At 42.6% G+C, this 275,440-nt stretch overlaps 7 protein-coding genes and 1 pseudogene across 8 annotated transcripts; 6 read left to right on the top strand and 2 right to left on the bottom strand.

Annotated features, from left to right (window-relative positions):
- The first annotated feature begins 56,339 nt into the window (after window positions 1–56,339).
- Window positions 56,340–70,735, top strand: FAM193B (family with sequence similarity 193 member B). Of its 2 annotated transcripts, XM_070937148.1 has the most exons (9): window positions 56,340–56,487; window positions 56,943–57,159; window positions 57,480–57,680; window positions 58,464–58,860; window positions 61,128–61,323; window positions 61,807–62,043; window positions 64,107–65,109; window positions 67,122–67,197; window positions 70,338–70,735. In XM_070937148.1, exons 1-9 carry the CDS (start codon window positions 56,407–56,409, stop codon window positions 70,432–70,434), a joined length of 2,505 nt encoding a protein of 834 aa, XP_070793249.1. In that variant the 5' UTR covers window positions 56,340–56,406; the 3' UTR covers window positions 70,435–70,735. The 2 variants fall into 2 exon arrangements, with proteins under 2 accessions (XP_070793249.1, XP_070793250.1); XM_070937149.1 differs by lacking the exon at window positions 57,480–57,680.
- An 11,246-nt stretch (window positions 70,736–81,981) lies between these two features.
- Window positions 81,982–105,420, top strand: DDX41 (DEAD-box helicase 41). The gene is made up of 17 exons (XM_070937146.1): window positions 81,982–82,056; window positions 82,143–82,319; window positions 85,368–85,527; window positions 85,608–85,682; window positions 86,349–86,409; window positions 90,591–90,727; window positions 95,491–95,563; window positions 97,616–97,769; window positions 97,898–98,034; window positions 98,834–98,996; window positions 100,064–100,195; window positions 100,521–100,592; window positions 100,804–100,900; window positions 101,619–101,768; window positions 104,401–104,472; window positions 104,800–104,910; window positions 105,279–105,420. The coding sequence occupies exons 1-17, from the start codon at window positions 82,033–82,035 to the stop codon at window positions 105,413–105,415; spliced, it is 1,932 nt and encodes a 643-aa protein (XP_070793247.1). The 5' UTR covers window positions 81,982–82,032; the 3' UTR covers window positions 105,416–105,420.
- Window positions 105,421–106,304: 884 nt separating this feature from the next.
- DOK3 (docking protein 3) lies at window positions 106,305–115,858 on the top strand. The gene is made up of 5 exons (XM_070937147.1): window positions 106,305–106,364; window positions 109,296–109,586; window positions 111,092–111,182; window positions 112,105–112,277; window positions 114,649–115,858. The coding sequence occupies exons 1-5, from the start codon at window positions 106,308–106,310 to the stop codon at window positions 115,426–115,428; spliced, it is 1,392 nt and encodes a 463-aa protein (XP_070793248.1). The 5' UTR covers window positions 106,305–106,307; the 3' UTR covers window positions 115,429–115,858.
- Window positions 115,859–126,838: 10,980 nt separating this feature from the next.
- On the top strand, window positions 126,839–184,951 carry LOC139312396 (PDZ and LIM domain protein 7-like). Its single transcript, XM_070937145.1, has 9 exons — window positions 126,839–126,967; window positions 134,839–134,945; window positions 165,226–165,377; window positions 169,067–169,097; window positions 179,447–179,463; window positions 180,197–180,280; window positions 182,101–182,255; window positions 182,757–182,793; window positions 183,285–184,951. Exons 2-9 carry the CDS (start codon window positions 134,841–134,843, stop codon window positions 183,379–183,381), a joined length of 678 nt encoding a protein of 225 aa, XP_070793246.1. The 5' UTR covers window positions 126,839–126,967; window positions 134,839–134,840; the 3' UTR covers window positions 183,382–184,951.
- LOC139313548 (U6 spliceosomal RNA) lies at window positions 137,967–138,059 on the bottom strand (annotated as a pseudogene).
- A 3,042-nt stretch (window positions 184,952–187,993) lies between the features above and the next one.
- Window positions 187,994–195,133, top strand: LOC139310217 (PDZ and LIM domain protein 7-like). Its single transcript, XM_070934378.1, has 7 exons — window positions 187,994–188,145; window positions 189,686–189,744; window positions 190,096–190,336; window positions 190,709–190,889; window positions 191,890–192,010; window positions 193,238–193,353; window positions 193,949–195,133. Exons 1-7 carry the CDS (start codon window positions 187,994–187,996, stop codon window positions 194,033–194,035), a joined length of 957 nt encoding a protein of 318 aa, XP_070790479.1. The 3' UTR covers window positions 194,036–195,133.
- A 2,682-nt stretch (window positions 195,134–197,815) lies between these two features.
- On the top strand, window positions 197,816–242,946 carry DBN1 (drebrin 1). Its single transcript, XM_070933791.1, has 15 exons — window positions 197,816–197,901; window positions 223,882–223,937; window positions 224,192–224,304; window positions 226,918–226,992; window positions 227,806–227,952; window positions 228,337–228,414; window positions 229,013–229,164; window positions 234,164–234,227; window positions 234,478–234,537; window positions 235,040–235,151; window positions 237,488–237,628; window positions 239,109–239,243; window positions 239,395–240,137; window positions 240,817–240,919; window positions 242,017–242,946. Exons 1-15 carry the CDS (start codon window positions 197,816–197,818, stop codon window positions 242,085–242,087), a joined length of 2,136 nt encoding a protein of 711 aa, XP_070789892.1. The 3' UTR covers window positions 242,088–242,946.
- A 624-nt stretch (window positions 242,947–243,570) lies between these two features.
- On the bottom strand, window positions 243,571–253,030 carry PRR7 (proline rich 7, synaptic). The gene is made up of 3 exons (XM_070933790.1): window positions 252,962–253,030; window positions 244,869–245,883; window positions 243,571–244,289 (listed from the first exon to the last, which is right to left on the bottom strand). Exons 2-3 carry the CDS (start codon window positions 245,200–245,202, stop codon window positions 243,901–243,903), a joined length of 723 nt encoding a protein of 240 aa, XP_070789891.1. The 5' UTR covers window positions 245,203–245,883; window positions 252,962–253,030; the 3' UTR covers window positions 243,571–243,900.
- Between the last annotated feature and the right edge of the window lie 22,410 nt (window positions 253,031–275,440).

Raw genomic sequence — 275,440 nt, 5'->3', positions numbered from 1 at the left:
TTCCAGAGTGTTTCAGACAGAGAACTTTTGTATATGTCAGGTTTCCCAATTCATGATAATCTCCTTGTCTAACATTCTGGTGTCTGTTTGGGAATGCAGAGCAGAGAGGTTCATTCTTTTGCCTGATATGAAACCCTGCTATCAAGCACAGAAGAGAGAGAATTTTCTTGTTACACATTTTGCAACTATTTCATTGAGCAGAAATTCTCCAAGGGCTGGTTGCTCAGCAATATCTCTACTTAATTCAAGTATCAGAAACCAATCTGAGTTTTCTAACTGAGCTTATCAACACAATAGAAAGATTAAATGTATACTACAGGAGAACTATGAATGCAATGCAAATTAATATATAACTAAAACAAACATAAAAGAAGCTAAATGGACTACAGAACCTTGCAGTATATACTTGCAAACGGACGTGCAGAATCTAAAAGGGCATGATGTAATGTATAACAAAGGTGGAGAACGTTTCTGAAAAAGGGTCCACTGATAGGCATTCAGCTGTTTAGGATGATCCAAGGCCCCACAGAACATCTGTGGAGCTGCTATGAGTATTAATCAGGCTACCTGGCAGATAAAATTGCTCAGATCCACTCTGATTTAACTGGGCAGATAAGACTGCAGTGCCTGGGGCATGGTCTAGTGGTATGACCTGGGATGAGTTTTACCCAGTGACTCCTGAAGAAGTGGCAGGGTTCTCTCTGTTGTCAGCTTGACCCCCATTCCTGGGTTGTAAAAGTGGCCAGAGAGATAAGCCATGATTGGGTCCATGCTATGGTATTGGCCTTCTTGTATGAGATGGTAGTACCTTTTGCTTTTGCTTTGAGAGAGCTGGTGAGGCAGCCTCTGCTCAAGAGGCTGGAGAAGGTTGTTGAGAAGATTGTCAGTTTGCAGTTGATAAGAACCCTCATCAACTGCAGGAAATGGATTATGTAGACCAGTTTCAGATGGGTTTCAGACTGGGATTTAGCACTGACATAGATCACTTGTGATAGAGAAGGAAGGGAGATGGTAATGGAGGTGGCCACCTTGTGCTTCTTGATCTCTCAGTAGCTTGAATATCATTGACCCCATATCTTTCTGAACCAACTCTGGGGGTTAGGTGTTGCGGTCATGGTTTTATGGGGGTTCACTTTCTTTCTCAACAATTAGTTTCAGTTGTGTAAGTTGGGTGGGATAAATCACTCCCTAGGCCATTCCCTCTCCCCCTAGGTCAGTGATGCTAACCTTTTTGCCATCGTGTGCCAGGAGAGAGGGTAGGTGGGGGAGGTTTGCACACGTGCATGCCCACACCCATAATTTTATGCGCCCTGCCCTGCACATGCAACACACCCCCCCCGCTCCTGGCACGCAATGGCCTGGTAGACCAGTTTTTATTATTTATTATTATTTAAATTTCTATACCACCCTTCTCCTTTCGGACTCAGGGCGGTGAACAGCTAAAAATAAAACATTTGTGCACAAAAGTTAAAATAGTTTTAAAATAATTAAATAAAGTTTGGCCCATAATTTAAAACATTTCAATTAAAATCAGTATCAATTTTAAAACCAATATAAAATCAGGCCAGCCCGTCTAACTGAAAAAAATAGGTTTTAAGGGCCCGACGAAAAGTCCGGAGGTCTGGGATCATTCGTATCTCTGGGGGTAGATTGTTCCAGAGGGTAGGCGCCATCACAGAGAAGACTTTCCCCCTGGGGGTCGCCAGCCGACTTTGTCTGGCTGACGGCACCCTGAGGATGCCCTCTCTGGCCGGTGGGAGGCAATTGGTGGCAGAAGACGGTCCCGTAAGTACCCCAGCCCTAAGCCATGGAGCGCTTTAAAGGTGATCACCAACACCTTGAAGCGCACCTGGAAGTCCACCGGAAGCCAATGCAGCTCGCTCAGGAGAGGAGTCACATGGGAGCGCCCCATCGCTCCCATAATCCCCCGCGCAGCCACATTCTGCACCAGTTGGAGCCTCCGGGTGCACCCCAAGGGGAGCCCCATGTAGAGAACGTTACAACAGTCCAGGCGGGAAGTGACGAGTGCTTGAGTGACCGTGCGTAAGGAGTCCCGATCTAGAAAGGGGTGCAACTGGCGTATCAGGTGAACCTGATAGAAGGCCCCCCCTGGCCACGGCCGTCATATGCTCTTCTAAAGACAGCCGTGCATCCAGGAGGACGCCCAAGTTACAAGCCCTTTCCGTGGGGGCCAGTTATTCGCCCCCAATAACCAGCGATGGCGCCAGCTGGCTATATCGGGACGCCGGCAGCCACAGCCACTCGGTCTTGGAAGGGTTGAGTCGAAGCCTGTTTCTTCCCATCCAGACCCGCACGGCCTCCAGGCACTGGGACATCACTTCCAAGGCATCATTGGGATGGTTTTTCTTTCTCACCTGGCTCCAGGTCCCCTCTATGCATCTGGGAAGGGGAAAACAACCCCTCCAGAGGCCTGAAACGGCCCATTTTCCAATGCCCGGTGGAACAGGAAGTGACTTTTTTGCTGTCCCCAGCCTCCAGAGCCTCTCTAGGAGCCAGGTGAGAAAGAAAAACGGGCCTTCCACACACCCTCCCAGGCCCTCCGGAGGCAGGAAATAGCCTGTTTCCCTACTTCTGGTGGGCCCAGAAGGCCCGAAAATTAGCTGGCCGGCACGCACATGCATGCCAGAACTGAGCTGGCGTGCCCACTGATATGGCTATGCGTGCACCTGTGGCATGCATGCCATAGGTTCGCCGTCACAGCCCTAGGTTATCTAGGATAAGATTATCCACTGGTTTGGGGTTTGGTATCATCAATACATTGATGACATACAATTATATCTTTTGATGGTGGGCTGGTCAAATGGGGCTGCTGATGTTCTGTCCTAGTGCCTAGACATTTTGTGGGTATAAATAGGGAAGAACTATCTCTGACTTAATCCTACCAAGATCAAGTGACTTGAGATAGAAATGTTCCACCTACACTATAATTCTGAACAGAGTAGCACTTCCCCATTCAAGAGTGGTGCACAGTCTGGAGGCCTTCCTAGACCCACAACTGCTACTCCTTGAGCAAATGGAGGTTGTGACAGAAAGGCCTTTGCATCAGCTGTATGAGTTGAAAGCTCTCCAAATTGGGAAGCCCTTGAGACAATCACTCATGCCTTGGTCAGCTCATGGGTTGATGAGCTCTACGTAGGGCTGTCTTTGAAGTTCATATACAAGCTTAACTGGTCCAGAATGCAGAGGTACAGATAATGATGGGCAAGCCTCAGTATGCCCATGTAACACCTTTACTTTGCAAGTTGCATTAGTTACTAGTTTGCTTCTGGGTATAATTCAAGATGTTGGTAGTTGCCTATACATGGCAAACAGCCTGATTACTTGAAGGAATGCCTTTCTTCCATAGTATCTGCCTGACCAATTAGATCTGGCAGAGTTGATGTGCTCTAGGTTCCTTTGATTAAAACAATGTTATCTATCAGAAGCAGATGTTCTCTGCTGTAGCACCTGCCTTCTGGAATAAAGATCCCCTCGAGATCCAGGAGGGTTCTGCACTGCTGGTATTTTGGAGAGCCTTGAAGCTCTGGCTCTTCACACAGAGCTTTGGCAAGGTAACTGAAGTCTTTTCTGAGTAATGTGAGATTACTTTGCTTGTTGTCTGGTTTGTGCCACCTTTGTTCTTTGCTTCTATCATTGCATTATTTTATTGTTCTGAGTGTTTTTAATCTGTACAGAGTTGCCATAAGTTAGGCAGTGTAAAAAATGCAATATAGTATTGTAAATAAGAATAGGAATAGGAGAAGAGGCAGAAGGAACAAGATATGAAAATTATTATTACGAGTTTAGTTCATAACAGCAGATTAACCTTGGGATCAAGCTTGAAGTTTGAAAATACTGCACTGAAATCAGACAGTAACAGCTAAGGGATAACATCTGTTATCCCTTTGAGCCCATTCCAAAGAAGAGATGCAGTTCAAATCTCAGACAGAAATGAATCCTAGCTTTTCACTCAGGTTCCACTAACTGGTAGGACTATTAACGTATTGTGTTCAAAGGCCTGAAGGTTTTCTATCACTGCAATAAACAAAATGACAATACAGCCCCATTAATCGGCTGCTTTGTTCTATTCAGATGGGGAGATTTGGGGTTGTTTGTAATGGTAAAACAGGGTAGAAATTTGGTAAACAAAAACAAAATAGGTTGTTTCCCAAGTTAAGTCATGTCATAATGAATCTTTAAAAACACAAAACACTTCCTTTTTCTTGCTACAGACCAATAGCTACAGTAGCTATTTCTCAAGGACTGCTAACATTTAATCAACTCAGTCATTCATACTAAGCACCGTGTTCTTGTTGTTTCTGACTCTTTGTCAGCTGACAGAGATAATTTTGTGAGGATAGTTTCTCAGTAACGGCTTCTTTGAGGTCTGGTATGCTCATGTTTATGTCACTAGTGTTGGTATCTTGTCATCTTTTCTCCCATCAACTTTTTGATTTTTCAAACATCAGGGTCTTTTTTGCCTCTGCATTATGTGTCCAACTTTTCAATATTAGCGTTTTCAGTCAGCCATTTGGTTTTACTCCTTCTAATACTAAATTATTTTGTTTTTTCTTGAAGAATTCTGAAAAACTGTCTGCAGCATTATAATTCAAAGGAATACATCTTTCTTTGTTCGTGTTCTCACAGGGCTTTCCTAAGTGTTACACAGCTGTGAAATCTAGACCATGTCCTTGACAGTATATAATCTTGTCAGTCTGATGTCTCTAAATATGAATAATTTGTCTCAATCTGATTTTGTTTTTGCCAAGTAGCAACATGTTTTTATTTCATGGCTACAATTACTGTGTTTTCGAACTTTTAATTTTTATGAAAAAAGATCTGTTATGACTTCAACTTCTTTTCCACTGTTTGCATTGAGTTGACACTGCTTGTTATTATAATCTTATCTTTTTTGTTATTGTCATTTTGTTACTATTGATCATCATGCCACATTTGACCTCCCTTTGTTATCTTCAACAAGAGACTTCATAAGTACTCCTAACATCCAGCCACCAGTCTGGGTTGTTGAGGTTTCTCCTAGCATTTTTAATTCCAGTTTCTATTTCTTGTAGTATGTTCTGCAGGCAAGCCAAACAAATAAACTAACATTAGTTCTTTTCACAATTTTAAGACAATTTGAAATTATTTAATTGTTCCATTATTCCAATCTAACTGGTCACCATACAAATTCAATAGGTCTGCTTTTCTTATGTTTTTAAAGACTACTGAAAATTTGTTGTGGTCGAACACCACCGGAAGTTTTTCTATATTATCATCTATTAAGAAAAATGAGCTTTGCTGTTCCCATTATTCTTTGGAAGTTAGCAATATGATCTCAGGTACTCCTGCATCTTCTGAATCCAACTTGTACTTTGTACCGTTTTTATCCCATGTACTGTTGAAGTCTAGATTGCAAAAGCTTGAGCATTATCTTACTAGTATATAAAACTACCATGTGAGATAAATACAATTGTTCAATACGTTGAACACAACACTGTACTTTTTTAGTATTGGAATATAAATTATTTTTTCATTTCTTTGGTCTGCTGCTGGGATGGTGACTACAAACTGCAGACACCAATTTAACAGCATGATCTGGTAAAATTTTAAACAGTTCTACTGGTTTATCATCAACTCTGCAGCATTATTTGCAAAATTTCCTAGAGGCCCTTTAACTTCACTTTCTGGTATATCTGTTTCTAGTTCAGTTAGATCAACAGTTTTAGAAACTTTTTGATGAAGTTCTTCAACACATTTGTACCATCTCTAATTTCTTTCTTCCTTTTGCAATACAATTTTGCTTTCATATTTTATCACATTCATTTTTGTATATGGGCTTACTTGATTTCTGTACTTTTCTTTAATAAATCTCTTGTCCTTCCCATTCAATTTTTTTGCACTGTTTATTTAAATACATCTTCTTATTCCTTCTTTATCTTCTGTAGAACTCGATGTTTAATTGAACAATTTTTGCTCTGTGGTTATTTGTCTTTTGCTTACCACATTTTTTCAGTTACTTTTGATAGTTCAGCAGACAACCATTTTGCTTCTTTTTTTTTTTACTTTTTGCATTTTGGGATATTTTTGTTCACTTCATTTTAATGAAGTTACAGATTTTAGTCAATAGTTCTTCACACAGTCTATCAAATTAAGTCCATTAAATCTATCCTTTACTTTCAACATTCATATAATGTTGAGCTCATAGCTTGATTGGCCTGTCGGTTTTGGAGGGTTTTGTTTTGTTTTGAATTGTAATTTTGCGATAGGTTATGATCTGAGCAGGTCTTGTTTTCACTGACTTATAGAATTTATCTGTCTTTGCTTACAGAACAAAAGAGAGAGTTTGATTTTGGTGTTGTCCATCTAGTGATGTCCCTAAGTAGAGGTGTCTTCTAGATAGTGGTGTCCTATTTAATATCTGCACCAAGCCCAAATTTTCTTATCATTCAAGATACTATTCTAGCTACAATTAGTATGAAGTCTGTTTTGAGAATGGGAGTAGCTCAAACTTTTGCAAGAGATCTTTTCAAGTTCTGTTTTATTTATTGATTTAAAAAAATTATTGCCTGAATTACACCTATACTTGGAGTACAGATGTAGATCAGATGTTAATTAATTTACCTAGAATTCCATTTGAGGTCATTTTATCATTTTTGGGATTGCATTTATGGTAAGTATTCAACTTTGATCCATTCCTTTTCAACAAAAATAGCAGCTGCATTTTTCCATGATTTTCTTGTCTTCAATACAATTTCTGATATGAAGTGAACCATTCTGGTCTACTTCATTGTCCTGTTTTCTGAATGTTCATTTTGTTTGTTTGGCAGAATACTGGAAGTGTTTCTTCTTTTTGTCTCCAGTGGATCTTCATCCCATCCTGTCTACAATATGACTTAATCTCTCTGAACACATTATTAGGCTGTGCAAGCCCCTTCACTATTGCAAATTAATAATCCATGAAGGGAATTGAGTATCCTAATGGCCATTAAATAAACTCTATTCCTCTTCATTGGAGCAAAGGACAGATATAATATAAATTATAATGGCATTCTTTAAGAAAGTAGAAACCATTATAATACTTCCAGTACAATGTTTTTTCTGCCCATGTAAACAAAGCCCATATACAGTGGTTACTAGATACGGTTTATAGAACCTTTTTTTAAGGATCTTCACCTCCCTGGGAAAAAATAATTCTGATTGTACCTTAACAAGGCCAAAGAGCTGTACAAATAATAACTAAGAAACCTCAGTGAATGGGGCTGTGTTTCCTATTTATCTTAAGCACATCACCATAACTAGTACAGTAAATGTAGTAGAGTACTAATTCTTAAATTTCCTTGTAAGCTATTTGCCTTCTTGTTTTTCATGCTGTACCTCTCCCTCTGCAAAACAAATAAGAGGGTGTAGGCCTAATCTTAAAAATGTTCTAGGGCCACCAAAACTATTTCTTACTCAGCACAGAAAAGTTAACCCTTTTCCAATATGCAGCATTCTCCAAATGACACTGGATCAGAACTAGCAAAGTCAGCACCACAGATTTTAAAAGATTGTCTTTTTTAAAGTGGCAGAATTGTCTAACTTAGACAGAGAGCTTTCTCCCACTACTAAATTAAAGTGCAACCCATCTGCTAAAGCAAAGAAAAACAGAAAACTAAACAGTGACTACCTCTACAAAACTGGAAATAACAAGAAGTAAACAAACTTTACAAGAGGAAGAAACAATAAAAGAAGTAAACAAACTGTACAAGAGGAAGAAACAATAAAAAATATAATAGATATAATAGATATCACCATTAAACATCAACATCTGCCTATCTCTAGGCCTTCGGAAGGACTCAATAGGTAGATAAAAATGTCAAATCTTGTCTGAACATCTGGCTGACTGTGCGACAAACCATATTTAATAAGAGCAGCTTCGTGCAGTGGCTAAGGATCCAGGCTAGAAACCAGGAGACTGAGTTCTAGTTCCACTTTAAGCACAAAGTCAGTTGGTGATTCTGGTCCAGTCACTCCTTCTCAGACCTAGGAAGGAGGCAAGAACAAATCATTTCTGAAAATCTTGCCCAGAAAACTGCCAGGACTAGTCCAGGCAATTACCAGGAATCAGCATTGAAACACAGACCTGAAGGTACATGCACACACATAATAAGTATGTCATAGAATTAGAATATTTCATAACCATGCTATTCTAAGTCTTGGCAAGTAATTTCCTTTATTTTTCATTGGTTGCTCTAAGAGACAATAACAAAATGAAGGAAGAAGGGGCTGACCAGAAAGTTGGAACATATCTACAACAGGCTGAAATAGCTAGTAAGCCCTTCTTTGCTATCGGTCTTCTGAATTTCTTCTTAAGTACTACAGAACGAAGTTTAACACAGCAGAGCTATTGTTGAATTGGGGTGTGGGAAAAGCACTATTTCAACAAAGATAATTTAAATGTGATATGAACTTACCTATAAATCTTCTAGGATATGGTGAACTGGGCTTTCTGCCTCCCTCAAGGGGTTCTCTAAAACTTTCCCACAATGTCTTGCTTACTTTGTTTGCAACAGCTTGGGAGATGTTGCTGTTCCTCCTTTGACAAACAAGGCTAAACAAAGCAAAAAAAAGTGGCACCCTGACTTTGTTAACGTTCTTGAAATTTCCTAGGTTTTAATGGTCTCTGCTCATTATCTAGATCAACAGATTGGATTTTATTGACAAATCAAAATCAAACAGTTTTCTTTAACTTTTACATATCTAAACTTCTTGGCCTGGGGTTTTTCCCATTAACTAATTTGTTCATAGGTTGGAAAGGAGGTGAAGGCAATTTTTGGAGACTTAGAGGGGGTGGGGGGAGAGAGTGAGAGAGAGACAGAGAAGTATCCAGAGCATTTTTGTATCATGATTAGACACAAATGCAGAAAGGCTCAAGGTCACACAGACAGAATAGCATCATTGTTTAGCAAGAATTTCCTTTCCTCCCTCTAGTATGATTAAGAATATCAAAAACAGATGACAAGGAACTAACTGGGTTGGATTGTAAATTTGCACAGTGTAGTAATCATTTTCAAATAGTTGACTTTGTAGTGGAATTTTAGAGTCAAGATAAATTATAATGCAATTTCAGGATGTGCCCATCCTTTTGGTATAAAGTCATACCACATGCTTAGGAAGGCAGGAAGCTTTAACCAAAAAAAAAAAAAGGATGTTCTCAGAAGTACAAACACTGCACTTGTAGCAATCACTAGCTAGCTAGTTCTATTCATTTAGCTGATGACATCCCTTGAGTTCACATAATTATTAAATAAAAACCCAGAGAAATGGTACAGGTTGAAAAGTCAAACATCTACTAAAGCTAAGCCTGACTGGATTTCCATTAGGATTTTTACATAGGCTTACTCCTTGCAATCTAAGATCTGTTACGAGTCACAGACTGCTTAATTTTTTTTCCAGAAACCGAGAATAGTAATTTGGTTTTGTTGGTTAAAAAGTCAGCTCCCAGAAAGACATTAGATTCCATAATAAAAAGCCAGGTAAGGGATGTAGCAGTTCTTAGCCAAAGACTCCAGTCAGAAAGGAGGTGATGCTAAAAGACCTTGTAAGACTCCAAGAGAGATTACATCTCCATACTTAGCCTCTTCCAATAAAACTTCTCTGGGTGGGAAATGTGGACTTCTTAAACAGGATTTTTGCTGAGATGTTAAAATTTTGGGACAGATTTACTTAGACCTTCACATCTGATTGTTAAACATTTTGAGGATAACCCTCACATATGGATTGTCCCATGAATGCAGCTTTAATTTCAGTGCCTCTGGAATGGGTGTTGTTGGATAGGTTGCAGTTCCTGAGGCCCACTTAACATCTGTCTACTCGTTTCTCCTCAATCATTACAACAAAATGAGAATGTGTAGATTGACTAGTTTCCTAAGGTTATAAATGTGTCTATGTAGGTGGGAATAATATTTTAGCACCCTGATTTAAACTACAATGCCATCATCCAAGTACAAATACATCTCTTTTGGACAAGATATATGTGTTGCAGCATTGCTAATCAAGATAACTTTGGAGGACTGGGATTCTCTGAATCTATTATAAATTGATTCCTCACTTTTTGTTGACACTGAAATATCTTCAGTTTAATATGTGGCCTGTTTGGCATGACAAGAGAAATTTGACCCTATTCATTAACCAATATATTTCAACATCTTTCAGTACCAAGGCAGTATTCTACAGGGTTATCTGACTCTGAGAGACGTTGTCTTGGAACAGCACTGATGGCTCACAACTCCATTTATCTTCCTTAAAATCATGCAAAGTTGCAGGAATACTCTATAGACTGAACACAAGCCAGTAAATTGAAGCTGAATTCAGACAAGGCAGAGGAACTTAAAGCAATAGTTTGGCCAGAAAGGTGGGAGTTAATGCATTCTAGATGAAGGCTTAGTTATATTTAACTCTGTTTTAATTATGGAGTGTTATTTCATCCATTCTTCACTATGGTCTTTAGCTGGCCATAGAGATACATTAGATATTCTGGTTGGTTGGTATTCTGCTTAACTACCAGAATATGTTTTACATGGGACCCTAACCTGTTGAGAAAGTCCAGATGCAGACCCCGCTGAAGATGTCACCTAGTCTGTTAATGAAACGTCCAGCAGTTAAAGAGAAAGCTCCAAGAACAGACCCCTGCCAAAAGTCCAGATGGCACACAAATGTAGTCAGATTACACTTAGGGAATAAATATTTGAAATATGAATACAAAAAAATAGAAGCAAATATGCGCTTCATTGATTATAGAAAGATCTTTCATTTGTTGATCATGCAAAGCTGAGCAATGTGCTTAGAAAAATGGGAAGCCCAGAATATCACACTCTCCTAATGCAAAACCTGTAGATAGGTTGGTAAGCCACAGTCTGAAATATGGAGAAACAGACTGGCTACAGGATGGCAGATAGCTGTATAGTACATTCTGTCTTTGTGTGTTGAATATATACAGTATTGAGGTAACCTGAATTGGAAGATGATAAGCACAGTTTAAAATGGAGGAAGGAACATGCACTAGCAGTATTCTGATTATTGAAGTGCAAACAATCTGCAACCCTACTGAAAGTCAAAGAGCACAGTTAGTAAGATTAAATATAAAGAAGATGATAAGAGATACAGAAGCCAGTCTTAGAATTGACAAATTAAGATATGAAAGAGCTGGATAGCTTCCATCTTTCAATAGTAAAGGAACCAATCATTAGGAAATACTCTGCAGACCAGGACTTGGTCAAATAGCAATGAAAACCTTGGAAAAGGTTTTCTAATATCTATTAGAAATTATTCTAATATCTAATATCTACAAAGATCAGAATACTGTAGTGCAGATAATGGCTCAAAATATTGAGATACTTTGACACTCTATGGAAGTGAGTTTAGGACCTTGAAGGTCGATAGAAAGAATATTGACACTTTTGAATTTTGGTGTTGGAATGGACAATGCAGTTTAGAATATCATGGATAGCCAAGGAAACAAACAAATGATGATCAAACAAATTAACCCAGAGTTCTCACTGAAGTCTCAAATGACTAGGCTCAAATTATCCTACTTTGGGCATATTATGTGAAAAACTCACCCTCTGGAGAAGTGTATATAATGCTGGAAAAAGAGAGAAGGAAAGAGAAGAAGAGGATGACCAGCAACAAGACACAATTACAGTAGCAATGGATGCATATCTGAAAACCTGAAGGACCCAGGTGAGGAACAGAATATCTTGGAGAAAGTCCATCTATATGATCACTAAGAGTCAACAATGATTTGATGGCACATGATCAACCAATTCCACTTCAAATATTCAATTCTAACTTTAAAGCAACTAAAGTAGCACTTATTTTGGTTCTAAGAAGTTTTGGTCTTGATATTCACTGTTTGCTCCTCCATGAGTTTTTTTCCATATTCTGATCTTTTAAATCTTTTTATCCCTCCTACACAGGTAAAAACCTAAAAAATGTGCTTATTCAGTAACAGCAACCTGTCTTTATATTTGTTATAACTTGTTTTCCAACAACCAGGGGATGCAAATAGGTATGTACAAATAAATAACAATTTTCTCCTGTCCTGATCCATTTCATGTCTTTTATACAGCACTCATTCCAAATCCACAGCCTTTTTGAAATAAAAGCTACACAGAATGCAGTAGACTGAACCTTTTATGCAGTTTATTACTTTTTTGTGTTCAGCTCCAATTTTCCATTTATTGGACCATTTATTGAGCTATTGTCATAACCACAAATGATGTCATCAAACCAGATTTTACACTGACCTGTATAACAAGACTGTCAGTTTGACCAATTCAGCCTCTATACTATTTCTTGAATAACTTGAATTACACACATTCATTCTTATGACTGACACAGGAAGCTGGACTTAAGGTGTGATGATCAGAATCTTTTGGCTATCCAGTATAATTAAATCAACATGCAGTGTCCCCATCTGTACGTCATCAGATAACAGCATCCAAATACTAAAAATCTGTGCATGACTAGGTTCAGTTTGGCTTAAACCTATTATGTGTACCTAGCCCCTTGTGGTTTGCAAAGTATTGTTTACAGTTCTGGTTTATTTGATTATTAAATAAGTCACAATTATATTTATACAAACTATTATTAATGAAACCATGTCTTAGCATATGTGAAATAAGTCTATATACTTTCGGAACAAGTTCCTTTTCTCCAAACAAGCACTTCCAACTATTCAGTGGTTTGCTGGATTAATATAGATCAGTCATGGATGATTGTAACAAATTATGGCCTGTTTATTGATAAATGTAAATATACATTTTTATACTTTTTTAGTTTTGCCTCTTTTTATAATTTAGTATATTTTTTTTTAAAAAAAAGTATTAATAAAAAAATTAAAAAGTTACTTTCCCTTGAGAAAAATCATGATGCAGGAAAATAATAGCAAGAGACTATGTATAAAATCTTACACAGTCTGCAAAATACAACAGCTAACAGAATTCAGCACTAAGATATATGCAAATGGCCTTTTAGCAATGTTGTGTTAACAAATACAAAGCATGTTACTGGAAAAACATGATGAAACACTATAATGTGGAAGATACATGCTCAGTTAATTATATATAAACTTTACTTCATCCAGACATCACAATGGTGACCTATTTTCTGTTCCTGGTGTTTTATACGCAACAAAATTATTAGACATACTATGTTGAAAATATTTGTATCCAGACATTCCTTTAGGTGGAATATCACAAATAATTATTAACATTAAATCTAGGAACATTAGAAAAGGGTCAGATGCCATTCAACATATACTTGGGCTAATGTTTGAGGAAGACTGGATAAAGAACAAGGGTTAGTATGTAATTATTTAACCCTAGAATAAACTCAATGAAAAAGCTGCTGAGGGATCCTTTTATTGCAAAGAGCTAAAAGGTTAAATCAATTATTTTCAAAAAGGGCTCCTTGTTAAGCAAACCTTATTTTAACCTTCAATGACATTATGAGTTTAAAACCAAGCAAAAAGTATTACACAACTTATAAAAAATATTGACTTAGCTCAGGATATTTATAGAGGAGGCCCATGATAATGAAATCCTGAAAAGATTGCCAGAAAATCTGAAGGTCTTTGTCAACTCTGAAGCGAACCTGGCTGAAGCCATCTTGTGCTGCCTCATAGTTGCCATGAAGCCAGAGAGGGTGGAGGAATGGAGGAAGTAGATAGCCAGGCTCTAGTCAAAACAAAATGCTTTCTTGTGGGAACCAAGGTCATTGAAACAGATGGCTGTTGAAAGAGAAGAGCCTGCCTTCCATTTTCATTGGACAATGTGACCGGTGACATCTGGGAGGGGAGGGAGGTTTGATTCTTTTAATTAGGTGGAAACTGTGGGAACTGTCAGAGTTGGTTTTTACCCACTATACTGATATGATGTATCCAATAAACATATCCTTTGAGGAATCTACCTGCCTCGGAGTTATGCTTTCAATGGGTGCCTTACTCAGAACACTGACATTCTTTGGCTAAAAGTGCTCAGCAATAAAATACAAGTGATCCTCAAATTACAAAGGTTCATTTAGTGTCTGTTTGAAGTTACAATGACACTGAAAAAAAGAGACTTATGACAATTTTTCACACTTACAACCGTTCCAGCATCCTCAGGGTCATGTGATCCAAATTCGGATGCTTGGCAACTGGCTCATATTTATGAGTCATGTGAGTCATGTGATCCTCTTTTGTGACCTTCTGACAAGCAAAGTCAATGGGGAAGCCGGATTCACTTAACAAACATGTTACTAACTTAGCAGCTTCAGTGATTCACTTAGCAACTGTGGCAAGAAAGGCTGTAAAATGGGGCAAAATTCACTTAACAACTGTCTTGCTTAGCAACTGAAATGTTGGGCTTGATTGTGGTCATAGGTAGAGGGCTACCTATATCCTCTCTCTGAGCTTTGCAACTCACTGAAAACTTTTGATCTTTTCAGCTAAAGATCATTATAAATGTAGGATGCAGATATTCACAAATGTTTTAAGTTAAGTTTCTCTCTTCTGCTGACCTCTTCTGAGTCTTCTGAGTGATTTGGAGAGGGTTGGTATTGCAAAGATCTTTCACAGGGCTTCTGTTTAGTCCAAACCATGGAACCAGAAAACTACTTCATAGTTCCCTTTGAACTGTTCGGCATGAGGATGAGACTTTGGGAAGGAGCTACTGTATGATGACCCCAAACTTGTTTTGGTTACTGGGCAAAGCAAGTTTTTGTGGGACGCTGCTCACAATACATACCAACAGTGGTGACCACAAGTCTTGAGGAAAGAAGCTGATTTCTTTGAGTAGAATATAATTCGTAGTGACTTCATGGATGAGCTCATGTGGTTTTCTTATTAATAATGCAGAAGTGGTTTGCCTTCTTCCAGGATGTTTTTCTTCAACTTCCTAGTTTAACCACCAGCCAATGACATAAATCTAATGAAGACCAGGGAAACAGTCACCCTGGCTCCTGCAGGTAAGAAGAATCATGGCTATCCCTGTCTGCTGCTCATTCCTTTCCCCAAACAGAAAGGTGTCAAATACGGGGGGGGGGAGAGGAGGGGGGGAGTCAATGTATAGAAGTCCACATATAAGGTCTATCAATAGAAGCATCATGTCCTCAAAGGCCTCTCCGTGGAAAGGTAAGAGCTTTGTGCCTGTTTCCCTGGCATGGGTGGGAGGTGTACAAAAAAAAAAAAAAAAGCAAAGGAATCTACCAATTGGAAACTGTGGAAAGCGTGGTATAGACAGAACTCAAGAAAATGGAAACTTTAATGTTTGAACTACTGGAGTACAGTCAAGTTGCGACAATTACATCGAATCTTTTTCTCCTATGTACCTAGATTGATAATATGGCAACTTAATGCAGGAAACTCCATGCCTGTCTTCCTAATGGCAGCAATAAGCTACGCTCATTTTAGAACCTAGACTTATAGATTTACAATAACTTTATTGTCACTTTGAATGTACACTAATTGGCATACATTAAAATGAAATTTCATTGCATACAGTTCTCAAAGGGTCACCACCTCCAATATACACTACATAAACATGACTGACTGACTGACTGACTAACTAACTAAATAAATAAATATGCATATACCCACATATATTATATGACACAGAGAAACAACACAGTCTAGTTTGGATGTCTACATGTACATGGAGAGAAAAACGGAATTCAATTTGATATCACACAACTGATTCAATTTGATACCATACAACCAATATCATTTTTACATTACATATAATCACTGATTTATTTTTTCAGAACAGGATTGTTTAACACACACCCAACCCGCAATGGCTTACACCCTCAATTTGTGACTCCCAAAGCATCCTGTTTACCCCACTAAAATTTAGTGACAACATAACTGGATTGATTTTCAACAGTTATAAAAGTAGGATGTAAATAAATTAAAGATTAAAAATAATTTAAACTTCTGTAAACTCCATGTTTTAATAAAACAATTAACTTGTCTAATATGCACAGTAATTTAGTGAAGGTCTGATACAGCACAGTCCTCCATGCCAATAAAATTAAAATCAACACATATAGAAAATAAAAACTGAAAGGAAGAGGTTAATATATTATGGAAAAACATGTCACTCCCATATACATTCAAAGTATAATGCTCAGGCATAGCGTTACTCAGTATTAAACAGGTTCTTCTTAAGACACAGCATGGCTAAAACAAATTATAGATTGTGTTGAAAAAACTTCCCCAACACCCTCCTTTGAGCATGCTGCCTAGGAGTTCAGAGACTTGATGTCCCAACAGGTCCAGAAGATACCAAACTGGGAAGAGATTGTGTTGGCACATACAAGAAGTTCAACTGATGCATTCCTTTGATGTCGGGTGAAACCCAGTTATCTTAAATCAAACAATACTTGAATAACTAGTTATATGAATTCCAGCATGAGTGTAAATCAGGAATACAAAGAGAGAAAAAGTTCTGGTATAAAATCATGCTGTCATGTTGCACTTTTCTGTACTCTTGGTGGATCTTTAAGATTCCAATGCCATGTGTTGCTATTGTTAGGTTCTATTAAATCCTACTTGACTCCTGGTAACTCTACGGATAACTATCTGAGCCATCCTGGCTCTTGCCGCTTACACATTTCTTGCAGATGTATTTATGTGAACTCCCATAAGGCTCCAGAATTGATAGGGATGGTGCAAAAAAAAAAAAAAAAGAAAAGAAAAGAACAAAAATGATGAAAAAAAAGGCCCTGGAAGTCATAGATCTCCTCCTGGAAGACTGGGATATTTCAATCAAGGCAAAATTTAAGGTAGTCAATTCAGCGGAATTCCATTATGATGTACAGATGTGAAGGATGGGCTCTGTGCAAGAAGAAGAGGGTTAACTCCCTTGAGCTAAGGAGAAGATTGCTTCAGATTCATCAGAAACACTGGCTGAAAAACCAACCATTTGTTACTAGAAGAAATCAAGGCAGAATGCTCACTGCAAGTAAGAAACAAAACAAACCTTTATACTTTTGATATGAAGACTGATGCATCTGAAGAAAAGATGATAATGCTGGGCAAGGTGGGTGGCACACGAGGTGGACAAATTACCATAAGCTACAGAAACGCAATGCAATTTACAGCTTACACACCATATGGCAAACTTTGCAGGTCTACCAAGTGTATAGTATACTTCTCAAATTATATCTTGCAAAATTCAAGCCCGAGTGGAAAGTGAGTCATAAAATAAATCTGCAGGAAGCCATTCTCTTGCCAACCAATAGTCAGTAATGCTCCCTGTAAAGCCTGTTGCACTCACACCTTCATCTAAAGAAGTGATGCGGCAAGACAACTCACACAAACTCAACTTCTCAGCTCCACCCAGAGTCAGCCTAGATCTTCCCTCTGTAGGCAACTATTCTGAGACTATTTTTTTTTTTGTACAAAAGGCAGAATGTAAGACTTCTTCCCAGGAAGAATTTTGACAGGTCTAGGCTAAAAATTGTTGATCGATACAATGTTTCTCAGCTTTACATATTTGTTTGCTGGTTGCAATGTATATACTTGGTTCCCCCCCCTTCCTTTTTTTTTTTTTTGCTCAAAAACTAGCATATCTTGTTACATACCAGAAAGTCAGATACAAGTATGAATCACAAGCCTTGCCTCAACGGCTTCCTGCAGGATTAGGAATACTGAACCCAACTCAAAACGAACTGACTATGTCTCCTCCAATGGTGACGAAACGTTTGGACCCAATTGCCAAGCTGGGAGCTCAAACCAACAGCCCCATGTACTATGATAGCCAAGGTCCAGAATTAAAACTGCCAAAACGGAGCTCAGGGAGGAAGAACCCTTTTGAAGCACTCTTGGTGGCAACACCAACCCTTGGTGGCGCAGCAGACTAATGTGCTGTTAAATAGCACCAGCTGCCTGCAATTACTGCAAGTTCAAATCTCACCAGGCTCAAGGTTGACTCAGCCTTCCGATGTAGATAAAATGAGGACCCGGATTGTGGGGGCAATAAGTTGACTTTGTATAAAAAAAAGAACACTGCTTGGGGGGGGGGCAAAAGCCCTACTAAGCAGGTATATACGGAAGTATGAAGGCTATTGCTTAACGCATTGTAAGCCCTCCTGAGTCTCCGGAGAAGGGTGGCATATAAATCCAATCCATCAATCAATCAGGTTGACAAGACAAGAGGGAAAGTTGGAGCTGCAATGGCCATCACAGGCGCTATCCTGGAGCCGAGACGTAGTTTAAGAGCGTAGCTTTCTGGAGTAGTATCAACTCATAAACGGAGCAAGAAAGAAGCCCAAAAAAAAAAAACAAAAAAACCAGACAAACAAAAACAAGAGAGATCCCTACTTAACCCGACACAATTACCGCCGGAAGGGAGCGCAGACACCCCGCGCGTCTCGGGCACCGCTGGAGCTCCCGGGTTTAATCACCGCCGCGGCTATAAAACCGCACGAGGCGGACCAAGACAAAGGGGGTGGGGGGGACGGAACACCCAGCTAACAATCCCGCACACTCGCGTAACAAGAGTCCGTTCTTCGAATACGAACAACCGCCGTTGTTTCCGAAGGACCCCAAAGAAGCGCACATTGATCAAAGCGGACGGCAGCCGCCCATCCCTCCCCTCCCCTCCCCTCCCCGGCAGAAGCCGAAAAAGCTGGGAAAAGAAAGCAGCGCTCGGGTTACTCAACCCCGGGAGGAGCGAAGGGAAAAGCTCCGTTTCACAGCCTTCGCACAAAAGGAGACCGAGCTCCCGCCAAGTCGGAGCCTGAACAGAGACGGTCTTTCGGTCCCACCCCCACCCCCCCAAAAAAAGAGAGAGAGAGAGACGGAATCGCGGCCAGGAGAAGCTGCGCGGGTTGCGCTCGGGGAAGAAAGACCGCCCGGCGGGAGGAGTGGAGTGGAGGGGGGGGAGGGACGGACGACTCCAGGCCTAGTTCAGCAACTAAGGAGTGGGGAGGTGGTGGGGTTGGGGTGGCAGAAAGAGGCACCCGGCTTCTGCTTCCCGGGGCTGCCGCCAAGAGCTCCTCCAGCCTCACCTTGGGTCTGTGCAGCCACCTTCGGACAGCGGCGGGCAGCATGGCTGGGGCCGGGAGAGCAGCGGCCGGAGAACTCGCCCTCGCTCTTAACGCGGCACACCTGCGGCTCGGCGCTCTCCGCCTGAAACTCGCACCGCCTACAGGCGGCTCGAAGGCTTCTATCAGCCCGGCCGGGGTATTATAGCGCCTGGCCACGCCCAGAGGAGGGCGGGCCTTTGGCCAACAGGAACGTGACCGCGTAGGGTTGCGATTGGTGCGCCCTCGGCCGGCGCTCGGCTGATTGACGGAGCGGCCGCCGCTCCCTCCTGGATGAAAGTTATTGAGGGTGGGAACGGCAGCAGCGGCAGCCAAGTCGGTAGTCGGCAGCGGAGAGGAGAGGAGAAGGCGGCAGGACGCCGCACTAGCGGTGGGGGCGGGTCTCGCCGGCCTTTCCAGTTGTCTGGTGGTTTGGGACGTGCGGTTGGACGCGCTACCTTGACCGGCTCATCCTGATACATCCTACCTCATTGTGTAGCAATGAGAGGCTGGGCGATTCCCTTGCCTTACAGCTGCCATTTCAGGTACATAAAACCACAAGGATGGTCGCTTTGGCTTCCTTGTGGGTTTCTTCCCTGACTGAAGTTCTCCAGGTGCACCGACAGAATGCCAACTGAGGCAAAGGCTCCGGTGTTGAAGTCCAACCAGTGGTGGGATTCAAATAATTTAACAACCGGTTCTCCCGAAGTGGTGCGAACTGGCTGAATCCCACCACTGGATTCAGCCAGTTCGCACCACTTCGGGAAAACCGGTTGTTAACTTTCTGAGTAGTTTTGCAAACTGGTTGTTGGAAGAAATCATTAGGGCAGAGAACCGGTTGTTAAATTACTTGAATCCCACCACTGGCTGAATCCCACCACTGAGTCCAACCCATCTGAAGGGCGCTAGTTGGGTGCACGCTGGTGCAGTTCTGAAAGCGATCTTCAGAGCAGGCACTACCAGTGATGATCCTCCTCGACCGACAAACTCCATGGGTGAGATGGTGGCCTCCCGTGCTTACTTTTAGAAAATGGCCCTGCAACTTACTTCAGCTCGGGTTTTGTGTATTTAAGGAAGAGGTTTTAACCCCGTTGTCTTTTTTTTCTGTATTGACTACTACATAAGAAACATTTAACCGCCCTATTATATTGATTTGGAAAAAAGGGATTTCCCCACTTTGAGATGCCTAGCTAGAAATACTTATAAGGAATGAAGAACAAGGAACATCTTTTATTTTAAAAGTTACTCAATATAAGTCTCCATAAGGAGGAAGAGGCCAAGACACTTCTAAATATGCACTCACTCACAAGCAGTCCTTCTGACAGCCCCTCTTTATTTGAATTCTCTGCTCCTGGCATGTTAATGTAACTATGTGGCTGCTGCCCCTCTTAGTGTTTGGTCACATAGTGAGGATTGCTAGGAGGCAAGTAGGAAGGAATGGATCCCAAACACCAGGGGTGAAATTCAAATTTTTTCTCTACCAGTTCTGTGGGCATAGCTTGGTGGGCGTGTCAGGAGAAGGAGATTGCAAAATCTCCATTCCCACCCCACTCCAGGGGAAGGATAGTGCAAAATCTCCATTCCCTCCGCTCTTGAGGGAAGGATATTGCAAAATCTTCATTCCCACCCCACTCTGGGGCCAGCCAGAGGTGGTATTCGCCAGTTCTCCGAACTACTAAAAATTTCCGCTACCGGTTCTCCAGAACCTGTTAGAACCTGATAGATTTCACCCCTGCCAAACACCAACTAGGATCAGAGAGAATAAAATCTGAATGGCTCCCTCACTGAAAGTCAGTAAGACTGTAGTCCTGGACATATGGTACAATAGAGATATTAGCTATAGAGTTTCATGCTGAAAAAGAGCACTTTAAGATTTTGCACAGGAAGTCTTCCACAGATCCTTCATGCACTGAGTTCCACATCCTTCCCCATCCCTCTGACCCAATAAAAAATATCTAGTCTCAGAAAGAGTGTTAAGATTGTGTAGTTTCAGAGTATCTGAACTGACATATTTTTATTCTCCTACATTTACACTTTATATTTTCAGACATAATTATTCCTGAAGTAGTTATACAATTTCTTCTTAGGGATTTCACAGGCAATTACAATTTACTGACCAGATGAATGTTTCACAGAGATGAACTGTTTCCACCATTATTTGGGATTATAAACACAACCGCTCTGCTACTACTGAACTGAACTACTCCTTAGTTAACTGGCTGTAAATCTGTAGCTTGTATAGATGTGCTAATAGCTAATTAAAGGGGAAGGGTGGATTTTCACAAATCTAAATGTGAAAATAGTTTTCTTTGCCAAATATTCTGGTTTTGCTCTTGAAGAAATGTACAAATGTTTTATTTGGAATTTTGGATAAACCTATATCTACAATTGCCTATAGTTTGGGAAATTGGCCTTAAGACGATATACCAAATTAAAACAATAACAACCCTCATGCTCTCCTTTTTCCTGAGGTCACTTTCCATGGCCTTTTTGTAAACAAAGGTTGCTGCTGTCGTAGACAAGAAGATTAAGAGATACTATCATTATAAATGAAGTGATGCTTACATAATCCCACAGGGAGGATTAGAGATGACATCACTGAGATACCCAGACACTGACATAAGTACCTGCATAACCTAATGTGACGTTTTTTGGTTTAAATGTGGGTATCAAGGTTAACATTTGTTCTTGCATTCCATAGTGTAAGGGAATTAGATATCTATAGAAAATGATACTTTTAACCTTGACTGACAAGAAGTACTCTTAAGTGACTGTATAGTAGTTATAGAAATGGAAATAATTAATTCAAGATTAATTCTATATAATTTCTAAAAGTTCTGGTTCCAAATAGAAATTATAAATCTATTGGTATTAAAATGAATTGGTATTCATTTTAAATTGGACCACAAATCTTGTCTATATTAAATTTATTAACCTCTCAGGTTAAAGTCATATTTATAACAATAAGCCAGTGAGTTTTGCTCCATTTTATGACCTTTCTTGCAACAGTTGTTAAATGAATCTGGCTTTCTCATTGACTTTGCTTGTCAGAGGATGGCAAGCGAAGTGATCACATGACCCTGGGACACTGCAATCATCATAAATACATGCCAGTTGTCAAGTGTCCAAATTTTTATCACATGACCATAAGGATGCTGCAAAGTTGTGTGAAAAATGGTGATAAGTCATTTTTTTCCAAAGTCATTAACTTTGGATAGTCACTAAATGAATGGTTGTAAGTCAAGGACCTGTTTGACTTTTTAACATTTTATTAAAGGTATTTTGAGCCACAAAACAAGAATAAATACAACAGATGAACAAAATAATGAATATAACATTAGCAATTAATAAAAAATGAAACAAAAACCAAAAGGACTATCAGAATTACATGCAGTACGCAAATGAAACAAACAAAATGTAAAAAAGTTATGATATTTATATAGTTACTTATCAAGCACATTTAAATTATATTAAACTAACCAAAATATCTTTATAATCCCCAAGGCATGTCACAACTTTTGAGCACCCCTAGTGTTTGGAAATTGAAAGTTGAAAAATTTGACACACCCTAAAATTACCCAGGGACAAACAAAGCTATCAGGTAATCAACTATTGGGCCTAACATTGCAGAAAACATTGAGATAAACTTATCCAAATGGAAAGTATTCAAATGCTACATGAAGCAAATGTTAGCTTTTCAGAACTTCATTTCATCTGGAAGATAAAATAAAGTTGCATCTTATATCAGCAATGCACAATTGTGTGTGTGTTTTTTTTTAAATATTAATGCAAATTACTGTTTTAGATCTAGACATGACAGAGATTCAGCACCTTTTCAGTAGTTAAGAATACTGAAATCTATTTTTAAAAAGTTATGTAAGCAGAGATTTATTATATTTGGGGGTATGCTCTAGTATAATCAGTTAAATATCAGAATAATTTAATAGTACATTTTCTAATGTCTGCAGATTCAAGTGATCACTAAATCATATCCAGTGAATACATTTCTGAATACAATAGAATTCTTACCCAAATTTTTCTTCCTAAATTATTCTTATCTCAGTCAGTAAACCTTGGCGAAATAAATTTATAAAAATAAGTATTAGCATTGTTTAATTGATTGACATAATGCCTAATTATATATTCAGTGTTGAATAATATGAATTCTATTTACCACTGGTAAGTGATACTGTGGTAAGTGACCAGCTTACCATTAAACTGTTATTTAAGAAAAAAGTATGTTTTCAATTTCTCACTTAAGATGCCTGAGTCACAAAAATGATTGTATCCCATTTATGGCGACCTGAAGCTGAAAGATGTAATCAAAGGTTTAAGAAAGATCTAATCACACGTGGATTGTGAGTAACTCAGATGTAGCAGACAAAGTCACATTAAAACTGAAGGTACCTTGGATAGCACCTGAAGTGCTGCAGAATAAAGTCCCCCTATCCTCAATTGATCTTGGAGTAATCTTTGACGAACATCAAATCAATAATCAAGAAAACAATACCCCAATCAAGGACCTGCCAAATAAACCAAAAGTGAACAGCCCAACCAAAGAACTTCTAAGACCACCCTTGCCAACACTGACAGGGCAAGCCACTAGAATATAAATTGAGAGCAAAGGCCACTCCTTATCAACCCTGAGGATGTTATCTAGTTTGGGCAATAAAGCATCTGCAAGAAAACAACCAAGCTCAGAGAACACCAAGGACCCCTCATTTCAACCCTGAGGTACAAATATTATCCTTTATTGACATTAATTAAAGATCAATTAAAGACATAGCTACCATCACACAGCATGCTACACTGGACTAATTTTAGCTTGGTTGTGTGTGTGTGTGTGTGTGTGCTTGCTATATTGTGTGAATCCAATCTATTAGGTTAGTTTATTATTCAATGTCTACGCAAATTCAGAAGTAAGTTGATTCAGTAACCAGATGAAGTATGTTGTACAAAGCCCTTTTATTATAGGATGCATTATAATGGATGGGTGTCCATTTCTCAGATACACGAGAAGCAAGCATTTGCTGCAAAAAGAGAAATATTGAGTGAAGTCATTGCTAGGACTTTTTTCAAACCGTCTAAAAATTGAAAATCTATACAGTAATCATTTGTTTACTGTTTTCAGAACAAAAAGGCTTAAGTTTCCTTGTAGGCCTGGTGGTATTGAGTAAAACTTAATGATTAAAAGACATGTTACTATGAATAAGCGAACAGAGCTAACTGGAAAGACTCTGGAAAGCAGACAATAGTCTGATAGATAAAACTGAAAATAGAAATCCCACAAGAAGGGCTTTTTTGAAGGAGTAAAAATTCATGCAAATTATCAGAGTTTGGGTAGTTGGCCATTTTTTTAAAATGGAAGAGGCAAAGCATTTCTGTTCTAAGTCCACATTTTAGCTTGCAATTATTAAATTAATGCAGGTTAAATGATATATGATAAAATAATCTGTATTGATGTTGTCTGGAATGAAGGAACAGTGCCCTCTGCTGTAACTATAAAGTAACATATCAAAGTAAAATGAATATTAGGCCCTGTCCTTGAAGACCTATATCTTCCTAGTCTAGATACAAGCAGCAAAATGCAGCATGCTTCACGTAGCAGCTCTAATCCCCCCTCCCAATTTTGTTAAAAGAATGTACATGCTAGCTTGCCTTTCTCAAATGTGAAGCATTGCCTTGGATAGATTCTCTTTATATATATCACGAAATAAAGCAAAAGCACAAATGGCTTTATGGCAGGGGTGAAATCCTCCACCCACTTGGATGTTGTTACTTTCTGGTTTTAACCAGGAAGTAATATGTTATTTACCTTCTGCGCATGCACAGAAGGTTTTGCGCATACACAGAAGGTCTGTGCGCGCATGTGCACTTCTGAACGGTAAGGAAGGTAAGTAGATTTCATCCCTACTTCATGGATACATATACATGTTCATGGATAAATATACAGCCAATATATAAATGTTGTATACATGCAACTCAATAAATAATAGGTTTATTTCTTTGCATACCTCAATTGCTAATCTACATCAATGGGTAATTTGTTCATAATTTGCTAATATCGCCACAGACTACTGGATAGTAAAAGGAAAAGTATAAAGCATATAAAGTAATATGTAGCATGGAAAATGTAGATAGAGGGAAGTTTTGATCTTTTTCCCATAGAGAGTCATCCATTAAACTTGAATACAGGTAGTCCTCGATTTACAACGGTTCGCTTAATGACTGTTCGAAGTTATAACGGCACTGAAAAAAGTGACTTATGTATGGTTGTTTTTCACACTTATGACCACTGCAGCATCCCCATGGCCACATGATCAAAATTTGGATGTTTGGCAACTGCCTTATATTTATGACGATTGCAGTGTCCCTGGATCATGTGATCACCTTTTGCAACCTTCTGTCAGGCAAAGTCAATGGGAAAGCCAGATTCACTTAACAACCAGGTTACTGATTTAACTGCAGTGATTCACTTAACTGTAGTAAGAAAGGTAAAATGGGGCAAAACTCACTTAACGAATGTCTCACTTAGCAATAGAAACTTTGGGCTTAATTATGATCCTAAATCAAGGACTACCTGTATAGGGAGATTTATTTACTTAATGGATATTTACGCTGTCATCAGATTGGGGATGGTTAATTTTGAGAGGTTAAAATGGACACTGGAAAAATTCATGATTAGACTATTAATATCTGCCAGACTGGATATCTATTTACAGTTTTGCTACAAGAATTACAAGCCACACATCTGTCTAAATTTGAAAGCTTGCAGAATGTATTTATTTGCCTTATATATCACAGAGAATGCTGGAGTAGATGGGCCATTAGCGGAACTCTTTTAGGTACTGTTTCCAGCATTGATTGAAGACAGACCATTTTGCTCAACTCTTTCCGTTTTCCTGACAAAATATGTGGTGTCATTTTTATGAACACTGTTTTATTGAAACAGTTTTACATTGGTTTACTTTATACATTGCATAAGGACTATTTTAACAATTGGTTTAGAAATGTTTCAAAATCTACAGTGGTCAAGCTTTCAAATACACATAAAAATTACATATTGCAAGTTTCTTCTAAACTGCACGGGCAATTTAACTGAGGCGATCAGAGAAGGCGCTAATGACTAATTGCAGGGACACGTAGTTGGAGAGCGAAAAGTCAACGGGACAGGGACGAGAGGGGACGGCCTATATAGATGAGGGCGACGACCCCTTTTATTGGATGGAAAGGTAAAATGCTCAGTTAACATGTCCAAACACTCTCCCTTCTGCATCAGTGCCCGGGGATAAACGTTACCTGAACTGCACCCGTTTGTGCTAAAAGAAGCCTTCCCGCTCTCGAAAACTGCCTCCAAAAGACAAATCAGCCAGCTGAGCCCGTCAGAAACGTTGCAGAGGGAAGGGAGGGAGGGAGAGGCCTGGGATCTCCCTGCCCAAAGCCACAGGCTTTCCTCCTGGGCCATTTAACCTCCGCCGTGCGCTCAGCCTGCTTCCAATGGCGTCTCCTCCAGCCGCTGGGGGGCGCGCTGCCCAGGCACTGCCCGCCTCGGCGATGGCGGCGAAGGCTTCCCCCGCGGGCAGGGGCCGGACGGGCCGCGCCGCCATATTGGCTGTTGTCCTGTCTGAAAGCAGCAGCGGCGGTGGCGGCGAGCGGCGTTAGCGGCGGCGAGCGGCAACGGCATTATCGGCGGAGAGCAGCGGCGGCGGGAGCTACTGCGCGGGGTGCAGGACAAGCATGACTCGCAGGCGGAATAAGGCGGTGGGCGCGGCTGGGGCGCGGCGGGAGCGGGCGGGGGGAGCAGCCCCCCCGGAGCCGCCCGCGCCCCCCGCCGGGCCCGGCCTTCCCGAGACCCCCGAGGTGGCGGCGGCGGTGGCGGCGGCAGCGGCGGCGGCGGCGAGTGGCGCGGAGCAGGGAAGAGCCTCACAGGTACTGGGCGCGCGCGCCCCCCATCTCGCCCGCCGTCAGACCCGATCCTGCATCCACACCCCTCAGCCCGCTTATCCCCGCATCCATCGGCGGCGCGATCCACCCTTCACCCACATTGCTCCTAGCGCAGTCGGATCACCCGCATTCAGCCATCCGGAGTAGCCTCTCGCCATCCCTCCTCCGCACGGTGGGATCGCCCTCCCGAAATTGCGGCTCCCGCAGCACGTTGCTTCAGCACCCTCTTTCCGTGCCACCGTGCATCCAGCAGCACCCTGGTGCTGGTCGCTTGGCGGTCACCTCAAGATCCACCTTGGATCCAGCCTGCCTAAATCCCGACAGGGCATTGTGTGTGCCTTTTACCAGCCCCTCCACCACCCCACCCGCAGCCACCTGCTCCCCCGACATCTAGCACCCATCAGGCCCGGAGCCCCTCCACTTATTCACCACCACCACCACCATCACCTGCCTTCAACCCTCCCGATTAGATAAACAGTTAGCCTGAAATAATGTCTGCTGTGCTTGTCGGTATTATTTCGCCTTTCAGTTGCCACCTTTTTCCTTGTATGCTATCCTAACTGATTGTGCATATAGTCCACTCCAGGATGCAGAAGGCAGGGCTGCTTGCACATTTGCTGCAATTTCCCTCTCATTTCAGTAGAGAAGCACCATATGCTGGTTGCACCTTGTAATCATCACCAAAAGCTATTCAGATTTCTTTTGCAAAAGCAGTTACATATTTCTTAAATCTTAAATCTTACTCTGTATTCTGCCTGTCAGGCATACAAAGACAGGCCTTTCCCAATATAATCAGTTAGTGTTACACATCTATATCCTAGCATTCTGTTTATATTTTGAGTACTGTATTTCATTTGCTTTTCAGTGGGCCCTGCCCTGGGACTATGCTGCATCTTGTCCTTTAGATTGTGCCTAGGCCTATTTCAGAATCCCTTTCAATGCGTGAATCCTTTCCTACTAGGTACTAGGAGATGGCAGTTAATTGGATCTTATGCAGTTGAAACATCCTTTATTAAACAATAAAGAGTTAATTGCAAGCAGGAGATGGTTACCAAAATACTTTTTACAAGAAGGCTGCCTTGCAAGAAGGACATATGTAGATCAAGGAATCCTGTAAGGCCAAAAGGAGACATTGACCATGTTCCACAAAAGTCATTGTGTAAGTGATGTTATGTCCCCCAAGAGGCTCACGGAGTGGACCTCTGCAGTAACTTTACTTTACTGATTTATTGTGGGAGAACTGAAATGGATCTTTGCTACAAACATAATGCAGTTTGCCCCAAAGAAAGAACTAGAACCTAATGTATGCCAGGACTAGTTCAGTATAGCTGTTGAGCCCTATTCTGGACAGGTGGCATCTGTTCTATTGGCACAGGGCAAAATGCTTCTACATCTGTATTGTTCACCACGTATAGTGAGGTGGCAAATGCTTAGGATATTTTTGTGCAAACTAAGGCCTGTGAATTAAACTGGGAAGCCAGACTGCCATTGGTAGACAGACATGCATAAGACTCAGTCAAAGCAATACAGAATATGTAGAAATAGGGCCTTGTCTATATACTGTGCCAGTTGGCAAGACATTTACAGTCTTAGGAAGCTGCAGGCTACTGCTCTTGTTTACATATTTTTCTGTATGGCTAACAAGAACTGTTTGATGGGCATTTTAAGTGAAACAAGGACAGAGAGTTTTCTAGAGTTAGAATCCAGCTCACCTAAAATGACATTAGTTTCTAGCCCAAGGTTAAAAAAATGTCTATGCTGCCATTACCTAGCTGCTTGTATGCAATCCTCTATTTACTTGTCCCTTGTTATTTTCAGGAATAATTGTATAGCTATCATTTATAAATGTTAATGAAATGGCATCAGACCCAGAAATGGCTTGAAATACGCTTGAATAAAATAAATGGTTTTCCCAATCAAATCTGTAAGTCCTAGGTGTGATTCCAATTTTAGCCAAACACATCAGCCCATTTACTCTTTTTAGTCTTTCGAAAGTGGTTATGATGGCCTTTGGTATAGAAATTAAAGAAACTAGGACTCTTCTGATCTACCACAGAATGTTCTATCTTCTGAATTCAGAGAATCAAAATTAAGACAATGAGTTTTTTCTGAGATACCTAGCATCAGGATTCCCCCTTAACTAAGAGTATTTTCCTTGCTTTTTAATGCATGATATCCTTTTTTCTACAGATGACTTTTATTTAGAAAAGTATTCCCGACTTGCCTTGTGGCCAGGAAAACACTCCTACAATTTATAAAACTTCAGCTGTCTTAACAACTAAAATCACCATAGGCATCAGCATTGGAGAAAAATAGTCTCACACATACATATACACAATTCCATTGAGTTCAGTGGATTTTACTTTAGATAACGGGGCCCTAGATTGTGGTTTAGGATTTCTTGCTTTGGTGCTTAACATATATATTTATTAGAGAAATCAAGATTTTGACAGATTGGCACAAACATGAACTAAGCCAGATAAGCAGCAGCATGGCAGCTCTGAAAGTTGAGAAAGAAATTAACATCATCCTGCTTTATCTGTCATAAAGATAGCTAGCACTCTGTTTATGCTTGCTTTTTATTTTTTGCTCTCCAACTATTTTATCATTGTTAAACACCATGGCATGACTTTTCAACCTTTATCAATTTGGTAAGGTTAAGTTGCAGTACTGCATTTTAAAATCCAAATATTGTATGATGTGTGAATAGACTAGGAAGCCACAGTTTGCTTCTGACCTTCTGATGGGAAGTGGAGACAGATTCCCCTGAAATAAGAGAAGATACCACTTTCAAGAAGCAGAGCACTTACAGGACACAGCTGACACAATTAATTGCTCCACTTTGGGAAATACTCCTTTGCATTTTGGGCAAAGGATGCCCTAATCAAATTGGAAGTAACTGTTTTTGACAGCTTCCCTGTCAAAAGAAGCAAAAGATTATCACTACCTGTCATTTTTATTTTTTTGTATTATTAAAAAAAAACTAAGGTGTGGATAATTGGCCCAGTGTTGACATAGTTGAAGGAGACTTCTCTGCTTGTTTCTTTCCATTTTAGCCCCCATATAATGGGTATACAAAAGTAAAACAAGCTGTAAGGTGTTACTAGAGCTGCCTTTTTTTTGCAGGGCCACTCTAGGATTTTGTCTCTTTGTCAGCAGTAGCAAGAGATTTTATGCAGCATAACTGAGGGAAGCTAATGTAACCCTGTTGCTTCTTAAGCTTGTCAGTGTGAACAGTATGTATCTTTGTCTCTCATCATTTTCAGGAAGAATGGTCCTTGCCAGGTTGCTGGCATAAGGGGTAATGAAATTAGAGATATGCACCTTCAGCAGTTTGGCCAGGATGAATCTATCACCTGTTATTCAATTGTAATCTAGATTGAAAAATTATTAAAATATATATATCTCCCTTTAGATATCCTAAACAACCTATTTGTGGCAATATCATCTTTGAATTGTGAAGATTAAAACTTAGCTTCAAGTCATCCTTTTATGTGAAAGAGGGATGGGTTTAAATATCTGATTGAAAGAACGTTTTGTACAAGATGCTGCCCAAAGCATCCCTGTAGCCTCAGTTTTTGAAGACCCAAATCCACATGTTTGAAGTTGTCAGCTGTCTCAGTTACTATAACTGATCACCCTGTTGGGGTGCTGACTGAATTATGAAGGGTATGGCCTAGGTATTAAATAGGTGATTGGCTAAGAACACAGATGTCTTGGTTTTCTATAGTACTTAAGACAATGAAGCACTTAAATAGATGACCAGGCTGACTTTTGGTAAAACAAATTAAGGCCTTCTTTGTAACTGATAAATCATTTCTCTCTAGCCCAATGTTCTCTCATATAATTATTTTGGGTTCTTCAATGACTATTACATTCCAAGTAATGAGAAGAGTATTTCCCCATTTCCACAAAACCTATTATGATAAACTTTATAACCTTCTTCTGATAAAATCACCCTTTTCACATTAAGGTATATTACGTAGCTTCTAATGTAACTGAGGCAACGATTTCTTTAGTTTTGATAAATGGGATTCACTTAAGGCCATGAGCCAGGTTGCCTAGAGAAATAAGGCTGATTGCTCATTACAAGGGACGTAAGTCTAACCATTTGAATTGTCTTGAAAATGAAAAGCAAAGATGATTAATTTCAACTCCTCTAATAATAATTTTGCAAAACAAAGTCTTTATATAATCCTCTAGATAACAGTCAGCAAATATCCCATTTTTAAAATATAGTCGATATTCCCAGACATGACACCACAACTCTAAGTATTCTCGGATGAAGACTATTCTTTCAACCTATTCCATTTTGGGTTCAAGCTTCAGTAAACCCTTGAGAAGGTCATGCTGGGATCTAAACAATAGGAATGCATTTCTGTTAGTTGTTTTGGACCTTCCAGCACTACCAGGAGCATTATAAATGCATCTTTCAGAAACTGGCTAATTCAGGATTGAGGGATAATATATTAGAGGGGTTCCTGAATGTATTGACCATATGTTTCCAGAAAGTGCTACTAGAAGACAATTTCAGTGCCTTTTGGTCCTTGGCTTATTAAGTAGATCCTTCAGGCATATATGTATTACCAAAACTCTTGTGTCTATATGATTGTTTGTAATCTTCAATTGGGTGAAACAGTACATCATAGGGCAGTAATTTTTTAATCAATGTACCTCAAATGGGTTAACTTAAAAAAATGTGTCCAAACTCTGGGACTCCTGATTTCTGTAGGATTGAAATTTGGCAAGGTGGTGACCCCTTCAGTGCTGCTACACTGCTGTGGTCAACCACCATCAGATGACCATCATTTCCAATGCTCTCTGTCAGCTTCCTGCAAGAAAACCAGTGGGGAAGCCAGCAGGAAGGTGGAACTTGCTCTTTGTCCCACTACTTTTTGCCTGCCCTTAGTCATTTTGTTTGTTTAGGTAAGGAAATATTGCTGAAGCAATGACCCAATGGGGTCATTGTATAGTATATACTATCCCTGTAGTTCTTATTTATTACATTTATATGGCACTTCTTCAACAGAAGCTCAAAGTGTGTACATAATACTTCACCTATTTTTTTCTCAAAACAGCCCTGTGAGTTGGTTGGGCTAAGAGATAGTAACTCTGTGAACTTCCAAGAGGGAGAGTGGACTGGGTCTCCCCTTCCTAATCCTACAGCCAGTGGTGAAACCGGTAGCGCCGGTGGCGGGAGGCTCCGCCCACCCGCCCGGACGTCATCACATCCCGTTTTTGATGCTCTGCGGATGTGCAGAAGGTCCTGCGCATGCACAGAGGTGTTGTATGTGAGCGAAGCGCGCATGTGTACACGTGTTCTCCCATTTGCGAACCAGTAGCGAAGGTAAGTGGTTTTCATCCCTGCCTATGGCTTAACCATTTCACCATCTGGTTCTTATCACATCATCACAGAAATGTTGGGAAAAATATACTATGCTGATGACATTTAACTCTTTTTTTCAATTGAGCCAAGAAGGCTATGGATGTTCTGGACAATATGAAGGACTGAATATTAGCACACAACGAGAGGCTCAGTTGAGATAAAATGAATGTTTTACTGGTCAGTTGATGTAATGATATGTGGGGAAGGCCTTGAGAATAGAATGTAGAGATGCTGCTTAGGGAATGGTCAGATAAGAGACCACCCAGCCTGCAACTGCATAGTGGATAGAGCAAGAGGGTCAGAGAGGACCCTCTCTAGGTTCTTGGGCTGTAATGGTGATGGTAAAAGAATTTACTTTCAGATTTGCATGAATCTGTTAACGTTTAGAATTAGTTTATCTCAGTGATGGCTAACCTTTTTGCCGTCGCGTGCCAAAAGCGGGGGGAGCGCGGGGAAGTTTAGTTTAGTTTAGTTTATTCATACTTATATGCCGCCCTTCTCCCGAAGGACTCGGGGCAGCTCAAAACAATAAAACAACAGAACAATAAAAATTAGCACTAAAATAATCCAATTAAAATCCCCAACAGGTTAAAACTAACAACTCCCAGCAGATCAGGAGATTTGTTGGAAAAGCCATGTCTTCAGGTCACCGCAGAAACAGCGGAGGTCGGGGGCCGTCCGGAGTCCAGTGGGTAATTCGTTCCAGAGGCTCGGTGCGCCCACAGATGTGTCACCCATGTGTGTGCCCACACCCATAATACAATGCACCCCGCCACTGCGCATGTGTGCGGACGCCCCCCCCCCCGTTTTTAGCATGTGATGGCCCAGTGGGCCGGGTAGGCCTGTTTTTCAACCTCCCCAGGCTCCAGAGGCTTTCTAGGAGCCTGAGGAGGGCGAAAATGGCCTTCCCCACCTCCCCCCGGAGGCCCTCTGGAGGCAGGAAACAGCCCATTTCCCAACTTCCGGTGGGACCAAAAGGCCCAAAAATCAGCTGGCCAGCGCACACATGCATGCTGGAGCTGAGCTACGGCAACGCTTACGTGCCCACTGATATGGTTCCATGTGCCACCTGTGGCACCCGTGCCATAGGTTCACCATCACGGGTTTATCTGATCATGTTTCCTGTTTGGTCCACCTCATAAGATTGACAACAGACAAACAAACCTGGAATTTGGGTACAATGTGTAATGGATGGATTTGTATCCTCTTATTTTTTTTTATTTGTTTTTTTTTTTTTACAATTTTGCATGTTTTGTGGCCTGACGGGAGCGTGGATTCTTAGACCTAGCACTGCTTTTAGACAGTCAAGTAGTCACAGTAGCCAAGCATTCTTTTCTTTATGCTAGTTACATTGCTTCCTGGGGATAGTAAATCTAGTCTGTAATCATGCCTTAGCTACCTCTTGGGTGATTACTGTAACATTCTGACTGGGTTTGCACTTCACACAATTGTAGTATTTCAATAAATTGGTAGTTAACCAATTATGGCTTAGCACGATGTGTTAAACCAGCTTTTGTACTGGCTGCCCTTGAAAAACTTTGGACTTCAGCTAATGCGAATCACAGCTGACAAAACTACTATATGATTTATGCTTTAGAAACTAGACATCAGCAGATATTAATTACATTGGGTCTCCACTTCTTCCTAAACCCAAAACAAAATGATGTTTTTGATCGCAGACTGGAGCCTTGAATATCTGAACGCTGTAATATCGCAGAGTTTTTAATCACAGGCCTATGTCGTATCACCAATGAGATTAGATTGTATTTGTTAGGTTCATGGGATAGGGTTGTTTTGGTTATACTTCAGTTATGGAATGTCTTTCTGGAAGAGATCGAGTTGGTTCCATTCCTTTAGTTTTAGTTTTAGCTGTAATAGTAGTATTGTTTGAATAGCTATATTTTAAGGTCTCAGATATTTTTAAAAAAATGTTTTTATTTCTAGTAATTCAAGTGTACTGCACCTTTTGTGTTTTTTTACTGCTCAGTATTTTTACTGAAATACTGAGCAGTTTTTACTGAAGTATAAAATAATGATCTATTGTACTCATTTTTTATTAGGCTACTTCTATATTTTCAGTATTTGAAACACAAATTAAAGTCACAGGGTTGACAGGCTTTTCCCCAGTTTTTACTCTGGGACAGAGACTGCAAGATATTTTAGGTTTCTCAATTGTTCACATATTATCTTTAATTATAATTTGTGCAACAAATTGTGCCTGGTTCATGTTAAGTAATAAATGTTATCTTACAGACCATAGTGTTAAATGTATGCATTGTGTTAAATGAAAACCAGACATACCACATTGTCACATAGTATGATGTGTGAACCATCTTTCAGTTGCAACATCTTAACCATCTAACCATCTAACCATTCCAAATGAGTTTATAAAATAGTGTTAAGAAAAGGAACAAACCACAGCAACACTTGAATTTAGGAAACAGAGAAGGAATTATTAATGTTGTGCATTCCTAATTTAAAGACAAAAATGGAGTATCATTGAGGTTTCTTCTCTATTTCCTCAAAGTCATCTTAAAGTAATGAATTTTTAATTCATTTTTGTTTAAGAGTGATTAATAGTGGCCACACAGATAGAAATTCTAGGACACTAGATGAGGTTTCTGATGATAATATATGGTTTAGCTGTATGGTAAGACTGTTACAAGATCTGGGCCACAAAAATCTGGACAACAACTAGATGAGAGTACAGAACATTTTCTTTCTTTCTTTCTTTCTTTCTTTCTTTCTTTCTTTCATTCATTCATTCATTCATTCATTCATTCATTTATTTTACATCTAATAATCATCCAGAATTTTGTAGCTCAGATCTTGTAGTTTTAAGTATATTCCCAGAAAGTTCTACTATTAAATTCATTAATGTAGACATGTTCATTTGACCTTGTCCTGTCTCAAAACGCTTATTCAAAGCATAAATGATGTGGTACAGTAATGATGAAATTAGAATAGTAGAAGCTCTGCTAAAAACAAAATAAGTATTTTGAATTTAAGTATTATTTTCAGGTGTTCAAGTGCTTTTCAGGCAATTGCATTTACACAATGCAATTGCCTGAACAGTGTTCTGGCGTATGTGTGATGCTTAGTAGAGGAGAACCAAAATAAAAGAGAGTTCAATGGAAGGATAAATAGAAGTTTGCCTTTAACTTATGGATACTAAAAGTACTGCATGAAAGAAAGAGTACAAATATTTGCACATTTGCCATACTTTTACTAAGTGAGATTTTAGGATAACATTCTTCTTCAAACCTGACACACATCTTTCATGCAGCATAGCTGAAGTTGTGTAGTCTGTGCATATCTGGATACCCAGATTTCAACATACGCACATTTTTCTCTTCATCATCTGGAAGCTTTTATCACAAGCTGAAAACTAGCAAGTGGCATACAGGTAGTCTTTGACTTACAACAATTTGTTTAGTGACCATTCAAAGTTACAGTGGCACTGAAAAAAGTGACTTACAATGGGTCCTCACCCTTACAACCATCACAGCATCCCCAGGGTCACATGATCAGAATCCAGGTGCTTGGCAGCCGGCATGCGTTTACAATGGTTGCGGTGTTCTGGGAGTTATGGGATCACCCTTTGTAACTTTCCCAGCTGACTTTGACAAGCAAAGTCAGTGGGGGAAGCCAGATTCATTTAACGATTGCATGATTCACTTAATAACTACAGCAATTTGCTTAACAACGGTGGCAGAAAGATTGTAAAATCTAGCCTGACTCACTTAACAGCCACTAGCAATGGAAATTATGATCCCAATTGTGGTCCTACATTGAGGATTACCTCTACTAAGAAATAATTGTTGCCCTTCATCAGATAGGACAGAATTTATGTGTCTTTAAAAATAAGAAGCCAGGAAAACCAATAGGTGTAATTTCTTTTATTGTTGTATCAGAACAGCAGTGCCTACTCATCCTCTTCCTCTTATACAGCTTGTAAAAACATAGGAGTCTGTTATTAAATTGACATACCTGCTTCACTGCAGTGAGGAAAAATTCTCTTCTCATTTCTAACCCATTAAGAGTGTAATGACAGGGCTGACTTTTCATAGCTCTTGCTCCTGAGCTTTATTGAGGATAACTTACAATCATTTAATTAAAGTTATTAAAATGAAAGTTGTCTTCAAGGCAAAAGAGACAGGATGCTGCCTGAATACACATTGGCACTCACGTGTTACTATTTTCCAAAGCAGATTAATAATAGTAAGCATAGTTTCACACAGTGGAGTTTCTTACCTGCCATATAATTTAAGACACAAGAAAACAAATAAGGAAGCTATCCACGTTGAAGTTGAAGTTGAAGTTGAAGGAGAAGTCTTCAGGTTTAATAAAAAGAATGCAAATATTTTATAATTTGGAGATTACTTCTTATAGTTACAAATGATATATGCTATAAAAGACTTACAAGCACTGTAGGAAAACGTTGCTACAGAAATTCAACCAGTATCTAAATTCCTTATCAGAATGCTGTCTTGTCACTGCTAAATTTATTTGGAGTTTTCTTGGACTTAACTGTCCCGTCCAGGTGGAGATTGTGCTGTTTATATTTGATCTCATCTTTGATTTTCATTTGCTATAAACCAAGTCCTGCCCGTGGTCATCTTGGTGTTAGAAACAGATTGTGACAATACGATTTAACAAATTCCCTGATGGTATCAGTCAGTCTGTGGGAGCAAAAGGTGCTACAGGATTCTTTTCTGATGAGTTAACATTGCTGGTCAACAAATCTCCTCCTTGATTGAAGTACCAGTTGCACTCTTAATACCCAGGGCCACAATCCAGAGGTGCATTAACAGAAGTTATTTTTGTATGTTTCTTTTTTGCAGCTGTCACACCAAGTCAGACTTGTAGTTGGCATCTGTCTCTGGATTAGAATCTAAATGGCTAATTGCATACCAGCAACAGAGCCCCCTGCAAGATTATGCTGAAGACAAAATGATATGCAGTGGACCGAACATCTTTTTATTCTTTAGCATTAAATACCTAGCAACTTCACCATTAAAAGGGAAGCAACCTGCACAAAGTGTTTGTAGTCTTGTGATAAAATGCTATAGATGCTGTTCTCCTAATTAGTGTATGGGTAGTCCTTGACTTACAACATTTTGTTTAGTGATCATTCGAAGCAGGGGTGAAATGCCTCCGGTTCAGACCGGATCAGCCGATCCGGTAGCGATGGAGGCGGGTGGTTCGGAGAACCGGTAGCAAAAATCCCTGCCCCCCCCATGCCCAGCTGAGCCACACGATCATCAGAGGCTGGTTTTTTTTTACTTTTAAAAGCATTTTTTCTACAACTTCTTCAGCCGAAAAAATGCTTTTAAAAGTAAAAAAAAAAAAAAAAAAGCCTCTGATGATCGCGTGGCTCAGCTGGGATCGTCAGAGGCTTCTAAAAGCATTTTTTTTCTGCAACCTCTTCGGCCGAAGAGGTTGCAGAAAAAAAAAAGCCTTTAAAAGCCACTGGCGATCCCAGCTGAGTTGCTTGATCATCAGAGGCTTCTAAAAGCATTTTTTTCTGCAACCTTTTAAGGTTGTAGAAAAAATGCTTTTAAAAGTTAAAAAAAAATTGGCCACACCCACCCAGTCACATTACCCCACAAGCCACGCCCACAGAACCGGTAGTAACAAATTTTAGATTTCACCCCTGATTCGAAGGTACAATGGCATTGAAAAAAATAACAGTTTTTCATGATTTATTTATTTATTTTTATTTTTGTCAGATTTATATGCCGCCTTTCTCCTGTAGGACTCGGGGCGGCTCACAACAATAGAACAATCCCACAATAAGTGAAAATTAAATACTATTAAAACCAATTTCAAATCCCCAAATCCCCAAGTTAAAATCCGCGGCAGATCAGGGAAGTTGGTGGAAGAGGTCGGGGGCCGTCCGGAGCTCGGTGGGCAACCCATTCCAGAGGGTCAGTGCGGCCACAGAGAACGCCCTCATCCTGGGGACCGCCAGCCGACACTGTCTAGCTGAGGGGACCCGGAGGAGGGCAGCCCTATGTGAGCGCACTGGGCGGTGGGAGGCCGGTAGGAGGTGATCCTGCAAATACCCTGGGCCCATGCCATGAATCATTGCAGCCTCTCCGTGATCAGGTGATCAAAATTCAGATGCTTGATAAGTGACTGATATCTATGATGGTTGCAGTATCCCAGGATCACTTTTTGTGTCCAAGCAAAGTCAATGGGGAAGCCAGATTCACTTAAGAACCAGGTTACTAATTTAACATCTGCAGTGATTTACTTCACACTGTGGCAAGAAAGGCCATAAAAGCAGGGGAAACTCAATAAATGTTTCACGTAGCAACAGAAATTTGGGGCTATACAGAGAGAAAGAGAGAGAGAGAGAGAGAGAGAGAGAAAGAAAACTGTTGTAAGTCAAGAACTACCTGTAATGGATATCTACCTTGACGTACGACCACAATTGAGCCAAAATTTCTATTGTTAAGTGGGACATTTGTTAAGTGAGCTTTTGATCACATGATCATGGGGATGCTGCAAAGGCTGTAACTTTGGAAAACGGTTGTAAGTCATATTTTTCAGTGCCGCTGTAACTTTGAACGGTCACTAAACAAACTGTTGTAAGTTGATATCTTCCATTACAGGTAGTTCTTGACTTAACAACAGTTCATTTACTGACTGTTCAAAGTTACAACAGCACTGAAAAAAGTGACTTATGTCCGTTTTTCACACTTACGACCGTTGCAGCATTCCTGTGGTCACGTGATCAAAATTCCGATGCTTGGCAACTGACTCATGATGATTGCAATGTCCCTGGGTCATGTGATTACCTTTTGCGATCTTCTGACAAGCAAAGATTCACTTTACAGGTGCAATGATAACAACTGTGGCAAGGACGGTCATAAAATGGAGGGAAATTAATTTTACAAGTGTCTCGCTTAGCAACAGAACTACTTGTATAGATGAATCAGTGTAATTTTTGTACTAAAGTATCTGTCAGTTCCTGGAGAGTTTTGTGGAAGTGTTTAATTTAAAAACCATATATTATTTGGGAAAAGGAATGTCCTTCCCCTAAGCCCTTCCCTCTTTTGGGTCAAAGCCCAAATTGGACAGAAAAATCTAGCAATAAAAGCCTGAACTAAGGTTAAGCTTAATTAATTAATTAATTAATTAATTTTAATGTCCTGTCTTTCTGGTAGGAGCTGAAGGCAGTTTACAGGAGGATTTTCATTTTACCTTCACAATAAGAAGCCTATAAGGTTTGAGGTAGGCTGGGCCAAGAGAATGCGATTTGGTGAAAGTCTCTTGGTGAGTTTCCACAGCTGAGGATCAACGTGACTCTGCCAGTACTAATCCAACACCTTAACCACCTCACAGCAGCTCTGCTATGCTTACACTAAGAATTCTGTAGTTAATAGCCTCTGTAAAACATTATATCATTTGCTCACAGGAAAGTGACTGGGAACATAAACAGTGGGAAAAAAAATATAACAAATAATACTTGAATAGGCATTTTACCGATAAAACTTTGCATCATAAAATAATTTAAACCCATTCTGTCCAAAATGATCCCACCCCCTCCTTTGCTCCAACAGAGCTCCTCTACATAGTTCATGCTTAAAGAGTGCCAAAGGGGTTTAGAGACATGGAGAATGAATAAGAAGAAGATTTTAAGAGTAGCATCATGGAGATACTCACATTATTTGTTAGTTTGTTCAGGCACAGCATACTATGCTCTCCCCCCTCCCCCATCCACTATTTTCTGTTCCATAGGAAATTTTTCTGTTTTTTACCCTATACGCTCATTGACAAAGCTCAACTGCAAATAAGTCGACCCTCTAAATATTTATGTTTTAATTTTCACAACTGACTTATTTGCAGGCAGCAGATTTTTCATGGTATTTTGGTTAAAAATTTGAGGGCTTACTTTATCCATGGATGAGTTTATTTGTGAATATATATGGGATTTACAGATACTTTAAAAAAGTAATACTTTTTCAGTAATACAGTAATACTAAACATGTATACTTGCAGATAAGGTCATCCCTGGATAAACCAAACTTAATTTGCGGGGTATATTTTGGCACCTAAAATTATCAGTTTATCCGTGAGTGTATGGTATTTTCGCCATTTAAAGTTTGCATCAACCTTAGTGACTTCCAGATGGTGTTGGCGCTGCAGCTCCCAGAATTCTCAGCCAGGAAGGCTACTGGCAAAGAATTCTGGGAACTGCAGTCCCAACACCATCTGGAGGGTGCTAGGCTGAAGAAGCTAATGCTCGCTTTGCAAAGGATTTCTCATCAGAAGCCACCCACCAGAAATCCAGAAATTAAGAAGCACTGTCATATGATTTCATGTAGCAGCAGCTATTTTATGTTGTCTGTTAAGTCCTAAGTAGATAAACATTCCATCTGTTCTGTTATAAGGACAAACCCGAATTGTTAAAGCATTATAAGTAGAACCCCTTCATGAAAATTGTCATCATGCTATTGCCAAGAGAGGTTTTCTGCCTCACTAGATTCTTTTTCATATAGTTAACTCGCATTTCATGGTGTCATTTAGAACCATTAAAACAGAAATGTTGAATTGTTGAATATCAGACTATTTTCACATAAATTTGCATGTTATTAATAGGCCTGTGTTTGTTTTTTTCACTATAGTAATATACCAGAAAGCTTTAAAAAAGGTAAACAAGCTATTAACTCACAAGCTTACCAGTTAAAATTTCTCTTGAGAATTTGTTGAATGCTTGGCTGTTTAGTCTACAGATTTAGAAAGTACAGATATAATTCAAATAAATATTATTCATTGTCCTTTACGTCAGCTTCCTCACTCCCCTGCACTCAAAATTCCCCTATCCTTCATTGCCCAAAGGTTAAATTAATTATCTAAGACAGTTTAAAGAGCAACGTTATTCTCTAGGATATCTTTAAAATGAGGTTTTAGCAAGTTTCCTACAGATGAGAAGAATCAAAACGAGGCACTCTCAAGAGACAGGATGCAGCCCGTACACTTCAACTTGAACAACTTTAAAGACAATCCTCTTAGTAATTAACCAAGAAGAAAGAAAGAAAAAAACATAAACTAGTGAACACTTCTGCATGATGGGAAGTTTGTTGGTTAAGTATCTTTACCTAGGAAGCAAAAGATACTCTTACTCGAAACAGATCTAAAAGCAGTAGAAAACTCTTTGTCATGCAGTATTTTTTCCCCAAGTATTTGAAAGGGGATCTCTGGGGGCCCACCTGCTTAGCATCAGGTGTTAGCTAGAAACATAGTATCTAAGCTAGTTAGAGGCATACATTACAGTTAAAATAAGTTTGGAACTTAATTTGATCAAGGCTTTAATAAATTAAGTTCAGGGATGTAAGGGGGGGGGGGAATAGAAACTCTTTATCCAGTTATATTCCAAAACATTTTCCGAAATAGGATTGTGATCACTTATCATATTTTATTTCTCTCTTCTCTCTTAATATTATCCTGAAAGATAACAACCCCTGAGATTTGTCTGAGCATGCTCAATAATTCTTTTTCCTGGTTAAGTACAGGATCTAGAAAGAATGTACCGGTAATTGAAACCACAGATTCTAATTAGGATTTTATTTTTTCAGTATTTTTGATCTAATATAGTACGTGGAACCAGTTTAAATAATAAATATGAGAGAGCTATTTTCTTTCAAATTGTTGTCTTTAATTGAGACTAATTATTTTCATTTTGTAAAGTATATGGTAAGGAAGCAGTGTTTTTGTTTAAATTTAGGGTTGGTAAACCTAGAATTGATTTAAAACATTTACATCAATACAGTTTTTCTTGTAGCATTTCCTTGGCATGTGCTCTTTGACACAGTCTCTTCCATAAGCATAATTCACTTTTATCAATTACAGGTAATATGGGTGATAACAGGTTTATTCTCTGAAGAAGTAGTGCTGGTTATATATTTTGTTGCAAATTGGAAAGGTTTGTCAAATAGGCGAGGTTCTACAGAATAGTCATTGAATGTGTCTTAATGATGTTGGGAGAGATGGCTGTATTATAGAAGAATAGAATTCTTTGCAATAGCGTTTGCGTAAAATAGTTGTTATAAAACCTATTTTATGGATTGGAGGTTTAACTTATAAATGATATGCAGAGATTAAGGTTTGAAACTAGGTTGGTTGGTATTAAATGCTCAAAGTTTCATGCAGGGACTTGTAAATAAGCTCCCAATAAATCAATACTTTAAAGTATTAAATATATAATAAATACCAGGTTTCCCCCAAAATAAGACCCAACCAGAAAATAAGCCATAGCATGATTTTTTTCCCAGCATGGTCACAATATAAACCCTATCCCCAAAATAAGCCCCAGTTAAGATTGTCGGGGGGCATGGCCAGAACAAGAGGTGGCGAACGCGCAGAGGCCAATGGTGTCTGGCAGCAGCCGCAGCCTGCTGGCCCATTGGCCGCCACACTCTGGAGCTGTGCAGCCCACGCACCGCAGGTGAGTCCAAGTGCTGCAACCACCAGGCTGGCCCTCCAAGCAGCAGGCGGAGGCAGAGGTGTGGGGGGAGGCACGTGATCTGGCATATGATTTGTAAGTCTATAAATGACATAAAATTGGGTAGTAAGATAACTTTGGGCCGTACATGAATGAATAATTAACAGAAAATATTATTGAGCATTGTGGGTAGGCTGCTTACTATTATATTCAGTGGTTAGCTGCTGTTTTGCTAGCATTCATCATCATATTGAAATAATATATGCTATGATAATATACAGATATGCATGTTCTAAAAAAGCCTAAATATTAGGAGCAACCAGACGGTAGACAACTTTAATAGGAGGCCTTTTATATAATGTAGTACTCTGCTCATGGAGAAACAAGTTAGAAGAACACTGAACACTGTGAATATTTGACAGTTCTAAATGTAATCAGCTAAAAACAGGCTAATGTGGAAGCAAAACGTCTTATTGTTTGGATGTTGGATCTGACTGAGTCTCTATATCTCTATAGCAAAATTAAGAAAAATTAAGAAACTTCCTTACTGCATAGTCAGTGGCGAGAACATAACCTAACACACGTTAATGATTCATTTCTTTGAAACTGAGGCACCAGTTATGACGTGATCAAGTTTCAGATAATATTTTTTTACAGAGGTTCATTCTGAGACATGTATATGTTTTTTAATTAGTTCAAATGAATTTCCTTCTGAATTAAAGCTAGGGTCCAATATAAAGGTCCTCACCTACGTTTCATCGGTTTTGGGGACCATAATATCTCCTTTTTATAGAGAAGATAGAGCATGTTTACTTTTTCATAAAAGTAGTCTGCTAACTTAGTCTCTCATTTATGTCCTGGCCTTTCTTCAAAGCAGCATACAATATATGGAGTTATGCTTGAAAACAAGAAGATTCCGAGATGAATAGGTCTTTAAATCTAGTGAAGTATATTCATATATGACTGAGGATGTTACTTGGAAACAGTGCTTTTTCCAGAACGCTGCTACTACACTCCAGCATTGGGAAAATCCTCTTATCTGACAGCAACTGAGAGAACTTTTTTTACTTATCTACCCACTCTGTGCTCTATCCACGCCCCCTTTTGCACCCGAATCCCCAGTCTTTCTCTCAGTTGCTGACACACTGGGAGGATTTTCTCTGTGCTCTGAGTGTTGCGTTAGGCCTTTGGTTATTTTTGATTAGCCCCCTTTTTATTTTTCCCTTTTTTTGTTTTTCGGTTCAGTTTAGACTTCTGTCTTCTTTCTGGTGAGCCCCTCAGCTGCTTGTCGGTTTCGTGCCCAGGGAGCTGGGTCGTACCGGCTTTTGCGCTTTAGCGCCTGCTGCTGCCGGCTTCTGTCCCTGCGGGGCGGATCCGGTGAAGCCTTACTATTGCCAGAGAGGTCGGGGCTAAGGAATAGCTCCCCGACTCTCGTGTGGAACGGCGAGCCGGGCCGGAGGACATTTCAGGCGCGGCTACCGGCTCGCTGAGTTTGGAGGCGTGATTCATCCAGCGACCGTCCCGTCAGGCTTCTGCGGGCGGCGCTGTGTTCTGACGGCGTGGATTGTCGGCCTCGGAGCTCCGGCCGTAAGTTTTAACTGGGGGGGGGGTGTAGCGTGGCTGTCGGGGCTCGCTACCCTCCCGACGCGCCAAAACCGCTCCGATCTCCAGCCCTGGTTGGCGTCCGCGTCTGAGCGGCGCCAGGGGGGGGAAAAAGCGCTCCGCCATCCTTCGAAGCTCGGGCGGGCCACCATTTGTAACTACGCCACCAACTTGCGGCCGCCATTTTGAGCATCAGGGCGGCCGCCATTTTGGATGCACCTCGTGGCAGCGCAGACCCTAGTTAAAGGGCCGCAGCCTTTACTCCGAGGTCTGGCTGCTGAGTCTCTGTCCCGGTCTGGGCATTGACTCGAAGGAGGAAAGAAGGGGGGAGGAGCATCACCAGTCTATCGCTCACCCCGTTTGCAGCCTTTTGTGCAAGGCTTGTCCTCTCTCCTGGGCAGAAACAGGGGGCCCTTGGATTCAGCGTGGCAGGAGGGCCAGCACTGTTTGTTGGGGCATAGTACATTGCCCAGAGCGGTAGCCAGACTATCAATTCTACAATCAATTAGCAATTAAGCAAAATTTCATCTACTCATTCAATTAATTAATCAAACAAGCGGATATCTCTTAATTTTGTCTTCAAAGCAGCCAGTCATCCAATCAATCAATTAATTATTCAAATAAGCATATTTCCAATCAATTAATCAATTAATCAATTAATCAAGCAATCAATCACTGATTCATTATTTATTACTACAATTAATTTATAATTACTATTCAATTTGGGCATCCTCACCATGGCGGACTGCTCGTTCTCCTCAGACAGTGATCAGGAGGTTAGCCCTGTCAGATCTAAGTCCCGCAAGAAACAATCGGGCAAACGCTCTGCGTCTGGCGGTCACAAGTCCCGCCACTCTAAGACCTCCTCTGCCGCTGAGAAGGATGCTCTCAGGCGTCATAACGCCTTGGAAAAGAGATGTGAGAAGGCCAAGCAGGCGTCAGCTTCTTTGGTCCGTGGTGATGCGGGATCCGCCCACCAGACGGTTCCGGTTCCTGACCTTTCGGAGCGGAGAGCGGTCCAATCCGGTTCCTTGGCTTGGCAGAAGGGCGTGTCCCAGTCGATGCCTGATGTTTCCTCAGCGGGGTTGGAGGCATTCCCGCCCCCTCGAAGCCAACCTTCGGCCACTTTTACGCCTACAGCAGCGGGACTCAGAGAAGTGGGCAATCCTCCGCCTTCGTCCCAGTTCGACTTCCAGACGATGTTGTCAACAGCGTTGGCTTCTATTATGGCGGCCGGAGCGCAGACAGCGGCCCAGTCATCGGCGGCGGGAACTTCGGGCACGTTGGCCTCTTCAAGCTCTCGCAGGGCTCGTTCCCCCTCGCCTCGTGAGTCTGTTTCGTCTGAGGGCTCGGGCCATGACGAGGAGGGCCCCGATGAACTCGAATTCTCTGAGGATGAAGGTCTGTTACCTGACACTCCAGCCTTCACGGGCTTGTTTCGTCCCTCACTATTTAAGTCCCTCCTTCACAAGGCTCGTTTGACTACTAATCTGGGTTCGGTGGGAGCACAACCCCCGACTACCCCGTCTGAGACCGGTCCTCATGATGCCCTGTTTAAGCAAGTCAAGCAGGAGAAGGACTTTATTCCGTGCCCTCAACTGTTCGCGGATGTTCTGCAAGCGCCTTGGGCCCAACCAGGGTCGTCCACTGCACCAAACAATTTAGATAAGAAGCTGTTCTGTGCGGCGCCCGAACTTGAAGCCATGTTGGACATGCCCACTGTGGATGCACCGGTGGCGTCTCTCACTTCGCATTCGATGGTCTCATCCGATCCGCTGGAGGGGCTCAAATCGGAGGACAGGCGCACCGAATTGGCCTTTCGTAGGTCTCATCAAGCCGTGGCCTGGACTGTTAGAACTGCCACGGCTACTTCATTCTTCAATAGGGCTTCTTTGATCTGGCTGCGCCAACTTCAGGAACGACTCCCTCCAGAGGATACCCGCTTGCGCCACGATATTAACAAAATTATTGCAGCCACAGAGTATTCGGCGGATGCTTCGTTGAACTCTGTCAAGTTTGCATCGCGGGCGTTAGCGACCTCTGTCACGTCCCGACGCCTTTTCTGGCTACGGCCGTGGAAAGCCGATGTGAAAACCAAGTGGAAGTTGGCGGCGGCCCCGTATAAAGCTCCGAACTTGTTTGGCACGGCATTGGAGCCGATTCTTGTGGAGGACAAAGACAAACGCAAAATTATGCCCTCGTCCTTTCGCAGACAGGACAGGCGTTACACCCCTTACACGCAACGTCAGCCATTTCGTTCCTACTCGGGGCAGGGAGGCCCCTCGACTTACCGGCAGTCGTTCCAGACTCCAGACCGCTTCTCCGACAGACAACGTTTCAGAGAGCGTGGCAGATCACAGTCCTCCTCCAAGCGCCCCTATCGTGGATCCACTTCTAGGCCCTTCAGAAGGGGCAAATGACTCACCGACTCCGGGACCAGTGGGAGGTCGTCTTCGGGCCTTTTGTCATCGGTGGGCCCGGTCCACTCCGGACGAGTGGGTGCGTCGTACTATTTCGGAGGGCCTCGCAATCGAGTTCATGGATCGGCCCCCACGACGGTTCGTCCGGTGCCCAGTTTCCCTGTCCACAGACTCTCGCAACCTGATGGTGGAAGAGATAGCGCACCTGCTGGAGATCCGTGCGATAGAACCGGTCCCGTTGGACCAGCGGGGGACCGGCTTCTATTCGGTTCTATTTTTGGTTCCCAAAAGTTCGGGAGGAGTCAGAGGCATTCTCAACCTCAAGGAGTTGAATCGGGCGGTACGTTACCGTCGTTTCAAGATGCACTCCCTTCGGTCCATTCTGTCTTCTATTCGCCAAGGGGACCTGATGCAGTCGGTGGATTTGCGAGAAGCGTACCTGCATGTTCCAGTACTTCCTTCGCATCGACAGTTTCTGCGATTCGAGTATGCGGGCAGGCATTACCAGTACTGTGCGATGCCGTTCGGTCTTTCCTCGGCTCCCAGGACTTTCACCAAGCTGGTGGCGGTAGTGGCCGCTTCTCTCAGTACCGTTCCGGTGAGGGTGTTATGTTACCTGGACGACATTCTGATCCTGTCCTCGTCCAGGACACAAGCGGCGCAAGACAGGGACAGGGTGCTTTCGACGTTCCGAGAGCACGGTTTCTCCATCAACTTGGACAAGAGTCAGCTCGTCCCCACGACCGCGATCCTACACCTCGGGACCCTGATAGACTCAGAGAAGGGTCAGGTTTTCCTGTCTTCAGAGAGGGCGAAAAACATCAAATCGCTTGTGGGCCAAGTGCTAACCCGGAGGAGGGCTCCGCTATTGACGCTGTCACGTTTGTTGGGGAAGATGGTCTCGTGCTTCCGCGTTGTTCCGTGGGCACGCAGACATTCTCGTCCACTGCAATGGCTTCTTCTTCCATTCCAGAGAACGGGCAGTTCCAACTCCACAAGGACGGTGGTCGTGCCTCCGCGAGTCAGACTGTCACTGGGTTGGTGGAAGTCGTCGGCCATCCTGCAAGGTTGCAGTTTCCTGGAACTAGACCGGATCGTGATCACCACCGATGCCAGTCTCCATGGCTGGGGAGCCCACCTAGGTGCCCAGGTGGGCCAAGGACTATGGTCTCCAGAGGAACGTGCACTGAGCATCAACCTATTAGAACTTCGAGCTATTCGTCTCGCCCTTCTGCATTTCCAGTCGCTGATTTGGGGTCGTCATGTCCTGATTTTCACGGACAATACATCTGCCAAAGCGCACATAAACCGGGAAGGGGGGACGAAGTCACAGTCGCTGATGCTCGAGTCGACACGTCTGTTCAACTGGGCGGAGAGGAATCTGGAGTCCATCCTCGCAGACCACATTTCCGGGGAAGCCAACACACGAGCGGATTGGCTCAGCAGAGAAGTGATAGACCAGGCCGAATGGCAGCTGCTTCCCAGTCTATTTCAGGAGATTTGTCTTCGCTTCGGACGGCCTCTGGTGGACTTGTTCGCCAGTCCGACCAACGCCCAGCTTTCCCGGTTCATCACTCGTTATCCGACTCCAGCGGCAGAAGACACGAACGCTCTGCGGTGTCGTTGGCCAGCGGGTCTGCTGTATGCCTTCCCGCCCGTCACACTGATTCAGCAGGTGGTTCGCAAGATGATTGCGGAGAGGGCAGAGATGTTACTGGTGGCTCCACATTGGCCCCGCAGGCCGTGGTTCGCGGATCTGGTGGAGTTTTCGGTGACAGAACCGTGGGTGATTCCTCCACATCGAATCGTGCTGTGTCAGGGGGCCATTCGTCATCCCGAGCCCCAGTGGCTGCAGTTGGCCGTCTGGCATTTGAGCGCGTCCTCCTGAAGAAAGGCCGTTTGCCGGATACGGTGATTGGTACGATTCAGTCGGCCCGTCGTCCATCCACGACGAGGATCTACGAAGCCACGTGGAGGGCCTTTTGCCGTTGGTGTGCGACTGCTCATGTGGATCCTACGTCTGCATCGGTTCAGGATGTCCTCATCTTTCTACAGGCGGGTTTGGAGCGGGGTTTGTCTCCCGCCACTCTCAGGCGCCAGGTGGCGGCCCTGGCCACTGTGCTGTCCTGTCCACCGTACACTTCCTTGGCTCATCATCCGTGGGTGAAGGGGTTTCTTCATGGAGCTACGAACCTGAGACCGCCTACGGTTCACCGTTATCCCTCTTGGGATTTATCTTTAGTTTTGCAGGCTCTCACTTTGTCCCCGTTTGAGCCGCTGGGTTCCACTTCACTTAAGTTTCTATCGTTCAAAGTTGCCTTTCTCCTGGCGATCACGTCGGCTAGGCGCATTTCTGAGCTCGCTGCCTTATCCGTCAGGAAAGACTTGTGCATTTTTCATGCTAACACTGTGGTCCTGAGGATGGATCCTGCCTTTTTGCCCAAAGTTAATTCGTGGTTTCACCGGGCGCAGGAATTAGTGCTTCCGGATTTCTGCCCGTCGCCGAGTCATCATCGGGAGGTTCTTTGGCACACTCTGGATGTGCGCAGGGCGTTGAGACGTTACATGCGTAGGACGGCCGAGTTTCGGAAGACGGAGGCCCTATTTGTTTCGTTTCATCCTGCATCCATGGGTCAGAAAGTGTCGTCGACTACGATTGGTCGTTGGATTAAGGCCTGTATTGCTGCTGCTTATGAGAATCAGCGTCGTCCTGTTCCTGGGAACATTCTGCCTCATTCTACGCGGAGTGCGGCTACTTCAGCAGCCTGGGCTACCCAGGCTTCTGTGTTGGACATCTGTAGAGCGGCTACCTGGACTTCTTTGTCGCCTTTCATAAGACATTACCGGATTGATGCCTATGCCTCGGCTGAGGCGTCTTTTGGGCGACGAGTTTTGCAAGCAGTGGTGTCTGGGTCCTCTGAGTTGGATAGTGTTTTGCCCGTCCCTGGGAGTTAGGCTTGGGTATGTCCCAATGCTGGAGTGTAGTAGCAGCGTTCTGGAAAATGGACATTGACTTACCTGAATGTCCTTTTTCGGAACGCTGCGTATACACTCCATTTCCCTCCCTTTCTTTGTATGTTGGCTTGTGGTGGTTTTGTGTTAATAAATTTTGTTGTAGTTTACCTGTGGTGTCTTCGTTCAAGACTGGGGATTCGGGTGCAAAAGGGGGCGTGGATAGAGCACAGAGTGGGTAGATAAGTAAAAAAAGTTCTCTCAGTTGCTGTCAGATAAGAGGATTTTCCCAATGCTGGAGTGTATACGCAGCGTTCCGAAAAAGGACATTCAGGTAAGTCAATGTCCATTCTCCACCCCTATTTTAGTTTTAATAATTTAATATAGTGTATTATTTACTACTGTTATTTTAATGTTTGTAGATTGCATAAGAGTCCACTAGAATTGAGGCAGTGGATAAATTGCATAAATAAATATTTTATGCAAGGGGCATGAGATGATGGAGACAAAAGTTCTCATTTATTCAAAGACAGCAAGAAGGGGACGTGGGCTGATGAGATCTAACACTGCATCTTTCCATTATTGATACACTCGGCAGACATGAGGCATTGTCATATATACCAATGTAGGAGTCCCAAAAAAGGGTGCATTGAATGATTGGGCATTTTTTCTCTCCCTGCCGACAAATAGTTGATTCTGTTACCAAAGATGGCTCTTTGGAAGCATGCTCCCCAGTTTTGAATGGGAGTAACTTTGAATGACCCACTATGACCGTGTACTTACCTGGGAAGAAAAATCAAAAGGATTGCAGCTCTTGGGAAGAGGGTCTTCATCTTGCTGATTTGCCTATACCCTTTAGCTTCATTACAGATGTCAAAATTCATCATCTTATTTCAGAGCTTTAACATACTTTTCCTTACGCCACAAAGAAGTCAGCCGCATAGGGTTTTTTTTTCTTTTTTGTTTTGCAGTAAAAGTGATTTGATCTGATTTATACTGGATTTTTACTCATAAGGATTTTGTATTTTACTAGTTTTTCTAAAAGAACTCCATTGCTTCATTTTACTTTTGTACATATTCTTGTCTTTTTATTTTTCAAAAAGATGGGAATTTTCCCCCTCTCCTCCCCTTTTTTTAAACTTTCTGCTGTGAGAATCATTATCTTAGCTCCTTCTGTGGTTCATTTGTTATGGAACATCTACTTTCTTTGTCCTTCAAAAAGAACTGTTTACATTCTACTGTGAAAACTTGGTCATAAGAGAGATTTGGATTTTATAAAATGAAAGCAATAATAAATTAAGGGCTTTGAATATTATACATTATATATGTTCTACAGTAGGCCTCCGCCCCCCCTAAAAAAAAAGATATATAAGACAGATGGGATTCAGATGACTAATGTTAAAACCTTATTGGAAACTTTTGAAAAGAAGTGTTTGTCAAGTTACGCATTTTAAATGAAAAATTAGATAAAAGGTTTGATGAATTTGTCACAATTTCAGATCATTCTAAAGAAGACATTCAGATATAGGCAACAATAATCAGCTATGCAATTGGATGGATTGGAAATAAATTCGCTGTCCATAGATTTGAAAGAGAAGGAGTTTTGCTTGAAAACTGGAGATTTTGCTAGAGGAACTGAAGGGGGCATTAACAAACAGGAATTTCTTAGGAAAGTTGATGAAGTCTATGGAATAGAATCATCACGTGTAACTAGAAGACAGCTGTCAAGGTGTTCCAATTTGCAGGAAAATTTACTGAACAAGTGCTATAGAGATATATTCATGGAGACCTACTTTTTTGGGAGTGAGAAGCAGCTGTTAGGAAAGATTCCATTTACAATTTTAAAGAAAAGTAACGATGATAAACTGGAAGGCGTTGTTTTTATTACCAAGAATCAATCAACAGTATTTGATCCTGGATGGATCAGAGACAATGGTTGCAATGTTTATGAGAGACTAGAGGCCACTTGTGGACTTTCTGTGAGTTAAATACAGTACAGAAATAGACAGTTAACAGAGGGCTTTGAAGTTTAGCTTTGTTGTTGGGATTACCTGTTAACTGGGTTTTTTTTAAATAGTAGATATGAAAGGTCAAATTGGTTGATTGATAATAGATTTTGATATTTGTGATATTTTATAATGCCATATAGCCACTTTGCAAATATAGATGTAGAAGTTCATAAACTGTGGACCTGTTTTTCAGAGGGGTGGGAGAACTATTATTGTGGAAATATATTTATCAGTATTCAACCGGGGGGGGGGGGAGATATTTTATGTGTATCTTTAATATTTTGTTTTATATAAATTTTTTCTTCATCTTTATTTTTGCCTTTCTTTCTTTCTTTCTTTCTTTCTTTCTTTCTTTCTTTCTTTCTTTCTTTCTTTCTTTCTTTCTTTCTTTCTTTCTTTCTTTCTTTCTTTCTTTCTTTCTTTCCTGATTCTGTATTTTAATTTTGGAATAAAATTATCAAAAGTCAGATATACCAATGTTTTTGTGCAGAACTCTTCTATACAGTGGGCATTTCAATTAGCCCAGGTTGCCCTTATGTGGAGGAATTTAGATGATTTAATTAATAAAATTTAGATAACCTTTGCACGCATGACTACTATGGTGTGTGGATGGGAGGAGAGGCTGGGTCCACTTCAGATTATTTTACTTTCTCCTTCAAAGCACAAGGGATGATTTTAGAATGCTATACTATATCATTAATGTTTTATACATGCATGGAAATTCCCCTTCAGAATCTCTTATTGGGGAAACGGACATTTCAGGCTTGCATCTGATTGGCTGATCCCTGTGTTATTACTACCACTTCCTTCATTAACTTTTATAGCTTTTTAAATTATATCATCGTCAACATCTACAAATGGGGCTCTTATAGTTTGTGATTTCTGTGCTTAAAAATGTTTTCTTTAAAATTAGACAGCCTGTTTGAATCAGGAAGAGGCAAAATAGAGTACTGAGTCAGAACTAGATATGCTGATTAGTCTGCCTGAAGAATTGCAAAGATAGGGGAATGCTCAGTTCAAGTTGCGTGCGTGGAAAAAGAACAGCAGCTCTGATTTTGAACCATGACTGTACATAGTCTAGGCTGCCTATATATAAACACATTCTAGCCCATTTCAGTGGCTCTCTGCCACTTTCAGCAGAAAGCTTCAGGGAAGTAGCATTCTGACATAAAGTATGTGAATGTAGTAGCATGTATATATCTTCAGGTACAGTACTGTACAGTAATATAAGTACACAGTGAATACTTGAATCAGGCCTATGACGAACAGACAAATCAGGCCTATGGCAACTGTTTAGCTTCTGTGAAGCTAGTGATACATAGCTTCATTTGAGGCCTAATAGAGGAAGAATAATCAGGTTAATAATTTAATAAATAAATAAATAAAGACGAAAGAGGTTTGCCAAGATCGTAATTCCTTAATGAATAGAACAGTCATTAAAAGTGGGCAGAAATGCTATGGAATAGACTTTCACTCCATTTAACCAGAGAAAAGGGTTTAGCTATGGCTAAAACTATATTGATGAGAGAGCAAGGTATGAGACGGCTTTGTACCTGAAAGCTAAAACTTTATTAAATCTATGAGGGTTTATGAGGACCTATGTCAGCTTTGGAAGCCATATTAACACCGGAAGCTTCCACGCTGCCACCTTCTTGTGCTTCGGAAAGTAGGAGGGAGGATTTAGTAGAGGGATTGTAGTTAGACATAATAGCATTCTTCTTTTTGGTCAAGGTCAGGGTGTTCCTGCATCTGGAGGAGGAGTGGTTGAAGTGGTGGCTCAAGTTGGGATGGATGGTGATTGGGCCATGTGATGGACTGAGGGGTGCAGGGGCTGGATTTGGGATTTTGATTTTCTGAGAGAAAACCCAGAACTCTCAGATTTGGGTTTTCCCAGATGTGCCAGTAAACCTATTCTAATAAACGGAAGCTTTAAGAAGATGAATGTCTCGGAGTCTTTACTTGGAGCTGGGGTTTTCTGGAACGCTGACAACCTATGAGGTTTTTTTTTAATCTAGGCAGGATTGCTTTGTATTATATAATTAATGCTTTATTTTTACTTGTCTGTGAAACATAAGCAAAATAATCTAATGAGAAGTGGTAGTAATATATATTAGAAGATCTGTAAGCTAGACTGATTTAAAATCTTTTGGAATAAATACTATATTTATGTACTATATTTATTAAAAGATTTTTGCTGCAACATATCTTCAAAATATCCATTATTGTATCTCTCAGAAATACAATAATGGAGGTAGATCTTTCTTCTCTCCTTTTTCTTTTTAATTATGTGGGACATTATTTTAAGTTCAGGTAAATGTAGGATATTGACTTTCATCAAAATAGCCTCCAATATTTAATAGATGAGCTTTCATCTAATAGATGAGGCAATCAGATGTTCTCCAGATGTGTTGGATCTGCTGGGAAATTTAGCTTACCTGAGAAAAGCCAGTTTAAATTACCCTGAGAAATATTTCAGTTGAATACAAAAGAAGTTTACAGCTGCCTTTAGTGCAACATTTTTAACGTCTATAACTCAAGCATTCTTAATGGCAGTACTCCAAAACTTGGCCAGCTTATGTCCCTCGTAAGTTAGGTTATCTAGGTGAGTAATAGACAACTTGTGCTGAAAAAATTACTTGCCTTCTGGCAAATCAATACAAGTAGATTTATTTATTTGTTTGGCTATTTTGCTTTTTTCTATTGTGCGCGTATGATTGATTTACCATGTATGATCTGATGTTACCAGATTTGGGTACGACATGAAATTTTTCCCTTGTCACTTTGATTGGCCATCCCAGCCCCCTGAGCACACCTGTTCCTAAAGATGTTATGAGGCACACAGACCAGCGTGCCTTCTGTCTCTCACTAATGCATTTTTTGCGCTTTGAGTCACCTGGGACTGAGACAGGCCATCTGCTTTCCAAAAGCCATTCAGTGCACAGCCTATTGTCTCAGGTTTTTTGCTTAGTGGGAGGCAATACAACCTTCCCTTAACACTTCATGCTTGTTGCCCTTTCTTCACAGTCCTGGGGTCCGATTTGTTGCCAAGCTTCCACCTCATGGCCAGGCATTGTGGTATGGGAGAAAGGAAAGGAACAGCAAGGAGAAGATCTCTCCGTGTTGTGTGTTGCAGCTGTTCTTCCATCTTCACTCACACTAAATATCAAGTAGAGGGACATAGTCACTTGTTTGACCTAGGTGTGCCATATAAATTGAATGAATAAAAATAAAGAAAGAATAGGCTGAGCCCAAGGATCCTTGACATAACCCTGAAAATATGTGTATTGGTGGGGGGGGGGGGAAGGCAGCATACTAGCTGAGACAGAAGTTGAAAGGCATCTGAAGAGATGTTTTACAAAATGTATTGTTATATATTGGTCCTTGAAGCATTGAAGTAGTTGCATCCTCCAAATCAGGGCTCTCCAACTTTGGCAACTTTAAGACTTGGGGACTTCAACTCCCAGAATTCTTGAGCCAGACATGCTAGATGGGGAATTCTGGGAGTTCTGGGGAAGTCTGTAAGTCTTAAAGTTGCCATGGTTGGAGAACCCTGCTTCAGAAGACTCAGCATAACTTCTTCAAAGGTTTCATAGATTATCTGCTTGCCCAGTTTCTTTGTTTCACCAGGAGATCTAGAGCTTGTTCAATCTGTGTCTGCATGCAGACAGTCCAAATAAGCCTTTGAAACAATCACACTTTTAGAAAACGTAACTGCCTCAGGGTTTTGAGGCAGATTGCTCCATTTAGACCAAGGCTGTCAAACTCCATTTCATGGAGGGCCGCATCACGGTTGCTTTTGACCTCAGGTGGACATGGCCAACTCGTTATCACTTGTGTTGTGGGCACCTGTGGTGGCCTGGACGAGGCTGGGTAGATCCATTGTCTCCAGTGGAAGAAGGAGAGACCAGGGAGAGGGGCAAACCCTTGTCCTCCAGAGCAGCCTCACCGTCCCTCTCAGGCCACGTGGGGGATACAAAACATTTCTCGATGCCTCCTTGCCTTGTGATCAAATGCCACTTTTACTAGTAGTTTGTTTTGCTAGCACTCTGCCAGCGAAAAAGGGTCTTGGGACAGCTGTGCTCCCGAGCTCCATTTTCAGCTGCCACAGCCTCCTATAGCATGCTACCAGCGAAAATGGAGCTCGGGAGGGGCACAGGCTCTGCCAGGTTGTAAATCAGTGCCGGGCCCAGACACCATGGGCCGATCCTTCACTGTTTCCAGGGTGGCCTCGTGAGCCAGATCTAAGCACCCTGCAGGCCGGATGCGGCCCACGGGCCTTGAATTTGACACCCCTGATTTAGATCAATGCATTTTGCAAAGCACTTACAACTTAAGCAAGGCCCTGTAGTTACGTACCTTGAGAAAAAATGGCTGTCTGGATGCTTCCTCTGAGCAACGTGTCTTGAGTATGTTTTTGTTGTTCTGCTGCAGGTTCTGCCTACTTCCAACCAGTCGGTGCAGACGTGCTGCTTGCTCTGCCATCGGGAGCGCAAAGACTGGCTTGGGCCATCCCATAATGGGCTGGTATCCCCAGGTGAGCGGCTGCCCCCAGACTTTGTACCAACTTTGGTGCAGAACCTTCTGGGAGAGATGCCCCTGTGGATCTGCCAAAGCTGTCGGCAGAGTGTAGAAGAGGAAGAAAGAAGAGCAGTCCAGGAACAGGCTCTGGCGGTAAGCATTTAAATGTAGATAAACATTTGAAGGCCCAGTTGTTTACTCCAGGCAGATGCCATTGGGTAACAAAGGGTAATATCAATATCAAAGCTTAGTCTGGATTTGGGCATTCTCAAACTCAATGAACACAATTCTAATTGCTTTGGGGCAAGGCTGTGAGAGTTGCCAGCTGCGACATGGTTAGATGCTTTTTGAACAGTTATAGGCTTTTTTTTAGTCACTGTTTCTTTTTTGGTGGTAAGAAAGGAAATACAGTTAAAGGCAAGACTAGACAGGTCTATCCTCACCCTAAAGAGTACTCTTTTGTGCTATTGCTATGAAAGGTGCTACTGAGTAGAAGGAAACTTTAGTCCAATGTTATATTCCCACATAGATTAATCAGCAGCTTACTTCCCCAAACAAAAGTGATAAATTGGAATGAGTGGCTACTTAGCCATCAACTCTTTTCCCAGGTCTCACTGTCACATACAGCCTGTAAGTCACAATCCTGCGGGGCAGGCTCCCACTCCTCTTCGTCTTCATCATCTTCATCCTCGTGCCATGGGAACTCGGGAGACTGGGACCCTAGCTCCTTCCTGTCCGCGCACAAGCTCTCGGGGCTCTGGAACTCCCAGCATGCAAATGGGGCAGCTCAAGGGAGCTCCCTTGGGGGAACACCTGTTGTACCAGGTGAGTTCATGTTGGCCCTGGACCAGTGCTTGTTTTATCCCTTTTGGTAGTGGAATTCTCCCTATAGCTTCTTCATGGAGGCTTTTGTCAGTTACGGGGATGGATATTGTAGAATTATATTAAGAAAGTGTTTACATCTGCTGGTCCAGAGAAGGTAAGGTGTCTTCTCTTGGGGCCACGGAATGCTCATAGGAAAGCTTCTGCTTACTAGGTTTATCTCTAGAGACCTCTATGATCTTGGACCAGGAAAAGGTTCCACAAGTGGGGAGGTGAGCTAGGGGCCTGGAGAGCAGCCAGCTCCATTTCTGACTCCATTTCAGGTGACAAGCACCCCGGCCTTCCTCCGGAGTGTGTCAACCAGGCCCCTGCTGTAGGAGGTGGGCTCAAAGCCTGTCCTTACAGTCACGCGCTCACCCCAGCTCCCAGCGGCACCCCAGACTCACCTCTGCCTACCTCACTCGACTTCTGCAAAACGCTTCCCAAGCAGTTCAAGAGCATGTGTCGGAGACCCACCCCGCCAGGTCTGTATATGCAGGGCCTAGGGAAGGCCAACAGACCAAATTGGCAGGGCAAAAAAAACCCCACCACTATATTGTTGGGCTCCCAACTGAAGGCTCTTTCTTCCTCCTGGACTACAGAGAGCCTTTTTCTTTTGGTTGAATTTGGGGCTTTTGTGTGACAGATCCAAGCCAGCCATGGTTGACTTCTTTACCCATCTCTATGGGTTATTGAATGGATTTAGAACTTAAAGCGTCCTTTGAGCCATGGTAGCACAGTGGTTAAAGTGCAGTACTGCAGGCTACTTCTGCTGACTGCCAGCTGCCTGCAATTTGGCAGTTCGAATCTCACCAGGCTCAAGGTTGACTCAGCCTTCCATCCTTCCGAGGTGGATAAAATGAGGACCCAGATTGTTGGGGGCAATATGATGACTCTGTAAACCGCTTAGAGAGGGCTGTAAGGCACTGTAAAGCGGTATATAAGTCTAGGTGCTATTGCTATTTATGTCCTGTATTGAGTTAGACTTTCTAAAATGCTCTGGGAGGAAGGTCACTTGTGGAAATGCCAAGTGTGAGAAGACATATAGTTGGGTTGGGTTGGATTTTACTGTGGTGTCTAGATATGTAGCCTTAGACCCTTTGAGATATTACAGAAGGAAAATGTTTTGTGGAAGGAAACAGTTTATGGTGGGGTGTATTTGATGTATCAGCTTAGTGACTCGGGGTATTTTTATCCTCTCCGTAATTTATGGAAATTTCTGCTGGAAGGATTAGACCTAACATTACTTTGTTCCCATCTGGCTGCAGGAGAGGCCTTCCACTCCTCGGAGCACCACCGGCATGTGGACCTCACTGCTCCACCCAACAGTCCCACAGGTCTCCCCTCACAGCCACCGGCACTCCTTCCTGCAAAGCAGATGCCTGCCCACACCGGGCCCTACAGCTCTCCTCCTCATGTTCACTTGAGCTCTTCACCGCAGGCGGCCCCATTTCCTACACCAGCCCTTAGTCCACATGCACCGGTCCCCAAACCAGGAGCAGAGTCCCCTCCTACTGGATCTTGTAAGAGCCCACACTTACCCACTGCCAATGTGCCACTCCTGAAGATTCCACCTCCTGTAGGCTGCACCCATCCCTGCAACGGGCACTGCAGCGCTTCCTTGGGTCCTCCTACCGCATCACATCAGCTACCCAGCACCAACAGGTAATTAAGTGGAGTTCTGATTGCTGGGCACTCTCAATATTATTAATCAGGATTCTTGTTGCGTTTCCCTCCATAGTTTGCCTGTTTGCCTTGCCAAATCTGTTGAAAATCATAGCTCTCATTGGATACATAATTTTGGAATATCTGATTTTAGATTGAGAATAACATCGTCATGTTTGGAACATCATATCTACTTGGTGTAAATGAATCCTTAAAACATCAGGCAAACTAATGGCAAAGTAGGCAATGTTAAGTCTCTTTTTCAAGTACGGTTTTATAGGTATTTGATAATCTGATCTTTTCCTCCTGTGTTCTTTCTGGCTACCAAAGAGGGATGTTGAAGAACTCCTGTCAAGCTATTGTCTTTTGGACTTGATTGAAACTCTTAAATCAAAATCCTAGCTCTAGCTCCATTTTATGCCTATTTGTCCCACTGATGAGTGAATCCTAATATGTTTCATCAAGCGTTAATGTTGCCATATGGAAGGATATGTGACAGAAATTAAATAAGAATACAGCGTTGCTTATTGCTTTTATTGCTTTTAACTTTTTTACTGACAACAGTAAAAAAGTGAAAAAGTATCTAAAAATTTGTACCATAAAATAAACAACTCCAGGCAATTTACTACTTTAATCAAAAATCCTCTGCCTTGCCCCACTGTCAATAAAAGAATAATTCATATTATTTGACAAACACACATATCAGCGTCTACTCTACTAACTAAGAGTAGCTTTATCTTTCCAGCATTGTGTTATTTCAGTGTTGATAAATCCCTGTGTATAAAGGAATTACAATTTTTGATGCCTTGTTAAATTTTAACTATTGGAGAAATAGCTAAAAAGAGTGTAGTTATTTCTTTATTTAGACAATTTATATGACTTCTCATCTTAAAAAATTCTGGGTATGTAGCAACTATCACAACAGCAATATAAGAAAAAAAAAAACCACAACAAAAAATACAATTAAAATAATTTTTATTTCAGAAGCAGCAGTTGACCTAAGATAATTTGACAGTTCTGTAAATTTTGACCTTTACTATTTATTTATTAGTCGCATTTCTATGCCACCCAACTCCCTAGGGACTCTGGGCAGCTATGGCAAGAATAGAATAGAATAAGCCAAAATTGTAATGAATTAGTATTCCATCTTCTAATTGTAAACAACCATAAGAAAGAGCAAGACAACCATAACAAATCATTGCTGAATATGTTCTGGGATGCAGTATTCCTGTAGAAAAAAGAGTACTTTTTTCTTGTTGTATTAATCACATTTTTATCAGAAGACACTCATTTTTCAGTTTTAAAAACAATCTGTCATTACTTTGCTAGAACGGGACATTCAGATCAAAAGATCATATAAATACTATTGGTCTCTTACTCATTTGGGAGCGTCAGATAATTCTTCCAAGTTCTTTATTAAATGCAGACTTTCAAAAGCAGTGATATTTCAAGTCCAAATAATGGTTCAAAGCTATCAAAGAGAATTCTGAAATAAATCAAATTCTTAAGTTTTAAAACTCCTTTAACAGAGCTACTTTGGTCTAAGTTAATCATGTTTTAAGGAACTGAATATGTCTTCCATTATTCTTAATTACAGTTGATCTTAATTAAGTTCTTGATGGATAAATGATCCAAACTATATTGGTTACCGAATATTTTCCATATATTTCTTGCAGCATAAAGTGTAGGTATTGAAACTTCCCTTGAGAAGGATCCCAGTATTTTTCAAGATTTTGGTAGCTTTAGTAATAACTTTTCAACTGATCCCCCCCAAAAAATAATTAAATTCTGAAAAACCTTGTTCCAAGGAGTAATTGAAGTAAAGAGAGAACAGGATTGGCCTAAAGTCACTCAGGGATAAGGGTGGACTTGGGTTTTTCCTATAGTGACATATCACCTGAACTAGTGTTTCTCACCCTAAGCAAGTATAAGATTTACAAATTAGTTTAAGATGGCCTATATCACGTTCTGTCCTCCTATTTTTCCCTGTAACAGTCGTGCGAGGTAGACTGGTCTGGGAGAGAATCTGTGGCCCAAAGATTTGCTCTTTTAGAGGAAGTGCAACCTTGTTTCTCAAACATGTCTTCTGTCATAGTCAGACAAACCTTTTACTGACAGTATTTCTATCTTACCTGGATGGGGCTTTAATATGCTGGCATTCATTCAACTCATTGCAGACATTAGGCATCAATCTACCATGTCCATAAGAAGTTGAGAATCCAGTGTGTGCCTTTTCTTACCTCCTTTTCCCCCTCTTTCTCTCGCAGGGACCCTGCCTGCAAGGGTCATAAGTTCCCAAACGGTACAAGCTGTCATGCACCACAGTCCTGTGAGGCAGATGAGGGGCTTGGGGAGGATGAGGACAGCAGCTCTGAGCGTAGCTCCTGCACCTCATCCTCCACTACCCAGAAAGATGGGAAATTTTGTGACTGCTGCTACTGTGAGTTCTTTGGCCACAACGCGGTAAGTGAAAGCACTGCCAGCAGCCATTCTTAATCTATACTTTTAGACTTCATGTGAAGCTTGGAAGGACACCTTTCTGGCAATGGAGGCACTGCCCTTCCCTTTCTCATTCTAGTGCTGGCCTTCCTCAAGTTGACTTTGCTCTATCTAGACTGTTGTTTTTGTTCCAAGTTTTGAATTCTGTTATATTTTGTACTCAAGTGTTTCAGCTGGGGTTTCTTCAACAATGAAGGTAAATGCTTTAGATCAGCGTGTTTCTCAACTTTAAGATGCATGGACTTCAATTCCCAGAATTTCCCAGTCCATGCATCTTAAAAGTTGTCAAAGTTGAGGAATGCTGGCTTAGATGGATGAGACTTGCTTGGCAAAACTTTGGGCCAAGGAAGGGGAGAACAGGAAAGATGGGAGTGGTATCCCTTGGGAATAATGTTGGGGTGGCAACTCAATGTTTTACACTCAACTAACAATCAGCTCTGTCCACAGCCTCCAGCTGCTCCAACAAGCCGGAACTATGCTGAGATCCGGGAAAAGCTGCGCTCCAGGCTGACCAAGAGGAAAGAGGAACTTCCTCAAAAGCTGGGGCATAGCAGTAGCTCGGGAGAACCAGCTGTAGACCACCGGGACGTAGATGAGCTGCTGGATTACATTAACAGCACTGAGCCGAAGCCTCTGAACAGCGCTAAGGCTGCCAAGCGTGCACGCCACAAGCAGAAGAAGAAGGTGGGCTTGTGTCCATGTGAGGAGTGGGTAAAAATGAGCACCCTAGACCAAGAAAAATGATGTAAGAATGCTACATAATAGATGGCTGTTTATTTATTTAAAAGATGTGTATGGCTCTAGAAACACAGCTCTAGGCAGCTCTCAACAGCAACAAAGCTGAAAAGTCATTAAAGCTTTTGTAGAAACAAAAAACGAAATGCTTCTAAGAACACTTTCCACAAATGCCCATTTCATCCTTCCCCCAGCACTTGGGGAAAGAGCTAACTCTTTATGGCCTTCCTCAAATCTAAATATCAAATAAGGGTAGGTTTGGACAAGAACTGCCTCAGAAGTATAAACGGTAGTTCCTGAATCTGGGTGTATGGACAGGTAAGCGGTTTGATGAAATGAAATACAGTGGTACCTCAGTGCTCGGTGTTACTTGGTTATAGGAGGTGCAGCGGGTACTAAAATGGGCAAGTCCTAAACAAACCATGTAATTTACCATGTAATCCTTTGTTTTGACCAAGAAGATTTTTCTGTCTGTCCATGTCAAGTGCCGGGGAAATCAGGAGATTCAGGCAGTTCAAATTAATATAAAAATTTATTGCAAGCTTAAGCTCTCTACAAAAATCTGAGCTACTAACGGTCAAGGGAAAGGAACAGGAATAAGAATGCATTCACGGTGGACTGGACTTAGATCTCTTGCTGACGCGCAGGGACTCATGATATATTTGACCCCCTTCGGGTTCCGCCTGGTCATCTCCTACAGTCCCTTTTCCTATATCGGTGACCTTCCCAGCATGGCTGACTTCCTGTCCATCCTCTGGGGCTGTCCTCTGCTTTTTGCAGCAGCCTTCCCAGCATGGGAACTTCCTGTCCATTCACCACAGCTGTCCCCCTCTTCCTATAGCAGTGCGTTGAGTACTAAACAGAGGTTGAGTACTGCGACAACATTTTCACATCAAAATACATCGAGTACCAAATTCGTTTCGAAGAAGTCGAATACTGAGATACCACTGTATATAATACATTTATAGTCCTCCAAAGTCTATTTGGATATATTTTCATGATTAACATAAATTCCAAAAATGTGTGACATAATTAGCTCATAACATTTGAACTTATAAACGGATTGTGAGCCCTCCCCCCCCCAAATTCTGCAGAAAATGTAAACTTGAAAATACCATATGGTTGCCTCTGAGTTTAGTAGCAGGAGTCTATTAAATATATGTGTGAATCTCCCAAAAGCATTGTAGACCCTTTAGGGATTAATTCAAAAACCTTTTTCTCCATCTGGGTATTCTTGAGGCTGAAAATATGAAGGTGCATTACACCAAATCAGACTACTATGTTCTTCCGGAGGCCTGCCAACCTGAATGGGTGAATGTGAGAGAACGGCTCTAAATGCAGCTGACATGAAGTGTGCAAATATTTTCCTGCTACCTTTGCATGGAAGATAAAATAACTTGGCTTTACTGTCACTTTCCAGTGGTAAGATATAAATAAAGTCCATGCTCTTGCTACAGGATCTGATCTGCCCCCTGTAATATATAAATAAACCAGAAGTTAGAATGAGTTGACGATTTTTTCCTATGGTTAACTAAACAAACACTTCAACGATTTTACACCTTGAACTGGGTCAGGCAGCTTGAAAGTTTATATTTGTTTTTCTGCTCACATCTTTCATTCTTTCCTGAATGTTGTACTGCCATGAGCTGAGCTTAGAGCTAGGGATGTAGGAGTCTTGGGACTTGTATACAGAGGAAAATTGCTGTGGGAAATTGCTGTGGGAAATTGCTGGCAGTGCGTCTCTTCCCTAAGGTTTGTTACTATAGCACAGACTTTGTATATGCCATCTTATTAGTTTCCAGGGTCAATTCCCTAGGATGCTCTGTGGTTTGTGGCAGCGCTTTTCTAGCTGTGTAAGAGTTGAGTGTGACAGGCTGAAAAGCAGAGGCCAATTCATTAGCCTGGGATCGACTATTATCCTTCATCCCTTCAGCCACAGAGCTATTCTTTCAGTGGCTATTCGATTTGCTGAAGCTATTGAGGGATTCATACTGCTAATTCTGGTTTTGTAGGAGAAAGAAAAGGCCCAGCTAGAGGCTGAGGCTCAGAAGCGTGTGGATCGAAGCCCGCCTACAGGTCAAGATCAGGAGCTGCCTGAAGAAAAGCTTCTGGAGTGGCCCCAGCTAGAACTAGAGCGAGTGAACAGCTTTCTGAGCAGCCGACTACAGGAGATCAAGAACACAATCAAGGATTCCATCCGCGCCAGCTTCAGCGTCTATGATCTCAACTTAGATGTGAATGACTTTCCCAAAAAAGCTGCTGTGCTGGAACAGAAGAACCTTCTCTCCCACCTCAATGGCTCCTCTGAGCTGCAAGAGATTGACCTTGACCTGTCTCCACTTAGCCTGAATGCACCCCATAATCATTCATTATTGAGAAATGAAGTGGGTCCTCGATGGGCTGAAAGCCCTGGAGAGGTAGTAGCGTCACCAGCCTCCGAAAATGGTGTGGTGAAAAGGCTGAATGCTGTACCCAATCTCTCTCGCATGATTTGGGTACAATCACCCAAGCCGACAGACTCTCCCCAAGAGATTGGAACTAACCATGAATCCAAGGAGGCAGCACTGGGCAGGGGAATGGAAGTGCTAGAACAAGTGCCCATCACTGGAAAGCAGAGGAAGGGTAAGCGGCAGGGCTGCCTGGCAAAGAAGGGGGAAGCTATCTCTTCTAATGATAATTCTGGCTCCAAGGGGATGGGGCAGAAGAATCCCTCCAAGGGCAACCTTTCTGAAGCCCCAAGAGGCAGCAGTCATGCAGAGCAAGGCGATGGTGCCAGAGGGCTGCGACAGAGCCAAGGATGGAGTTGCAGTGGCTCTAAGGCAGACAAAGAGAAGAGCATTGAGGGGAAGAACCGGAGAGGTGAAGGCAGAGCTGATCAGACTGAGCAAGAGCCTGTTCTATCCGGGCCTGGGGACCGGCATCCCCCCCACATAGCCATCCCAGATGATTTGCCTCAACCAAAGGGCAAAGGCAAGAAGAGTAGGAACAAAATGGAGAAAACAAGCCCTTCCATTGGTGAGTAACAGATATTCTCCATGCTTTTACTCTGCAACTATTCTTTAGGTATAAGCAATGGTGAAATCCTCCCTGGTTTGCCACCGGTTCGCTATCCACGCATGCGCAGTAGGTGCCAAACGCATTCTTTGCATGAAAAAAGGAAGTGTGGGAAGGTGAGTAGAACAGCGGGGGGTGGGGGGTGGGACAGCTGTGCCACGTGATTTAGATTCACTAAAAAGCAGGATTTCCTGCTTTCTAGCTATTTTAAATCGCGCGGCACAGCTGATCGTCGGAAATACCGGTTCGGACAAACCGGTAGCTTTTTTTTACTACCGGTTCGCCTGAACCGGTAGTTTTTATCACTCGCCCGAACCGGTGTGAACCGGTAGCATTTCACCGCTGGGTATAAGCCACTTAACACTCCAAAGGGCTGGTAGTTCTAGACCTCCTTACACCTATCAAACGTATATGATGATGTCACTGTCAGTTGATTGCAAGTCAGGAAGGCCACTGAAATAGGAGAGTTGTTAGGTTTCCTCTGGGATGATATAAACACATAGTCACATTTTACAGCGCTACAGCAGCCCTTTCCAAGCTGGCATTCTAGATTGACCCCATTGCCAAAGGCAGTTCTTAGGGCCCCTTGAGTGGTCCATGTTACACCACTGCTTCGTGAGCTGCACTGATTGCCAGTTTGCTTCCGGGTGCAATTCAGGGTGTTGGTTATCACCTTTAAAGCCTTCATCGCATGGGTCCAGGCTACTTGAGGAACCATCTTGCCCCAATGGGACTGGCCCACCTCACCCGCACCAGCAGAGGGGGCATTCTGCAGATCCCGTCATTTAAGTAACTTCAGCTGACGGGGTCCAGGAGAACAGCCTTCTCTGCTGTGGCTCCTGCCCTTTGGAATACCTTACCTCCTGAGGTGAGATTGGCTCCCTCCCTCCTGACTTTTCGTAAGAGACTTAAGACCTGGCTCTGGCAGATGGCTAGGGAACCCAGTGAGGGAGCTTTTTACTGGAGGTGGTTGACTAATGAAAAGCTAATTCCCCCCCCCCCCCGCCCCCGGTATATCTGCTCCCTCCTTCGCCATCTTGTGCTAATGATTTTATTCTATCTGTTTTGTTATCTTATATTTGATTATTTTAATGTTTTTAATGTTTTTATGCTGTAAGTTTCCAAGAATCATTTGACACGAGATGGGCAGCAAATACATTTCATAATAAAATAAATAAATTCTGGGAGATGCAGTCCCACTCTATCTGAAAGATAAAGGTTTGGGAATAGCTGGCTTAGAATCTTAGCATGCTTTACAAAAAGTCCTTAACATGGTATTAGGGAGAATTTTACTGAGTCAGGAAAGTAAACTATAAATACTTTTTATGCCTAGTTTACATTTTCATGTAAGATTTTGAGAGGCTGGAATGTTTTGGCAGGGGCTGATGTGGCTAACAGAAGAGAGAGGTGTGTAGATAGAGAAAGAATTATTGTGTATGGAAAAAGGAGAGAGAGAACATTAATGTTAAATACAACCCGGAGCTCCCAAAATGTTTTTGGCCTTCAGTTCCCTCCAAAACCAGCCATTATGCCCAGTGATTCTGGGATGTGCATGCAAAGTAACTGGAGGGCATCAGGGTTTCTGCCTCTAGCTAAAGCCTGCTTTTCATTTTACTCTTATATAGTTCCCTTGCAGTTGTGAGAGTGAAAAATATTATGGATTTATTTAATGTTGAGAATCACATGAAACCAAGGAGGGCCACATGGAATTTGTCGTTCAGATATTTGTGTTTCCCCAGAAAATGTTCTTTCCACCTCAACCTGCCAAGTGTGTTGCTGTGACACAAATATAGAATAAATTACAATGAAGCGTGGAAGATGCTTTGTTTTCTTTCTTTTAACCTGCAGGATGTGGCCTTCAACACATTTTGCATCAACATAAGAAAGCACATGCTGTGCTTATCAAGGGAAGGAGATCCTCACCATTGACCTTTCTTTTGAATTACTAACCTTCTTGTATTGTACATTGCTAGATGACGTGTTCCTGCCCAAAGACTTGGATAGCGTGGAGATGGATGAGACTGACAGAGAAGTGGAATACTTCAAGCGGTAAGATTTTGTCACATTAAAACTGACCTTTGGAATCTTTTTACCACGGGAAAGAGATTGGCGGCATGCAGCTCTAATCCAAATGTCACAATAAATGAATCTGGTTTGTTGAATAAGCCACAGCTTGTTCAGTGCACACAATATATGAAACAACAAACCAGAGTTTATACATCACAGTGCTAAATTGTTGCCCAACTCTACACCAAACCATATTACGGCTTAACACAGTGTCTGAACCCTATTACAAGGATGAGATTGGCTCAACGGGAATGGAAAAAGAATATTGTTTCGGATTGCAAAGTATTAATTTGTAAGGAGGTGCACTGATATGCACACCAGCCTCGCAGAGTCCCTAATTGTAAGCATCATCCATCAGGGAGATTGTTAGGAAGTGGAAGTTCAGATGCACTATACCGGAAGGAAGAGTTCCCTGGTTGTTGTTGTTTTCCTCATGAATTTGGTAGTTCATGATTTTATATTTACTCACTATTGCTAGTAGTGAAGGAAATGTTCTCTCAGCATTTCCAGGGAATGGTTGGAAATGTAGAGTTCACACAGATCCCACAGCATTCCTGGCTATCCACTGTCTCTAATCCAGTTTTTATTTTGTTTTATTTTTTGTTTTATTGTTTAAGTTACCTTAGATGGGCAATAGACCTATATCTTACACCCTTTGCTTCTTCTGCAATTGCCTTGCCATGTGGGCTAAAAAAAAATTCTTCAGAGTAAAGGAAAAGGTTGAGAGAGTTGCAGGCAGGATAAGCTTTGCTATTAATCAAAGGGCAAATATTAAAAGAAAAAGGATTTATTAGGCAGGGTGGAGGGGGTGGAATGGAAGGCCAATCTGCTGTGGGTGGGAGAAGCAAAAGGGAATGTTGGAGTTGTCAGCAGTGATGGTGAAGACATAGTAGAAGAAGAAAGATCAACTCAATAAGTTTTGGGGAACAGAGGGAAAAAAAGCAGTCAGACGAATGGAAGGAGATGGGGGGAAGAAGGAAAGAAAACAAAAGGGAAATAAGCCCAAACTTTCATCTATTTATACCAAGACAGAATTCACATACCATGATACATCACCATGTATTTTATTAGGTTTTCTGATGTGGAATTCCTGCTATTATGCTTTGCAAAACATGGCTAATGGGTAGATCAGTAAGCGAAGGGTGGCTGGTGCTCTCTGAGCTTGGTTGTTTTCTTACACGTTTCATTACGAAACTAGGTAACATCATCAGTGCTAGTATGGAGTGAGGGTTGCTCTCAATTTATACTCTTTCAAAGCATTCCTGTTAAAACGAAACTAGATATTATGAGTCATCCAAGATAAGAGTATTGTCTATCTTAGTGTTCTGTTCAGGCACTTTGATAGCTGAATATATATTGTTAATAAATATTAAATAATAATTGCTAATTGAAAGAATCATATTTCCAGCTCTGGTTAATTTTTGGCCATTTTCTTCGAAGAAACTATAAAACGACTCTGAACAATATATACAACAATATGTATACAAGATATACATCTTCTGTATTTTATTCCTCTAATGTTTACCTCCCTATTGCCTTTATGGTAATCTGTCTCAAAGCTTCCTACATACATCACAAATTCTTTTCAAATGTGGCCCTATTTTTCCTTCTTATGTACAGTTTTTTAAAATTTTTCAATTCATTAACTTTGAGTTTACTCTAGTTTTCGATAGACTGCTTCATCACCCATTTTACTTCTATTACCTACTGTCTAAGAGTGTTCATCAAATACAATATTAAAAAATCAAATCAAATCTTTTGGCTTGAAATTCAATACAAGGTAGTCGCATTTTAGAATGTTCTGTAAAACAAAACTTGAAACATATTTAATGTTTCATCCTTGGGAATAAGGGGACTTGAATAAACTCCTTGTTCCCTCATTTATATCTTAGGGCCACGAAAGTATATGGAGTGGGAATCCATGCTAAATGTTATTTGCTATCCATCCACTCAACAGAAAAATTGACTGAAATAGAAGCAATACAGTAGTGAACCATACTTTTTACACTCTGCCAGCAGCAATATCTGCAAGATTGAGCTTAGCAAAGTGACACCAATGAAGTCATGTCAACATAAACAGTAAATGACACAAAAGCAAGCAAAACCATCTTTCTCTGGATATTGATTTAAAGCTTCTACCTAACACTACCTCTATGCACATTTGTATTTGGCAACGTTACCTACCTGAAAAAAGGAAGTACAACAGAAGGCATGGCAACATTATTATATTCCAACCCATGAGCATTACTTCCCCATAAGTAAATAGCTAAAAATTTCCTAGCAGTTAACCATCTTCTCTCTGGCTATTTAGCCATTCAAAATTGTGTCTGATGCAAGTTCAGTACTAAAGCGCTTTGTCCAATCTTTATAAGTCATCAGGGGCTAACAATGTCATTATTGGCTACATACAAATATTAGTTTTGGTGAAGAATGACTGATGGGCAACTGCTGGTGGTTTGGGGATTAAACCCAAGGAAGTCTAAGAGGAGGAGGTTGATTTTCAGAAAGATCGACTTCTCCACTGAATCAGTGTCAAAGTATGAGGGGGAGGGGGTGCAGGATCCTAGTTGTTAGGCATGACATGTGCTACTGTAAAGCAGTCAGTTAATAGTTGTGAGGTCTGTTGAGATCTGCACATTAATTAATTAATTGCCTGAGAGAGGCCTGGATCCATCTACCGTTTTTCTCTGGCTTTGCTGGTGCAGCATAAACCATTTCTTTTCTGCAATATTGAGTACTCTATAAATACCTTGAAAAGAAGCCAGGCACATACCTCTGTCCCAAGTTCTGGGAAAAGCACATGTGCACTTGTCAAGGAGAAGCAATCAAAGTAATATTAACAGTAGGGAACTGAATGAGGGGGGAAATGTCTGAAAGAATCGATTTCTCTGATCCGCAAATCAGTCTGTGGTCTCAAATTGGTTACTCTTCATAAAGTAGCTGCCTCACAAGTTCCTGATGTCTCATTCTATGTCTGTAGACAAAGGCGTGACCAATGTTTGTGTGTGCATATGGGGAAGATAATGAAGTATAGATTTGTATGCCTATACAGTAAGAACAAATTACTACTCTGTTCCGGGATTCATCACCCTTTTATATCACTCCCTCCCTTGTTATTGCAGGTTTTGCCTGGACTCAGCCAAGCAGACCCGACAAAAAGTGGCTGTGAACTGGACCAATTTCACCCTGAAGAAAACCACTTCGAGTGCAGCTCAGTGAGGTGTGCGGTGCAGCCCTGGTATATCCGCAGGGCCCCACACCTCGCCTTCCCTCTCCCCAAACCCATAGAGAGACACTTGACCTCACTGACCCCTGGCCCTCCCCTTTCCCCCTCCCCATGGGGCTCCCTATCCCTAGCCCATAGGCAGGGCCTGGACAGCCCGTGTCCCTCACCTCTCAGTGTTCGACGTTCGGGGAGATGCTGACTGAGCCGCCCCAAGCCCAGGGGCAGTCTTATTCGGCCAAGGCCCAGCGTGGCACAGGGACCAGGCTGCACCCAATAAAGGACTTTTTAATTTTTTATTTTATTTAAAAAATCCATCTTCTCTGTTGTTTGTTCTGCCTTCACTGGGCCTTTGATGCCAGGGCGTGGCCCTCTTCGTGGCAGGTGTAGCATGATGGAACCCCCTCTGCTCCTGAGCGCTTTCTTACATGTTGCTTCAACACTGTTGAGTTTCAAAAGGGCAGGAGGTGCACAAGGAGCTCCCCTTACGAAGGAGCAAGAAGTTGTCTTCTGCTTTGAGAACCAGATATTCCCTTGCAAAATTACAGTGCCAGAGCTTCTGTTTGTGATACAGCCCTTGTCTGTTTCTGTGTGTGATACAGCCCTTGTCCATTTCCAGAAATTGCACATGTCAATGTGGCTGTGTTACCTTACTTCTCAGGGAATGTTATTCTCTCAGATCAACACACCGTAAAGTACAGTATTGCTACTAGGATCCTACTGGTAGTAATAAGAGCTGCAGTTTCATTTCAGACAGGTAGCCCATGGCCTCTGACAGCCAGCCTGAGCAATGCTGATAAAGTCTGCAAATTTTAATCTTTTCTCTTATTGTCTTCTCCCCTGCATCTAATAATCATTCTGGACAGATATTTCTTCAGCACAGGCAATTCTGTACACTTTCTACGTATGAACAGCACACACCTCTTTGTTTCTCCATAAGCACACACAACAGAATTACCCCCAATTGGCTGCATCAAACATAGTTGTGCTCTTTGCACATGAAGATATATGTGTTACGTCCTACAAAGACATATTTATGGAGAGTCCTCATGTAAAATAGACTTACTGAAGAGTAAAACTGCACATCTGCTGTGTCATAGATTATGTATTTAAAATCAAATGTGGAGTGTGACTCCATTCTTTCTTGCTGCACTAAAAGTCCATCATTCCATGACTGTTACCCTTTTCACGTGTTTGCAAACTCTAGCCTCTGTCTAAGGGTTTGGTTCTTGCTGCAGTTGGTCACCCGATTCATCCGATACAGGTGTATCTGATAGTGCTCCCTGTGTATGGCTGCAGAAATCTGATTGCTTCTACTGCAGATAATCTCACAATCCCACAGCAGAGCCCTATTATTTTTCAGTTCACGTACTGGGTAAGCTATTGTCATACCAATGATAGTGCATCTGAAAAAAGTGCAAATGATGGAATTCCTTCTAAGATGTTTCTAAGCAAAGGTTCTCTCTCCTGCTGTTGTTTTACCATGGATCTCTGTTTGGCTTATACATATTTGCACTTATTCCCTTAGAGCAGGGGTGTCAAACTCGCAATGACACGTCACGTGACATATCGCAACTTTCCCCCCCTTCACTAAAATAGGGGTGGAGGTGGCCAGCACGTCACGCATCTGGCCTGCGGGCCACGAGTTTGACACCCCTGCCTTAGAGTCGCTTATTACAATATTACTTCTTGAGCTCTACTGGATTTAAATTTGCCCTTGAATATTATACTGAAACACACTGGTTTCACCCCTCTAGCAACGTAATTGGGATTATCATCTCCCCATATGTAATACTAGCTACTTTACTGTGCCAAGTTTTGTGGGGGATTCCCCCCTTTGTATCAGTGCATGACTGGGCAATCATTGTTGCCTGCGTGATATTGTTTGTCGCATATCACTCTGTCTCAACAAATGAGTATGGTCCATTGCCGAACTAACTTTTTGGAGGTATCCTGCCTCCTCCTCTATCTTATGAGATGGATGCCCTTCCTACATCCCAGAGGGTTTGAAATATGTGACATCATTATCAGCAAACTGATCAGATTTTCTGTTTCTTTAAAGATGCTGTGAAATACTTTATGTGAGATAATAAGCTATGCAGCAGCAGCATCTGAAGTCAACTTCAGTGACACTATACCTTTTTCGTAAAAACTCCACAGTTACATACTTGAATTCTGATGTTGATGCAAACGTCTACCTGTATGCTGGTTCATTTGTTCCCCCTGACGCCCTTCTGCAGATGCTCATGCTGACGTAGTCAGAAATCAACAGTGTAATTACAGCCTATATGATAAGTGCTAAGAACCTGGAATTTTGGTCATTAAGTCACAATACAGAAAGCTTAGAGAATTTCACTAAGGCCAAGGCTAGTTGCTGATAATTTATAACTTTTTTTTTTTATTTGATTTATATGCCGCCCTTCTCCGGGGACTCAGGGTGGCTTACAATGCGTTAAGCAATAGCCTTCATACTTTTGTATATTTATACAAAGTCAGCTTATTGCCCCCACAAACTGGGTCCTCAATTTACCTACCTTAGAAAGGATGGAAGGCTGAGTCAACCTTGAGCCTGGTGAGTACAGCCTACTGTACGAACTTACAGTAATTGCAGACAGCTGGTGTTAATCACAATGCTATCAGTCTGCTGAGCCACTAGGCTCGTTTGAAGTAAGCTCAACTTGCTTACTGATATCAGCCTCTCTTCCTGCCCCCCCCCTTTTCAAGAATTCATCTGGATTATTGGTAGGTGCTTTATTGCAGAAGCAGGGAACATAATGAATTTATAGCACTTAGTATTGATTCAGAGCTGAAGGCATTCATCAGTGCAACACAAGGTAAGACGTGTCATCCTTCCAATTCTAAAAAACCAAATATCTTTAAATCATATCAGACGTTTTCTACAACTGGAGTGCACATTGTCTAGTTCTCCAATGCTATTATTTTGAATTGTTAGAATATTTAATATCTAAAAAGCTAACATTGAAATGGGGCGGGAGATATGGCAGCAAAGTAATCTTTTCTGCATTGGTTAACTTAAACCATGCATATAGCAGGAAGAACAGAAATAAATAGTAGAATTCCCACAGTGTGGCATATTAGATTTTTCTTGTATACTAGTTCATTCTGTATTTGAAAATCTTGTTGCTCATAATAGTTTCATGAAATACATAAAAAGGTGTTCATAAGCAAGTGTTTCTGAACCGTGGCAACTTGAAGAGGTGTGGACTTGTAACTCCCAGAATTGCCCAGCCAAAGTGATCTAAACCATACAGGTTTGTAGCAAGCATTGTTCATCAAAACACTGCATAGGTACGGTATGATATAGTTCTCTGCTAGTATCTGGTGGAGAAAAATACAGTATATATTCTATGGGGACGTTTGGTTAAGCCCAACCAACAACAAAAATCCAGCTAGTCCAGAAAGCCACACTTCTGTAAACAGAATAAAATCAACTTCTACTTTTTTACACTATTTGAATGTTTATGCCCCCCTAGAGATGTTAGCAGAATGGTAGCTGGAGTAGGGTGTAGTGGGGAAGGTATACTTTCTAGATTGGGAAAGAATAAGGGCTGTCTTTCTAGATGTATCAAACATTGATCTGCATTTGCAAGGTCCAAAAGATCCCAGGCTGGACATGAAGGCAGCAAACTTTTATTTTTTTGCCTTCAGAATCTGGTAAAAAGTATGATATACTATATTGAACCAACAGGCCTCAACTTGTCTGGTTTGGGGTTTTTTTTAAGTTACCTAAGCCACTTGTAATGATGTACTCTATTATACTATTACTTGTTTTCATCTGTCTGCAACCTGAGATGCTGCAATCTCAGAATAATAGTGTTCCAAGAAAAGCACAAGTTTTTCACACAGGATGCTGAAAATTTAAATCACTAACCAAACACCACATATAAAACACACTAATCTCTTATGAGTTAGTCCAGAATCCTAAATATGGACCCCTTTAAGTTCCCTCAGGAGGAAGGGAAGTACACAAAAATATCTACTGTGGAGTAAACCTCACTGAATTCACAGGATTGCCTTCTTTCCTATATCGTTCACATCCTTTATTAGAAGATCAGTATCCCAAAAAGGACCAGATATACTGGTAAGAGAATGATGGTACAGTATACACCTTATTTTAATTCACATTTCTAATCATTAACATTCTTCATTGCAGGTATACAGTATTTTATCAAATATACTGATTTGATAAAAGTTGGCAAGGTTTTCACCAACTGATTTTATTTCCATTTGCTTACTGTCAATTTGGGATCCATCTCCTTTCCCTACATGTCTTTGTTAGTAATTTACATTTTTTATTTTTCTTCCACTCAGTCATGTCCGATTCTCAGAAGTTGCTTGGACAAGTTCCTCCCTGACCTCTCAGCAAGGTCAGATTAGCTCAGTATCAGCTACTCTGAATGACGTTCTTTCCCCAGCATCTCTTAATCTCAGTAATTTTTGATATTATCTGCCATGACCCATCTCAGCCTTGTAAAGCATATTGTGTATATTGAGCAATAGTGCCTCACTTACAAATAATTTGCTTGGGTTTAATATGATCCTAGAATGAGTTAAAGTGCAATAAATTGCACATCTAATACCTTTCCTAGTCCTTGTCCTAACAATAATTCATTTAAAAGAAAAGAGAAAACATTTCAGGGTTGTCTGTATGTGCTTAAAACCATCCATTAGGCATAACTACTGGTGATCATGCTTGTGCCAAATTCATGGTATGAGATATTTTGCTTCTCTAAGCAAAGCATGCATAACCTGAATATGACAAAAAGGGTTATCAAAATACCCAAAGATTAAAACTAAGGAATAAATACAAATCCCATCCCAACTAGTTGTTCCAAACGTAAGGTCCTTTCTTTTCTCTAGATATAAAATAGACAAAACAAATAGGATGTTGAATTTTCAGTAACTGCTAGCTCAGCAGGTGCTTCCAGGGAGATTCTGATTGGGATAACCTGGCTAATGCCTTCCAGTTAGTTTGGAATTCGATTCTCAGAATCCTTGATCATTGACCATCTTAAACCTTATGGGAATATAATCTGAAACTTCAAGTTGCCTGTAACACAGGTATGGCATAATAATTTATATAATTATATCAAACTATCACCAGTGAATATGGAGATTCCACACAGTCATTCTTAGTAATATATAAACTTAAGGACATGTTACATATTTTTTATTAAATCAGCAGTTTAAATTTGAATTGATATTTGAATATTATGAACATCTAGATGAATATGAGCTGGACCCAAATGATGTGTTTTCAATTAAATAATGTACTGTGCAAACTTCACATTCCAAAGCCAAGATGCCAACCTAAAAAAAGAGTATCTTCTATAGCCATTTGCCAAACTCCTGATGGCACCAAGTTTCTGAACACAGAGAAAGGACTTAATAGATATTTTAGACCATTCTGGTTTTTAAAGAAAATACTTTGAAGTAGGCTTAGAAACATACTTTGAATATAGTAAATGTATACTGAAGCATCTGACTTTTAAAATTAATTTTAAGGCATCCTCTATTTATCACATAATCAAAACTGGATGTAATTAAATAATCAGTTGTTTAGCTACTGCTTCACATAGTAATAAAAATGTAACTTTCCGACCAAACCTTGCATGTAGGACCTTCACAGTTCTGTAAAACAAACCTGAAGTAAGATTATAGATTTACCTAGCAACTGCTTTGCTTAACAACCAAGTTGCCAGTCTCAATTGTGGTCAATAACCGAGGATTACCTGTAAAATCCAAAATTGTACAAGTGATTATTATGAGAATGCAATATGCATCATCAGCTCTGATTCAAGAAATAAATTATAATGCTAGGACATAATTAAAAAATAGTAGGGTGTCATCTGTATATTGATGTCATTCAAAGTTAATATAAGAATTCACCCTAAGTCCACCCCATTCAAATTTTTCAACATATTTTAACAGACATTTCAATCCTATTGCTAGAGGAAAGATAAAACAAATGTCACATGCCATTTACATTGTATGGGCCATTGTTTAATTTAGATAAAAAAAATGCAAATTTCAGATTTGGAAAAAGTAAGTATACCCTTATTATCTCTCACAACCTCAAATAACTAAAATTAGGATCAGGAACTTCATATCAAGTGTTAGTGTTTAAAAAAACAGTACAAAGGATCGGGGAGTCTTATTTAAACCTCAGGTGTTTAGTTGGATTTGCTCTATGTTGTTAGAGTTTGAAATCACCATGACTAGACTGAAAACTCTTTGAGGCTTCCAGTGAGTTTATAAATGCCTATGAGTCTGGGAAGGGATTTAACAGACTAACAGAATTGGAAGGGACTTTATAGCAGTGGTGAAATCCAATTTTTTTTACTACCAGATCTGTGGGCATGGCTTGGTGGGCATGCTGTGGCTTGGTGGGCCTGGCAGGGTGGATACTGCAAAATCCCCATTCCCTCCCCACTCCTGGGGAAAGGATATTGCAAAATCTCCATTCCCACCCCACTCTGGGGCCAGCCAGAGGTGGCATTTGTCGATTCTCTGAACTACTCAAAATTTCTGCTACCGGTTCTCCAAATTGCTCGAAATTTCTGCTACCGTTCTCCAGAACCTGTCAGAACCTGCTGGATTTCACCCCTGCCTTATAGGTCATCTAGTCCAACCCCCTGTTCAAGCAGGAGACCCTATACCATTTCTGACAAATGGCAGTCCAATCTTTTCTTGAAAGTCTCAAGTGATGAAGCTCCCACAACTTCTGAAGGCAAGCTGTTCCATTGGTTGATTGTTCTCATTGTCAGAAAGTTCCTCCTCATTTCTTTAAAAAGATTGTCAAAAAATTGCCTGGAAAATCTTCCACAAGTAGAGATTTCAAACAACTGCCAATCTGCTCAAGCCAGGCCTTCTGCAAGACCAGAACACACAATGCTGAAAGAAGTATCTAAGAACCCCAGAATATCCTGTAATTTACAGGTAGCTCTCACCATTACTGATGTCAAAGTGCATGACTGAACTTTTAGAAAGAAGCTGCTCAAATTAGATCTACATGGAAGGTGTACCAGGAGGAAAACTCTGCTGCCCAGAAAGAACGGGACAAAGTTAAAAGTCAGTGTGACAGACTTGTGCTTATGAAGAGGGATATATTGGTTGGGCTACAGTGAAAGAGCAGTTTGTCAGGAAAGAAGGAACACATTCTAAGGAGTAGGTTAAAACAAGAGATAATATCCAAGAGCTGGATCAGAAACAAAAGAGAGCTAGGACAGCCACTTCCTTGAAGTTCCCAGGTTACATCCACTAAGGTCAGAGTAGTATAGGTTTAGTCTGTTAAGATTCTGTCTATTTGGTACAAGCAAAGAAAGAACTGAAGTTTGGCAAGGATTATTCTATGTCATTCTTGGGCTGATCTTATAGTTACTTATGGAATAGCTAGGCAAAGGCCAAGACTCGTGGAATAATGTGCTCTGACAGATGAAGCAAAGATAATATTATTTGGCCACAGTACCAAAATACAGCATGTTTGACCAAAACCAAAGACACCATTTCACCACAGGGGTGTCAAACTGGATTTCTTCGAGGGCTGGATCAGCATTGTAGTTTTCTGCAGGGTGGGAGCAGGGGGAGACGGGATGGCCTCCTGCAGCATTCTGCTGGCCAAAATGGGCCATGTGTGTGTGCAGCCCCCTCTGCCCTGTTTTCGGCCTGAACAGCCTCCTGCAGCACTTTACCAGCCAAAACAGGGCATGTGGGGCCGTACGCAGTCACTCCACACCTTATTTTTGCCCTCCATGGCCTCCTACAACACTCTGCTTGCCAAAAACGGGCCTCACAGAGGCCCCGCAAGGCCTCTGCGTGGCCATTTTTGGCCGCAGTGGTGCAGGAGGCCCTGGAGACCTAAAATGGGCCGTGGAGGGAGCGCATGCAACCGTTTTGGCTGGCAAAGGCACTGAGGGCTGGTCCTTTGGTATTTCTAGGCCGTCTCCATGGCCGGTTGCAGCCCACAGGCCTTGAGTTTTACACCCGTTTCACCAGAAGAACCTGATGGCAGCTATACAATGTGGTGGTGGAAATGTTATGATTATCTGCAGCAGGGCCTGGGAAGCTATCTATTACAGAATTCAATATGAATTCTTCATTGTACTAGAGAGTCTGTGAGAATGTGAGAGCATCTATCAGAAATCTGAAGCTCAACTAAAAGTGAAACTTGCTACATGATGACCCTAAATATTCCAGTAAATCCACCAAGAATTGGGGAGGGGGGGATGGAGGGTTCTGGAACAGAGAAAAAGCCTGGCTATAAATCCCATTGAGATACTGTAGACTGTGCGTGCAAGAAACCCTTTAAGCATCTATAGTTGAAAAAATTCTGCATGAAGGAGTGGGAAAAATGCCTGTCAGTCAATGTCAGAGATTGGCAGACTATTATAATAAATGCCTACTTGAGGTTGTTTCTACCAACGGGGGAAGAGTAGTAGAGCCAAGAACGTATTTGCCTTTTCCATAGAAGAAAATGTATTTTTTACTTTTTTAATTGAATAAATATTTGCAAAGTTGAGTTTTTAGAGTTTTATGTTCAGTTATGTTTTTATGCATCTTTATATACAGTTTGAATGAAGATTAAATATTGCTATGTCCACATATGTCCAAAGAGAGGGGGGAATTTTTTTTTACATGGGTGCACTTATGTTTTCACATGACTGTCTGTTAAATCATACAGGGTGGGGAAGAGATAGAAAAACTATTCAGTTTCCCATTATATCATAGACATTTTCTCCCTATTTCTCTTACATTATCTTGGAAAAAATGTTTTATAAGATATACGATTTTTTTTCATGCTCTTAAGTATATCAAACTTTGTTCCAACTTAAATCCAAAGGCAACTTGGGTAGTGGTACTGAAGAAGGCCACTTAACTGAGAGAAATAGTATAGGAACAATTAATTAAAATTGAAAATAAATTACTCCAATGAACTAAAAGAGGTAGTACAAGTTATTTTAAGAATTTGCTTTGACTACAAAAATTGGCTTCACTTTTGTAAAATTGTAAAATTTACTTCCATTAATTTTAAAACCAGTTTATTGGTCAGCTTTTAACTATACGACAAAAATGGTCATATAGGGCTTTATGCACATATCTTTTAAGTATTAAATTTAATTAATGATTCTTCAACACTAGGTTGTTTAAAAGTGAAACTTTCTGAAAAATCGCTAGTCCAGGGAAGTGCTGAAATAATGTAATACAAGCAAAGAGACTATTTGGACGATTTACATAATTATGGTAGGACTGGATAAGAAATTCTCGCCAAACATAATTTCTGTATCTAGGTTTAGTTTGACAATTCAAAACCCTATACACACCAGAATTCTAGAACTGCATCAACAAATACAGTTTTGTGGTGGCTGAAATAACCTTGGAATCATCCTTTTTGTCTGTTTTATGACCACCTACTGTATGCCCATCTTGTCTGATCCATTATGGATCTATGCATCTGAAAACTGCAGAATTTCCCATTCATTTACGTCTATTAAGCTTATCATTTATAATGTTTCAGAATATTACATAATTTTTAACAATCTTTCGTAGTCAGCTTCTTCATTGGTTCATTCCAATAATGGAGATTGAAAGAATTCAATCATGAATTACAAATGAATACTTTGTTTTAAAATTTAGGAAAGACTACACTATAGGAGGCATTCCTGTACAGCTACTTTCTATGACTATAAATATGATTGCCCTCCAAGAATGGGAGTGTAGTACTATTCCAACTTGTCAATTTCAATGGTTAGTCAACAGAATGCTTGAATGGTATTGGGTTGTTCTACAATATGACACAGAAGCAAATGAATAACAATTGCATGTATACGCATCTGTCTGTCCTAGAGCCAGTTTGGTCTAGTGGTTAAGGCAATCAATACTTGGTGGATCCAAAAAAAACCCAGACCCTGCATTTATGGGAAAAACCTTAGGAAGAAAAGTCTATAATCAGGGCAGGATTCAATCTATGAATTAAGAGTTTTGATGCATGCATGAAAACCGATAATGAAGAGTGATCACATGGAATAACCTTTTCAGATTCTCTATGTTTATTTAATGTGAAGAATGCTCATATCTTATAGTAGTTCAATTATTTACATAAAAATATGTGTTCCCCTAACTTGTTCTAAAATCTGTTGAATGCTGAAGCTCACCATTTATTATCCTATTTAATTATGTATTGTTTGCTAAATTCTGGATCAATTGTAAACAGCAGGGGCATTTATTTCTTAATTTTACATTTTATTAGATTAGGACTCCTTTTCATATTATACTACAGTATTAATACACAATCTAATATCAGAACAAATCAAGGGATTCTATTGTTTGAAACCCTATTAGTTGTATCTCAATAGCCCAGACGACTGGAATATGTACATACACGTAGCCCTGAATTGTCATGGTATCACAAATTCTGCAGGTTGCAAAAATCTACGGGGACCAAAGGGATATCCATGCATGTGGCTTAAAAGCAAACGGCTTCTAAAAAATTAATTTACAAGGTCCATCCACCGCTAATGAAGCAGCTTCGGGAATCAAAGGGGGGGTACGGGGACGGGACAATGACGACCTCAAATTCAGCCTAAAAATAAATCCTAACTTTGAAGAAACAGCACTTTAAAAGTAGTTGCCTATATTATTCTGCACGCCCAGAGCCAAGAAAGCCCAAGTAGCATCAGGCTTAAGGTTTACAAAAAGCGCTCTTAGAATTGGTCTCCACGTTTTCCACGCCAGGCAGGATAGTCTTGCTGCCCACTAACCCAGAGAGAAGCAGAATAATAACAGAATTGGAAGGGACTTTGTTGGTAGGTCATCTAGTCCAGGGGTGGGCAATTGTGGCTCTTTTACAACCTGTGGACTTCAACTTCCAGAATTCCTGAGACAACTTGGCTTTTTTTGGAGTTGAAGTCCACAGTTGTAAAAGAGCCACAATTGCCCACCCCTGATCTAGTCCAAGTCCCCCCCCCACGCCTAAGCAGGAGACCCTGCCTACACAATTCCTGACAGATGGCAGACCAGAAACACGACCCTCCATCTGCTAATTCAGCAGCGACTCCTGCCACACAGAATGGGACCAATAAAGGAGAATATTTGTAGCTCAGGATTGACATGCGGGGCGCTTGGTGCTCTCTGAGATGGCTTGTTTTCTTGCAGACGTTTCATTACCCGAACTAGGTAACATCACCAGGGATGGGTCATGAAACGTCTCCAAGAAAACAAGCCAGCTCAGAGAGCACCAAGCGCCTCATACAGAACGGGGTTCTTTTCGCACTCCTTCTCGCCGGAAACTACTAAAGAGGTCGCAAAAGCGAACCCGAGCTATTAGCCCCAACTAAGGTTAGCAGCTTGCAATCAGCAGGGCTCCCGGCGCGCTCCTCTGCGCCCGACGGCCCCAGACCGGACTTCCGCTCCACCTTTCCGCCGTTTGTGCTTCCGCCGGTCGCACATCCGTTTTCGTCGCTTCTTTTGCTTTGTAGGCGCGGGCTGCTGTTGCTAAGCAACGGTAACCTTTCCCTCATTGGATACGTCCGTTCGCTCATGCGCGGAAGGCCGAGCGAGCGGAGTAGCTTGAAAACATGGAGGCCGGAAGCAGCAGGAAGGTAAGGCCGCCTCGGGCCGGCGGGGTCCCGGCCACGTTTGGGGAACGCCGGTCGAGTGATTTTTTTTTCCCCCCTAACCCTCTCAGAGGCAGCACGAGCCAGAATCGGAAGCGTCGGGCCTCTCTGGAGAAGAAGAAGAAGAAGAAGACGACGACGAAGAGGAAGAAGAAAGAGTGAAAGGAGAGGTGGAGGAGGAGGAAGATGATGACGCAGACGAAGACTACCGGCCTTATGTGCCCCTCAAGCAGCGCAAGCAGGAGCTGGTAAGGTGGGATAGGTTGGCGTGGGGCGGCGCGAGCCCTTAACGGACACCGCAGCTTGTTGTCTCCTCACTGCGCAGCTGCGGGGCCTGTGTGACCCTTATTGAGGATTTTCTAGGGTCTTCTAGTTAAGGGTCTGCGCACTTTTTCTGCTTCCCCTTTTCTATTGGTTGCTCTGTTGTATGTTTTCGGGACCAAAGAAGAGGTCAATGGTTCCCCACTGGAGTCTGTGGGAGATGGGTGAGACTCGGAAATAAGTTGGGTGGTATATCAGAAAAGCCACTGGCACTTTAGTTAAGCTTTTTAACATAAAATGGTAAATATATACTTTAAAAATGTCCATGAACATACACATCTTCTTTTGAGAAAAGTAGCCTTTGTGTATCTATCATGGTGGGACCCAGTGTGTTTGGTAGAGTGGCCGGTGAGAGTTAATAGAATCATTTTGCATAACGGTTTGAAAACTTTTGTCATGTAGTGCTTTGCTTATCCCGAAAGGGCATATAGTTGATGTTGAGTTAGATACAAAAGATTGAAAATCCCTGCCCTAAATAATCCCTATAAATTGTTGCGCTCTAAACCAATAAATGAGAGCCACTTTGGTGTAGTGGTTAAGGCATTAGGTTAGAAACCAGGAGATTTTGTGAGTTCCAGTCCTGCCTTAGGCGCAGAGTCAGCTGGGTGATCTTGACCCTAATCACTCCATCTAAATTACCTCATTGCCTCAGGAAGAATGGCAAACCACTTCTGATAACCTGGGGGAAAAACACCTGCAAAGACTTTTCCAGGTGCTCTCTGAGAATCGGACACAATTGAATGAAAAGGGGGGCAGGAAATGCAGGTAAATGCAATTGAGCTACGATACTGTAGATCTAAAACGGGTGTGAAACTGGTGGCCCACAGGCCGGATGCGTCATGCGCAGGCCACGCCCACCCCTGCTCTGTGAATGGGAAAAACATCGGGAAACATCATGTGATGGCAATGTGACGCCACAAGTTTGACACCCGTGATCTAAAAGGTGCTTCTTTTTGTCACTTTTATAAGATCTATAGTAGATCTTATTATATTATAGTAGATCTGACATTATTAAAATATTATTCTTAAATGTGGCTCACTTAACACTTTTTTGTTTTGTGCTTAATAACTAAAACAGATATGGGAAGCCTGTAGCTCATCAGATGTTGAATTCCAAATCACCCCACCTTAAGCTTTGCTTAATGATTGGTGATTGAGAGTTGTTGCTCAGCAATATTTGGAGCAAGTCCCCTACGACTGGCTCAGCATAATGCTTTTTAGTTATTAAAGAGCATACTGGTTGATATAAAGAACAGTAATTAATGGGGAATATACTTCAAATTCTAAGATACAAGTATTATATACAGAACTGCAATTCTGCATTTAATTAGAGTTTTGAATGAACCTGCTTTGTAAGGCAGCAATATTTTTGTGGACAGTATAATAGTGCAAGATATTAGTGTCACCCTACTTTGAGAGGTTCCACTAAATACACCTATAGCAATACAAATCAAGACTTGAATTAATCGCAGCATAGTGATAAACATTTTTGTAATTTATTTTGAATATAATTTCAGTGCTGTTATTATCCCATGTAGGCAACATAACAAAAGCCCTGATAGTTCCAAAGAAATACTAATTTAGTATTGTGGTCTGCTTAAGTATTAGCAACCACCCAGAATCATAGTCAGGTGGCATTATTTAGATGTCATTTAAATCATGAGCACTGTAACATCCTATTCATGTCCTCTACCACTGTTAGTTGTATAATTCTGCCTCTGATTATCATAGCACTAATGTAGTTATGAAATTCTCATTGTAAAATGTATGTTTAGTTTTCACCAAGAGTGGAACTTCTCAGGCTGTATACATAGAACATAGAATAACAGGTTTGGGAGGGATCTTGGAAGTCTTCTATTCCAACTCCTTGCTTCAGCAGGACACCCTATACTATTTCAGACATATAATTGTCCAACCTCTTGAAAATTTCCAGTGAAAGAGTACCCACAACTTTTGGAGGCAAGTCATTTAGACCTTCAGGAAATTTTTCCTTAATTCTAGGTTGGATGTCTCTAATAATCTTTCACCTGTTACTTCTGGTCCTGCCCTCAGATGCTTTGGAGAATAGATAGATCTTCCCTGTGACAGCCCCTCAAGTATTGGAAGACTATCATATTCCCCCTAGTCCATCTCTTCATTAGATTAGACATACCTAATTCCCACAACTGTATATCATATGGTTATTTTCATTTTGTCTTCTGTGGACATTCAGATTTATTTTGGGGAAATGCTCCAGTTATGTTAACCAGTTCTATAAAACACATCTCCAAAAAGCTATGCTATAAGAATCTTGGTATAAATTTTGCACTTTGTGAAAATTTGAATATAGTACTCTAAACGATTTATATGAGTTTAGATTCTCATTCCCCTTGATTCCTACTCACTCTTTTAATATCTGAAAGTACTTTTCATATTTGCTGTGAAAAATAAAAATAAAACCTGACTATTTAAAATTAGCCTAGAAATAGGCAGAATTGAATAGGTTAGATCCGGGATGGCAAACCTATGCCACATGTGCCACAGGTGGCACGCAGCACCCTCTCTGTGGGCACGCAAGCCATTGTCCCAGTTCAGGTCTGCCGCACATGCGTGCACGCCTCCCACCAACCATCTGATCATCAGGTCTCTGCTGCGCATGCACAGGGGCCAGAGGGGGCGCGGGGGCGCGGGGGCCCACACACGCATGCGTGGGGGTGCTCGTGCACGCGCGGTGGCAGAGCACATGCGGGTGCTTGCGTGCATGCATGGGGTGCGCGCATTGCATTTTGCGGGTTTGGGCGTGCACATGCGCGCACGCACTTTGGGCATTCCGTCCAGAAAAGGTTAGCCATCACTGGGTTAGATACATATTGATGAGGTGAGTTTCACTGAGAAACAGTTGAGAATACAAATCTCAGAGGGTTCCAACAAATACAAGATCTGTACTTAAAGCCTGCCTCTAATGGAATTCTCAGCGCATAAATTTATGCCTCTAGTTGCAAAAGTTGCTGCAGATTCGTCGCAAAGGAGTGCTGGAGGAGGAACAAAGAGACAGCGGCAGCGAGTATCATGGTGATGAAGATGACATTCCCCTGGGCCCTCAGTCTAACATCAGCCTTTTGGATCAGCACCAGCATCTCAAAGAGAAGGCAGAAGGTAACAATCAACATACTAGGTTTGATTTATTACTGGAAAGAAGATTTTGGTCTAACTAACTAATATGTTACTCTTTCCAGCACGTAAGGAGTCAGCTAAAGAGAAACAGCTTAAAGAAGAAGAAAAGATCCTGGAAAGTGTGGCAGAAGGACGAGGTAAAGGGCAAAAATAATATTTTTTCAAATAGCTTTGGTACTTGGAAAAATGGTGTTGATGTTATAGAAGATGGAAAAATTGGGATAGTTGGGAAATAATTAATTTTGAACATGTAGAGAATAAAACATGCATTAAGTTTCATGTCTAGAAGAAGCATGTTAAGGCTCAGATGTTTGGATGGGCCATTCTGGAATGCTTGTGGCCAGCCAAACTGAAACCCATAACATCTTAGTTATTCCAAGTTTTGGCTGAGATAGACTTGAGGGGTCTTTCAGGAGAATAGGACAAGGCTGATGTACCTTGTGTAGATGCCCAGTGGGACTCCTCACCTTGATCTTTCTTACCTTCCTCTACTGTGTCTCCACTGCTATGCATACCCACATTTTCTGTGCCTTTGATTCCCTTATTTCAGTTTAGCTTCTACTATGTACTGTAACTTCTATTGACTTTCCCTTTTACCTCACTCTGGAACATATATGTTCCAGATTCATGCTGAAATTGCAGAACAATCTATGCATGGAAGGTTTTCTACAATCTGCACCATAAATCCCGAGTGCTTCCCAGGAACTTTAGCCTTCTGTTGCTATTGCATAGGATAAAGCCATGTTCAAATAGGTTGCTTTTATTTTTTCATGGCTGCTGACTGTTGTCTTTTTCTTGTGTAGCTCTGATGTCTGTGAAGGAAATGGCAAAGGGCATCACATATGATGATCCAATTAAAACCAGGTAGATGTACACGGACCCTTTTCAAAATATGACAAACATTTCTCTATAACATTTATTTGCGTTAAAATGCATAAAAAATGTGCCTCTATCTTGAGGTTCTACCTTGAAATAATTAACATTTGCATGTGACTTTGTCTACTTATATAGATAGATATAGATAGATTAAAAGTTGCAATCACATATAAGATTGTAGCCATGGTGTTCATGGGTTGGATATAAAATACCGTATTTTCCGGCGTATAAGACAACTGGGTGTATAAGACGACCCCCTACTTTTCCTGTTAAAATATAGGGTTTGGGCTATACTCGCCGTATAAGACTACCCCTCTTCCAACGCACACCAAATAAAAATTAAAAAACATCAGATTTGATTTCAATATGGTAATTTTAATTCAAATGCTTATGACACGCAGGTACTTAGCAGGAAAACTGTCACTTATAAACATAAGGCTGTTTGTCATCAAACATGTCAATATAAAACAGTGCAATTGGATTAAACTTTTTCTAATTCACTCTAAAGCTGAAAGGAAGGATAAGACAATAAACCGATGGGAGCTGCCATGCTGTTTGTTTTCTAAGCTGTCAACCAAACTGGAACTGATTATGATAGGAGGAAGATAACAAACAATAGAGAGCCAGTGCCGAGCAAGTCCCTGGCGAGTCAGTAACGCCCATCATAACTACAAGCTATTTTTACAGGTTTTGCTGGCGTGACAGTTTCCCTTTAAAAGCCTTCAAAATCCTCCTGTTCGTCATCTGATATCATAAGTACATCAAGGACATCTTGTGATACATTTGTAAGGCAGTCATCATATGGATCTAATTCCATATCAGATGGTGTGGTCTCAGCTTCGGCTTCCTCTTCATCTTGCCACAAGTAGTCGTCCTCCATACCATCTAATGAATTTGATATGCCACACTTCTTGAAAGACTTGATTACTGTTTCTGCATCAATATCATTCCAGGCTTTTATGACAAACTTGCACAAAACATCCAACTGTGGAGCACGCATGTTTCCTCCTTTTGTGAATGACTTTTCACCGCTAACCATCCACTCATTCCACTGTTCTCGAATGCGATCTTTAAATGGCTTGTTTAGGCACCCATCCAGTGGCTGTACCAACGATGTCAATCCTGCAGGAATAACTGCCGCATCTGTGTTTATTCTTGCAAGCCTTTGCTTGGTGCTGGGAGTTAAATGAGCCCTGAACATATCCCACACCAGTAGACTACGTTTTTGAATAAGTCCACCTGGTCGCCTGCTCCATATATTATCAAGCCATAGCTTTACCCCTTCTTCATCCATCCAGCCTTTTTCATTCACATGTACAAAACAACCAACAGGGAACTTTAGTTTCGGCATTGTTTTTCTTTTAAAAATAATCATTGGTCTCAGTTTGGAGCCATCAGCTGTGCATGCTAGTACCACTGTAAAACTGGACTTCTCATGTCCTGTTGTTTTAATTAAAATTGTTTTTTCACCTTTTGGATGGACAGTTTTATTTCCAATCATATCAAAATTCATTGGAGTTTCATCCATATTTCCGATACTACTTAACGCATAGCCATGTTTCTTGCGCTGTTTTATTACATATCGATGGAAACTATTTACTTTGGCATCAAGATCTGCAGGTAATTTTTGTGCAATTTTTGTCTTTTGCCTCAGAACCAAATTATGCCTTTCCAAGAATCTAGTACACCAGGATACAGTGGCCTTAAATCTGTTGCTGTGATCTGGGTTAGATTTGGCCCACTGAAGTGCAAACAAACATATTTTATTTCGTGTAACTACATAACCGTTTTGGCGATGCTCATTCACCATGTCTGCTACATGTTTTTCGAGTTCTGGCCAATGTGGGGTGCTTCTTCTTAATGCACACTTACCCCTTGGCATACTCTTTAATGCTTTTACATTTGCTGTCCAGTCCCGAACCATCTTTTCTGTTACTCCATATTGTCTTGCAGCAGCACAGTTATTATGTTCCATGGCAAAGTTTACAACTTTAAGTTTAAAACTGGCTTCATATTTCTTTCTTCTTGCTGGTGGAGCCATGATGGGGTCTTGACTGTTATATTTGTATACTATACTGTATGTACTGTTGCTGTACTGTATGTATTGTTGCTGTACTGTAGAGAAAGGTAATGGGCTACGCTACGTGTAGTGGCAAGAGGGCTATTTTGTACCAGGTTTTTTTCCTTCACCCATGCAGCCTTGTCGAGATCCGCACAGCTTCATGAATCTGAATTGCTGGCACTGACTGATGACGCTACGGAAGCGCCGACAACATTGACAGGAAGCTGTGCCGATCTAGTCAAGGCTGCATGCTGCTGAATGCTGGAACCAGCTGGTTGCTGAGCGGAGCTTCCCCCAGGCATCTAGGGGGATATTACCGACGCTCCGACTTCCCCAGCTGACCCCCACTGATGGCAAGCCCCACCGGTCTGGGGAAGTCAGAGCGTCGGTAATATCCCCCTAGATGCCTGGGGGAAGCTCCGCTCAGCAACCAGCTGGTTCCAGCATTCCAAGGCGATTCCAAGGAGGTCCACGGTGAAAGCGGCGCTGTGGTCAACCTGGGCCAGCGCCTTGCACACCTGGCTCTGCGTCTCCATTATGAAAAGCTCCATGCGACTTCGCATGTCTCTGCCCCAGTCGCGCAGCTCTCGCAATCTGCTCACCGGAGGAGCCATGAAGTGCTCGCACCACCTTGCCAGATCTTCCTCGTCCTCCTTTCCCCACAGCTTTTCCCGTTGTAATTGCTGCTGCTGCTGCCGCCGAGGCTGCTCCTTCATCTCCGCCCACCGCACCAGACCCAGCCCGGCCAGCACCGCCGTGGCTCCCGCAGTCCAAGGGGATCGGCGCCTGGGCTCGCAGGCGAAGGGTGGGAGTGCGCAGCGATCGACACCGATCGCTGCCACCCACCATCGCCCCAACGGGAAGAACCGCCCAGCAGCGATTCCAAGGAGCCCGAAGCGAACATCCTGAAGCAGTACGGGCCGGCCCAGAGGCTTAAACCCCAGGAGCCCAGGTGCCGAACCCTGCACAGCAGAAAAGACATGACAGCCGGTGCCCAGTTCCTTCTGCAGCCGTCCGGATCGGCGCCAAGCTAGGAAAGTGCGCTGCGCACTCCCACCCTTCGTCTGCGAGCCCGGGCGCTGATCCGGATGGCTGCAGAAGGAACTGGGCACCGGCTGTCATGTCTTTTCTGCTGTGCGGGGTTCGGCACCTGGGCTCCCGGGGTTTAAGCCTCCGGGCCGGCCTGCGCTGCTCCAGGATGTTCGCTTCGGGCTCCTTGGAATCGCTGCTGGGCGGTTCTTCCCGTTGGGGCGATGGTGGGTGGCAGCGATCGGCGTCGATCGCTGCGCACTCCCACCCTTCGCCTGCGAGCCCGGGCGCCGATCCACTTGGACTGCGGGAGCCACGGCGGTGCTGGCCGGGCTGGGTCTGGTGCGGTGGGCGGAGATGAAGGAGCAGCCTCGGCGGCAGCAGCAGCAGCAATTATAACGGGAAAAGCTGTGGGGAAAGGAGGATGAGGAAGATCTGGCAAGGCGGTGCGAGCACTTCATGGCTCCTCCGGTGAGCGGATTGTGAGAGCTGCACGACTGGGGCGGAGACATGCGAAGTCGCATGGAGCTTCTCATAATGGAGACACAGAGCCAGGTGTGCAAGGCGCTGGCCCAGGTCGACCGCGGCGCCGCTTTCACCGTGGACTGCTGGGAAAGGAAGGAAGGTGACCCGAATTCCGGGGTAGAGTGGGGATGCGTTCCTTTCTCGTGGGCCCCGCACTGCCTGGCACCTCTTGTAGGTTGGAACTAATTCGGAGTACAGCTTCCCCTCAATGTTGCCGGCGCTCCCAAAGTGTCATCGGTCAGCGCCAGCAACTCAGATTCGGGTACCCGGCATATAAGACGACCCCCGACTTTTGAGATGATTTTCCTGGGTTAAAAAGTCATCTTATACGCCGGAAAATATGGTAGGTGGTTGATCTCTTTGTCAAATCTTCTGTCCAATTGTTTACAAAGAAATGTCTGAAAATTGCAGTTGATGTTGGCTTGTTAGGAGAACAAACACTGTTTATCAATTTTTGCTTAAAACATCATGACAGAAATTTTCAAATGAAACAATCAGTAGGATCAGAAATAGTAATTATAATAAATAAGGTTTTTCTGTGTTTCTGCACCAGCTGGAAGGCTCCCCGATATATCCTATCTATGTCAGAAGCAAGGCATGACCGTGTCCGTAAAAAATACCATATCCTTGTGGAAGGGGAAGGCATTCCACCTCCTCTCAAAAGTTTCAAAGAGATGAAGTTCCCAGCTGGTAAGTATCCATGCTATTGATTTCAAATTTGATTTGAGTGTTCAGATTATGAGGCATATATACTTGCTTTACTTTGAAAAACAAATAAATTAGCAGTTCTATAATGTGGTAAAGCCTTCAAACATGTACAATCTTGGGATCAAGACACAGTTATCTAGTTTGCAAAATGTTCCAGACCTACTTTTATATTGCCCCAAATAAATTATATTTCCCTTATATAAGACCTTCCCTAGCAGTCAATATATTTGAACTCAGGTGTTTATTCAATCACAAGGCACTTCCTTCCACAGCTAATATATCATATGCATTTCCACACAAGAACATGAACCATTACTCCATCAATGCATAAACATGTGGCAGCTCTCATCTCTTTGTCTCTAGTCCAGAGAAGAGGGGATGAGATTCTCCCAGAGCCTACAGAATGTAGGGCAGACAGAGTGTTGAAAAGAGTTCTTAAAGCAGGTTCTTTGGAGGTTAGAGTATTGATAAATACCTCCATTGTTTTAAGAGTCTGGTAATTGATCTCACATATCATTTAAAAATCTTATCTTCAAATGTTAGGAATTCCATGGCACCCCTACTTCCTTGCAGCACTCCTGCACTCCTGGTACTCACTTCCCACTTAAAGATCAGCACGGGGTTATCCTGGTTATCCTGGTGTACCAGGATTGCTAAGCATGTAGTCATGTGATATTATGCTTTATGACCTCAGCAGTGGAATTTCTGGTTCCCGTTGTCATCGTAACTTGAGGATGTACTCAATGGCACCAGGGGTGACTGCTCATCAAGGGTTGTAGCTCAGGCATTGGCAAGTTGACTGCTAGTCGAGGGCAAATGTGACATTAAAGCCCTTCAAGGGCAAAAAGTTGTTTGGTGAGTTCATTGACATGGTGTTGGTGGAGATTAAAAATATAAAGTATCTACTTTCAAGTAAATAGGGAAAAAAGCAGATGCCATTAGAGAAACATTGCCAGTTTGTTGTTGTCTTTTTCATTTTGGAAGTGGTTAAGAAAGCAGTAGCTGGGGTCAACAGGATCTACAAGGCAGGCATTTTAATGATGTCAAAGGATTCTAGCCCTAACCGAAAAGAACATAAAATTGATGTAAGAGAACAACTCATGGGCAAATGCCTATCTCATTTTTGGACAACAGTTGATGCTTGGATCAAGTGGAGACATGCTCTGGAACTCAGTTCAATAATTAGATTTCTACCATAATCAACATCCAGGAAATCAGAATTACATCAAAGGACGTTGGTCTGTCTGGGTCATCTGCTGACCATTCAAATAATTGAGCAGGTGCATCAGCATGAGCGATTTACTGTACTGGCCTGTTCTTGGTATTGTTCATGACCCAAAGAAGATAGATTTAGAGGACTTTTTAAATTTGAACAGATTGATTGAATGCTCTATATTCAGAGTGAAGACATTTGACAAAAGGTTTCCTGGCTACCATAAACCTCTCTAATGCATACCTTCACATCTCCATTAGAGTGAATCACCACATATTTCTCAGGATTGCTTCAATTCAGACCCCTTCCACTTGACTCTGCTTCAGCTCCTGTAATCTTTGAAAAGTTAATCACGGCCCTAATCAGAAATGTGAGGACCAAGAGATTCATATCTATGCTTATTATGATGATTTACTATTCAGAGTGTCCTCTCACAGGGCAAAGAGGAATACTGTTTAGACCATCTTATGTTGTATAAATTTGAGTTTCTGGTGACTTGGGAAAAGTTCTCTAGCATTCTAGATGGATGTTGTATGGGGGGGGGGGGGGAGTGTTCACAACAACCAGTGAAAATAATATTTATCTTTCAAGAGTATGATGAATTGATGCTGCAATTTGGGAAATACTAATATTCAGGAACCACTTTCTTGTGGCCTTTGCAAGGATATAAGGAATTGTGATTATGACTCAGAACACAGTTCCTTGGATGCAATCATATGCAAGACTACCCACCACAATGGTTTCTGTTTGTGTTTCAGAAACATATCATTTTAAATACAAGTTTAATTCTGTAGGTTACAATTGCAGTACAGGTAGTCCTCCACTTACAACCACAATTGAGCCCAAAATTTCTGTTGCTAAGTGAGACAGTTGTTTTACCCCTTTGTACAACCTTCCTTGCCACAGTTGCTAAGTGAATCACTGCAGTTGCTAAATTAGTAACACGGTTGTTAAGTGAATCTGGCTTCCCCATTGACTTTGTCAGAAAGTCACGAAAAGGTGATCACATGACCCGAGGACACTGCAACTATCATAAATATTTATTTATTTATTTATTTATTTATTTATTTATTTATTTATTTATTTATTGGTTCGATTTATATGCCGCCCTTCTCCAGAGACTCAGGGCGGCTTACAATGCATTAAGCAATAAATATGAGTCAGTTGCCAAGTGTCTGAATTTATCACATGATTATGGAGATGCTGCAGCAGTCATAAGTGTGAAAAAAGGTCATAAGTCACTTTTTTTCAGTACCGTTGTAACTTCAAACGATCCCTAAATGAATTGTTGTAAGTCAAGGACTATCTATGGTCTCTTCCTCTTGGTGGTGGTTAGCATCAACAATTTGTCAAGAGGAATGTCCTTGGAGAACCCTAGAAGGACCAAATCATCATGGGTTCTAGCCTGTTGGGTTTGGGAGATCAGTCATTCATCTCATGGTCTGATCCAGGGAAGAATCATGCCTTCCCAGCAAGCTGAGGCAGGGTGCCTAGCATTGGAAGACTGAGAGAAAGGAACTATATGTTAATTTGGACAGACAATATCTACAGAAAAGCATACCCCACCAGTCAAGGGGGGGGGGGGGAAGCAGGCTGAAGATAAAGGTTTCTCACTTGTTTCTGTGGGTAGAAAGACCTCATACCTTCCTTTCAGTGGAAAGTATATAACAAAGTGGATGTTGAACGTGTCTGCAGATTGATTTTATAAAATCCCTGACAAAAGTAGAGCAGACATCGTACCCAGAAATATTTTAGACAATCATGGATTAGTGGGGAGTCCCTTTGGTTGGCCTCTGCAACAAAAAAGAACATGAAGGTGACCATGGTTTTCTTTAATTTTCACAATGTCAGAGTGGAAGGGACCAAAGCTTTGATGTCTCCTTGTCTTTAGTGCTTATTACATGCATTCTCATCTGCCTCGATATTATCAAAGGGGACATGCAAAATTAAGAATGATAGGTGCAAGTGGTAGAATGTTTGTTCCCTTTTGGCTCAGGAAGTCTTGGTTCTAACTCAGGTCAAAATAAGCATCCAAGAATTATGAAATCTTCCAATGTAGCCGAACCTTCTGAGCTAGGAACCTGTTATATATCCAGGTCCAGGTGGCTTCACTTCTGTACCTGGAATTTAAAGGAGTAGCACTTAAAAATTCTTCCCAAAAAAGCAGTAAACACCCATTTTAACAGGCAGGTACCAAGCACAATTCATATGCACAACTTGACTTGAGCAGCTTTTATTCATTGCTGCAGAAATAAGTTGTCTTTGAGAGTACCAGAAGTTTCTTATGGCTATTGGAATAAGCAAAGTTAAACTTTTTCTTAGAGGTTCCAGACTAATTTTCCATTCTTTTATTCATCACTTTCCTTGGTGTGATTTATCATTACCGTAGTAGTGATTTCTTTCGAACTCATTAGATATGTTTCTGTTAAGATGTTGGCTTGCTTTTCTTGTGATAGTCACTTTGACTAGAAATGTCTAAGTGCTCTATTGTTTGGGGGAAATGTGTGTGTTTTTCACTTAGATTAAATATTGTGGAGATCTACCGGTAATCTTTTTTTTCTCTTTAAGCTTAGTTAAGATTGGATATTATTTTACCTAATTTTTGCTGAAATCCCAATAATCTCAGCAGAGTTTGTCTTATATGAACTGTGGGGAGAAGGGCTGAAAAGCAAGCTTTCTGTTAGTAATTAAGTCAGGATTGTATTGTCCCAGCCAACTAGAAGAAGTGCTGACCCAGTGCCAGGAAGCTATCAGTGTTTGGAAGTGGAGGAACAGACTGAATCTCTCCAAAATTGAGTGGCTTTGGCTCTGTGGGCAAGCAATCCCATAATTGCACCAATCTTGCTCTGAACAGATTTATATTCTCCCATCCAAAGGTAGTCTACAACTTGGGATTCATCTAGCTATAGCTTTTGCTCAAGGAATCAGTGACAGATGGCCAGGAGGGCTTCAGTACAGCTCTTATCTTGTGTGCCAATTGCAGCTATTTCTGGATGGGGACTCCTACTCAGAATCACTCATGTCCTAGTCACTTCCCCTTTGAATTATTGCACTATAATGCACTCTATATGGGGTTGTTCTTGAAAAGCCTTTGGAATTACAGCTGGTGCAAAATGGATCACCAGGGCAGTGACATGTATTTTCCACTATGCTTAGGTAATCTTAGTGTTTCGGGAACTGCATTAACTGCCAATTGGCTTCTTGGTATAAATAAAGCAAAGTGCTGATTGTCACCTTTAAGACTCTACACTGGGGTGTCAAACCCGATCACATTGCAGGCCCTATTGTGACATATTGGGATTGTTTTTGCCCTTGCGGAGCCGGAATGGGCATATGGTCTGTGGGCTTCGTGTTTGACACCCCTTCATATTCAACAGGATACGTGGGAATTTTTTGATGATGTCACATTATTAAATCTCAGCATGAAAAGTACCCCATCTTGCTTCAATATCCTTCTTCTGGAAACACACAACTCTGTTTTCTGATCTACTTAGCTTAGTTTACTAATCTTTTCACTGAATTCTCCCTCCAGCAATTCTGCGAGGCTTGAAAAAGAAGGGGATCCAGCAACCAACTCCTATCCAGATACAGGGTATTCCTACCATGTGAGTGTTGCATGAGTACTGCCAGCCTGCTTCTGATAGGTCACTACTAAGCACTATGTGAAATTTTATTACTAGTTATGCTCTCTATTTTCACCTCATTGCCATGGTAAATCCGTAAAGAAACTGAACTTTCAAATCTTGTAATTTTATTGTGGGAAAGATGTTTAGGTGAGAGTCCATTTTATCAGATATTGGCAAAGTTGAGTTTCTGGTTTAGACCCGTTTTTAACAACAATAAATATGTGGGATATTTGATGCTGCAAGATGATTTGCTGCAATCGTCCCCCCTTAAAATCTGGCAGGGTTTGTTCCTCTTCATTTCCTTGAAAGTGATAAACTGCTAGCTTTGGGATAATAAGATTGGAGCCCGGAGATTACACAGAGGAATGAATCCAAATAATGAATTAGGCACCTGGTTTTTCTTGGGTTTTATGTTTATTGTTGTTAGCCATCCAGAGTTGTGCTCACAGAATGGGTGGCCATATAAATCATTGAAATAAATTTATTATTGCAAGCATCTCTAAGCTCTAATGCCAGATTTTGAATTCGCTTGCATTAAATCATTACAGATAAGCTGCTGCAGTTTAAAGCAAAACATTAAATCAGTAGCAGTTAGAATAATACAGAATTGCATTTTGAAAAGCAGTTTTGCCTGCTATAATTTAATGTCTTTAGATGCATATATTTAACCAGATCTGAAATCTAAGTCTTCAAAGGCTATTATCAACATCTTAAACCGGATCTCCAAATTAATAAGCAATATAATTCTTGCAGTATATACAGTAGGTTCTACATCAGCCTCCTTCTCCCTTTCCCAACATTTGAAAAGTTACACTCTGTATCAGCTGAACTTTCTGAATGGTCTTTAAATGGTGCTCTATGTAGAATATATTAATATAGTCTGTAAGAAACAATGGCAATTTAAACCTAAGGCAAGCTTAATTTTCTCTAGATAAGGTACAGTTTGTTCACCAAGCCAATTCAAAAGATGGCATTTTCTAGATAGAGTACAGTCTGTGTACCAGCCAAAATTATCGCTGTCACAAGTTTCCGGTGATACCACCAACACTATTACACACTGAATCAAGTCCAATAGAATCCCTGAATTGATGATCTGCAAAAGAGTCATTTGTTCATTATTTTGGAATTGTTTATTAAGGATCAAAGCATGCAGAATGTGGACAAAAATAGAGAAAGAGACTAGGACCCAAGTATATGGTCTGGACTTTTTGTTTTGTAAACTAAATAAGCTTAACAGGTACACTATTGGAAACCTCAGTTCTTCCATTTCCTTTAGACTTTCTATGATTTTAAATACATAAATGATTTTAAATACATTTCTTAATTAGATAAAGCAGTGGAGGCAACCTGTGGATCTCTAGAAACTGTTAGATTTCTTACCTTCAACCAGCTTCAGACAAGGGCAGACTTAGCTTATAATAAAATTTGTATAATTAAAAAAAAAAGACAAGGGCAGACTTTAGAGTTGACAGGAAGCTATAGGGTGCCTTCAGCATCTGGAGGCTAAAAGTCTATGTGATTTCAACTTTTCAACATACAGGTAGTACTCAACTTACATCAGTTCATTTAACGACGGTTCAAAGTTACAACACTGCTGAAAACATGACGAATTCAGCACCCTCATGGTCACATGATCCAAATTCAAATGCTTGGCAACTGATTCCTATTTATGATGGCTGCAGTGTCTTGGGATAATGTGAACACCTTTTGTGACCTTCTGATAATGGGGAAGCCAGATTCACTTAACAAACGTATTACTTACTTAATGATTGCAGTGATTCACTTAACAGTTGTGGCAACAAAGGTTGTAAAATGGGGCAAAACTCATTTAACAACTGACTCGCTTAGCAACAGAAATGTCGGGCTCAATTGTGGTCGTAAATTGAGGATTACCTGTATTCTCATAGTCTGCCAGGCAGTGGCAGTTCAACTCTCCTCCTCCCTGCCTAATGCACCCGAAAGCAGCTTTTGCAGCCCTGTTTGTTCCAACAGCAGCAAGGGCTTCATTTGCTCCTTTGTTTTCTTCCACAGACTTTCCGGTAGAGACATGATTGGTATTGCCTTCACTGGCTCTGGCAAGACCCTTGTGTTCACCCTCCCAGTTATCATGTTTTGCCTGGAGCAGGAAAAGAGGCTGCCATTTTCCAAAAGGGAAGGACCATATGGGCTCATCATCTGCCCCTCCGTAAGTCAGCCGGCTTTCACTGCGCTTGTTCATTTGGCATGGGGAGTGGTTTGGCCAAGAGAAAGAGGTGAGAATTAAATCAACTTAGTGACAACGGTCCCTAGCTGATCAGGTTTTTGTTTCTACAGAGGGAACTGGCTCGACAGACCCATGGCATCCTGGAGTACTATTGCCGCCTGCTGCACGAGGACGGGATGCCTGCCTTGCGCTGTGCTCTTTGCATCGGTGGCATGTCTGTGAAAGAACAAATGGAGACTATCAAACAGTAAGGGCGACATTTGAAGAACATTTAAAGCAGAGTGGCTACGTTTTTCTTGTGTGGGTGTTAAAGAAGCAAAGCAGCATTCAGCTTCTTGGTTTAATAGGTTTTTTTCCCTCTTCCTACACAGTATAAAAGATTGTGGTTTTATTGTCAGTAGGATTGGCCTGTTATTTTTCATCTGCAGAAATTCCTCTTGAAAAGATCTGGATCTCTGTCTCACTGATATTGGCTACGTACATATCTAAATTAATCTGATCCTGGCTTGCTAGGAGTCCAGAGCAAAAGCCACATTAATCTCTCCTCTAATTTTCATTGTTGAAGGGAGGAAATCACAGCTATCTCTACATGCAAAAATAGATAGCGGGTTGATGTGATGCACGTGGATGCCCATGCCCATGCCCATGTATCATCCTGTCCTCGCATCGGCTTGCTGTGTTTCACCCCGATGAGTTAAGAGAGAAGAACTGTGCGGCACATGTGGCACAGAATTACCAGTTATTCCACTCTTATTGACAGGGATCTTGAATGGTATCACTGGGAAGGAAAGAAAGCTTCTTTGTTTAATGACCCTGCTCCAGTGGCATCATTCCCATAATTTAGGACTTGATCTTCTGGTTGGTGGTAAAAATAGGAAAGACCTCAAGAGGCCCCACAGACCAGTAATCAAGGTCTGTGTAGGTATCACATTTATGAAATGTGAGATGCAAATGCTTCACGGGAATAACCACATTTTTACGCTATGCTTCTGTTGTTGTTGCTAGTACAGGGTGCTCTCCAATGTTCTAACCCTTCTGTTTCTCAGTGGCGTACACATGATGGTGGCAACCCCAGGCCGTCTGATGGATTTATTACAGAAAAAGATGGTCAGTTTGGATGTCTGCCGCTACCTGGCTTTGGATGAAGCTGACAGGATGATTGATATGGGTTTTGAAGGAGATATCCGCACCATCTTTTCCTACTTCAAGGTACTAGGGAGGGCAGATTTTGCTCCAAACCTGATCCCAGTCAACCCTTGATCACTTAAATGATTATTTTTCTCTCAGCCTTATGCATTTTTTGGTACCGGATAGGTGGCTAATGACAACTGTGGTGTTTTTCTGGTCTATATAAAAGCTTTAGGCTAGTAGTAGAGATAAGATTTAATCTGAACCTGTTAGGATCTTATTTGTGTTGGATGTCTCCATTTGTTGGTCTTATAACTTATATAAACCTGACAGAACATTAGACTAATTGGAAAGATTGCGAGCCAGATTGGCAATCTGGTACATGTGCTCTTTTTAGAAATCATGCACTGAGTAGATAGAAGCACAGATGTTTGAATAATATATTGTGAACAGCTACTTATCATACCAATTCTTCTTTCTCAGTTATCAGAAAGAGCCAGCTTTAATGAGGACATAGGATAAAATTTAATTTTCATGCTGCCTCTTGAGATAATTCATCTTAGTTCATAGCCAAAAAGCTATGTGGGCCACTAAGCTCTTTTTTTCCGGCTATTAGAAATTCTGCCACTTATTGTTTTCTCTTTCCTCTAGTACAGGATTTCTTGGAGGGCTGGATCACATTATAGTTGTCCTCCTTGGGCCAGCCGGGTGGGGGGCAGGGGGAGGAGATGGGATGGACGGTAGACGGGACAGATGCCTCCTGCAACACTCTGCCGGCCAAAACAGGGCGCAGGAGGATGTGTGCTGACCCCCATGTGCCCCATTTTTGCTAGCAGAGGCACCACACGGGCCAATCCTTTGCTATTTCCAGGTGGGCCATGCCAGCCAGATCTAAGCACCCTGCAGGTCAGATCCTGTGAGTTTTTTGAGGCATTATTTTCTGTCTTTTCAAACTTACTTTTCAGAAATAAAAGATGAGATTCTTACTTGCCCAGTACAAATGTTGGTCTGCATTTATTCAGACTTGCAAATCCTGTAAAATATATCCTGTGGCCAGATCTGGAAGCAGAATTTTTATAGTGTGGCATCAGCAGAGCAAATTGTCCATCATTGCTTATTTGCCATCTGTAGTTCTCTTTTTCTTTTAGGGACAGCGACAGACCCTTCTCTTCAGTGCTACCATGCCTAAAAAGATTCAGAATTTTGCAAAAAGTGCCCTTGTAAAGCCTATCACAATCAATGTGGGACGTGCAGGAGCTGCCAGTTTGGATGTCATACAGGTATGTCACTAGTTTAGAGCACTTCATTAGTCTGGCTCTGTTTGTACCTCAAACTGTACTGCGTAGGGAGTCCAAATTAAAGTGAGCTGCCTGTGAGTTCTTTAGATTGTGGGTGTTGGGTAGGAGAAATCTCAAAATGTTCTGTTAATTTATTCATTATATAATTCAATATATCCTGTTTAGTCTTTATTTATGCATAATGTCAACCTTGGTTTTTCATATTTATACTCAATACTTCAAGGTACTAATTTGTTGAGCCCTAATGAGCCACCCTGTGCTGACTTTTCTGTAGTATCTTTTACTTTGTCTCTCTCATTCGATCTAGGAAGTAGAATATGTGAAAGAGGAAGCTAAAATGGTATATCTACTTGAATGTCTACAGAAGACTCCACCACCTGTAAGTTCAGCCCTGTCCTGATCTGATCTGATCTTATCACTCTCAAAGTCATCTTATCTGGATTTTTTGCTCTTGTCGTAGAAAAGGAAGCAGTGTTGCATGAGAACAATCTGATTTTTTGGCTGTTGCGATCTTATTTCTGAAGTGGGAACTCCCTTTGATTAAGGGACTGTAGTATAATCATCACTTATTTTTTGTTTTTCTTTGGCAGGTTCTTATTTTTGCTGAGAAGAAAGCTGATGTAGATGCAATTCATGAATATTTACTACTCAAAGGTGTAGAAGCTGTGGCCATTCATGGTGGAAAAGGTCTGTAAAACCTTTTGGTTTTGAAAAAAGTACACCTTTGGTCCCAGATATAAAATGTAGTAATCTGAAAGAGCAGAAACTGTATATATAACAGTTTTTCTGACTTCACTATAGTTAGATTAGATTTTTAAAAAACGTTTCTTGCTGCCAGCCTCAAAGTTGTGGTGGCGCAGTGGTTAGAATGCAATATTGCAGGCTATTTCGGCTGCCAGCAGATGGTAGTTCGAATCTCACCAGGCTCAAGGTTGACTTAGCCTTCCATCCTTCTGAGGTGGGTAAAATGAGGAGCCAGATTGTTGGGGGCAATAGGCTGACTCTCTAAACTGCTTAGAGAGGGCTGGAAAGCACTTTGAAGTGGTACATAAGTCTAAGTGCTATTGCTATTCTTTTATATCACAGAATTGCAGTCACATGGTATGAAGCATGGTAAAGGTTAGAAAAGGCTCTAGAAAAGAAGATTCAAGCAGGAGCTTCGGCAGCTTTATCAGATCTTTTAGGGAGTTCTCAGTATTGCCTGTGGTATCACACAAATGTCAAAACAAATTATCCAGATTTGGCCAGTAAAGCAGTTTACTCTTGTCATTTCATAAAAGTGTCCGTAAAGATAAAGGCTCTCTTGTTCCAAGAGTGTGAATCATGTTCACAGAGAATGGAAGCTTCTGGATTAGGGATATGGGGAAATCCTTCTGCTCTTCTAATGCATTACTTCATCTTACAGACCAAGAGGAGCGGACAAAGGCTATTGAGGCTTTCCGGGATGGGAAAAAGGACGTTCTTGTTGCAACAGATGTTGCCTCCAAAGGCTTGGATTTCCCAGCCATTCAGCATGTCATCAATTATGACATGCCCGAGGAAATAGAAAACTATGGTATGAAAGAGAGGGACTCCTGGGGGGTTTTTGGTTACCGGGTTCATGTGTTGGAATCCTTAAACATATACAGAATTTATCCACTGTGACAAAAGCAATATTAAAAAAATATTGAGTGAAAAAACAATCAGCAGAATTTGGCTTGCGAGTCTGCTGCAGAAATTATATATATATATAGTATCTGAGTTCTAAAATGAGTTCAGCTAAAATAGGATATAAGACACCACCTAGCTTTTCCTCTTATCAATTTTTTGCCTGGCTCACCTATTACTGTATCTTTTAGCTTTATTACATGGCTTAGGTCCAGGATACTTGCAGGACCATCTCCTCCCTGCCTCCCACCGTCCTGTCCGCTCACATAGGGCTGCCCTCCTCGGTACTGTCGGCCAGACAATGTCGGCTGGCGACATCCAGGGGTAGGGCGTTTTCTGTGGGCACTCCTACCCTCTGGAATGAGTTACCCACCGAGCTCCAGACGGCGCCTGATCTCCACTCCTTCCGTCGGGGTCTAAAGACTTGGCTTTGTCAACAAATGGGCTGACTTCTGATTCTGGGGTTTTATTATTTATTATTTTGATTTTAATTGGTTTTAATTAGACTCTTCTTTTATCATTGTATGTTTCTAGCTTGTGTTCACTGCCCTGAGTCCTTTGGGAGAAGGGCGTCATATAAATTTGTGTTAAATAAATAAAATAAATAAATTACTGGGCGGGGTCCAACAAATGAATGGCTGGGAGATGCAAATAGCAACAGAAATCAGCTGTTGAGGATTGAAGATTAGGAAGAAATGAAGCTCCTCCCTGTTGATAATGAATTTGAATTCCTTTGGTGACACCTAACAGCTTCTCATAGGCCAAGGGGACAAGGGACATCATCTGCATCATTTTGCAGATACAGGTAGCCCTATGATTTACAACAGTTCATTTAGTGACCGTTCAAAGTTACAACGGCACTGAAAAAAGTGACTTACGACCGTTTTTCACAGTTATGTCCTTTACAGCATCCCCTGGTCATGTGATCAAAATTCAGATGCTTGGCAACTGGTTCATATTTATGACTGTTGCTGTGTCTCACGGTCATGTGATCCCCTTTTGTGACCTGACAAGCAAAGTCAATGGTGAAGCCAGAATCACTTAACAACCAGGTTACTAACATATCAACTGCAGTGATTCACTTAACAACTGTGGCAAGAAAGGTCGTAAAATGGGGCAAAACTCACTTAACAAATATCTCACTTAACAGCAGAAATGTTGGGCTCCATTGTGGTTGTAAGTTGAGGACTACCTGTAGTGTGGATTGTGTAATTGGCATAATCATTTGCATGCTGCCTGACTCTCAATGCCTCTGGCAGCTTAAGTCAGTCAAATAAAAGAAATTACGATCAATTCATTAAATGATAAAAATAAAGGTAAAGGATGGCAAGTGTGATGAAGCAAGGGGTCTAACTGTCCCTTGCCAAAAGCATGAGTGAAGAGCCAGGTTTTCACGGCTCTTCTAAACAATACCAGATTGGATCTCAGGGGAAGCAAATGTGCTTCTGGGCTTCTGATAGATTACCTGATTAAATTGAAGGAACCTGGAGCATGTCACACACCCTCCTCCCCCACCATTGAATCTGTCAGTCATATATTATGGGATACAGGTGGGTTTTTTCAAGTAACCGGGACTTACGCCATGGAGGGCTTTATGGATAACAACCAGTATTTTAAATCGCACTGAGAAGTAAACCTGCAACCAGTGGTGTGCAATCAAAGCTGACATATTACATGGGCATGACTGTTACTGTTAATGCCACTGCTTTTTGAACCAGCTTCTGGGTGGTCTTCAGGGGCAGCCCCATAGAGAGTGTGTTGCAGTTTGCAGTAGTCAAGCCACGAGTCACTCATGACTGAAGCCCCCCCAATATAGGTTTTATAATACTCATTATTTGAATGACAATATCATTATGTGTGCAATATCACTTTGAATTACTGGACATTTGTGGCTTCTGTCTACTTACTTTTGTTTTCATATAAAAGATCTAGTTTTTTTCCCCTTTTTTATTTTCTATTATTCTTGCTCATTCCTATTTTCTCCTCTCTCTCTCTTTTTTTTTTTTTTTTGCTCTTCTCTTGAAAGAGCAAGGGGAATTTGAATGTATGTGAGAGAAGGTATCTTATTTTGCACACAACTAATGAAATCGGGGCTCATGAATTCAATTAATTTGTATGAACAGTCTGGTCCTGATTTTATTTGGAATGTGGCTTTTGGTGGGTATATGTAATCATCTATATGCATATATAAATGCTGAGCTGCATTCAGTTGCCACGATGCCACCGCTATAAAAGGGATTACAGAGTCATAAAAAGAAAAAAAATGTAACTATATGTATGCACGTGTAAAGTGTGTCACATCAATCATTATTCATGAGTGGGAAGGGCTTTCCAGAATTTTTTTTCATTGAATAGGCTTAAATTAACCTGGATAGGCTTAAATTAACCTGATGGGACAACTGAACGGTTTGTTTTTGGTCTGTTTCTTTTTTTACTAATTTCCCATGGCTACTTTATTTTGCTTTGGTGAGGAAGCATAATCAAGTCATATTTCTTTGGGCTAAAAATGGTATTTGTGTCTGATTTTTTTCCCTCCCCAGTTCATCGGATTGGGCGTACGGGCCGCTCAGGGAATACTGGCATTGCCACCACATTCATCAACAAAGCCTGCGGTAAGGAACTGAGAAGCTGATATAAAAGCTGGGCTGTGATGAATGGAGCCAGAGGAACTAAGAGGGTGAAGGATGAATGAACTTCAACTAATTATATTTTTGTCAGCTGGGCTCATCCAGTCATGCTTCCTAATGAATCATTAACAACAAAGAATATTCTGGGGAACTGGGATATGATCAGTGGGTGGCTTGGGCATATCACAAGCGATACCTTATAGAGACAGCTACTTGTATAGGCACTGTTCTTTGTCTACTGTAATTGAAATGCATTTGTGTTCTATCTGAGAAATTGACCTTTGTCTACATGACTTGTCTCTTGGTCCCTAGATGAATCGGTACTCATGGATTTGAAGGCGCTGCTGCTGGAGGCCAAGCAGAAGGTGCCCCCCGTGCTTCAAGTGTTGCATTGTGGAGATGAATCCATGTTGGATATTGGAGGTCAGTAGTTGGTTCGTAAAGTTTGGGATGAGAGGAGGCCTGGGAGGCTAGAATGGTTTTACAGTTGAGATAGTTCAATCTTCAGCATGGCTGTGTTAGGTAAAAGCATGTTGGAATTATGGTCATCTGCTATTCGAAGAAATGGAAGGATTTATCTGCTCAGTGGCCTCATGAAGGAAGGAAAGAAATAACTGCTATGCAAATTAGATGCCAGCCAGGTGCATTTTTCACAAAGTCACATTACAGCTATAATAAGCTAGGCATGTCTTGTGTCTGAGAGCTGCATAGGAAATCTTTCTACTCCTCCCATGTGGTAATCACCTTTCAATGATCTGAACTTTTAACTGATGCAGTATTTTCACTTCCAGGAGAAAGAGGCTGTGCTTTCTGTGGGGGACTGGGTCATCGTATCACAGACTGCCCCAAGCTGGAAGCCATGCAGACCAAGCAAGTCAGCAACATTGGACGCAAAGACTATCTGGCACACAGCTCCATGGACTTCTAGACTGGTTCTGCCTTTTGACTAGGCATAGATTTTTTGTTTTTGTTTTTTCTGGAAAGGCATCTTTTCTGAAATAATTCCAATGCATTTTCTGGAACAACTATCACCAATAGAAGTAGAAAACAGGCTGACAGAAGAGGACTTTTTCCTCTTTTTCCATTTGGGGATCTTAATGCTTCTGTTGAAAATATTGATCCCACCTCAAGGTCAAGTGCTAGGCTTGGTTGTCCTATCTCCCACGTTGCCTTCTGTGTGGACATTTTGTGCTAATTTGAGGCAATCACATCACCTTGGTTTCTGGAGTTGTACATTCTTTAAAGGCATGCTCCATCCTTTTTTAACACCTGTTTGTTTTTAAACTGTTCAGTGTATTTTTTCTTGAGGGTAGGAAGCCATTGTTGCAATAATCTGTTGCATCAGAGATTGTCACGTGTGCTGGGCAAACATTGCCCCGCTCCTCAGCAGTTGACCGTAATGAGGAGCCAGAGACTCGGTATGTAGTTCACATTCTACTACTAGTTTTTGGTCACTATAAAAACAGTTTGTATAATTTTATTTACCCCTTGGCTTGACTCCACCCATCTTATTTGCAGCCATGTTGCTTTCTCTAACAGCTCTGTTTTGGATGACAGCTCCTGCAGCTGCAGAAGAGCTGTTCTTGCCTGCTAAAAATTGTTGAGTTGAATGTCTCCTGGGACAGTCTGTCTCTCTTGGGACTTTTTGCCTGTTATAACTTTCTGCGTGCTTGCAGGCCCCAAAGAGGAAGTTAGCAGGCAGAGGAAGTTGCCTGCACTATCATACTTACTGACTCATCCCTTGGGCAGCCACAAGAGCTCATCATCTTGACAGTATTTGTCGCACACTTTACTGGGTTGCTAGCTTGGATCTTACTCCTATGGAGCACCCTATGAAAGATGGGTTCCTGTATATTCAGCACGCGAAATTTGGGAAGGTAAATGTGGTATTTCACTTGTAATGGGAAAGCTGATTCTACAGAACCTTGAAGGTAGAAGTGAATGGATTTGTGGGTTTTGTTTGTCTTGTCAAAGTCAAGGAAAATTTTCTGTATATTTTGCACTGTTAGGGCTTAAGATGTTAGCCTTAGCCATACAAGGCAGAGCCTGCAGTAGCTGTGATTATCTGGTATTTATTTTCCATCCTCTTGCTTTATTGTTATTTTGAATTGTGAGTGTACAGCTCTATATTCTGTTTTTTCTGGATATGATTAAATCAAATGACAAATAAAATTAAATGCTGTATACATTAAAGAGTGTAGCATAAATATATCTGTTGGCAAAATGTGGGAAATTGGCCTGAAGCAATCATTCTGAATGGAATATGGACAAGATTACTTTGTAGGGTATGCCTTTGAATGGAGAAACCCAAGACCAGGGTCTTTGTACTGTACCGAGTCTCCCAAGTAGGGGAGATTTGGGAAAGCTCAGACATTTTTAAATTTGAGACACCCATGTTAGGCTGGGATGGAGGGAGGTTTGGATCCCTTTGTCCTATTCCCCACCCTCTTCATTTTCCTGTCTCTTCTCAGCTCTGGTGTTGCAGCTACCAACTAATGCAAATACAATCAAAGTCTTCCCAAAAGTAAAATTAGTCAGTGCGAGGTGGGGAAATCACCAGTACAAAATCAAAACGGTTCAGTGATTCTCTCATTTTCAGTCACTTGCCTTATAGGTGAGGACTGACAGATGTCAGGTGACACCCCCAGGACTGAAAAGGAGCCATAACTTGGCTTTTAATAGTCTAGCATTTCTTGAAAGTATTTCCATGGTGTCAATGATGTTATCTCACTAAGCCTGGTGGCTCCCAATGAAGCCAAAATCCTTTTTGAAGGGTAAGACCAACTGAAGACTTTCTAACTGGCAATTTTGGTTACTGGTGACAACTGAAAAATCAGGGAACTAGATTTCAATCCTCTTTCGTTAATCTCTTATTGTACTTCAAAGTTTGTGAAATGGCTGCTGGCAAGCAAAATTAAATGCCAAGTTGAAGTTGCTTTCTTGTTTTATTATAACCACAATGAAAATTTGACTTCATGGAAATGGATATAGGTTAAAATAGGCTGTTACCATTCTAATGGCTGGAGCCTCCAGGCCTCAGTATTACTCCTTTAGTGCTAGTGGAAAAATACGTTTCTTTCCAAACTCTTAACTTGCTTTTAAAATGTCACAGAGATTCTATATTGGGTTACCTAGAGTTCTGTTTTTTTAAAAAATATTTTTATCCCATCTTTATTATTTTTATAATAATACATATCCTTCCTCCTCCTATTTTCTCCACAACATCTTGTGAGGTGAGTTTTGGCTGAAAAAGAGTGACTGGTCCAAAGTCAACCAGCTGGTTTTCATGCCTAAAGCGGGACTAGAACTCACAATCTCCTGGTTTCTAGCCTGGTGACTTAACCCAAAATTGGCTAAAATTCAGTCAACTGAGATGCTCTTTCTAACAGCTTTCTCATATCATGCTCTGCAGAAGTAAGTGGCTCATACAGTACACTAAAACTAATATAGTTTGGCATAGTGTGAACCAAGCTAACCATTCTTTCTAGAATAAACCATTCTAGAACCCACAGCTTAACAATGATTTGATTCAGTGTATCCGTTTGATAACTGCTACTCATTGAGGAATTTTACAGGATGAGCACCAATTGGTGTGGGTGAGTACAATGATAATCCTCATCTTCCAGATATTTATACTAGCCTTCCTAAATCTGATGCGTCCCATCTTCTCAACAGTATTTCCATCATTTCCAGACATTTTGTCTATACTTCTCTTAGAATCAGATCCTTTGATTCTAAGCTGTTCCATCAAAAATTAAGTGGGTGGGTATAGAAAATAGCTCAGAACATAGTTAGATTGGCTGAGACTTATTGACGCTGATAGGCAGCAGTTTCATAAGATTTAGACAGATTTTAATTCTGTCTGGAAAAGCTGACTTGAATCTGGGGTATTTTATGTTTTAAAGACAAATCCACTTAAGGAAAAGCAGTGCACACATCTTTCTCTGGCCTTTTTTGAACAAATTACATATCTGACTTGCGTAATGGAAATTACTATATTTCACTTGCTCAATCGCTGATCTCAGACTATGAAATGCAATGTCAAAAGGGAAGGGACAGGCTGAAGATGAGCTAGAAGATGAGCTGGTCCAATAAATAATAGCTGAGGGCCCTGAAACCATTACTCAATATCAAGTCTGTAGTTTTTTGAATCCCACGAGGATTAGAAATTTACATTTCTATTGATTGCTTTGAACAAGGAAAAAAACAAATACTTTTGTCCACCTCCTGGAAACCACTTTCTAGACTTTATGCTTGAGGTAGAAAAAAAAATGAAACTTTGATTTTGGATTTTACCGGTTAGATAGATTTGTTGTTAAATGGCTAGTTCAAACAATTATGTAAAAGTAAAAAGTTGTGGTTTGATGTTATTACCCTATTCTACTGCACCATCTCCTGCCGCATCTTATCCACACTTTTCGTTCCCTATTTTTCCTAGAATTCACTTTTATCCTTTTTTTTTATGTTATATTATAAACTAATAAAATTGTTATTTAAAAAAAGATTTTTTAAAAAAGTAGGCCTGATATTAGATGAGGCAATTGTACAAATACTTTTTGTGCTTATTATAAATGCCCCAGAGGGACTATGTAGTAATGAAAAACAAATGTTTGCCTTTTTGTGATTCTATACATTGGCTCCTACTTCCATGAGTAGCTCAGTAGCAGCAGAATCATATTTTTTTCTGTTTCTGTGCAGCTACTTCAAACTTACTTTCTTATTTCTCCCTCGAGTGTGCAAATATTTGACTGCAATTGGATTGTTTCCTGGATTGCTTCATTCCCTCATCCCTTTGCCTCCATTCACAGAAGACTTGGCGGAAAGTATGGGTCCAACTTTTTGCTGACAGTCCCTTTGGTGTTGCCCGTCTTGAGTACTTTGAAGCACGTGATAGTGGTGCAGCAGGAAAAGCAACCCTGAGGAAAGGGGAACGTAAAGTGATTCGCCTCTCGGACTGCGTCTCTGTGGAAAGAGCTGAAGATCAGAGCTCCCCCAAGGACACAGTGCCTTTCTACTTGTGCATGCTGGAACGCAACTGGATGTTTGCAGCAGATCAACCAAACGAATGGATTGAATTCGTCTGCCAACTAGCTTTTCAGGTATAGATCAATACAGTACACTACCGTGCATAACTGAATACCATTCATTTGCATCTTCTTGAACTGAATTATAGGATGATTTCTGATGCCCAAAAGTTAGCCCTACAACAGCAATAGCACTTAGACTTATATATCGCTTCACAGTGCTTTACAGCCCTCCCTAAGCAGTTTACTCTTAAGAGTCAGCGTATTGCCCCCAACAATCTGGGTTCTCATTTTACCGACCGTGGATGGATGGAAGGCTGAGTCAACCTTGAGCTGGTGAGAATTGAACTGCTGACAGCTGGCAGTCAGCAGAATTAGCTTGCAGTACTGCATTCTAACCACTGGGCTACCATGGCTCTTACAAGCCATAATGGAATTGCTCCTCCAAAATTGTTGTTATATTATTCATGGAAGGTTGGATGAATGACTTTCCAACCCTAAAATTTCAGGATTCCATTCTCATTTCAGAATCTTCTTAATACAGTGCGTGAAGAGTTTTTTGAAGGAGACTGCTATAATAATGAATGTTCTTCATCTACTTATTTTATTTTACTAGTCAATTTTTTAAAAATGTAGTTCTGCTGCCAAAACAGAATAACAGAGTTGGAAGGGATCTTGGAGGTCTTCTAGTCCAACCTCATCTTTAGGCAGGAAACCCTACACCACTTCAGACAAATGGTTAACCAATATCTTCTTAAAAACTTCCAGTGTTGGAGCACTCACTGGAGATTCATTAGAGCATTCATTAGAGATTAAGTGAACCACATAGCAACATAGTACTAGAAATTCTGGGATTGCTAACATGACAAAATTATGGTTTCTTATTCACAAGAGGATCCTAGTGATTTCAGAGTGTCTTTCTTTCAGTGAGAATGTATAGGAATTCAGGTGTAATGTTTACACGGCTTCATCGTTTTCCCCTTTCTTAACTATTCACTTGGGCGCATGCCTAGTAGTGTTTATCCTTAAAGTAGTAAATAATACAGCAGACTTTTTCCATAGTTATTATGTTACAAGTGAAACCATAAATTTAATTTCTTTGAGTAGGGTTTTCCTATACAAATATTGTAATTGTTATGATTAGATAGATGGTAGCTTGCATAGAAACAAAAAAAAGATACAAAGATGAACAACAGGTGTAAAAGTATTGGAATTGAATGGGTAGATCAGTAGCTTGAATTGCATACCAGACTGATAAGGTTTGAGATCCGGTGTAGCAAAGTAGTCAGAGTGTTGCATTTTAGAGGACTGTGGAGAAATCAGTACTGATCTCAGTGATCTCAGACAACTTATTTCACTGGTGGGTGGAAACAATAATAGAGGACCTTGAAATTTTGGAGGAAGGTGGGATGTAAACATACCAAATAATAAGTTGCAGCAAGGGTTGCTGGATAGGGTGATAAAAGATGATGGTAAAGTGGTGATAAAGAGGGGCCATTCAAATATTGCAACTTTGCTTTTATAAGGTAACTATCTGAGAATCCCTCTCATTTCTTTCACTTTTGTTCTGGTGCATGCAGAGAAGACCTTCTCAGTCCAATACAGCTGGAAACACTTCAAGCCCTCAACCCCTAATGGAGGAGAATTCCATCTACTCATCCTGGAAGGAAAGTATGTATACTGAGCCAAGAGTTGGGATGAAGGACCTATAGCCAGCCAGGCCATTAAAGGGGTTAACACTCGTTTGGGCTGGCCAAAGAAAAACCCTCTGGAGAAAGCCAAGCGTAACAACTTGCTGTAGCTGAGGTTGCTGTATGGCCCCAAAGCTGTGGTTATGGATCCCAGTTTTTCACCCAAAGCTGCCATCAGATTATAGGTTTAATTTAATTTAATGTTTAATTTTTATCGTTTAATTTAATTAGGTTTAATTTTTAATTTTACTTAAGTTAAACCAAATTATTTTTGTCCTGGTTCCATCCAAGTTAACAGGAGTGCAATCTCTCTATGCCAAGTGCAGCCCATCTCCACACAAAGGTTGCTCACCATTGTGATACATATTCCGGTACTAGACTTTGTTAGTCCACATCTGATTCCCCATTGTGTCAGTGCTGACAAAGATTCTCAAACAGCAACCATCATTATGGAACAAAACAATAACGTAAGCATCCACAATACCTTCCGTCCAGGAGATAGTGTCTCAAATTCTACTTTTAAAAGTGAATCCTTAGTTGTACTCGGGCTTTAAAACTTAAGTCTTCAAGTTCAGTATTTTTAGCAGTTAGGCTTTTCCTGCTCTCTGGAGCTGATCGCTTTCCTTTGTTCTTCAAGGATGTCCTGTTTATTTTCTAACAGCTCTTAATGTTATTCTGTGAGCTGTCTAATGTTACATAAACCAGGTGGCTAGTAAGTCTTTTTAAATAAATAAATAAATTTGGTTCATTTTGCCAAACCCAAATAGTCACCACAGAATGAGAAAGCTTAAAACATCAGGCATCCATGGTTCTTAAAAAATGATACCAATGAAGGATTATGTAAAAGATTAAGAAAGATTATTAGATAAGTAAATAAAAAGTCTGATATTTTTTTCCAACAGTTTGTGAGTTCCCAGTAAGTGTATTCCCAACAGAGGCTTCTGCAAGATGTCAATTGAAAGGGAACTACCTGATGGCCTCTTTACCTGAGCAACTGGTCCTGAAGGATGTGCAGTCTGGACAAGTACAATATAACTGGCCTTATACCTTCCTCCGGAGATTTGGCCAGGAAAAGGTACATAACTGCTTCTTTCTCCTCTCTTTGTTTACGGCAGAAAAGACTTAAGAGCGTCACACATGGAGGATTTCCTCACTTGTTGAACCACATGAGAGAGTTATCAGTCCTTCAAGTAGACCAGACTAGGAAATCAAAGTTATGAATGCTACTTTTATTGTAGGATTACACGAACAGAATCTTGCAGATCTGAATGTGCGTCCCCCTTCCTTCCCTTGATCTTCAAGAGAACTGGAGAGGGTCAAGTCTGAGATGCTTTCTCAATTTACATTTCTACTTCAGACCCATTTTTTAAAAAAATCTGATCATTGCCTTGTTTGCAGCTCTTCTTCCAGTTCTTCCAGTTTATTCTTACCTGCCATCAGTTTCTGTGAATGATACTGACAGGCTCTAATCAGGCCATAAGAATGTCAGCATGTTTCAAAATAACCAAAGCTGTACGTATACATATACAGGCAGCCTTCGACTTACAATAGATCATTTAGTGACCTTTCGAAGTTACAACAGCTCTGAAAAAAGTGACTTATGACCATTTTTCACACTTATGACCGCTGCAGCATTCCCATGATCATGTGATTTACATTTGGATGCCTGACATTCATATTTATGACAGTTGTAGTGTCCCGGGTTCATGTGATCCCCTTTTGCGACCTGACAAACTCAATGGGAAAGCCAGATTCACTTAACGACCATGTTACTAATTGAACAACTGCAGTGAGCCACTTAACAAATGTGGCAAGAAAAGCCATAAAATGGGGCAAAACTCACTTAAGAAATTTGTCACTTAGCAACATAAATTCTGGCCTTGTCATAAGTCGAGAACTACCCAGCAGAACACTAGAACTTTTTTCCCTATGCTCCCTTGTCACTGAAATATGGAAATTAATGAGAGGAAGATCAAACAGGAAGTGCTATGGCAAGACAAGACCCTGTGTGCGATGTACCTTCGACAGGTAGCTGAGGTGGCCAACATTGAGAAATCCTATCAGTGATTGGAAAGGGCTGGACTAAAAGACAGCATTGGGGCACTGATTATAGCAGCACACAAGAACAGGCACTCAGCACCAGCTCCATAGAAGCGGGGGTCCTCCACACTAGACAAGACTGAGGCACAGACTATGCAGAGAGGCCTCAGAGGCAGTCCAGCAGTTAATGGCAGGATATGAGATCTAGGCAGGAACAGCATATACTGAACAGCACAAGCAAGTAGCTGGCATTGTGTACAAAAGCATCTACACAGTGTATGGGTTAGACCCAAGTCTAGATGGGGGACTCCACAGAAGATCAGGGCCAAGTTCTTGAGATCCAGATTGGCAAGCAGGTACTGGCCAATTAGACATCCTGGTAGTAGAGAAGGAGCAGAAGACAGCAGTGATAATAGATGTAGCTGTGCCAAGCAATAGGAATATCATGAAGGAGGAGTATGAGAAGCTGGAGAAGTGCAGGGTCTGAAGAGGGAACTGGAGAGGATATGGAAAGTAAAGGCCAAAGTGGTTCCAGTGGTGCTAGGAGCTCTGGGGGCTGTCACTCTTAACCTGGGAGAATGGCTCCAACTGGAACAAGATCCCAGGAACCTGAACCAGAACCTGTGTCCAGAAGGGTGGAGTGCTAGGAACAGCTGAAATACTATGCAGAACCTTCAAACTCCCAGGCCTCTGGTAGAGGATTTGAGATTGAAGAAGATATATGTCCCCCATAGGGGTGATATGGGATTATTTTGAATATATGATAATATCAATGATCTGACTCCACATAAAACAGATATTGATTTCAGTAGCTGATTTTTTTATGGATCTGTTTTCATGGATCTGAGATGAAATTGAGCATCACCTGAAAATCTTAGTAGTTGTTGGCAAAATTGAACAAAGGAAATCATGATGACCTATAAAGCTGTATATGACATAATGCCAGGTTATCTGAGGGACTGCCTTTTTCTTCTGGTGTCACCTGGCTAATTTAATCGATTAGGATCCCGATTCCTTTGATCAGTGCCATTTATAGTGACCCGGGAAGCATACCTTCTGTGTTGTGGCACCTTCCTTCTGGAATGAGATTCTTCATGAGATCTAGATTGCTCCCACTCTGATAGTGTTTCAGAGGGCTTTTCTCTAAGTTCTGGGCTAGGTGATTGGAGCCCCTTACCTGGTGTATGATTTTTTTTGGTTCTGCTTTGCTGACCAGATTTGCCCCCTTATTTAATGTTCCATTTTTATTGTATGTTTGTTGTTTCGTTTTTATGGTTTCATGTGCCCTGAGTCGATTGGAATCAAGCGGCATCTGAGTCAAATAAATAAACGATTGATATATTGAGTGCTAGCAATTACCCTAAAAGAATAACTGTTGAAGTTTTTTTTTTCTTCTCTCTCCCCAGACTGCCTTCTCTTTTGAGGCAGGTCGCCGCTGTGATTCAGGAGAGGGCCTCTTCACTTTTAATACTTCACAGGCTGCAGAAATATGCAAAGCTGTCTCAGCTGCAATAGAGCATCAAAAGGCCATCCTTATCGAGAACAACAAGAAAGGTGGGATTTCTCAAGCTCAAGACAATATGCAGAAAGCCGAGCTATGGTCATGGCCCTCTGGCACACAGAGTTTGGATGAAATGCAACCACTTCCGAAGGGCAGCAAGGAAATTAACCTCTCTAGCGAAAACCACTCTGTTTCCCCAGAGCTTGAGTCTCCTGAACCACCCATCATCTACGCTTCCATTGGCAAGAGCTTTCCTCTCATGTTTCAGCCTTGGGGTAAGACAGAGACGGAATCCCAAGAGCAGGGAGCACAGCTCTCAGACCATCTCTACGAGAATCTGCACAATCTGGAACAGCGTGCCTCTGCCTCAGAATGTCTTGGCTTCAGCTACAGAGACTCCCCTGAGGGCAGCAACAACAATGACCAATTACCCATTTATGATAGTCCTAAAACACTCAGGCGCTTGAGCGGCCATCTTATCTCAAGTGCAAGGGCGGACTCCTCTCCGGACAGACAGTGTCCATCTCATCTGCTAGATGGCCAGGAGACTGCAAGTGGAAGCGAAAGGAGTGATAGGCCCAAGGCAAAAGGAGCTGGTGCGTTCAGACACAAGCTGGTTACTATGCTTAGTAGAGAAGGAGGAGGTGGTAAAAACAAGAACTCTAATCATGTGGACAAGCCTTAATAAACTGCTGTAGCTGAGAGGTCAAGTCCCAAGGCTTGAGGTTCTTCTGATCTTCATATCTTTTATTTTCTTTCTCTTGCCTCATAGCCATAACCTCTAAGCAGGGATAACCTATGCATGGTGGAGATAAAATCCTCCAGGCCTATTCCGTTCCTCGAAGGCTAAGTGGATATCTAATTGTTTTGTTTTACAATACCATGATCTTAGGCAATCAATAATAACATTTGTTATCTCAAGTGTGTGTTGCTGTAGAATCTTGACTCTCTTCACTCCTTTCCATCTATTACAGATCATTTCACTATATTGCTGGTACTATAGAACTATCAGTTGTAATCATTTCCATATGTAGTGAAGACGATAACTCAGTGATGCAAGACCTTGGGTTTCTTCCATTCCTGCTTTTATGATCCAACAAATGGGGAAAAAATGGTGTGACTTTGGAAAATTATTGCTAGCTCATACAGAGATGGAAAGACAGTGGTTTATATATAAATATTTACGCTTTTAAATATATAGCTTTATTTTTAATATAGCTTAATATTTAACCTATATAATGTAATATATTGATAGCTTAATATTCAAGCTTTTAAATATATAACTTTATTATATATAGCTACTAAATACATAGCTATTCCGAGTACGTAAATTTCTCATAATTGCTTAGTCCTGCTCTTTTATTTCCACTAGAGTGCAGTGTCTTGCTTGCATTTAAGAGCTCAGCTTGAGAAGAGATTCTGCTCCATAAGACACTAGGTGGCTGAATTGATGTGGATCTGATAGGGTGCCCATTCGTCTTAAACCCTATAAAGCATGGATGTCAAACTTGTGGCGTCATGTCACATGACATTTCCCCCTTTTTGCGGAGCTGGGGTGGGCGTGGCCTGTGCATGACGCATCCGGCCCGCGGGCCGCCAGTTTGACACCCCTGCTATAGAGTGTTAGAATGCAGACAACAGAATCTGCATTTGAAGCTCTGTTTCCCTTCTGTTGTTCCTCAGTTACTGGAATGGCATTTACTCTGAAAATTGAGCCTCAGACATTTTAAGGCAAGAGTATTATGCATTAGGGAAAACCAAAGCAATAGTTGCAGCTATAATATGCCAGGATAGATCATTCAGGAGTGCAATTCAATTTCATATGTAACTTGACGCCACCATGTGATTTGCTTATTTCTGAGATAATGTGATACATGGAAATTACACAGATGCCCTTGGCCTGCTCATAAATAATTGCAATTTAATTAGTTAGTGTATTAAGTAGTTAATATAACTGCTCCAACTAATTATCCATAATAAACAAAAGCAGGACAAAATCGCTAAACAATCCCAACAGTAATTATCAAGATTAATAGTTGCATCAAGAAAGCTTAGCCTCATAGCAACAGTAATAACGGGCTCTAAACCAACTGTCTCTTTTTTATATACATAATTTTTATTGAAAGTTTTAACAGCAATAGTAATAACTAACACAATCTAAAATAGAACAGAGTATATGAAAAGAAAAAGCTAAAAGTAGAAGAAAAAAAGGAAAAAAGTAGGAAAAAATAAAAGATATATAGGGAAGCAGCTTCCAAAATTCTTCATAGAAATTATAAGTACAATTATATTTTAACCCCTCTGTTTTTAAAGTTACATCATGGCTTTCTTCTTTTTATAACCTATCCTGTCTAATCATCAAACGTAAATCACTTTCATTTTTATTCAAAAAGTCCATAAGAGGTTTCCAGTCATCAATAAATATAAATATTATCCTTTTTGTAATCAAAGAAATCAGTTTATCCCTCTCAGCAAGTTCTGTCAATTTCACCAACCATTCCTCCATGGTGGATAATGCCAAATCTTTCCATCTTTGTGCATATAGTACCACAGTAATCATATATTGAAATAATCTTCCATCTAAACCAGTTTTCTCCACATGCCTAGAGGAGGAAAACATCCAAGAACTGAGAACTCTATGAGAAATGGTATTTATGAATTTGATTTTGTAAATGCCTAACCTTTTAGAAATATATTTCTTGGTATGTATTTGGATGAGAACATCCCATTTTTTATCTTTAGAAAAATAATAGTTTTACAGTGTCTTTTGATTAATAAGTTGGAATATCAGCACTTCACTTTGACAGTGCAAAAGATCAGAGAGAGAAGAGGCAACTATTGTGAAGCACTGTGAAAGAGTTGCCATGTAGACATTTGGTTCTGTGAAAAGCTGTAAGTAAGATCAGTCTTATACACAAAAAAGGGAGGAATCTTGGCTTTTAGGTTTATGAATTTGCCTTTTTTTTCTTAATGGAACTCTAATGGAGTGCCAGTTTAGTCACTCTAGTAGTTAAGGCACCACGTTAAAAAGGCAGAGACCATAAATTCTAGTCCCGTCTTGGCCATGAAAGCCAGCTGGGTGACTTTGGGCCTGTCACTATCAACCCAACTCACTTCACAGAGTTCTTGTGGGGAAAATAGGAGGAGGAAGGTGTGTTGAATATGTTTGCTGCCTTGAATTATAAATAATTCAATTATTTATATTATTATCCTTATAAATGATAATAAAGGCAGAATTCAAATAAATAAATAGCCATCAACCTGAGCCTAATACAGTAAATACATCCAGAAGAAAGAATATGAGCCTATGAATTAGAGCATCAACACCACTAAAACCGTAGTTTAATTAACGAACCATATGGAGTTTATTGCAGCATAAACTTAATGGACTAGAGTGCACTTCGATATGCAAACCATACAAGCTTGGTGTGTTAACTACAGAAATATAGTTTAAGTGTTGCCACAGTGGGTCAAAGCCACAAAACCCAGAGAAAGGCAGTATCTATCATATTTTCTATGCATAGCCCACATACACACAAATACATGGATAAGTGTGTATATGTATACATCTGTATACATGAACATTAATACTACAGTACAGTATGCTATGATTTGTTTTGGATTGATTTGTTTTGGAAAGAAAGGGTACAAAAATAAACTTTAGAGCTGTAGTGCTTTGAAATATAGACCAGTCTTAAAATATAGGCCATCTGTCAGCTCTGTGTAGAAAAATGAGGGAGGTTCTTTTTCCCCCCACAAGAGCTCAGTTTACAGGCTGCAGCAAACGCATGGAGTGGATAGAAGGAAGATTTCCTGTTGCCACCATCTGAAGACAATAATGGAGCCACTTCCTGCTTTGCTTGACTAAGCAAATCCAGATGTGCTCCCTGAATAGAAGCAGCAGGCAACTTGCTGTAAACAACTCCAGGCCTCAGTAAAAAGGACGAAAGGCCCTGCTCTGCCAGTGCAGTAGCTTAAGTGATAGCTCAGGAATCAGTCACAAATCAATAAATCAGGAGGGGTAAGGCTGCGAGTCAGTACAATTTATTACTCAATTATTTGTTTTTTAAACTCTTTTTAAATTTTAAATGCTATGTTTTATCTCGGCTGTACACCGCCCTGAGTCCAGCAGGAGAAGGGCGGTATAGAAATAAAATAAAATAAAATAAATAAAATAAATTTCAAATGAGTAGGATAAGGAGAGAGCCCAGGTGCAAGCTTAGAGCTAACGTTTCTGTTCGGCCAACACAAATTTATGTTAGGGTGGTTTCCATTTGGATGGGTCTCCTGCATAAGGACAAGTATCCTGACTGCTGCACTATTAGGTTTATCCAGCAGAGGGGGTGAGCTGATCAGCTCCTTCAGCGAGTAATATGTTATAGGGCCACATGGTCCTCAAATATTCCCATTTGCTATAAACTCAGCATGGCCAGAATAACAGAGTTGGAAGCAGTGATGGGTTGCTACTGGTTTGCCCCAGTTCGAGTGAATCGGTAGCAGCGGTCGCAGGAGGCTCCGCCCACCCGCCTGGACATCATCAAATACGCTCTGCGCATGTGCAGAAGTGGGCATGTGTGCGAGCGAACCCGTAGCAAAGGTAAGTGAAACCTACCACTGGTTGGAAGGAACCTTGGAGGTCTTTTAGTCAATTCCATTCCAGTCTCTTCTTAAAAGCCGATTGTCCACTTGAACTCCCAAGATCCCTCTCAGTTCTCTTAGGTTTCACCTAATCTGCACATGTAATGTACATTTGGGTTTCTTGCTTAAGAGTAAAACCTTACTTTTCTCTATACTGAATTTAATTTGTTAGACAGAGCCCAGTGTTCAAGCCTGTCGAGAGCCATCTGAATCTTGAGCCAGGACAAAGCTTGCTGAGAATTCAACAACTTAAGTGTCAGAATATAGCCAGTGATGATGCCGCCTCCATTAACTTTGGGATACCGGAGTGAATATGAGACAATATATTGTTTCATATCTGGCTAGGGTTAATGAGAATTATTGCTCAACATCTGTAGGATCATGTACACAGTATGTTTCACCCTTCTGCACCAACTGCTTGTGTTGTAATGTGTAATTTAAGACGGAGGTAAGAGAAATGAAACCAGCCAATATCTTAAAAATGAGTTTTGTGGAATCTGAGTTACTGAAGAGGATTGTAAAGTTATTTCCACTCCAGAGCTCCAGTTTCTTTTCTTTTTACTGACTCTTCTAGAAGACTACAAGCAGAGGATAATTAAGCTTAAAATGGTGGCTATTAAAGGAATTGGCTTCACGATTGTGTTAGACCTCTCTGTTTCTTTAGTCCCTGCAAACGTTGCTCCTCCTCTTCCAACTCTGTAGCTTTTCAGTTTTGTTTTTACATTCTTTCATTGCCTTTTCCTCCCCTGGAAGCAGTTTTGTAATAATTCTGAATTCAGATCTTAACATCTGGGAGGTACATAGCTGCAACCAGTGGTGGACTTCAATTTTTTTTACTCCTGGTTCTGTGGACGTGGCTTGGTGGGCGTGGCAAGGGAAGGATACTGCAAAATCTCTATTCCCACCCCACTCCAAGGGAAAGATACTGCAAAATCCCCATTCCTCCCCACTCCTGGAGGAAGGATATTGCAAAACCTCCATTCCCACCCCATTCTGGGGCCAGCCAGAGGTGGTATTTGCCGGTTCTCCGAACTACTCAAAATTTTTGCTACCGGTTCTCCACAACCTGCTGGATTTCACCCCTGGCTGCAACAGAATAAATTGTGAGTGTATATACAGACCTCAGAACCATCTTTTAATAACCCCATTTTGGGAGAAACTAGGCTGCACCTTTCTGATGCTAGACATTAGTTTTCTTTCACTCTCTCAACGGCTATAGAATTACGTAACATGTTCCCTACAGGTACAACAGTAAATAAGTTAAACATACTGTACACACGTAGTCATTATGTTCTCTTATGCTACTAAGGTTAATGGAGTATAATCCATAGGACAACACCTATGGATGTCAACATTTCGTAATTAAAACAGTATAATTGGATTCATGTATAGCTCTAAATCAGTTTGCTTAACTGTGTTTCATTCAACATGCTGCCATAAATTACAGCTTACATATCCAGTAGTTAGTTTTACCTAACATGCTAAACCAAATACAGGTAGTCCCCGAGTTACGACAGTTAAGCCCAACATTTCAGGTGTTAAGTGAAACATTTGTTAAGTGAGTTTTGAATCATTGCATTTGTTAAGTTAGTAACACGGTTGTTAAGTGAGTCTGGATCAGGGGTGGTATTCACTTACCTTCGCTACTGGTTTGCAAATGTGAGTGTGCGTGCACACACTTTGCTCGCACACGCCACCTCTGCGCATGCGCAGACCCTTTCGCACATGTGCAAAGCATCAAAAACAGGATGTGATGACATCCGGGCAGGTGGGCGGAGCCTCCTGCAGCCGCCGCCACCAGTTCGTTCAATCCTGATAGAACCAGCTGAATACCACCACTGGTCTGCATCCCCCATAGACTTTGCTTGATGGAAGGTCGCAAAAGAGGATCACATGCAACCATCATAAATACGAACCAGTTGCTAAGCATCTGAATTTTTATCATGTGACCATAGGGATGCTGCTATGGTCATAAGTGTGAAAAAGTCATGTCACTTTTTTCAGAGCTATTGTCTTTGAATGGTCACTAAATGAACTGTTGTAAGTCGAGGATTGCCCGTACTTTATAGTATCTAGCAGAGGCAGATATCCTTTCAAACCATGTTAAAGAATCACTCTGAACCATAAGAAGGGTCATTTCTTCATCACTGGATTTTATCAAACATCAGCAGTAGAAAGAATCCATCTGGAAGCGAGGGCCATTCTGCCTGACCCAGCACCCCCATTCACCATCACGTCTACTGTGTGTTTCAGTCTCTGCTTCCTGGCAAGTCACAAATATCTTTTGATAGGTAGAGTGAATGTTATCTTCTGTCCTTTGAACCTAATAGTCAAACAGCTTGAATGCCAGCGAAGAAGCCCGGATATCTGGGATAGTTTGCAGAGTAGAAGCTTTGATGTTTTTTTTTTAATCAAAGCAGTTACTTGTCACCTGGAAATCAAACTAGTTATGAAGGACTGTTGCAAAAGTGTAGTACCTAGTGTGCAGGGTTGCCATGAATTGTGCAGTGAATGTAAGAATACATGGAGGAGCTAAACGGATATCAGCACAATTTTATTGTTGCTATAAAACCAATAGCTCCTTGATAAATGAAATCATTCCTTTCCATTGAAGAAAGCGGAAAAAATACTATAATTCCCTTTGTAAAAGGGAATACTCCATACACACTGGCTGGCCTCTGACCTCTGTTGTGAAAGTAGACTTGATATAACTAGTTTAGGTATCTAAATATTTCAATTCTCTACATTTCATTTCATTTCATTTCATTTCATTTCATTTCATTTCATTTCAATCCCTACATTTTTATTTATAGGAAAACACCAAGTTAAACTGAGCTATAAGCATAACTACCTCTCTTCTGCTTTTTAACATATATATATGAACCTAATTTACCAGATCTATTCTTTTCAAAATGTACATTAAAAAAAAGTACTACTGTTTTAAAAAGTGTATATTCTATGAAGATTGCACATACTCAAAAAGAGAAGATTTCAGCAGGCTTATGAGAAACCAGTCCTTTGCAAATAAACAAAACAATTGAAAGAACATCCTTAAAAACATAACCAAATGAGGACCGAACTTATTAAACTACAGCATCATATAATGCAGAGGGACTGTTAGACTAGAAAAGGGTGTATCTGAGCTACTGGCCAACATCTGAATTCTGCATTTTCTTCTTTTTGCATGTAGACATGCAAAAATAGCCTGATGCTGAGCCTTTCCTTTGTGGTAGCATTGAGATTTACTTTCAAAATCATCAGTTTCTGCATAATAATTCTAAATAAATAGATTACCCACCATAAAAGGTCCCACAAGCCACTAATTTACCATTACAGTGGACATGCAAGTCCAATTAATTTGATATTTACCCTGTGGTAAGATGGGCTACCAATAAATAAAAAAATATATGCACTTGATAAATACCATAAATATTTCTAACAGCAGCATTCAGGATTTCAGAGTTTGAAATCTAGTATGGTGGAAGCTGGAGTGCCACACTGGGCCACTGTGTCTCTCACACATCTCCTTTGGAAAGAAAACTTGGTCTGTTTTGAACAGACCTGAAAAAGGGTTTTCACACTTTTGTTCTTTTGGCAAGATGAGTGCTCGGCAGCAGTTGGGAGAATGGAAAGCTCATTGCTAGAAGTTTGACAGAAATATTAAACTATAATATTTATAATATAATATAAATATAAATAATATAATATAAACTAATAAAGCAAGATATAGGCCACTTAGAATTGGGTTCAATTGTTAACTCCTCTGTCATAATAGCCAAGTTTACACATTGGACTATAAACTACCGTGTTTCCCCGAAAATAAGACCCTGTCTTATATTTTTTTTAACCCTGAAATACGTGCTTGGCCTTATTGCCATGCGCTCAAAAACCCAATTGGGCTTATTATCAGAGGTTGTCTTATTTGGGGGGAAACAGAGTAGTTAGTCAAATTCATACATCATGCAACTAAGTTTGCTTGCTTTAGATTGTGAGAATCCTGCTATTGTGCTACATTGTATGAACCCAGATAATTGTGATTAATTCAATAAACCTAAACTGTTTAGCATGATGTATAAACCCAGTCATATCAGCTTGATTCACAGAACACTAAATCAGAAACCATGATTTATAATACCTAACAGCTAAAGTACACGTTGTATTAAGGCAAAATGTAACAAATCACAATATGACTTAACCGTGCTATGCAGATCAAGATAATGATTTACTTTGGAACAGATTAAACTGCTTCACAAGGCTTTGGGGGAGGATATCATTGGAAGAAAAAATATATCACAATCACTTTAGAAGAATGGTAGGATTAAAAAAATGAATAAATTTAGCAGTTTACTTCCACACACTTGGCAACATTTCGTGGTTGAAAAATCAAAGGTAAACATGGTTCTCAGCCATCTTGGTCTTGCCGTCTTCTGTTAGACTGAAGTTATTTAGACTGAAGTAAATGCAGCAAGATCATAGATTCTTGCCTACTACAAAAACCTATGGATATTTAATAAATACAGTATTAGACAATATTTTGGAATTGGAAAGAACTGGCTTCTCAACAAACTATGTTATTGTTTACAAGGTAAGAAATCTGGAGAGTGTGAGCTTTGTCATCTTCTTTCTAACATGACAATTCATTCTGGGAATTGTGAATCACAGCATTTTGCCTTAAATAGAAAAGAAAGCAACTGGAGATTTGCCTTATTCAGCTATGCAGTTGCATTGGCCCAGTAATTTTTCCTGGCTCTGCGCTGGCTTTTAACTCCTCCGTAAGGTGTCCTCTGATGACCTTCATATAGTATTGATGGAACTGGTGTGTGTGTACATAAATCCATATGTATTGATTCCATATGCATGAACACTACTTTCAAGTTTTTGCTATTTTCTTTGGTTATTTGCATCTCTAAAGTACTTTTCCCTCTAATCTTTCAAGATTTGTGAAAATAAGAAACGAAATACTTTCTGTACTATAAATAAATCTTTAAAGATTTTCCTCAGAAAACCACACTTAAGGCCACCTTACATAGTATTATAGTATGTAAGGTATAGTATAGTATATAGACATAGTATAATCCTTTTACAGAAAAGTATAATCCTTTTCTTGTACTTTTAGGTACCGGTATGTATATTTTTCATCTTTGGGGGAAGATTTTGAGAGGAGAGCTAATTGAAAATGGCTGCAGTAGAAGGTCCTTAATTCATTGTGTGAACACGAGTAAGTGGAGGAAAGTTATGGGCACACAAGTTGAACACTGCAAATAATTGAAGCTATGAAATCTCTAATGAACTTCTTTTTCTCTTCAAAAAAGGATTATGGCAGATTGCCCTAGGAATTATAAGCATGCAAAACAAAATCCCAGAATCACTAGAACGTTACCTGGATCTTACCAACATACTCTTCATGCTAATGTTTTGCTTGCTTTGTTACCTTCTTATTTTAAATTGGTCGATGATAATAACAAAGATGTAATTTGGAAACAAAGCAGTACATAGCTTCAACAAGTTAAAGCACAAAAGAGGTTTGAGATCCACCCTCATCACAATTGTCTGAAGCTAGTATAACTGTTGTGGCTCCTGAAAGAAGCTCAGGCATTATAATTTTCAGAGGTGTTGAAAATTCATTAGAAAGCTTTGGAGTCCTTCCAAATTGAGAGTTTCTACTGCTAATAATAATTTTGAGATTATTATCCAGTGATTTTGTCTTTCCTAAGTTTTCTTTGGTAAGAAAAAAAATGTGAAGAAAACTCTGGGAAGGCATGGGTGGGTTGCAAAAATGATATTCCCATTCATCTCAGTAAATTCTGTGCAATTAGGGTAATTGGCCAATGAAAAGCTCATTTGTTAATACCTCTACTTTCTGTAAGAAAATTCCTGCCTCAGAGCTTTGAGAAACCACACAAAATTGAATCCCACTTGTAAAGAATAGATGTGTGATATCTTTTATAAAACCAGGACCAGCTTAATTGTTGTCTACTTCATCACACTCAGGCAGAGAGAACAGTCTTCGTTTTTGGACAAAGCTAGATTCCTGTGCAAAGTGCAAAAGTTCCTCAGAGGTTTTATCCCAAAAATGGTGATGTATCATTTCAGTTTTTGCTCATGCAGGGAACTAGTCCAGTCTTGCTCATTGTTTTCAACATGGAAATGTCCCTTAAATTGCACCACTTAAAAGTAATTGCCTTACATGCTATAAACCTGAGCTGGCTTTGTGTATGTGCAACTCTGTCAGAATCATTGTGTACGCTTTTTCTGTACACAAAAGCCCATACATTTAGGGGAGACAGCTTACTCCACCTAATGATGAACCCTTTTTAATTTGATCCAGGATCAATAGATATAGTTTATTTGGCACCTTTAACAACCTGGTGCTTGATAACAATTAGATCAAATCCATTTTTATGATCTGGAACAGTGCACACGTGGGCAATAAAGAATCAAGTAGGGAAAAAAGTTTCACCATATTCAGGAGAGGTTGAGAGTTTGGCCTGATCGGAAATGGCAAACAATGGCTTTGGAATATGCTGCATTCTCATTGCTGGGAGTCCCTTTGGAAGAGGAGTCTCTTGTGCGGCTGGTTTTGTGTGGTGAACTACCCTGGCATCTATTATTTGCCTCCTCTGGGGAAAAAGTACTGCAAACATAAGGATCATGCGAGCTATTACCGATTACTTTATATGGCATGTTTTCTGACTTTGGAATGCTGTACTGTACCAAAGTCTTAATTCTATCTGGGCCACTTCCCAGACTGCCCACACATCAGATTAAGCTATTCTACCCAGGGAGTGGATAAGATGGACTGTGGAAACAATCCCCCCCAATTTCAAATCCTTCCCCCTCGAGTTTGCTTTCTTGCCTTTAGGTATTACTGTACAATGTCGCCTTTAAAAAAAAAAAATAGAAACAGCTTACAGATGGTTTAAAAGTCAGTCAATGCAGAGATCTTCACTCCTCAGTTGTGTGAAGCAACAAGTATCTCCTGAGCATATGTAAAGTTTCTGTTTCCCTCCAGAAAGAGCCCTCCCCCCCCCACCCCAAACATTTCCAGGCGTTCTCTATTTTCCTGTGTTCAAATACGGCAACGCTAATTTACATCCCGCCGACTTGGAAAGGGAGCAGCCACAATTTCCTGGGCTTGTTTCTTCCCAAGAAAGGTTTTTCAAGACCCGGCTAGCAGCCGAATGTCAACGGGGCGCGCCCCATCTCTCCACCAAAAGGGGAATCGCTTTTCTTGCTTATCCAGTCCCACAATCGCCGGGCTTGGAAGTCACCGGCGGCGCCCGCGGCCGCGGCCGCGCCCTCCCCGGCGACATCACCCCCAGCAGCGACTCCAGGGGGAGCCTTCGCGCCGAGGAGGCGCTTTCTTCCCACCGCCGCGCATGCGCTCTCTTACCAAAAGGCGCTCAGGGGGCTTGGCTGAACGCTGAGCAGGCGGGGCTCTCCTATCCCGGCCGGAGAGGAGCGCGAGGTATATATATATATAAAGGCTCGCTCTCGTTTGCGCGGCGGCGAGCGCGCTGGAGCATTTAGCGGCCCCCTCCGTGAGAGCCGAGGCAGGGGAGACTGCCGTGCGCGGGCCCTGCAAGGTAGGTAGCCCACTTTATGGGGGAGACGGGAAAGCGGTAGATTAGATTTGGCCTTTTCTCGGGGAGCCTTAAGGCTGCTGTAGCCTCGGGAAGGGGAGGGTGGAGAGCCTGGCCACTGAACTAACTACCGAGACGTGACTTGGGTCTCCGTTGTAGCCCGGATCGCGCCGGAGCGGTGCAAAGCGACCGTCCTTGAGCAAACGGCGGTGGGTCCCCGTTTGCTTTCCTGGGCTTTCTCGCACCTCTTTTCCCCACCCCGCATCTTAGGCGCGTGTCCCGGAGGTGGAAAGAGCCGGGGCACCAAGTAAGTCATCCAGAGACTATCCGTCCCGTCCCCCCCACCCCAGTCCCGTTTCTATCTTGCCGCCGAGGGCCAGACGCGATGCAAAGCGCCGCGTAGCCTCGGCGCCCCGAGTCCGGGTTGCTGCGACGCTGTCTGGGGATGTTTGCGCGGCCCTTGTGGCGTCTGCTGCGATGGGCATGAGCTTTTTTTTACCTCCTTGGATTGTTACCGGCTTTCCCGGCTTCCTGTGCCGGATCGGAACGCCCCGTTTTCTGGGAGTCAGCGGGGTTGCAGACAACGGCAGGCTCTCCTCTCAATCGGGGAAGGGAACCCGGGCTGCTGCAAAGTGGCATCAGGAGCTTTTCGTGAAAGAGGAAACATGAACATTATTAGCCTCCCCTGGAATTTAACTATTCCGGTCTTTTGGATTACATCCTTCGCCCCAGCCAACGATGCCATTGGTTAGGGATGGTGAGAGTTTTGTTACCCAATGCATCTGGGCTGTTCCAAGGTGTGGGAAGTCTCCTGTGTACAGTAGTATTGCCTCCTAGTAAATGGACCTTTCCGCGTTGTCATTTATATTACAGTATCTTTGAGCTCAACTTAATACAGTATTGTAACATTTAGGAGAACCCAGCTCCAGGTGAGCTGTGGATAGTGTGGCTTTTGTAGTGGGCCTGAGCTGGGATGCTATTAAGATGGTAAAGCATAGCTCTTCTCTGTCATTTTAACTATAGGACTTTTTTTTTTTTTAATTCTGATGGTGAATGGATTTGGAAGGGATGTTGTGATAAATAGCCCCCTCTACACAAACAGTATATCTTTGAAAACAAGACAGTAGGAAAATTCCTAGTTGTTCTTTAATGGAGTTTTAGAAAGTTTTGCCCACGATGGAGAAATAAAATTCTGAACAAAATGATCTTTTGATTTTATCTAGTGAGGTTCTTGTTTGGATAGCTTAAAAAATTGTTTTGTCAGGGGAACAAATAAACTAAATGGCATACATATCATATATGTGTGTTTCTTTCTTACTCTATGACATCAGCCTGTGATGTAAAGGGACCTCCTAACCAAAACAAAGTTCAGTTCCCATGTGTCAAAATTCTTTCTTAATTTTAAGGAAAGTGTGGTTGATCAGGGCTATTGCATTATTAAGTCATTTATCTTAAACAGCAAGATTAATGAGGAAAAAGATTTCCAAAGAGGATTGGGATTAATACTCCCTGGCTATTGCTCATCTGGTTCTTTCCATTTGGGAGAACTGCCAGCTGAATCCACATAATGAATAAACTTCTTCTGGAGAAGTGCAGGGTTAAAGAGGGAGAAAGGAAGCCTAGTCATTCTCCATTGCTCTCCACTCCAAAGTGACCTTACTCTGAAAAGATGAAAGTTCTGACATTTGCAAACATTAGGGATTTTAAACATGCTATCTCCTGGGACAGAACTTGCCTCCTTGAAGTTGAGAGATTTGTGTGCAAAACAAACAAAAATCCATTGGGTCACTCAGCTAGGTAATGAAATAAGAGATATGTTTTTCTTTCCCAAAGTGAAGGGGGAAAGTAGGAAGGGATATTTCTTTTTTTACTTTGAAAAGTTTTATTACAGAGGAGTATTTTTGTGTTAAACTTTGCAAGGGAGTTGAAGGCTATTTATTAAAAACTAAAATTCAATAGACTTTTTCTTTAGTGCTGGTGAATATATGGAAAAAATATCTGCCTTTTTTTTACAGTGGACTCCAGCATTGCGGAGTGATTTTACTTTCAAGACAGTACAGTAGTGCTTGAGTAATTTTACCATTCTCTTCTGCTTCAAGGCAGAAGCCTCTCCTTATTCCCTACTTTTTAGTTAATGTCTGTCGGTGGATTGATTAGCTTTCCAGTTTAGGTTTGATTTCTGCTTTAGGATCCTCAGATCATTAGGGATTCTAATGGGGATCAAGAAGGGGAAGCAAAGCAAGTGATGAAATGTGTGACTGACCTCATGAAATGAACTCTCTGACTTATTTATGTGCTGTATGTCTGATGGGACAGAGTTTATCTCATGATATTGGTATGTGTGTTACCCATTTCCTTGTCAGAGTGGTTGGTTACCTGTAGATGCTATGCTATGGTCAACTTCCTTGGTGCAGCTCTTGGTGCTCTTTGAGCTTGGTTGTTTGCTTTCAGAAGTTTCCTTACCTAACTAGGTAACATCATCAATGCAAGTCATATTTGGGCAATGAAATTGTTTGTTCAATGAAACAACCAAGCTCAGAGAGCGCCAAGAATTCCACAGTTCAGTCCAGAGTTACAGATATTCTCTTATATTGGAACTTCCTTCATGCCTATCTATTACTCTGCCTTGCCTGACTTAAGTTTTTGAAAAATTCTAAATTTAAAGCACAGGGATGGGCAATCTTTCAATGGCTCAGGACATTTGGGAAGGCTATAGGGGGACATAGCCTGGAATTCAATCTTGACCAGCTCAAGGTTGACTCAGTCTTCCATCCTTCTGAGGTCAGTAAAATGAGGACACAGATTGTTGGGGGCAATATGCTGACATTGTTAACTACTCAGTGTGTGCTGTAAAGCACTATGGAGCAGTATGTAAGTCTAAGTGCTATTGCTATTCAGCCACAGTGCACTTGGGGTGGGAATTTTGGAAACTGCTGTAAAATACCAGTAGCTGCAGAATCATGGTCAGAGGAGATTCCACGTTGTTTGTAACTCAGACTATAAAGCATGGGTAAAATATATTATGGCCATCCACTCTGAGTGGCTGACAATATTGAGATATATAATTAAAACTAAATTAAAGATATATGTTGTAAGCCACTGTGACACCAAAATGATAACCTGTGTCATAATCACAGATTTTGTCATCACAGACAAAATTATGTGCTTGCATCATGAGGTCTTCTGAGGTATCTCAGTCATATCATTTGCATTATTATGTTACGACACCTTTGTCATAATTTGTTCTCTCATAGATTCTTGTGTCTGCAGTGTGTCCACAATTGCTTTAGCGTTATTTTTTTACTTACAGAAGACCTTATAGATAGAAAATAAAAATGGTGGATGGTTACACAGCCCATTCTTCTTTATAATAACCAGCTCAGAAAAAAAGGCAAAAATAAATTGGGTTGTGGAAAGCATCCATTTGGGGATGAGATTGTGGAAGTAAATTTGTCAGTTTACTTTTTGATAAATGATTTTTTTTATGATTGGATATATATATCAGGGCAGCCATCTTGGGAAAACACTAGTAAAATACACAAAATTTCAAATGTGCCTGTCAGCTCCTAAAACATTGTTAAAGCCTGCTTGAATATAATCTCTTCATTTCAACCTTAATGCTAATCTCAACACTTCAAGCCTTCCTCCAGCCAAGATAGATATGTATGCCTGTTTAGAATAACACGATGAAGTGATTTCTGATTCATGTAAACAAATACATTTGTTATTCTTTAAAAATGCCAGAGTGCTTTGAGGGAAGCAGGGTCTGTTTCTGGAATCTCTGTAGTTCCTGTCTCCTTCCTTTTCAGCAGGCAAATCCTAGCAGTGCCTGTTGGTGTATGTAGGTATGTTACCCTATCCAACTGACACATTGCTTCAAAACTTGGTCACTAGTGAGAAAAGCATAGAGATTAATAAGGCAGAAATCTGACTGTATGAAAACCTGTCGCTGCTGACTAGTGTTCTCCTTCATTTAGAGAGAGCCTTTCTTTTTCTCAGCACCTTGATTCACCTTTATTTCTCCATATCCAGTATGTTTTATCACAAGGAGAGTTGATTATATTATTATAGTTTCCTAACTACAAAAGCAAACAGTACTCCAGTCAAGAAACTACCAACTCAGATAAACAAGCTGACAGTAAACAACAGCCCAATCAAGGAACCACCAAGTCCACTCCCACGAACAGTGACAGAGCAAGCCGCTAGTATATAAAATGAGAGCAAACCCCACTCCCTTACTTGCATTGATGATGTTACTTAGTTGGTAATGAAACATCTGCAAGAAACAATCAAGCTCAGAGAGCACCAAGGACCAAAGTTTGTGTAGTTCAGTGTTTCTCAACTTTGGCAGTTTTAAGATAGCTGGACTTCAATGCCAAGAATTCCCCAGACAGCATATTGTTTGGGGAATTCTGGGAGTTGAAGTCCAGATATCTTAAAGCTACAAAGGTTGAGAAACACAGACGTAGCCTGAGACTGCAAATGCTGAGTTACACAGGATGCTACCACTCTTCACCCTGGTACTCTTGGCTGGGGATGCTCTGGTGAGTCTGAGGATGCTGTAGAAACCTTGCACCAGGCAGTCAAATAACTGATGAGTGAGCTCTTGTTGTGAGGCATAAGACATTCCTCCTGCCCGCCCAGGCATGTTTTGCCGACTCAGGTTTGGGAGGAGGTGGGAGAAATCTAGGCTCTCAGATTCTTCCAGCAAAGCATGTTCCTCTGTGATTCCCAAGTAGAGAAGATATTAAACTCTTGGAAACGTTCCAAGATGAAGCACCCCAAGGGTGCTTGAAGGATAGTTCAAGCTTGTATGCTGCTGCTGCTGCCAGAGTTTTTTCTCAGGGAGCGGATGGGGGTCATTATACTCCCCCCCCCGTTTGTCTTCACGATATATTCTCCCATCCATCCATCCTGCATTAAAAGAAAGAAAATGTTTTGGGTGTGGGAGTACATTTTTCATTTTTCCTTCTGATTTGTCCTGATTTCTATTAGATCAAATAAGAACGAAGTTGACACTTGGAAGAGTTCCCAGTGAGCGCTGCAGCCTTGATGAGCAAGCCTTGGAACATGACAGTAATGCTTGCCTTATATAGACAACGCACCGCCTGTGGGAAATGGAGGAGGCAAAGGAAGGGCTTTGTGTTCAGAGGAAACCTTTCCTGCTTACTGTACAGGGAGGGGGTTTTAATCAGCTTATGTTGTAAGGAGATAGGGGATAGCCATGTCTAAGAGAAGATACCTCTTCCTTAATATTAGGAGAGATTCTAGGCATTGCCATTTACTATCTTTATTTGCTACCCACCCAGCAGCTTGCTAAAGTGAGGAATCTGTGGTCCTCCAATCGTTGTTTGAACAAAAGCTCTTACCATTACCATGGTAAATAGGGGTACTGGGGTTCAGGAATGTCAGGAACCTCCCAACTCTGGCCAGTTGTCTTAGCCATAGAAGCAGAACATTTTTTTCCTGTTTCCTATCTCTTTAGAATAGCATTCGTATCAGATATTTCCCTTCTAATTATAGGAGTGCAGAACATTATTAAGGACGGTTCTCTGATTTTAGGACTAGTTTAGCAGTCAGAATAGAGCTGGAAGGGACTTTGGAGGTCTTCTAGTCCAACCCACGGCTCAAGCAGGAGACCGTATACAATTTGAGACAAGTGGCTATCCAATCTCTTCTTAAAAACCTCCAGTGATGAAGTACCCACAACTTGTGAAGGCAAGCTGTTCCACTGGTTAATTGTTCTCACTGTTAGCAAGTTTCTCCTTAGTTCCAGGTTGCTTCTCTCCTTGATTAATTTCCATCCATTGTTTCTTGCCTTGCCTTTTGGTGCTTTGAAAAGTTGACCCCCTCTTCTTTGTGGCAGCCTCTCAAATATTGGAATACTGCTGTCATGTCACCCCTAGTCCTTCTTTTCTCTAGACTAGCCATACCCAGTTCCTGCAACCATTCTTCATATGTTTTAATCACCAGGACTTTAATCATCCTAGTTGCTTTTCTCTGCACTCAACGTCTCAACATCTTTTTGTAATATGGGGACCAAAATTGGATGCAGTATGCCAGGTGTGGCCTTACTAAGACTTTATAAAGCGGTACTAATACTTCACCTGTTTTTGATTCTATGACTCTGTTTATACAACCAAGGATTGTATTAGCTTTTTTGGCTGCTGCCGCACATTGCTGGCTCATATTTAAGTTATCGTCCACTAGGACTCCAAGGTCCCTCTCACAGTTACTGTTTTTGAGCCAGGTTTTGCCTAATCTATACTTGTATCTTTAGTTTTTCCTACCTAAATAAGTGTAAAACCTTGCTTTTCTCCACTTTAAATCTATAAATAAATAAATTTAATACATTTATTTATGTATAGGAAGTTGGTTGTCAGTAAAAACAGTGTTTGGATCAATCGATCGATCACACTTTCTCAACTATGGCAATTTCAAAATACATGGATTTCAACTTCCAGAATTTCCTAGCCTGCTGCTGGCTGGGGAATTCTGAGAGTTAAAGTCCACATATTTTCAAACTGTCAAGGTTGAGAAACAGTGCTGTAGAATTGGAGGTGCTTTTGAAGCCTATTTTGATAGGGGAGATAGGAAGTTGGCTTAAACTCGATAGATTTGAGGTATGCAAGGAAAAACAGTCATACTGAATTAAATAGATTGAAGCATTAGGTCTTTACATAACTCTTCCATTTTCAGCTTTAGGGACACCTGCATTATTAGAGGCAAAATTTCCCCGAATTAGGGTTTTTAAAAATACTTCTTGTTGATAAATTTAACCCATGCATTTAAAAAACTGAATGGAACAAGGAGTTGGCAGATTTCCATTTTGCCTAAACAGTGGGAACATATTTACTGAAAATTTCAGTAGATCTTAGATCTTTCACCCTGATTAGGCCCCATTACAAAAGAACAGTGTTGTTGGAGATGCCATGAGAAAAATAGATTTTTGTACCATCCTAAAATTGCTATGTTCTGACAAAGTATCACTCCGCATACTAAGTTGAGTTTGAGGCAGGTTGAGACAGGTTAAGATAGTTTGGTTATCAGTACTCTTTTGAACTATATACTTATTGCATGGACCTTTCTGATTGCTAAAAGTCTTGCCTTTTCACATTGGAAGGAATCATTTATGGCCCCAATTATTGAATGGATTGAAGACATGAATTGGAATTATGAAGTTGCATAGATACAGTAGTTCTAATGAAATACGATAATCATGTACTGTATATAATCATGTAAATGCATGTAGAAGTCCTTGAATATATATAATGCTATTTTGTTGTTTTCTTTTTTATTGTTTTCCTTCTCTATTCTGTTTAATTAAATAAATGCATGTAAAACCTGTTTTTTTTAAGAAAAGAAAAGAAGTCAGTCTCCCATTTGTACTTGTCCAGGAGTAAATTTAGTGCCTAGGTATGTGGAAGCCTTATTTATCCAACTACTCCGGGTACTTAATAACACCTAAGCAAAATTGATGAGAATATAAAACTAGCCCATCCAAACACCATGTAAATTGGCTCCAAATATCTGAAGCTCTGGTGTATCAAGGCTATTGGAAATACAACTCAATAGAGAAGTACCTTGGCTTCTATTAACAGGCTTTCAATATGTTTTTGGACAAAGAAAACTTGTGGACATTTTCTGTAAAGAAGTGGGTGGGGAATGAAACTAGCTCTGGAGCAAATGGAAGAAGTTTAATAGTGCAGCAATTGGGCAATGTTGTTTGCATAAAATAGCAAAATTCTAAGATCTTGCTCTGCAGCATGCCATCATTCGCTCACCTTTTGGCACCACTCCTCTTCTGCATGCCTGATGTTACTTGTTTCTACTGTTTTGGGTAACTATTAAGTTAATATTTTCTAACCCCTTAGAAATGAGTGACATGGACTCATACAAGGTTCTTCTGGATGGACCAGCACCATGGGGGTTCAGACTGCAAGGTGGCAAGGACTTCAATATGCCACTCTCCATTTCCAGGGTAAGTAGTATCATCTGAAGTCTCGTTAACGGAAGTGTTGTATTCTTCATTCCTCTTCTCTCTACCATGCACACTGGAGGATATTGAGACATTGCGATTGCTGTGTTACTTCATCATTTTGGTTGCAAACATTTAAGTTAAAATGTTCACAGCAAGTTGTGGGCTTGTGTTTCATTCGCCAAGCCAAGTGAGGCCCTTCCCTCAGGAAACTGCCAGTTTGGATTGCTCCCATGATGTAATGAGAAGGACCTCAGCATTTAGGCTGTTACTTGATATCAGGCTCTTGGAGCTCCCACACACTATTTTTGAATCTGTGGCAATAGCTCTTGCCATGTGGCTAGGTGGAGATAGCAGCACAGGAAGGGATTGTGGTAATATGAATACACACATGCCTGCAGTTCCAAATGTGTTGGCAAGATGTGTAATTTAGTTGATCCAGAGGGCAGCAGTTTCGGTTTGACACATTACTGGCAGCTGATGTTTGTTGGTACCTAATCAATCTTGTTTCTTTCCAGCTGTTAGGTTTGGGCTTTTTTTAGGTTCCCTTTTGCAAATTCAGGAGGTTTCCCACTTAGGCAAAATAAGACTGAGTTTTGTAGCAGGATAAGAATAAGATGCACAGATCTTTTTGGAGATTACTCACTCTAAGCTCAGTCTCTGCATCTCCAAAATGAAATATATAAGAGCTGCCCTCACTTTCCCTGATCTTTTTTTTTTTTTTTTGACACATTCTACAGGAAAGCCTAGAGATTAACTCTCCTGCTGGAGAGACTATGGGCAGAAAAGCCACAAGACAGTACAAATAAGGTTTTAATAACTTGGCACTCTCTGGCATTTATTTTATTGGTTATTTATACTAATCCTTTCTGCTTATATAAGCTCCCAAGCAGATAGACTGGGACTCTAGCTCTCAATATTACCAATCATCATGGCAAACTTTTCTGAGCTGCAAATGGGATTTGAGATTACAAAGAACCATGTTTTGGGAATGTTCAATTCAAATACCGATACAGCTGTAATTCGGCAAAACAGCATTAAGATGAATACTTTTTAAAGGCTTCTCATGCCTTACTCAGGAATCACAACTGTCTCTTTATAAGGCCATAATGGATGCATGAAGGGCCAGATTGATATTGGGATTAAAAACCAAGCGATGATGAGTTCTAGTCCTGCTTTAGGCACAAAGCCAGCTGGGTGACTTTGGGCAAATCAGTCTCTCTGTGTACTGAGAAGAAAGCAAAGACCAACCCTTTCTGATAAATTTCACTAAGAAAACTAATGGGTTTGTCTGTGTACCTTCTGGGACTGACATCCTCCAACCAAAACAAACAAACAAACAAACAAACTAAGAAACCTATGAAGACATTTCAGCCACAAAGTGCCACGAACTCTACTTTATTGTTAAGATTAGTGAACAGCTGCCCCTTAGGATCCACAGGCATTTTCTCAGTATTTCCTATTGTTCATTATTAAGTGTACCTTGGGCTTGCTTTCTGGGCTTGGAGGGCCATCTTTCTGTCGCCCAGTGTGGATTATTCTTGACCTGAAAGTGCCTCTTGGGGTTGATTTGGCTGCTTACAAAGCTGTCACTAGATGGCTTGCAGACAGTTTCCCCCCCTCTCCTTGGAATTGCCTTATAAGCCTAGGAATGCTGAATGCAGCCACTGCTGACGCCTGCAGCCCTTTGGCAAAGCAGAAGGTTTCTTTATGAGCTAGAAGCCCTCAGGGCTGGAGAAGGGCACCACGAAGTCTCCCAGAGCTAGGCACCTCCTCCCCGTGCAAACCCGCTCCTAAATTCTTTTTTTGTACACCTCTCACCCTCCAGAGCACCACTCTCTTTCCAGTTCGGTTTGTCTGGGGCAGTCCTGTTTTTATTCTCTGCTTGGCCATCTGGGGGTGGGGGGGAATGAGATCTGCTTTCCTGCTAGGAGGTTTTCTGCTGAAACAGCCCCAGCTATTCCCACTCCCTCCCTCTCTCCTTTTGGAAAAAGATTTCTCTTGGCTCACAGCCAGCTATTAACAAAGCCCCAGCCTAGACAGGGTAGAGCCGTTCTGTGGCGAGACCCCAGCTAGTGCCTCCCACAAACATACCAGACAAGAATTGCAGCCCCTCTCCTTGGCCCTAACATGCCACAGCAGCCCATCCCTTTTGCAAGCGAGGTGGGCCCTTCCTTAGTGGTCAGGCCTTGGGAAAAGTTTCCTTCCTATGCTGTGGCATGTTCCTTCCTATGTTGTGGCTCACTGCATTTGCCAGCAGGCATCGCGGCTAAGAATAGTCAATATCCCTCCCTCCCTCCCTCCCTCCCTCCCTCCCTCCCTTCCTTCCTTCCTTCCTTCCTTCCTTCCTTCCTTCCTTCCTTCCTTCCTTCCCCTACCGTTGGGCAAAGGCAGATGGCTACCACTGACCTGTACTCTGGCAGAGTACTATTGTCTATTTTGGCAAGCTTCAGAGGGAATATGGTGCAAAGATTCATTGCTGATTCTGGCACTGTTACATATTTCCACTAGAGTTGCCTCATTTTACTTTTGTCCTTCCAAAATCAATGTGTTCATTTTTCAGTATATGCTTTCCTCTTCTTGGTTAAAAAAATGTTAATTTCCTTTTCTGCTTAATAAATGCTGGGAAACTTCCGGAAGGAGATGGTCAGATATGTTGATTATGACGTATCAGGAATGATTAAGCTAGGATTTGTTTCTGTTAAAAATTAATAAGGCATTTAATGCGGTGGAAAAATGCTGAAGATGCCTTTCAGTCCAGCTGGATACTCTATGACTACATGGACCAGGTTGAGGAAAGGGGCAATAGAACTATTCAAAGACTGGAGGTGAAACTTGTTGCTTTCTAATGGAAACTGAATTGCAATTCTCAGCCAGTGTGACTTTAGTGAGGACTTTGGGAGTTGTAATTCAGTAAAACCTTTGTTTCATAAAACTCAGAGGGTATGTGAGAACTTGGAGTTTTATGACACTAGGAACAAAATAACATGCTCCCTTGCCACTATTCTATACTTTTGTCTCTTTAAAAAAAAGGGGGGCCTTCATCCATGTGCAGGAGCCATGCTAATTGTCCCTATATCATAACAATTTTAGTATATGGGCTGCTGAAGCAAACACACTGCAGATTTACCTCTTGATTAGAGAGGCTGGAAAAAATTATCTTTAACCAGCTTCTGGGTCTAAAAGAGTTTGAAAACCCCTGATCTTGATGGCTGTAGTACCCCAATTATGATACGAGTAAAAACATAGGGCAGAGGACAGTGTGAAACATTGATGGGTTCTAACCGGTGTGACCACCGGTTCTCTTCACGCACGCGCTTTGCGCACGATTGCCAAACTTGCGCTCTGCACAAGCGCATTAGGTTTCCACCAGCTGAGGTGCGGCAATCCACTCTGCCGCGCCTATCAGCTGGGCTAAAAAAAAAAGAAATAAAGATAGGAATAACGCGGGGGCAGCTGGGAGGGCCCAACTCCTAGTCAAAGAGAACCGGTTCGGTGACGTCACATTATCACCACTACCGGCTCGCCTGAACCGGGCCGAACCGGGAGCAACCCACCACTGGTGTGAAACCGCTGGACACAAAATGCAGAAACTTCTAGCATGGAAAATAAATAGTGGAGTGCATCTCCCATTCAAATATTAGTAAAAAATTTGTGAGATATTGAACATACCAGTGGTGGGTTTCTACCAGTTCGCCCCGGTTCGGGTGAACTGGTAGTGGCGGTGGTGGGAGGCTCCACCCACCCGCCTGGACATCATCACGGACGCTCTGTGCACATGCGCGCTCCTGGTTTTGAACCGGTAGCGAAGGTAAGTGGAACCCACTACTGGAACATACCCTTAGTCACGTGTGCAGGAATGCCTGATTACCATATTTAGAGTTTTCAATAGATGTGATCACATAGAAGATTTTATAGTCTAAATCTAGAGAATAGCAGATGTATTATTCTAAAATAAAACAGAATGGCAACAGCTAAATTGTATATTATATAGACAGCAGGTGGGGAATATCTAAACCCCCAAATGGCTATTCCAGGATATGGTTCATATATTGTTCAGCTTGATTGATGAATAATAATAATAAAAATAATAATAATAATAATAATAATAATAATAATAATAATAATAATAATAATAATAATAATAATAATAATTTTATTTCTATACCGCCCTTCTCCCGAAGGACTCAGGGCGGTGTACAGCCTATTTAAAAACACAAAAAACACAACAACAATTTAAAATTTAAAATCATTAAATAATTAGGCTCCAATTAAAATCCCAGAAATTTAAAATACCCCAATTTAAAACGTTATGTTAATAGCCCTGCCTGGCGGAACAACAGGGTCTTCAGAGCGCAGCGAAACACCCGGAGGTCGGAAATCTTTCGTATTTCCAGGGGCAGTTCATTCCACAGGGCTGGAGCTCCCACAGAGAAGGCCCTCCCCCTGGGTGTCGCCAGCCGACATAACTTGGCTGATGGCACCCGGAGGAGACCCTCTCTGTGGGAGCGGACTGGTCGGTGGGAGGCTATTGGTGGCAGAAGTCGGTCTCGAAGGTACCCGGGTCCTATGCCATGGAGCGCTTTAAAGGTGGTAACCAACACCTTGAATCGCACCCGGAAGACCACTGGGAGCCAGTGCAGCTCGCGCAGGAGGGGTGTCACGTGGGCGCAACGAGTTGCACCCATAACCACCCGCGCGGCCGCATTCTGGACCAGTTGGAGCCTCTGAGTGCTCTTCAAGGGGAGCCCCATGTAGAGAGCATTACAATAGTCCAACCGGGAGGTGACAAGGGCGTGAGTGACCGTGCGCAAGGCGTCCCGATCCAGAAAGGGCTGCAACTGGCGAATCAGGCGAACCTGATAAAAGGCCCCCCTGGCCACGGCCGTCATATGCTCTTCTAAAGACAGCCGTGCGTCCAGGAGGACACCCAGATTGCGAGCCCTCTCTGTGGGGGGCAAAGATAGTCAGCGATGGCACCTGCTGACTATATCGGGGTGCCGGAAGCCACAGCCACTCGGTCTTGGAGGGGTTGAGTCTGAGCCTGTTCCTCCCCATCCAGGCCCGCACGGCCTCCAGGCAGCGGGACATCACATCAAGGGCATCGTTGGGGTGGTCTGGGGTGGAGATGTACAGCTGAGTATCGTCAGCGTACAGATGACACTTCACCCCGAAACCACGGATGATCTCACCCAGCGGCTTCACATAAATGTTGAACAGGAGAGGCAAGAGGACCGACCCTTGTGGCACTCCCCATGCGAGATGCCTCGAGGTCGACCTCTGTCCCCCTGCCAACACAAACTGCGAGCGGTCGGAGAGGAAGGAGGAGAACCACCGCAAAACGGTGCCCCCTATTCCTAACCCCCTCAACCGCTGCAGCATGATACCATGATCGATGGTATCAAAAGCCGCCGAGAGGTCTAATAAGACTAGGACAGAGGAGCAGCCCCTGTCCCGAGCCCTCCAGAGATCATCCACCAACGCGACCAATGCCGTTTCAGTGCTGTACCCCTGCCTGAAGCCCGACTGGTACGGGTCTAGATAGATAGCTTCATCCAGGTGCCGGGGAAGTTGTCGTGCCACCACGCTCTCAACAACCTTCGCCACAAAACGAAGGTTGGAGACTGGACGATAGTTGGCTAATTCAGCCGGGTCCAGGGAAGGCTTCTTGAGGAGGGGCCTCACTACCGCCTCTTTCAAGGCGGCAGGAAAGGCACCCTCACTCAGAGAAGCACTTATAATCCCCTGGAGCCAGCCTCGTGTAACCTCCCGGGAGGCCAGCACCAACCAGGAGGGACACGGGTCCAATAAACACGTGGCGGCACTAATCTTACCCAGAACCCTGTCCACATCCTCGGGAGTCACAGGATCAAACTCCTCCCAGGTAACATTCTCAAGACCTGCCCTCGTCTCCTCCCGTGGACTCATCCAGTCGGAGTCCAAGCCATCCCGAATCCGAGCGACTTTATCGTGCAGGAATTGCACAAAATCCTCAGCACGACCCTGAATGGATGTCATCCTTTTGGTTTGGGAGAATATGAGTTTTAGCTTTCCTGAATCCTGAGCCGTGTTTTAATCCAGGACCCAAAATGTGAAGAGGAATTGACATTTTGCAGCTTCATACCACATATATATATATATTTGTTTCTGGTTTGCTTTCTTACAAATGCTAGCTTAGAGGACACAATGCTTGTGCCTATGGTGGACAGGATATGGGCATTTGGAAGAGGAATTAAAGATGGAAATGTATGGAAAACTGTTCTATTTCTAGGTATAGGAGCCCTCTTTTGGGACTGCTTTCTAAGGTTATGGTTTCTGTAGTGCTTCTTAGGCAGAATGTCCTATTCCAAGATCAGGTGTTCATTCTGGGTTAGATATCTCTATCCTAACGAATGAAGTCTTTTTTCCAGACTGAATAGGTGTTTCTAAATCAGTGTAATGTGGGGAAGGAGGGCACGTACTTTTCACATGTTTTGTCCTTTGCACTCTTAAGAACAATCCTTGAAGATCAGAAAGTTGGTTCAAGTTTAATATGGGAATAATTATCTTTCAGATAATCCAGATCCAGTTCTTAGTAGTTACCCATAAATAACTAGGAAGGCAGTCAATTACTACTGTCTGAAAATGAAGTGAGTTCCCAGAAGACTGCTTTCCCTTTTGGAGTCGTGCTTCTAAGGAATTCTTGGCCCAGGATGACTGAAATGGATTTCTAGAGCCCATCTGTTCTGAGATGGCTTTGTGGAAGAGCAGAGCTTGACTAGCATTTGGGGGGCTTTCTTCCCCTTAGTTCTCAGTTCCCCCTGTCCATAGCTAGTGGTTAAGGGCACAAGGATGAGAAAGAGTAGCTTAATTAAGGCCACTTTAGTGAATGCAGCATCAGGGTGGATAAAAATCGATGATTTAAAAGAAAACAATGGATTTTTTTATTTAAATTGGATTTTTAAAATTTTTATCAAATTTATTTTAATAAAATGCTTTTGGAGTAAAAATCTATCTAAAGATAGTTTTCTATTTAAGATACATTAATAATTTAGTTTATTCAGCATGAAACGGAGCTTAGTTATGTAGCATGAGGCTATATATTCTGCAATATTGGGACTGTCAGTGAGTCAACAGCGGGTCAGAGGAGGAGCTGCTGCAGAACAGAGATGACAGTTGCTCTTTAAAAATTATGATTTACGGTAAATCGAGTTGATTTAAATCAAGCCTTTTTACTAGTGATTTAAATCATGATTTAAATCATGATTTGAATTCAATTGATTTAAATCAAATCCACCCTGATCAATATAGCTGGTACCTTGAATGGAGATGCAGCCAAAAGCAGAAGCAGCTCTCTAACATTTTAGTGTGTGATTCTGCAAAGATGAATGTGGGTCTTTCTTGGAAGAGACAGTTATGTTCTTTAGCATCTCCACCCTATTCTGCTATGTGTGTGGGCTTCTTTCCTGCAAATGTTGGCATACGTATCTAGTAGAGAAAGAAGGGAGAGATGATGGGAGATGCTATTGGAGCAGGCATTCTGTTTCAGATATTATGATTTGTATTTGTATTTGTATTATGTAGGCCACTTCGGCTAACATTTTGTACAGGCTCCCAAGTATAGGCCAGTTCGACAGTTTTAAATTATACTTTAACTAAAGTCATCCTTTCTGCATGAATTAGCTGGTGTCTGATGGGAACTAAAACTGGGCGGTCTGTTCTCTTAACTTGTTCTTTACTTTTAACTCAGACAAAGTCAGGCAGCTGAGTCAGCCTCAAGTCTGGCATTTAGCTAGAGTGAGGAGGAATACACAATGAATTTTTTTAAAAAACCTTTCCTGCTGTAATACACAAGGTTTCTTCTGTTATTCTGTAACATTTAGATAACTGTAGCCTAGTTTGTCAACCTCTTGACCTGTCAAAAGCCTATAAGAGAATAGTTTTGGTGTTCATTTAGTTTTGATTTATAAGCAAACTACAATGCTCAGAGCATGGTATCTTTTTATTTATTTATTTATTATTAAACTTCTAAGGCATCCATCTTGCCGAGGTAACTTTAGGCAGCTTACAGTCATATAATTAAAATATGATATAAAACAATAAATAAACATACCTTTAAAATTCAGTTACATCTTGCCCGAAAACTACAAATAAATACATGGGGATGCTGCCTCTGACCAGTTTCATACTGATATACTGTAGGTGGTTGTATGCAGCAACACCTTAGAAATATAGGCTAGGTTTATTTCTTATTCTATCTCAAAGTGCCTTTTGAGGCCTATGATGGTTTAAGTTTGGACTTGCTCATTGCTCCCTTCTTTTTGTTTAAAAACTGGGTTTCATGTCCTGAGAATCAAATGGTTCCATTACCGAAAGGTCAACTAATATCTTTCTGGATGTTATAACAAGATCAGCTGATCTTGATTGCCATGAATGCTATTCCCATGAATTCTATCCTTAACTACTGCAGTTATCCAGGAAGAAGTAAAGAAACCTACAGCAGCTATAGCAATAGTGGGTTGCCCCCGGTTTGGACCAGTTCGCAAGAACTGGTAGTAAAACCAGTGGGAGGCTCTGCCCACTGACCCGGACGTCATCATAAGTGATCTGCGCATGCGCAGAAGCATGCATGGGCGTGATGCGAACCGGTAGTAAAGGTAAGTAGATGTTCTGCCCCAGCTACGGATCCCAAAGAATGTAGCACACACAAACTCCGAACAAAACTCAGTTTACTTCAAAACTCAGTCTTTTGCAAATGCAGACTGTTAATAAAACATTCTTAACAACCTGCCAGAAATTCCACAGATAAGATAGAGTCTTACTAGAGTTGGCAGAAAGCCCAGAAACCAGGTTTGCAGAGAAAATTCAAACTCAATGATCAGTGAACGAACGGACAAACACACGTTGTTTCCTGCAGCTTTTTACAAGCTGTGTGCAAACTTAAATAGGGTAAGGGAGTGGCCAATTAGCCCCAAGCCTTACTCTCAAGGAGACCTCCTCCTAAGTAACCACGCCTGCCTTTTGGCAGCTCTGCGTGCTTGTGCATTGAGAAGAGGCTCCTCCACTTCATCCTCTTCACTTAAAGGAGCCTTTGGAGGTTCTGAAGGCCCTGGCTGAATCCCTGCCTCTGGCACCACATCTTCTTCAGCCTCCTCGCTGTCCGACTCAAGCACTGGCTGCACAGGCTGCTGGCGCAACACCACACCAGCCTCCTCCTTGTCGGGATCAGCAACAATCCGCGCAGGCCGCTGGCGGGCCACAACAGTAGAACCCACCCCTGAGCTATAGGATTTGCTATAGAGCCCTCTATAAATAAATAGAGAACAGGTTCATTCATTCATTCATTCATTCATTCATTCATTCAAACATAACCAAAAGTCTGTTGAAAAGGATGAAAAGAAAAGGCATGACTGACCAATACAGAAGGAGCATGATTTCTATGTTCTTCATCAGATGGATCTTCTGCATAGATATGATTTCTTTTAGTCTGACGTTAACAGCTATTATACCTGTATCAAGTTCTTAAAGTTTCTGCTATTACCTAGTCCTGAGCAAGAGGCTGAGTTTCTTTTCTGGAAAAACAGAGATTAATAGTTCTGAAGTTTGATGATTGCCAATAAGTCATTTTATGAATTAGAATTCATCATCATCAGAATAGAGCTGGAAGGGACCTTGGAGGTCTTCTAGTCCAACCCCTGGCTCAAGCAGGAGACCATATACCATTTCAGGCAAGTGACTGTCCAGTCTCTTCTTAAAAACCTCCAGTGATGAAGCACCTACAGCTTCCGAGGGCAAGCTGTTCCACTGGTTAATTGTTCTCACTGTTAGGAAGTTTCTCCTTAGTTCCAGGTTGCTTCTCTCCTTGATTAGTTTCCACCCATTGTTTCTTGTCCTGCCTTCTGGTGGTTTGGTAAATAAGTTGACCCCCTCCTCTTTGTGGCAACCTCTCAAATATTGGAATACTGCTATCATGTCACCTCTAATCCTTCTTTTCTCTAGACTAGCCAAACCTAAATCTTGCAACTGTTCTTCATATGTTTTAGTCTCCAGGCCTTTAATCATCTTAGTTGCTCTCCTTAGCACTTTTTCCAAAGTCTCAACATCTTTTTTGTAATGTGGTGACCAAAACTGGATGCAGTATTCCAGGTGTGGCCTTACTAAGGCTTTATAAAGCAGTACTAATACTTCACATGATTTTGATTCTATGCCTCTATTTATACAACTAAGGATTGTATTAGCTTTTTTCGCTGCTGCTGCACACTGTTGGTTCATATTTAAGCGATCGTCCATTAGGACTCCAAAGTCCCTCTCACAGTTACTGTTTTTGAGCCAGGTTTCACCTAATCTGTATTTGTACCTTTGGTTTTTCCTGCCTAAGTGTAAAACCTTGCTTTTCTGAAAACCACATTAAATTTCATGTTGTTGGATAGGGCCCATTGTTCAAGTCTGTCAATATCTTTTTGGATCCTGAGCTTGTCTTCTGGGGTGTTGGCTATTCCTGCCAGTGTCATCTGCAAATTTGATGAGTTCCCCTTCTAGTCCATCATCTAAGTCATTTATGAAGATATTGAAGAGTACTGGGCCTAAGATGGAACCCTGTGGCACCCCACTGCTTACTTCCCTCCATGTAGATGTAGTACTATTAAGGATGGTACCAGGGGTGAAATGCTCCCGGTTTGGACCGGATCACCTGATCCGATAGCGATGGCGGTGGGTAGTTCGGAGAATCGGTAGCAAACATCCCTGGGTCCCCCCATGCCCAGCTGAGCTGCACGATCATCAGAGGCTTTTTAAAAAAAAATTAAAAACATTTTTTCTACAACCTCTTTGGCCGAAAAAATGCTTTTAAAAGTAAAAAAAAAAAGCCTCTGATGATTGTACGGCTCAGCTGGGATTGTCAGAGGCTTTTAAAAGCATTTTTTTCTGCAACCTCTTACGGTTGTAGAAAAAATGCTTTTAAAAGTTAAAAAAAAATGTTGGCCACGTCCACCCAGTCACATTCCCCCCCCCCAAACAAGCCACACCCACAGAACCAGTAGTAACAAATTTTACATTTTACCACTGGATGGTATGGTTTGTCAGCCAGTTACAAATCCATCTGGTGGTGATGCTGTCTATCCCACATTTTTCTAGCTCACCAAGAAGTTTTGAGGCTTCTTACTTTTTAAAAAAAGAAATTATTTGTTGGGCAAATTTCTCTACAGTTTGGCCGGTCTCTTCTTCAGAGATGCTCTTTTATTCCCGATATTAGAACACTGAATAATCAAGACATCTAGCTCATTTTGTCTATGTGGTTAGAACATCCTACTGGATTTGAGAGATGGAAGAAACTATCTTCCAGGAATATGGAGTTTATCATGTGTCTGGTTTCTGTACTGTGGGGTAGATACTAAATAAACATTAACCAATTGCAGTACAGCAGAACCTATTGACTCATTAAATCCTATGTCTTAGAACTTGAGGGTTCATGGAATGTATGACTGTTCTGTGCTACCTGCTTTCTTTAGGTCATTGTGAGCTTGTAACTTTTGCATAGTTCCAGTGTGCAAGTAGAAAGATGTGTGAGTCACACACTGGGCGAGTAGATGAAATATTTTGGTTTCCTTATTGCAGCAATGTGTCAGAGTGGTCTTGCAACTCATGTACAGCTGGAGAAACCCAAGCTTTTTATGTTTGTTCTGATATATGTAGCTTGGCACAACTTGCCAAGGAGTATGAAGCTGGATGAATTCCATTCCTTAAGTTCCTGACTCTGTTCATCATACCAAGTGGTCTGCTTTTTCTTGTGCTTGATGCCTCTCTCCTAGTAGGGAAAATGTGCTATAGTAAGGTTATTTGAAGAATTACCTAAACCAACAGCCAGGATGATGATATTGTATGGGGCGTAGATGTCATATCCAAAAGAATGAGGGAATGATTGATGACAGAAAAAAGCAGATGGAATGATTTATGCCCATCTTGTTCAGCTGTCCCAAAGCTGAGTTCTGAAAACCAGGGAGGACTGCTGAGGTCAAATGGAAAACAGGATAAAAATACACTCCTTGCTTTTAAATAAGGCTGAAGCAAGGTGGGCATTTTCCAAGGAAGTTCATTGGCCAGATGGAAGAGGTGCCTCCCCCAGGTGCTGTACATAGCCTTATATGGGACATTTTCCCAATTTGTCTGGTAGCTTGGGAACTGGATGCAGAACTGCTTTTTACTGAGGATGGGATCATTGGCAGATTTCTGAAAACCCTGGTTAGATACCTAAAACACTTGTTGAAGTTTGATTCTACCAGAACTGTGGAGGAGAAAGGTTGCAAACTTAGAGTATGGCTCTGTTAAGCAGAGAAAGTTTATTCCAGGGTTGGAAATTTAGGTTAGAAATCCATGCCAGATGATGTGAACTGCCTAAGTCATACAAGTCAAGTGTAACTGTAATGAGGTCAGGTTTTTGATCAAGGTGAGAGGCAGAACATGGAAGTCCTTCCTGAGGTGCTGAAGGCCAATAGAATCACCCTCTGCCTTTCAGGATTCTGCCAGATATTTTTGCTGTCCTTTAAAACTTGTTTTCATTGAGGGCCTCTTCTTCCCCAAACTGTCCCCATCTATATCATTTTGATTACTGCATATATAATTTTGGGCCAGGTTGAACTTGGGGGGATTTGGCCCGGAACATCGAAGGGAGTTGGGGAGTGATAGAGGGGGATTCCAATTACCATCTGGTTTCCCCCTTGGATTCGCCCCCCCCCTATGAAAATGGCCTCCCCCCCGTTGCTACCTGGACTCTCTATTAGGTCGGCCCATTTTTCCATCACTACTGACTCTGGGACTTTATTATCACCCTCCTGGATTTTTATGTTTGTTCTCTATCTCCTTCTGCTGCTGGCTAGTTTATTCCTGCCGCCCGATTTCCACCTTTAGGCCTTGGCTCGGGGGAGGAGAGATTGCAGGCTGGAGGGAGAAGCTGAGAGTCCAGGTCAAGGACTGCTGCTCCATCTGCAGGGAGAAAGTGACTATTGTTGGCCTTTTACATCCAGCCGCGGTGAGAGAACGGCTGTGGCCATCCACCTGCACTGCAACCATCTGATCTGGTCGCCCCATCACTGTGAGAGAGTGAGGGGGCCCCAGCTTCATCCTGGCCAGCCTCTTTTGCCATCTCTCACCTCAATGACTATCTTTAAATTTCGCTGACATCCAAGGTTCCCCTTTTCCATCTCATCATACTTGTATGGCTTATACCTCGGCAGATTTGCTTGCGCTGCGAGATGCCCCCCTCTCGCGGCGATGGCCTTCCACTCTATCGAAGGCCTACCTTAAGGACGGGCTTTGGAGCCCCGAGAGGTGGCATGTTTTAAAGCGGGGATTGAGGGGTTTTTTAATTAGGGTTTTTAATAATTTTTTAAGGGGAACTGGGAGGGCGACCAAAGGGGATGGGGGGGGTAATCCACCTAGGTCAGGGCTCAGCCTGGCACAGGGTAACGGGCTGGAGGGCGCAGGACGAGGGATTGGGGATGTCATCAGCACGGTGAATGGGAGGGGCAGATATGGCGGGAGCAGAGGACCTTATCCTGTGCCGGGGGTGCGCACTCGCTACTTGAGAGCGATTGCACGCCCCGGTCCTCAAGGCTCCCCTCGGATACTAGGTGGCTCAGATACTCAGGACCTGGGCCTCCGGCTGATGCTGTGCAACGCCAGGTCCGTGGTAAATAAGGGCCCCCTCATTTACGATCTTATTCAAGAGGAGGGAGCGGACCTGGCGGGTATTACGGAGACCTGGTTGGGCCCGGAGGGAGGGGTCCCTCTGGTTGAGATGTGTCCACCAGGCTTCAGAGCATTCCATCAGCCGAGGGCCCAGGGGAGGGGCGGGGGGGGTGGCGGTTATTATTAACGAAGGTCTGGGTCCGAGGGAGACCACTGTGCCACAGATTGCCGGGTGTGAGTCCCTCTTTGTGAGATGGGGTCATGGGGTTCAGATGGGCTTGTTGCTTACGTACCTGGCTCCCTGCCGCGTGGCAACGGCCCTGCCCGAGCTACTCGACGTGATAGCCACGGTGGCAGTTGATACACCCAGGCTTATGGTCATGGGTGATTTCAATCTGCCGTCCGTTGGTGAAACGTCAGAGATGGCTCGGGAGTTCATGGCTTCCATGACGGCCATGGACCTGACCCAGTTAGTTCATGGCCCCACTCACAGGGGGGGACACACACTGGACCTGATTTTTGTCTCTGGCCAGTGGTTGAGTGGTCTTATTATAGGGGATATAGACATGAAACCCTTGTCATGGTCAGATCACTCACTCCTTCGTCTGGACCTTCGAACCGCTACACCCCGCCGCAGGGAGGCGGACCCAATTAGATGGATCCGCCCCAGGCGCCTGATGGATCCTGATAGGTTCCAGACGGAGCTTGGGCCAATTCCTGAAGATCTGGCACACGACTCGGCCGAGGACCTGGTAACTGCCTGGGATCGGGCGGCTGGTGGGGCCTTGGATCGAGTCGTGCCTTTGCGGCCTCTGACCCGGTGTCGATCCCTCGTGGCTCCTTGGTTCACCGAGGAGCTGAGGGAGATGAAACGCCGGAAAAGACGCCTAGAGAGTGGTTGGAGGGCCAGTCTCGCTGAATCTGACCGAACACTGGTAAGGTCGCATATTAAGACCTACCTAGTGGCGATAAAGACGGCAAAGTTTAACTACTTTTCCGCCTCTATTGCGTCATCAGGGAATCGTCCGGCCGCCCTGTTCAGGGTAACCCGCTCCCTGCTCCATCCGGGAGCGCGGGAGGATCCCTTGGAAGGCAGGGCGGAGGATTTCGGACAATACCTGTATGACAAAATCGCTCAGATCCGGGGGGATTTGGACTCTGACTGGGTAGATCAGGGCAGGGTGACGAGGAATAGTCTTGAGAATGTTACCTGGGAGGAGTTTGATGCTGTGACTCCGGATGATGTGGACAGGATTTTGGGGAGACTTAGTGCGGCCACATGTTTACTGGACCCGTGTCCCTCCTGGTTGGTACTGGCCTCCCGGGAGGTTACACGAGGCTGGCTCCAGGGTGTTATCAACGCTTCGTTGAGTGAGGGTCACTTCCCCGCCGCCTTGAAAGAAGCGGTGGTGAGGCCTCTCCTCAAGAAGCCGTCCCTGGATCCGGCAATATTGGCCAACTATCGTCCTGTCTCCAACCTTCGCTTCCTGGCGAAGGTTGTTGAGAGTGTGGTCGCGCGACAGTTTCCACAATTCTTGGAGGAAACATCCTATCTAGATCCGTTCCAGTCGGGTTTCAGGCCTGGACACAGCACGGAAACGGCATTGGTCGCGTTGGTTGATGATCTCTGGAGGGCTCGGGACAGGGGTTGTTCCTCTGTTCTGGTCCTGTTAGACCTCTCAGCGGCTTTTGATACCATCGACCATGGTATCATGCTGCACCGGCTGGAAGAGTTGGGGATGGGGGGCACCGTATTACGGTGGTTCTCCTCCTTTCTCTCCGACCGGTCGCAGTTCGTGTTGGCAGGTGGGCAGAGGTCGACCTCAAGGCCTCTTATATGTGGAGTGCCTCAGGGGTCGGTCCTCTCGCCCCTCCTGTTCAACATTTATGTGAAGCCGCTGGGCGAGATCATCCGTGGCTTTGGGGTGAGATACCACCAGTACGCTGATGACACCCAGCTGTACATCTCCACCCCAGGCCACCCCAACGATGCCCTTGAAGTGATGTCCCAGTGCCTGGAGGCTGTGCGGATCTGGATGGGGAGGAACAGGCTCAGGCTCAACCCTTCCAAGACTGAGTGGCTGTGGCTCCCGGCATCCCGATATAGTCAGTTGACTCCATCACTGACTATTGGGGGCGAGTCGTTGGCCCCCACAGAGAGGGCTCGCAATCTGGGAGTCCTCCTGGATAGGCAGCTGTCCTTGGAGGAACATCTGACGGCTGTAACCAGGGGGACCTTTTGTCAGGTTCGCCTGATCCGCCAGTTGCGGCCCTTTCTTGATCGGGATTCCCTGTGCACAGTCACTCATGCCCTCGTCACCTCTCGCCTTGACTACTGCAACGCTCTCTACATGGGGCTCCCCTTGAGGAGCACCCGGAGGCTCCAACTGGTCCAGAATGCAGCAGCGCGGGTAGTGACGGGAGCAGCCTGGCGCTCCCATGTAACACCGCTCCTGCGCGAGCTGCACTGGCTCCCGGTGGTCTTCCGGGTGCGCTTCAAGGTGTTGGTTATCACCTTTAAAGCGCTCCATGGCATAGGGCCTAGCTATCTTCGAGACCGCCTGCTGCCACCGACAATCTCCCATCGACCCGTGCGCTCCCACAGAGAGGGCCTCCTCGGGGTGCCATCAGCCAAACAGTGCAGGCTGGTGACCCCCAGGGGGAGGGCCTTCTCTGTGGGGGCACCTACCCTCTGGAATCAATTGCCTCCAGAGATAAGGAGAATCCAAGACCTCGGTGCCTTCCGCCGTGCCCTTAAAACCTTCCTTTTTCAGCAAGCCGGGCTGGCCTAATTTTTTAAGTGTTTTTAAGTGTTTTGTTTATTGTTTTTAATTAATGGGGCCAAATTTATATATGTATATTTTAACTGTATTTTAATATTTGTACTTGATGTTTTTACTTGGCTGTTCACCGCCCTGAGTCCTCAGGGAGAAGGGCGGTATACAAATTCAAAATAAAATAAAAATAAAATAAAATAAAACTTGATGGATGTTGTTCAGCAGTGGTGGGTTCCGCCCGGTTCCGCCAAGCCGGTAGCGGTGACGATATGACATCACCGAACCGGTTCTGCCCCCCCGCCTCCCCCCCCCGCGTTATTCTTACCTTTTATTTGGCCCCACCCCCAATCTGTTGCTGCCTCCTGAGTCCCAGCTGATCGGCTAGAAGGAAAAAAATGTTGAAACTCTTGCTGCCGGTCTTCAAAGGGCCACCCTACAACTGATCAGTGTTAAAAGGTAGTGTGGTGGTAGACCGGTGCCTCCAAAAACAAATGGGTAGACCGGTACAGCTCTGCAAGCAGTTAAAAGCCTGATAGACCAGTACTTCTGCTAAATCCTAAAGAATTGTCACATGACCATCAAGCCATGCCCACAAAATAAGCCACGCTCACAGAACCGGTAGTAAAAAAATTTAGAACCCACCCCTGCTGTTCAGTTGAGGAAGGCTGCCCTACTTGCCCCAAATGCATGTCATCAAGTACACACGAGCACACACACACATATACGAAATATACATTTCTAGTTAAACTAGAAAAAGGCCCAGTAATAATATTCCTGGAATGCTTGTGAATTCCTATATCTGTAAAATGCAAATACCAGTGCCTGAAAGCAGGGCCAAATAAGAGCAGTAAAGATGAGTTTCAATACACATGTGCAATTCTTAAAAAGCAACATATCACATTAACCTTCCCTGCTTAAATATTAGTAACAGTAGAATAGCAGTTGGTTCCACAACATTGGTTCAACAGGAGAGCTAGATATTTGAATGGAGAGCCAGTTTCAATGCCTTGACTCTTCTTTCAAGGTTGGCTACAGCAAGCAGGTATGGAACATCCAATGGGAAGGTCATCAGCGTTTGGGAAGGTCAGGGAATGAAGAAGCATGTAATGCAGAAAGTTGCCAAAGGAAAAGCCCGAGGGTGGAGAGTGAAGGAAGGAAGCCGAAGGCCAGGTGTTGTCTGATGCAGCTGGCTTCAGGACCGAAACCTCAACCCAGGCAGGAAACAGGGAAGTTCTGGCTTATAGAAGGAACATGATCTGCCTGCTTTCCCTGGAGTGGAGATGTGGGGCCTCAGCGATGATGTATGCCTGGGAATAGACTGCCTGTCCATAGGGTAGACCCTGGAGTCTTGAACTTCCTGCCCAGCCTGATTAAGTATACAGCCAAGAGAGGGCAGTTTGTAGACTTATTTGGTCTGTAAAGAAGGAAGGAAGTGGGGAGGAGGGAGGGAATTCAACTGTGCCAGAAAATGGAAGATTAGTGCATTTTTGATAAATGCTGGTTGCCCAGCTTCAGGTCTTGTGATATTCCTGGTTCTTGCTCCGAGTATTCCAAGCTCTTTCTTTGCCCTTTAACACCTGGGGTGATGGGCCTGTATGCACTGCTTCTCCTTTAAAGGTTCTTTCTGTGTGTATTATGCTGTAGAGCAGGGCTGAGCAATTATGGCCCTTTTATGAACTGTGGACTTCAATTCCCAGAATTCCTGAGCCAGCATGCTAGCTCAGGAATTCTGGGAGTTGAAGTCCATAGGTCATAAAGGGGCCATAGTTGCCCAGCCCTGCTGTAGAGTACTATACTGAGGGTGGGGATGTATTATTGTTTTTCAAGGCTAGTTTTCTATTCCTTTCTAGGAAGCTATTTGCATTCTTCATCCTGAAGAATGAATTGGTTTTAATGTCTAAACTATCTTATGACTGAAGACTTCCCTCAGAAGGCCTAGAAAAAGGCTGTATTATGCCAAAGGATAGCTTCCAAAATGGTGGTCCATGTTGTGGCTTGAGCTCCTCAGTATTGTAGAAACTGTTATGGGTCTCATAGCAATAGCATTTAGACCAGAAGTGCCAAACTCGATTTCATTGAGGGCTGCATCAGGGTTGTGTTTGACGTTGGGGTGGCTGTGGAGGGACGTGGCCAGGGTGGGCATGGCCAGCTCGATGTCACTCGTGTCGGGGACGCCTGTGGTAGCTTGAGCACTCTGCCAGTGAAAACAGAATCCTGAGCTCTGTTTCCGCCTGCGATGGCCTCCTGCAACCCTCTGCCAGGGAAAATGGAGCCCCGTTTCTGGCTGCGATGGCCTCCTGAAACCAACTGCCAGCGAAAATGGAGCTCCGTTTTCACTGGCAGAGGCACCATGGGCTGATCCTTAGTTGTTTCCAGGGTGGCCCCACGGGCCAGCTCTAAGCACCCCACGGGCACACCCCTGACTTAGACTTATATACTGCTTCACAGTGCTTTACAGCCGTTTCTAAGCAGTTTACAGAGTCAGCATATTGCCCCCAACAATCTGGCTTCTCATTTTACACACCTCGGAAGGATGGAAGGCTGAGTCAACCTTGAGCCGATGAGACTCGAACTGCCAAAGTGCTGGCAGCCGGCAGTCAGCAGAAATAGCCTGCAGTACTGCATTCTAACCACTGCGCCACCACGGTTCTCATCCAATATTGCTCACATCTAAAAGGGTTAAGTTGATCTGATTTGATTATTCCATTCCTCAAAAGCCCATAAGTTTCACTTTTCTCCTATTTTTCTCCTCTCCGAATCCACCCCACTAGGTATACCAGACAAAGAGGTCTCCCCACATCACCCTACCAATAGATCTTACATGCTTCCATCAAGGTCATCTTCCTTATTCTTTGCGCCTCCACGTTTTCTGAATATTAATACTCCTGGCATTGTTTCTTCTAACTTTGCCGATATATGGTTTTATAGAGCATTCTTTCCTGGTGTGGCATTCTGTGGATTGTGTTGGTTTTCCAACATTTCTAGAATTTGTCTCAAAACTCCTGGAGTTGTTGTTCAAACATATCTGGAGAGTGCTATTTTGGAAAAGGCTGGGGTGCATTAACCCTTGGAACATAAAAGTTTGGCTCAGCCTCTTCTGGTCTTGCCTCTTATAGCAGTGTCTATTTCTTGCAGTAGTGTTCCTTTTTTGAAAATATGAACGGATGAAGCACCTGTTTATCTGGAGAAAAAAAATAGCTCTGAAAGAGGACTCTGGCAAATATCAGGGCCTAATTCCTTTGTAACTCTCTACCTCGTTATCCATTCTCACTCTTCCAGCCCTACTAGAGCATTCTATCCTTGGTATTGCTTGCATGTCTCTTGGGATCTGTTGTCACAGTGTTAAGTGTGATATTTACAAGCCCAAAGACAGTTTGAATCTGCGTCAAGAAAACAGGGCTTTACTGCTGGGCTTCCACGGAGATTTGTCAGCAAGTGCTCGGTCCTTTTATGTCCATGTTGAACTGGACTTACACAAATACTTTATTCTTTCCCAAGTACTCGGAAATCTCCATTCCAAAACTGTATCACATGCTAGGAGCATCTTTAAAATACATTTAGTGTCCTAAACACTAGCATCTTTAAAATACATATTGTGTCCTATTTTTCTGCTGCTCCAAATTTTTTTTAAAGAATAGTTTTGCGGAGGCAAAGAAAAAAAAAATCTGTGAGGGAGATCGGAAGCCCAATAGTTGGTGTGCTTTTTTAATATGATAAAGTGACATTTCCTAAAGGTATGACTCCTTATTTGTGTGTTCATACCAGGTGGCTATAGTAGTTATTGAGCCCTATCTAGGAGAGTTGCTGAGGAACACAGTTGCTTGACTCTTTAGAGCAGAGGTCTTCAAACTTGGCAGCTTTAAGACTTGTGGACTTCAACTCCCAGAATTCTCCAGCCAGCATAGCTGCCAAGTTTGAAAACCTCTGCTTTATACTAACTATCCATGGAAATATTGATGATGGCATTGAAAACGTGCTAGGATATATGAGGCAAACCAAGCTTCTTCCAGAAAAAGCTGTACCAGCATTTGTGTGGAAGAGATTGGGGAATAGCCTGTGAGGAAAGTCATGGTGGACTGATATTTGTATGCATATTATCACAATCCATCTTTTCCTATAATCTCTACTGCTGTAGCCTGAGCTGTATGCAGGAACTGTTACTGGCTTGTGGATAAGCAAGTAATTCTACCTTTGAACTCCAGGAGAGTGGACTTGGCATTCTTTTCAATCCATCCAGCAGTGGACACTCTTAGTACTAATATGAATAAAGCCCCCCTCCGCCCCAAATGCACATCATGTATTCTGCTTCTAGATGTTCTTCATAGTCCTGCTTTAAAGGTTTCTGGGGAACCTTTCTTTTTCCTCGTGGAAGGCTGTGGAAGAAGGAAGAGTATGAGTAACTGTGCCAGCAGATGTACTCCTTTCCGTTTTTATTGGGATCAGGGAGGTGGGCCTCAGCACTTACAAGGTCATACTGATTCCAGGGCCATCTTGGGAAACTAAGTGATTTCCAGACAAAGCCTCTTTCCTATAGACCAGGGGTAGGGAACGGCAACCCTTTTATGACTTGTGGACTTCAAATCCCAGAATTCCTGAGCCAGCTGGCTCAGGAATTCTGGGAGTTGAAGTCCATAGGTCATAAAGGGGCCATAGTTGCCCAGCCCTGCTGTAGAGTACTATACTGAGGGTGGGGATGTATTATTGTTTTTCAAGGCTAGTTTTCTATTCCTTTCTAGGAAGCCATTTGCATTCTTCATCCTGAAGAATGAATTGGTGGTTTTAATGTCTAAACTATCTTATGACTGAAGACTTCCCTCAGAAGGCCTAGAAAAAGGCTGTATTATGCCAAAGGATAGCTTCCAAAATGGTGGTCCATGTTGTGGCTTGAGCTCCTCAGTATTGTAGAAACTGTTATGGGTCTCATAGCATTTAGACCAGAAGTGCCAAACTCGATTTAATTGAGGGCTGCATCAGGGTTGTGTTTGACGTTGGAGTGGCTGTGGGGGGACGTGGCCAGGGTGGGCATGGCCAGCTCGACTTTCCAACAGACATTGGAAAAAGGAGTTTCCATATGAAACTGTTTTCCTACAGTCTCTGCAGATGACTGTATCTACTGTATGTTCTCCAGCTAGGCTTCCTGCTTATCACTGTTATATATTGCATTGGCGACTAGACACGTCTCAGACCTAGCAAAATGGTACAAGAGCAGTCTTCCTTTCCTCTGCTTTGGCTGCTGTTTGGGGCCCCTGTAGCAAGAAGGCTTTGAGTTAATGGTTCCCTGCCCCCAGGGTAGGTATTGCATTGCTGCTGATGAGCTAATGTCTCTGTTTGCTGACAGAGGGAGATAAATTAGTTGCCGGGAGAGGTGAGCCCTGTGGAGAGGTGGGCTGATTGCAGCCCCCTCCATTTCACAGAGCAGATGTAAAAGCTTTAGGAATTCTTGTGGCTTGGTAGCTCTGAGAAGCATGAGTGTGACCACATGGATTGTGTTACGAGAAAGGTGTTGATTCACTCCAGTGCCCTGTTCTCTCTACAAGTCTGGTGATGGTCTGAAGGTGCTGGAGTCCATCAACCCCTCCTTTTCTGAATGAATCAGGCTGGAAGAACAGTTCAATGGGTTCCTCCAAATTGTCTTCTGTACTTTTACAAAGATGGATACACACACTGGTTGTGTATGTGTGAGAACTTTCTTTGTAGGGTATAGAATGGGATTGGGGTAAGAGAGGAGGACACAAAGAAGTACTTATGAGCAGGGGTGGGATTCTACTGGTTCGGACTGGTTCAAGCGAACCGGTAGCTCCAACATCAGCTGGGAGCGAACCGGTTCACCCTGACGGTCAGATGGGCCCACCTGCCTGCCTGCGCTATTTTCCTACTTTTAGCTTCTCGGCTGATTCGTGTGGCAGAGCAGATTGCCGCCCCTCAGCTGTGTTGCTCCTCTGAAGAAACATGGAAGTGAATATTTCTTCAAACTGTGCGTGATCACTGAACTGATTGTTAAACCGAGAGGATCCCACCCTTGCTTATGAGTTAATCAACTCACTGTATGCCTGAATTGGCTCTAACTGGAAGTCTGATACTGTCCCCATGTTAATTTTATTCAATATGGTTTATGCGAGAAAGCATACATTGGAGTGCATATGGGCAATTTCTCTTCCACAACTCTGGATAAATTGATTAAAATGGTGGTTAGATTATCAATGTAAATTAGGATTAATGTTATGACATCATTTTAGTGCTTAGTTCTGGAGATAGGAAAGAGGAATGAAGAATGCTGTCATTCTCCAGTTAAGCTATCTGAAATTTCTCCTTTTGGTTGTGCAAGGGTTAAGCAATAGACAAGTGGCCTTTATAAATCTAAAGTTTTACTGAGGTCATGATTTCCCAGTTTGAAGAAGATAGGCAAACCACATTGTGATTTCATTCTCCAGTATATGTCCAGATGATCAATGATCATGTGTACCAATCCAAAAATAACCTTCAAAACTATACAGTTTTCCTCCATTTCAGTTCCATTAACAGAAGACGTGCCTTTTATATTTTTAAAGATGTGTGTATATTTGTGTGAGGTGTTGGCAGGAAACTATGAGTTCCAGCACTGGAAAAAGTTAGTATGCACCAGACTTGAACAACCTTGTTCCCTCCATATACAGTATGTTAAACTTTATTTCCATAATTCCTAGCCGGTATGGTTATTGGCCATGTTGCCTGGGAATTATTGGTGTCTGACAATCTGGAAACCATTTGGAAGGAAAGCTGTTGCCATAAAAGATAAAAAGTCAGTTTACTTGACCAAGAGTTGCTCACAAATAGCAATACTCAGGAGTTCCTGCAGTATATATTCCATATAATACCCATAGTAATTTGGGTGAGCTTCTTTGAGGAAAATGGGAACATCACAGAGCCTGTTTGGTGTAGTAGTGAAGGCGCTGGCAAGGAACCAGGAGATTGTGAGTTCTAGTCCAGCTTTAGGCATGAAAGCTGGCTGGGTGACTTTGGACTAGTCTCTCTCTCTCACTTCACAGGATGGTTGTTGTGGGGATAATAGGAAGAGGAAGAAGTATTACATACGTCTAGAGATGGGAAGGTCTAGAAAAAAAATGGAAAAATGGGGGGGGGGACAGAAAAAAACCTCCTCCCCTCCAATTTTTCCATTTTTTTCCCAGGCTTTCCCATCTCTACATATGTTTTCCTCCTTGAGTTACTTATAAAATAATAAAGATAGGATTACTAAATATAATTAAGTGTTGAGGACAATCTGATGTCCCTCAAATTCTGTAGAAAATAGAAGCTTGAAAAAAATACAATTGTAAATCACCTTCTCTGAGGGCTGTTACCTAACTAGAGAGACTGAAACTATTTTAGAGAGTTTTTAAAAGAGAATGTCAGCCAACATAAAGTAGGCGGCAGCTAGATCTGCATACCAGCCAGGTTATCCAGATTAACCCAAGTGTGAATTTCCCCTTCAAAGATATCTGTTAAGTATCTTTGAACTTTGAATGAAGATGTTTGTTTTAAAACAATAGAAAACAAAACTCCTAGAAAGATCTATTATTAGCCCTTCAGACTAGAGTCACTCTTTAAAGAGCTTATAAATCAAACAAATACAAGTTTAATTACATGTCAGAAAATTAAAATATATTCCCAGCCTCTTTGGTGTTGTCTGAAAAATAAAATGCTTTTAAGCATACAGAGAAATGTTATCCAAACTAAACTATAAAAAGAAAACTGGAAATTGTAGTGTCTTCCTCAGTTTTCTGAATATCTTACCAATAGATGCATCTGATTCTCCTCAGATGATTTCCAGTTACATAAATTATAGTCTTTTAAATTCTTGGCTTGAAATTTTAGAAATACCAGGTTATGACTGTTTCTAAAGTGAAAAAAAATCATTTCCCTACCAGTCTCCCTGCTTTGTGAAGCAAATTAAAATATTTACCTGATCTGCAAAGTCTTTTATGTTTTAAGGCTGTAAATATTTGAACCTAGGTTGATACTTTTCTGAAAGTTCCTGTTTAGTAGCTAATCCACAATTGCCCTATTGTGAGCAAGAATGGAGGTTACTCAAAGGTTAGTTCTCAGGTTAGTTCTCATTTGTACCAACAGTCTTCGTCATTAGTCATTAAATGCTGCTTATCTTCCCCATTCCTCACCCCCTTTTCTTTCTCAATAAGGCACTACATTTTTTTCTGCTTAAACTGTGTAGGTTAGCCTATTTAGAAACCTATTGCATCATGATATTTGAAATACTTAGTGCAGCAAGAACTTTGGTAAACTAGAGCTTGCTTCCCTAGATTCACAGATACTACAATCCAGTACAGACTTGCAATCTGGATTTAAATGATGGTCAAACTGCAGAATTATACCAATCATCCTACCAGTCCTACAAATAGCTCTATTTTAAAACTATCTTGGGGATGCAGCTTTGCGTGATTCCTTTTGCCAAACAATAAAATCCAAATTTGTCATGAAAAAGGGTCATTCTGAAGGTGTGTGGCTTATCTCAAATTTTAAGACTTTATGAATTTTAAGAAAGTCATAAAACAACAATGATGGGAGTGTGTGGCCAGTCACAAATAACCTATTAGACAGAAGAAAAGATGGATAAAATAAAGGCAAGTGATTTCTCCAAACCACCTGGGTGAAAGGTGTAAGTAGAACAGCATACATAAACCCACCCACCCCCATTCCTCTTGTATCTCCAGTTTTTGCTTCAGCAGGCCAACCATTCCATAAACAATATTTCATTTCTCCCTGTCCCCTCAAATTAATTTATTATTCTGCCTTTTAAACTCCTATGAACATGAACTGACTCCACTCCCAAAGCAAACTCACACATCCCATCCTGTGGTGCACGAAAACTGTGCTGAAGATCCAATGCCTGTGATTTCGCCTTCTTGGAGCACGCAGCTCTGTTTGTGCATACCTGCTATGGATACAACACCGAATGGTGGGATTCATTCCCACAAGATGTGATAGATGAATTCATGCCAGATGCGACTATCAAATGAACATGGTCTATCAGTTGTTATGCACAATATCAGAGGACGGACCCGTCAAAATCAGTTGGAAGGCAATAAGAGTAGGAGAATGTTATTGTGCTTTCAGGAAGTGCCACATTTGTTGTGGTCAGAAGTGTGCCTTTTGCCTAATTCAGGAGGCTGTGGCAGTACTCAGAAAGCAGAGGGAAAGGTATTCCAGCTCTTTGTGTGATCATTTAGGATGGAGGTAGCATACTTTAGGTGCTCTCAACATGATCATAACTGTTGGTGTTTTAGAAAACTGCAGTTGTTGGTACAGGGTTGCCAGGTTTCTCCTGCAAATTTTCGAATTTTAAAACAACTTTTCTAAACGGACATTCTGTAATCACAGGAATGTTTACTTATTACAATAGGCAAGTACACGTGCTTTATTTCTGCTTTTTTAGTTTAAGATGGGGAAGGAAAAATAACCAAGCAAACAAACCAGTAACCAACCCAGCTCTAATTTTGAATGTCTTTCGTTTGGGCTTCCAGATTTCCACAGAGGATTCCAATCTTGCAGGGAAAGTGGAAAGAAACTTTATTCTTCTGTTAGAGGTTTAGGCTGCCGATTCTGCAAGCAAAATTGTTTTTCAGAGCATCGTGTGAAGGCCACATTTCAAATTGTTTACAATAGTGTGACTTAGGTGTACAGATAGCTGTTTTCTGAATATGATTGTTGTTTTCATTTCTAAAAAGGTAATGTGTAAATACATCTAATTAAGGCAGAAAGAAAGCAAAGAGGAGAGAGCCAAGTCCAGTCTGAAAATGAAAGAAATATTTTTATTTCTTCCTCCTTCTGTTTTCAATTAATATTTAATGCACCAATGGTTTTTTTTTTTAAATTCAGTATTCTTTGTGGAATTAGGTTCCTGTATTCCAGTGTTCAGAAGGTGAGGAATTTTGTCAGCTTGTTCGGGTAGTCTTAATTGGGCTGTCCTCAAAGGACCGTTTGTGTATGTGAGCACACAGCTGCTAAATTTGGGAATGATGCAAATAGAAGCAAAGGGAATATGAAGCCAAATATTTTACGGGGAGGCGTGTTGCTAGATGGCAAAGGCTTTCTGACTTACCTGGCTTTAATAGCTGAATATCACAAATAACAGCAGGTGCACCATCTCTGCCACTTGGCTGACAATTGACGTGCTCCAATTTGAAGGCCTTAAGGAGTGCGCTTTGGATCAGCAGCTGGCCCCTGCTCAACTCTGCTGAGGTTGTTCTGTCTGATCTGCTGCATTCATCAGCAAGTCTAAACTCCCACAGGCCTTGAGGTTTTCCGAAGAATGTGCTTTATTGCTCAAGCACTCTGCATTGGTTGCTCAATTTTTTTTTATTTTTTGCAATGGTTCTACTAGATAACCTGACTGCTGCAAAGGATGATGGAGAACCTGCTGGGGTTGCCAGCGATCATTGAAGGCATTTCTGCAGGTTTCAGCTTATTGTTCTGCCCTAGCTATGAACCCCAAAGAATGCAGCACACACAAACTCTATACAAAGCTTATTTTACTCAAATAACTTAGTCTTTATCAATTAAAGGCTGTTAATGAACTGTCTTAACAGCCTACCAGAATTCTAAGATAAGGTAATCACAGTCTTAACTAGAGTTGGCAGAAAGCCCAGAAGCAATTTTGCAGAGAATCCAGACGCAAAGGAGAGTAAACTAAAGTTGTTCTCTACAGCTTGTTGCAAGCGGCGTTCCTTCTTAAATAGGCTAAGGGAGTGGCCAATTAGCCCCAAGCCTTACTCTCGAGGAGACCTCCTCCTGAGGAGCCACTCCTGCCTTTTGGCATCTCTGCGCGCCTGTGCATTGAGAAGACGCTCCTCCTGTTCGTCCTCTTCACTTAAAGGAGGTTCTGGAGGTTCTGAAGGCCCTGACTGAATCCCTGCCTCTGGCACCACATCTTCTCCAGCCTCCTCACTGTCCGACTTGCAGCACCACACCAATCTCCTTGTTGTCGGAATCAGCTACAATCTTCACAGGCTGCTGATGTGCCAGAACACTTATGATGCAGGAATTAAAAATTTAGCACCTACCAAAATCTCTACATCTGTATAGATGTTACAGTGGTAGCAGCCTGGCTCGCCCAGTTTACCTCTTTTTTAGCTCTCATCTTGTACAGATTCATTTTTAATCCATTTCTATGCTGCTTTGGTTGCTTATATTGATTTGCATTTTTTGGTTTTTATAAAAATCGGCTTGATAAGCCATCTTGTAAAGCTTCCCTGAAAAATTCTACAAAAACCAATGTGATGAAACCATGACTACAACTCCCACTTAAGGTAGGCCAGTTACACACATTAATGTAATGCCCTTTCTCTTTAAATCCTGGCCTAAAGCCCAGAATAATTTTCTTCTTAGGATTGCTAGTAAGTACTATAGTTAGAGTTCTCCCTTCATTGTGGACAAAGCCAGCTTGCTTTTCACTACCCCATTAGGCATGCCAGGGTAACATACCGGTAGTAGATGCTTGCCACAGACTCACCACTGTACAATTTAGCTTAAAAATACTTTCCTAAAAATCAAAGAAAGGGTCAAAGGGAGAAAAAGAAAGAATAGAGGAAAATAAAGTGGTAAGATGTTTGTTATCCTTTGCTAAGTCTCTTGGAAACAAAGCTGCATATTTACACATTTGTCCAAAAAAGATTTAGTATGGAACATACTCAGATATCAAAGAATGGAGTGCCGAAAGAAAAGGAAACCTATTCTGTATTTATTATGATTAGGCAGGATAGACCAACACCCTCTTGAATAAGCTGTAGGCAGGAAGGCAATCTTAGCACCCTTTGCATCTTAGGATATTGTGGTAGGGAGATTTTAATGAAAAAAAAAAAAAGATTGCTTTCTGAGCTGCCTGAAGCCTCAAAGACATCAAAGGATTTATCAGATTCCAGGTCTGAAACTGTTTTTATTTCAATGCCCTGAGCAGAATGAGACTAGCTATGAGGACTGTATTGTTTGCGTGTTTGTTTTTATTGTTTTTTTTTAATGAAAGAAAAAATACTAGGCAATACTATTCCTCCATAATAAAAGAAACATGACAGAGAAAACCTTTAGTCCACTTACACTTATTTCTCCTCGGCATGGACACATCTGCTACAATACATAGAGATAGCTCAGTCTGGCACTGGCAGTACTGTAATATTTAAGTTTACAGAATAACAGAGTTGGAAGGAACTTTGGGGGTTTTCTAGTTCAACCCCCTGCTCGAGGAGGTGACCCTATACCTGCACCTCTACTTATACCTTTGGAGAATAGGTTGACCCCCTCTTCTCTGTGACAGACCTTCAGATACTAGAAGACTACTGTCATGACATCCCTACGCCTTCCTTTCATTAGACTAGGCCAGGGGTCTTCAAACTTTTCAGTCCGAGGACCACATTGGGCATTTTGCAAACATTCAATTGTTGGGGGGGGGGGAATCAATTTTACAAATGAGTGAATAAAATTTAATTGAATAAATGTGTTTTATTTTGCTCAAATGTGATACACCCCCCCCCCCCCTCTTCTGTCAGAGAAATGCAGGGAATCCTACCTTTCTTTCCAAACAGTGGTGAATACAGCCCTGCCTTCTCTCCCTGTGCTATTTGGAAAAGAGCAGAGCAGAGCAGAGCACATGGGAGGAGGTGGGTGGGTGGGCCGGAAGGAACCTTTTGGAGGACCAGATGTAGCCTGCAGGCCGTAGTTAGGAGACCTCTGGACTAGACATTCCCAGTTTCCACAACCCTTCATCATATGGTTTAGCCTCCAGTCCCCATCTTTGTTGCTCTTCTCTGTACTCTTTCTAGAGTCTTTTTTGTATCGTGGTGACCAGAACATAGTATTCTACCTGTAGTCTTCCCAGTGTAGCAACACAAGTTTTGGAGACACAACTTGATGATGAGTAAATCTTCAGACTATTTGAGTGGTAAAAGATGTTTGCTTTTTGGTGTTAGTGGCTTGCCTTCTTGCTGAAAGATAGCATCAATCCAGCTTACTTGTAAACATTGAAGGAGTAGCTCTAGACTAGAGTTTAATGAGCAGGAAGACAGGGCCAATAGCAGAAGCACCTCCGGCTTAGTTTATTACAAAATCACCTGTTTATTGAAACTTAAAAAGGATCTGCCTGAAAATAGAAATCAGTCTTTTGGTAATAAAGAAAATAGTTGTGTTCTGTAGTGAACACAAACTCTTTTTAAGTGCATATTTTGCTTGACTACTCTGAGATTGGGAAGACTGTGAGAAATATGATTTAGCAAAGATATGGGTGGCCACCAGTGGTGGGTTGCCCCTGGTTCGCACTGGCTCTATAGAACAGGTAGTAAAACTGGTGGGAGGCTCTGCCCACCGACCCCGACGTCATCAGAATGCTTCTGCGCATGCGCGGCCCCATTACAAACTGGTAGTAAAGGTAAGTAGAACCCACCCCTGGTGGTTACCATTCAGGTGTGCCCCTTAGCTTGCTATATCACACTGCTTCCATGCACTATTATCTTTTAAGAAACTTCTTTGGGAATAAATACATTTACTACACATGTTATTTAGCAAAAAAGTATAAGAAAAACAAGAGTTGTGACCGCTCCCATTTCTCCTTTGTTTATTATTTATTTTTGAATATTATTGAATCAATAAATAGGTGGCTCAGTGGCTAAGACACTGAGCTTATGATCAGAAAGGTTGGCGGTTCGAATCCCTCGTACAGGTCTCCTGCATGAGCAGGGGGCTGGACTGGATGACCTCCAAGATCCCTTCCAACTCTGTTACTGTTAATAGCATTGGAAGGATTTTTATGATAGGTTCCATTAATGATGTCTTCATGTTGGGAATAACTTTTTCTTTCCTCGCAGCTCACCCCCGGGGGCAAAGCAGCCCAGGCAGGGGTTGGAGTCGGGGACTGGGTGCTCAGCATTGACGGAGAGAGCACCAGCACCATGACCCACATTGAAGCCCAGAACAAGATCCGTGCCTGTGGGGACAAACTCTCCCTCAGCTTAAGCAAGTAAGTAGCTCTTATGCTGATGCTGGGGTTTTTCTGTTAGGAACATAATGTGCCTGTTGGAATAATAATGATTTGGTTTCATCCAGAGGTTTATTTCATTCAGACTCAGTCCTTTTGGAAAGCAGCTGCTTGCCAATTTTAATTTTGGTATTTAATAAAACAAACAGCCACCTGCCTGAATTTTACATCCTGAAGGTAAAGGCTCCTGAGTCACACCAAACTGATAGGAAATGTAAGCTGCATGTTCTATTTTTTCCCCATAGGGCTTCCCAACCATCACATTCCCTGTTTAAAAAGTTAAACCAAAGTAATAAGCAGTGTAGAAAGTTTTAGATCAGAGCATCTGGATTTTTAAACTAGGACTCCAGTTGTTCCTGAAATAAAGCTTCATTAGGATTAACAGGAGAGAAATCTATCTATCTGGCTGCTTGAATTAGTCCACTATTGCATTTTACCTTTTAAGCACCCGAGAATCTGAATGATAAAGCAATGTACAAATTTAATATTAATAACAATAATAGCCCAAACAAAGTGGCAGCTCAGTGTCCAGAATTGCTAAGCAAATTTTACAGCCTGTAGACTGTTTCCTGCATAACCAGTGTACCTCTGATTCCAGATGTGCATTTTCTCCTGCAGAAAAGGGCTTAGACTGACTGTCTTGCAATAGCATGACTTCACATGGATTTCAGCCAAAGTATCCAAGTTGATTTCAAGCTACACAAAAGGGATTCCTAGGTGAAAACAGGTGTGGATTTAAAATAATAAACAATTGACAAGCAAGGTGGTGCTGGTTGATATTTCCTGAAAGTTAAGAGGCAGAGAAAATGCCTGCCAAAACAGCCTTGCTTGTTAATTGTTTATTATTTCAGTTCCACACCTGTGAAACAGATAGCATGAAAAACGTTATAGCCAAAATTAATGTGGGTTGGCCAAAGCATGGCAAATAAAATTATTTTTGGATGAACACAATGTTTGTTGTTGGATTTCCTTATAAGGATAGCTTGGAAGCTGCAATTGGTACAGAATGTAGTTAGTAGAATTACCCTGTTATTTGCTATGAATTCTAAAACCCTTAACAGTCAAACATTCATAATTGTAGTTTATCTGTATGAACTTTATGATAGGTACTGGAAACTCTGTTCTTATCACTGATGGATTTCTTAAACATGATGCCAAAATTATGAAATGCTATCCCAAGAGGCTTTCTGGTCTCAGAAAAGCAGTTTAGCTGTCTTTAGTAGAGTGACTTTTAGGGTTTAATTTTTCTGCTGTCTGTTTTATAACATAAATTTGATTGAAGTTTATGTTAATATAAAATACAAGTAAAAATTAAGACAATAGGGAAAGTGGGGGAAACAAAGAAAAAAAACTATCGGTTCAGTTAAGATACAAAGTAAAGTTACAATCTCAGCTTTTTACTTTTATAAAATTAGTAATTAGTAAATACCAATTCTATAACAACAAACTAATCTAAGCATCAAAACCCAGGCAATTTCCCCCCCTGTTTTGAGCACAAAATCCAGAAGCGGTCTCCAGGTAAAAACCCCCTTAATTAGGACAGTTGATTTCGTCATCTCTGCCAGTTCCATCACTTTTTCCATCCATTCTTTCATTGCAGAAATTGACATATGTTTCTATTTTTTGCATATATAAATTTTTTTGCAAAATATATATATTTTGCATATATATATATATATATATATCAACATATATAACAACAATGCTCTATCTTTTTCAAGATCTTTATCCAATAATCCTAAAAGAAAAACTGCTTTCACTTATATATTTCTTTTAATAATCTTCTGGATTAAAACATAAACTTGGTCTCAAAATTAATTTTTTTGCTATCTTAATTCTGCAGCAGCTTTATTAATTCTCTTACCAATTGGTGCAATATTTGCTTGTTGCTGTGATTTCCCCCTGCACAAAAATCTAGATAATACAGAATTAATAAAATATGCACTGTACGTGTATGCCACAGTATATATGTGTTCTTGATAAGAACCATGTTTTTTATCATCTGGAAAAAGGAATAGTCATCTAACAGGATTTTTTTCCCAGAAAGATAACATGAACTCAAACAATCCTTAATTGTAATACAAAAATGGCAATAACTATTGGGGTGGAGGGGGGTGGGGGGGGAGGAGGGGAAACAAAATTTACTCCATGTTATAATTTAATGGACAATTGATATAAAATGTTTTACAGATGATTTATGACTCCATCAATAATTTTCAAGTTCGATAAATCAATGCTGGAAATGTCACAACAAAGAAAGAACATTTTATCACATCTGGTGGTTATGCCAAAAACTCAAAAGTATTGAAAAGCAATACATCAAAATATTCTAAAAATCCTAAAAATAAAATTTAAACTGAAACCACAAACATTTTTATTGGGTACAATCCCAGAAAAATAAAATAAACAAAAATGTTACCATTTACTATGTGCTGACAACAGCAAGAACAAATTTGGCACAATGTTAGAAAAGGGGGCCTTTGCTGATGGTATCAGATTGGGAGGCCATAATTGGAGAATGTGCAGCAATGGCAAAATTGACAATATATATTCATAACGGAAGTCTGACCAAATGTGTGCGGTAATGACTTCCATATAGACTGCAGGTTACACAGCAGGGCAAATTTAGACATTTGGAATATAGTTTTTTAGGAAGGAGGTTATGAGATTAATGAAAAAACATAGATGAAAGAATTGAATCTAGATACTAGCAATAGCCTTACATGTTTAATGTAAAGCATGTATACTGTATCTAGGTTGCGGTTAGTAGTTGGGGAAATATCTGGAAGGGAAGTAGAGAGTGTGTTATTAGAAAGTTACCCATAATGTTTTTTTATGTTTTATTCAAGTTAAATCATTGTTTCTTGTGTGTCAGTCAATTGTCACTATCCAAAGTAGTCCTTTTTTTAAAAAATCCTGTTTGTCAGGATTCTGCCAGAAAGCAAAAGCACAGGAAAGCACATATACCTGATTTATTTTACTTTCATCTTTTGTCCCCTATTATTTTCAGTCTGCAAAAGCAGGTTAACCTGTACAGGCAGTCCTTGTTTAGCAAAGGGTTGTTAAGCAGAGCAATTGCTAAGTGAAACCACTAATGCGCTTACAGTGTTTCTTTGCTTTATAGATCTATGAAGGTCATAAATGATGATTGCTTGCAAAGTTACTTTTTCAACACTGTGGTAACTGAATGGTCGCTATCCGAGGCAGTTGTTAAACGAGGACTATAGAGTCTTTGCTACTGTTTTGGCAGTATGGAAGTACATAGAGTATACAAATACCCAAGGTGATATTTGCAGAAGAGTGATCTGAACTGATGCAATCATTTTTTAAAAAGAGAGTAGGTTAGAATGCAAAGGAGAAATATTATTTCTTCACTGAAAGAATTTCCAGACAATCTGGAAAAAAACCAAAAACAAATGCACTCATTGAACTGTCTGAATTCTTATGACTGTTCTCTCCCAAAGCTTCCTTCCAGATGCCTTACGGTGTGAAAGGAGCTGGACTGCCTATACTTATTTGCTTTAGCTCTCCATGGTTACAGATGGCTGCAGCTACCTAGCACTCTTGCAGCAGAGGGGCTGACTTGCAAAAAGCTTTGATTGTAAATTGTGTAGCTGAATTCAACTTCTTAGGCCAGTTGCCTCTGTTAACAACGTTTTTTTCTCTTCCAGAGTCCAGAATCTCCTAGGCAGACCTCAGAAGGTGCGTGTGCAGCTGTTCCTCTCTCTCTGTCTCTTTGGGGAACTCTGAAATAAGTTTGGAGGTGATCTCCTAGCCTCTCCTAGAAGTTACAAAGGAAACTGCAATACATAGATACAAAAACATATTTCAAAAGCAGGATAATAAATGTCCATATATAGCTTGGGTAGAAGTGTGAAAAATATTCCACACTTTGAGAGCTCTGACCGTGAAACATTTTGCAACCAAGCCAAGACTGACTTTGTTCAGATAGTTATTTTAATACCCAAAAGAATAGTAGATATAGGGGACTTCAGCTTCGAAGGTATGCAGTGAGCCTTCTTAGCCTAAAATGGACATCCATGCTGAGTTTCTGAATAATTCCAATTGGAACTTCTCAGCAATCAGTAGAAATGCTTTATTTATTTATTTATTTTTTGCATCTGATTTTGGTAAGCTACCCAGAGTCATTCTATGAGGGAGATGAGCAGTTGCTAAATATGATACAGATAGCCCTCAACTTATGAACACAATTGACGCCAGCATTTCCATTGCTAAGTGAGGCAATTGTTAAGTGAGTTTTTCCCCATTTTATGATCTCTTGCAGAAACATTGCAGTTGCTAAGTGAATCATTCGGTCATTAAGCAAATCTGGCTTTCCCCATTGACTTTGCTTGTCAAAAGCCAATTGAGGTGGTTAGAAATGGTGATCACATGACTTCAGGACAGTGCAACTGTCATAAATACATGCCAGTTGCCAAGCATTCAAATTCTGATCACGTGACCATGGGGATGCTACAACAGTTGTAAGTGTGAAAACTGGTTATAAGTCACTTTTTTCAGTGCCGTTGTAATTTTGAACGGCCATTAAATGAATGGTTGTATGTTGAGGGCTACCAGTATATAAATAAATAAATTAAAATTCTCCCCTCCTCCTACTTTTTCTTAGAATTAATCTGGTGTTTTAATCTCATATAAATGTGATGTTCTGATACAGGGCGGCAATTTAAGGGACTGTAGAATGCAGTACCTTTTTTTCCCTTCCTGAATTTCTGGCTTACTGCTCATCATTAGTTTATTTTTAAATTGTACTTCAGAACTTCCCAAAGTCAGAAATTAGACATGGGCATTACCCTGGTGTAGCTGTGCGCAATTTTCCAGAGTACTGCTCCTGCAGTCCATAGCTGGTTTCTTCATCATCAGTTCCTTTTGACTGGGTGATATTTTTAGACATATCTCTCTTCGCCCTGTGGCCACGCCCCCTGCTCCCATAATGCACCAGTCTTTTCACTCAGTCACTGAAGACTGGTGTGTGTTTCTCTCTTCGTATTCAACCTTTTTCTTAGGATTCTGGCGTTAGGCCTTTTTATTTATTTTTTTGCTAGTATTTTTCCTCGGTAAGAGCCTATAGAGGAGAAAGCTGCAGGGAATTGAAATCGGCGCTGGGGCTCCAGTCCGCTTTTCTCCCGAGGTCTCTGACGGCCGTCAGACCGCAGCTGGGGCTTCCGACCCTTCGGGGCGGTCCCCTGCCCTCTATTACAGCCGCCGGTGTGAGTGCGGGCGTTGAGGATCGCCGCGGGCACCCCCCACACCTTTGATTTGGACTTCGGCTCATAGGGGCGGCTCCGGAGCTTTGCAAGGTTTGCCCTGCAGGCTCTGACGTCTGTGTGTGATCGCGCCTGCCGAAGCCAGGCCTAATTAACGCAGCCAGCTTGCCTTGCCTGTATTGACAGCCCCTTGATCGGCAGAGAGATTGCGGAGATTCGCCGTCCCGAGCAGCTGGTGGTGTGAGTGCTGGGCGTCCGACCTTCGGGCGGCGCCCTTGGGGCGTGTAGCTGGGCAGAAGGACGAGCTTTTTGGCCTCGATTAATACTCCAAGCTCGCCCGATTTAACCGCTGCTGGCCTGGGCCTGTCGGAGCGCTGCGGGCGCCATTTTGAGACCGTCTGCGGTGCGTCGGCCATTTTGTCTCCTTCCTCGGCTAGTCGCTCCGATCCTTCCTGTGCCGGATGGTTTTCTCCCTTTTTATGGGGGGTCCCTCGAGCACTTCTGATTTCTGACTTGCCTCATCGCCATCCCTGTGTGCTGGGATCAGAGGCCAGCCTTCCCTAATTCGGAGCCTGGGCAGCTGGGGCCTTCTGAGGTCTCCTTTCCACCGCATCTCCTTGTTACCTGCTGCACACCCCCCCATCATAGGAGACTGCGTTAACTCTTGTATATAGTTCTTACCGTTGTTACAAAAAAAAAAAACAAAAAAAAAAACCCATAAATATTGATTATTATAATAGTTAAAAAAAAAAAAAAAAAAAGACAAACAAACAAGACACAAGTTTTTTTGCATATATATATTGACTTTCCCCCTGTTATGGCAGACTCCTTTTTGTCCTCTGACTCGGAGCGGGAGCCCAGCCCACCCAGGGCCCCGGCCAAGCACAAATCAAAGTCACGAGGACGGCCTGCTGCCGCTTCTACTGAGCCTCACCAGCACAGGCTCTCATCAGCGGCGGAGAAAGATGCCCAGCGCCGGCATAGAGCGCTTGAGAGGCAATATGATAGGGCCAGGCTGGCCACCTCTGCTTCTGTTTTCGCATCCAGCCAGCAGTTGCCTCCTCAAGGTCACTCACCTTTGGCCCCTGAAGCTGCTCCTGACCGGGGTATGGCGCTCGCCCAGGAACGTGACATCCCCACTTCTCAGGTCCCACCTGGACTGTCTTGTGGCCTATCGAAAAGGACCTCTATGTCCTTACCAGATGTTTCGGCTGTGGGACTTGCTGAACCTCTTGCTCAATCTTCTCGTCCGGCTGAAGCGACGTTTACCCCTACCGCTGCCGGACTCCGGGGTCCAGACGGGCAGATGCTGACTCCACAGGTGGACCTCCAGGCAGCGTTGTCCAACGCTCTTTCTTCCATTTTGGCTGCCGGTCTTCAACAATCTGTCCTTCAGCAACCTCTTCCGGCTCTGTCCTCTACTTCGCACTCAGCTCCTGGTCGTTCCAAGTCCCCATCCCGGATGGCTCACATCTCTTCTGAGGACTCTGAGCAGGAGGAGGAGCTGCCTGAGGAATTGGAGTTCTCAGAGGATGAAGGCCTTGCTCCGGACACCCCGGCCTTTTCAGGCTTATTCCGGCCTTCGCTGTTTAAATCTCTGCTGCATAAAGCTAGACAGGTCACTAATATGGGTGTCCCATCAGCTGAACCTTCTACTTCCTCAGCTCTTCATGAGGCCTTGTTTTCGTCATCCAAGCCGGGGAAAGACTTTATTCCATGCCCTCAACTTTTTGCTGATGTCCTACAGTCCCCCTGGTCTCAACCAGGCTCTCTGATGGGTCCTACCAGCCTGGACAAAAAGCTATATTGTGGGGCTCCGGAATTGGACTCTTTATTATCCTTACCTGTGGTTGACCCCCCGATTGCAAGCCTTTCCTCCTCTTCGCTCTTGTCTTCGGACGCTTTGGACGTTCTTAAATCAGAGGACAGAAAGACTGAACTCTCCTTTCGTAAGGAGCACCAATCTCTTGCTTGGACAATTAGGACGGCGACTGCTACGTCGTTCTTTAATAGAGCCACGTTGCTTTGGTTGAGGCAACTTCAGGAGAGACTACCGCCGGAAGACACTCGTCTTCACCAAGATATAAATAAAATTGTGGCTGCCACCGAATACTCGGCGGATGCCTCATTAAACTCCGTGAAGTTCGCCTCAAGGGCATTGGCCTCGTCTGTCACATCTCGCAGACTGTTTTGGCTCAGAAATTGGAGAGCTGATGCCAAAGCAAAGTGGAAGTTGGCGGCGGCCCCTTTTAAGGCCCCGAGCCTCTTTGGCCCTGCCCTCGATCCTGTCTTGATCGAGGACAAAGATAAAAGGAAAGTGATGCCCACGTCTTCATACCGCAGACCGGAAAGGCGCTACGCTCCCTATTCCCAACGTCAGCCCTTTCGGGCCTCGTCAGGGTCGGGGGGCCCCTACTCACAGCGAAACTTTTTTCCTGGGTCCGACCGATCAGCGGACAGGCAACGGTTTCGGGACAGGTCCAGAGCCGGCAACTCCAGACGCCCCTTCCGTGGAGCCGGTTTCCGCCAATCCCGTCGAGGCAAATGACTACTGTCTGCAGGATCCCATTGGCGGACGGCTCCAACTTTTCAGCCACCAATGGGAACGCTCAACCAAGGACGCCTGGATTCTTCGGACAGTATCTCAAGGCCTGGCCATCGAGTTCCTAGGACGCCCTCCGGTTCGCTACGTCCGCTGTCCAACCCACCTTTCCCCCGACAAGACCGCTCTCTTGCGGAAGGAGGTACTCCACCTACTCCTTATCCGTGCAATAGAACCTGTTCCACTGGATCAACATGGCAAGGGCTTCTATTCAACTCTCTTTTTGGTCCCCAAACATTCGGGGGGTTGGAGAGCCATTTTAAATCTGAAGCAGCTGAATCTGTCGGTCCGCTACCGCAGGTTCAAGATGCACTCCCTGGGATCTATCCTCGCGGGAGTGCGACGGGGCGACCTCCTCCAGTCTGTGGATCTCAGGGAGGCGTATCTGCACGTTCCGGTCCTCCCGGCCCATCGCCAGTATCTGCGTTTCCAACTTGGGGAGGACCATTATCAATACTGTGCAATGCCCTTCGGCTTGTCATCTGCCCCAAGGACGTTCACAAAACTGGTGGCGGTGGTGGCGGCTGCTCTCCGGATGTTACCTGTGAGGGTTTTGTGCTATCTGGACGACGTCCTGGTCCTGTCCTCCTCCAGAAGTCAAGCATCTCGGGACCTGGCCCATGTCATCGGCTCTTTTCAGGACCATGGGTTTTCGATCAATTTCCCAAAGAGTCATCTGCACCCAACCACTGTTCTTCAACACTTGGGGGCGGTGATCGACTCCGTTCGGGGCCAGGTCTCCCTCTCCCCGGACAGGGCGGAAAGCATTCGCAACCTGATTCGGCTCATTCAATCCAAGCGGACTATTCCTCTACTACATCTATCCCAGTTGTTGGGAAAAATGGTCTCGTGCTTCTCGATAGTGCCATGGGCGCGCAGACACACGAGGCCGTTGCAGTGGTTCCTGCTACCCTTTCAGCGCACGGGTCGCAGCGATTCTCTCCACAAGGTCCCTCTTCCCCCTCAAATTTCCATGTCCCTCAACTGGTGGACAGGTCCCAACCTTCTTCTCGGCACGCAGTTCCTGCTCCCGGATCGGCTGACATTGACCTCAGATGCCAGTCTCCTGGGCTGGGGAGCCCATCTCAACGATCAGATGGTGCAGGGCCGCTGGTCATCTTCGGAACAAACGCTGAGCATCAATCTCTTGGAGTTGAGAGCGATTCGACTAGCTCTCTGCCACTTTCAGTCTCTGCTGCGGGGCCAGCACGTTCTCGTCCTCACGGACAATATCTCCGCCAAGGCCCATATAAACAAGGAAGGGGGCACGAGGTCGAGGGACCTGATGCTGGAAGCAGAGAAGCTGTTCTCTTGGGCCGAGGGTCACGTTCTGTCTCTGAAGGCCGATCACATCTCGGGCGTGGACAATGTCAGAGCAGATTGGCTCAGCAGGCAGCTGATAGATCAGTCAGAATGGCAACTGGATCCCGAGATCTTCCAGGAGGCTGTCACCATCTTCGGTCTGCCGGTTGTGGACCTCTTCGCCAGTCCGGCGAACGCCCAACTTCCCAGGTTTGTGACGCGTTACCCAACTCAGATGGCAGAGGACCACAACGCTCTGCGGTGCCGCTGGCCACCCGGCCTTCTGTACGCCTTTCCTCCTCTTCCGTTGATTCCTCAAGTCATTCGAAAGTTGTTGGAAGAACGTGCGGAACTTCTGCTGGTGGCTCCCAATTGGCCTCGTCGGCCGTGGTATGCCGACCTGGTGGCTCTGTCCATACTTCCCCCGTGGGAGATTCCAACGAGCCGTCACTCTCTACGCCAAGGAGCTGTGTTCCACCCAGATCCAGGATGGCTCCAATTGGCCGTTTGGCGTTTGAGCGGGTCATCTTGCGTAAGGACCGTCTCCCCGATTCAGTCATAACCACTATACAGGCGTCTCGCAGACCCTCGACATCGCGCATATACGAGGCCTCGTGGCGGGCTTTCTGCTCCTGGTGTGCTGACAACTTGGTGGACCCTACGTCGGCTCAGGTCGTTGACATCCTCTGTTTTTTACAATCTGGCCTGGACAAGGGCCTGTCGCCGTCTACCCTTCGTCGACAGACTGCTGCCTTGTCCACCGTCGTTCGCTGTCCACCTTACTCGTCTCTATCTCAACATCCCCAACTCAGAGAATTCTTGCATGGGGCTATGAACTTACGTCCGCCTCCAGTTCGTCGATATCCGACCTGGGACCTTTCTCTTGTTCTTCAAGCGCTTATGAGTCCCCCTTTCGAACCGCTGGGCTCTGTGTCTCTTAAGTACTTGTCTTATAAGGTCGCCTTCCTCTTGGCGATCACTTCCGCCAGACGAATATCCGAGCTTTCAGCTTTGTCAATCCGGAACGACTTGTGTATTTTCCACGCTAATACTGTTGTTCTTCGACTGGACCCGGCTTTTTTGCCGAAGGTGAACTCATATTTTCATCGTGCTCAGGAATTAATCCTTCCTGACTTCTGTCCGTCGCCCAAGTACCAACGTGAGAGGGATTGGCACACCCTTGACGTCCGCAGGGCTCTCCGGCGTTATATTCGCAGGACTGAGTCGTTCCGGAAAACGGAGGCCCTTTTGATTTCTTTCCATCCAAGATCCTTGGGCCAAAAAATATCTCCATCGACCGTGGGCAGGTGGATTAAGGCGTGCATCTCCACTGCTTATGAGAATCAGGCTAGGCAGGTCCCAGCTGGGATCTTGCCTCACTCTACTCGTAGTGCAGCAACGTCAGCCGCTTGGGCGACTCAGGCATCTGTTGCTGACATCTGCCGGGCTGCCACCTGGTCCTCGGTGACACCTTTTATCAGACACTATAGGGTGGATTCATTTGCCTCTGCTGAGGCTTCCTTTGGCCGTCGTGTCCTGCAGAGCGTTCTGGGGACGCAGGACTCCGGGGGCCTTTGGTTTCCCACCCTTATTTCTGAGCTTGGGTATATCCCAGCTATGGACTGCAGGAGCAGTACTCTGGAAAACGAACATTGTCTTACCTGAATGTTCCTTTTCGGAGTACTGCGACTGCAGTCCATTCCCTCCCTTGTTTTTTTGTATGGCTTTTGTTTATGGACTTCTGGTGTCCGGGCCATTCTGGACTTATTGCGATTGTCGACCTATTGGTTTTCCTTGGACTGTCTTAGGTGGTCGCGCCTTCGTTCAAAGACTGGTGCATTATGGGAGCAGGGGGCGTGGCCACAGGGCGAAGAGAGATATGTCTAAAAATATCACCCAGTCAAAAGGAACTGATGATGAAGAAACCAGCTATGGACTGCAGTCGCAGTACTCCGAAAAGGAACATTCAGGTAAGACAATGTTCGTTCTCAAAGACAAACAGGGATATAAACTTGAAGCTACAAGTAGGGCTACGTTGATCCCTGAATTGCGTCTTTGCTTCACCCAGTAGAGAAGCAAACGGTCAGATCCTGGCCTTTCCAAGGTGTTGGGAGGGCTACCCTGGAAGATCCCCATTCATTTTTTCGGGTCCATTGGTGGAAGAGGGAAATGAGATGAGGGTAGATAAAGGGACACGCATGGTTTGTTTTTGCTCCTTAAAACTTCAGCATGTGCCTGTGTCCTGTTTCCGCTGTTCGGATGGAAGGCAGTTGATTACCTTGCACACCTTCTGGGTAGCCGTAGAGGGGGCCCTTTCTGCCCCCGAAGGGATTTGCTGAACAAGGCAGTGCCTGCTTAGGAGTAGACAGATAGAGATAGAGACAGAGATGGACCACTGGCTTATGTTACAGATGCTCTGTGCCAGCTTGTATTTATTGCTTTGGTGCTCAAAGAAGAGTCCTGAATGGCCTGGCTTCCATCTGGGACACTATGGCCTCTGGCTCTGCCTGATTATTGGGTGCTCTTGCATGCTGCCTGCCATGCCAGCTTGGGCATTGTTGTTTTGTCTTTTGTCTAGGATGCACTCCCTTCTTCTCAGCCCCCCAAATACAACTTCACTCCCAGTTCTGCCCTCAACAAGACAGCCCGGCCTTTTGGAGTTAACCCTGCTCCAAACTCTGAGCCCGGGCGGGTGACGAAACCCGTGCGATATGTTCCCCCTGCATCCGACTGCACCACACAGCACAATGGGTAGGTTGCTGTGCTTCTGGCCATCTGGGTTGGGGTGTGGGCGGGGGTAGTGATGCGACTGTCAAACTCTGCACACTGGCCCTCCTCTATATACCTGTGCATGTAAACTTGTGCATGTGAAGCTTTCCACTGAGGGGCACCTGGTAGGTAAGAATGTCCCTCCTCCCCATTGAAAAATGTAAACCTCTGATGTTGCAGTGACCTCTTGTGGCTGGAAAAGATATTGCAATTCCTGAGTAAAACCATTCCCCAATTTAATGATGTAGAATGTCAGACTGGCAGCCCAGTAAATTGTGATTTTAATGATAACATCTCACTTTTTAAAACTTCTTACATGTTCTGGGCACCCCAATAGATGAAGTTGGAAACATAATGCAGTGTCCTAGGGAAAATGTTCTATGGTACCTATAATTCTTTTTACCGACCAATTCTAAATAATTCTTACATCATAGATATTTTGATTGTAATGATAGCATATTATGGCAAGTCAGCTGCATCTACACATTCATTATTGCCTGCTTATGAGTTATATATTCTATTTTTATAAAATAGAGTAAATGTACTTTCTAGATGTCTTTGAAATTCTCCACCCTCACACACTCCCTGGTTGCAGGGTAAATATTTCTCAATCTGAAAGACAGGCTCAGAAAAATAGAGATCTGAAGTATAGTGCTATTCAGCCTAAAGCTGCACATTTCAGAGAAGACACCAAGAAACAGACTTGAGATGCCAAGATGTTTTCCTATGAATGAAGAACAAAAATGCCATTCTTTTAAACTTAAGATTTCTAATTTATGAAGAAAAACGTTAAAATGAAAAATACACCTTACAAAGGAAATGCACGTAAAATACAAGATTCTGTGGCATCTCATTGTCACAACATTAAACTGGTAGTTCTATCTTTACCGCAAATGGGAAAAGTGGGGATTTAAAAAAAAAAATATTTTGGGTTGTTGCCTTATTTTTCACTTTCCCTTCTGTGAAATTTTAGGTTCTTCTTGTTAGCTTTGCAAATTTTGACCAGAGCAGGATCATGAGACTAGAGAAACAAACTGTTCAGTTAATGCAGAAAAACGAAGCCTGAAGGGTACAACTGGTGGAAAGGATGCCGGATGGATGGGGATTAATTCAGTAAAATTAATAAGCTTCAGAAAAGGAGAGGGGAAAAGAATATGTTTGGAATCAGCAACGTTAGCCTGCTTTTTCTGCCAGGATGAGCTGCTCATGTGTGGAAGATGGCCCTAAGTGCTTAACTGCATGCAAGTTGTTGACAGTCTTTATTGCTGAAAATAATGATGCTTTAGTTGAGCTCCTCTAACTTGGTGCATTCAGCTGGTTCTTACTTTATTTATTTAAACTAATAAGTGGTACTGGTGGAACAGTGAGAGTAGCAATAGAAATAGAATGTATATACCAGTGCTGTATATTCTTAGTTGCTTCAGTATAACTTTATTTACTTAGCAAGGAAAAGTTTTCTGTGCAACAATTTATAGTACAAAAGGAGTTGTGAAGGCTCACTGTGAACTCATCAGATCTTTCTTTGTAGTTTTCAGCAAAGGGCTTCTATAAACTTTCTGTCACTTGCATGTAAATATAACTATGGAGGACTGTTCTTAACTTGCTTGGAGATGAGAGTTTTTACGTAGTAAGCATTTTCTTCTTTGGATGGGAGACTTTTGTCCTAGATTTTGCTTGGGATTGCACCGTACAACATCCTTAGCCAGCATTGTCGTTTCCTGTGATTACACCTGTCATGATTTAATGTACTCTTTCTCAAATTGGTGCCCTCCAAATATGCTGAGGTTTCAGTTCCTGGTATTCCTGATTAAGAGGGGTGTCATGCTAGAGATAACAAAAGTAGGGGGATCCAGGGATGGAAGGGGTGTGAATGGCATCAAAATGGAACGGCATCAAAATGGTGGGTGTGACTGGGTGATCACAGCCTTACTCCTTTTTACCTGCCTGCAGTGCATGTTTAAAAGGGGCTGGGCTTCAGTCATCATTGTGCCTGCCATTCTGCTGCTTTGACTCCCTTGTGGATTCTCTCTGATTGAAGACCACCTGTCTCTTACCCAAAGAGAAATGGGGGGAGCATTGTTTTCTCTGCCTTTGATTCTAATCTGTCTGCCTTTCCTGTCTTTTTTCTCTTTCCCTCTTTTTCTCTCCTGCAGGCACAGAATCCTGACAAGTCAGTAAGCTTTTGGTCTTCTCTGTAGCCTTTTTTTTTTGTTTTTTTGCTAATTTGCATGATGTTTTCCATGTCGGGTTTCTCATTTCTCATCTCGCCCCACTTTAGGGGGGCATAGTTGTGACAGGAGTGGGAAATTATCCTTTCCTAAAGAAATCTTAAATTTGTTTTGATTGGGGGGGGGGACAATGACATCAGAAAGTTTCAAAGCCCACAACAGGCTTAGATGGGAAGAGCTGTTTTTACCTAAACAAGAAAAGCAAAATTTATTTGTACTTTCTTGAACAAATCCTCTTGGGTCATACTGGAACCCCTTTGAAGTCCCATTTTTCCCATTTTCCTGGAAATAAGTGGAAGTGAAAAGATCTCTTTATATGGCAAGAAGCCACGGAAGACCCTAAGGTCAAGGTTGCCAAAAAGATTTGATTTCTAAAGAAGATTTTGGTGCTCCTGCCTGCGGCTGGAACAGCAGTCTGGTGCAGCTCTTCCTAGTCTACATACATCTATAACAGTGACTGCCTGACCTAGATAAGGGTGAGGAATTGGTGCTAAATTTGGCAGGGAGCTTGTGGCTTCTCTTCTCTCCAGTCAAGCTGCAGATATCTCCGGGGACATTAACTGCTCCCCTATGAGCAGCAGAGATGTAAATGTTCTAACTATGTTGGGAGGGAATAATATTTCTTACCTGACTGGTACTTTGCTTTCTCTTATCCTTTGCTGCTCCTGTCCTCAGTGTGACTGTTCACACACCTGAAGTGAAGGCTGTGTCCCCAAATCACTCCCCACCTGATTATGGAGATTACTACCTGGAGGACCAGTAAGATTTGGGAACAGGGTTCGGGGCTAGGATGGCAATGTCAGTAATGTTTGTATTGCATGTAGATGTTCTTGCCTCATAGCTTGCAAATGTTCCTCCCAAAAGTTATGGGGAACAATCTCTGAGACACCCATGGATACAATTCAAGTCTTTTTTTTTTTTAAAAAAAAAAAACTCTGGTTAAAGGGGTATATTAGAGCATCACCTGGTAAACTAGGCCACTGTAAGACACAAAAGTTCATGATTTAAGGCCTGTCTCTCACAAAGTCAGACATTAGTCCAGCTAGCCCTCTGGCTGCCTAATCTAACAGCACCGGAGTAGTCTGTTAACAAATTCTGTGCTTTGTTAACTCAGAATCAACATACCATCGCATGAAGCAGTTCATATTTAACTCCTGATTACAGTTTAACTGTTGGTTGTTCCAGTCCTTGGGGGAAAAAAAATCCAGTTTTTCCTTCTTAAGGTGATTCCTTTGTGGGATCAGACATTTCCAGGTACCTCTCTCTTGGGCCATTCTTTAGGCGAGGATTGAAGAGTTCATGCTTTCTTTGATAATCCAGTTTTCTCTGATGCTTTGCATATCCTTGGGTTTGTAGTCCCCCTCAGCCAGGCCCTAAAGGCTGTGAAGCATCCTCCCTCCCTCTCCCCAGCCAGATTGCAATTTACAATTGCAAATGGCTTCTGTTGTGATTATAATGGACAACCAGAAGGTTTTGGGTGGCGTTCAGGGTAGGAAGCACTATTTTTTTGTAGCCTTTCTGTAGAGTGGGGTTGCTAGGACACACCCACATATACCTCACACTCACACACACAGACCTCCCACTCCCCACACAAATAGTCTTTCTTTGCTTCTCAGGATTTTTGAAGGAATTTCTTACAATCTGCTGCCTGTTCTGGCACATATTTTCAAACCTTGCTCTGGCCTGCAGAAGGATTTCCATGCATTGATTGGCTTGGGGGAAAAAAAATAAGGTCTGAACTTTACTGATGTTTAACAACGAGTCTGGACAGAACAAAATGAGTTGTAGCTCACAATAAGAGCTGTATAGGCAGACACTCGTATGTTTAAAGCGCTTGCTTTTCAAGCAGCCACAGAAAGGGCTGAAGACTGATGCAGAAAGGACCTAGAACAGTTCACTTCACAGCTATCCCTTATATTCCCTAATCAGACCCTTCATATTCGGTAGCAGTACAATCCTACACTATCAAGAGGTGAGAAAATGGCCGCAGGTTTATATCAGGGATGATAGGCCCAAGGCTTTCTGGTCGTGTTGTGTGTGGCTCCTCAGATACCATCTATATTCACTGCCAAACAGCTCTTAGAAACTAATTTGTCACTGATGCTAACAGTGACACCCCAGCTCCCTAGCCCTCCCCAGCCAGATGATCAGCCCCCTGATTAGTCCCCTGATAGAAAAGCTTCCCTTCTGCTTAAAGGAAGTGCAAATAGGATGGTTTCCTATTTCCTCCCAGAGTCTGGTCCCAGCAAGTAGGAAGGATATTAAGCAGCCTTCATAGCCTTCACCCTCCAGATCTGTTAAGATTGTGACTCTCAGGACTGTCAGCCATCTGCAGTTCTAGTTGATGTATTTCTTTAGCTACAGAAAATTAACCATTGTAGACAAGGAACTGATAGGGTGAGCTTCAGGATCCCATTATTACTACTGAAGGACAGGTTATTTATCTGGCCCTTTAGACTGGCCATGTCTTGATTCATTGCTGTGTATATGTGTATGTGTTTGTGCGTTTGGGTGCAATGCATGCCTGGCAACTGCTGTTTTCAGTGCAGTTCTGGCTGAGTGCCCTGGTCTGTTTGTAGGCACTCTCTGCGGCTGGTGAGCCTGCCGGCTTTCTTCCCCAGCGACGCCAGTAAAAAGAGACTTATTGAGGACACAGAGGACTGGCGACCACGGACTGGGATTACTCAGTCTCCTTCCTTCCGCGTTCTGGCCCATCTCACAGGCACAGAATTCAGTAAGTGCCCCTTCGGTGGGAACTATGTAAGGAGCACGGCAAGCTTTATTTTCCTATCCCTCTTGAGTGGCCAGTTCCCGCTAGAGGCTTAGGGGAAATCGCAAGCTTTTTGCATCTGCCACTTCAGGAAACAGGTGCAGTGGTGCCTGAGATTTGGTGACAGCTCTGGTCCTTCTCTCACTCGGTCTCCATGGTCAGAGTCAAGTGCTTGCGTTCCTCCTCCTCCTCCTCCTCCTCCTCCTCCTCCTCCTCCTCCTCCTCCTCCTCCTCCTCCTCTCATATTCCTGGGGATGCCCCCTTGGCCTCGTGCAATCTGTCTGGGGATGCAGCTAAATGCTCTTCAGGCATCTCCTTCTGCTTCCCTCACCCCAATTGCTATGCCCAGGCCTCACCTCTCTTGGGGATAACCTTAATTAATTCTTGCTTTTTCTTTCCATCTACCAACCTGATTGGCCCAAACTCTGATCCTCTCTCTTTCTCCTTTCCTTCTGCTGCTGCCAGTGCGCGACCCAGATGACGACCATCTTAAGGCAGCCAGGTAAGAAGGGCCAGATCTTTGGGGCTTGGATTTCTTAGGGTTAGAGAGAGGATTTCTGCCTGAGTTCCTCAAGTGCTAGGATGCCAGCTGAGATGAGCTTAGGGTTTCAGACTTGTTTATAGAGATACTTTTGATCTCTTACTACAGATAGTTTGTACAATACATCCATAGTTAAGCATGGTTTATTAAGCCAGTTTTCTGGGTTCATATGGCACACTAGAGCCTAAACTAATGGCTTAAACTGTTGTTGGATGAGTTGAGGTGTTGTATGAACACACTTGCTTCATGGTCTTATTGTCTGCTGGTGGGAAAGGGGGTGGGGAGAGAAAGAAGTCCTTTTTTCCCCTTGAGGATGGGGTGCTATTGACACAGGTTGGGCATTGTGTGAAGTGTCTTTTGCATGCACTCTGTCTCTTTCCTCTCTCCTCCCTTCCCCTAACATTACTGTTTCCTCTCCACTGTCTGCCTTCCCTTTCATTTTCTTTTTCTAGAGAAAAGTTTGTCCTGGAACTCCGGAGCCCCCGTTACACTCACCTGCGTGACTGGCACCATCAGCGATCAGCTACCTCTCTGAATGTGCTCTCCTAGGATGTGTAGGCTGATCCTGTCTTGCTCTTCCAACTCGACCCTTCTGTTGATTGTATGCAATGCAGATGTCACATAGGGAGGGCACATTTCTGTCTGTTTCCTTCTGGCTGTTGAGTGTAACTTGAAAATAGGAAGTCCCCACAACTCCTGGAATGCAATGATTGATCTGTGCTGGAGAATTACTTAGTTAGGAACTAGAAATAAGCAGGAGACTTTTGTTTTACGGACTCACGCTTTGGATTCCATGCCTCACTTCCATGTCCTCAATGGAAAGAAACTTTAGAATCCAGCTTTACCATTGGAGAGGAGGATTAGTTTCCCCACCTTAAAGAAATGTTCTGGAAGAAGGAAATAAGTGGGAATTATTTCCTGGATATGTATACGGCTGGCATATTCTACCAAAGGAAGATTTTCTAGATTTCTCAGACTGGCCTTGTTTTTATGAACTGTCAAGAGTTTTTCCCTCCTGGATAAGCATTACAGGAAAAGATGGCATCTTTAGCCATTTGTTTTGTTTGGGTTCTATTGATGATATAAACTAGCCTTCTTCCAAGGAATGTAAGATCACATGCATGGCTCTCTGCCCTTTCCTCACAAAGCAATCAGGTGAGCTAAGTACAGGAAGAACAACTGGCCCAAGGAAACACAGCGTAATCCATGTAAGCATTGGGGTTTGAGCCTTAGTCTCCAATACCTGCACAGGTAGTTCTCAGTTTAACCAATTCAAAAATCTCCTTGGGCGGCATAGAATCTTGGAACAGTCAGGGCTGTACAGTCTACCTTTGCCACTTTCTGATATAGTTTCTCAGTCCTGGACTGGAAATGAAGAAACACTCTTCCCCAGATAAACCCCCTTCTGCCTCTCCATATCTGGTAGAGAAAATGGTCTTCCCTCCGGTCTTCCACTCTGCCATGGCTATCCTGTCCTCTCCTTGCTCCCTTGGCTACGAGTGTTGGTTTGTGTTTGCTACCTTCAGGGAAGAACCGGCATTCCTCTCTGGGTGGGCCGATGAGATCTTGAGAGATTGCAAAAGTATCTTGCTGCCTATAATTTGATTGGAGATGTCTATTTTGCACTTGATCTATATACCAAGGCGCCTTAATTTGCAAAAGACAACCACATTTGATAAATGCGATAGAGATGCTCTTGCTGGGATCAGAGGAAACTCGGGAAGAGGGGTGAATTGCTCTGTATCTCTTTCTGCATCTAGATCAGGGGTCTCCAACCTTGGCAACTTTAAGACTTGTGGACTTCAACTCCCAGAATTCCTCAGCCAGCAAAGCTGGGAGTTGAAGTCCAGAAGTCTTAAGGTTGCCAAGGTTGGAGACCCCTGAACTAGAATGTCCTTTTCCCTCACGGGGGGCACATTGCATGCTCCTCTGTTGGCTACAACTCTGCCGTTGTGAGAATTTTATCAATGTTTGGTCTACATGCATGATGCCGAATTCAACTATTATCTGTACAGTGTTATAACTGCCCACTCTTGAGTGCCTGAAATGTAGTTAAGACTTTGGAGTCTAGATGGAGACTCACTTACTACTTTCCATTTTGTAGTAAAAATAAATGCTTCTATTCTCATATCTGGCTTCTGCCTATTTATTATTGTATAGGCAACTGAAACTGGAGATGCTGAGTCACTGGTGAACTAAGCCAAGCTGTGGGTGAGGAATTGTTCTTCAGTGGAGTTTCAGCCTGTGTGTCATCTGAAAGGTCACTTAGGATGCAGTTGGGAAAGCAGTCTCTGTTCACTTTTAAGTTTGGAGTTTTCTTACTTTTTGGTGCTGGTTGACATCCATCTCCATGCCCTGAGGGTTAGGTCTGGAAGAACTAGAGGATTGATGGCCTTCTGGCAACTGGCAACCACAGGCTTGTCCCAAACAATCTCTGCTCCTATGCATGCAGATTGGCCTATATTGAACATTAATTTTCTTGACAATGGTTGGGCTGTGATCCTGATGTGGAAAGCATATCTATTTCTTGGTTGTGATCAGATCATTTCCTGGTCCATTTGAGATGTCCTGCCACTGAGAACTTTTGCGGACTATGTAACTTATTAGACTGGTCTGTCCAAGGCAGGTTTCTGGGAGGTACTTGAGAAATTTCTCTCTATCTGATAGGCAGTTTTATTTATTGCCAGGTTGACCTCTGGCATCAGGAGGGTGATTCAGGCTCTTTAACAAGATTGCATTCACTACTCCTAGAGTACATCTTAGATTATTGAGGAACTTTGGGAGAGATGAAGTAGAAAATGTGATACTTGGAGAGTTGATGAAGAAAAACAAGGACTCAACCTGAGTATGGGTGGGAACTCAAACTCATACCTTTATCATGGCAGTAAAAAAGTGCAGTTCTCCATTGTTGCATGTTTGTCTGTTTGTTTATATCCCACTTTTATTATTTTTACAAATCATTCAAGGTGGTGAACATGTGCACCTTCCTCTTCCTATTTTCTCACAACTACAATCCTGTCAGATGAGCTGGGTTAAGGAGAGAGTGAATGACAACTTGCCTAAGGCACCCAGCTGGCTAAGGGTGGGGGGTTCTAGAACTCACAGTCTCTGCTTTTTAGCCTGATGCTTTAATTATTAGATCAAACTGGCAGTGGTGGACTGTTGATTAGGAGCATCATTTAGTATGCCTAGGGCTTTCTTGGGGAGCATGAGTAGGTGTAGTTGCCTCCTGGCCATTGTAGTTGTTTCATACAATATTTTCGGATATACTTACTCAGAATTGCTGAAGTTTCGACTCTTTATGGTTGATGTCCAATGAGGTGACACAGGTGATACCGTATCATATTATGCTTTTGGCCTGTAGATTCTGATGATGTAGTCTCTGGATACACTGTGACTTATCCCCATGCCCTCACTTGCTTTGTAAGGTATTGGTGAGGGCATAACTGGCTGGATTTGGAAGGTGACAATGCCAGCAGTTTTGAAGGAGGCTTCGGTGGAGCTTCTCCTTAATAGATTATCCCTGCATCTGGTTATTTTTGACAACTATTTGACACCTCTTTTTAAGGAACGTTTTTGAGTGGGTGGTTGGGAACAGTTCTTACACAATCAAAAACAAACAACTTGATGTCACATTTGGCTGTTATCAAAACATGGATCAAATGGAAACTTCCCATTCCACCCAAAAGAGAGTCACTTGCAGTCATGTACACTGAGCACAGGAGGAGAGAGGTGCAAGAATTTAAATATACTGATTGGACTACAAGTAGAAATTGCATTGGACACCCAGCAATTGCTGGAATTCTTTTGTAATGGCTTCTTAGACTTTCCACAGTAAGTTTCATGTTCTCGTACCTTTGGCTGCTAGTCCAGCTCACTGGGAAGAAGTTTGTCAAGGATTCCAGTCTAGAAGACCAGTCTAGAAGAAGCAGATTATTTGAATGTATTTCAGTTAAAGTTCAGTTTTGAGCATAGGACAGAGATGGAGTTGGCCTCTCAAACTGATGATTTTATTGAGATTTGCACAGAAGTAGTGCATTCTTCAAAGGGATGTGGTGGCTCAGTGGCTAAGATGCTGAGCATGTCGATCAGAAGGTTGGCAGTTCAGCGGTTCGAATCCCTAGTGCCGCGTAATGGGGTGAGCTCCCATTACTTATCCCAGCTTCTGCCAACCTAGCAGTTTGAAAGCACGTAAAAAATGCAGGTAGAAAAATAGGGACCACTTTGGTGGGAGATATGGTTATACACACACAAACACAGACACACACGTACACACACATATTCAGACATACAGTATTAATGTATATATGTCAACACACATATATACACACACATACATACTGTATATACATAAATACATATATAAAAGAAATCAGTATTTTCAGGTGCTGTTTTTCCTTGGCACCTTTGGGAGCAGAAGCCTATCAGCAATCTGGAGCTTCTTTCTTTTCCTTTTCCTCAATGCACTATTTTCTAGTGCAATTACGTTATTAGGTAGCTAGTAAGAAACAGGATGGTGGTTGAGCCTTCTGTTCTTGTCATGGGGCACAGATACAAAATATACCCTTTAGGCAAATGATTGTATGAGTGGACTAGAGGTAAAAATGCACAGAGGGGTGTTTTTTTTAAAAAGGACAAAGTCCCTTGATCTAGAGCAGAACAAACCCACTGCATGGCCTCTGTAATGTGCCAGCATTCCATTGTTCTTTTCAGCCTGGGAGGATGTGGTGCGGATCTTGCTGAGCTGTGCCACTTTTCACTGCAGGTGGGGGATCTTAAGTGTGAGGAACAATCCGTGTTAAAAGCGAGAGGGAGAGAGAGAAAGAGAGAGAGAGAAAAAAACCCTCGGTTTCCTGCCTGGTGATACAAATATGTGAGATTCCCCAAACATGACTGTCTCTGATGTGAAGAAACGTTGCCTGTGTGTTTTAAAGGTGTGTGTGATCATTTTCAGATCTAGAGTCCATCGCTTGCACTCAGAATGGTAGAGTTTAGATAAATGTACATAACCACAGTTGTTCTTGCATGGGGTGGGGGTGGGGTGGGGTGCTTGCACCCTGAGAGAATGTTTTCTTCCAGCTCAACCCAACTAGGTATCTAAGAAAGGGGAAAGAAAGAATTGGTGAACATCCTGGGATGTCTGTGTTTTATTTTCCCTTTCATGGGGCTGCTCAGGAATGTTCTCTGCCTCTTTACTTCGTCTGACAAGCTCTATGCATTTGTTCAGTTCTTCCATCTTTCTGTTTTCGGTGAGCTTCTGCTCCAGTGCAGGCCCGCTGCTCCTGGCCGGCAGCATTTTCTGCTGAAGTACAGGTAGCATCTTGCTCTCTTCTTTCTGGATCATCTGCTGGAAAAGGCTGGCTCCAGGGCTGAGGTGGCTTCCTCTGCGATTCATCACACAAACTAAACTGCCACTTGATTTCACCTCTTCCCTGCCATAGAGCTCCCTGCGGTAGTATTTGGCCTTGAAATGTCCCTCTAAGCTCTGCACTGATAATTTATTTCTACTCGATAAGCCGGTTGTCCTTTTGCAGGCACATGGCCTGAACATCTGGGGAAATCTAGCATGGCCCTATTTATCCTGTTGGTTTGGGATGGGCATGTGTTCCCATTGAAACACCCCTGACTAGAGTTGTATGTGAAAACAGCATGAAGCTAGCATTGATACCCAAGTATTCACCACATTCCCCACCTCATCTTTCCGATGATACTTTATTGGGTATCACAAAAAGCATGCAATCATCAGAGAGATGAGGGCAGAAAGAGCTGGGTTGGCTAATTTTCTTAAAATGTTAAGAATTTACTTCAGCATTATTCCAGTAGGATTCAGAGAAGATGGAGTGTTCTGGGGATGCTTTCAAGCAAAGTTAGGTTTATTTTTTATTTTTTTTTAAAAAAAGCTGCCTGCTGACAGCTACAACAGACGCAGAGCTTAAGTGTAAATTGCCAACTCCAAAACAGTTCTGGCACTGTAACAACTTTGTCTCAAATGCCTTCAGTCAGAGGTACTGGATGACGTTTTGTTCCTTGTTTTGATCAGGATCTTCAATTCTGCTAACTCTCCTGTGTGGGAAAGTCCTACTACCTCCTGCAGGGAGCCTTAGTAGAGTGTGCTTTTCTACAACATTAATACCAGGCATTGTTTCTATACCATTGTTTAATGACTCGGGAACTGCCCCAACAATTATTATCCTAACAACTGTCGCAACAGAACAACTACTTAAGAGATGTTTCCTTTGTAAGTAATGCAGACACACACCTCCTCCTGCAGCCTTTGACTCAATCTTGACTGGCTTGGAGGAATGCAGTGGGCCTGGAGAAGAGTTGACTGTTGTTTCCTATGTCTCTCTTTAGAAAGGGAAACTAGAGGAATCAATGTTCTTCTGAATGTGTGTGCAGACCACAGTCCCTGTCCTTGGCGCTCTCTACAGTAGTTCTTTAAACCTCCTTTTGAGGCTAAATTGGACTTTTCTTTGGTCCTGTGGAGGGCAAAAGTGGGATGCCACCTTTCCACATAAGTTGGAAGAATACTTTTCTTCTCAGGCAGCTTTGGACTTTCTAGGCTCAGAACTGACATTTCCTGTTTAGTTTCATGAACTCTCCTTCCTTTAACTCTATTGTATGTTGGGGAACCAAACCAGCCAATAGGGGTCACTGCTACACAGAGAACTCGGCCTATGGTCTCCTTGTCCTGGTTTTAATTCCTGCCTGGGGAGGAGGAAAGGGGGGCTCCCGAAGCCGAAGAATTTAGGTTGGGTTCTCTCCTCTGTTAAATGCATTGTGAAGGGCCAGCCTCTGCTTGGGTTATAAGGTAAAAGGCCAGGTTATTTGGAACTAATTGGTTATTTTGTAGCCAGGTCTCCATACCAGATCCGCCTTCTGCACCAGCCTTGACAGTGGAGCCTGGATATGGTAAGCAGGAACCCTGTGCATGCTAAGGAGAAAGGCAGCTGGAGTGGTGGTCCCTCAGCAGGAAAGTTGGGGAAGTGGGGCAGGGGAAACCTCAACGGAATGTCTCTTTCCTGGTTGTGGAAGCTGCTACAGCTTTCAACTCTGTAAAACAGTGAGCTCATTTTAAATTGTCCTTTGTGTGTGCATAGATTAGAAGCAGATTTATTATTTCCCTAAAGAAATACCAAGGGTAATGTTTTCCCAGTGACCCACACACACAGAATCGGAGCATGAGCCTTGCACATTTTGGATCACCCAAGCACCCCATGAACGTGCAGTGCCAGATAAGATACCTTGTGTAATTTCAACCAGGTTCTACTGCTCCAAAGCCTGTACCTATCACAGGCCCTTCCAGTCGTCCACCCTGGGCTGTGGATCCTTCCTTCGCTGAGCGATATGCACCAGATAAAACTAGCACTGTCCTGAGTACGCACAGCCAGCCAGCCACCCCAACGCCTGTGCAGAATCGCAACTCTATTGTCCAGGCAGCACAGCAAGCTCCGGAGTGTGCCAGCAAAACGCCCATCTGCTATCAGTGCAACAAAATCATCAGGTAAGCCATGGAGTTTTTCGTCTAGGGTGGGGAACTCATTGTGGTCTCCCTCTGCTGCTGTATTACAGCTCCAGCAACCCAGCCAACATGGCCAGCGGTTAGAAATGCTGTCGGTTGTACTTTAGCAACATCTAGTGGGGCCTTGCTATTCCTTTTTTTTCTCCCTCATGATTTGATTGAGGAGATAAATGTACAAATTGCCTTTGCTAATGAGGATTGAATATGTGTGAAGTGAACAGGAGTCTCAGAAGTGGGCTTTTTGGCTTCCTGCAATATGAGTAATGCAGGCTGGTGAGAGAGAGAGCCTGTCTTTCCAACACAAGAGAGTTGCTGCCAATCCACCACTCACCCTTTCTCTTTACTTTCCAACAGGGGGCGCTACCTGATGGCTCTGGGACGCTACTACCACCCAGAAGAGTTCACCTGCTCACAGTGCAGGAAGGTGCTTGATGAGGGTGGCTTTTTTGAAGAAAAGGGCTCCATCTTTTGCCCCAAGTGTTACGACATGCGCTACGCCCCCAATTGCGCCAAATGCAAGAAGAAGATTACAGGGGTGAGTTCAAGTGAAACGTGGCCTTCAGGGTAGCAGGTTACACCCTCAGGTATGCTGGAAGTTAGGAACATTTAGGAAAGCCTGGTTGACTCTTAACCCTTTAGCTGTCCCTGACTTAGAGTTCCCCTCCTTCCACTTTTTAAATTGGTCTGGCTAAGCCAATGAGAGCTGAAGTCCAGAAACAGCTAGGGGGTCACAGTTAAGCTTACATTGTATTAATTCAAGCGTGGTTCATGCCTTAGGAAAGTGATGGCTAACATTTTTGCCATCGCGTGCCAAAAGTGGGGGTCGCGCGCATGCGTGCCCACACCCATAATTCTATGCACTCCCCCGGAGGCCCTCTTGGAGGCTGGAAAGTGGGACCAGAAGTCGGCAAATGGGCTGTTTCCAGCCTCTGAGGTGGTGGGGAAGGCTGTTTTTGCCCTCCCCAGGCTCCTAGAGAGGCTCTGGAGCCTGGAGAGAGCAAAAAACAGGCCTTCGCCCAACCTCCCAGGCTCTCTGGAGACAGGAAATAGCTTGTTTTCCTACTTCTGGTGGGTCCAGAAGGCCCAAAAATCAGCTAGCCAGTATACGCATGCACGCCGGAGCTGAGTTCACGTGACCACTGATATGGCTCCACGTGTCACCTGTGGCACGCGTGCCATAGGTTCGCCATCATGGCCTTAGGAGATAGTAATATGCTTGTTTCATCAAGGGCCTCATTCAGGCCTGGAACAGAAGTGGGTGCTGATGTGTTGAAGATTAAGAGTTATAAGCTAGAAGTTCCTGGTCCGTCTTTCTCCAGGCTTGTTTATCAATCTCCTGCCTATTCTAGCCTCTTCCTTCTCTCCCGATTCCTAATGTGAGCACATGCTGGCCTAGGATTATCAAGATGATGGCTGTACAGCATGTTCAATGCTAAGTGCTCCATAAAGCTCTTTTTTCCCCCAATTATCTCGTCATGTTGGCTAAGAAAGTGCATCCATTCAGTGGAGTGATTCACATTCCTGTATTGCTTTAGGAAATTATGCATGCTCTGAAGATGACCTGGCACGTTCAGTGCTTTGTCTGCGCTGCCTGCAGAACTCCCATCCGCAATCGTGCTTTCTACATAGAAGAAGGGCAGCCCTACTGTGAGAGAGGTACTGCATACCGAATAATTGAGGGATGGCTCCGTGTTTCAAGCTTTCTGAAAGCCTTTAGCTGCTGTTCCAGCCTGATGAGATGGAATGTCTCCTGATTGGTCCTGGTAGCATCAGAGTTCCTTGTACCAAAAAGGAAAGCCTTGAGCAAAACATATATCATGCAATGTACTGCTAGCCCTGGATTTCCTATCTTGGGCAGCAGGAAGAAGTTGCAAAATAAAATACTTGCCGTGCAATTCTCCTCTGTCCCTGATTTGATCACCTTTTGTTGATGGTTGCTGGGCAGTGCCAGTTCTGCTAGGTTGCTATGGAGATGATAGATTAGTACCTGCATCACATAGAACGCCAACGAGCATGCTGGGAATTGTTGTTTTTTTCTCCCCTCCTTTCATTCTGGGTCTGAACAATACTGCTCTGGAATATTCCATTAGGAAATGGGGGGGGGAGGGATGTGATTTCACTAACGAAATAGTCACTCCTTCCATCTCCATTCCCTGTTATTGGATGCTGTGAACAAATCTGGTATTCTCCCAGATGAACAAGCAGCTGCCTTTCATCAGAAAATGGGTGGGGACAGTGCACAGGATTCTTAACAGCATGTGTAGCCTTGCTTGACTCGAGTATGAGGATTGTCAGCCATCTCTAGCCGAACAAGCAGCACAGTTGTGTTAGACTATAAGATTAGCTTATAACAGCAGAGAGATGGAACTGTGGGGGGGAAGGTCAGAAGGAAACCCAGAACAGAAATAGCAGATTTGTAGATTGGACTAAAAGATGTTAAGTAGAGCTGGTGGTATACTTGAGGAGCTCAGGCACTGGAAAATTAACCCTGAACAAAATCAAATGAATCGTCAATTATTTTTAAGAGTTGCCATGTTAATAACAAGTTAGAAAAGCAGTGGCAGAAGATCCTGTGATGAATTTTCAGAATCTTCCCCTGGGCTGAGAAGGACTCCAGTCAGGAACCATGGAGAGTTTTGATGCTCAGCATTGCTCAAGCAAAATAAAGCTACAGTATATGGATGCTTTTGGGCCTCTAGATGCTTTGGGGCTTGACCTTCACACCAAACCATCCAATCTACTACTCCATAGGAAATGCATGTTATGGGGGCCAGTGCAAGCAAAGCCCTTTTTCCCAGCGTAGGTACAATACAGTATTATGTTTGAAAACGCTGGCTCAGGAATAATGTCATTTTCCTGTCCTCTCTCTCCCCTTTGTGCAAGATTATGACAAGATGTTTGGAACGAAGTGCCGTGGCTGTGATTTCAAAATAGACGCTGGTGATCGTTTCCTTGAGGCCCTGGGCTTCAGCTGGCATGACACTTGCTTTGTTTGTGCGGTAAGACAGTTTCCTCCCCTCTTTCCCTCTCTCAGGTTTTAAGTAATTCTACTATATCTTCTGCTGCACTTCAGGGAAATGTATTATAAAATAATTGCAGGCTATTATCCCCAGCCAGGGGCAGGACTGGCTGGCATTAAGATGTGCTTCCTTCTTCCTGTGCATTGAGGTTGGAGCTACTTGATGGTGCCTACGCAAGCCCTTTTCTCACTGCTTTGTAACTAGCAACATGAAGATCTCCTGCTGATGAAATATAGCGGAGAGCCAATGTGGCATAGCATTTGAGATGTTGGATCAGCAGAAAGACCCTTTCAAAGCTTTCCATCGCCATGGGAAATCACTGAATGGCTTAAAGCCAGTCTACCAAGCCTACCTTGCAGGGTTGCTGCTGCAGAGCTCCTGGAGGAAATGAAAACATAGAGTTATAATTAATGTTGGGGGGGGGGCAACTGCGATATGCATTGATGGTAGCAGTAGGCAGGATTTGTCAGGCTGACTTTCCCCCCTTTCTATCATCTATCCAGGCCTTTATTATCAGGGGAGTGGGAGGAGGGGACTGGTGTGAATCTCATGGAGAATGTCTTTTTCCTCACAGATCTGCCAGATCAATTTGGAAGGAAAGACATTCTATTCCAAAAAGGACAAGCCGCTGTGCAAGAGCCACGCTTTCTCCCATGTGTGAGGCGGAAGAGACCTTAAAGTGCCCAAGCTGCTGCCTGCCCAAACTCTGCATTCCTCTTTCCTGTCCTGAGAGAGCTCCGAGACCAGATGTCTCACTTGACCATTTTTCCCCATAGAGGGAAAGGGTAAAACGCTCAGGGTCCTTTTAGGGAGGTTTACAACTATTGTATTTTTTTTACCTAAACTGGTGTTCTTCCTATGCATTTGGCTTTTATCTCTTGCAGACTCCATCCAACTTGTGGTTGAAATTGCTAGATATTTGGGGAGTTGAAGCCCAGGACTTCTAGAGGACACCAGCTTAGGGAAGGATACTGTAGAGTTCTGTGCCCATTTCAGCCAAAGAAAGAAAGTCTTGAGAAGTTTCTCCCTAGTAAAGGATCCCAAATGATAGCATGCTTGAAAGGAAGCATCAGCTGGCCTTCCCCTGAAGTCATTAACTCAGTGAAAACTTGCTATTAACGCTCCAGGGAAAAGTGAGGGAAGGCAGCTTTCCCCAGAGTTTGCTAGCATTACTTTCTGTCCCCTTTGCAATGTAATTACCAACAATCCTCTGCCCTTCCTTCTCTGACAAAGCATTTGCAAAGGGCTTCTATAATCAGGTTGGGTCTGCCTTTTGCCCATTGGCATGTATTTCTAGCTATGTTGCTTAGTGAAATTGCTTTTTCCAAAAGAAAAAAGGAAAAAAAGAAAAAAAAAGCCCCAAACCCTAAATCTCTTTTCCTCCTAACCACTTGCTAGTAACAAAAATAAGAGCCCCCCTACCACAGAAAGTGAGTGGCTTATCTGAAGGATGGAGGTGTAAGTTTCCACAGACCAAGAAAAATCTTATTTCAAAGTACCGTACAGGAAAGAACAGTTTCAAGATCCTGCTTCTTCACACCAGCAAAAACTGCTTCTCCATCATGAGGTGAACTTGGGACTCTATACTTAGGAACACAACTTTATATATACTGTAGCACAAAGCTTCTGAGGTCAGTGTTGGCCCCAAAGCACCCCTACCAAAGACCTAGTATTTTTTCTTTTGCTCTAAATGTATTTCTCAGAACTGTGCTGTTCAGCTAGGAGTCTGTGATTCCTCGCCACCTTTGATGCCCTAATAAAATACGTCTTTTAATTCTTCATCCTTGTGGGCTCTGATTGTTTAGGAGTTCCTAATGCTTGGAACATTGGAAGTAGAAAAATCAGATGCAAATAATGGACATTCAAAGCACAGTGCTGTTGCTTTCTTTCTGTTCCTTGTCCTCCAATTGTACTTAGAGGAAATTTCAAGAGAGAGTAACTACTATTGCTGCAATTCAGAACCACTTATCTTATTTTGAAAAGCGACAACTAGCAAGCATCTTCTCATGCAATGATGATATTTTAGGTCACAAACTGCTGGGAATAATTCTCTTATAAGTAAATGCCCTAATCTGGAACAAGGTGGACAGAATACTATCATATGTAGACAGATTGTTTCTCTTCTGGCAATAATTCAGTGAAAAATAAGCAGTCTTGGAGAGTGAGAACCCCCCCCCCCAGTCAAGTCTGTTTAGTGCAAAGGCTGTCCACCGTTTCATAAAAATAATGGGAGAAGAGCCACAGTGGGATCAAAAGGAGGAAGATACTAGAGTCAGCAAAATATGCTAATGTTGCTTGGTCAAAGTTTATGAAGATTCCTGGGAACATGGCACCTACTGAGGTATCATATACTTCATATACTTTGTTTGGAGATGAGGAAAGCTGCTCTTTTTGCTCCACTCCCCCACCATAAATTCTTCTATTTACAAATTAATTTATCTTTTTTAATGAATCACTGGAGAAGTGTTTTCTGCACTTCCTTGTTTGAGATATATAGCATATGCCTGCTGTAATTATTTCAGTTTTGGTGTCTGCTTTGGGGGTCATTTTGTTGTTGGATGTTACCTTTGTGCCTTTGATGATTATTGATCCTAATTTTTATGAAAGATTTATTGTAATGAGGCAACTTTTCAATGGAGCATATTTTTCTAGGCAAGCAAAGCCTCATCAAAAGCACACAGTAGATCAATGCCTTGAGGTCATTGTTTCAAGGAAAGTTGATCTATAAGTAGACTGTAAGATAGATGATAACAGCAGCTTAGCACACATGGAAACTCTGTTAAACTCAATTCATTCATAATTGTTGCTAAGGGGTAAAGGCCACCTCAAATTGAATTTGACTCCTGGGGATGATATGGACATATTTTTGGAGCCGCAATATAGTTGTTTGCCATGACCATCTCTTAGGATATTTTTCAACTTCCATGATATTTCGTGCCAGTTCCCCCCACCCCCCTCCGCCCTTCTAATACTAACTAGACCAACCTTTACTCCTAGGATTTTTGCTTTATAAATATTTCGGAATATAGTAGTTTGGCAGAGCCTGGTTCTTCAGGTTTTTGTACTTGTTTTATTGGTGGTGGTGGTGGGAGAGATTTGCTTGTTGGGCTTTGGAAAGAGCAGATGGAACAAATGGGAATGTCAAGCAGGGACAATTAGTTTCTCCCTACTCTTCACCTTGTCCAGGTCATCTTACAGCTGCTCAGTTTGATTGCATTGCCACTAGAAACCACATGGGCTGTAGCTGAAGAAGCCAGGTGACTAGAAAAGAAATGCTGGGCCGAGGGAGAGAAAGCCTCTCACTTGATGGATTTTGCAAGGTGCCATGACAGCCCAGCTGCCACCCACTCATTATGGGAACGAGCCTTTGTCTGACTTCACAGTCCCAGAAAATGACCTGGAGAAGCTAAACAGGAGGCAGACATCTTTCAAACAGGCAGACATCTAATGCCTATGAGAAATGCTGAAGAGTGATACGAAGAAAAATCTGGTAGGAGTAAGCATCCTGCATTTTCCCAAATGCAGCAAGCAGTGATGAACTTTAAAAAAACACAGGAGGGATCTATGTCATTTGGAGAGAGGAAAAAACCCCCCGCAGCTGCTCTTGTCTGTATTGATGCAATTGTTCTGATGTAAATCATCCCGGCTGAGGATGCCTTCCCTACTCAAATCTTTTCCCAGCCTGATGATATCCAGATGTGCTGGATATGATTACCACCATCCACACAGCCATCAGGCCCGATGGACTTTGCAATGGGAAACACCCCAGAAGGTGCAAGATTGGGGAAGTTTCCATTTTCCTTAACAGTTTATACTCTACTTTCCTGTGATCTGGACCAGAAAATGCAGTTTGGAACGGTCAGTTCCTTTCTGGCCAGTAATCGTGGGACAGATCAAAACCAGAAAGTTTTTTTTTTTTTTTTTTTTTTTTTTTACAAAACAGCCTATTAGTGCCTGTGCAGAGTGCCGCTCCTGAGTGAAGTTCACCCCGAGGGCGCTCTCTATACAGTTCCCAAGCGGCTGCACGTAAGGAACAGAAGATCTGTTGGGATCGCCCATCTCCTACGCTCAAAACTTACACCTGAAGGCAGGCCGGGTGGGAAGGGCAGGGCAGGTTCTTTCTTTCTCGTGCCGGCCGGACTCTGGCCAAGGCTTTAAGGGCTGCAAGATGGCTGATTCCGCGCACCCACGTGTGGAGAAACCGTGAGGCGGCGGTTTCTGGTGCTGAAGAGCCGGGGCAGGGGCGGGAGGGGGAGCCCGTGCTCCCGGCGCTAGGACCCAGCGCGCGCACAGGCGGAGCCTCTGCTCCTCGCCCGCCCGGCTCCCTCTCCGCTGCTGCAGTGTCTCCGAGGCAAGCAGGCAAGGCGGCCTGTCTTAATCCGAGCGCGGCTCCGGCACTGCTCTCTGCTCCCGAAAGCAGCATCCTTCCGTCGCCGCCGGCATGGCTGGCGTGAGCTTCAGCGCGAACCGCCTGGAGCTGCTGGCCTCATATCAGGAGGTGATCGGGGAAGACAGCCCCACGGACTGGTAAGCCCCCCGGAGAGCGGGCGATCCAGCTCTTTGTCCCCTCGGTGGGGAGGGGGGCGGTGGCTCCAGCCGCTTTGTACAGGGGGGCGTGGGCGGTGTCTGCCTGCCTGCCTGCCCGCCCGCCTGCTTTTCTCTGGGAAATCGCTCTCCCGCTCCTTCCCCTGCACGCTCCCCGTTTAGCCCCGGAGGATGATCAAGGGAATTCCGCGCCTCCCACCGGCAAGATGCTACTTGAACGTGGACGGATTGGAGGGCGGGCGGGCGCAGCCGGAGGAAGAAGCCATTAGCAACCCCAAGTGGTGCATTGGCAACACCGCTTTGCCGAGCGAGGTGGGGCGACGGCTCCTTTTGTGGGATACAAGGAGGGCACCGGCTGAAGATGCTCCGACGGTCTTTTGTAGTCGGAGCGGAGCTGAAAAAGACGCCCCTAACGGCAGCGCCCCATTTGGGCGAGGGGACCAGCCAGGGAAGCCGTCGCTTGCGGTTTGAGGCTCGAAGGCACGTCCTAGCAGTTGCGTTCGTCTCCGGACGCCCCCACCCCGGCACTTTGGCTCGGGCGGGGGCGGATCCCCTTCGCTCTTTCCACCTGCTCTGCTGCCTGCGCGGAGCTGTCGTAAGCCTCGCGGCCGTAGCCCCGCACAAGACAGCCCCAGGCCGTCATCTTGGAAGGCTGCCCCCTGCTGCGGTCATCCTAGAGCCCTTCGTGGCCTTGCCTTCCACTCTTTTCCCCGGGTTTTTTTGGGGGGTGGGTGGGTGAAAGTTCTCCGATAGAGACCCGCTACACAAAGGAAGGTGGGGCCGGGCAAGGAGAGAGGCGGGGGTCTGAAGGCTTGAGGGGAGGGACTGGTGGACTGGGAGGGGGAGGGGGAGGAGGAGGAGGGTCTGTGAGAGGAGTAAAGGGAGGCATCCAGAACTAGGTATCTCAATTCAAGAAATGCTCGGCTCCAAACTGTGGCAGCCTTTCATCCTAGCTGCTGAGGCCTGGGTCTGCAGAAGAGGGGAATTTTGTATGTTTTAGGCCTTTTCTTCTCTGTGGCAGAGGAAGCCTATAGGAGTCTCTGTAGCCATGGCGTACCATTCAAAGGCCTTCAGAGGCGTTGGTCAAGAGCCTTGAGGCTACTCCTTCCCAGAGCAACCTTGATTTGAAGGCTGCCTGTGGAAGCCGCCTCCTTACAAAGAGACAACACAATTGGCATCTGCTCCATTTTTGCAGTCCCCCCCCCCCAATAGGATGGAGTAAGGCAGGTTTTGATAATGAGACTTATTCATATTTCTAGCTAATAGGTATTCGCAGCTCTAAAGCAGAAGGAATCTTCCCTTTATATCTCATTAATCATTTTCAGAAATTTAAAGCAACTTTTGTTTCAGAGGCCACTGAAGATTACTCCTAGGCAGTTTAGTATGTGTACTTTCTAAGGTGCAGGCTTGACTGGAGAAGTTCAGATAGTCCCCTAAATCAAGGCACCAATACTGCATTTAGCCTGAAATTATAGAAGGGTTAATCTGTTACCTATTATGCAGTTTAAAAAAGGGAGGGAGGGGGAAACTGTTTTTTAATCTTTAAAGCAATGGTGGCCTATTATCCTCTATGGGTGTTTTGAATAGGTCTCTCTTTTTCAGCATCAGTTCCCTACTGGTGAAATCCAGCATTTACTCTTACTCTTTTATTTAGATAAGTAAATTAAGGAACAATAGAAAAAATGTTTTACTATACATATGTGACATAAGTGACTGCTGCTGACTGGATTCCATCCACTGTAGGCTTCACGATATTTTCTAATGCACCTCTGTAGACTTAAGTTTTTTTAATAATTTATATAATCTTGCATTTGTCTTCATAGCGGCTTTTCCCATCTGGATGCCTTCCAGATGTACTGCTATTACCTTCTTATTCCCATGCAGCTGGGTGATAGTTGGGAAAATAGATAGAAAAGTACTTTAGAATTTAAATGTAAGTGATTAAAGTTCTAGGATTCCCATGAGGCTTTATTTACTTTGCATATTGATCCTCACATTTTCAATGTTTGTTTTGTTTTAATGCAGGGTTTCCCCTTTCTGAAAACAGTTTCTTGAATCTCCTGAGCCTGCTACATCTCTCCCTCCCTATCTGCCAGGAAGACTGTTCCCTCTGTCATTGTTGGGGTTCTCTTTCCCCACTCAGGTTGCTTGAAACCTCTTGCGTACCCCATAAAGCATAATTTTAGCAAGAGTGCCATGCATACTGTGATAAAAAGTAAAATCTCCAAGTTGAGCTTGACCCCTAATGATTTTACAGATACCTCCATACAGTTTTTATGGCAACAGCAATGACGTAGTTTGCCATTGCCTTTTTCCTGGATGTTTTTTTTTTAAACTTCCCAGTTTAGCCTCCAGCTCTCATAACTGATACCTTTCTATCCAAACTCTAACTTGGCTTACCTATGCTTGGTTTCCAAACCTAAAGAGAGCCAGCGAGGTGCCAACATTTTTTATTTCCTCCTTCCAAATCTTACACATGTGCCATTGTGTAAGATGGTATCTTTTATTTTCTTTGGTCGTCTTGGCAGGATATGACTTCTGGTTCAGAAGCTGAAGCCAACCCTGTTCTGTGCTTTGAACTTGATCTGCCCCTACTCCTCCTCATCTACTACAATGTCTTTGAAGCTGCCCATATCATCAGCACATTGATTGCAGAAGGACAACTAGTTCTTGTCATCTCCTGCTGAGCCATGAGTTTTATACTCATTTCTGGAAAGGAAGATGGTAGACATGGCTTTCTGGGGATATTAAAAGCCTTCATCTGTGCTTTACTTTTTTCCAACCTATTAGTTTTCTTCCCCTTTTAGTGCTCCTATTTTCTTCCCTACCATATGCGCACACACACCATGTGCTTCATAGGGGGAGGTCTTCTTTCTTTGAAGCTCACTCTTCTTCTTCTCTTTCCTCCATAGCAGAAGGTCTCCAGCTGTTCTTTTGCCTACTTCCTTCCCTTTCAAAGCCCAAACACTCCGAGACCCTCCTCCCTGGCTCCAACTTGGAAGCTAGGGCCTCATGGACTGCTTAGCCGGAGACGCTGCCTATAAATCATTATACATCCACTTGCTAACAATAAAGAGGCAGCTGGAAGAGCATATATAGTATGGGTAGGGTTTGTGGTAGGAAGTGGAGAAACAACAATGGGAAATGATCACAGCATTGTATGAAAGAAATTCTATGCTCAGAAAATCATGAATTTGCAACAGAAGGAAAAGTTTGCTGCAAAATGAGTTAAAAGCAAGCAAAGACTATATAATATATCAAATACACTCATTCCTTTGTTCTGTTCCCACTGTCAGAAATTAAGCTGTCAGCTTTTTAGGATAGTGGCCTGTCATTTCCTCTTCCCACATACTTTAAAATTGTGAAATTAATAATACTGCCTAAGTAGCAACACTAATTGGGAGAATTAGAGAAGGGGCAAATTACATTCATGGGATCTACCATGAAAAAGCTGTACCTCTGGGAGAGCAGGCTATTTGGGGTGAGTGGGGGTAAGGTAATAGTGATCAACATGAAACTGCTGTCAACAGCTTAGGGAGCAGGTAAAGGAATCAACATGATAGAAAATCCCTTGAATCAAAGATGGGGTCATACCTAAAGCATAAACTTCTATAAAATTAGGCAGTGTTGCAACAATGTTCATGGATTTGCTCCTAAGGAAAAAAACTCTTCTCTAAAAAGAGAGCACAAAATACACCCATAATAGAAGTAGTGCTGCTGTGTTTTTAAAGACAAGGCTCGTGATTTTGATCTCTCCAGAAATGTGTGTGGCTGGATTTTGTAGGGAGAAGTCCATCTTGAAGTCAGTCAGATTTGGTGGCTTGGCAGTTATTTTACTGGCTTTTGTGACATGACATACTTAAGCTCTTTCTCAAGCTTCTTGAAATTAGAGAGATTCCTGGATCTTTATTATAAGCAGGCAGGCAAATAGTGCATGTTAAATCAGAATTTAAAATCCTGTCATGACATTAATTCTGCCCTGTAAATCAGTTTTTGAAGATGGCATTAGCTATCAAGTAAACCCCTCCCTGAGCTTTCAGAGATGCTTTCAATTATTATACCAGTGCTCTGTGAGTTGGTCGGAATTTAATTAAAGATATTTGCTGCTAACCAGCCTCTTTCCTCTGGTCCCATTGATCCAGCTACCACGCTCCTTTTTGAGGCTGGAGTAAGAATATTAAAATCTGTTAATTTGCTGTTGGATTCTGGAATTATATCCTTGCAATTTTTCAAGATTTTATTACCATTTGTATTTGCACTGTTGTACTAGCCATCTTTTTCCAGCTTTAGGCCATTGTATCTCCTCCTTCCAAAGAACCTGGGGTGGCATTTTATACTCCTAATAACTATATGAATTAATAAAACTGATCACATGTATCAGTGGTCCTAATAAAATCTTAATTGTGCAGGGATCTGAACTTGGGGATCCTCTGCCTTACCATGATCTTAGTTCCATGCCCCATTTTTGGCTCTCCTTTCTTTCTCCATTTGCATTAGTTTTCCATTCATGCTGCTATCCTGGCCCTGAGATCTCTCTCCCCTGTTGGCTGGCCTTCCTTTGTCCTCTTGAAGCATTTTCATCCGGCTTGCTCTCCAAGGCTGCTGGGCGGGAACAGCCCCTTCTACCCAATGCTGCAACCAAAAGTCTTTTTCCTCTTGCAACATGCCGCTTCCTCCTCTAGCATTTTAAAGCCTTTCCCATTTGGAACCCAACATTGGATTCTGCCCAGATTTTCTGGGTTGAGTCTCATCCGGTTCACTCTAGTAGTGAAACAGAGAAGGGATGATATCACTGAAGCTGAGAACCTGTAGCGAAAGAACCCTGATGTGTGGCAGCTGCAGAGATTTAGGGGTAGACTGTAGGGTTGAAGTATGATGGAATTACAGAGGCTGGGTTAGCTTTGATGAATTTGGTAGGATGAAATTGGGAAGCCACATGGCTCAGCAAAATTGGGTGTGTCTATAGGGCTCTAAATGGGAAGAGTGAGTTTCAGAGAAAATGAAGACCAGGATTTCCTTTGGTTTTGATCAAGTGTCACCTTTGAAAAGGGAGGAAGGTTACTTGAGCCTAAAGCTGGTTTCTAAGTGGGGATCTCCCCCTTCCACCTCCTTTTTTAAAAAGCCCACTATTTCCCCCAATTATCCTGTGGTTTGAACCCATCAGGTCATTATTGCTCCAGGGCACACTCAAGTGATAACAATACTTTGCTAAAGGACCGAGAGAGCTTGCAAACCTCAAATGTTTAAGCCAATGAATGAGCCAAAGGTTGCAGCACCCTTCAGGATTCAGTTCCAGCACTAAAAGCAACATCTGGAGGTGGGACAAAAGAAACCCTACCCAAGTTTCTAAGAAAGGGGGCCAAGAAAAGTCTGCTGTCTGGATCTTATTCCCAAAAGATGCTGGGGAAGCCAGCTGGGGATGGTTGGGGTGGGGCTGAACAATAACTTCTTTATGCAGCAAGCCTTAACCATGGCTGGTGGGCAGCTGTCCACACAGCAGGCCCCATCCTGGAGCCATTCAACCCCAGAGTGTGGTGGAAGGACTGTTGGAGGGCAGGGCGGTGGGTGGAAAGCACCTGGCCGCCTTCTCTTGTGGCTCAAGGTCATTTGGGTGGGTGACAAGACTCCTTATCTTGGGGAGCAGGCTAACCACTCCTATTCCTTGGCCATGCATGGTTGGTGGGCTGTGGGGCATCAATTCAATTAGGGAGAGGCATGGCTCCTGGCTGGGAGGCAGAAAAGTGCTGAACGCGGCAGAAACTGGCTGCGGGGTTGAGAGCGGGGACGGACAAAGCCTCTGCCTCTGCGCTGCTCTGGTGGGGGCGGGGGAGGAGATGCTGGGGCGGGAGCGGCCTCTCTCCCACCTACCTGGCTGTGACCTTCGGCAAAAATTGGTCCCACTGAGGGTCTCGGGAGGGCGGGGAGCACCTCGGGGCTGGGGTCAGAATGTATACTCTCTGGGTGTCCAGCCGTGAGAATCGCACGTGGCTGCTTTGTACGTCAGAACCGAGAGGGCGCAGGGAGGAGTTGCTTGGGTGCCGGGGTGCCGCTGCCTTTTGCTCTCGGGGGTGGAGTTGGGCGTGGGAGGGGAGAGAGCGCTCAGGGCCGGGGTGCCGCCCCGCCTGGGGAAGCTGCTCCGCCAGGCTTTCTAGAAAGGCCGAGAACAGCCGCGACCTGTTGGCCTTTGCTTTCTCCGAGCATCGGTCCAGCTAAAGCCACGCCCTCTTAAGGCTCGCCTTTCCCGAGCAGCTGCTCCCCCTTCCCCCCAAAAGGCGGCGTGGTGCTCCCCCTCCTCCACGCCTGGGGTCTCGCCAACCGCCCTTCCCCCTTGCGGAGACTGCTGGGGCCCATTACTTGAGCAGAAAGGAATTTGGTGCCGTTTTCCGCACGCCGGCGCCCTGGGGCTCGTGGTGCATTAGAAACACATGTGCCTGAACCCCCGGCTCCATAAGGCGGCGACCCGGGGGTGGGGGCGGCTCTTCCTCGCCGGGCAGAGTGCGCGAGGGGCTGGGAGGGGTGGGGGACTGTGCCTCTCCTGCAACCAGAAACCCGGACCTTCTTCCCCGGGCTGGGAGGGCCCGATTTTAAGACGAGCCTCTCTTCTGAGCCTAGCAACCAGCTGCTGATGTATGCCGGGTCTGTGTCCCGTCTTTTTTTTTTTTTTAAAGCGAGGATCACGGTGGGAAAACATGCAGGGTTAAACATTTTCTTGAATTACAGGGGTTAAATCCCACCCCACCCCCCCACCCCAACAAGAGCAAGCACTCCCGTGGCTGTCCTTTGGAAAAGAAAAGAAAAATCAACTTAAAAGTTTAAAACCTAATATCACAATAAATTAATAGGCTGGAGAAAGAGGGGCACATTTACACCGACTTTACATGCAGGAAGAGGAATTTTGCCAAAGCAGTTCCCAGGGAAGTACATTCCATAGCCTGAGAGTAATGCAGAAGAAGGCTAGTTTATCCTGAAGTGGAGAAAGGCTGGCCTCTGAGAAGGGGTGTCTCTTTATATTTTAAGGGCTGGACAAGTTCAGAAGTTCAGAAAGGGAGAAGCACTAATTTAGGTAATCACATCCTAACCCATTGGCAAGGTATTAAACACCAGCTGCCAAAATCTGGACAACTCTAGATGATAGCAAAGAGATGCAGAAAACTCTTTGTTGCTAACTTATGGTTGTCCTGATCTTTTTGAAAGGAAATGTGATTAAAAATAAATACCAACCCATCAATCTGTGTCCTAGAAACAACCGATGCAGATCTTTCAGATAGGCCCAGCCCTGCTGCCTTCCCCCCCCACCCCCCCAGTTGCAACTTCTAGTCAATTAAGACTTCTTCCATATAGAGTGGTCAGATGCGATTGTAGATAATCGCAAACAATTCAGCTGGCTCAGAAAGGTTTGCAGTTACCACAGGTAGTTTACCTTAATTTACGATCACAATTGAACCCAAAATTTATGTTGCTAGGTAAGTGAGAAATTTGCTAAACAAATGTTGCCCCTTTTTAACAACTTTTCTTGCCACATCTTTTAAGTGAATCACTGCAGCTGATAAATTAGTAACCTGTTGTTAAGTGAATCTGGTTTCCCCATTGACTTTGCTTGTCAGAAGGTTGCAAGAGGTGATCACGAGACCCAGGAACACTGCAACGGTCATGAACGTGAGTCAGTTGTCAAGCATTTGAATGTAAATCATAGGACCATGGGGATGCTGCAATGGTTATACATCTGAAAAATTGTCATATAAGTCCCTTTTTTCAATGCCATCGTAACTTCAAATGGTCACTAAGTGAACCATTGTAAATTGAGGACTACCTGTATTGCAGCTTTCACTGTGCAAATGTGCTTCTCACCAAAGGCCCTGCCTGCAGTTCCAATGAGAGGAAAGAGCTCTGATGGGGTGTCTCAGGTGTAGTACAACCATTTCTAAAACCTCAGTAACAGAGTTTGATTTCCTAACATAGGAATAAGGCAGATAAGTGTGAATATATGAATTTGCACTAGGGATTAGCCATCCACATCTTAATCTCCATGGTCTAATGAGGATTCAATGACATGCAAAGCTAGAAAACAGGGGCTTGAGTAAACCATGGTTAATTTAAGTATGACCTGCAAACAAGGCCTATGTGTAATTACCTTTATACACACAAGTTGTATATGGGGTATAGTTGGTCTTTATAATATTACTATTGCACACTGTAGTACATGATGGGACAGCCAAACTTCACCCCCCATTTGAAAGGGGTATCTTAGAAGATTTTTTTTTTTTTACAAAGGTGTTAAAAATCAAAACCACAGAAGGTCTTGAGTAAGATCAAGGCTGAAACCTTTCCCTCTCCTGGATGACCTGGTTAGTACTATCTCTCTTCTCTTCCCTCCCTTTCGGATAGTTCCCTGATGCAAAATGTAGGCTTAGGGCCTTGTAATTGTTCTCAAACCAGAAAATGTGACACACTCTTACCTTTTAGGACACAGTGAGGGGAAGGCAGTTGTCTCTGTGTCAAAATGACAGTCCAACAGCAACTGGCTAAAAGACAAAGAGCAGAGCAGCTGGCAATGAGAAGTTGTGCATCATATCTCCACCCAAAGCACTGCCTGCTGTTGAAGCCGAGAGATGTGATACAGCTGGGAGAATCAGGGTGAAACACTACTTAGCTGAGAGTAGCAGCAGCTGCTGCATTTCCATTCCCACCCGTGGGGAACAATTATATTTCAGGGTTAAGTTGCATGCAGCCCTTGCCAGCAGCTTAATTGCTGAATTCAGGAGCATTGGGAGGGCATTGCTCCTTATGACAGGCTGTGCCCCTTTCCGTCCAAATACCCATGGAAATTTTCTATCCAGCACTTATCGGCTAGCTGAGTGCCAAATTAGTAGTGGATGGAAGTTACTGTAATTAGTGACGCATTGTTTGAACTAAAGGCAGTGTGGGTGCCTCAGTTGGTGCCAAGCTGGGCTTCTCTGCACAGTGGCCTGGAAAAAGGGCACAGAGCAATTCTGGACTTAGAAATAACAGAGCTCCTGTACTGGTAGTTCCCCATTCAATCAGGAGTACAGTAAGGTAGCAATAAAGTTCTTCTGATGAGATGCCTGCCTTCTGTCTTGAAATTAGGGCTCCGTTTTTCCAAATCCAGCACTATACTTTGTAATGTGACATAGTGATTAGAAACTGTGGTACCAGGTTCAGAAAGAGCAGGCTTAAATCTTTGCTTGATTCTGTTGCCAGGTGACCTTGAGCTGGTCTCCAGTTTTCTAAGCAATCTATCTGATAGTACTGTTGTGAGAATAAAAACAGGAGGATAGATCTCTCCTCTGCTCTTAATATTTTTATTAACTCGGCCTAACTATTAATCGATTTTGGATTCAGTAATGAAGAAATGAAACATCTGTCTTGGTCCCGGACATCCATTTTTCACAGACAGGGTATTTTGTTCCTCCCATTTTTAAAATGATTTTTCTTCTTGATGGAAACACTCAAGTCATCTATGACCGAACCTGTCTCAAGACCATATTAGGCACAGCCTTGTTGTAAATGGTGTGTTTGGGGCACTGACCTTTCTCGGTCTGCAGCAGAAGCCATGAATTCTCAAAACACCTTAAATTGGAAAAGGATCCAGTAGAAGGAATATATTGCTGCTATATTGATAATTGAAGACAAAGCTACTGAAGAAAAGTAAAGCAGTTGTGTGAAACAATAAATAACCTTAATAATCGTACTGAAGACTGCTCATATGGAATGATGGAATACGGCCTGGCTCTGGCAGGCTGTCAAGAGGAATTTTTCTAGTCCCCAAACAGCTGTAAGCTAAACTGCTTTGGTGGCAGGATCCTGCTATTGCTGCTTAGAGGTGTGCAATCTAACTCTTATTGGACCTTTGCCATATTTGCACTTTATGTCTCTTACAGCAAAACCTGTCTCAGTTCCAGAAAATCTGTGTATATGTGTGTACATATGAAAGACAGGAAAAAATAGAGAAGGGGATACCAGTTCTAAGAAGTGACACCTTCTGAAATTAATCATCCCACTTCAGTTCTCTATCCTTTGTCTTCAGTGTTTCAGGCATAGTGGAAATCAAATAATATTTTTCAAAGTACAGATAGTCCTTGACTTACGACACAATTGAGCCCAATATTTCTGTTGTTAAGTGAGACATTTGTTAAGTGAGTTTTGCCCCATTTTATGACCTTTCTTGCCACAGTTGTAAAGGGAACCACTGCAGTTGTTAAGTTAGTAACACTAACTTAAGTGAAACAAAGTAAAACTGGCTTCCCCATTTTGCTAGTCAGAAGATTGGTAAAGGTGATTACATGGCTGCAGGACCTTGCAACCGTTATAGATATGATCCAAAATGTGATTATGTGACCAGAGGGATGCTACAATGGTCATAAGTGTGAAAAATGGTCATAAGTCACTTTTTTCAGTTTGTTACAACTTCAAATAGTCACTAAAAAAAGGTTATAAACCGAGGACTACCTGAATAATAAGGAGAAGGGGATAAAGCAACTTGCAGCTAAAACCAGCACAAGCTATTTCTACGATAGACTGCAGTAGGCTACAGCAGATGTCTTCTGACAAAATCTGCTGTTAGAAAGGATGAGGTCTTCCTTTTGTCCTCTTCCTTCCAAATATTGAGTGAAGATGAAAACAGCTAATCATAGGTGTGGTCCCATTTCAGAGGAATTGCGTTATTAATCCTTCTAGGAAATATAAGTGACTAAATCTTGTGACTTATACTCTAATAAATTTTCAGCCCACAGTAAGGTTAAACCACAGGAGGAATTAACTTCCTCTTTGAATATGTATTTCTCTACTAGCAGGAAGGAATCCTACAGAGTTTAACCCAGTCACTGGATCCATGGGTAAGATGTTGAGCCTAAGTAGTACATAGTGTAGAGCTAGATGTATCTTGAGGAGCATGACAGAGTATGCTATAGGAGAACCAGGAGTAATAAATGATGCTTTTAATATTATTGTGGGCACTTTTATAAACTCATCAGCATAATATGTTTCATCTAGGAAAATTCCCTTCAATTCCTAGCAGTAAAATAAATGGGTTTAGGTCTTGGAAACTATGATTTACTTTTTTCGCTCAGCAAGAGGTGTATTTATCTCTATAGCCTCATTTTGGTGTTCACTTCCTGTATGAATCTCACATGGTCCAGGAAGCCCCAAGTCCTCTTGTTATCTGATGTGGCTGTGCTCCCAGCTGCCCTGCTCTGCTGTCCACAGACAGCTGCTGCTTCATTTCAGGCAGTACCGTGTAATTTTATGCTTTTGAGGGAGATGTGAATGACATATATTAGTTCTGCCTCGTTGGTACCTTGCTACTAACTACCAAATCTATGAAGGCATTCCAATCTCATAGGTTTGGTTTTTGGGGTATTAGTTAGATGCCTCTAGGAAATAAAACAGGCAGGCTGAGGTTAGGATTTCCTGGTAATAAATGGGCAGAGAGGACATTAGAATGGAAAGAAGGCACCCAGGCGTTGGGTTAGATATTATTGAGCTAGTACTATGTTGAATCTTTGGGGAGCCTGGATTTCTGGACTAGGATTGGACTAGGACTGTATACCCAAAGATCCAATGGGGAAGTTAACAGCCTGATACCTTTCCTTAGCTCTGGCGCATGGCCTCAGAAGCCAAGCATCTATTTGATTTTCCAGCTTCCAGAGCTGACAAATTTATCAAGCTTATCACAACTTTTTTTATTAGCACCTTCTAAGTGCCCGAGTGTACAAATCCATTGTGTGGACCAATTAAGGTTTCTCTTTCTCTTGCTCTCAGGATCCAGATGGTCTCCCCCTCCCCCCCCCCACAAATTAGCTGCACCCATATTCAATATTGAACTAACACAGGATTTGGATTTCCCATTCAGAGTCCCTCTCATGTATTGTGCCCTCTGTGTCTAGCTGTCTATAATGTGGCAGTAGCTTTGGGGAAGGCTTTCCACGATTTTCCTGGATCTTGGTGGCTCAGCAGAAGCAAATTGGGTGCAGGATGATTGGAAAGTGAAAGTGAATCTGGTGAGTTCAGTCCCTATCCTAGGACTGCCAGCCTAACATTTCTCTTTCAGTCCATTTCTATTTTTACTTAACACATTTTTGATACTTTATAATGCTCATTTTTGCCACTGCAATACTACCTTCAGTTCTCTTCAGAAAAACTTGAATTTTCAGAGGTGGCTGGGTTGTTACCATGTTAATTCAAAACTTGAACTTGAAGAGAAATGTTTGCTCTATTTTTGTGTTCCAGGGCTAGTGCCACCTATTCAGAAATGCTTAGTCAACACATTCATTATGTAGTGAGGGAACTGATGCTGCAGTCTTGTGAGTGCATTTTCCAGGGATAGGAAACAAAATTGAGGACACATTTCTACATAATGGGAACTTCTGCTGATTTTCATATGGAGAAAAAAAAACCCAACAATGCTTTGCAGCAGGGTTTCCCAACCTTGGCAACTTTAAGATGAGTGAACTTCAACTCCCAGAATTCCTCAGCCAGCCATGGGAACCTGCATAATTAAGATGGGGAATTCTGAGAGTTGAAATCTACCTGTCTTCAAGGTGCCAAGGTTGAGAAACACTGTTTTACACTCTACCATGGAAATCTGGCTTTCCCCCCTCAATTTATTCATTACAATATTTGTTAGCCATTGTTCGTCCCACACAGAGGTCTCTAAGCAGTAGACCAACATAATTCTTTACATAGGACAATGCCAATTTGAAGGGGAGAGCTGTGAAATAGGAAGGCAGCTTCAGAGTTACATTGCTGCAACTGAAAAGGGATCTGACCCTGATTCTACAAGCAGGAAACGTCAGATAACATGGTATCTAACATTTTGAGCCTTATAAATAAGAACAAGCCCTCTAACAGAAGTGGGAAGCCAAAGGCCGTGTAGACAATTGCTGTAATTGAAATGTGAAGCACCTGCACCTGGAGGCTCTTTGGTCCATTCAGTCGATGCAAGAGCATGCCTCATTCACAGCAATGTTAAAGGGTGCCCTTAAGATGTGTACAGCATGAGACTTCATGGGTTTCTCTGCCACAGAACATGTGGCTGATCAGAGGAAACTTGCCACATTACAGCGATGTTCCCAAGTCACAGAATTTATGCAAACATTGTGAAGACAGGCCTCCAGTGATGTTTGTGCGGGTATGTCTTGTCACCATGGTCCCATGCACATACGTTCGTAATTTTGTTTCCCTCAGGTGTAGTGAACAGCTGCCTTTTTATTGCAAGAGCAGATGCAACCAGCCTGGTGTGAAATATTTGCACAAGCCAAGGGGTTCCTGGAAGCATCAGGAACCTTAAAATATATTCAAAATCCATAGCTTTCTGGTGCTTTTCCTTTACTGCCCATCCCTTTGTGACTGCACTCATTTGAATTGGGGGGGGGGTTTCCAGAATTCAAGACAGGATCTGAACGATTGGGTTTTCATTGGGGGAAACCAAATTTCCTGCCACTACTTCGAGCTTAAGGATATAAAATAGTCACATCTGCTTTGAAAAATGGCTCCCCACTTCAGAACTTTAAAAACTTCATTTCACAAGGGTAGAAAATCCTGGGTTCAGGTACGATGAGCAAAAAATCTTGTGGATGAAGGATGAAAGAACAGTAGAGACTGCAAAGGGTGGGCCACAGCATCAAATTGCTGCTTTCTCTAAGCTGAGTACTAATTTGCAAAGCATTTCTGCCTCAGTGCAACAATGTACATCCTCATTAACATTAAATGAAAAAGAAAGAAGTAAACGTGTTTATCACTATCATAGAAATGAGTCTCCAAACTCTGGAAGACCTACCCTGAAGGTATCCCCCAAGACTCCCATGTTAAAAAGTATAACATGGATAATGTGTAAAATGGACTCCTGATGAAATTCTGAGGAGAGTGGCTCACTGAGGCATGCACTTCTTAGGGCTCTGAGCCAAATGAGTCTTCAAAGCTATCAGTCCAAGCATCCCAGAAAGATCCTATGGTCAGTAGCATGAAATGCCCCTGAGAAATCCAGCAGGAATAATATGGATGTCCTCTCCATGTCCAATTCCTGAGGTAGCTCATTCACCAATGAACTCAATGTTGTTACAGCCCCCAAAGTGAAAAATAAACTGGAATGAGGAGTGAATCTGTGTTAAACTTCAACAAGTGAGCATAACAAGGGGACTCTAATTATTCCAACATCTGTGGAAAGGCAAATTCTGCCAAGCATGTTTTTTTCCAGGAAATTTTTGATTCTTGCTGATACTGTTTTTTCTTCAGAGAGCAAAGAAAGGATCAATAAGACTTGATACTAATCAGTATAAACTTAGTCAAAGATGTGGAAATAGCAAGAAGATTGGGAGAATTGCTGTATCTCATTTGAGGGAAAACTGAAACTAAGTGCAGCTGAACGCATACTTTAGAGTTCAAGAAAGTGGTTTGCAATAAAAGCAGAGCAGTATAACTAGGATTCCAAGGCAAGATAAACTAATGGGATAAAGAGTTCAAAATGGGTGGGAGCTCTTTAAAAAAAACTGTCTTGGTTGAGAGGAAGAGTGTTCCAGGAGGCAACCAGAAAGAACAGGATGAATGGACAGCATTGAAGTTAGAGTCTGATAGAAATATGGTCAGAGAATATTGGTTTATACTGAATGTTTAAATCTTTTGACCAGTTGAATTGTATCCTAGAATATTGGAGGACTTTCTGGTTTTATGCACTGAGAAATCCTGAGGTACCAGGCAATTAGAGGGTTGTCCCTAGCTACAGAAAGGAGAAAAAGTTATAGAGAGTTCATAATGTGTTTTATTATTAATAATATCCTGCCAGACTAACCTTATTTCACTTTAGTGACAATGAAGTTATTACCAGGAAACATGGATTTTTCAAGAAGCCATTGTCAGACGAAATAAATTTCATGTTTGGGTCAGATGATTTCCTTAGCATCTGTAGAAATTCTACAACATATCTTGTAAAGCATTTGACAAAATATCCCATGATACTCTCATTAGCAAGCTGTACACACGATAACATGGCAATTAGGTGGATATATAGATACCTCAAAAATAAAAACAGATTTAGAAGACGACAAAGATGATCCAGGAACAAGAAAGTCCTATGAAGAGTGGCTGAAGGAAGAGGGAGTATTTAACTGTGACAAGAAAAGACTGGCAGCTCTCTTCATCCTTAAAAGGATGTCACGCAGCAGAAAGTTTAAAGAAGTTGCCAGAGATGCTGGAGACAGAATAATTAATTGAAGCTAAAGGACAGCAAATTGACTGGATGTTAGGAAAAAGTGAGCATAAAAGTAGTTTGACATTGGAATCCAATTACAGAGAGATGTGGCATTTTTCCCTTTGCTGGGATACTTTCAATCTGGATTCCTCCATGAAGCAAAGGACTGGATTCTGTGGCTCAAATGGACCCTTCTAACTCTTTGAATCTGTGAGGATAAGTGGTAGTTACCAAGCCCATGTTTATCAAACTATTGCTGGGTGGGGTTGGGAAATGTAATGCTTTCTGCTTATGCCAATTTTTCCTTACAGATACTTTGGGAATGCAGAGGTAGTTTTTCTTCTAGCTGGCTGAGGTTTTTTTTTTCTCTCTCTCTCCCCCCAGCCATTGACTTGCAAGTAAAATGGGCTGGGCACAACTGGCTTGCATCAAATCTCCAGTTTTCAAGAAGAATTTATTATAAATCATATTCTAGAAATGTTCCTACTCCCCCTTGGATATAAGGCCAAGATGGGGCCAAAAGCTCTGCTTTTGGCCTAAAATATTTTATGCTGCTGTTTCTTAGAAGTGCTGAAGTTTCCGTACACTATATTGTCATATGCCGTGCTGTTGCTTTCATAACAAGGAAGTATTTGGAATAAAGTATGCACATTACACAATTTACATACTTTTATTTGGCTTGGCATTGTTCCTGTAATTAGCAGTTAACAAAAAACCGAAAAACAAAATTATAGGTTTACAAAAGAATTGTATGTTAGCAAAAAGAGATAAAGAGGTAGGCAGGTAGAAGAGGGAGGAGGATTGAGAGAAGAAGCCAGATTTTCAGCAGTTAAAGAGGGAATCACAGCTAAAAAGCAGATAGGGATGCTAGCTTGAGATATTAAAAATCTGTCAGGCAGCAAGAGTTTTACATTGTTCCAATGAAAAACAAAAAGCATTGGCCCTTATGAAGCCAATTCCATTCCAGATGCTAATTATTTTTTTATCTTGATAGCATTCATGTATGCTCATGTCCATGGTTCATCCACCTTAGTGTGCACTACTGCCAAATCATTGGAGGCTTGAAACAGAGTCTAGATGCCCTACTAATAAAGGCACAGAGGGTCAGCACTTGGAGAAGGGAGAACCATTCAGAAACTCAGTCCTGCTTTCATTAACTCTAAATCCATGCTGAGACCAGAAATTGATTGCTTCACCTGGCTTATTACAGTGCTGCCCGTGGACATACAGGTATATGAATGGTGAAAAGTAAACCTAAGCATTACAAAATAATAGGGTTGGGAGGGACCTTGGAGGTTTTCTAGTTGAACCCCCTGCTCCAGCACAAACACTATACCATTTCAGACAAATGTCGTCCAATCTTTTCTTAAAAACCTGCAATGTTGGAGCATTCACAATTTCTGGAGGCAAGTTGTTCCACTGATTAATTGTTCTCACTGTTAGGAAATTTCTCTTTAGTTCTAGGTTGCTTCTCTCTTTGATTAGTTTCATTTCTTCTTGTCCTGCCTTCAAGTGCTTTGGAGAATAGGATGACCCATTCTTCTTTGTGGCAAACCCTTAGGTATTGTAATACTGCTATCATGTCTCCCCTAGTCCTTCTTTTCATTAAACTAGACATACCCAGTTCCTGCAACTGTTCTTCATATGTTTTAGCCTCCAGTCCCCTAATCATGTTTGTTGCTCTTCTCTGCACTCTCAACATCTTTTTTTATATTGTGGCGACACAAACTGGATGCAGTGTATTCCAAATATGGTCTTACCAAGGCATTATAAAGTGGTATTATAAAGTAGTATAATTCCAAGTTAAATTTCAGCAGGAGTCAAGAAAGCATGAGCTGCATGTGATTCCCCAGGAAATCCCTGGGAAGCTTTCTTATCCCCATCCCCACCCACTAAAGATCCCAAATTAGCCTGATGAATGGCAGTTTTATGCTGTTTCAGAAGGAAGAGATTTAAGATAAGAGAAGTTTGGTTCCAGGAGGCCCTCTGCTCCTATTCCCATCCTTTAAAAAAAGAAAGTTCAAAAGATTTCAGCCCTACCTAAATCCCCAGATATCCTTCAGAAGAGAGAAAACCTGAACTGCAGTCTATGGCCCTTTATACTCACTGCATTACTCTTTCTTTTAGGCCTGAACATTTAAAATAATGCCTGGAGCAAAAAAAGCAGTCTGGATTTTGTGCTTTTTACTTCCATTACAGAAATTAAGACATCCGCTGGTGCAAGAGAAAATGTTATAATATCTATAACATGTCCTGTGCCAAGAGAAGAAGATTAAGATGCCTCTGTCTAAAAAAAACAGGAGAAGGATTTAGCTGAGAGCAGGCCAGTTAACTAACCATGTTTTTTACTCTTCCTTAATTCTGAGGATTACTATGTGGTAAGGTTATTTATCCTTACCCAACTGTTAAATTGGCATCTAGGAGAATATAATACTCTACATATTATTTTAGCCATACGTCTTTAAAGTTAGTACAAAGTGTTTGTTGGATTTTGACTAAGCAGGACTAGATCCAGATTGCTGGCCAGCTGTGATTCTCATTGACCAATCCTATCTCAACATAATGTAGTTTTGACTGGGTGTTATAATGCTAATATGAAAGAACTCCAGGTATACAATCTCAAAGATGAGGAATTGGACTTTACTTAATGGATGAAGGAATCCACAATATCCAAGGGCAAACTATTTGTTTCCCTTTACCAATTCACTATTTACCAATTCTGTTCGGTAAGGATCTCCAAACTCTCTGCTATGTTTTACCAATCACTCAATTGTTTAAATTAGTCCTACAGTGCAGATACTCTATTATTAAGATAATCCCCACTAAAACGGGGGATAAAAATATTCAGTGTTTGTCCCAGGAGTTTTTATATTAAAATAAAGCAGCCATACCCAGTCTGGTGCTCTCCAAATGTGAGTCACCGCAATCACCTTTTTCTCCAGGCTTTTCTTTTTGAACACGGCTTATAAGGGACTAATTAAAATCTTAAGCCTTCCGGGGACATTCAGCCCCCGTTTCATCTCAAAATCATTGGAAATCTCCCTCTCCCCCAAAACGTGTTGGATTCTCCCATTTGTGGAATGCAACCTTCAACACGGTGCAGCGCTCAAGCTGATAAAAGTGTGTACTCCTGTAGTAGGGCAACACTCGAAGAGTAGCAGAAGGTTGGTGACAATCTATAGCTGTAAGCCTTTGAACTTTATAACTCTACTGAGCACTGCTTAACTGACACAATCGTCTCTTTGTCTTTCTTGCTTTTCTTCTTCTCCTGCTTGAAAAACAATCCTCTGATAAATTGAATGCAATACCCTGTTTAACATCACACTCAGATATTTTGAGTGTCACTCCAGGATGTTTGGATAGAAATATGCTATTCTACGAACCAACAGGCTGCCAGCTTTCAGCTGATGGAAATGCTTTCAGTATAGAGATGACCTGTCAAATTACTTGCTGTATAGAAGGCAAAGAGATAGCAATAAAATAACGTAAATAATTCCAGGAAACATTGATGGCTTTGCATGATTGAAACCGCTGCAGGCATATGTAGTTTCTCAATATAGATGCTTTTAGCACATGTCAAATTCCATAAACAGCCATCACTGATGGAGACAGATGACTTTTAAACAAGGTTAACTACCTTTTAAATATACATTTGGACTCTTAAAATAACAGGTTTCTTGGTTAAGGTCGGCGAAGAAATGGCCAATCAATTCAGGTTCCTCAAATTTAGGTCATAGCAAATCTTCCTGAGCATTACTTGGGAAATAAATTGCTAACCCCATTGTTACTATGGCAAAAGAGAAATAAGCCAGCAGGGACCCTCAGAGGCTGCATAGAGCTTGCTGCAGCAATAGGAAAATAGAGGTTCAAAACCAGGGGTACAGGTAAGGCACTGTGTCCCTCTGATAACGAATAGGAAATTGTTCATCGATCAACCACATTTTTCCAAAGGTGTCATTTGCAATCTAACATCTATGGCAAACTGATTGATAAATTGGAGTCAGTCAGACTGCTGGCAAATGTTATTTGCGCGATGCTGTGCGTGCCAGGCGACATGGCTCTGCATGCCAGTTTGGGCACACGTGCCATAGGTTTGCCATCACGGCCCTATACCATTTCCAACAAATGGTTGTCCAATTCCTTAACAGCCTCTAATATTGGAGCACCCACAACTTCTGGAAGCAAGCCATTCCATTTATTAATTGATCTCATGGTTAGGAAATTCCTCCTTAGTTCTAGGTTGCTTCTCTCCTTGATTAGTTCCTACCCATTGCTTCCTGTCCTGCCTTCAGATGCTTTGGACAATAGATTGATAACCCCCTTTCTTCGTGGCAGCCCCTCAGATATTGGAACGCTGCTGTCATGTGACCCCTAGTCCTTCTTTTCATTAAACTGGACATACCTGACTCTTGCAACTGATCTTCATATGTTTTAACCTCTAGTCCCCTAATCATCTTTGTTGCTACCTTGCTGCTGGTCATTGTCTATCTCCTCTTTCTTTCCAGCCTTCTCCCCTGAGCTAATTCTTTGCATAATGTGTCCAAAATAGGATAATTTGAATCTTGTAAAATTCCCTGTTCTGATATAAAAGGAATGGACACATTGCCAAGAAGCTGGTTGTGTAAATCTAATGTTTTTATGAAGGATGAAGTCCATGTTAAGTTCTTTAAATTCTACCAGGACTTTTGCAGCAAGAAATGGAGAGCAGATGGAACGTAGTCTATGCTGGAAGGCGTGCAATAGAAAAAAATTTAGCAATTCAGCAAACAGAGCACATGATATCCAGAAAGAGACCTTACTCAGTAAACTCCCACTTTAGCCATTAAATACACAGAAGCGAAAGTGCCTCTCAATTTGTAATGCCATGGTGGCTCTGTACATGGCAGGAACCGCACACAGCCAACGGTCTCTCATCCCCCACTCCCCTCTAAATCACCTTGTTCTCATCATATGAACTGTCTCCCGCTGGATGGCAGTGTAGTTGCCATGGTGATAGAGAGATGCTGGTTGCCTTGATAAGCTGAGATTTAAGTCTCTCCACCCACGCAGCCTAGACCAATTCTCTATGCTCCTTCCTCCTCCTTCACAGGAGGCCTTCAGATGAGGTGGTAAAGAGAACAGAACCCTCTGCATTTTGGAGGCTGTGCAAAAGCATTTGGACTGGATTCCTGCTGGAAGAGTGGCAATGGTGGACAAATAGGCTTCCCTCAGTAGATATGGAAAAAAGGGCAGTATCTTAGAGACTGTCTCCATGGAGGCCCCTTCACACAAACCACGATGGCTCATTAATATGCAGCTGCTGTTTTAATTTTGCCACGCTCTCTCCCCTCCCTCTCCTCCTCCCTCCTGTGCTTAATGGGCCTGTCCTTCACCGCCAGAACTGTGTGGGTCTTTAAGACCAGGTAGGGAGGGCGTTAATGCCATCCGGTTTCTAGTTCTTAATTTGCTGTTTCAGTGGAAATCCTTTCTTCCGCTTCACGACCTTGCAAATGACTTACGTTGTCAATTTACATGTAGAAGAAAAAGAATTGGGTTACCTTGCAGTAGGTGTCTTGCTTTGGGGGCCCTAATTGAATACTATGCTTTTTAACTCTAGTGCACTACAGTCTCCCTCAGTCGTCCAGTAGTTTTGCTGCTCTCCAGGTTGATAGGAGCTGCAGTCCTGCTCAGGTGGAAGGCGCTATAATTTGGCATCTTTGCCCTGTCATATTGCAGTTGGAATTGGACGTGGGCAAACAGGTCACCTGACTGATTGTCTCAATCAATCAATCAGTCAGTTGCCTGATACAGTTGCCCGTTTCATGGCAGTGATTCTGAATCTTCACTCTGCCAGGCCAACTCCCCCAAAGTAAAGAATATGCTCTGGACAATTCTGAGATGAGCTATGTTCTAAAATAAGAAATGATCATTGCTTTCTTTTAACACAATTTTGTGATGATCATTATTTTGCAGGAACTGTTAGGAAGGCAACTCTCTGTCGAGGCTGAGCAGTCGACACCTTGCTTTGCAGCCAATTATTAATCTGTCATTCTGTCCGGGATCTCTGAAATATTTTGACAATATAAAGTTAAAGATACAACTAATAAGAGATCGCCTCATTTAGTCCCAAGCCTGCCTAGCCAATGCTGTCCTCACAATGGCCAACCAGATGCTTTGTGGAATTTACTGACATAGATGATTGTATTTTGCTTTTCCCTGATGGGGAAAATGCCAAGAAACTTTGAGTATGGGAGGTCCATAAGACAGGCATGACACAAAAATCTCCCGTCATTTCTCCTGTAACTAGTAGTTGCTTCCAATAATAGAGCCATCATGACTAGAAAGTGTTGATAGCTTTAGTCTCAAGAAATGTGTCTAGTCTTGTCTTAAAACCCTTCAAATAGATAACCACCATTGCATTTTTGTAGAAACCATCTCCTTTGGCTTTCTATATGTCTTATAGAAAATTATCATTAATAATACTTTCCATCAGTTTATTTGGGGCATACTCTAAACAGCTAACTGGTCACCTTTTTATTGTTTCCTCGCCAAATCCTTTTTTTTTTTTAATTAACATTATCGTAACCACTTTTATGTTTTCTGGTACAGAATATACTAGGGATGCTTTTATTATATAAGGGTGCTGAATTGTTTTGGACTAAGGACCATTTTTGAGTGGCATGCCAGGAGCTATACTCCAAAAATTGGTCAGGAATAGGACAAAAATTAATTTTGATTTAATTTTAATTGACATTTATCAAATTAACATATTTAAATATAGTTGATACTTTTCCATTTATTTTCTCTTATATTCCGTGGGGTCTGCAGGGGGCAAGTGAGTTAGAGTGACAGAAGCAGCATCATGAGGAAGGACACACCCCCCTCTTTTCCACAGACATCATAACGTCACATGAATTTAAGGGCAGGACTTGTGTCACAATGCTGCAGTGTCCCGAAGGTGCTTTTTTTTTCGCAACTGGACTTTCTGGTTTTCTTTCATTGAGAAGTTGGAGCTGTGCTTTCTGCAGGATGTTTTCCACCCTGTGTCCCTTCACTGTTGAGCACAGGCTGATGGGGATGCGTCTGTGCTGTCTGCATCTCAAACTGAAGCGCAAATGGTTCCTGTAGTCTGCAATTTTTCTGGAAATCCTCTGGGGAAAAAGCACCTTTGGGACAACCATGACCTGGGGGACTGAGAATCTCCATAGACACAATGCTGCAGTGCTGCTTTGATCAACTTGGCTAAGGCAATAAGTGCCTGTGGATGGTGCTGGGTTGTATTAATTTTTTGCAACATTAGTGTGGGAGGTGCTTTCAACCCTCTTATTAGAAGACAAGTGATTTCACATCTGAGCTATTTTGAGATCTCCTGAGGAATTACATTCTGGACCCAATGATGTTTGGTATTCAGTTTTTTTAGGAGGGCCTAGATTCACTCTTTGTTTTAATACCTTAATACAACATACCTCTAATTTCTTACTAAGGAGAAGTCAAAATCAACATAAAAATCTGAGATTTGAAGTGACAATATTTTAAAAAGGCACTGTTAAAAAATGAATAAAACACTTCAACCTCCCCAATAATTATATTGTTAAACTTAAGGTGATGTCCAGGAACACAAATACTTCAGGTAGGTATTCCAAAAATCCAGAGTCAAGTAACAATTCATCCAGAAGCTTAGTTCTGTCTTCTGAAAATGGAAAGTTTCATGGTTACCGGTATTTAATTTCTATACCATGGCAATTTGCGTGGGCTCTTGGAATTTGACCTGAATAAAACAATATTGCATACAATCAACAACACCTGAGCAATATAGACAATAAGATCATACCAAGCCATCATTTCCTGAATGTTCTTGGGAAATGTTCAGCCTCCTCTAACTTCCAAATAGACACCAGTGTAAGTGTTAGTCTGGCCTTGAGGGGAAGAGAGAAGAGTTCCAAAATAGGGATTGCAATAAAAATGCCCAGATTTGGCCAGGGAGAATACATCTGGTAGGTGGAAGTGCTCCTGAGGTACTTTGAAACCAAGCAATATAGGGCTTTATAAGCTAAAACCATCTGTAATTAGAAACAAATTTATAGCCAGTTGAGGCCCTGTGTTAATGGGTGTCACGTAACTATGGTGATACTCGTTTGCCAGCAAGTACACCATTGCATTTTGCAACAAACACAGTTTCTGAGTGATTTTTAAAGGCAGCCCCATGCAGAAGTCCAGTTGTGGTAATAAGAGAATAAGTCACTGTTGCTAAAACTTCCCACTCCATGTAGGGTACAACTGGCACAAAACTGAAGAAGAACTGATCATGCCTTCTACCTATCCATCTAGTAGACTGGGTTTAGAACAACCCTTTCAGAGTTACACCTGAAGCTGATAGAAAGCTCTTCTGACTAAACAGTAGCTCAGTTTTGCTGGGATTTAACTTCAGGCTGTTTGGTTCCTGAACCTCCAATCAGAAGTTGAGGTATATAGGTGAAAAGGTGGAGATGTAGACTAAAAGCCATTTAAATAATCTGCTTCCTTTAAGGTGTTTGTTAACTGATACCTCACCATCTTCTCTATAACTTTCCTCAAAAAGGGAAGGTTGAAGACCAGGCAATAGTTGTCCGAAAGAGCTGAAGGAAGCCTCTTGAAAAGGCAGTGTACCGCTGCCTCCTTCAAGATGGCTGATATCATCCCCTCCCTTAGAGACTGATTATTTCTTAGTCCCAGTTAGTGTGTGTCCCACACTGCACATAAAATTAAGTAAACTGAAGGATCTAAGAGAAGCATGGTTCAAATCTCACAGAAAGTTTGTTAAACAGCACCCTGTCCACTTCATTGGAGTCCATAGGCTGAAAGGAGTCCTTATCCCAGCCATCATTTCTGTCTTTGTTCATGGAAAATCCAAATTGCAATGACTTTTATTATCAAAATGTTGGACTAACAAGTCATAGAAGCCAGGTGGCAGCTCTTCCTGCTTCCCCTGGCAAGAATTGAACATTCATCTAAAGTGAGATTAGCAGCACAGGATTGATGCTTTCTTGCTCTTACTGCTATTGTGTAGGCTTGAACATAAGCTCATGCCCCTACGCAGTTGGATTCACATTTCATTTTCCTCCACCAGCATTCCAGGCATAGTTACTGCTGCTTCATCTCCTTGATTTTCCAAAGAGCTCCCTAGAATTGGTTAATGGGAAGGGGCCACTTAGGAGCAAACATATTAAGTATTAAAGTTGCCTCCTGAATCCAAAAGTCTATGGGTTACTCTAAGATCACTAAGATGATTCCCAAATACCCTCTAGAATCCACCCAAATCCATTAGGCTGCTGAGACAGACCTGCTTTGCAGAGGTTCTGGGCAATCATGAATCTTATCTGGACCAGAGAGTTATCTTATTGTCATAAAAAACTTCAACCGAACGCCCACTACCTCATTAATTGCTCTGAGAAAACAACCTAGGTATAGATTGTTTTCCCAACCTATACACATACAGGTATGTATGTGTATGAACAGATTTATGTGGATATGCCTAATGGTTGTTTTGGAACTCCTGAACCTTCTCTGAAGCTTCTCTCAAGATGTGGCAATTTCCAAACCAGTCTTAATAGGTAGGTTTAAAAAAGCATCATATTCAGCAGCACAGCAATCAGAACATTTAACAGGACCCCAACCTATCTCTGTTGCGCAATCATACACATAGGCACGAATGCCCTGTTTCCCTAGAACTGAAACCTTGGCCACAGACAAGATGGATCCCATAATTATCACAACCTCACCCAGTCCTGGAGTTGGTTGCTGAAATACTCAAAATTAGAGTATTTAGGGGAAATTTCAGGATGACATCATTGCTCTTCCCCCACAAGATTTTGATAATGCATGCCAGATCCACTTGGATATCCGGTATCAAAGTGTGGATGCATATGATTAAATTACAAGTAAATCTGGCATCTACCATTAGTAACTCAAGGCCAGGATCACTAGCAGTTTTACTTCTTAGATTTCAGATTGAGGTGTTTGGGCTAGAAGTGGGGAGCAGCACCACATTTTTGACCCTCCTCCTACAGTAACTTGCCTACTTCTTCACACCATGTCTCCCTCAATCCATTTCTTCTTATTATATTTATATTTTCCCAATAAGTATTGTTTTGTGCAGGATTCCTCTTAGTACGATTGCATGAATACTTGTACTTCCTGATTTCATTTTCCCCGATTTCACTTTTTACAATCTCCCCTCCATAAATCTAGAACTCAGACTGTGTTTCAGACCTTGATGAAACAGATACTAATTCATGAAAACATACATCATAATACTTTTAATAATTCTATTGTAAAAAAACTTCAGCTGTTTGGGAAGTGAAATTCTGTACCGAACGCAATATATTTTAAATAAGTCTTTCTTCAAGGCCAGTATGGCACACATTCTGTGCAGAGAGCATGCAAATTAATTCAGCATCACTCAACTCAACTTTATGAGCCACATCTTTCACTTTTTAGAAAGCGAAAGGATCCCAAACGTATTTAGTCCTTGTGAAGGGTGAGGTTCATTTCTGTCTACAGAAGTCTCTATTGCAAATAATTAAGATAAAGTGTTTTAAAGACACGCACAGTTTTTGGGATTGTAGCAGGAGAACAAATGATCAACATGTGCAAAACTACTGCAATATAAACCATCACATTGTCTTTTCCTTAGTAGTGACTCCGGCTTTCCTTTGTGCAGGTTTGGGAGAGCAGGAATAGTCAGACTTCTATACGTGCTTTCCTGTTCCAACGTATTTGCATTATTATTTTTTTTATTCCAGGGCTTTGTATACCTATGAAGAAGACTCTGATAATCTGAAACTGGCAGCCTCAGGAAGTGAGTATTGGCATCTTTGTCTTTAGTCCGAGCAGCTTTTGTCTCCACAAAGGAATATCTGCTCCTCCCTTCCATAGGGCACGGTTGCATAGACCGGGGGTTGAATTTGGGAGTGAGTTGCTCCTGACTTGTGACAGGAATCTCCCCAGATGGCGGAGAAAACAGATTTAATTTTATAAAGTGTATCATAAGCTGAAAAGCAGAAGGGTCTGACTCTTGCTTTGTCCCATGAGTGTGTTGCTTTCTCTCCCCAGCTGGTGGCCTGCAAGAGCTGTCTAGCCATTTTGAGAACCAGAAGGTGATGTACGGATTCTGCAGTGTCAAAGATCCGCAGGCCACCCTGCCTAAATATGTCCTTGTTAATTGGGTAAGGCCTAAAAAAAAAACCCTCTCTGGGGAATAGCTCACGTGGTATAAAATTGTCTAGGCTAGAAGAACAAATTATGCTGTATTTAAAATGTATACTAAGCAGATACTCTTCCTTCTCCCTCCTCTCACCCTCATTTGATTGAGTAGTCCTATCTGGATTGATACTCGAAAGGTAAGGCTGAGTGGCCTGATCCTTGCTCTCACTATCTTTGTTTAAAATAATTAGTAAATACAGTCACATATCTGGTTTGGGTAGAATAGTGTGTGCACATACATTCTTCCAAGGGATTGGGAGTAAGAGGCCTCTTCCTAAACCCTACTCAAACATGAGCTTGATCTGAAGCAAGCAGTTGTGTGTTTCCCTCATGGTAAAAAAAAATTGGACAAGGACACAATCATTTTAAGCTCCACGTGCTGTGTTTTTTGGTCCTGAGTGGACTTAGCTATCTTTCAAGAATTGAACAGGAAAACTTCCAAGTGATGATTTCCTCACCACAAAATTACATTTTTCCTTTTTTTCCCCCTCTTCCTATTCTTACACCACAGGAGTCCTTTTGGGATCTGGGTATAACAGCGTTAAGATTTAGATAGAATTTAGATAGAAAGTGGCCCTCTAATATCATGAAATTGATCCTCATGATGAAGATTGGTGTCTCTCCCAACTTTTGGACCAGTCATACATGACAGTTTTTCAACACAAGGTGATCTCTTTGTAAGAACATCTGTGCTTTCTCCTATTCAAGAAAACACCAAGATGGCTCTGAGGAATACAGTGAAGGAAAAGCCGGTACTTTTAGCAGACATATTGCTGGCTTCCACTGACCACCGTAGATTGTACAGTATTGCCCTCTAATGGAATTATTGTGGTAATAAACAGCATAAGTTTATACTGCTTACCGCACCATCCAGAAACCGCCCATTCTCACAATACCATACTGTCTTTCTTTCCTTCATCACTCCCTAGTTTTTAACCTATATTTTCAGCACTTAACTCAGACCTTGGCTAATGGAAATGTTTAAATACAATATTCTTCAGGGAGAAAATAGCTTGCATATTTTTTAAAGTAAGTGAAATCTTGGTAGGAATATACTTGGCAATTACAAAGAAGGCAGTGCTGTTTTCCCGTTATTCAGGAGAGGCCTAGGAATCCTGAATACCATTTTCCTGCTGCTGTGTCCACTCTCTCAAGGATTACCTCCCCCAGATTATTACCCTCCAGATGTGTTGGATTATAACTATAATTACCACCAACCAAAATAGCTAGAGCTGTGCTGCTTGGAAACGATGGGAGTTATATGGAATACATTTGAGGATGCCAAGCTAGAGAAAACTGTTTGAGGAATACACTTAAAGGATATCCCTTGGTGTTTTGCAGTAATTGAGATGGCAAAGAAACAGCTGAGTGTATTTGTGAAGTGCAACCATGTCTGTTTGACTGCCTGGGGGTGATGGCATTTTCCTGGATATCACATGGTTGGATACTGCTGAGCAGCAGACCTTCCTATAAATGCCTTGCTTTTTGATTAAGAGCAGCTACTGAGCTTCAAATTGTTATCTTAATTTAGAAAGTGAAAAGGGGATGAACAACATGCCCTAGGAAGAGCTTGTCCACTCCTCCACTATGAGAGGATTTAATATAAAGCAATAGAAGCTATGTTGACTCTGTAAGTTCCAGCTTCCTTTTTCCAGATGTTGTTGCTATGAGAGTCCCCATGGAGATCCACCCCCTATTTGTGCTGGTAGACACATCTGGAATTTCAAAAGTGGGAGACTATAACATAAAATGGCTCTCATGATAGTCATGGGGGCGGAGGGTGGGGGCGGTCACAGAACTGGTGAGACTGTTCTTCCCCATTCCTCTCATTTCTCTGCTTATCCTTGAAAACTTTTTTTCCCCGGGTGGGCAAACATTCACACAATGCTTTAGATTGCAGCCATCCATTTTTTTAAAAAAATTTCTAAGAATATCTCAAGAGTTTGTCTATGGACGATTCTCAGTCACCCAGATTATCCCAAAAGTGCTTTTTCAAAAGGCATCTGGACTTCATTTTTCCTTGAAGATGTTTCGTTTCTCATCCAATAAGCTTCTGTTAGAACCGAAGAAGCTTTTTAATGAGAAGCAAAAGGTCTTTCAGGAAAAACAAAGCCCATTTGCCTTTTGAAAAAGCATCTTTGGGACTCCTTGGGATATATCCTTAGAAATGTATGCATGATGCTTTGCTTTGCTTCCCATTTATTGAAAATTATATTTACTAAAGATCAGGGCAATAGGATCACATCAAATGAGGGGAACACCTTGGCATCCATAGAATTTAAGAGAGGTCAGAAGGAGAGGGGCATTGCTTTTCTACATTGCTAGCAGAATGATATGGCTTTTGTCTAATTATCACATCTCTTTTTGCTGGCCCAAATGTATGTCTGGAATACCTTTCATTTCTGAAACCTAAGAAACTTTACTGGTGTTCTTCTGGTCTGGTGCCATCTTTGTTTCTGTTAATTTTTCTGGAGACCCTGTGGGTACATGAGGAACATGCCTGCTACTTTCAGTGCAATGAATGACATTTCTCAACATTAATCTTCCCTATCATTCTTTCCTTTTATTCTTGGCAGGTTGGAGAGGATGTAGCTGATGCCCGCAAGTGTGCCTGTGCTAGCCACGTGGCCAAAATTGCAGAGTTCTTCCAGGTAGGTGAGAAGTTATGTGAATGGAACATGCAGGTGGAAATGAGAGGCAGAGCAGGTTAATGGTTAAGAGTTGGATCTGGACTGGGGAGAGCCATATGGATGAAATTGGTCTGGTCACTCTCTCTCTCAGCTCAGTCTATCTCGCCGCATTGTCGCTGTGAAAATAAAATTAGGAGATAATCTCCTATAAGCTGCTCTGAGCTCTTAGAGAAAAGATGGGATGTAAATAGAATAAATCAATAATTAAACTTCGATTGTATCCAAAACGTTGAGATAATAGCCATTTTACATATAGTGTAATATCATGCTTTTGGACTCCACAAAAGCATGATATTTACTCTATAAAAGATAGAACAGGGCATCCTATTGCTCTAGAAATAAATGTAACTTGTATCTTAATTTCAGCCTTTAAAAAATGTCTTTCCACGCTGCCTCTTATGGGGCAGGTTGTTGGTTGCAGAGAAAAGAAAGTGATACAAACAGAATGCAAGAAAAATAAGGATGTCAGGAAGGGAAAAAAGAGGGAAATTAAAGAATTAATTATTTAGGTATGGTCCCAATCACAGTTTGCTTCAATCCTACCTATCATGAACACCCCAACATATAACTCCTAGGTAATACATAAGTAATAATAAGACTAAGAAGGATAAGTAATAAATAATAATTTAAAGATGGTCTTCCCCTAAAATGTGTTGATAATGAACTATTTGAAAGTGGGCCCAGTTCCACATGGTGAGTCTGGGGTGGCCATGTCTTGTCTCAGAAAAGCTGATCCTGAATACTTTTTTGTGATTTTAATGCCTCCTTTGACAGGGTGTGGATGTAATTGTCAATGCTAGCAGTGTGGAAGACATAGACCCGGGAGCTATTGGTCAGCGACTCTCCAATGGCTTGGCACGCATTGCCAGCCCAGTGCTGCACCGCCTTCGCCTGCGCGAGGATGAGAATGCCCAGCCTGTGGTAATGCTTCTTTTACACTCTTCACTCAGCCAACCTCATATTAGTTTCCTTTTTTTGCTGTTGGGATAGGAACAGAAACAACAAGATCCCAGCTTATTTCTGGGTCTCAAGGACAAAACATTTTGTTTTTAAGAGTGACAATACAGAAGAACAACCGTTCTTGGGGTTTATCTTTTGTTACTATTCCTTCAGAGGAAGTTATATGGAAATGTCTAGGCAGCTATTCCCATGCAATTATGATCATGCACAATGGAAGAAATCATTCCATTAAGGTGACATGCACTCTAGTAAGAAAAGATGGTTGTTTTTTAAGGGGGACAGCAAACCTAGAATACAAACACACATGTCCCAATGAGCCTTCTCTGACCGATTTCTGAATTCTAGGGCACAGTCTATCAGAAGACGGATGCAGCTGTGGAGATGAAACGCCTCAACCGGGAGCAGTTCTGGGAGCAGGCTAAGGTTGGTCATCCTTCTTCTACATCAGGGGTGTCAAATTAAATTTCATTGAGGGCCGCATCAGGGTTGTGGTTGACCTTGGGGGGCCAGGTGGGCGTGGCTGACTGGGTGAGTGTGGCTGACTGGGTGGGCATGGCCAGCTTGACGCCACTCACTGGGTGTGGCCTACTGGGTGGGTGTGGCCAGCTTGACGACACTCACTGGGTGTGGCCAACTGGGTGGGCATGGCCAGCTTGACACCACTCCCCAAACTGCTGTTTCCTCTTTGCATTGGGTAGACTAGGCCGAAGCCACACTGGCCCGATGTTTCCTCTTCACATTGGGTAGACCAGGCCGGCCCCTTACATTTTCGAGGATGGCCCCGCAGGCCATATCCAACCACATCACGGGCCGGATCCGGCCTGCGGGCCTTGTGTTTGACTCCCCTGTTCTACATAGCTCAGGCTGAGACACACATACTGTATGTGTGGGTGCCAATATGCCTCTTGACCTGCACAAAACACACGGTCAGTCCTGGCTTCCTTTGATCACCTCTACTGTGTGATGGGAGGCATGTTATGAGTAGAGTTGGCATTGACCGTCCCTGTTTCTTCCTTTGCAGAAAGAGGAAGAGCTACGCAAAGAAGAAGAGCGGAAGAAAGCCCTGGACGAGCGGCTGCGTTTTGAGCAAGAGCGCATGGAGCAGGAGAGGCAGGAGCAAGAGGAGCGTGAGAAGCGCTACCGGGAGCGTGAAGAGCAGATCGAGGAGCATAGGCAAGGGAGGGACTAGGAGGAGGAGGTTGGGGGTGCTGATAGTAGTAGTAATAGTGAGTGGGAGAAGCAATAGCCAGATCTATGGCATTCTCCAACTGAGACAAAAGCTGCTTCTTCCCACAGACGGTGGCATTTATGAGCAGCTGTAATTTTGTCCATTATTCTTTGACGTGTTAGGTTTAGAATTTTATATACTCCTGTTATTTTTGTTTTTTTGTTTTTTGCCGATCGTGGTTATGTCATGTTTTTCATGGTCTGATTGATTTTCTTTGAGAAGAGATTGCTGGTCTCCTAGGGTGAAGTTATAGTTCTACCTCTCTTTGGGAGGCGTCATTGATGTTATGTAGAAATACAAGGATGTTTCTTCGACACATTTTCATATTATTAGAAGTAAAAATTGTCTTGTCTCATTGCTTGCCCAGTTGCTTTTCCTTCTGTTTGGCTTGTCCTCGGTGTGTCCAAGTTGTGTCTCAATGTTCTGCCTGCATCGATCTAATTTTAATGAACATGCTGCAGCTAGATTCTTACATGTTTCTTCAGTATTGGGAAAAGGCCGCACAGGAATTCAAGGGTACAGGCTACGTTTTGACAACGGAAAGCCCCAGGTTCAAGTGCTGCTGCCCATCAAAAAGGGCTTTGAATAGTTTACAAAAACTTGTTTCATTCCCTAACTGATTGGCCTTTTGCCGTGTGTGTATTGAATTGTTGAGCAAGCTATAACTTGTTTTATTTATTATAATAATAAAAAACATTTCAAGGAATTCATTCTCCCAGCATGCCTGTGGGTTGATTAGACTGAGATACAGTGACTGCCTATAGGCCTCCCAATTGGTTTTTGAAAGTGAGGATTTCAGCCTCCTCAATCCATACATAATTTTTCAGACTGTGCTTTATGGCACTCTTCGGTCTCTTGGAAACATATGACAACTAGAAAAGGCAGCTCCTTTTTTTCCTGATTGTGCCCTGAAGTGAGCACTTACAGAAATCTGTTGGCTGTGCACTAGACTAGAGCATAATCTCTCTCTGCATTTTTAATGGGAAGCCCGAAAGGCCTAACTGGTGGCTTGATTGAAATGTCCCCACTAGAATCAAAATTGTCCAGCAGTCCCATTGTCCCCAGAGGGTCTGCTGAGGGACCCCCTCCTCTATTAATAGGCAAGGCACCTCTGTGAGTGACATTCTCAGTGGGAGACAATATGTCACAGAATGCTCTCATCCTGAAACTACATGTGGCCCCAACTCTTTTTATAGTTCATTAACAAGTTAAAGTAATATTATTCAAACTGATTTTGGATCTTGGGTGCCTGTGAGTATATGGTTTTTAATTGCCTTGTGTGTTTATATATTATTGTTTTTGTTTTGCCATTCCCTGCTCAAGATCCATTAGGATTGGGGCAGGCTAAAATATAGATAGATAGACAATGACAGAGACAGATAAAATGCTACTTATACAGTAGTTTGTGGTAGCTCTGCAGGGTTATCCTAGCAATCAGATTGATTTAAAAAAAAAAACACCTTTCCACTTGTTACAAGCTATCTGTGGTCCCATTCCTTTCATATACTTAAATGGGCCAGTTGGAAGAATATAGTTTGTTGCAAGAACAATCTGCAGTTAATTGACTCCAGTTAGCTAGAGTCCATTCAGCTCAAAACTTACCCCCATATGGACACGTTACACTAAGTCAATCAGCTGTGTTGGAAGATTATCAAAACCCTATCCATTGTGTTTTGGGGGGGGGAGAATTACTGAAAACAAAGAATGGCTACAAAAGCATGGAAGTTCTCATTTAGTGACTACCTTGGTTGGGACCTGTTCGCGGTTAAGATATGATAAAGTAACTTTGCAACCAATCCTCACATTTATGATCTCCACAGATCTGCAAAGCAAAGGAAAGCGGTAGTAAGATTGTAAGCATAGTCATGGTTTTACTTAGTGACCACTTCACTTAACGACTGAGTTGCCAGTTCCAAATGTAGTCACTAAATGAGGACTATTTGCACAGAACTCACTGCTAAACCCTGCCAGCAGAAAACATACCTTCCCAACAGTGTTGAGCTACTCGACTCAACTCACACAGGTTGTTAGATAACTGATCAATGGAGAAGAGGTTAGTGATCTCAAGAAGTATTGCCAGTTTTCTTCTTGAGCAGTGTTTCTCAGCCTTGGCATCTTTAAGATGGGTGGACAAATTCTTTCAAAGAATTGTGGCAGGGGAATTCTGGAAGTTGAAATCCACATTTTTAAAAATTGTTAAGATAGCAATACCACTTCACAGTGCTTTATGGTCCTCTCTAAGCAGTTTACAGAGTCAGCATATTGCCCCCAACAATCTGGTCCTCATTTTACTGACTTCGAAAGGATGGAAGGTTGAGTCAACCCTGAGCCTGGTGAGGACTGAACCCCTGGCAGTCAGCAGAATTAGCCTGCAATACTGCATTCTAACCACTGTGCCACCACAGAGCATGGTGATTGTGAAACATTGTTCTAGTTAAGATACCTGTCAGGTTTCGATGTCCTCTCAAATAAATTGCACTCCCAAACAATTAATCTTTGCTGAAATATTCCATTTATTGAGTATGACAGATCTGGCCCCGACTTCGTCGTAGCCGATACTAACCCTCTGACCCCCAAACCCTTCCCTTTCCATTCTCCAATTCTCATCTTCTCATTGGCCATCTTCCAAGTCAGTCTCCCCAGCTTCTGACCTCAGCCCACAGGAATGCCCCCTCCCATCCCATCTCCTAGGGGATATTATCTACAGAGAAAATAAGTAGGTGAAAAGTCAAGCCTCATCTCCTCCTTTTTACGGCAGCATCAGAATGCTGACAATACCTAGTTAAGGTATGACTTAACAAAATTAGATTTGAATGTTTATAAAGCTGGCTGAGCTAATTGGGCTGGGGGAGAGATTCTATCATTTGGCTTATTCTTCATATGAGAAGTGTCTTTTTTATTATTATAGCAGTCATTATTTACAAAGATGATTCATGCAGTGCTTCTGTTTGCCTTTGATTCCTATGTTTAAGGTAGCCCCTCTTTTAGTAAATGAGAGAGAAGGGATGTTAAAAAGAGACAATTTTTGTACCCTCTGCCTAATTTTGCAGTGGGAGGCAGGCAGGCAGGAACCATCTACCAAAAAAATCGTATAAGGGTTTGTGGTTTTGAATTTAGGTATGTAAGAAATTATGCACATTCCACAACTTCCCAGAATCAAAAGCATTTTTGCCACTCTTATGAGACTCTATCTACATGCAAAAATGGCATTTCTAATCACTCAATGTCAGGAAACTGCAAACTTCAGCTCTGTAGGTCTTACTTCAAAGAAGATGTGCTTATGGTCAGTTAAAACTTAAAAGTATCAGCAGCAAATAAGTTTATGTTCATATGGGTGAAAGTCAAGGAATTTTAATGGAGGTTGCTTGACCGCAACCCAAATCTGTATTCCAGGGGATGATCTTCATACAGGTACTTGACTGAGAACCATTGTTTAACCATCTGAACTTAGAACAGCACTGAAAAAGTGACTTACAATCCTCACACTTATAACAGTTGCAGCATTCCCATGGTCACATCATGGAAATTCAGGTGCTTGGCAACTGGTGTGTATTTACAGTGGCTGCAATGTCCCAGGGTCATGTGATCACCATTTGTGACCTTTGCAGCCGACTTTCAACCAGCAAAATCAATGAGGGAAGCCAGATTCGCTTAACAACTACATGATTCACTTAACGACTGCAATGATTTGCCTAACAACTGTGGCAAAAGTTGTAAAATCAAGCACAATTCACCTAACAAATGCCTTGATTAGCAATAGAAATTCTGGTCCCAATTGCGATTGTAACTCAAGGACTATCTGTAGTTTAATACAGATTAATATATCTAAGAGCATAGTGGCGCAGTGGTTAGAGTGCAGTATTGCAGGCTAATTCTGCCGACTGCCAGCAGTTCGACCCTGACCGGCTCAAAGTTGACTCGGCCTTCTATCCTTCTGAGATTGGTAAAATGAGGACCCAGATTGTTGGGGAAAATATGTTGGCTCTGTAAATCGTTTAGAGAGAGCTGTAAAGCACTGTGAAATGGTATATAAATCTAAGTGATATTGCTATTGCTATATCTGAAGGGTTAGGAAGAATTAAATTAAAAGAATAATCCTTCATCATTTGCATGAAATAGTGAAGACTGGTTAACATTCAAGCAGGCATTAGGATACAAAATTAAACAATAAATATGAAACATAGTTGCTTTTCAAAAAACAAAATAATAGTCTGAATTATAAAATGTAATACTATACACAGAAACAACATTCAGATAAACAGCAATTTTAAAAGAAGGTATTAAGGTAAGTTGAGAATTGAAATATAATGTTCTTGCAAAACAATTTTTCTAAACCTAGAACTAAACCTAGACTATAATATGGCAGCAATGTTTTTTCGCTTTGGATCCTTCAGGGTACAATGGATGTAAGCAATCCACAGGCTAAAGGATGTTTATAATTTCTAAGATCTGAATAAGAGTCTGTATAATTTTCTACTGAATTCTGGCAGGAACTTAAAACATTTTTACAAACCAACTATCCTCAGAGTTTCCACAAATTTGGGGGGAAAAAATGGGCTGGAAATTCTCCATCCCCTTTGGTGATGACATCATTATGATCGCCATTGCCCCCTTTAATTCTTGCTGCCAAATAAATCATTACATTTGTGCCTCCTCCCTCAGCTGCAAAGGGTTATTGCCAGAAAACAGAGATGCAAAGCCAGTTTTAGAATGGACAAATGAAACATTTGGACCTGTTAATGAACACTGAAAGAAGACGCAATAACAGGTTTGATAAAAAATAAATAAATCCCAGAGCGTGAAATGTTCTCTGTGGCCTCTGGATGGATGAGAATACTGAATTGTGGACATCAAATTTAATGTTAGGAAACTCAAATAGCCTATCAACTCTGCCTAGGATGCTTGAGTCAGTGTCGCAAATGTCCATCTTTCCTTTACCACTAGGCGAAAGCAGCAGACCCTGGAAGCAGAAGAAGCCAAGCAGCGATTGAAGGAGCAATCCATCTTTGTAAGTGAAGCTTCAGGAGCTGGGGGAAGGTTGCCTAGTTGTGCAGCCGACTCCCCCCCAGGATCTTGGCAGGAGGAAGAATGGAGCACCAAGGCTGGCTGGGGACTTTGGGGACTGATTCTGCAGCCAGGGAGAGGACATTCTTCCCAGGGGCTCTCCCTTGCTCCAGCTTAATGCTAGGTCAGGGCATAAGTAGGGCTTTTTGGTGTGGTTGAGGTGCCCTGGGGCTGACGCTGACCTCTCTCCCTAGGGGGAGCAGGAGGACGATGAAGACAGGCAGCAGCCCAAAAAGTCTGAGTCGGAGGTGGAGGTGAGTGCGGCCCCGGGGCACAGCATGCATTGTCTAGGCAAAGGACTCCCCTTGCACCCTACTAGGGTACTGCTGCATGAGGTTGTGGCATTGTGTGCAAAGGTTCAGCAGGGAAAGGTAGGCTTCAGTTTGATGGCTGTGATCTAGCTGGAGTTGTATGTCGATGAATGGAGTCTGTGCTTAAGCAGCAGGGTTGGGCCTGAGTTTTATCTTGGGGGAAGCAACATGTGTGTGTGTGTGCGTGCTTCGTATTCATTTCGCTGGAAGCCAGTTTGTCGTGCTGTTCCTCTTGATGTCACTCTGTGCCATTGTTCCTGCTGGAGGGGCATGGGGGCACATTGCATATGCGTGGCACGTGTCTACTTTTGTCACTCTTGACCTGGCTATACTGCATGGAAAGGATGGGGCAGAGAGTTCAGTCTGTATTTAAGGCAGTGGGTATCTGAAAGGCTGTGCTGTGCTTGACCCTTGTCTCTCTCCCCTTCCCCTCACTTCCTGGTAGGAGGCAGCTGCCATTATTGCTCAGCGGCCTGAGAACCCTCGGGAGTTCTTCCGGCAGCAAGAACGAGTGGCTTCGGCCAGCTCTGAGACACCCTCACCCTTCAACAGAACAGGTAGGCAGATTTCAAGGTCTCCTGCTCTGGATGGAAAGAGAAAGCAAAAAATGCAACAGTGGCTTTCAAGGGACATAATAACCATAGAAACGTGGCAATGAGGGTTTGGGGGTTTATTGTCAATACGTAGGTGGTCTTTGCCCTGGAAAGTGAGAAAATGCACACTGATGTTTAAAGCCCATTGAATATCCAGAGACCTTGGCAACTTCTGCCACTGGGAGAATCTAGGCAGAGAACGATTGTGGCAGAAAAAGACAAGCTGGGTGGTGATTGCTTTTTTTGATACAGGAAAGCACATTAAGCCAGCACCTTATAACAAAGCTGACTTTAAAAAATGGGATACCGTCTACTACAAATAGAAGGACACCATTCCATTTAACATATAAACAGGTTTTGAAACTCAAACTCACAGAATATGATTGAATCCAGTTATTCCATAGAATTTGATATGTATGTGCATTGATTTTGAAATTTGGAATGTGTACATGCATAGGCCTCCATTCCTAACCAAAGTGACCCCAGAATGACAAAATATGTGTTTGACATCACAATACATCACTATATTGCATCACCCAGTGAACAAGGGGAAGAGTTTATATCATGATGTCACAACATTTTTTTACCTACTTGCTCAGTTTCTTTTGTTCAGAGGCACAACATATTCATGTTGCAAAGCATTTGCACTTTCGATCATGGATAGTACGGGAAGCATGATGAGGGATGAAAAGCATTGCTTTATTTATTCTAATATTTAAATACTTCTCCTATCACCAGACTCCAGGTGGTCCCAAAACAATAATATATAAGATCAAATAAAATCTAAGTTCATATCACTATCCTTGTACAATTGTTTAGCAAACTATCCAAAAGGCACTTAGTTTAGTTTGCTTTATTGTCATTGCACCTCATACAACGATATTAAATGCCATTTTCAGTGTAGATTATACATATAAAAAAAAAACACACATCCTTCACATTCTATACAACTGAATTGAAAACCCCTGATATTGCATTAATATTGCTCTATACAGTAGAATTCAATATAGTTACTGCTCTGAGTAAGGCTCAGTAGGCTGTTTTTCAGCCTATTGGTCCTTTTTTTTATTGTCCTGTACCGCCTGCCAGATGGTAATAGTTCAAAAAAAGGGTGCCTAGCATGAGATGGATCTTTAAGAATATTTTGAACTTTCTTAAGGCAGTGGGCGCTATAAAGCTCTTCCAAGGAGGGGAGAGGGCAAGCAATGATCCTCTGGGCAATGATGTTAACCCTCTAGAGCTCTATCCTATCTGCCACTGTGCAATTGGCAAACTATACACAAGTGCAGTAAGTTAAAATACTCTCTATAGTGCAGTGTTAGAAGGTCACCAGCAGTTTTTCATTCGGTTGTTGTTTCCTGAGAAGTCTCTTAACTTAAGTTTCGAATGACTAAATAAAATGATCTTTGTCGCTTCCTGGAGACAGTGGGTGGGGCCATCTTGGCTTCTGGGAGAATCAGTTTTTCACAATGTGATGTGGGTGGCAGTGGGGTGTGTGCGAAAGCTGTAATTGGATAAGAGGTGCAGGACCAGCAGAAAGTATCCTTTTCCGCAAGCAAGCTAGATCTGCTGCTTAGGACACAGATGCAGTCTTTGAGAGGAGGAGCTAAACTGAAGGTTTTTAATGAAGTCAGATAGATGATCTGGGATGGCCAATAGCCTTAATGCATGTTACAATCTCCTGAGCTGCTTCTGCAAGAAATGGGAGGTAGGCAGCTCAGGGCAGCCATTGTTAGTCTACTGATCCTTTGCTGCACCTCTACTGTGACTTATTCTGTCTCCTTTTGGGTTGACCCCAAGAGCTGGCCAACCACTTCTGTCCCTATCTGCAGTAAGTCAACAGCTATACTTTCTGAAATCTTCTGCATTATGCCTTACGTTTTGGACCTCCATACTGTCTATTTGGTTGGCTCTTTGGGGACTCAGATACAGTTATTTCAAGTACAGATTCATTTCCCATCACTACTGACATCTCCTGCCTCTTGGCTCTCTCTTTTCTTCCCTCAACCTTCCTGCATAAGTGCTCAAACCCTTCACGCTGATCTGTCTTGGCCCTCCCGTTCCATAGTCCCCGACTTTGCTTCCCATTTCCTCCTGCACTGCCCCTGGCAGTGTCCTCTCATTCTTTTTGGCTTCTCAGGGACTTGCCTTCTTTCCCTGCTATCTGGCCCTGGACTTGGGTATGGACCGCCCAGTGGCAGGAGAAGGGGGGGTGGGTAATGGAGTGGGCTGCTGGAGGGAAGACTGACTGTTCTCTTCTGCTTTCTTTGTCTTCGTCCGTCTGTCTGTCTTTCTCTCAGCAGGTCGTCTGCACTGTCCTTTCATAAAGACACCTGACAGTGGGCCGCCTTCTTCTTCCTCTTCCTCTTCCTCCCCTCCACGGACTCCCTTCCCCTATATCACTTGCCACCGCACACCAAACCTCTCTTCCTTCTTCCCATGTAGGTAGCCAGATCCCGGCTGGGCTTTGGGAAGTTGGTTTGCAGAGGTGGCTCCTAAAGGGGCTTTGATAGACCCCCAGAGGCTTTTTTTTTTCTTTTTCTTTTTTTTCTTTTGCCATGTCCCATCTCATCTCACCTCTGAAAGCAGGAACAGGAGCCAGTAACCATTCCTCAGAGACTGGCTCACGAAAGCTCAGGGATTGGCTCTTCTTTTGGCATCCTGCTTGTGAACCGGCTGCATGCATCGTCACCGAACTATAGTCCCCAATTTATGAATTTATTTCCCATTTCTGTTCTGTCACAATTTCAGGGACTTTCAGTGGCTTACATAAAGTATAAAACTGAACATGAAAGCAGACGCCATTAAAAACAAGAAGACAATCTCGCCCAAACCAAAACTATAAAGAATAAAAATTGAGATGTCTTGACAGAATCAAGGGAAGGCTTGGCCTTTAAAAGCTTCTAAAACGTTAGCAAGGAAGGGGAGAGAGAGGTGCTACCCTGGTCAAAACCAGTTCCCCAGCATCACACTGTCACAGAAAAGCAGCGCCTCCTCGCTTCAGATGAAAGCAACGGTGCTGGGAAGAGTGAGGTCTTGAATGAGGTTTCCACAGTAACAATCCTCGGAGAGTTTCTCCATTCATTTGCCCTCCTTCCCCATTAATGCAATCTTGGCACATGGGTTTCTTCAGGAACACTCCTACATCCAAGCATTGGTTCCCAGGCCAAAGTATTAACACCACCTGGGGCAACCATCGTTTAAGCTTTTGATGTAAATTTCATTTGCTGGAAGCTAAAGCCACCCGCATGTGAAGCCCGGCAGCATTTACACACAGCATGTCTGTTTGGGGGTGGAGGGGAGGAGGATTCCCTGTATAGATTGTGTTGGTGGGGAAAAGCCACGGGTGGCATTCTCGGCTTAATCGGCTGCCCATGTGTGGTTTGGGGACCCTGAGAATCTGGCACAACTGTCTGATCCTATGGCTTGCTGTGGGCTGTGCTTCCGAAGATAGCTAAAAGAGGGGTGGATGCAGCCTGTTACTTCCAAATGTCATTTGGCAGCAGGAAAGCCTGCAGCTGCAGCCTTGCATTTTCTTGAATCAGGCCCTTTTCTATTGTTCTATGATTCCGGGGCTACCTCTGCTTTTTGTCCTCCGGCCCCATCAAAAGCAGGAAATGCAGGGGGGTTCACTACTCCACATTCCAGCATGTTTGTCAGTGAAAAGAAAGGGAGGATGGCCTTGCGCTGCAACTGTTCTTGGAGGAAGAGAAAGAGAGATACTGGGAGGACCCTGGGTTTCTATTCTTGCCTATGAAATCATGTATTTTTGGAGATGCTGTTAGATCATATTACTCTTTTGGTTTCAAGTGAAGGTGCCACATCTTTTCTGTAGGCACTTGGGGGGGGCCCTGTGCCTCAGGGACTTGTGGCTTTTGCCTTGTCCGCTCCCTCTTGAGTGCCTATGTGGCTCATTCACAGGCAGCCAGACGGAAACACACAGAAAGGCCTCTGCCTCTGCTAGTAGCCCCTGTGACTCCAGTACGGCTTCCACGCCAGTGGGTGAGCAGATTGAGCGTGCCCTGGATGAGGTGACGCAACAGGATGCTTTAAAAGGTAGGCGCTGCTCCTGTCTCCACAGTCAGTGTTGTCTCTGTTCCCAGACGAATTAGCAGGACGTTGGTTATCTTTGCATTCTGTCCAGTTCACAGAGGCCCAGCCCTGTGCCACCCTCCAAACACCCCCTCTCGCTTCCTCCCTCTTGCAGACTCCTCCAGCCCGAGCAGTGAAGAGACAGGCATGGCATCTGCTACGAACTGGGCTCCCCCCAGTGAAGAACAACCAGTGGAGAAAGCAGAAGAGCCTCCTGGGGCTACAGCCTGGCAAGGCCCTGAGTGGACAGAACCACAGCAAAGTGGGACTGACCCTGTTGAAGACGTGGTGCTCCCAGAGTCCAAAGAAGAGCCTCTCTTCCCAGTAGCCCCGTCTCCCAAAGAAGAGCCTCAGTTCCCAGCAGCCCCGGTCCCTGTGCAGAGTGAGGATGCTTTAGATCTGGGGGAGGCCTTTGGTTTTTCACAACCGCCTGCACCCCCCTCTGAGAACATTCTTGACCTGTGGCAGAATGACAGCACTGTCGCGGAACCCAACCCTCCTGATGCCTGGGAGCTCCAGCAGGGTGGACCTCCCACTCCAGCCCCGTGGGATCTTCGTGATGGGCCTCCCATGCCTGCCCCCATGCTGGTTGAGGTGGATGTCCCTCCAGGGGCACCAGAGCCCCCATCTTCTGCAGGCCTTCCTGAAGATAACCTCTTGAATTTCAACGACCTGCCTGAGCCCCCAGCAACTTTCTGTGATGCAGATCAGGACGAAGAGCCAGCAAGCATTATTGCTGTTGAAGGGCTGCATCAGATGACACTCAGCTACCAGCATGCCCTGCAGGAAGCCTCCGGGGTGCACCAGGAGCCCCAACTGCTCACCAATGGGGAGACTGCCCAAAAGGAAAGCACGCAGGTAAGGCTCACAAGGCTTCAAAACAATTTTGCAATCCCTATGCCGGCCTTTGGAAGTAGGACAAAGCTCACATGTGATGCTACTATATCACGGCTTCCTGTAGCACACGTTCACAGATAGGATTCACACCAGGCTTAGCTGAAACGAGTTGGAGTGGCTTGTGGTTGAGAGCACGGTGACAACCCAGCTGTTGTCTTAACTTACTGTGTAAACCAGGCCATCATATTATGCCAGGGTATGATTGAAGCATAGAATGATATACAAAGAAAATCAGTGGGTTTTGTTAGTTTGGGTTTAAATTTAGCATTTTCTCTGAACTTGAAGTATTTGCTAACCTTGCTCCTGGAGAAGTGATACCTAGAGTTTCCTTTCCTGTAAATGAATGAAAAGACGGATGAATTCCATATGCAGTCTTAAATAGTGTTTGTTCCATTCATGTGGATTAATTAATCTTTGGTGATTTTTTTTTACAACATTTTTGTACAATGAGAGTTGTGAAAAGATGGGCCTTCCTCTATTTTCAAATGCATGTTAATGAATAGCAACCTTTTGTGCAAATTGTAATGAGATGGAGTAGGCAAGCACAGATTATGGTTATTCTGTATTCATAAATTGGAAATAGACACTGTGAACATCTTTCAAAGGAAAGCAAATGCAACAATTTGATTTTCTCTTCCAGACCAGCGAGGGCTATTTTAGCCAATCACAAGATGAAGATTTTAACCAATCAGAAGAACTCTCTGCTAAAGCTCCTCCTCCAGTGTTCTATAATAAGCCCCCAGGTAAGTTCTGAGATTGATAGGTGGTCTTAGAGAAATCCATTCCATAACAAAAAACAAGAAATTAATTTAAATTGGAGAAATATAAAATTCTACATTTGATAGAAAAAAAAATGTAAGGTACAAATATAAACTCTGGCAGACCTTGCTTGGCAGTGGTGCCTACGAAATGAATCTGGGTGTCCTTGTCAACCCCAAGTTAAGCATGAGCCACCAGCGTGAAACACTGGAAGTTTTTAAGAAGAGATTGGACAACCATTTGTCTGACATGGTATAGGGTTTCCTGCCTGAGCAGGGGGTTGGACTAGAAGACCTCCAAGGTCCCCTCCAACTCTGCTGGATAAACAGCTATCCTGAATTGAATTGACGGGGAGAACATAGAATCTAGACTAGTGTTTTTTAGACTTGGCAATGTTAAGATGTGTGGATTTCAAATCCCAGAATTCCCCAGCCAGCATGGAGTAAAATTACAAGGTTGAGGCTAGAGATAAGGAAGAATTCCTGACTGTAGAAGCTGTCAGCCAGTGGAATAGGCTGCAGCCTGATGTGATGAGTTCTCTCTTGGTTGAGGTGGAGGTCAGTTCCCAAATATGCTTTAGTTTATCTAGTTTGAACTAGATAACCCCTGTGGTACTTTACAGCTCTGCGATTCTAAGAGGGGCTAATTGTGAGGGCAATATAAACAGATGCACGTGGGCCTTGCATGGCCATATTGTTCTAATAGACAGGGAACATCAGAACAGTTAGGCCAGACATGAAAACAGGATTTCATGTGACTGGGGAATGCCGTCCTATCACGTGGATCATGGTTACTTCATTCAGTCGTGACCACCGCTGTCCTTCAGGCTTTCCCATCAACAGAGGGAATGAAGAGGTGGATCTGGTGGATGCATCTCCATTGTAGCCTGCTCAGTCAGACATTCTTAATGCCTGAACACACTTTTAACCTTCTGTCGAGGCATAAAATGGGCTCCCCTTGGGATTCCTGAAATAGAAGCATTAGTGATTTTCTTGGAGAAGACAAACAGCCAGCCCTGCTTGCAGCTAATCTCTTTTTTTTTGTTTGTTTCTTCTTCTTCTTCTTTTTTCTTTTCCCTCAGAGATTGACATCACCTGTTGGGATGCTGACCCAGTGCCAGAAGATGAGGAGAGCTTTGGGGGCAGCGTTTAAGGCTGACTCTCAGGCCAAACACCTCAACCCTGCACCTAGCAAGTCCAGTGTCTGCAAGCCTGGAGCAGCCGCAGTGAGGGCCTGGTGCCCCCTTGCTCCATATTGTAGCCCTGCGGTCCATGGCCTCAGATTGTACCCCGGCCAGATAGAAAAATCTGGGAGGGGGGATAACTTTTTCCAGTGCGCGCTCTTTCTCTCTCTCTCTCTCTCTTTCTCTCTCTCTCTCTCTCTTTCTCTTTCTCTCTCTTTTTCTAATGGTGTCAAATAGGAAATGTGTAAATCTGCCTGGTCCCCTCTTTGTTGGTAGCTTCCCTGCAGACCCCTTTCCTGTTGCCTTTGCCCATGGGGGTTTTTCAGATCCCTCCTGTCCCAATGCCATTTATGCCATTTGGGTTGATCTCTTGAGATGGGGGTGAGGTGTGCTGCTCTTGGGGGAGGATGGGAGGGCCTTTCCTCCACTCGGACTCTGCCAGAGTTTTGAGTATTTTGCACGAATTTAAAATAAAATATGGCAATAAAATGGCCCTGTGTGGGCAAGGCACTGGCTTCCATCTCTTCCCTTCTCCACTTGGTCCCCAGAGGCCTTGTTCCCAGAGAAGCAGAAGCCCTGTCCATTCTGGGTTCCAGCAAACGTTAGCAGCAAGAGAAGTTCTTTCCCCCCACAGCTCAGCTCAGCTCCGTGGCCCTCTGTCTGAGAGCGAGCCTGTTCCAGACCCTTCTCCTCAGGTCTTTGTTTGCCCTGAGAGCCTGGGACAAGGGGACACTCTGGATGGGCACCCTTCTCCTTTCTCTTTCTCCTTTCCTTGTCCATTCCATGCTTCGTTTTCTTTCCCTCCCGTACAGTAATTGTTTTTTTTGAAAGCACAAATTCTGTAACAGCAATGTGCTTATGTATGTTAATAAATAAATTGATTCCAAGCAGGGCAGCTGGCTTTGAAATTCAGGATGGCTTTATTGAAAAGGGGGGGGGAAGTGTGGGGGTGGGGGTGCAATTGCTGAAGAACTGCAGAGGTCCAAGGAATCTGGCTGAGTTCTACAGAAAACCATTGAGGGCAACTCTATTGTCTGTTTTTATTTCTGGTGGCGTTCTTTTTCTCCGCTACCATAAATGGTTAGAAATGTACTTTATAAAGAGTGTTGGGGGGAGGGAGGATTGTGCAATTTTTAAAATTCATGTGGCAAGCAAGCATTTGTGTGGTACGGGAGCACGGAGGAATGGTAGTAAACATCTGTCCAGTGACCGACCTTGCATGAAAGTAAAGAACACACCACTAGGTGGAGCTGGTGATAAAGGAATGCTGTCCCGGAACAGGCTGTACCACTGAATAGAGAGGAGGGAAAGCTGCTGGGTCTTTTGGGTGGGAGGCCAGGGCTTGCTTCACTTTGTACCATTGTACATGTGGATTGCTTTAAAGGGAAACCACATCCGCCTTTCTTGTGCACAGACTCAAGCAGCCAGTACCAGGTTTGTAATAAATCAGGTTCCACAAACTTTATTGTTGTCAAAATGTAACAAACAAAAGATTGTTTTAACAAAGTTTAGGCCAAGCCAGAGGCCCCCCTTACAGTCAGCACCAACAGAGCCAGTAGTGGGCCCAGAGAAAGGGAAGTGGGGGAGACGGGGAGACCAGCCCCAATCTCGCCCTGGCCAAAGAGGTCAGTTGCAACAGGGATCTTTGCGCTGTGAAGACTGTGGCCCAGACATGTCTGGAAGGCTTGGGCTACGGGACGTGGTGGCTCCCACAGACCAAGGGAACAGGCTGCTCAGATCCATGCAGCAACCAGAGTCCCACGTAGGTCGCAGTATGGCACGCTACACTGCCGTAGTCCTGCCAAATAAAGGCATTGAGACGGGCAGATGCCAGGGCCCGGGCTCGTAGCTGTCTCTGGTGCTGAGTTCAGAGTCTGTCCAGCTTGGGAAGATACGTTGTGAGTGCTCCGACTCCAAGTAGAGGTTGGTGCAGGTGGGGCCCTGCCCGGCTGAGCTTGGCAGGTGGAGGGCTGAGCCGTAGCCCCGATCCAGGAAAAGGGGCTTATAGCTGGGAGGCTGCTCCTGCTTCTCAGGCTGCTCGTGGCTCAGGAAGGGAGCGTTGATCTTGCGGTATAAGCCACGTGTGTCTGTCAGGACTTCACTGTATGGTGGTGGTGGCTCAGCCATCAGCACTGCTTCCTCGTAGCATGGAGGCTTAGATGGGTCTGGCTCTGCAAGCAAAATGATCACAGCCATTGAGTGGAAGCAACAGTTGCATTGGTAACAACATTACCACCATGCCCACTGACTGAGATGCCAAGTCATAAGCTCTCTATATAGCAATACTGGATGAAGTAGGAACAGTGGCAGGAGGAAGATTCCCCTCTTTCCTTTAACTTTCTTATAGCAAGATCCTCTAACATCTGAGGCGCTGAAGGGATTAGGAACTTCCTATCCACCTTTCCTCTTCAAGAAGCATCTTCACACATGGGGCATCATGAGACTGATTTAACCCTTTGAACTATCCAAGAGTCCCTCCCATTCCACAAGAAAGGAACCGAAATTAGGTGGACTATGGAAGACTAACTCTTTGAAGTCTTACATCTCTCAACTACAAAAGACAAGCATGGCTAACTTAGGGCTTTTAAGCCAGCAGCATAAAACCCATATTGCACCGACTGATGGATTACATGCCTTCAAGTCAGTGTCAGCTCTTCCTGGCCTCCCTCTGAATCTGGCATGGCTACCCTCTTTTTTCACCCCTTAGGAAGCAAGCACAAGTCATCACAAGGGCATCTTCTGGCTCTTACCATGCCTACAGCTCCAGGGCCTTGGGGGTGGGAGGTGGTGAGGGTGGTGAGGCTCAATGCGGAGTCGGTGGGGCACGGGAATGCCTGGTGGGCTTCTGATGTAACCTCCCCCATAGGCGGGGCCCCCATAAGCAGGGCCCCCATAGCCCTCATAATGCAAGGGCTCCATTTCCAATGTGCGCAGGTGCTGTTCCCGCAGCCGCTCCTCCTGTCGCCGTTTCATACGTCGTCGCAGGTAGCTGCAGAAGCAACATAGCAACACAATGAGCCCCCAGATAAGCCAAAAGCCGGCGAAGCAGGTGAGGAAGGTGTAGGTGCCGTGGGACATCACCATCTTTACACTGGGAATTAGGGCAGGGCCTCAGAGGCTTCTCTTGACAGGCTCTGAATTTAAAGTCCTCCTTAGATCCAGCTTGGAGAGAAAGAAAGATCCCACTTTCTCAGGTCTCTTCTGCAAAGAGGCAAGGAAAGGCTTACTTCTGCAGGTGAAATTGTCTCTGCCTTCCTTGCAACCTATTCATGCCGATGGGGCCATAAGTGTCTCTCAGTCTCCCTGGTCTGCACTATGGAACAGATGCTCCCGTTGGTGCTACTTCAGTCTGGGACAGTGCTGGCGGGAGCCGACGTCTGAGTGCTGCCAGTCTTTCAGTCACACACAGTCTTCTGTAAGCCCTTGGCAGTTGTGGCCATGGAAATGATTCACCAGATATGAAGACCAACTCTTGAGCCTTTCACGAAGAAGAAGAAGAAGAGGAGGAAGAAGAAGAAGAAGAAGAGGAAGAAGAAGAGGAAGAAGAAGAAGAAGAAGGAGTTCTTGTCCCTATAGGAGCCCGATGGAGGAAAGGAGAATGCTGGGAAAGTTCATAGACACGACCTTTGCTCTTTTCTTCAACTGCCCAAGTTCTTGGATACTTGGGTTGGCACGACCAGTAACACCAGCACCCAGCCCAACTTCTTCCCATTGCTAGGTTAGGGCTTTGGGGAACCGATGGCGGTGCTGATGGGAACGCTTTCTCTGCAAACAAACAGATAATGCTGGTCAGCATAAGAGAGATATGCAAGTTTTACATTTGCAGAGGCTCTATTAGATTTGCTACCACTTTCCTAGTGAGCAATTCAGTTCACAGTTCACAGTTCGCAGGCACCCTCTTTCCCAAAACAAGAATATATTACAGCAGGGACCACATTATGCAGTTACTGTATGTGGTTCACTTGATTCTGGATTATTGTAGTGTGTGGATTTATCTGCTGCATATCATTTACAACATACTGTGGAGCATTGTGTCAACCTAACCTCTGCAGCTTATTCAAACGATAAGTTAAAACCATGTCTTAGCATGCTTTCTGCATTTTCAAGCAGATACAGGGATGAATGGAAAGCTTCTTGCTCAATTAGATAGAGGCACTTATCTAATTGACTGACACTTCAGTCACTGTCTTCCTCACCTAAAGCAGCCCCAGAAGTTAAGTCAGTCTTGCTCAAATCCACAACCCAAATTCTATGCTACCGCTGTATACCCATCATCATCTGTGTTCACACAAGAGTCTTGGATAGCTTGTGGTCCTCAACTTGGGTCCCACTACTATAACTAATTCCACCAAGATGATGAGTATCAGGGGAAAATGTGAGCTAAACTCTCTGGCATGCAAGGACCCAGGTTGAGAAAAGAGGCTTCAGAAAATTATGAAACAATCTACACTTCTATGGGCAAAGCTTGAGCACCAAAATGCTGCCTCACCACTCCTGATGGCATTGGCAGCCAGCTCCTCTGCTCACCAACAACCTTCTACCCACACACTTCACAGCTTCACCCTCAAAGCCTGGCTGCCACATGGTATGTAAGCCTAAATTGCCAAGATTTATTCAGTGTACTATTCCTACACCCAAGTGGGAATATTAGTGCTATTTGTGGCTTGGTAACAAAGGTGTTAAAGAGGATTTGGACACTTTCATCAGGAAGAACCCCCACAATTGCCATTCAGCTCATGTTCTTTTCCTTCTTGTCCTGAGTTGCTCAGAACTAAGCTGCTCAGAACTTCTAGCCAAATATACATATTTTAAAGAATATTTTGGAAAAAGACATTCTCAGCCCATATTTTCAGGAGCACATCTGAAGTACAAATTGAACATTTTCTCTAGCACTTGTTCAAGAGACAACTACTGGCTTTTCATGATCTCCTGAAAAGAGTGCTACTCTAGGACTGGTCTAGCGTGGGATGAATGGTATGACAATTAAGTGAACACATAGGTGTCCTGTAAATCATACTCAAAGGATGCTCATTAACAGTTTTGCATCAACAGGAGGAAAGTATCAAGTGGAGTGCCACAAGGGTTAATCTCTTCAACATTTTTCTTCACTACTTGGATGAGGTAAAGGAAATGCTTATTACATTTGCAAATAATTAAATTAGAAGGGAAAATAAAAATCCTAGAATCTTTATACTATAGGTTAGAGAAAGTCAAATAGGCTGGAATGTCAAAGAATGGAATTTAATGAAGAAAATGAAAAGTTACCACTTAGGAAGTAGGAATCAAACACATGGGTGTAGAAAGGGTAATTCCTAACATGGCAATAGTCCCTGTGAAAAATACTTTAGAGTAATAATTGACTGAGTAAGAGTCAGTATTCTTAAGGAGGTACAACAAAAGGCAAATGAAGTTTTAGCTGCAAAAACAGATGTATAGTTTCCATATTTTAAGAAGTAATAATTCCACTTTATCCTGCATTTATCAAATCCCATCTCAAGTAATAAATATCTCATATTCGGGGCATCACGTTTTAAAATGAATTCAGACAAAGTAGAACAGGTTTAATAGAAAAGGCAATAAAGATGAAAAAGGGAGCAGAAATGATGGCCTATGATGAGACGGAAGGAACTGAGAGGAGAAGGTGGGAGGTGGGTTACGGTAGCAATCTTCAAATATCTGAAAGAACATCACGCAGAGATTCAGAATCTATTCATTATTGCTCCAGAGTGCAGTATTTGGCATAAAGGATTAAGATAGAAGAAGACATATTCCCATGCAATGTTAGGGAAAACGTCCAAGCAGTAAGAACAGTTCCAATAGTGAAACCAGTTACCAAGGGATCTTTCAAAAAGAGGTTAATTGGGACTCTTGCACTGAGCAAAGGGTTGGACTTTATGATCCAAATGGACCCTTTCAACTCTATGATTTTAGTTTTACAATCCCTCAGGCACACACTCCTTCATTGTTTTCCTAACTGGCACCCTCTAGATGTATTAACACTACAAGTGACAGAATGCCTTTCAACATCTTGTATGGGCACTATATTTTCTACAGAATTAGGTGATTATCTCATTTGAACACTGTATCACATGGCTTAATAATACAAACCAATAGCACAATTAAGTGCATAGATTTTGAAAAGGTCCTTATGTGAGAGCTGTTCATATAATAGCTTTGGACAGTTTAATAAAACTAAGCCAATCAAAAATTAATAATACCTTTAATCAACTTCAATTACAAAAATTAATTAAAGCCTTTGCAGAAATTCTACCTGTGTGGAAACCTCTTTCATGTTAAAATCAGCTCTACCTCTGCTGTAGTCCACAGTCCATTTGTGGGCGGGGTTAGAAACAAATGTAAGTGAAGTTCTGACTCCAAGGCCTTGGAACTAGACAGAAGGATAATATCTGAAAAGTGCCCAAAGATCCACAATTGGGCAAGTTAATCCAAGATCTCATACAATCTTTAGGCCATAGCTTCCCTATTTGAGACAATCCAAATACGAAATCTAAAAATAGACCCTAGTAGGTTTTCTATGTGTTGATAAGCTATAAAAACCCAGAAAGATTCTGAATGCCAATTCATCCAAATTTTTGTATCTACAAAAGTCAAAAGGATGACTATAGATTATAGAAGATCCATAAGCAAAACTGAATGCAAGGTTGCATCTGTGCCTACCAATGCGTCCTTGGGAGGCATATTGCAAAAAATATACAAAATAAAATAAAAATCTAGCTTCTTCTGCCTCGTTAATCACAGTTACACAGCGGAAGCATTAAGAAGATCAATCATATCAAAAGAGAACTATTCCCTTACCCCAATCTTTATTATCTGAGGTTAAACTACTGTATCCCCAAATCTTCAGGACCCAAACTAATCCATAAAATAGAAAATGCGAACTGGTTTCAGGCTTGTATATGTCTACGGTACTTCATTTTTGCTAATCTCCCCATGTCTGACAAAGACAATTTTAAATTGATCAATCAAGATTGCAGAAATTGTTACGTTTAAAATTAAAGTACAGTTTGTGATGAGCGATACTATTTAAGAAAAGCTTACTAATTCGGACCTCTCCAAATGTATTGGGATAGCATCTTCTAGAATTCCCTACCAACAGACAATATTTTTACATTTTAAGCAGATCACAGAACAGCTTCTTTCCCAGTGAATTCTTAAATGCCAACATTTCCTGGACTTAAACAGTATCTTGTATTGTTTGGAATTCTATATTCTGCTAACTTTGTGATTCTCCAGGGATTCTTTTCAACATGTTATTTTCATTAGCAAAGTATTAAACTTCCATCTGAACCAGGGTGAATTATGATTTTACTTGACTTCAACAAATGTTACTACCCAATAACATTTATCTAGTCAAGATAGCAAATAAAATTGGATAGATAAGTAGAGAACAGATGGACAAACATTCCTGTTTTATATAGCAGATATGCAGCAAATTGAAAATTTTGATTTTCTTTGTCAAAAACTCTGAATTGTTGAAATAAGCCTCACTCTTTGCTTTTATCTTATGTCAATCTTGGTTTGGCATATTGCTCTGGTTACCACGGTTTAGGGGAAAAGTATAAAGTTTCAATCACATCCAAAGTACAGAATGTCAAGAACTGAAACAAAGACAAGATGTTAATATCAGAAAAAAACTTCCTTCTGTGACCATATTCTATTCTTACAAAAAGCTAAAGACCTTATAGTATAAGATTGTTCTGAATATTCTCCTCTAGTATATTGGGATGGGACAATCCCAATTAAAATAGACTAGAGCAAGATAAAATATACAGACACAGATAGGGGAGAAAATATTGTGTGACATCATAATTATATCATAGGCATCATAACTGAAAAAGTACAATGACAAATTGGAACAAGTCCAGAGAAGGCCAGAGGTCTGAAAACAAAGCCCAATGGGGAACCATTAAATTAATGGGGTATGTTTAGCCTATAGAAGAAGAGACAAGTGTGAGGAGGTATGACAACAATACACAACTACCTGAAGAATGTTACATAGTTGAAAGACTGCACTTATTGTCTAATGCTCCAGAGGACAGAACCAATGGGTTAAAACTACTGGGAGCCATATCAGGCTAGCCATCAGGAAGAATTGTGTATGAACTGTCAGTCAGTGGAACAGGCTGCCACATGAAATCTCCTTCATGGAAGATTTTGAAATACATGCTGAAGGGCCATGTGTCCAATAGATCTTGCACTCAGAAGGGCATTGATTTAATTGGCCTTTGTAGTATCTTCCACACAAAAATTGCTATTAAAGATGCCATAAAACATTGTCATTATAGGGTAAAATATTTGGTGAATTTTTAGTGGACCCAGGATTATGGGTCTGATAATTCTATGGGTGCATAATAAGGCAGTTGTGTGTGATGTCATGAGCATGAAAGCTTTTCCAAAACAATGCCAGCAGTTGCTTTTATATTCTACTGAATTTGGGAGTTCAGGAAAGTAGCAGAAATTGTTGGCAAAGGAAAAGGCTAGAAGAGCTAAATTTAACTGATCTTTAGATACAGTAATACATATTATGTGCACTTTAATTCTTCATGCATATGTTTTTTTTAAAAAACCAGTCTGTTATGAATGTTCTGTGTTGTATGAGAAAAAGAGACTGTTCTAACAGGAATTGTGCAAAACTAAGAATTCAGTACCTCTCCTTGTACCCACTCCCAAATAAAGGGGATGCCTGTACTGGGCGCTGCAGATTCCAGCACCAAATCATGACCATAAATGTCAATGCTTCAGCAACATTTTGGCACTGATTCTTCCTCAGCATGAATCTGGCCTAATGGAAGGCTGGTATCAATGGGAAGCAATAGAAAATGGCTGTGGCTGGTGGGGGAGTTAAAAGCAATGCATCAAAAGACTGGCCTACCTGAATAGCTATGCCTCAAAGCACAGATGGCTTAGTGAGAGATAAGACCCCCCCCATCAATCCAGCCAGAACAGAGGCCTCTGACCTACAGCTGGAACTTCTGGTGGCTCTTGATAAGGGAACTTCCTTTCTTCCCCTTTGTGAGGCCCAAATCGAGTGCCCGCTTGGCTCTTTAGCTTCTGACATAGGGTCAGACTGAATGCTGGTTTTGGAGATAAAGTGCTTTACAGCTCATTTCTGGGCTGCCTTACTGCAGTTATCTTGAATCCTCAATCCCTGCTCCAGATTCTTCTTGTGGCTTATTCTCACGCATTAGCTTTGTTCATCCAAGCCTGTCATTCTAACCATCCTTGTGTACTGGCAAGGAAATGAGATGTTTTCTTGGATTTGGGAGTAGGGGAGTAAAGGATAGATTTGTGGACGTCTAGACAGAACAGAATGGGAACTAACCACCCCTCACTCTTATCTCAGAGACTAAGAGAGAATAATCTAAATTATCTCTTCTAGACCTGCAATGGTGGTGAAATCCTTGCCTTGGATTTGGCAAGGATTCAGACTCAAGGTATAAACTCAGCAGAAAGATGCTGTTTTTCAACCTTGCCACTAACGCATACATATACATTAAAGTCTCCTTCAAGTCAGGCTTAGTTCCAGGTGGCTTCAAGGAGACAACCATGTAGGCATCATGTGCAGGATTGATTTAAGAACTAAGTCACGCTGCACGAGAAGTCAGGGAAGCTCAGAACCAGCTCCTTAAAAGGATTCTCTGGGAGCACTTGCTGCCTCAAAGGAAAGGAGCCGAACCTCATTCCTGTATCTGCTCCCTCAATTATGTAGTAGAGCAGCCCTGGAGGTTAAAGGTTTTTCTCTTTCATTGCTTTCCATCCACCTGGAGCCAGCCCAGAACAAATGGCTCGTAACAAAAACTACACCTGGAATGGCAGGTTGAGCCAAAAAGATTACATGCTATTCAGAGGAATTAAAGATCCATACTGTATACAGAAATGGGTCTTGGAGAAAGAAGCAAGCAGGTTGAGAAAGGCCAGGCCCCTGAATGTGCTTAATCTCTCCTACTAAAAAAGGATACAATGGGAATTCTCCTCCCCCATCCCCCATCATTTTTTGCTACTAACTTTGAGCTCTCCCAAACACAGCATTTGGACAATCAAGGCTGGAGAAGATACAGCTAGGAAAACCTCTTGGCCTCCATGCAGAGAAGGCAACTGGACGTAAGGAGCCCCCCCCTCCACCTCCCACCTGCATTTCCACCAACCCTCCTGGATCCCTGATGCATAGAGACCAGCTCTTCGAATAGTGGTTCAGTCTACTGTTGTGCCGGTGTCACCCACGCTTTACAGTCGTTTTTCTCTCCCCCCCCACCTTCTAAGATGCCCGAGACACCCCGATCCTAGACTTCTTGCGCCCCGAAGAAGCCACATTTGCGCGTACCCCCCCCCGTCTCCCCGCACACACAAACCACACACACGAAACGCAGAAGCCGAAGCGCGCGCTCCCGCAAGCAAACGAGAACGCGCCAAGCTTCCCTCTGCTGCCTCCCCCCCCCCCACACCCCCACCTCACCACCCCGTTGAGTTCCTCCCCCATATATTGCCAATCGCCACCTGGCCAAGTCCATTGCCAGCCACGGGAAAGGGATGCCACGTTTCCAGGCTGCGCCAAGCTCCCAGGTGCCCAAACACCAGGAGGCGACGAATCTCCAATCCCAGAAGATGGTCCGGGTCGCCTGGCTCGGGGGTGGTAGTGGCGGCGGCGGCGGCAGGAAAAAAGCTCCGAACGGCTGGCTGACACGTTAAGGGGCACCGGCACGTGGAGACCGGAGGGCAGCTTTGGAAAAGGGTTCGGGGGGGGCAGAGGAGGGAGCAGGGGCGCAGAGCCCTAGGAGGACGGACCCCCCCCCACCCGTACGAGTAAGGTCGTTCTCCTCCTCACCGTTTCTTCCAGCGCCGAAATCAGGGATCGCTCGCAGGAGCCCCATATCTGGACGGCGGCAGAGCCATCCCTCTTCCTCCCTGCCGCCCGCCCCCCACCCACCCCCGGCCTTCAGTCCAGCGCGGCGGGCGCGCAACCTAGCAAGAGATGAGGCAGCTCGGGAGGCCGGTCCGCTGTCCCGCTCTCGCCTTGCCCATGGCCGGCCGCCGCAGCCTCCACGCGGGCGGTGCCGGGCTCTCTCTCTTTGTCCTCTGCGCTGCGAGCGCTCACGCGTCTCTCTTTCTTTCTTTCTCTGGCTCCTGCTTAGCTCGCTCCCTGCCAGCCCCGCCCACTGGCTCCACCCTCGGCCGCCGCCGCCGCCGCCGCCAGTTTCCAGTCAATTCCTGCCCAGTTCGGGGGGCTCGCGGGGCTTTCCTGGGAGAGATCCCGCGGCCCCCACCAACACCACCTTTGGTAGAGAGCGGCGGGCGAGGCGGCGAACCGAGCGATCCAGCTGGCAGCCACCCCCCCACACACCAGCCCTCGCCGCCACGGCGCGATCCCGGGGGGCGATCCCGGGAGGCTCCTGATCGGAGTTTCCGGCCGATATTCGCTTGGCTCCCCTTAGGATCGTTTCTTCCCCCCCTCCCCCCTCCCCGATCCGGGCGGGCCTCTCGTTTAGTCAACGTCACGAATGCGGCCTCCCTTGACACCGGGTAGCACGCCAGGGCAGCGGGGAAAGGGTGGGGAGCGCCACAGCGGGAAAGGCTTCCGACGATAATCCACGAGGCTCGATTTCAGCCCCCACAGAGAAATCCGTGCTTGCTTTCCCTCCCCGTTTCCCGAGCCAAGAATAGTGCCTGGAATGGAGGTCTTGATTCATAGCCGCCTTCTCCCTCCCCACTCTCCGCCCCCCCCCCCCCGCCAGCTCTGCCACCCTACACATAGACGCAGAATGAGAGCTATTCCTAGAATCTTGTGTCGCTAAATAGACGAAAGCTGGATGGGGGTGGGGGGAGCGCTGGAGCCGTGGGGAAGCCCTGTCACCTGAACGGGCATGGTCTCCGGATGAGCATGCCAGGCATAGGCTGATGATCGTGAACTCTGAGAGCCTCAGATGGAGGAAAACGTTCCTGCAGTAGTTGTTATCTATTGCGATCCTTTAAGGAAACCAAGACAGCCCCGTCCATGCACCAGAATCTCTTAACCTGTGCTAAAACACAACCGGGCAACAGAAAAAGCCACCTACACACCCACTTGCCCAAACTGTTCAATAAAGTCCAGGTCTGATTAGTGACCACACAACACTGACCAGGACAGAGATTCTTTTCCACAAGAAAAGGAAGATACAAGGAGGAGATTGGCTGAAACTCTCTTATGGGCACATGGCACAAAGCGTATTTTGTTAATGATTCCATTTGCTGCTTTGTAATTTGAAAAGCCTTCAGCAACTACCTTTGTGCTATCTGAAGCAGGTATTCCCTTAACAACCATGAAAGGTGTGGTGGTCTTTGTCTCCTTAAAATAGTGTTAAGATCAGCCCCAGCCACTAAAAGAGCCATATTATGCACTCCCTCCCTTTACCAGTTTTCCTTTCAGTGAATCCCACTGCAAAAGTTGCCTATCAGAGATGGAATGGCTTTAGCCATGGAGCCTCTCTGAAAATGGAAGGGCAGTCTTTAATTTGGCTTTCCCGTCCTTCTTTCAGAGTAGAACAAACAAAGTTCTCTGCTTCCTCTGCCTTAGGATATGCAACAATTTGGCCTTTATCCAAGGGTATAAGGCAGTAGCGGGTTTCAATTTTGGCCGCTACCGGTTCACTCGAGGGGCCATGCGCAGAGACGTCCGGGCGGGTGGGCAGAGCCTCCCACCACCGTGTTCACCTGATCCGTGGCGAATCGGTAGCAACCCACCACTGGTATAAGGTGGAACTAGACAGACAGTAGAGTAAGTGCAGGTAGTCCTTGTTTAGTGGCTGTTCAAAGTTACAATGGTGATGAAAAAGCAAATTTATGGCCAATCCTCACATTTCCAACCTTCACTGGTCTGTAAAACAAAGGAAAGCTGTAGTAAGATCATAAAAGCAGTGGTGATTTCACTTAGCGACCACTTCGTTTAATGACTGAGTAAACATGGATTAACCTGTAAATACCAAACTTTGAATGGCTTGGTAGCTGCTGGCTGCAGCTCATGGGAGTGGTAATGAACATACTTGGAAGGCCCCAATGAATGTAGGGGAGGATGTGTTAGCCCCTAAAAGACCTCCTTCCTTGGGTGAGTCCATTATGATGCCCTGAGGAATTGGCCACCCTATGGCTTTATGGCAGGGTAGAGGGAGGAGCCTGTGGCTTCCTGCCCCCCCATCTATATATTCTCAGCAGAGCTGACAGCTGCCATTCCTGACTGCGGGGAAGGAAGCCCCCTTCTCTGGAATGACAGTGTTGCCTGCAGGCCTCTCTGTGCTGCTGCCATGGCGACAGAGCCCGGAGAAACATACAAAACCACCCCTCAGTAGTTGCTATTGAAAAGTGTCGTGCTTGCTTGGCAAAGCCTTGGAAAGAGAAGCTATCATGGGCCTGTCAAGGAAATTTAAGGGGGCAGATTATTTTACACCCCAGTACAAGGCAGATACGAAGCAAAAGTATCAGGGCCTGATTTAGCCTTACTTAAAGGAAAGGATGTTGAAGGACCACAACCAGTTTGAAGGAGTAACAACCACTTGAATACCAAAAACAGCCAGTCTGCCTGTAACATTTAGCTGCTTTCCTGCTTCCCTGACATAGTAAATACTCTTGTAAGAGCTGACCAATATCTTCATGAGTGTGGATGATGCACATCACCCCAAGCTACCATACTTCTAGGCAGGAGCTATACCAGTGGTGAAATGTAAAATTTGTTACTACCGGTTCTGTGGGCGTGGCTTGTGGGGGGGGTGTAATGTGACTGGGTGGGTGTGGCCAACTTTTTTTTTTAACTTTTAAAAGCATTTTTTCTACAACCTTAAGAGGTTGCAGGAAAAAATGTTTTTAGAAGCCTCTGACGATCAGGCAACTCAACTGGGATCGCCAGAGGCTTTTTAAGCCATTTTTTTTCCCTACAACTTCTTCGGCCGAAGAGGTTGCAGAAAAAAATGTTTTTAAAAGCCTTTGACGATCCCAGCTGAACCGCGCGATCATCAGAGGCTTTTTTTTTAACTTTTAAAAGCATTTTTTCGGCCGAAGAGGTTGCAGGAAAAAATGCTTTTAAAAGTAAAAAAAACAGCCTCTGATGATCGCGCGGCTCAGCTGGGCATGTGTGTGTGTGTGTGTGTGCGTGTGCAGGGATTTTTGCTACCTGTTCTCTGAACCACCCGCCGCCATCGCTACCGGATCAGGCGATCCGGTCTGAACCGAGAGCATTTCACCCCTGAGCTATACCAGTTTGTTAGCCTGAGGGTCCTGGATTCCACCCCCCAGAAGAAATGGAGATCAGGGCCCGGTTGCTCTGTCACTGGAGATCGGTTACTGCGCTGGCATTCCTTGACAGTGGGACCTCCCCATATTGATACAGCAACTGCATCCCTGCTCAATGGTCTTCCTACCCTCCTGTCTCCTTCTTCGTGCTTGCTGCATCCTCTTTCTATTGACACTGGCCCAGCTACTGCCCCGGGCAATATCCCTCTTGTTTCTCATGTATTAGCGACATGGCTGTTTCCTGACTTGCTTCAAAAATATTATTAAAAGTTTCCACTTTGTGGTGGAAAAGTAGAGGTCAGCCAATCAGTGGTGCTGCCAATGAACGTTTTGAGAAGCACAGATCTAGCTGGTTCTTTATGAATCTTTGGAACTAGCCAGTTCTGGGGATGACTTTGATTGCCAAATTCAGGCTTTTCAGCAGTATGAACGACAACTGTGCAACATATGCTTATGTGTGCACGTGGGGAGCTAAATGAAAGATGGCATATATTCTTGTTCTGTGCCTTCCGATTCATTGGATAACAGTGCTGACCTATGCCACCTTTGTCATAGGCTCCTTTCGTGAATGGGCTGCCTAAGAATCTCAAAAGCCTCATGCAGCATGGGACAGAGCATACAGTTCCTTGTTGTGAGTCAGCTTCTTTGTATTGTGGGTATTGCCCTCTGTGGAATGCGACCCAGAATAGCGCTTCCTCTGTGTGGGTAGGAACTGAGACTTACTCAGCACTAACCACAAAATATTATTTTCTTACTGGAATAGCCACTTGTGGCTATTCCCATTTTTGAACAATAGTGACTTACTCCTAGATGACTTTAGCCTGTTTGTTTTTATTCCTATCACTTGGGTACACTTCAGAAATGCTTACACCATCCGGTAACACAAAATAGCCCAGGCTAACCAAAATATGTATGATAAGTTCTCTACAGTATCAGCTATTGGAAAAGAAAAAAAAAGCATCACATCACCCTTTGAGAGATCTTCTTTGGGCCCAGTATTTTCTCCTACCGATTCATGCTGCCCTTCAGATGATGCGGGGGCAGAAATCTCCTGTGATACTTGAAGCACTTGTGCCTTTGTACACCATTGCTTGTTTTGTATGAGCAGCAGAGCTGATGGTACTTTGAACGGGAGGCTACCTGGACCTGATTACGAAAAAAAAAAAAAAATGTCTGCATTTCTATCTGCCTTGCTTCTGCTGAATGGATAGGAGAAAGAAAATTGGACTAAGATGCAGGGAGGTAGCAAGTTGCATCTAGGTTTTTCTCAAGTGGACCGCAGGACCAATGAAATGAATGGGACAAGTCTAAATTCTGTTGATTCGGTTGGTCTACCCTAAGCATAATTTAAGCCTGGACCACCCAAGATACTACACCATCTCGCCTTTTGAATTGGGCTTGTGGAGCTCTGCTTAGCACTGCAGCACTTGTGACTGCAACTTTCTCCTGCTTAAAAAAAAAAAATCAGATTTGCTGCTGGAGATAGCTTAACTGCGTAAACCAAGGCTAGAACTGAGAAAGGGGAGGGAGTATCTAAGAAAAAAGTGCTGCTATCAGCCATGTGTGCTATGCAGGATGAAAAGTGTTTCCTAGCAACAGCTGAGAGCATCGCTTGCCCGGCAAAGGAACCTCCTACAGCTCGTCCCAGGAAAGCAACACATCAGGTTGTTGCAGGGACACAAGGGTAGTACAGCCAAAGTCCAAACAGAAGTCAGAGGGAAGAGAACATCATTTGAGATACCATTAAATGAAGATTATTTCCAGCATTTGAACATAGTTCAAATATTCATAGTTCTGTTCAGTTGCAGAATCGGCACATCTTTATTTTAATCATCTGAATCGTGACTTCAGTACTTGACCTCATTCCAAGCATGACAATAGAGAAAGTGACTGTTTGGCAGTCTCCTGCAAAATGGCTGTGGTTGATTGAACCTGTCATAGATTATCTAGCCAAGCACCGGAGGGTAACATTCTCCAAGTGAGTGGGGTGGGGCCTCTCCACAGGCACCCTTTGAAATTACGGGAGGGACTCTCACTTTGTAACAGTCCATCCTGACCCAGAGGCGGGGCAGCATTTCTCCCCATCGTGTTTATGGAAAATCACAATGGCTCTAAAAATATAGCAAAACACTTTTGACACATTTGGCATATTCATTCTGGAAGCAGCTTGTTTCAAACTCAATTGTCCAGCATCCTGTTCACTTCATTTTTGTATTCCTTCCCAGGAATAGAAAGCGTTTTGGAGAGTACAACCACCATATTGTTTCAGTGATGAGCAACACTATCAACCAAAATGAGGGAACCTACCGGCTGCCCCCCCCGCTTTAACCCCTAGTATGCACATACGGTAATATATTACATGCATACCTACTGATGAATACTTTTTTTTTTTTTCCATTCCCTTTGGCTTAAGTCCCTTCTACTCTGTGAGTGTAGAATTCTGTACATTTTCAGAGCTGCCATTTTTACTATTTCACACTGTAACTGAGTTATGTTCACATATTATTGTTCATGGTCTGTATAAGTCAGTGGCCCCCAACCTTTTGGGCACCAGGGACCGGTTCCTTGGAGAGAGGTTCTTTCCCCCCCCCCAGAGCGGAGGGTGTGTGGTTTCATGCGCTGGCCCACTGCAATGTTTGCAAGAACTTTGAGCACCAATAGGCTTTCTGATCCTAGCACTCCTTCATTGAGAATTGTTTGTAATTTATAACTTGGCCTGTATTAGTTGCCACAACAGTCCTTCGCCTGAGAGATGAGATTATATTTGACTGAGAAATGAATGCCCAGTTAGGGTATCCTTAATAACAGGAATAGAACTGGGTGACTAAGAGAATTGGGGGGAGGAAGAGTCAGGATACGCGGGGCATGGTGTGCTTTCTTTCTTTTGCTTGATCTCCTTGTCTCAAACACATGACTGTACCATGTTAAGGCTAAGTCAAATGACACCATACTACATTTTGAAGGTAAAGTTCCTAGGTTAAGTTCTTAATGGGCTCCCATGTAAAAATAAAGTGCAAGGTGGGTAGATTAAATATGTAGAGAAATCTTGCCAGTCAGTACTAATCTATAATATCAAGTAGCTGGATTTCTGACCCATAAAACAGCTTCCTGTGTTGAATCTCTTCAGATACCTGATGCATCACTGTCACTGCAAGTGGCATTCTGAGAAAGATTTGGTAAAGAGTAAGGAGTGATGAAATCAACAGAGCCATTTTGTCTTGATTAGTAGTTGCAGACAGATGGCTTCTCCCTCCCTCCCAAGCTGGCAGGCCAAAGGTTCAAAGCTGGACTCTGGAGTCAGCTCTCCACTGCTGTTGGTTATGCCAATGCTGTTCCACGGTAGAGATTATTCAAAGGATTTTTACCTAAAATGCCCCCTTTTCCTGCTACTGGGGGAAAAAAAAATCCTCCCACCTCTGCCTGTTTCTATAGCAACAGTTCCCAAGATAACAAACTGCACTTACCAGTCTCCCGAAAAAAAAGTGCAAAAAAAAAAATGTAGCCAAGCTCCAGATCATCCCCTGGAAAGCAAAAGGCCAGGGAAGAGCAATGAATCTTTATCTCAGCCAACTGTTTGCACTGAGCCTTGGAATGCCCAAGCCACACAGTCTCAGTTTAATGTAATAATGACCTACCTTTACATGGTCAAAGGTCAATTGTTTTCTTTTTTAAAAAATCAGCCACGGAAAACCACAAATTGATAGAATCTGTTACTGATGAAGTTTGGCAAATGGACAGAGCCATGATATTTAGTCCCCCTTTTCCTTTTTGTGTTTTTTTTGGGGGGAGGGGCAAAGGGCTTTGGGAAGATTTCTTATTTTTTTTCCACCCGATGGTAGATGATAAAGAGTTGCTATGGTGAGATGGGCAGCTGTATAAATCAAATAGTTATTCTGTAAAACACTTTTGAATTATGCCAGTGCAATCTTGAGGGCCTCGAGGGATGCTGAAAGTGGGGATTGCATATAATGGGTTTAATGGATCCATTTTCAAAGGACCTTTGGGCAGGCTCTGCCATAAAGGAAAAGCAGGAACAATTGGATTTCTAAGCCAATTCTAAGTAGCATTTCTAAGGCCAGTTGAGCCCAAGGGGATTGGAGTTTTAGCTCCCAGTAATCACAACGGTCAAGAGACTGAACCCCATTTTTGGATTACCTGGTCTGTCTTTTGAACAACTGTCAATGAAAAAGCTCAAGCTTTCTAAAGGTATGGCTAAAGCTTATCCTACGTAAGGTGAGAGAAGCAGCCTTTTGAAGCTTCTGACTTGTCCTTTTATAGCTCCTCAGATTCTTGCAGTCTGACCCCAGGGCTTGGCCTGGGAAGAGCTCAGTCAAAGGGAATGTGGCTTAGCTGTTTTAGCAGGAGCTTTTTCAGTGAAAACAGCTAAACTCTGAATGTCTTCCTCTTGGAAGGTAAAGCAGCCATAAAAAGAAAGACCTCGCTTTGCTATTGCTCGGTTACTAAGCAAAGGAAGGCAATCTGGTCCTCATTTTTTTCCATCGTCACTTTTTTTTTTTTTTTCAACCGCAGGTGGCAGATCTGAAGTCAGTATAAATGAATCCAGATTTCAGCAGACAGCCTTCCACCCCACGTAACCTGCTCTCGGTCGGAGAGGCGGAGCTGTGACTAGGGGAGGTGGAAAAAAAAAGCGGAGTTGCTAAACGCTGAATTGGAGATACGTTGGAAGGAGAGTCGTCCCGTAGCCTCAATTCATCCGGCCTTTCCTCCCCCGGGGTGTGTGTGTGTGTTGCGTGTGCTCGCTCCCGGCGCTCCCCACGTCGAGGCCCAACGACCAGGGTGTGCGTGCGCCCTTGCGCGCGCGTGTCGGGATCAAAACCAGACGCCAAAGCCACCCAAAGCGGACTTTCCGCCCCCTCGAGAAACAATAAACTTTAAAAGACAGGAAGCCAGGCCGAGCCAAGGTTATGAAATACGTCGTTAAGGACAAGGCCGTTTCAACAATGGAACAAACGGCCTTTGCGAGATTGGGAAATTCTCTCCTTAGGGCATTTCCACGCAGGCCAAGGTGGGGCGGGCTGCTTCTGCGAAGGCACGTCGGTCGGAAGCCGCAGGCTTTGCAGCCTCAAGTCGGCGGGGGGGGAGGGCAGGCGGGAAAGGAAGGATCTGGAGTAGCCTGTCCCGAAGTTCCCGAACCAATCCTGGAGCGTGGAAAAAAAATGATCCAAGTCCGTTCTTACTAACTTGTTTCGATCTTGCACGCGTTTATATTTCTCCGCCCTTTTCTTTCCTTTGGGGGGGTAAGTAAACTGTTCCAAAAGAAAGAAGAGGACGAATTTATTGGGAGAGGAGGAGGAGGAGGGAGGCTCAGCTGAAGGCTAGGTGCTTCGCAAGCACGTCGAGCGAAGCGAAATGTCAGGAGGCGAACCGCTTCGGTTTTATTTTACCCCAGCACCGCCTGGTGGAAATGCTTACGAGTCGCATAAAAAGCACGGCCTGAGCTGAAACTCTCCCGATCCTGGGCGAGCCTCGTGCTGCGCCAATCCCGGTCTCCGGGCTTCCTCCCACTCCAGACACTACGGTTAACTCCACCCGACAAAGCCAGCCCTTGCCCGAAACAATCCCGGTCCCAACCGCAACAACCAACCCTTCCGCGTTGCAAATCGGTGCTGGCGAGAGACAAGAAATAGGGCTGGGCAGATCGGAATCCCGCGCCCTAATTCACGAGCGCCGCCTGCTACCTTTTCAGGCTTAACCCACCTTGGCGCCTACAGCTTCCACCTTCTCGGAAATGAAGGTGGGGGTGGGGGGGGAAGCAACGAGGAAGTTTCGGGATTTGCAACCTCTTCCTGGCGTGGAGAAGCCCCAAGGGAATGAGTTCTCCTTTCCTGGCCCCAGTCTGCCTAAGGTAGGGCAGCCTCTCATTATGACTTTTAATGGCTCATGATTTCTCGCCTTTCTAAACCTTTGGAGTAGAATGATGCTTGGTGGGAAATGATACAGATAAAACCACTGTAAAAAAAAAATTTTTTTTTTTTAAAAAAAGCAAAACCGACACAATCACTTGTACCACATGAGATAAGAAGAGCAGCTGGCATAGACAAGATCAACTTTTGTGTTGTCACCATCTCGGCTGCCTTTCAGAATGAAGCTGGGGAATCTGATCTGATTGGGGGCTGCCAGGAGGGAGGTTGCTCCTTAGGGCAGGGACACCACCAAAAACTCTCATACCCAGATCTGACCAACCTCACCTGTGTGGAACAGGAGCCTTAACTTCCCTTTTGAGATGAATAAGCAGGACATGAGGGCTCAACCTGGGTGATTGGTTTCTTTGAGCACCCCACTTTTCCCGGCACTTGCTGCTCTTATTAGGTGGCAAGACATGATCCTGGAAGAAGCAGGCAATTTGGGTTTGATTTTCCCCCCTGTTCTTAGACCCCATTCTGTCAACTCCAGCTTTGGTAAATTAAATTGAATACTTCCACATACCCCCCAGTGGTGGGTTGCCCCCGGTTCGGACTGATTCTATAGAACCGGTAGTAAAACCTGTGGGAGGCTCCGCCCACCGACCCCAATGTCACCAGAACGCTTCTGCGCATATGCAGAAGAGTGTGTGCGTGCGTGTGCGAGCGGTCCTGTTGCAAACCGGTAGTAAAGGTAGGTAGAACCCACCCCTGATACCCCCCCAGGTAATAGAATAAGAAATTTGTTTGGGGATGCACTTATCAAAGCAGGGTGAAAGTGCAAAATGAGAGAGGAGCTGAATTGCTCTCTATCTTTATAGCTGTGGCGAGCCCAGTAGGCAGAATCTTTGTACAGTGTGTGTTGTCACATGAATTTGTTTTGCATTACACACATTGCCTCATTAGTGGAGCATGTGGAGATTTTAACATTGTCATAGCATTTCAGATATATTTGATCTGAATTCCAGAAGAAAATGAACCATCATTTAAGCAATATATCGTAAAGGAAATTATGTAGCTATATTAAAGTTTTAAGAAGAACATTTCTGTCTCCACCTTTTTCAACTGCTTTGAAATTGGATGCAAAGATGAATATGGCATACATAGACCCATATTCATCACATTCTGTAATGTGAAGTTCATAAAGTAAAAAAAAAAGTAAGCCAAAGAAACTGAAGGCCTGAGGTAAGGAAAAAAGGGATATATAAATCAAGTTTATGCTAACACCTTCATAGCTTTCACCTAGTCAATTACACTACTTCATAAATTGTGCTTTGTTTTTTAAACTTCTTGCTTCTCTCTTTTTGAAGCTCTCATCGACTCCAGATTTCTTCTTCCTCTTAATGTATGTTTCATATATTTGTTCTGAAACTCAATTCTTATTTATTTTCTCTATATGACCAAACCATCTCAACTTACTTCTTTCCTACTGGTCATTCACGTTTGTATTCAGCCTCTATTCCTTCCCCATTCTTATTTTATCAGGCACGCTTCTTTAAATACCCAATTTCTGCTGCATTGAACTTTCATGTTCTCCTGATTTACCTATCCCTCACATCCATATAACAAAGTAGGCAGAACCACACTCTTATATACAGCCCCTTTGACTTTTTTCAACAAACATTTATTCCCCTTGCCACAGACCATAAACTATCCACTCCTTTCTGCCACCATTTTTGCAAATCTTAAAGGCTGCCATTCGTACTAAAATTTGAAATCATTTATTCTTACTCATTTATAAAGATTTTTACTTTGCTTCAATCTGACTGGTTCTAAGTGGCATACATTCACCACTACACACAAGAACAGTAAAATAATATAATCATAAGAAGCATGGTAGTTAAAAGAGTACCTATACCTACATCATTTATGGCACAGTGGGCAGTGAATCCACCCCATTTAGTTTCTGAAAATCTTTTGGAGAAACCAGGAAAGGGACCACCCTTGTCTCAGGGGGCAAGCTGCTGCATCAGTGCAAAGCCTTCTCCCCACCCAAAATTGCCTTCTTCTGGGAACCCATTTTTTGTTGGGAATCTTCAGCAGACAGCCTTTGTACTGGGGTGGGTTCTAAATTTTTTTACTACCGGTTCTGTGGGTGTGGTTTATTTTGTGGGTGTGGCTTGATGGTCATGTGACAATTATTTAAGATTTAGCAGTCTACCAGGCTTTTAACTGCTTGCAGAGCTGTACCGATCTACCCATTTATTTTTTGCAGGCACTGGTCTACCCATTTATTTTTTGCAGGCACTGGTCTACCCATTTTGCAGGCACTGATCTACTCATGTATTTTTGCAGGCACTGATCTACCCATGTACTTTTGCAGGCACTGATCTACTCATTTGTTTTCTTTTAACACTGATCAGCTGTAGGGCGGCCCTTTGAAGCCCCAGGGCAAGAATTTAAACAGTTTTTTTTCCCTCTAGCCATCAGCTGGGACTCAGGAGGCAGCAATAGATTGGGGGTGGGGCCAAATAAAAGGTAAAAATAATGCGGGGGGGGCGGGGGGCGGGGCGGGGGGGCAGAACCCGTTCGGTGACATCATATCATCACCGCTACTGGCTCGGGAGAACTGGGTTGAACCGGGAGGAACCCACCACTGCTCTGTACATGTTGGATGGTCGATTCCACCTTTAGTAGGTGGTCTTGAAGATAGCACTAGCACTAGCACTAGCACTAGTACTTAAACTTATATACCGCTTCATAGTGCTTTTACAGTCCTCTCTAAGCAGTTTACACAGTCAGCATATTGCCTCCTACAATCTGGGTCGTCATTTTAACCACCTCGGAAGGATGGAAGGCTGAGTCAACCTTGAGCCGGTGAGTTTTGAACTGCCAAACTGCAGCTAGCAGTCAGCTGAAGTAGCCTGCAGTACTGCACTCTAACCACTGCACCACCTCAGCTCTGATATCCTAGTCCCAAGCCCTGGAGGACTGTATAGGTAAAAAACAACACCTTGAACAGCATTGGGTGCTAACTGGTAGCTAATGTAGTTCCAGTAATGAAGGTGTAACATAACACAGGTCTCATCCATTATTAGATGGACAGTTAGATTTTGGAGCAGTTAAAGTTTCCAGTTCATCTTAAACAAGAAGCCAGGGTAAACCTTTTATGTTATCAAACACAGCAACCTTGATACATTAATTTTGAGATCTATACTATTGCATCATACAATATGTCTAACATTTGTTGTAAATCATTTGGGTTCTCAATTAATAGCACAAAATTATCTGCATGTAAATGTACATGTGTTAATGCTTCTAATACATCTCTAAATGATAGCAAGCACTCCTTATATAATTATCTATAAATATATTAGTCAGCCAAGGCAATGTCACACATCCTTGTCTTATTTCCTGCTCAGCATTGAACCAATTGCTAAGCATTAAATTTATTTTTATGAATGCTGAACTTCCATCATATATTTGTTCTTATCATATTCAGCAACCCATCTTCAGCATCATATTCCCATAAAACATTTCATAATTCAAACCTCTTCACTTTATCATGTCATCTAAAAACAGCAAACATATAATTAACTTTATTTCTCACAGTCATACACTTGGCAAAGATCTGCTGAAAAGCAAATACTTGGCACATTCTTCGTATTTTTGTCCACCAAATTATTTTCTTCATGGTGCAGAATAATCACCTGGAGTCCTACTTTCCATTTTTGTTTTGCTACAGTTACACTTATAAAGGGGTTAGTGTGGGAATAACCAAAAGGCCTACCTCTTTGAGATGTCCATGCAAACTGCCTGGCGTATCATTTTCAGTGGTTTTTGAATGTTCTGTAGATACAGATAAGTAACTAACAAAAATTCTTGTTTCTTGGTCATATCGCTCTTTCCTACTTCTGCCTGCCTTTTGTCTCATTTTGTCAGATAACTTTTTAATGCTTGCTGATGTTTAAAAAATAAACACCAAGCTACATTCACTAACTGAGTAGTGTTTCTGCTTGCACTAAAATGGATATAGGGACTGTAGATTTCCCTCCATATTGTATTCTTCTCGTTGTCAGACAGTGAGGCAGACTTCACACATATATCAAATGAGGTGCGCAGACATACCATAAGCAAAAGCCACATCTATATTGCAACACTTCTCTTGTTACACCATCAACACCTGGAGCTTTATCAGTTTCAACCATTCTCACCACAGTTTGGGCTTCCTGTTTTCATTGTTTTCTTACACACTGATCATTATAGCACTTATTTCCATTCTACTTTTTGACATATTGCAATAATTCCCATATAAAAACTCTAAAGTACTCCCTGCAGCATTTCCTCACCTCAATTTCACTGTAAATCATTTCATTACTTCTGTTTTTAATTATGTTCCCTGTTGGAAGCGAAGTCTGGAAGCTGTAAAAACAAGTAAAAGGGTTTAAAAATATTTTATTTCCATCAAAATAATTCGGCATTGTTTCCACCTCCATTTCTTGCTCTTTTTTTCTGATTACATTCTATGCAGCTATCTTTTTCTGTCTAAACACATTGTACCATATTTTTCTATCGTTCTTTTTTGCTGAAATCTTTTTCTAATGCAATTTTTTTCCTCATCTACAATGTTTTCCTCATCCACAATATTTTACTTCATAATTTCATCAAGTATCATTTATCATATCTCAACTATCAGTTCACATGCTTCTATTGCAGTCCAAAACATAAATTTTTCACTGTGGTCTAAGCAGCTTCCATACATAGTCACTTTCCACTGATTTTGTTGGTTATCTAATCTTTTTTTATACAGGTGGTATACTTCCTGCAGTCATTCTACTTTTTCTAGTTTCTTTCTCTTTATTCCTTTCTTTCATTCTTATTCCCCCCCCCCAAGATCCACTCTTGATGTATTGAGAAAAAAAGTCTGTGTCATATTTGGAAGCTCTTGTCACCCTTCATTAATTTTCTTAGTCTTTCATCATGACAATGAAAATACCATGTTTTGATTCATTCCTTTGTAAAATGTACATAGGAACAGATTTATAATTAAACCATGTTTATGAAACAGATGGACCCTTTTCTAAGCAGCTATTAACCGAGTGTCACCATTCTCAATCATTCTTGAATCTCCAACTGGCACAATATTTTTTTTATTCTCTTTTCTCATTCCTATCTACAGCTGTGGTGGCACAGTGGTTAAAATGCAGTATTACAAGCTAACTTTGCTGACTGCCAGCAGTTCGATCCTGTTCGGCTCAAGGTTGACTTGGCCTTCCATCCCTCCGAAGTGGATAAAATGAGGACCCAGATTGTTAGGGACAATATGCTGACTCTGTAAACCGCTTAGAGAGGACTTGAACGGTACATCTAAGTGATATTGCTATTGCTATAATTTCTCCCAAAACTCATATCTTGCTTTTTTCATTGCCAGTCATTGGGACATAAAATGTAAGAATCACCAACCTATGAATTCCTACTTTCATATGAATCCATCAGAAAAATCTAGATGTCACCATTTGATACCTCTGGAAATCCAGTTTAGCTCTTCCATTCATAATGAAATCCATATCTTTTGTTTACTCTACTCCACAAGCGCAGACCATTTTCATTTGTATTTTCCAAATAATTCCCCCTTCTCTTAGTTTATTATACTTAGCAGATTCTCATTCTGACTCAAGCAGGGAAGAATTCCCTAATGGAAACTTAGTTCAGCTAGAGAACCAGTTATCCAGACAGGTGCATAGATGCCCTTCAAGAATGTGATGTATCTGAACTGAAGCTCTTTGTACTAGATTGTACTACTGGTTATATTTAAATCAACAATAGATATTTTAATAGTAGCTTTTTCTAGATTCTATCATACATAAAGGTAGTAGTCTTATCTAATTTCTGAACCTAACATTTCAGGGTTTTTACCTTCAATAATATAATTCACATTGTGATACTTCTAGATCAGGGGTGGGGAACGATGGCCCTTTTACAACTTGTGGACTGTTGTGTGTGCACGTATATAGTTAGCCAGGAGAGAGAGAGAGGGGGGGGGGGAGAGGGAGAGAGAGAGAGAGAGGGAGAGGGAGAGAGAGAGAGGGGATAGAGAGAGAGAGAGAGAGGGAGGAGAGAGAGATATTAGTTAGAATAGAATAACAGAATTGGAAGAGACCTTGGAGGTCTTCTAGTCCAACCCCTGCTCAGGCAGGAAATCCTATACCATTTCAGACAAATGGTTGTCCAATCTCTTAGTAAGTTGGCTGGCTAGCCACAATCTTTTTAACTATTTTTCTAAAGATGCAACATGAAGGGTTTGTTAGGGAAAGATGATTCAAGGAGCAAAAGTGCTATTGTGTCCAAAACCTGGCTCAGGTAAAGTAGCCAAATCTCTTTGAATAAAAGACATAATTTTATTAAGCACGCAAACAATACAGTGTACATTGGCAGCTTGTCGGGTAGCCCTGAACAAAGGCAGAACCAGAGCTTATCTTACCCTTGGCATGCTACATTGCAAAGGTATGACAAAGACAAAGGCAAACACAATGGATATTGCCACATGCCATTGTAATGTTTTTGATAAACCTACCTGGTGATGTTTTTATAATTTATCCTTTCCTATTGAGTTGGCATGCAGCCATACTACCTCTGAGATTTGGTCAATGAATATAAACAATTTGGATTTCTGGGCCACAGGTTCCTGACTGATTCTTCCCCTGGCACCAATCAGGATCAAGTCAGTTTGCTGTGAATGCTTTTTCCCCAAGGGCACTTCAAACCATTTACATATACCGGTTACATGTACCGGGGAGGGGGGGAGCATCTCATAGTTTTGGTAGTGAATCCAGCTCATATATATCTGAGGAGAAACATTTGCCACCACAGTGCATTATCTGCTAATCGGGGTGGTGGTGGGGAGGAGGAACAGAAAAGGAGAGAACAACCCTCTCTTGTTACACAATCAATGTCAGATCTGGAAGCCATCTTTTACATCTGGGCCCTAAGGCCTGCCACATTTACTGCTGTGGGAAATTTGGAGGGGGGATTGTATGGAGCATGGGTGATTTGTAGTCATAATAACACTCCTTTCTCAGAAAGTCAAGGCCATCTTGCCCTGCACCTGGGAGGTTGGACCTGGACCCAACATCTCCAGTTGGGACGGTGCTTTGATTGGATTATGTGATGGACTTGTGGGTGTTGGGCAGGGACTTGAACTTTTCTTTGGGTGGGGAAACCCTGGAAACTTTCAGATTCAGGTTTCCCCAGATGTGCCAATCTGACATCTCTAATAAAATGGAACTTTGAGGAAATCCAAGCTTCAGAGTTTTCTTTCGTTGAGGGTGTTACTTGGAACAATCAAACTCTGAATACCACAAACAGCTAGTTTTTGAAAATGTTGTCCCAGTTCTTGTGGTAAAATGTACTCCAACTCTAGTCTTTAATCACGAAAGAACCAAAGCAGCACTGCAAAAGTTATGTTCATTAAGTAAACAGGATTCCAACAAGGCCTCAAAACTGTGGCCGTGTTTGTAGACCTATCTGTGGCATATGACACAGTTTGGAAGGACGAGTTGTTATACAAACTGCCATATTATCCCCCTGCAAAAATCTTGACTAATTAATAACATGCTGAGTGATAGGTCCTTTCAGATAATAATGGGGGACAACATAGGTAAGGTCAGAAGATTGAACAATGGTCTACCACAAAGCTCTGTAATGACAGCCACACTGTTCAATTTATACATATTAGATATGCCAGCGATTTTCAGATATTCAGGGTCTGACTGTGGAGCCAGAGGCATCCTAGTATGCGTTGCTGTAGTTTTAATGATTCAGTATAATGTATTATTAATTATTGTTATTTTGATTTCTATAAACTGTCCAGAGTCCACTAGGATTGAGGCTATGGGTAAATTAATAAATAAATAATGTTTAAAGAGGAGCCAGCCCATATTTAGTTATAATGGATTCTTTCAATGCCAAAGCTTCCATCATTGGCTACAGTCAACACAGATACTTTGTGTACTTGCTTGTTGGGGAAAAAAATGTTCCGGAGAACGAATCACCTCATACAATAGTGCAATTAATTTTTCCCAATAATAGTGATAAAGTGCAATACTGACAAAACATTATAGGCCCTGACTGTCTATTTCTTAGCATAACAGCAATTCTTGCATTAAATCAAGTCAATTTTAAACAGTTTAACTTTTAGCAAATGCTTTTTTAAAAAAAAATACCATAAGAGGAAGGGAAAGTATTTTGGTCAATTAGTAAAAGGGAGTTAGTTAGAGATTTTCTTGATGTATGTAGTCTGCACAATATACATCAATAAAATGCTGCACAATAAAAATAAATATATGTCTATCACATAGAACACACGTTAGTCTGTTTTAAGTTAAATATTGTGGAAGATTTGTGTGTTGGATGTAGGACCTGAGCCAATGTGGTCAGAGGATAATGGCTTGGACAAGGACCGGATAAACCCAGTTGAAGTCTAATCACAACTATAGTAACTCACTGGGTAACTTGGGCCAGTCTCTGCCAGTCTAACCTATCCAAGAAGTTTCTTGTTGTGTGGATAAAATAAATGGAGTTCCTCTTATAAACTGCGTCATGCCCTTCAAGAAAAACTATGATAGAAATCCAACAAATAATTAAAAATAAATAGTGTTTTAAACAGAGTCAGCATGACCACATGCTGTATTAGAAAAGGTATAGAAATGAATTCCCTTTGACAGCAGGAGGTATATTACATTTCTTTGAAGTCGCTTTCAGCTCAAAAACATTTTATGAAGCTACTTCTTGGGAACTGCTGAGCCTAATATTTTTCTACTCTGGCAATTCCTAATTATCTCTTACTTTCATTCTAAATGAGGGCATTAGAGTAACAAATGGCTGGTTGAGGGCTAAAAAACAGAAGCTCAATTAAAATAAAAATAAGAAATCATACAAGAATGCTATATGTACCTGGTATTGTTTTACATTGGATCACAAAAGATCAAATTTGCAGGCTGTGATACATCCATGAACCAGGGGTGGGTTCTACTTACCTTTACTACCGGTTTACAACGGGGCTGTGCGTGCGCGCTCACTCTTCTGTACATGTGCAGAAGCTTCTGCGCATGCACAGAAGGACTTTGGTGATGTCAGGGTCGGTGGGCAGGGCCTCCCACTGGTTTTACTACCAGTTATATAGAACCGGTGCGAACCGGGGGCAACCCACCATTGCCATGAACCTAGGAGAAATGCTTCTCTCCCCATCTCTGAGGAATCAGCTGTTAACAACCTGAATAACAATAACCCTGAGAATATCGTATCTGCCAAAGGGAGCTGCCTTTTACTAGTGCAAAATATGGCAATAAAGTTCACAAGAAACATGAGAAGAACCCTGCTGGATCAGGCCAAAGACTCCTTCAGTTCAGCATTCTCGGTCACCCGGTCTACCAAATGCCTTCTGGAAGCCATAGATAAGAACAAAGAGAAGGCCTGCTCAATTGTTACTTCACCATAACTGGTATTTAAATAATGTTTTTTAAAATGTAGAACTGAATACCATCATCAGGGTAAATAATAGCCAGCCCATATGTACCTTGGCCTTAATTAGTATGGTACTGTCCCCAGGCTAAGTGTCTCTTATATATGTGTATGCTTGCACATACACAGATATGTAAATACTTAATTTGCGGGTGCTTTTATTATGCTGCTTGAGTCCAGGGAATCTAAGTGGCGTAACAAAACCATAGTTTGTGGAACTGATGTCCTGTCTGCTGGCAAGTCTTGTAGAGGCAGGTTTAGTTTGGAGAAGGTGGTCTCAGTGATACAGATTCCCAAGCCAGGTAGAATTGGTGGGCTACAGAACATTAAACAGGATTATCTAATAGAGTTCTGCTTTCCCATGCATATACTGAGGAACAAATTGTCCTTATGCTTCTCAATGATATCTCAATCACATCTCAAATAAATAGATGTGTCAGCTCTGAGCCTAATTTCGTTGCTGTCCCTTGCTTTTCAAACTCTTGTCTTATCAACTTCTCTTCAAACTTAGCCAATCCTTGGAAGCATAAAGCAATAAACCTGCTTGACTTTAAAAGTTTGTTGATAGTTAGTTTCAGTACGTGCTTTCCAATATTTACTGTTTAACCCTGGGATGTTGATCTTGTCTCCTGTTTCAGGAACCTCTGTGCTATATGCAACATGCTACTTCATTTATACTTATACGGTTCATTTATACAATAACATGTTTACTGTTTTATAGTATACCAAGGGATAAAGGACTCACTTTTCTTCGCATTCAGTCAGCGTGTGCTGTAAAACTCTTCAGATTCAAAAGGGAAAAAAGTATTTTGGAACATGTCTGTGGAGATTCTCAGTCATTCAGGTCATGGTTGTCCCAAAGGTACTTTTACAAGAGACAACTGGTTTTTCTTTGAAAACGTTCTTCAGAGCTGAAGAAGCTTCTTGGATCAGCAGTGAAATGTCTTCAAAGAAAACCAGAAAGTCCAGTTGCCTCTTGAAAAAGCACCTTTGGGATATTTTGGAGCATGTGTTGGGTTTCATGGAGTACCTATTGACAATTTAAAAAATCAGATACAAGATTTGATTTTTTCAGCCGAAGAAAAAGTAAAGTAAAAAAAAAGTAAAAGTAAAAAAAAAACCTCTGATGATCCCGTGGCTCAGCTGGGCATGGGGGGGGCAGGGATTTTTGCTACCGGTTCTTTCGATCCACCCGCTACCATCACTACCGGATCAGGTGATCCGGTCTGAACCGGGAGCACCGGAGAACCGGTTTCATCCCTGGAACACAGGTTATTGAAGTTTCTTCTTTCAGTTTTCATTTGCTCTTAATATATGTTTAATATAAAGGTGGAATAAATAAGGACATAACTTTAGCTCAGTCCTTTACCAGCTTAGAACCAATCTCCTGGCTATGTTCCATCTACACGGTAGCTTTCTGTCCTGTGTATAGATTTCATAGGAGGACAAGAGATACTTTGGGATTCCAATTTTCCTAAGGATGTTACACAGCTTGACATGGCCAACAATCTTTCTGTAACCAATGAAGCACATATCGACATTCTGAGGGTATTTTTTGGCCTTCTGAATTATCCAGTATGCATCATGGTCTCTTCTTTCTTAGCTTTTTAAAAACCATCTTGAACATCTGGCATCGCTCGTTCCATGTAGGGCTTTAATTGCATTGGTAGATTGTAAGCATTGTTTTGCTAGCAAGCAAAAATAAGGATATTGTGTGATAGTTTAGACATTCTCTTAAGTCACCTTTCTTTGGTAGTTGTATTTAAACAGATTTATCTATCCATTTACTATTTTTATTTAATTTCTGGGTCTACCCATGTCAAATACATGACTTTGGGTGACTCATAATTATGAAAACAAGGTAAAAACAATTATAAAAAAGTAATAAATGAGAAAGACAGCAAGCAACAAGAATTAGCACAACCATATTTTAGATCTCAAGCGTACTCTCAGGTCCCCAAGCTGATCAGCAAAACCAGATCTTCAGGGCCTTGTGAAAGGCCTGTAGTCCCTTGGCCACCCTGTTCTCCACTCATGCTGGCACAGTTTGGTTAGAACCTTTACTGATTCTTCTGTTGCTTGCCATACTTCTGAAGATCTTCCACCAATTCCTATAATCTACTAATTTAGTAATGTCTTTCTTGGCTTCGGCTTTTCTTTTCTTCTTAGCAACTTCCACCATCTGTTCTGACATACAGTTGGCTTTCTTCTGTTTCTTTGGCAGTCTCTTTTGACATTCATCTTGAACAACTTTGATTTAATTCCACAATTTTTCTGGTTCTCTGTCAATGAAATTCAGAATTTCTAAGTAATTCCTGATATTCTCCTTGAAAATGGTGAGTATGTGCTCAATATCATATCTTGGAAACTGGTTGAATTAGTTCTTTCATTTCTGCTTGACTTGCACATGAATTTGTTTCACCGTCAGCCCTGGCCATACCTTTGCTGTTATAAATGAGCTCTTCTACCCTTTTGTATCAATAATTTGATTTCTGTGCACTCTGTTTGGTGAAGGCTATGTATGTAATTGTGATTTTGCTTGTGGAAAATAGTGTCAGCAATGACAACATCATCAGGTTGGCAGGAACTGATAAGTCACTCTCTTTTCTCATTTCTGTTTCTTGGGCCATACAATCAAGCCATGTTTTCCTCGGTATTTCTAATATTGGCACTCCAGTGTCCAGCCACAAACAGTGCATCTTCTTGCCACATTCTTTCAATTTCATATTGAACTTGGCAATATAACTTGTCAATTTCATCTTCTTTATCAGTGGTTGGTGCAAAGACTGCCATATTAAAGGGTTGTACATGAAATCTAGTTGATCTCATAAAATCATTGCTTGCATTGTAATCAAGGACTGTCTTTACTTTATGCTTTCTGATTATGTCATTCTTTCTTCTTTTTTTTACTATTACGAGTGGTAAAAACAGTATGATGTTCTGACTGAAAATGTCCAGTCCCATCCATCTCAATTTTCTGACTCCTAAGATGTCAACCTGTAGTTGTTTCATTTCATCTTTCATCGTGTTGAGCTTTTCCATGTTCAGGCTTCTTACTTTCCACGTTCCCACTGTAACTGCAGCTTTGGATTTTCTTTTCCTGTATGGCAACATCAACAATCATCCATCAAAAAGGCTTTTTCCTTGGCAGGTCATAAACATTCCATTCGCTCTACAAAAGATTCTCAGCTCTGACCCGAGGGGAACCATTATCCAGCACTAGATCACTAATCATTATTTATTTAATATAAGAAATAATACTATTATTTTATTTATATTTTCTATCCATGTGCTTTTCTTGGCAAAATATAGAATAACTCCTCCCACTGCAAAAGCCCTGCTATGCTGCTATCTCATTGTGGCAGGGTATGTCCTGGGAGAGATGCGCAGAGAACAGCAGGAGCGTATGCCAAAGACAAGTATTCTCAGCAGGTCACTCAAGGCACTGAAGGTCACCTCAGCTGCCCACCTAAAGCAAGCAGGCATCTAAATTTGGCAGCAACAATAAAGGGAAATCCTGGAGGTGGACAATTATTTTAGGGACAATCACAAAGACATAATTTCATATTGCGTGACAGAACTTAATATATTTATTATATATTTGATTTCTATAGCCGCTCATCTCAGCAAATGACTCTGGGTGGCTATAGAAATCAAATAATTAATTA

This window comes from Pituophis catenifer, unplaced genomic scaffold, assembly GCF_029215685.1.
Source record: "Pituophis catenifer annectens isolate HBS135680 unplaced genomic scaffold, rPitCat1.0.hap2 SCAF_2, whole genome shotgun sequence".
Lineage (NCBI taxonomy): Eukaryota > Metazoa > Chordata > Lepidosauria > Squamata > Colubridae > Pituophis > Pituophis catenifer.
Note: the sequence above shows the minus strand (reverse complement) of the source record. Positions and strands in the feature narration are given on the sequence as shown.

Bases quoted from the DNA above. Each gene is read 5' to 3' on its own strand.
- LOC139310217 (XM_070934378.1), top strand. From the start codon at position 187,994: ATGGGGCTGCTCAGGAATGTTCTCTGCCTCTTTACTTCGTCTGACAAG. The intron at 190,337-190,708 runs GTAAGCCATGGA...ACTTTCCAACAG, and splicing joins CAGTGCAACAAAATCATCAG to GGGGCGCTACCTGATGGCTC. The intron at 190,890-191,889 runs GTGAGTTCAAGT...GTATTGCTTTAG, and splicing joins GCAAGAAGAAGATTACAGGG to GAAATTATGCATGCTCTGAA.
- PRR7 (XM_070933790.1), bottom strand. From the start codon at position 245,202: ATGGTGATGTCCCACGGCACCTACACCTTCCTCACCTGCTTCGCCGGC. The intron at 244,290-244,868 runs GTAAGAGCCAGA...TTTTGCTTGCAG, and splicing joins GCCCTGGAGCTGTAGGCATG to AGCCAGACCCATCTAAGCCT.
- DDX41 (XM_070937146.1), top strand. From the start codon at position 82,033: ATGGAGGCCGGAAGCAGCAGGAAG. The intron at 98,997-100,063 runs GTACTAGGGAGG...TTTTTCTTTTAG, and splicing joins CCATCTTTTCCTACTTCAAG to GGACAGCGACAGACCCTTCT. The intron at 101,769-104,400 runs GTATGAAAGAGA...TTCCCTCCCCAG, and splicing joins CGAGGAAATAGAAAACTATG to TTCATCGGATTGGGCGTACG.
- LOC139312396 (XM_070937145.1), top strand. From the start codon at position 134,841: ATGAGTGACATGGACTCATACAAGGTTCTTCTGGATGGACCAGCACCA. The intron at 134,946-165,225 runs GTAAGTAGTATC...CTTTCCTCGCAG, and splicing joins TGCCACTCTCCATTTCCAGG to CTCACCCCCGGGGGCAAAGC. The intron at 165,378-169,066 runs GTAAGTAGCTCT...TTTCTCTTCCAG, and splicing joins CTCTCCCTCAGCTTAAGCAA to AGTCCAGAATCTCCTAGGCA.
- FAM193B (XM_070937148.1), top strand. From the start codon at position 56,407: ATGCCCCTGTGGATCTGCCAAAGCTGTCGGCAGAGTGTAGAAGAGGAA. The intron at 56,488-56,942 runs GTAAGCATTTAA...CTCTTTTCCCAG, and splicing joins TCCAGGAACAGGCTCTGGCG to GTCTCACTGTCACATACAGC. The intron at 62,044-64,106 runs GTGGGCTTGTGT...CTGGTTTTGTAG, and splicing joins GCCACAAGCAGAAGAAGAAG to GAGAAAGAAAAGGCCCAGCT.
- DBN1 (XM_070933791.1), top strand. From the start codon at position 197,816: ATGGCTGGCGTGAGCTTCAGCGCGAACCGCCTGGAGCTGCTGGCCTCA. The intron at 224,305-226,917 runs GTAAGGCCTAAA...TATTCTTGGCAG, and splicing joins AATATGTCCTTGTTAATTGG to GTTGGAGAGGATGTAGCTGA. The intron at 229,165-234,163 runs GCAAGGGAGGGA...CTTTACCACTAG, and splicing joins GAGCAGATCGAGGAGCATAG to GCGAAAGCAGCAGACCCTGG.
- DOK3 (XM_070937147.1), top strand. From the start codon at position 106,308: ATGGAGCACCCTATGAAAGATGGGTTCCTGTATATTCAGCACGCGAAA. The intron at 106,365-109,295 runs GTAAATGTGGTA...CTCCATTCACAG, and splicing joins AGCACGCGAAATTTGGGAAG to AAGACTTGGCGGAAAGTATG. The intron at 111,183-112,104 runs GTATGTATACTG...TTTTTCCAACAG, and splicing joins CTACTCATCCTGGAAGGAAA to TTTGTGAGTTCCCAGTAAGT.